We start from the raw sequence: 288358 nt of genomic DNA, 5'->3' as shown, positions 1-288358 counted from the left end.
TTGCCCATCCTGGAAATGGCTCAACCAGAGGTAGGGTCTAGCGGCTGGAAGAGCACCGCATGTCGTGTGGTGTCCGGTGTGCCCCCGGCGGCCCTTGAAAATCTAAAGGACTGAGTACCGTCCATGCCCAGTCATACTCATAACCGCATCAGGTATCCAAGATGAATAGCCTCTGGTCGATGGAACGATTTAGGTAAGGGAAGTCGGCAAAATTGATCCGTAACCTCAGCAAAAAGATTGGCTCTGAGGACTAGGCAGGGGGGTCCTAATCTCGAACCTATCGATTGTCGACGGACTGCTCAAGCTGCTCTAGGCGAGAGCGCGTCCTCATGTGCCGGCCGGGGGACAGATTGGGAACGACTCCTTCGGGGGTCTTCCTTGGGCGTCGAACAGTCAACTCAGAATTGGTAGAGACAAAGAGAATCCGACTGAATAATTAAAACAAAGCATTGCAATGGTCCCTGCAGATGCTCACGCAATGTGATTTCTGCCCAATGCTCTGAACGTCAAAGTGAAGAAATTCAACCAAGCGCAAGTAAATGGAGGGAGTAAGTATGACTCTCTTAAGGTAGTCAAATGCCTCGTCATCTAATTAGTGATGCGCATAAATAGATTGACAAGATTTCCACTGATCCTGTCTACTATCCAGCCAAACCACAGCCAAGGGAACGGGCTGCCCAAGCGAGCAAGGCCAAGTGAACCTAGATCTCATAGGACCTTGAGTGGCCCAAGCAAGGCGATGCCAATTGTGGCGTGACCTCGGGCAGCGAGGCAAGGCCAAGGGTGTTAGTGGTCTACCCTAAGAATCAATCGAGGTTGATACTCTAATATTAGTTGTGGATTAGGTTGTGTCGGAAAACCGACCTTCACTATACTTAGGTAGTCATAATGTCTTGCTAGTAACCGCTTATGACTTGTGGGCCAAAAAGGATTTTGAGCACACTGCTAATATTTAGTGAACCTACGGGGTCACACACAATAGCGAACTGAGTTAATATTTTCTATGCGCCGGGATTTACTTAAAATAAGAAGTAGATTTTAATTTATTCTTCTATTCAACTTATCTACGCGGTCGTGCATGTTATGAGATAACGATTAAACGTACGATTGAAGGTGGACAGTTTGGCGGGCCCAAATCGCCCGGCCCCACTTCTTTTAATTCGCATAGATAATGAGGCTATATATATATATATATATAGCGTGTGGGTGACAAAAAACCCTAAGAGAGAAAAAAACGACTCCAAGAGAATATGAAGATAATCGTTGTCTGTTCAAAGATCTTTGAGAAAGTCTCGAAGATCAAAGGCGATCAGGAAAAAGAAGTCCAAGATCTTTAGCTAGCACTTGGATCGTTGGAGACTTTCGTTCGTGTATGTGGATACTAATAGAGGCGCAACACTTGGGGCGCTAATCCAGACACAATCGATTGTCAATTTACCTTCGATCTGCAAAAAGGTACGTGTCGAACTTCTATTTAGATTTTAATATACGCATGGATCCTGTCTAGGATTTCGGTTTATAAATTCCGTTGCGTTTTTAGCACTTGAGGAACCCTACAAAGAGTGGCATGATCTCGGTGGCCCTCGGCAAGCATTGACATCCGTTGACAAAAAACTAGAACGATGAACAAGGTGCGCTTGGTTGCTCAAAGAAGACGAACATTAGGAAATGCTATCTTTGCCTCAAACGCCTTTACATTTTCATCGCCAAACACCTCGGCATTTTGCCAAAGGTCTCTATGGGCTTAAAGGACTTTAAAGCTGTGCCACATGCAGCCTTAGGGAACACAAAATTCTGCAAAAACTTGCTGGCATTTTGTCTCATCGGAGACTGATTAATTAGTTAACTGGTAAAAACAAATCACTGTTAAAACTTTTAACTTTTAACAATTCTTTGTTTTCAGAATTTGGTTCCTCTCCTCCATCATGTTTTAGCTACAAAAACTATATAAACGAATCCATTTTACTGCAACCATTATGTTTTTATTCTGTCATTGTCCTAGCAATCGTAGAAAATAGACAAACCAAGACCAACGTGTCTTTCTAGGCATTGCCTTAAACGACATGTAACAAATAATTCATCCACATTTAATTACCAGAAACAGTCTCCCAAAAATTAAAGAAGAAACTTTAGGAGCAAGTATTTTTTTTGGTCAAATTAGGAGCTAGAAAAGAATTAATAATGCAAACATGAGTTCTTTTTGGTGAGTTAAGAATTTCTAATGACTAGAAGCTAGTATTAGGACCATGTACATGCAAATTAGCCTTTTATTTCTTTTCTGTTTTCGTATTGGTCCCTTCTTCTGTTCTGGGAGAATTGAAGACTAATCATTAATCATTAATTGTGGCACATTCTTTCTATTTCCTTCTACATTACATAGATTAGTGGAGGAAGAAGAGAGAGATGAACTAACCGAAGGCTTGTTCAGTTTCGTTCTTTGCATGTGTACGAATTTTGATAAAATATTTAGTGGGTACAATATATTTTTTTATGCAAAATGTCTTACCTACAACAATCAATAGTGTTGACGAGTAATCATTAAAGTCTCAGAATTTTAGAAACTATCATTCTCCACTTAGTTTTTGATTATGTCGTGCATTGCACAGGCTATTGGTCATGTATAAGTTGATCAAAGAGCCTTACCAAAAGCACACAAAAAAAAAGTATAAAGATTTTGGGAGTTCCTACTACAAAATGTTTAATTAGGCCCTTCAACTATTGTTGGTAAACAATCATCAATTAAACAAACTAATAGCCACTGCTGCTGAAGGCGGCAAGGCAGTCTGGTTCTACAAGGGAATGACCTTGATAGAGCGGGATTGAGGCATGGAGGAGGAAGAGGATGAGTTCAGGGAATGAGGGAGAGCTCATGGAGGCTTACATCATCTCCACGAAAACCGTCGATGGTGCATTTGTTTGGTAGGAGCAATAATTAAGGCCAGTCAATGGGGCTATTCTACACAATTATTTTTTCGTTTTTCCTTTTTTTCCCTTTTCCTGTTTCTCTTGCTTTCGGAGAAAAGCGTATTTTCCTAGGGAAATTCGATGATTAGCTGGAATGCGTGATGGTTTTGTTGGGATTTTTAGGGGTGGTTGGTTCAGCGTGAAGATTCTCTCTTTTTTTTTTCGTTTATATATATTGTTTGAGCTTAAATAATGTCGGATGAGTTTTGTTGTGATTGTTGTAAATCGAGAAAAGAATTCACGTTCAAAAAAACTTTGGAATGTCAAGCGAGGCTAATAGCTAGTACTTTGCAAAAAGGAAAAGACTAATGAAAGCAGCTACTGGGAAAATAAAAAGAAGGGTTGAGTCCTTATTGGTAAAATTATCACCTAATTAACTAACTCCTATATATTTTTTTATTTACCGTCGGTACTCATGACCGTTTGTATTAATCAAAAAATAAAAAATAAAAACGCATGTTGATTGGAAAAGGAAACAGCGCACGCGCTTGGCGGTGAGTGCGCTGAGCATGCTGTACAATTCATGCTGCTGCACTGTCTCCCCATGCTCACATGCCTCATCCCCTCTGCCTTCGTCCATCCACCGACTGCAATAATGGCGAGCAACGAAGTCCAGAGATCTGGTCGCCATGACTCCATATTGAGCAACCGAATTTGATTTGCCGCAGCGAAGGAAGAGGGAACTCGAGTGACGATGGACGAGCATGGCCGCTGTCGACGACAAAGGGAGTGGCTCGGCCAAGGACGCGCAACAGTGGTCGGCTTTGACGCAGGGCGGAGGACTTCTCTAGTGACTGGATATAGGAGTTGGCTATGGACAGATGAGGAAGATGAAGAGAAGTTGATTTTTTATATTTTTTATTTACTTGTCACGTTATGGACACGTCTCAATTTCTGATTGGAGTTGAAATAAAAATATTTGCCACGTCAGCCATTGACGAGGCTCTACCTAATTACTAAATACTTTCTCAATCTCTCTCTCCACCGGCGCTTCTCATGTGCCGCCTGACTCCACTATCCTTCCCCTTCACCTCTTGATTTTTTTTTTCAAGGTTTTTTTAAATTTGAAAACAATTTTTATATTATAATTACCCCCATGAGATGCAACATCATCGCATCTCCATTTATACTTTTAAGGGAAGGACCAACTTGAAAAAAGGAGTCTACAGTTTAGAAATACAAGTGCACAAAAAAAATTGAGAGAATTTTTCCCACATTTTGCAATAATTTAGAGACCTGACGCCATTTTTAAAATGAAAAAAAAAACTTCTCATTGGCCTTTATGGTCTCCAAGGAGTCTTTAAAAATTCCAAACTTGTTAAAAAGTCTTGGACACCTTCCCCTGTGTCCACTTGCTTACGCAGAACGTTGCCTTCCCCTGTGTCCACTTGCTTACGCAGAACGTTGCCTTCCCCAGTGTCCACTTGCTTATGCAGAACGTTAGGTGGGAAAAAGACAATTAATCTTTGACTTTAAAGTGAGCCGGCCATGTTTTTTAGGTATTGGCATTCACTTTCCTTGTTCATGTCCAAAACCTCAGCTCATTTCTTGCCAGGCCACGCCACACCAAGATTTTTTCTCTTTAGGTGAGAGAGAGAGAGATCTGGAAGCAACAAGCTTCCTAGCTATGGCAAACTCAGAGGCCGGATCGAGTTGTGATGCTGCACGAGCCTTAGAAAGTGAGTTCCATGTGTTCTTGAGTTTCAGAGGGCCTGACTGTCGCCATGGATTCACAGATTTCCTCTATCACGGTTTGGTAGATGCCGGAGTTAGTGTATTTAAGGACGAGGATGAACTCCAGGAAGGTGAAGTGATTGGTGGGAACCTTCTAAAAGCTATCAACAGCTCCATAATCTACATACCCATCTTCTCTCGGAGTTATGCTTCGAGTAAATGGTGTCTCCGTGAGCTTGCGCACATAATAGACAACGTTTCTAAGTCAGAGAGTGAAAAAAGTATTCTTCCCATTTTTCTGGATGTAGAACCTGAGGATGTTAAACTTAAGACTCCACGATACACCGACGCTTTACGGGAACACGGGAACAAGTTTCCTGACGAAGTCAAGGCATGGAGAAAGGCTCTTGCAGAGATAGATGAAATCAAGGGATGGAACGTGAAAAAGGATCAAAGGTAATACTCTTTTAAGATTCCTACCTATTTCTTTTTTCAGTTTTAGGGATACCACGTTGCTCTCTCATTCCACTTTCCATCCGCTGCTTTTAAAATCTTCCCTGAAATTTTCGCCTACGATGTCAATCACTTCAATGACATCTGTGAATGCTATTCTGATCAAGGCTAAGAATATACAAGAGCACCCATTTGCAATTATTATTTGGGATGATTACCAAAATCAACTTTAGATTTTGCATTCATATACACAGGTTGCTTCTTCAGACAAAAATTTCAACCACAAAATCTGTTTACCCATGTGAAAAGAGTATCAGTTTCCATTTTCATTTACGGGTAAAGGACGGAATACATTAGAGATCGCTTCCACTGCTGACTTTATTTTACACGTTTCTGAGTACCCTCAAGAAACAACAATTACACAAGGGAACTAAAATTCGGTGAAAAAATTCATGTGTGATGTGTGGGTAAGAAATTAATCTAGTCAATTAATGAAAGCGCTTGTATATATTGCAGCCAAGCAGCAATTGTCAAATTGGTTGTTGAAAAGGTTTTGGAGAAGCTGGAGATAAAACAAAAATCAGTGACCGAACATTTAGTTGGACTTGAGGATCGAGTAAAACACTTGACAGAGTTATTAGATGTCAACCATCGTGATGTGCGGTGCATTGGAATTTATGGAATGGGTGGCATCGGTAAAACAACTCTTGCCAAGGTTGTCTTTAATCAACTATCTTCCAACTTCGGAAAGTGTTGTAGCTTCCTTGAGAATGTTCGAGAGAGCTCGTCGACCAAGGACGGCATAGTCCAGTTGCAGAAAAAATTACTATCTAACATTGTTGGTTCTCCATCTGCAGAACAATTAATGGACAGTGAACAAGCAATGAGGACGATTGGAGACACACTCAGCACTGAGAAGCTCCTTGTGGTTCTGGATGATGTTGATAAAAAAGAGCACATTGAGAAATTAATAGGAGGTTATTCATTATATTCAGGATCTAGGGTAATCATTACAACGAGAAACAAAATTATTCTGAATGTTAAGGGACTTGAAGATGAAATTCTATGGTATGAGATGCTAAAGATAGATGATGGTCTTGCACTTCAGCTTTTTTGTCAGCATGCCTTTGGTAGAGACTTTCCTTCGAATGATTATCATCGGCTGTCAAGTAAAATTGTCTCAAATATGGGAGGGCTTCCTTTGGTCATTAAGGTGATAGGTTCGTTACTTAATGGGAAAGACAAAGCATTTTGGCAAGAGACGTTGGTCAGGTTAAGGGAAGTACCCGCGGAAGAGATTCTGGAGACGTTGAGGATTAGTTATGATAACCTAGACAAACATCAGCAACAAATTTTTCTCGATATCGCATGCTTCTTGTTCAATGAGAATAAGACCGATGCAATTTACATGTGGGCCGATTGTCAATTTTATCCCATAAAAGGAATTAAAGTCCTTACTGATAGGTGCTTGATAAAGCTATTGGACAATGATAAGATCTGGATGCATGATCAACTAATAGACCTTGGAAGGCGTATTGTCCGTCAAGAAAGTCGATTCAACCCTGGAAAGCGAAGTAGGTTGTGGATTGCAAAAGAAGCCCTTGAAATCATAAGAACCAAAAAGGTAATTAAGAAACCTTCCATTTTCAAATAGAAGTTGTATATCCTGATTTTAAGGATTCATTTTTAGTTTAGGATCTTTATAATTTTTTTTCTGCTAATTCGAGTTGTAAACATAGTGGTTGGAAGTTGACAATTTTTTTTCACATCAATGCAAAATTTTACTTGCAGATGAAGGACGAGGTTCAAGCACTTAAGATATTTAGGTCCGTTGACTCCATAGATATTACAAATGAGGACTTTGAAAGGTTACAAAACCTAAGATTTCTCGAGTTAAACTGGGGAACTTTTGCTGGGGACTTTACAAGATGCCGTTCAAATTTGAGATGGTTTTCTTGGCATTCTCCTTTGGATTTTAGAGCAAGCAATATGTATTTCGACCGTCTTGTTGTTTGTAAATTTGATGCTATTGACTTCAAGGATGATTCAAAAGCATGGGACTTGATCAAGGTAAATTACACGTTTTAATTCTAGTAGGATAGTTCCCATGTGTGCTATGCACTGGTTCTTACACTTAAAATGCCATTCATTTTTACAGGGGGCACAAAATTTGAAAGTTCTGTCCCTTACTCGGTGTACTCGCATAACGACAATTCCAGACTTCTCAAAATCCTCATGTTTAGAGAGGTTGACTCTTGCAAACTGCTCTGGTCTAAAGAGAATTGAGAGCTTCATCGGAGATCTACAATCGTTGATTGAGTTAAAGATCGAAGAGTGCGGGGGTCTTACGGATTTGCCTGATGAAGTGGGGGCACTAGTGAAGCTTAAGCACTTCTCAATGTCAGGTTGTAGAGGGTTGAGAGAACTTCCGGGCTCACTTGGGAATTTAACTTCATTGACGGAGTTAGACTTATCAGGTACGTACATTGCCAAACTTCCAAGCTCCAATGAAAAGTTAAAATACAAATATTTGTAGTCTGAAACTTGAGAATTTTTCTTTGACAGACACGATAATAAGAGAACTTCCCAACTCCATTGGAATGTTAAAATCATTACGCATCTTGCGTTTACAAATAGGTGCATTAATTGATCGGGAGCATCATGTTTGGCAGTTACCCAGTGGCATCAATACATTGGTAACTCTTGAAGAGTTGGATCTCTGTGGGCGTAATGAAATGACAGGTGAAATTCCTGCTGGAATTGGAGAATTGTCATCTTTAAGAATCCTAAATTTAGAGCACACACGTATTTACGGAATTCCAAAGACAATCAACATGCTTCATCACCTCCAAACCCTAAACTTAAGGTCGTGTCATGAGATTCAAGTGTTGCCAGAGCTTCCCACAAGTTTGACCTGCCTACTTCTTGAATCGAAATCATTGCGCTCAGTCCCTAATCTGTCGAACCAAACTAACTTGGTTGAACTGCAACTAAGTGATGGCTCTGGGGATAAAAAGAAATCAAACCTAATCACAGGAAGCAACTTAAGGTGGATTGGGAGGTTATCTAGATTGAAAAAGTTAGAGTTAGATTTGCTAAACGTCCCTACACCTCCAGAGTTGGCTTCTCTTTCTCACCTGGAAGAGCTTAAGTTGTCTTGCTTAGACCTAGAAACCCTCGTGCAGCTTCCGTCCTCAAACTGGAGTTTGAGAAATTTGTCGACTTTGGAGTTCTATTGGTGTGAAATGGAAGACATTCCACTAGATAGACTTCCACGACTGGAGAAATTAAGTGTTTACCATTGTAAACGGCTTCAGAGATTATCCAGTCCTTTGGAATTAAGGAAGCTGTGGCAAGTGCATGTGTCATGTTGTCAAGAGTTAGTTGAGATCCAAGTTGACCATCTTTCGAAATCATTGGAATCCTTGAGCGTTTATGAGTGTGAATCTCTAACAAAAATAGGTGGTTTGCGGTACTCGATGAACATGGAGCATTTGAGAATCCAAAGGTGTAGACAACTTATTAATGTTGAGGGCCTAAATGACCTAGAGTCTCTGAAATCCTTGGAGGTCACACAGTGCCCGTCATTGAGAAGCTTGATAGATGCATCTTGCACAAATATACCGGATGATTGCCTCGTCAAAATACACGGGTGTGGAGACTTTATCAAAGATTCTACTCAGGACAACGCCTTTGGAATCTCTTTGAAGAGCTACAGAGACGAGATTCTTCTGGATAAATCAAACTTTGAATCCAAGTCAGACAAGGTGCGACATCTTCTTCATCAATAAACAGTACACGTGCGTGAATTGATTTGTTATAGTTTCAGTTGATATTTGTAATAATAATTGCCCTCTTGAACTTTGGCATTGCTCCCGACCAAAAAAAAAAAAAACCTTTGGCATTGTTGAACAATAGGCTGCAAACTTTAAAAATTATAGACTACCCCCCACCCCGTTCAGTCAGCATGGCCGGTAAGTGTTACCTAAAATGCACTGACTCACTTTTCTTGACCGAATATTTTTTACTAATTTTGTTGCCCATGCATCATTATTTATTTTCTTAACTTCATAAACCATGCAATAGATAATATTCTGTTCAAAATGAGTTAGTGCATTTTCAATTAACATTTCACAGTCGTACAAACGGAAAATGAGTTGTATATTCATTTTTCAATAGGCATAATGAATGTACAAGTTTCACATTATACGTATAATATTTGTAATTATGGAATATTCGATCCGATTATTGCATTAATGAGTTGTGGTGAAATTAATGTCAAATGATTTGATCACAGTTGTACAAAAGAAAAAAAAAGCTTATTAGATTATGTCGGGTGCCGTCACATGGGAAATTGAATGATGAACAAGGGGCAGCTAATTCGTGGTATATATGTTTGATATTATGATGGTCCATCTCCTGTAATTCGTTAGCATCTATGAAAACAATACGTAAAATAAGCATGAGTGCAATATGAAGAGGTACTCTTGTGCTAGTAGAGGAAGGAATAAAATGTAAAAGAAAGTCTTGTGTGTTAGAGGAAGCCATTTAAAGTCGCCATTTTTCCTTGCACCGTAATTGCATTACTCACTCACTCTGTCTCATTTTCTCTCACTTCACGGACAAAGACTGAAGGCGGGGAAAGGACCACAACGACAAGCGAAGAATCTTGCACCAAGGAACAGGAAAAGGTAAAGGAAAAGGAGAAGGTGAGTGATTAGCGGAGACGATTGGAAGCTGATTCTCTTGTTTCTTCTCTTAGGTTGCTGATTTTATTTCCTTACATCGAGTCACTCAAACGCCCCCCGCTCTTTTGAGGTTCCCATTTTCTGTTGCATAGTTTTTGGCTCTTTAATATAGCCAGTCAACACATGAAATCATTCTTTAAATAATTAATTCATAAAAATTGCTTTCACAGATAAGATATCAGATAATAAATCAGATATTATATATTTCACAAACATCATATCATGTCATTGTCTACTGATTCTTTTTATTTTGCAATAGGCATAATGAATGTAAAGACTTCACATTATACATATAATGATTTTAATTATGGATTATTATTATTGCATTAATAAGCTGTGGAGAAATTAATGTCAAATGATTTGATCACGGTTGTACAAAAGGAAAAAAAAAAAAGCTCATTAGATTCTGTCAGGTGTGGGCACATGGGAAAATGAATGATCAACAAGGGGTAGCTAATTTGTGGTATAAATGTTTGATATTATGATGATCCATCTCCCATAACTCGTTAGCATCTACCAAAAACAATACTAGGTAGTAGTAGTAGAGGAAGGAATAAAATTTAAAAGAAAGTCTTGTATGTTAGAGCCTCTAACTTAGAGGGAGCCATCTTGACCAAAAAAAAAAACTTAGGAAGCCATGCTGCCTTTTTTGGCCAAATATCCTCCATTCTTTAGCCACACGGTATCCGCCATTTTAAAGTTGCCATATTATGTTGCATCGTAATTAATTGCGTTAGTCACTCTCTCTCTCTCTCTTTTACGGACAAAGACTGAAGGCGGGGAAAAGGCCACAGCTTGGAGGACGAGCAAAGAATCTTGCAACGTGGGAATGCTGGTGAGTGATTAGTTGAGATGATTGTGAGCTGATTCTCTTGTTTCTTCTCTTGGGTTGCTCATTTTTATCGTTACATCAGTTACTTTTCTTTACTACCGTTTGGCGTTGGATATCTGCGGTTCATAAAGTAATCCTTCCTCCCACTTTTGAGGTTCCTATTTTCTGTTGTACTTTTAATTACCTAGGTTGCATATTCTTTTTCTATCTTAGTCACTTATCTCTCCTTGCCTTCTTGGTGTTGAATAGTTTTGGTTCTTTAATATTGCCACTACATTCATTTAATTATTCTTTAAATGTTGTAGAAAATTGCTTTTGTAGATAAGATAATACAAATTATAGATTTCGAAAACATGGCTTGAAACGGCTGCCTTTAGAAGATACTGGGAGATTCAATGCTCAGTCGTACGAGATGACCACGAGTTGCATAACTTTGACTAAGGCAAAGTTGACTCTGGTTGACTACATCTCCTACATAACTCTTAACTCCACATCATCCCCTAGATTCTCCTCACGCACTCGCTTGCTACTTCCTCTGCTCGACTTCTTCACTTCTCTCTCTCTCTCTCTCTCTCTACTTATACGAGAAGAGAAGAGAAAAAGCCTGCAGGACTCTTAGACCTTTCTCTTTGATTCTTCTATATACTTAAAATGTACAATCACTAGTTCCGTCAAATCCAACACACCTAAAAAAACACATGCTGGTAATCACTCACCCCCAAGTGTTGCCGTACATATTCGGAATCGTGTATCTCATTTTTATTCCCTTCAACCTTTCTTTAGCGATCTGGGACTTTTACTTATAGCGGTTGAAGAGAAAGTGGTCCTTGTCGGGCTAAAAGGGATTTATTTTGACGTTGCTCTGGTTCTTGTTTTTGGTGACAGAAAGCGGTGTTCAAGCTGGATTTGCACGACGACAAGGAAAAGAAGAAGGTCATGAAGATAGCCAGTGGATTTGCAGGTATCAATCAGATCAAGCTTTCTCCTCACCAGTGTCTCTCTAATTCTACAAAAAGAACAAATCCCAGATCTTAATTTTTGCAGTTAAGAAATCCGAGTCAAAACAGAGTGTGACTTTGGCTGCTTATGTGCAGGGATTGAGTCGATCTGCATGGACATGAAGGACAAGAAGCTGACGGTGGCCGGACATATGGATCCTGTGGAGCTCGCGGAGAAGCTGAGGAAGCTGTTTCCCACGGAGATAATCTTGGTCGAACCGGCCAAAGAGGCTCAGAAGAAGGACGATAACAAGATCGGTACAACAAGAAAGACGATAACAAAACCGGACAAGCACTTGATTTTTTCTGCCCCGTTCGGGCCGGACCCTTGTAAGATTAGCTAATGCGGAAGCTAATTCGGATCTTGCAAATTAAGTCCAATGCGAAATTACCATAAAAATAACGAGGAACATAAATGACATTTAAGATTTACGTGGTTCGGTTCGACGTATCGGTACATATATTCATGGGGAGAGCCAGCAGCAAATAATCTACTAATAATCGAATAATCTAAGTTACAATCGCTCACTTATATGCTCGAGTGTTTTTCGCACCTAAATTAAATTCGAAGTCCAAGTGTTTATAAATAAACCACTCAAATGGATAAAATGAACTCACAGCACAAATTTCACGTGTGTAGCTCTCGGCCAAGCAACGAGCTCCGCACTCTTTGGTTCCTCCTTTCGTTCTTCGTGCGGGCTCCCTATGGAAGTCACTGTGCAGCCATTAAACTTGCTTCTGGAGGCTACAGTTCGAAGAAGGAATCGACTTGCGGTCAATGTTCTGCTTCTCGGTTAAAGACCCTCAGAACTCACTGTGGTTTCACTCAAAGGGACAACCAAGGGCTAAAAACTAGAGGGACCTATATTTTCTTTTGGCCCCACAAGCATACATATGTGCCCATAACTTTTGTCTGTAGTGCAAGAGGTCTATCTTTTGTGTGCCCAAACAGAAGGGATATAGGTGAGTCTTTATTTTGTGTTGTAGTGTCTATCTTTAATATTTATCCAATTGGCCGGATTTCATAATGATTCAAACTCGAGAGATAAATCAACACGGCCAAAGAAGCTAAGAAGAAGGACGACATCACGAAGACGATCAGGACATCAATGATAACAAGAGCAACAAGAACGAGAAGTTGATTTTACCTGCACTATTTATATGAAACTTTTATTAAAGTATACACACTTATTTTACTCGCTCGCTCGATCACAAATTCCTCATGTCACACCCACACACACCTCACTCCTCACCAATCTCTACACTCGTTTTCTTCTCTCCTCTCTACTTTGCTGCAATTAGGGAGGGGATATGCCTATTTATAGGCTTTCTTCACGGACAAACTCTTGTGAAAGTAGGAGATGCATAGGCCTCGTGTTCTCCATTTAATCCACACTCTTTTGACTATTACCCGAGTTACTTGATCATGGATTATTTCTTGGATTCTTCTACGCACACTGATGTGGGCTTCTTTTCTACCTCTATTTCCAACTACTTCTATAAACAAAAGATATATGTAAAGATCATTCTAGAAAAATCTCTAGAAGAGAGAGAGAGAGACGGTGCTTTCTTCAGTCGAAAGACTCGAAGGCCGATCTGCCCAAGGTCCACCCGTTTGCGTACGGGTATCATCAAGCTTCTGGCTAATCCCGATTTTGTTTTTCTGGCCAATCCCAATCTCAAGTTTGATATTTTAGTTTCTGGAAAACCTCGTCTCTTTAACCAACTGGTTTATACAAAAAGATCTAAGATCTTGGGTCCGCAATTACATCAGTTCACGCGATCATTAATCATCAAATTCTGTTCATGGTGATGGCTCTACAACAATTAGATCTTGAGTGGGTCTTGGCGTCCATGAAGGCATACAGCTTTTAATTACATTGAACAAATTAAAAGTTTAGGGATCACAATACACATTGGGACAAAGTTTAGGGACCGTTTATATAAAAAAGCGGGCTATCTAGAGACAAACTTCTAAACTCGACCAAAACTTTGAGATGGAGAATAAACTCAAAACCAAATAGAACTAGGTTAGCCATGACAATTTATCGACGCCCAAAAAATGACCAATATTTAATTATAATCGACAAGTGACAGACTTAGTCGATAATAGTAGAGTTTGGTAAATAACAAAAGTCATCGATGAAAAGAACAGCCGATAACTTGAAGGGCGATAAAGCACTTGTGCTCATCCTATCGATCATGCTTCATGTCCCAAATCCGTCAAGTCAAGACAATTAAACGTTAGAAAAAGTCATGTTAGGATGTTAATGGCCTCAAAACTAGTTTGCCAAACCAATCTAACTGGCACGGTCCCCATCATATCCACTTTGATTACTTCGAAAAACTTTCCGCAAGAATACAAATCACATTTTAGACGCATAGAATCATGCGGATCCACATACTTTCATAAGCTTTTTTTGAGTCTGACCGTGCAAATGCGAGTGGCGGTAGTTCGAAGAGATCGAGGAGGAGTGTGTGGAAGAGAGATGTGGTTGCGAATTTGACGTGGAGGGTTTCGTCGGGAGCAATGGTGGTTTTGATGTTTATAGGAGAGCTTTCATTGTGGCTTGCTGCTTCAGGTTTTAAAAATTTTCTAGCGACACGACAATATCGCATAAATTGATGCCTTATCCCCAAAAATGAGTGAACACACGGAGCCTTCTCTTTTTCTCTTTTTCTAACGTTATTTCACTTTCTGCTATAATTCTTCTCCCCCATAATTGCTAGAGATATTCCTTTCTAGAGCTAATTATCAAAATTTTAACTAAATTACACGCCCTCCCGCTATTTCCGTTCTCATAACTTTTGAAGCACTCCAGTCAGCTGATCTCAAGAATTAGAAGATGTTCTATTGGACGTTGTGGATGCTATTAACCATTAAATAAATATTCAAAATGTACAAATTATAGCTTAAGTATCTTCACTTGGCCTTCGACCTTTTAAATCATATGCTTTTGTTGACATTGCTCAGTTAATCATAAAGCAAGTAGGTTAGGACTCTAAGTATGTTAGGACTGCGGCTTATAAGTTATAGCCTTGAATCTGCTATTTATAAATGTTCATCCTTTATTGAAATCATCGAGGCCAGCAGGAACAACAGCGATGTTTTGTAATGGGTACTCGATAGCAGTTCATGCCACTGAATTTCTTTCTTTCTCTATCCTACAGATGAAGTTCGACGCTGATATGTTCAGCTCGTACGCTGATTGGGTTGCCTAGCTTTGTATTGTTGTCCTAATTATGCAGCAGAGGAAGCTTGCTTAATTATCTTCCATGCATGACTCAATTCCACTGTTGCCATTTTCGCACGATGCTTTTAACATTGCACTGGTCGTAGTACAATGAGAAGAACATCGCTAGCTAATGCGTGCCATCAGACTTCTCCGGGGCAATTCGGAGATCGAGATTTGTCTTTTTTTTATTGGAGGTCACACGGATGCTGGAAAAATTGCTGGAAAAATCTTAAATCAATTGTATGGTGGCCAATTCAATTTTAAATATTTTTAATTTAGCTAATTTATTCCTAAACGTTTTAACGATTTGTTAATATAGTTCTTCCGGTTAATTTTAGCCGGAAATTGCCGACGTGGACGCGGCCATCCTACATAATACTGTTGGCGTTTACGTGGAAATTTTTTGTAATTTTTTTAAAAATTTCTGAATTTTTTTTAGGTTTTGCCCCACAATTGATATAATGCAAGCATGTTTTGGCCAGTTAGACACAACTTATTCCATTTTACTGCAGGTCGGCAAATGACAAATCTCTATTAAATCAAGATATTCGTTTATCTAATTGCAATTCAAGAGGAAAATTACCAAAAAGTTCTAAATCTATTGCGTTTGTTTCAATTCAATCCTAAACCTTTCAGTTGTGCCAATGCAGTCCTAAACATTTTGACGATTTGCCAATGTAGTTCTTTCAACTAATTTTAACTGGAAAATACTAACGTGGTGGTCCAGTTGACATCAGCCATCTTATGTGGCATAGTAGTGCTGACGTGGATAATTTTTAAAATTTTCCTAATTTTTTTTTCATTTTTTCCTTTCCTTTTCGTCGACAGCCGATCTCAGAAGATGGCTAGAGACCAGCCACAGGCGATGGCCAAAGAGGGCAGGGCAAGGGTCGCCCTCGCTCGATCCGGCGAGGGTTGTCCTCGCCAGCCACAAGCGAGGGACGGCCTCACTTGAGCGAGGGTATTTTGCCCGTGGCCGGCAAGGGCTTGAGTGAGGGTCGCGACACTCGCCAGCCACAATAAAAAAAAATTAAAAAAATTATCAACGTCAGCATTGGCGGTGCCATGTTGGACGGTTGACATCTACGTCAGCGATTCTAGACAAAATTGACTGAATGGATTAAATTGGAAAATAGTCAAAATGTTTAGAATTAAATTGATAAATTAAAAGATTTAGAATTGAATTAGCATGAATACATTAGGTTTAAGACTTTCTTGGTAATTTTCCGGCAATTCAGCCGGATAGTGTCTTGTCGCTAATCACCACTAGCACCCCATCAGTAGGTTGGATCAACCGTTCATCCCCCCTCCCTCCTCTCTCTCGCTCGCTCATGGTTGTGGCTGACAAATTTATTTCGATCCCTTGTAACATTGAATTTTTTTCTATCCTTTGGTAAAATACATGATTTTTTCCATGTTGAACTAAATGTTAATTGCTAACTTTTTCATTTTATGCTAATAATGTCAGCCTGTGCATGTTATAGTGGACAACACGACGAAATCAAAAGGGAGTAAAAGTATCCTTCCCACATTTTTAATGATGTTAAGCGTAAGACTCGACTGTATGGGATACGTCTCCGAAGCACAAGGCGCAATTTCCCCACGAAGTCAAGGAAGTGGCGAGATGCTCTGGCCCACATAGGTGCAATTAAGGGATGGAACCCGAATGACCTCGGGTAAATTACGACAATTAGTTGTCTACCAAGTTATTTGTCAAATCATTGGCTTTCCTCAACCTGAGAAGAGAAACACTCATTAGAGAGTGATAAAAATAACAAATAAATTAAAGACAATATCAACTGAATGAAACAAAAAGATATGCGCAAAAATCTGCATAATTGACTAATCAATTAAGGGTTGGATGATTTATAGAACAATACATTTGAGGTAGTTTGTTGGTCATTCATTGATAATAGTAGGATTCAAATATAAAGAAAAACTATGTCGACAAAATTTCTACTCTATCCATGAAGTAGAGTCCAGTGAATTTAACGTGGTTGTGCAAGGTGTCTAGCTTTAAAAAGAAGAGGAAATACAAATCACGTAGTAAACATACCATCCAAAAGCATACATCATTGAAATTGCTATTGAAAATATATATAAATGGGTATATTCGATCATACTGTTTCAAGAAGAGGTGTCTGCATTTGGGTTCGAGTGTGTCTCACCCTCGAGTGGTGCCCTCCTCAGTGCCCTCCTCAGCTCCCCGACCTTGTCCGACGGCAGCACCCTTCTCAGCCCCTCCACATCTTCTTGCAGCACCGCCACCATCAGCACCCCCACCTAGCTGTTGTTCCATACGTGATGCATCGTTGATCCCATGAATGGAGGCAGTGAAGAGGGTGGTGATCGAGGGCGGTGATCGAGGGCAGGCCATTCAGTGCACGATCAGTGTATGGAACACAAATCCGGGAGAAAGGAAGAAAAAAAGAAAGAAAGGAAAGGAAACAAAAGAAATAAAAAAATTATAAAATTTCTCAAATCGACATCATATTGAGTAAAATCATACATGTCAAATTGCTAGTCATGCCACGTAGTATGAGCTGCGTTGAGTAGACCTTTACGTCAAATTTTTTTAATCTAAATTGGTTGGATGAAATTCAGTAAGATCTTTAAAAGATCTAGGGTTCTCATATAAAAGCATATCTTCTCTGGAAATTATTTTATTTGGCCAAATTAAAAAAGAGGACTGAAATAGTATCCATAGAATAGGTCTAAGACTTTTTGAGTAATTTCTCCTAGAGAAGCGTACCTTCGTGCAAACATACATTCTATATTAAAAACAAGTAACACTCAAGGATTTGGCAATAAATGCATCTTCTGCTATTTCATATTTCATAACAAAAGTTCTACTCGGTACTTAATAAAAGGGTTCTTTTCTTTTCTCTCCGTCTTGTCACCTTTCCTTGCTCTCTAATATTTCCATTGCACGTCCTTTAACCCTTTTTCTTTTTCTTTTTTTAGTTCTTCCGCACATAGCTCCCGTTTACCTTTGCTTTGCCCCGAGATAAGGTGGAATCATCGAGCAAAACGATTCAAAAAGCTCAATGAAGATTACCAATATTCAAACCACTCGAGAGTACGAAATTCTGCAAAAACTTGCTGGCACTGCCCCGTTAGAGGCAAATTAATTAATCAACAGGTAAGATCCAGCTATGGCTTTCTCTTCATCCGAAGCGAACTTCACTCGAAGTCCAAAAAGAAATAACATAGTTTTCATCGAGCAAATGGTACAATTATTCGAGCACACAGAGGCTTCTTTTACCTGTCTTCGTCACTGTCAGTTCCAGAACCTAAATATCTTTGGACTAGTGCGTCTCCTTTGCAAAGTGAGTTCCAGCCGTTCTTGTTCCAATTCTTTTGGGCCGTGCGTGTGTCATAAAAGGGGGCTAATTCCAAAAAATAAAAATAAAAATAAACTATAGGTCGAGTGATAATTCTAACCTCAATTTCTTTAATTTCATAAAAAATCAACTTTTATCCTTATCTCAAATCTGGCCCATTGTTGACTCTCTCTCTGAAGTCACCTTGTTTGAGAAAAAATGTTATAGTCGTGAGCTTGACGGATCTCGTCCATGGCGTCTGTCGATGAGTAGTGGTTTATAACTTTAGATTACTATTGACACCTAAATTTTGCCCAAATCATTTAGGGTTTTATCGCATAAAAAATTTTAGGGTTTAATTTTTAAACCACTAAACAAAAAATATTTTCATTGAATTACATGACATGTAGACATTAGGCACATTTGCATTAATAGGGTCTATTAGGACACAAAATAAAATAAAATAAAAAAGGATTTTCGGGCCGGGTTTGTCGGCCCATTCTTTTTTCCCTCTTCTTTTCATTTTTACGCAGCCCATTTTTGTTTTAATCTTCTCCTCTTTTCTTTTTTTTTTTTCCAAGCGGGCTGGCCCTCTTTCCCTCGGCCCGGCTCACGTTTGTTCATCTCCCCCCTCCCCAGTCAACGTTTCAGAACGTACGGGGGAGGAACAGTGCAGAAGAACGCAGAAGCCAGAGGGGCGCGGGGCACACCGGCGTGATCCTCGGGTCGGGCGCAGGCCGGCCACGGCAACTGGCGGTGGCAGGGGGCCATGCGCGCTTGCCGGCCGGCTCCGCGCCACTGGCCGTCCTTAAAGCCGGGGGAGAAAGAGAAAACCGTTAGCTACGGGAGAGAAAAAACAGAGAGGAAAAGGAGAGGATCGAGGGGTAGTGAAGAGAGCGTTCCGACCCCCTTGATCAGCAAGGAGGGGCTGGACAAATCTCTTCCCCTTCTCCGCCGTGCACTGTGAGTTTGCGAAAACCAGAGTCGAACACCTTCTTCTTTGGCGTGGTTCGACCTCCTCGCACAGGGAGACACCAAGAGAGTGGAAGGGTGGTACCCGAAGGAAGAGAGTTTGACTCGTTTGCCGGCCATCAACCCGAGTCGTCGTCGGTACCATCAAGTTCTCAGTCGCCGCACTTCATCTCGGTCGGAGACGAACCAGGTGGGTTTAGTTTCAGCTCCCCTGTTTTGCTTCCCCCTCCCCTGCCTCTCGGGTGCCGGGCTCACCGAGCTCATTCGGTGCTTGCTCGACACCACAGAACGAGGAAAATGGTTCCATACTTCCCCAAATGATGTTATTGAACGTTTTTTAACGAGAAATAAGCTCTGAATCCCACAAAAATCGACTTGGACGCCCTTAGTTTTAAGCGCACCCCACCTGTTTGTTGAAATGCCCCAATAAACCTCTTTGAGCTTAGGGCGCCAAATTTGATCTTGCATTTTTTGGGTCGTTTTTGTGTAAACCGAGACATGTTCGTTGTTAAATACGGCTGTTTGGATCTTCATACATCACGTTTAAGCCCTATATTGCTTCGACTCTCGGCCTAAAGCTCTCAATGAACCACGCCTGCCATATACTCGATGAAATGCCCGAATGAAGTTTCTATTCTTTTTGCAAAACCGACGCCCTAAAGCTTTGTTATATGCTTGGTCGGTTCCATTGTAGTTACTGACTTCAAAATTTCTTTGTTTTCCATGTGATTTTGTGGGGTATTAATGTTGTCCGAGTCGACCGCGTATAGGTGTTCCCTCGCCGGAGACATTTCCAACACCAACGAAGCACACGGTTTGGCACGCCACAGTTAGACCATTCTTCCTCATTTTTATATGATTGTGTTGTTTTGTTCGCTGGCTTGGTCGCGTGGGTCTGGGGGGAGTGTTTTTTGGGCCGGAATAGGTGACCGACGATCAAGAAACTGCCGGTCAGTAGCTGGCCGGCGGTGACTTGGAGTCAGTCGACCGACCGGAGGTGATTCGGTCGTAGTCTAGAATCTGGGGGAAGCTTGCCTCGGAAGGTGGCGTGGTCTCGTTGAGGTTCTAGGGATGGAGGCGTTCGCAGTGGCGGTCCAAGCATGAAGACGCCTGGGAAGGAATTCTGGGCAGAGGGCACACGAAGGGGATGAAGAAGAGAGAAAAAAAATAAAAAAATAAAAAAAAACAAAAAAAAAGAGAAAAGAAAAGGAAAAGAGAGAAAAATAAAAATAAAAATAGAATATGAAATCAAATTTTGAAAACTCGGGCGGGTCGGGAGACCCGGTCCGGTTTTCTTTATTAATATAAATATTCGAAAATTCAAAAAAATATTAAAATATTAAAAATTCCAAAAAAATTCGAAAATGTTTAAAAATCCCAAAAAAAATTAATTAAATAAAAATATTAAAAATTTTAGAAAAATTAAAAAAATTAAAAAATTCAGAAAAATTCCGAAAAATTCCAAAAAAAATCAGAAAATTAGGAAATGTTCAGAAATTAGTTTTGGGCTTAATTTCACTAGATTTTAGGTTAAAAAACTCAAAAAAAATAAAAAAAAAATGTGAAAATTCCTCTAAAAAATTTCCAAAATTCGGATAAGCCATTAGGGCTTTACTTTAGGGCTTTTGATTGCCTTTTTTCTTTCTAGAGACGATGCTAGGTCGCTGATTGTTTATTTTCTTTATGATTATCTGATTGCGCACTTTTAATAAATTGATTGTTGTTTTCTATTTTTAGAATGGTTAGGCGGAATCGTAGTTTTTCGATAAGCTGCCCGGTACGTTAGTTTGCGAGTATTCAAGTTTAGGTACCGAAAGGGCACTAGTTAGATCGCTAGTGTAATCAATTCCCCGAACTTTAGAATCTCTGGTTTTCGCGCGTATCGAGACGACACTCCCGCGTCTCGATCAGGGTTTCTAGCCGACCCTTGATCATAGCTAGTGGCGACTCCAATCAAATGTGTAAATTAAAAAATTCTCGTCGCGCGGGGTATGAGGCTTGGGAGTACCTCGGTCATTGGATTAATGAACCATTTGGTTCACCATTCAAACGAATCAATCGTTGTTCATATCCATCGACAAATACCTCTTGGCCTAAACCCGATCGGGACGGGTAGGTCGCGACAGCTTGGCGACTCCGCTGGGGACTTGAGGACTTAGGCCTAATATAACTTGATTGTTTGTTAACTAACGTGGTCTTATGGCAGCGCACTGTGAAGGCTAAGGTAAGTCCACTAACATTGTGTTAAATGGTTTTGTAGGTTGGGAGTTATAAGGGGTGGAGTGATTGTTGACATGTTTGTTTTGCAGGTTGGTGTAAAGGGTGTACGTGTATGTGAATGAAAATTGAAGTGTTGTTTTGATATTAACTGTCGTGCATGCTTTTACCTGCTTTAGCACTACACCTTGCACACACAACCCGCGATCTAAAACCCCGATCGCCTTAGGAAATCCATAGGAGGTGCCAAAAGTGTGGAAACCGTGCAGGGAAGGACCCATGGCTATCCCCTTTTGGTTCCGCCCATTTTCAAATAGTGATAAAGAGGACTGTCCAACGTAAGTACGGAATGGGGAAAACTCTTTTGATCTATTTGGGATGGGGACCTTTAGCCTTTAGAACTCCCACCTTTAGTGAGCTTCACGAGTCGGCATACGACTTGTTTTTGTGTTTGACATATCCACCATTTTTGGGTAAAGGTTTGTCTCTCCTTCGCATTCAATAATCGCAACCCCTTTTTCCATGCGAATTTAAATTTACTTTGTAATAAATAGTGATTGATTTAAATGCCCCTAGACTTAGATATCATGGGCCTCGATGAACTTCGAATCCTCCCGATCCCGAAGCGAGTGTTGTTGGACATGTGGGATACTCTCGACCCAAGCAAGAAGAACTACGTGGAAAAGAAGATCGGCCACCTCCTTTCTCTTTTACATATAGAACCCCAAGTGACATTGATTAAAGCCTTGGCCCACTTTTGGAACCCCGAAACCTCAACCTTTGTGTTTGATCGTCACGAATTAACCCCGACTTTGGAGGAAATTCAAATCATCATAGGCGATGTCCCTTCCCTTAGTGTCGTCGATCCTTCTTTAGGCGTGGATCCAGTCCCTCGTTTGAGTCAAATTCTAGGGGTCCCGCCGCCCGAAATTAGGACACTCCTCAATAGAAACTCCAAGGGTCTCCCACTAGCTTTCCTTGAACAACGATTCCATAGCTTCCTTTCGAGTCCTAGAGCAGAATCCACTAAAGTTTTTCTATTAGCCTTCTTCGGGTTTGTCATCTTTCCCTTCACTCAAAAAACAATGGACCCCACTGTCATCCATGTTATCGATGGGATCCTCGTCCTCAAAGGGTTTACCAACATGATCCTCGCCGAAATGTTTATCTCTCTCAATCGTTTCAAGAAGGACAAGCGTGTAGCCCTAAGAGCCCCCTTAGGTATTCTCCAAGTCTGGTTTGTGTCTCACTTGAAACAATTCGGTGGAAACTTAGCCATTCCTCATGTTAGTAAGGACATAAATCCCCTTACCCAATTCAAAGAGATAGAAAAATTCCTTCGTCCTTGGACCTTTCATAATTGGGTAGACTTCCTCGAGAATCTTACACCTAAACAAGTTCTTTGGCAAGCCCTTTGGGTTCATTTTCCTAAAGTATGTCTTACAAGCGGCCATAGTGACCCAATTCCACTCTTAGGTTTGACGGGATCGACTTCTTATTATCCTTTAAGAGCCGCCCGTCAATTCTATGTGCTTCAAGAAATTCCTCCTCCTCTAAAGTCGGGTTTATTTCGTTTCGATTTTCGCAATGGGGTTATCAAGGGAGACCAACTCGAGGAATTGAAGAACGAGATGAAACGAATCATCGATTTACTTTACTGCTACCAACCGAAGGATGTGGAGCGAGCCACCGACTTGGAAGGATCCATGAAGGAACACCATGCATCGAAGGAATACATAGCGCGACGTGTCGAGCCCGAGCTCGCCGTCACCATCCCAAAATTTCCCGTGATTGCAACCCCCAAGGAGACTCAAATGGGGCGGATCATAAGAGAAAGGGACGAAGCCCTGGCTGAGGCAGAACATTGGCAGAAAGCTTACAAGCGCGTCCGCAACATGCTGTGAAGAGGCCTTATATCCAAGACTAGTCATGTTCTATTATTTTCTTCTAGGGTGTTCTTTTAATTATCTTGGAATTGATGTATATTGCTTTTTCTTTTCATGAACTTTTAGGGCAAATGTCTAGGTATGCTTTTTACTATTTAGCGGATGTATAGGGATCTCCTTTCACAAATTTTAATGTAATTAGTGAAATTCCCTCTTTTGTAGGTTGAATGGAACATGACATGGGCATTTTAATCAATCACTATATGTTACTCCCTTTAATTGTATAATTTCTTACAGTGAAATTTTTATAAGAAACCGTTTACATGAGATGCAGCTTGTGCAAAAAGTTTCTTATCTCAGTTTCATCGTAAGAAAATATAAAATTAAAAGGTACGCAACTTTCGTGCTGTCACTTCACCGCGTACTAATTTCATTCTTTTTGTTTTATTTTATTAAAAAACAGGTGCCGAAACTACGGCTTCGAGGCAATCGCCAATTCGGACACGATCAAGGGCCACGCAAATGAATATTGAAGAGCAAAACGCCCGTTTCGCTGCTCTCGACGACAAGATCAATGATCTTGCGGCTCAACTCACTCAATTCGCGAATGATATGAGGACCGCGTTAGCAGTGCCAAATGCTGGTCAAGTCGCACCTCAAGCTGTTCCCAAGCCCGTAGAAGGACCCGCAAGAAGGAATGTTACTGAGGAGGCATTGGGTTCTACACCCGTAGTGGTCGAACTAGACCCCATTTCGGAAGCCGTCACCGCCCGTTTGGAGGAAGAACACAACAAAAGGTTCGCGAAGATAGAAGAGAAACTCCGTGCGCTACAAGGATACAAAGAGCATATGATCGAGGATTTATCTCGATATGCACAGATGAGCTTTCCTGAGAAGTTCAAGATTCTTGATTTCACTAAGTATGATGGGACTGGAGACCCAAAGATCCACTTGAAGTACTATTTGAACAGGATGGCGAGGTATGCCCAGAATGTCCCATTAATGGTTCAGACCTTCCAAGAGAGTCTAACAGGCCTGCATTGCAATGGTACATGTTGTCGAAGCCCGAGAAGTTCGAGAAGTGGGAGGAGTTAGCTTAGGCGTTCGTCCTGCAATACAAGTACAATACCGAGATAGCCCCCACGTGCGAAGTGTTGACTCGAACTGAAAAGAGAAGAAGTGAGTCCTTCAGAGCCTTCGCTCAAAGATGGCGTACTCTCGCAGCTCAAGTTCGACCCCCGCTCAGTGAAAATGAGCTACTGGATCTTTTTCTCAAAGCCTTGCCTAATGATTTCTATTTAAAGTTGGTGGGTTCCGGCTGTTTGACCTTCTCTCAGCTGGTAGATGTCGGAGAGAGGATAGAGGGGGCCATGCATGATGGTAGATTGAACGAAGGAACTAGTTGGAAGGTCCCGAACAGAAAAGAAAAGGATGTGGAGATCGATATGTACAAGCGCCAGTTGCGACGAAGCCCCTTGCCTCATCCTCTCAAGACCTCTCTGTGTTTCGAGAAAGGGCATATCAGAATTATGATTTTAAAAGGAGAGCACCGAGGCAGTTCACTCTCCTGCCTAGGCCACTATCCAAGTTGTTGCCCATGCTGTTGAGAAGGGGAATGATAGCTAAAGAAGTGCCTCGGGATAACCCTCCAAGATTCCCCGGGTTCGATTTGTCAAAGTCATGTGAGTTCCATAGAGGCGAAAAGGGTCATGATGTGGACAACTGCTTCACTTTTAAGATCAAGGTTCAGAATCTGCTCGACAAAGGCATTTTATCCTTTAAGGATCCAAACCCTAATGTTCAACAAAACCCGTTGCCTAATCATGTTGAGAATGTCAACGTGGTTATTGAGAAGGGTGATGAGAGTAAGCAAACCTTTAATGTGGATGTTCATAGACTCTATAAATTACTAATGTCAGTTGGACACTTTGAAGATGGGGAGGATATTCCGATGGAAGAAAAATTAAAATGTATCACTCGGATGGTGGACATGAGAGTAATCTATAGTATGAAGGAAGATAATATGACCGCCATGACGGCTGTTATTGACTCATTTTGTGAGAAGGAGACGGAGGAGACACCTGTTGAACCTACAGAAATTAACGAGCCAACTAATGAGGGTGTGTCGGAGAGTCTAATTGTGATCGACAGTGAAGGAGAGAATTTGTATGATGATCTTGGGCCTCAAGCTAGCAATGTGGATTGGAATCGTGAGTTCATAAAGCTCGCTCACGAGAATGGGGAAGTGGTTGACACACTGGGTCAACCTAGCAGCAAATTCGACTACCTTGTGAAGTATTCACCGCCACCCAGTTTTTTCATCGATCCCAAGGATGTTGTTCCTGATGGGTGGGGAGATATGGACGACCCACCCGAGCCTGAGGAGGAGATGGTCAACATGATTACCCCCGTGGTCATCGATCTATCAGTCGAAGAAGATCTATCAGATCCCGATGAACGAGATGTCGAGCATGTGGTCATCAACCTTATGGCAAAAGAGTTCACTACCCTAGAGGTCGATGATCATGTCATGGAACCGATGACGATTGAACTCTCGCCCGAGGACGAAGAAGACATAATAGTGGAAATGGCCCCTAGTTACGATGCTAAGGCGGTCCCTTGGAGTTACAAGGTAAGTGAAATCGATGCAGTCACTCGCTCGGGTCGATGTTATGATCCCACCAAGGTGGTTGAGAAAATGGCTATTTCAAATGAAGAGGCCGAACAATTTTTAGCAATTATTAAGACTATCGAATTTGATGTTGTCAATCAGCTGAGGAAGATGCCGGCCCAGATATCACTCCTGGATCTTTTCAAATCCTCCGAGAAACATAAAAATGCACTACTCAAGGTTCTAAATAAAGTGCACGTTCTCGAAACTATTAATGACACCCAATTGGAGGAGTTTGTCGGGTCTATCTTGTTGAAAGATCAGATTTCTTTTGCCGATAAAGATTTTCCTCTAGAAGGTCGCAATCATATTAAGGCACTGCTCATCTCGGTTAAGTGTCGAAATAAAATGGTGGCGAGAGTGCTGATTGACAATGGATTGGCATTAAACATTTGCCCACTTGCCACCCTTCGTCGTCTGGGGGTAAATGAAGAGAAAATGCTGGTATCTAAATCTACCGTTCGTGCTTTTGACAGTATAAAGAAGGAAGTAATTGGTGAGGTTGAGCTCGAACTGCTAATTGGTCCAGTCCTTTTTCTGGTCAGCTTCCAAGTCCTCGATATTCCTAGTGCCTTCAATTTTCTACTGGAACGACCTTGGATACATGCCGCCGGAGCCGTACCCTCGAGCCTGCACCAAAAGGTCAAATTCATTGTTGATGGGAAGCTGGTAACTGTTCATGGAGAAACTGACTTTAAGGTCTTTCACGACACTGCGATCCCATACGTGGAACCCGAGAACAAGGCTGAATCAAGTTATCAAACTTTGGAGTTAGTCTCGATGATCCATGTGCCCGTTGGAACCATCATGCGAGACCTAGAAATGGCTAAGCCTTCAATCATGTCGAGCAAGGTGTTGCTCGAAAATGGGCATGTCCCCGGAACCGGCCTGGGACTGCATGGTCAAGGTATCAAAGAACCCCTTCAGGTCTCCAAGTGGCGCAAAAGGATAGGCCTAGGTTATCATGGAGGCAATTCTGGTGGCTGAGATAACCATGAAGGACGAGGCAGTGTCGGAGGTCGAGGTCAGCATGGGGGCCGTGGTGGTCGTAGAGGCCATGCTAATTATGATGGCCAAGAAAGAAATAAAACTGTGGTGACTACGGAGGCCTGGCTAATCACGGAAGTTGCGGAGGTCGGGGGAGTTTATTTGGGTTAGGAGAAGGTCGGAAGGGCTTACTTCTTCCGGAGTTGAAAGAAATCTTCCCGGGTCCACCCAAGCTGCTACAGGAAGAGGAGGCCGTTCTTGGTCTCGTTGATTTATTCGAGGGGGAGTTTGCTTGTGCTGTCATAGAAAATGAAGAGGCCGAGCTTTCTGTTGCTACTGCCAACCCTTTTGAGTAGGGATGCTGCTTTTCTTTCCTGTTTTGTCTTGTTTAAGTCTGTGTTCATCCCTTCCATGGGAGGTCTGTTTAGGTCTAGGGTTGTTTCTCTTTGTAATCAAAGTCTTGGACTGCGAGCCGTCGGTCCAAGACCTTGAGTCATGTAAATGGCCTCATTTTATTAATGAAATCATGATCATGTTTTATTAAGGACGTGTGGAAGTACCCAAACCAGACTGATGATGATGCTTTGAGGCCTGGACTTCCGCACGCTTCCTGGTTTCCAAAATCATTTGCGAATAAGGACGTCCAAGGATATGAGGACGGATCCCTCATTTTCAAAAACTCTTTCAAAATGATTTCAAAACGCATGCATATCATTAGTTGTAATAACATTTGCCAATTTAATCACTAACCTTCTTTGTGGCATCTCAGGCATAACATTTCACATTATCATGATAGGTGTACATGTGAGTTGGATTTGCTTGACGAAAATTCCTTTGGGACCGATAATGACAAGGATGACCGTGATCGGAAAAGCATCGAACAAGATTGGGTTTGGCACGAAGAGTCTAAGCCGTTGACCGCGGAGCCTACAATCACCATAAATCTGGGCGATTCGGAGAATGTTAGAGAAATCAAGATTGGAGCTGGCCTTTCTGAAATCAAGATTAAAAGGATGGTTGACCTTTTAAAAGAATACCAAGATGTGTTTGCATGGTCATATGCGGATATGCCGGGGTTAGATAGAGAAATTGTAGAACATGCTCTACCAACTGATCCGAGTATCCCGCCAAAGAAACAAAGGCTCAGAAGAACAAAGCCCGAATTATCCAAGAAGATCGAAGAAGAAGTCATGAAGTTGTTAAAAGTGGGCTTCATAGAAGTGTCGTGCTATTCTGACTGGATCGCCAATGTAGTCCCTGTTATGAAGAAGGATGGTCGAGTCAGGGTTTGTATTGACTACTGCGATCTGAATCGAGCAAGTCCGAAAGATGACTTCCCGCTGCCTCACATCGATGTGTTGGTCGACAGTACCGCGGGATTTGAGCTATTTTCCTTTATGGATGGATTTTCTGGTTACAATCAAATTCGGATAAAAGAAGAAGATAAAAGTAAGACCTCCTTCATTACCCTTTGGGGGACATTTTGTTACAAGGTAATGCCTTTCGGCTTGAAGAACGCCAGGGCAACGTACCAAAGAGCAATGGTCACCCTATTTCACGATATGATGCATAAGGAGGTGGAGGTCTACGTAGACGATATGATTGCCAAATCCAAACATGGAGAGGATCACATCGAGGTGTTACGGAAGTTGTTTGACCGACTTCGAAGGTTCAAGCTAAGACTTAACCCCGCCAAATGTGTGTTTGGGGCAAAGTCTGGGAAATTATTGGGGTTCATGGTCAGTAGTCGAAGCATTGAATTTGACCCATCGAAGGTTAAGGACATTTGTGATTTGAAGCCTCCTTCTACTGTCAAAGAGGTTCGGAGTTTGCTGGAGAGACTGAACTATATGGCGAGAATTATTTCTCAATTGTCTGAGACTGCTAAACCATTTTTCAAGCTCCCGAAGAAGAACGCCAAAGTTAAATGGGATACCGATTGTCAAAAGGCATTTGAGAAAATAAAGCAATATCTTTCTCATCCGATGGTCCTGGTGCCACCTGTCCCCAGAGTGCCATTGATACTCTATTTGACAATTTATGATGAATCGTTGGGAGCCTTGCTAGCCCAAAAGAGACCAAGCGATGACAAAGAATGTGCGATATACCATCTCAGTAAGAAGTTTACTTCATCCGAAATAAATTACCCCGGAGTTGAAAAAACGTGTGTGGCTTTGGTGTGGGTATTACACCGCTTACGTTAATACACATTCCATCATTGGATCCCGCTCGTAACTGTAAATGATCCCATCAAATATTTGCTGGAAAAACCTGCATTGGTCGGAAAGTTAGCAAAGTGGCAAGTTCTGGTGTCCGAATTCGATGTCCACAGCATGACGCAGAAATCCGTCAAGGGAAGAACTATAGCTGACATGTTGGCAGAAAACGTCAAAAGGTCGAAAGACCATGATCAGTCAGATCCTATAGAGGAGCGCATTTCAGAGATAGTGGACGATTGTACTTCGACAGTGCCGTTAACCTGGCTAGTTCTAGGACTGGGCCAGTTCTTATCTCCCCGACGGGTCAACATCACCCTGTGGCTGCCAAGTTGGTATTCCCTTGTACCAATAATATCTCAGAATACGAGGCTTGCATACTGGGATTGCAATTGGTCGTTGACATGAAAGTTAGGAAGCTGCAGGTTTACGGCGATTCCGCCCTCATCATTCTTCAGACAGAGGGCCAATGGCGAACCCGTGACTCCAAATTGATTCCTTACCACGAATTCCTTGAGAAGTTAATAAAGGAATTTGAGGAGATTTCCTTTAAGTATTTACCCCGATCGCAGAATCGGTTTGCCAACGCCCTAGCCACGTTATCATCAATGCTGCAAGTCATGGAAGGATTAGACATTGAGCCACTGAAAATCGAAATACTAACATGTCCGGCTTACTGTTTGGCGATCGCAGATGAACCTGATGAGAAGCCGTGGTATCACGACATCATGAACTATCTTCAAAGGGGTGAATATCCTCCTGGAAGTGAACTAACAGATCAGAAAATACATAAGGAAGCTAGCGTCGAAATTCTTCATCAGTGGCAACGCTCTTTACAAAAGGTCCTTTGACTCAATTTTGTTGAAATGCGTCGATGCCAAAGAAGCTAATCAGTTGATGAGGGAAATTCATGAAGGAGAATGTGGTCCGCACATGAACGGTCATCTTTTGGCCAGAAAAATCATGAGACCGGGTTACTTTTGGATGGCTATGGAGGCTGACTGTATTTGGCATATTCATTATTGCCGTCGGTGCCAAATCTATGCAGATAAAATCAACACACCACCAAATGAATTGCGTCAAATGTCCGAGCCATGGCCGTTCTCAATGTGGGGGATCGATATGATCGGGCCAATTAATCCTAAGGCTTCCAATGGACATCGTTTCATCTTGGTAGCCATCGATTATTTCGCCAAGTGGATTGAGGCGAACTCATATGCCAATGTCACCGCCAAGAATGTGGCCAAGTTTATTCGCCGTGACATGATCGCTCGCTATGGAGTCCCGGAGGTGATCATCACTTACAATGGCTCAAATCTGAACAACAAAGTTGTAGATGGCTTACTCGACGAGTTTCATATTCGTCACTTGAACTCCTCACCTTACCGTCCACAAATGAATGGAGCTGTGGAGGCAGCCAATAAGAACATAAAGAAGATCTTGTTAAAAACTGCTGACAACTATCGAGACTGGCATGAACGGTTGCCTTACGCGTTGATGACATACCGAACTTCGATCCGCACTTCAACGGGGGCAACTCCTTTCTCGCTCGTTTATGGTATGGAAGCGGTCTTACCCGTGGAAGTCGAAATCCCTTCATTAAGGATTCTCTCACAAGTTGAGCTCTCTGAGGAGGAGTGGACTCAACAGAGATGGGATCAGTTGAACATGATCGATAAGAAGAGGCTAAAGGCTTTATGCCATGGTCAATGCTACCAAAAGCGAGTTGCTAAGTCCTTCAATCGCAAAGTCCGGCCTCGACATTTTAAAGCCGGAGATCTCGTACTAAGGAAAGTGCTGTCCATCACACCCGAATTAGGTGGGAAGTTCGCCCCAAATTATGACGGTCCGTATGTCGTTAGAAAGGTTCTACCTAGGGGTGCTTTAATTCTTGTAGAAATGGATGGCCAAGAGTTGCCAAAGCCTGTAAACGCCGATTCGGTAAAAAAGTATTTTCCTTGAATGAAATCCGAGGCCCGAGAGCCATTTTCGATGCAATCCGAATCACTATAGGTTATTCACATCATGCATATTATGCATACATGCACACATGTTTACTTTGCAGGTCCTAAACAATCCGAAAATTGATCCACAAACAATTGAACCGTCTTGGCAAGCATCCAACAAGCTAAATGCGAAGGAGGGGGTTACCAAGTCACTAGGCCGTAGGTAAGTATCCTTTTTCTTAATGCCAAAAGAAGGTCGAACGGAAAATTTGCTTTGAACAAAAAAAACAACAAAACAAAACAATAAAAGAAAAAAAGTTTTTGGCGAGTTTGATAAAAACAAGCATAAAAGTAGAAATTGTGAAAATAAATTTTTCACAAAAATTTTGAATATCATCCTTGTCCAAAGTTGCTTTGATGCTTGGTGGAACATTCATTTCGAATCAAAATTCCCAATGGAGATCAATCAACTCAGGTGATCTTGACGAAACAAGAGGAAATATGTTAATCATGCCAAGCGAGAAGCACTTAGAATGAAGAAAAGCGAACCATTCCCAAACACGTCCTATAAACACTTTGTGAGTTGAGTACAAAAAAAAATTGTGTTTTAGGATGAGAGATTCATTCGCAAATAGTACATGGATCAAAATGAAAAGAGGCATTTCTTTCATCCATCCTACACATTACAGGTAATCATAGTTAAGCCCCTTTGAGCCTTCTCATGTGAAGAATTTCTATAAAATACCCCTGTCAAGAACCACGCCACAATGGGGCAAGCTTGGAGGTTTTGGTTGACATTCTTTGGAGGAAAAGATGAGAAAGGTTTCTTTGCTCTCACTTGCATCAATCTTTTTGTGGTAACTTCAGGTCAATCCTTGTGGAAGCTCGAAGCATCCCAAAATGAAGAAGAGCATTCATTTCTCTACCCAAACGCTCATACCTTTTGCTTAGCCAAGTTGAGCCTAAATATTCATTTCTAAAGCCCGAGTGGTGATTATCTCCCTACACTGGGGCAAGGCACATGATTTACCAAAGCAACTAGTGCTTGTGTGATAACGTGTGGAAAAATCTCGAAAGTCCTAGGAGCTTAAAATAGTCAAAAGAGAAAAAGTCAAGTGAAAACTAGAGGGCATGAAAAAACAGTTTGTCTGGTAAAAGCAAGGCCAATGCCCATTAAAAAAAAATCTAGAGAGGAATTCTTTCGTGAAAAAAAAAAGAAAAAAAAGGGATGTCAAAAGAAAAATGCTTGCATGAAAGAAAAACCATTGCAAAGGCGAAAGCCATTAGAAAAAGAGCAAAGTTCTTATGTCGAAATGATTTGCCGATGGACTCTCGAGACGAGTTAAGACGAGATGATATGGTAATGATGCCACGATAGTCATCAGCTCTTAAATCTTTTCTGAAAAACTCGAGCCTTTTGAGCCTTTCACCAAACCAATCTTACAATCCTTTCCAAAGTCTCTTCCGATTGAGATGGTTTGAGCAGAAGTTTGGATTTCCAAAGAAGCTACCGCTTGAAGAAGTGAGGGCAAGGTTGTCTTATCTCATCTTAAGGTTTCTTAACTTGTAAGCCTGGCGAAGATGCCGTTCCATGATTATTTCATTTCTTGGTCGATAGTGCTAATCCGTTGTCAAAACCAGGACCAAACCTGCATTACAGTCCTTAAAAGACCTCTCTGATTGGTCAATGTGTACTTATGCAAATGATTCTCGAAGCCTTCGACATTGGTAATGCGAGGTACATCAGAAATCAAACTATTTCCCACGTTAATGGATGGGATTAAACAACCTTCTTGAAAGTATGAGAGAAGCCCTTTTCGATTAAGGAGCTCTTGTTTGGCATACTTAACAAAGCCCTCTTCGTGGACCAAGGTCCTTTTTGACAAAGATTTGTCTTCTAAGGGAATTTGATGATTAACGACGTTTTCCAAACTCGATGACAATCATGTGATATTGAATGATGCTAAATGTTTTTTTTAAACAATTGAAACTAGTTTGATTTGCTCATGCAATCAACACTTTATCAGTGATGCTATTCTTTTGATAGTATCCTTCATGATGTCTGATTGATATCAATCTCGCCTGGTATGCTTTCCCCTACCAGGGCATCTGTTATAACATATTCCGTTAGATGTGCAGTGGCCATTTCAGAATCTTCTTGATTGATAGGTTTACAGCCTCAGAATTGTACGGTGAGCTTTTGCAGCCCGGAGCACCCTTATTGACCTAGCGAGCTTTCGCAGCCCGGAACACCTTATTGACCTGGCGAGCTTTCGTAGCCTATAGTCTGTCTTTTTCCTTGCACTGTGAGCTTTTGCAGCCCGAAGCACCCTTATTGACCTGGCGAGCTTTCGCAGCCCAGAGTCTGTCTTTTTCCTTGCCCGGTGAGCTTTCGCAGCCCAAAACACCTTATTAACCTCGCGAGCTTTCGCAGCCCAGAGTCTGTCTTTTTCCTTGCCCGGTGAGCTTTCGCAGCCTGGAGCACCCCATCGACCTGGCGAGCTTTCGCAGCCCAGAGTCTATCTTTTTCCTTGCCCGGTGAACTTTCGTAGCTCGGAACACCCCATCGACCAGGCGAGCTTTCGTAGCCCAGAGTCTTACTCTTTCCTGGTCCGGTGAGCTTTCGCAACCCGGAGTACCCCATCGACCTGGCGAGCTTTCGCAGCCCAGAGTTTCCTTCTTTACATAACAAGACTTCATGTAGCCGAAAAGCCCGTTCTTACACGGTATGGCTTCCTTTTCATTCAGTCACAAGCCCGTTAATAATCTCTCATGCATCTTCTCATGCCCTCCATGAACAAAATTTAAGTGTTTCTTATCTTTGAAAGGAATCTCTTCGAGCTCCCCTTCAAAGAGGGACAGCTGTTAATACCTAAATTTTGCCCAAATCATTTAGGGTTTTATCGCATAAAAAATTTTAGGGTTTAATTTTTAAACCACTAAATAAAAAATATTTTCATTGAATTACATGGCATGTAGACATTAGGCACATTTGCATTAATAGGACCTATTAGGACACCAAATAAAATAAATAAAAGGATTTTCGGGCCGGGTTTGTCGGTCTATTCTTTTTTCCCTCTTCTTTTCATTTTTACGCGGCCCATTTTTGTTTTAATCTTCTCCCCTTTTCTCTTTTTTTTCCACGCGGGCCAGCCCTCTTTCCCTCGGCCCGGCTCACGTCTGTTCATCTCCCCCCTCCCCAGTCAACATTTTAGAACGTACGGGGGAGGAACAGTGCAGAACGCCACAGAAAAGAACGCAGAAGCCAGAGGAGCGCGGGGCATGCCGGCGTGATCCTCGGGTCGGGCGCAGGCCGGCCACGGCAACTGGCGGTGGCAGGGGGCCATGCGCGCTTGCCGGCCGGCTCCGCGCCACTGGCCGTCCTTAAAGCCGGGGGAGAAAGAGAAAACCGGGGAGCTACGGGAGAGAAAAAACGGAGAGGAAAAGGGGAGGATCGAGGGGTAGTGAAGAGAGCGTTCCGACCCCCTTGATCAGCAAGGAGGGGCTGGACAAATCTCTTCCCCTTCTCTGCCGTGCACTGTGAGTTTGCGAAAACCAGAGTCGAACACCTTCTTCTTTGGCGTGGTTCGACCTCCTCGCACAGGGAGACACCAAGAGAGTGGGAGGGTGGTACCCGAAGGAAGAGAGTTTGACTCGTTTGCCGGCCATCAACCCGAGTCGTCGTCGGTACCATCAAGTTCTCAGTCGCCGCACTTCATCTCGGCCGGAGACGAACCAGGTGGGTTTAGTTTCAGCTCCCCTGTTTTGCTTCCTCCTCCCCTGCCTCTTGGGTGCCGGGCTCACCGAGCTCATTCGGTGCTTGCCCGACACCACAGAACGAGGAAAATGGTTCCATACTTCCCCAAATGATGTTATTGAACGTTTTTTAATGAGAAATAAGCTCTGAATCCCACAAAAATCGACTTAGAAGCCCTTAGTTTTAAGCGCACCCCACTTGTTTGTTGAAATGCCCCAACAAACCTCTTTGAGCTTAGGGCGCCGAATTTGATCTTGCATTTTTTGGGTCGTTTTTGTGTAAACCGAGACATGTTCGTTGTTAAATACGGCTGTTTGGATCTTCATACATCACGTTTAAGCCCTATATTGCTTTGAATCTCGGCCTAAAGCTCTCAATGAACCACGCCTGCCATATGCTCGATGAAATGCCCGAATGAAGTTTCTATTCTTTTTGCAAAACCGACGCCCTAAAGCTTTGTTATATGCTTGGCCGGTTCCATTGTAGTTACTGACTTCAAAATTTCTTTGTTTTCCATGTGATTTTGTGGGGTATTAATGTTGTCCGAGTCGACCGCGTATAGGTGTTCCCTCGCCGGAGACATTTCCAACACCAACGAAGCACACGGTTTGGCACGCCTCAGTTAGACCATTCTTCCTCATTTTTATATGATTATGTTGTTTTGTTCGCTGGCTTGGTCGCGTGGGTATGGGGGGAGTGTTTTTTGGGCCGGAATAGGTGACCGACGATCAAGAAACTGCCGGTCAGTAGCTAGCCGGCGATGACTTGGAGTTAGTCGATCGACCGGAGGTGATTCGGCCGTAGTCTAGAATCTGGGGGAAGCTTGCCTCGGAAGGTGGCGTGGTCTCGTTGAGGTTCTAGGGATGGAGGCGTTCGCAGTGGCGGTCCCAGCATGAAGACGCATGGGAAGGAATTCTGGGCAGAGGGCACATGAAGGAGATGAAGAAGAGAGAAAAAAAATAGAAAAAAGAAAAAGAAACAAAAAAAAAATAGAATATGAAATAGAATATGAAATCAAATTTTGAAAACTCGGGCGGGTCGGTAACCCGGATCGAGCAGCCGGGTCGGATCAGGTCGGGAGACCCGGTCCGGTTTTCTTTATTAATATAAATATTCAAAAATTCAAAAAATTCAAAAAATATTAAAATATTAAAAATTCCAAAAAAATTCGAAAATGTTTAAAAATCCCAAAAAAATTGATTAAATAAAAATATTAAAAAATTCAGAAAATTAAAAAAAATTAAAAAAATTAAAAAATTCAGAAAAATTCGGAAAAATTCCAAAAAAATCAGAAAATTAGGAAATATTCAGAAATCAGTTTTTGGCTTAATTTCACCAGATTTTAGGTTAAAAAACTCAAAAAAAATAAAAAAAAAATGAGAAAATTCCTCTAAAAAATTCCCAAAATTCGGATAAGCCATTAGGGCTTTACTTTAGGGCTTTTGATTGCCTTTTTCTTTCTAGAGACGATGCTAGGTCGCTGATTGTTTATTTTCTTTATGATTATCTGGTTGCGCACTTTTAATATATTGATTGTTGTTTTCTATTTTTAGAACGGTTAGGCGGAATCGTAGCTTTTTCGATAAGCTGCCTGGTACGTTGGTTTGCGAGCATTCAAGTTTAGGTACCGAAAGGGCACTAGTTAGATCACTAGTGTAATCAAGTCCCCGAACTTTAGAATCTCTGATTTTCGCACGTATCGAGACGACACTCCCGCGTCTCGATCAGGGTTTCTAGCCGACCCTTGATCATAGCCAGTGGCGACTCCAATCAAATGTGTAAATTAAAAAATTCTCGTCGCGTGGGGTATGAGACTTGGGAGTGCCTCGGTCATTGGATTAATGAGCCATTTGGTTCACCATTCAAACGAATCAATCGTTGATCATATCCATCGACAAATACCTCTTGGCCTAAACCTGATCGGGACGGGTAGGTCGCGACAATTACATCAGAGAAATTCAATCTGAATATCTTTTTTACTTGCTAGTGAAATGAAGGAGACGAACAATTTCGCTATTATTCTTCAAGTTGTGGCTCAGAGAAGAAAAGAATGAATTGTGCTTAAAGCCACTCAGCAAGTCACATGGATTTATTGTTGAGGTAGAACAGTCAAGTTGGATAATCAACGGTTTTAAATCAAAAGGGCTAGATTTGGAATTTAAATGAAAGTTTGTGATTTTTTATGAGATAAAAAAAAGTTGATACCAAAATTGTCACTCGACTTAAAATTGGTGTTTTTTTACGAGACAAAAAAAGTTGGGCCAGAATTGTTACTCGACTTGAAGTTGATTCTTTTTTTTGAACTAGGCCTTGTAAAAGATACAGTATAAGAAATCCACTTAATTTTTGTTTTAAAACTATAGGACTATTACATATACATAGAATGAATTATACGTGTTAAGTGGCGATACTTGATAAAGTAATGGTACGTTATTATTGGGGTTGCAGTCATAAAAGATTAGGAGTAATTAGGACCTTGTACATGCATATTGGCCTTTTTCTAATTCTTTTTTGTTTTCCTTGTATCCCTTTCCTCTGTTCTAGGAGAATTGAAGACTAATCATTTACTCATTATTTATGTCACATTCTTTCTATTTCCTTCTACCTTACATAGATACGCGGTGGAAGAAGGGAGAGATGAACCCACCCTAAATGATTGCAGAAAGTAACAATGAGGTAGGGTTGTTCGGTTTGGTTCTTTGCATATGCACAATTTTTTGACAAAATATTTTGTGTGGCCAACATATTTTAATGTAAGATGTCTTACCTACGACATTCGGTAGTGTTTACAGGCTAGTTATTAAAGCTTCAAAGTTTTAGGAAATATTATTCGTAAAATAATTATTGATAATGTCGTGCATTGCACAGGCTATTGACTTTGCGTAAGTTGATCGATGAGCCTGATCACATGTGTACAAGAAATAAAGGGTAAAGATATTGGAGTCCCTCAATTATTGCAAAATGTTTAATTAGGCCTTCAACTATTGTCAGTACAACAATCTTCAATCAAACAAAGTAGGATCTGCCGCTGCCATTGACACAGTCGGAGGAGGAAGAGGAAGATTTTAGGGAGTGATTGACAGTCATGAGGTCGCGAGAGCGCGTCAAGGCATATGTTATCTTCATGAACACGGTTGATGGAGCATTTATTTGGGAGGAGAAATAATTAGGGCCAGCCAATGGGGCTGCTCCGTACATCTGTTTTTTTTTTTATCCTTTTTTTTTGTTTTGCCCTTTTCCTGTTTCTCTCTTTCACGGGAAAGTTTGGATTTTTCCCAGGAAATTTCGGTGAATAGCTGGAATGCATGGTGATTTCGTTGGGATGCGTTTTGTTGTGATTCGAGTGCCAAGTGAGTCTCTATAGAGCCTAATATTTTAACATTGCAAAAAACTGGAGCTTGTTTGTTGGATAAAAAAGAAGTGTTGATTCCTTCATTACTGGTGAAATTATCACCAAATTAAACCAATTCCTATAATTCAGCGACTTCATATTTCATTCCGTGTCTCACATTAATGTCGGTAGCCAAATTAAGAACCGTCCCCCAATTAAGGACTACAGCAGTGCGTGATCATTTCCACATGAAAAAAAGATTCCATATGATTCTAATGGCTATTAATCAACACTAAAAAGATACGGAAGATACGAACGTACTTGGATTAAACATCATGATAAATTATATTGAGTTTTTCTAGCATCCTCTGGCTCATGGATTATTGTTGCTAATGAGAAAGTATTGTCCATGAGTGTAGTACATATACTAAACTGAATTTTGGCACTGAAAATAATGGGTTCCATGTGGATCTCGTCCATCAGATATGAAGGCCCGATTGAGGTTAGTTGATGTATTAGCTACGTAAAATACTCACTCGTTTCTGGTCCATGCTGCTTTTGGAATTATTCATCCATCACGTGGTGTTAGTACTCGTTTGTGGAATTTGTGGTTCATCTTTATCATTTTGTACCCGTTCCAATTTTTCCAAACCTAATGAAAGTATGTGGCCCATTCCTCCATTATTTGTGTATCTCCTCCACTTTTCTGTTGGGCTATCGACAATTGCGGAGCAAATAACTCGCGAAATCGAAATGCTTAAAGATGTAACTCAACTAATGTCAAAATTTTAAATGATTGATCGATCAAATTGATACTTTAAAAGCTCCATTCTTGAATGATGGCGCTCTTAAGAATTGATTCGACATTTACTCCCGATTCATGCATAGACATGTACAAATCACATGTCGGTGTCGGTGTTAGTGTAGCTTCACATCACTCGTTGAGGAGAGAGCTGACCCCAAAAACGCGTGAAGGATGAGGTGAACCTCCTGAAGTAAATGAATGGAGAGGCGGGTTCGCAAGTCATGCGTGTCACTTGCGTTGCATTGCTTGACCTTGACTTGTTCACCGTATGACCCGCAGCCATTTAAGTGTGTATTGAAAACTCAAAACAAACTCCCAAATATCATTAAGTCGGGTCGCGATGGAGGGGCAAGCTTCTTGCAAGAATCAACTTCCTCGGTTAAAAAAGAAAGGGGATTGAGCTTGCAAGAAAACAACTTCTGTGAGACCCAGAGAACAACACAAAGAATTGGTCAATTATTATTATCATTATTATTATTATCGATAATAATTATTTAATAGCATTACGGGGATAATTATCAAAAAAGCCTTACACCTATTCTACGGATGCCATTTCAGTCTTAAACCTTTTAATTTGGCAAACCTTTTGACAATTTGTCAATGTTGTTCTTCCTGTCACTTTTGATCAGAAATCGCTGATATGGATGCTAGCGCTAACGTGGACAATTTTTTTATTTTTTAAAATATTTTTTTCTTTTCTTTTTCCTTTCTTTTTTTCTTTTCTATTTTTTCTCATTGTGGCCGGCGACCCTCTCCAGCCCCTAGGTGAGGGCCTGCAAGCCCTTGCCCTACCCCACGCCTACGGTGACCCCTGTCAGCCACAATGAAGAATAAAAAGTTAAAAAAAAACAGGATAAAAGAATAAATTACAAAAGAATAAAAAAAGTTAAAAAAATTAAAAATTTATAGAAATTTTCCACACTATTGCCAGTCATCCTACATGGCATGGCCGGCATCAGCGTCAGTAGTTTCTAACCAAAATTGGCAAGAATGACTACATTGACAAATTGTCAAAAGGTTTAAGACAAAATTGGCCAAATTAAAAGGTTTAAGATTGAATTGAAATCCATACAATAGGTTTAGGAATTTTTTGGTAATTTACATGGCATGGTCGGTGTCAACATCAATGTTTTCCTACCAAAATTACTCGGAATGACTAAATTGGCAAATTGTCAAAAGGTTTATGACTGAATTGACCAAATTAAAAGGTTTAGCACTGAATTGAAATTTGTATAACAGTTTCATATTTTTTTTTTATTTTTCCCGCTGCTGCTTCTACTAGGTTGCTTGTTTAAAAAATGTCTTATAAACTAGATTTTTATGTTGAATTTATGAAACGTTTTGTCAAAATAGTTCGGGGAGTCAGGTGGCTCGTGGAGGCATAATTTATCTCTATGAACACCGTCAATGGTGCATTTGTTTGGGAGGAGCAATAATTTGAACCAGCCAATCAGGCTGCTCCATATAATTTTCCTATTTTCTTTTCTTTTTCTTTTTTTTCCCTTTTCCTGTTTCTCTCGCTTTCGTGGGGAAAATTGGATTTTTCCGGGAAAATTTAATAATTAGATAGAATGCGCGTCGATTTTATCGGCATTTCTGGGTGGTGGTTGGTTCACTTTGCGGGGAAAATTGGTGTGGACTATTTGGTGATGTTTTCTTTCTTTTGTTTGGGTTTAATTAAATTTCGGATGAGTTTTTTTTTTTTTTTGGTGATTGGACGAACCTGGACATGGTCACGAGGCCGATTTTACATTATATCATTTTGTAAGTTGAGAAATTCATTCGCGTTCCAGAAAACGTCGGAATGCCGAGTGACTCTCTTTAACGCCTAATATTCAATACATTGCAGAAAGAAATGACTAATGAAAATGATAGGATCTACTGGAAAGTAGAGTTCGTTCGTTAGCTAAAAAGAAGAGTTGATTCCTTCAGTTTGGTAAAATTGTACTGGTTAAATTAATTCCTATATGTTTAGCTAACTTCATATTTTATTCTGTGGCTCACAATGTCAACGGTTGGATCATTCCACAACTCTTGACCCTCTTTTCTTATTTGCTACTAAACACACACGACCTTTTATATCCATCAAAAATTGAAATAAATAAAAAAAAAATCAAAACACGTGGTAATGGCGATGCTAAACGTATCCAACTGTTTTGAGGGGCTGCGAGAGAACGAGCGGACGAGGCAATTACAAGGGATGCTCTGTCAAAGTAATCAAGTTCAGGAGCGATTTTGAAATAAAGTCAACGAAGTTCGAGAAACCAGCACCATTTCATGGGGATTTTTGAAATTTTCTTATCAATGAAGTGTTATTAATATCTCATTGGTGCCATTTTTTTGACTAAATATTTCAATGACTAAAAAATAATATTAATGCCTGAAATAGTTATTGATAATGTCATGCATTGCACGGGCTGTTGGCTTTTGTAAGTGGATTGATGAGCCTTATTTTATGAACAAAAAAAAAAAGGATAAAGGTATCGGGAGTTACTGAACTGTTACAAAATGTTTAATCAGCTCTCTTGAAACCGGCCCCATTTCAAGGGCCTTGGTTTGAGTTGGTAATTTCGTTTAAAATACAAAGGGAGATGCTGGCATGGCCGTTAACAGTTGATGTGGTAATTATAATATAAAATATTTTCAAAATTTTAAAAAATAAATATTTGGAAAAGAACGAAATTTATTGAAAAAAAAGAAAATTTAAACAAAAATTCATTTCGGAGCAATACGTGTGTCTCCATCTAAAACTAGTTTTGTACTGCATTCTGGATTGCATTATTTTGCCAGCAGCCGAATTCAATTTGTAATAAAAATTTCACGAAAATCATGAGAAAAGCATTTGTCTCCTTTTAGACGATTGCATTCTTGGCTCACCTCGGTCCTCTTCACTTGCTCACGAAGCTTTTGAAGAAGCGGGAGATTGTCCTCTTTGATCTTCTTCAACAAGCTGTCCGCGAACAAGCGCCTCTCCAAGTTCCTGAGCTTTGCAACGTGGCCACCTCAAGGTCCACCATGGCCGCCCTCTTCAATCTTCTTCAACACGCAGGTGGAATTGACAAGGGCCGCAGACCTCAGATTTGGGCGAGGGCCGTCCTCTTGCCGCCCGACTGTAGTCTGCTTACCCTTCTCCTCTTGATTTATCTTTTCTTAACGATTTCTGCTTTTTTCCAGATTTCTACTTTTTTCAATTCTGAAAACTAATTTTTATATTAAAATTTCCGTATAAGGTGCAATGTCAGCATATAATGGCCACGTTACATCTCCGTTTATAATTATAATAGAAAGACCAACTCAAATAACAAATATACAGTTTAGGAATTTAGTTGCACAAAAAAGGTTGAGGGAGCTTATTGAATATTTGAAATAGTTTGGGGACCCGATGCCTTTATTCCAAGGGGAAAAGGAAAGAACTTGAGATTGACCTTTCTGCTCTTCCAAGGAGTCTTTAAAAGTCTCCGAACTTGATAAAAAGTCATGGACACCTTCACCGTGTCCACTAGCTAATGCAGAGCGATAGGTGGAAATGGACCGAGTCTACCTGCTAATGCACACCGTTAGGTGGGAAATGGACAATTAAATTTGACTTTTAAGGTATTGGCACTCGCTTGCCTAGTTCTTATACAAAATCTCAGCTCATTTCTGAGCACCCATTTTTTCTCTTTAGGGAAGAGAGATATCCGGAAGTAATAAGCTTCCCAGCCATGGCAAACTCAGAGGCCAGACCGAATAGTGATGTTACACGAGTAGCAAGAGGTGAGTACCAAGTGTTCCTGAGTTTCAGAGGACCCGACACCCGTCATGGATTCACAGACTTTCTTTACCATAGCTTGGTAGACGCTGGAGTCCGTGTATTCAGGGATGAAGATGATCTTTGCGTCGGCGAAGTGATTGGTGGGAAGCTTCTACGTGTCATCAACAACTCCATAATCTACATCCCCATCTTCTCTCGGACTTACGCCTCTAGTAAATGGTGCCTCCGCGAGCTTGCACACATAGTAGACAACGTATCTAAGTCAGTGGGTAAAAAGAGTATCCTTCCTATTTTTCTTGACGTGGAACCTGAGGACGTTAAGCTTAAGACTCGACGATATAGGAAAGCCTTTTTGAAGCACGAGAAGGAGTTTCCTAACGAAGTAGAGATGTGGAAAAGAGCTCTTGCAGAGATAGATGAAATCAAGGGATGGAACGTGAAAAAGGACCAAGGGTAATACTCTTTTAAGATCCCTGCCTATTTCTTTTAACAACTTCATATTTTGCATCCATATCGATCTGTAGTCTCACTTATCGAATTATACAATTTGCATCCTCAGACAAAAATTTCAACCCAAAATTTTGCATCCTCAATAAACACCAGTTACACAAGGAAACAAGGATTAGGTGAAGAAAAATCATGTCTAAGTATTCAATAGAAGCGAAAGCATATTGAGAACATGTAAAGCATGACTAGGCCGCCATCTTGAGGCCTCAAGCTCTGCAGAGCTCGCAGGAGGTCCGAGACGAGGCTGGGCAACCTTGATCTGGACTGGGCCAGAGATGACGGCCACTGCCCACCTTTGATCTGAGGTCGGCAACGGTGCAGAGGCCTTCGAGTGCTGTGGCCACGTGCACAGAGAGGGGATGGGTGGGTGGGGGGAGGGAGGGGTACACAAGGTGTAGGGGGTGCTAGAACTTTGTGCTGATGCAAATGTTTTCACATGATGATGCGGAGAATCAAACTTGTATTGTGTGCCTAATTCACAAAGTTAACGCCATGTGAGTTTGGTCTCTCGATTTTCATTCTTGAACACACCTTCATGTGACACGGCTCTTTAAATGCCATTATACTTGACATAATCAGATCCATTGAAGAGTTACAAGCATAAGTTAAGCTATACAACTGTTACAATAGCTATTCTATTGGCGCTGGGAAATAATTACAGGTTTGGGGATTATATTTTTCTTCACGAAACTGCAAAGTGTTCAATGGATGACAATTGCATCTGTTTACATTATTTCGGTTCATGATTCTTTTATTAGAAGTGCTCAAAATTTTTTCTAGGCTTTGCTATAAATGCCAAAAATTTTCTTATGCACGACACAGTCGCCACTTGGTAACTTTAGCCGTGGGGTAAGCCAATAATATGCTCTTCAAAAATTTCTATAATCATTTATGAAAAACATATCAAGTAAATTCTACTAAATTAGCTTATACTAATAATTCAGTGCATTTAAATATAGTTCGTGTGTAGTTCAATCTTTTCTAGAATTTCTTTTTAACAATCCCATGTGTCCTGCATGGGTATGACAGTAATCTAGTCAACTAATGAAAGCGCTCGTGTATATGGCAGCCAAGCAGCGATTGTCAAATTGGTCGTTGACAAGGTTTTGGAGAAGCTGGAGATAAAACAAAAATTAGTGCCCGAACATTTAGTTAGTCTTGATGATCGAGTAAACGAATTGAAAAAGTTATTAGATGTCGACCAGCCTGACGTGCGACTCATTGGAATTTACGGAATGGGTGGTATCGGTAAAACAACTATTGCCAAGGTCGTCTTCAATCAACTATCTTCCCACTTTGGAAAGTGTTGTAGCTTCCTTGAGGACATTCGAGAAAGCTCATTGACCAAGGAGGGCATGGTTCAATTGCAGAAAAAATTACTACATGACATTGTTGGTTCTGGATTTACAGAAAAATTCAAGGATAGTGAACAAGGAATGCAGATGATTGGAGAAACACTCCACACTAAGGTTCTTGTGGTTTTGGATGATGTTGATAATAAAGAGCACATTAAGAAACTAATAGGAAATAATTCATTACATTCAGGATCTAGGATAATCATTACAACGAGAAACACAACTACTATGCAAGTTGAGGGATTTAAAGGTAAAATTCTACGGTATGAGATGTTAAAGATGGATTATGGTGTTGCACTTCAGCTTTTTTGTCGGCATGCCTTTCGTAGAGACTCTCCTTTCGATGATTATCATGGGCTTTCAAGCGAAATTGTCTCAAGTACGGGAGAACTTCCTTTGGCTATTGAAGTTATGGGTTCATTACTTAATGGGAAAAACAAAGCATTTTGGGAAGAGACATTAGTTAGGTTAAGAAGTGTACCTGAGGAAGAGATTCTAAAGAAGCTAAGGATTAGCTATGATGACCTAGACGAATATCAGCAACAAATTTTTCTTGATATAGCATGCTTCTTTTTTAATGAGAATAAGACTTGTGCAAGTTACATGTGGGCCGATTGTCAATTTTACCCCGAAAGAGCAATTGATGTCCTTACCTATAGGTGCTTGATAAAGATATTAGACGATGATAAGTTATGGATGCATGGTCAACTAATAGACCTGGGAAGGCAAATTGTCCGTCAAGAAAGTCCAAGTGACATTGGAAAGCGAAGTAGGTTGTGGATTGCAAAAGAGGCATTTGAAATTATAAGAACCGAAGAGGTAAGTAAGAAACTTCTCATTTTCAAATAGAAGTTGCATATCCTGGGATTTAGGATTCCTTATTTATTTATGATCTTTATCATCTTTTTCCTGCCCATTCAGGTTGTTAAAAATAGTGGTTGGAAGTTGACAAACTTTTTCACATCATTGCAAAATTTCACTTGCAGAGGAAGGACAAGGTTCAAGCACTTGAGATAGATGGACTGGAAGATTACATAGAGATTACAAATGAAGAGTTTGAAAGGTTACAAAACCTAAGATTCCTCAAGTTAGGCTTTGGAACTTTTGCTGGGGACTTTGCAAACTGCCGATCAAAGTTGAGATGGATTTCTTGGCATTCTCCTCATGATGATTTTAGGGCGGACAATATATATTTCGATCATCTTCTTGTTTTCAAACTTGAAGATAATAGCTTCACGGATGATTCGAAAGCATGGGACTTGATCAAGGTAAATTACATGTTTCAATTCTAGTATGATAATCCTAGTGTGTATTATGCAATGGTTCTTACATTTGACATGCCATCCGTTTTTACAGAGGGCACAAAATTTGAAAGTTCTATCTCTTACTTGGTGTTTGGGCATAACGACAATTCCAGACTTCTCTAAATGCTTAGGTTTAGAGAGGTTGACTCTTGCACACTGCTATAGCTTGCAGAGAATTGAAAACTTCATTGGAGACCTACAATCATTGATTGTATTAGAGATTGAAGGGTGCATGGATCTTATAGATTTGCCTGAGGAAGTGGGATCACTAGTGAAGCTTAAGCGCTTCTCTTTGCGGGAATGTTCTGGGTTGAGAGAACTTCCAGGCTCGCTTGGGAATTTAACCTCATTGATAGAGTTAAATTTATCACATACGGGCATTGCCATACTTCCAAACTCCATCAAAGGACTAGTGAACCTTGAGTCTTTTCTTTTAACACACACGAGCATAAGGGAACTTCCCAACTTCATTGGAGAGTTGAAATCATTACGCGTATTGCATTTATCAAGAAAAGGATCATATTCTACGGTGCATCATGTTTGGCAGTTACCTAGTGGCATCAGCATGTTGGAAAATCTTGAAGAGTTAGATCTCTCTGGGCGTTCTGAAATGAAAGGTGAAATTCCTGTTGGAATTGGAGAGTTGTCATCTTTAAGAATCCTAAATTTAAAGGACACCTATATATGCGGAATTCCAAGGACAATCAACAAGCTTCATCACCTCCAAACACTAGACTTAAGAGGTTGTCATATGATTCAAGTATTGCCGGAGCTTCCCACAAGTTTGACCTGTCTACTTCTTGAATCCGAATCATTGCTCTCAATCCCTAATCTATTGAACCTTACTAATTTGGTTGAATTGCTAATAAGTGATGGCTCTGGCGATATCGGCAAATCAAACCTAATCATAAAATGCAACTTAAGGTGGATTGGGAGTATATCTAGACTGAAAAAGTTAGATTTACATCTGGTCAACGTCCCTGCACCTCCAGAGTTGGCTTCTCTTTCTAATTTGGAAGAGCTTACTTTGTCTCGCCTAGACCTAGAAAACCTCGTGCACCTTCCGCCGTCCCTGCTAAGATTGAATTTACCATTCTTCAGCATCAGGTGGGCAGAGTTGCTTCCCTCCTACTTGAGATTGAGAAATTTGTCAACTTTAGAGTTCTATCGTGGTGAAGTGGAAGACATTCCACTCGATGGACTTCCACAGTTGGAGAACTTAACTATTGACGATTGTAAACTACTTCAGAGATTATCCATTCCTTTGGAATTGAGGAAGCTACGGCAAGCGTATGTGTCTGATTGTCCAGAACTAGTTGAGATACAAATTGCGGGTCATTCAAAATCATTGGAATCCTTCTGCGCTATTGGGTGCAAATCTCTGAGAAGAATAGGTGGGTTGTCATTCTTGAAGAAACTGGAGGAATTGGTAATCCAACGTTGCAATGCACTTACTACTGTTGAGGGCCTTCACGAGCTAGAGTCTCTGAAATCCTTGAATCTCAGAGGGTGCACGTCTTTGAGAAGGTTGATTAATGCATCTTGCACAAATATACCGGATGATTGCCTCGTCCAAATACAGGGATGTGGAGACCTCATCAAAGATTCTAGTCGGAGCTACCCATTTGGAATCTCTTGGAAGCGTTACAGAGAGGAGATTCTTCTAGATACATAAAACAAGGTGCAACATCTTCTTCATCAATATACAGTAGACGTGCGTGAATTGATGGGTTTGGAAATTTGTTAGTTCTAATTTCAATTTGATGCTATAATTTGGTAAAACTACACAAGAATTGTAACAAGGTAAATTTTACATGGACAAAAATATATTTTTCATTCCGACGATGACAATTTATCAAAGACGATGTTTAAATCGCATCAAATAATTAGTGTTCCTTCAACGTGTGCTTTTCAATTTGAAATTTTGTTTTGTATAAATTAAATAATTAAACAAATAAAAGTGCTATAAAATGTAAAATTTTAAATTAATTCCTTGTTATATAATTGAGTGTTGGACATTATGTATTGTGGTATGTGTTTATTTTGATGTATTAATATGCCCTCTCGAACTTTAGCACTGTTGTGCAATAGCCCGTAAACTTTGAAAAGTTATAGGTTGCCACCCACCTTCGCCCCTTAAAAAAAAAAACATTATTTTATGTTGCATCCTTTAGCTTTTCAGTCAGCACAGCCACTAAGTGTTGCCTAAAATGGACAACTCATTTTTCTTGACCAACTTTTCTTAACTAGTCTTACTAACCATGCATCATTCTCTATGCTCTAACTTCATAAAGCATGAAGTAGATGTTATTTTGTTCGAAATGAGTTTGTCCATTTTCAGTTAACATTTAATGGCCATATAAATGGAAACAAATAATGCTGAAACAAAAATGAAAGTTTGGGAAGTAATCTATAATCTTGCTACTATGTAGCACTGCCAAAATTTGTGAGAGTAATATGATATTTTCAAAGTGTGGAGCTACTTTGCAAGGGAGCCAAAGTTCAAGGAATCTTGAGTAGTTACCCCAAATGTTTAATATAAGCCTGATCATAGGAGTTAATAGTTCAGATATTAATGAGACAAATAAGGACTTTGTTTAATTTGGAACTTCCATAATACGTTTACCCCTTACTTTCAGTAATAGATGACCTAACATCTTTAGTTAAGCATGCAAAAATCCTCGAAGAGCAAGAAATAGTTAGGGATAATGACACAAATAGTCCCTGAAGTTTGACTCAATGTGCAATGCGGTCCCTAAACTTTTAATTTGTTCAATATCCCTGAACTTTTAATTTATTCAATGTAGTCCCTAAACTATATCAAAATGTTTAGTATAGTCCCTGAACTTGAATTAATGGAAGCACTACATTGAACATTTACCAAAAGTTCAGGGATGACATTGAAAGAATTAAAAGTTCGGGGACCACATTACACATTGAATTAAAGTTCATGGATCACATTGAACAAATTAAAAGTTCAAAGACCACATTGCATATTAGGCCAAAGTTCAGGGACTGTTTGTGTCATTTCTCCAAATAGTTACTTAAATACTTTGTTAAAAATGAAAATTCTTAATGAACAGTAAAATTGTATTTGGAATATGCATTACTGTATTTTGCTTTTATCTAAAGAAAACAATACGTTAAATTAAAATGAGTGGAATATGAATATGTGCTCTAGTGCTTGTAAAGGAAGGAATAAAACTTAGAAGAAAGTCTTATAAATTTGAGGAAGCTTTGCCTCTTGTTTTTGGCCAAATATCGGCCCTTTTAAAGTAGCCATTTTTGTTAACCACTGGGTTTGTTCCAGTAGCCTCCTTCCTACTTGGGAAAGGGAAGATAGGGAGTTCGATTCCCCACATTTTCAAGGGGCTAGGGATGGGAACGATTAGTTTCAGAAGTGGATTTCGACTTCCACGCTCTGCAAAGAGGCAGGGCAAAAGTCTGAGAATGAGTTGAAAGTTAGATTAGGACAGACAAAAAAAAAAGCAGCCATTTTTGTTGCACTGTAATTTCTTACGCGGCTGATTGTTTTTCCGTGCATTAGTCATTTATCTCTTTTGAGGTTCCCATTTTCTGTTGTACTTTAATTACTTAGGTTGCATATTTTTTTCTATTTTTAGTAACTTATCTCTACTTGCGTTTTTGGTGTTGGATAGTTTTGATATTTTAATATTGCCAGTAAAATCATTTTTTTTTATGACCCAGGAACCCCCCGCACGGCCGACAGCCGGAAGGGTAAACCTGGGGTGACGCTAGCGCAGGACCCACCACCACGGCGCCAAAAATCATTTAATCATTCTTTAAATAATAATTCATAAAAATTACTTTCATAGATAAGAAATTAGATGATAGATTACATATTCTAGATTTCAACATCATATGATGTCTTTCTCTACCGTTTTTTTTTAATTATTTGGCAATAGGCATAATTAGTACATAAATATTATAATACATTTAATGATAGTAATTATGGATTATTTGATTCGATTATTGCATTTGAGCCATGGAGAAATTAATATCAAATGATTTGATCATAGCTGTACAAAAAAAAAAAAAACAAGACTCATTAGATTCTACCACGTGTCGCCATACAGGAAAACGATGAGGCACAAGGTGCAGTTGGTTCATGGTATCAAGTAATAGCTGTGTTGTTGTTGGCCTCCCGAGTAAAACTTATGTTTGTTTTGCCTCTTTCTCTAATAATTCTATTAGAATGTTTGTGCAATTTAATTTAGAGCTAATCATCCACCAGCTAATTTAGCAATAATTTGCCGACCAATATGATGTTGTCCGGTCGAGTTGCCAAAGGTGCGAGGGAGTGGAACATGATGAGAGATCATGCAAAGCTACGAGTGAAGTTGAGGATCAAAGTGACCTTTCTTCCGTAAGTACTAGAGATTTGCATTGTCTTAATTGTGCAGTCCTTAAAGCTTATGTGGAATTGCAACGTGGTCCAGGTGAAGAGGGATAGAACTTTGACGATTATTTGCAAAAACAGGCGGAGGAAGTGGGACCAGATGTGCTTGAAACCCTGGAAGGGATCCTATAGAAAGAGGCAGAGCATTGGGCATAGCTTCAAGTTCAAGAAACAGCAGAGCTTCGAGGTCGAGTAGGGACGCAGCTTCTACTTTAGGAAAGGGTGAGCCATCAAGTCCAGGAAGGGGCATCGCTTCAAGTTCACGAAGCAGCACAACTTTGAGTTCAGGAAAGTGGGCAGAGGTTCGACTTCAGGAAAGGCGAACAACTAAAATGGGCGCAAGTTTAAGATCAAGGATGGACGAAGGTTCAAGCTCGGTCAAGGCTGAGCCTCAACCACCAAGGTCATGATAAGAACAGTACGGCAAACTCGAACAAGCACTGAAGCAAGCAGAAATCTAAGCTAATACAACATGTTTAGTAAATATACACATTCTTCAGCGTACGACTAACCTTCATTGTTTCTGTGAGCCTATGCCACGGGCAACGCAAGGTTACATACTCTGCTTTTCGGAAGACACTCAAGACCAATTTCTCAAGATAAAATTCTATTTTCCTGTGAATTTTCCCACATATTTTCGCAAGGTGACTCAAAACTAGCGAGTGGTTATCGGGACATGGATCAGTTGTCTCCTTCCATGCGCAATTAGATTGTCTTCAAGAAAGGAGAAGCTGACACGCGTCTTCAGAGTTTTTGGTGAGCTTGTTTACATTTTGAAATAGAAGTGGTGATCTCTTGTGGTGAGCCTAACCTTGTGAAACTAGATCGAAAATTTTTTACATGAACTCTTTTACTAACTGTTCATACTAATTTCATTATTTCTTACATTCCTTATTAATTTTTTTCCAATGAAAACGCATGTACTGGTGGTGACTTGATAAACAGAGGACCATTACATGCTCTTGAATTTCATTTCTTGGTCACCTCCAGGCTCCAATCAAATTTAGATTCTTGATTCAGCATATGAATGTTAAAAGCATAATCTCTTCGGTTTACGATCCAACATGAACCAAAATTAAGTTTGATAAAATGAAACACCAAGTCCAATATTTGATAATACAAATTGTGGGCATCTTGCTCGCTCTTGAACACCACGGCAACCTCATTCTACATGACCTAGAGATTTAAAAGGGTCAAATCAGCCCAGTTGAATCACATTTCCAAAATCTCGTCAACGAATTTCACATGTCCAGACATTGCCGCTATATGTAATAGAGTCTCATCGTAAAACCCCACGATAAATCTATCAAGAATTAGTGGAGCGTCCTTGAGCAAATCCAGCAAAGAAGTTGCATTTTCTTCGGCTGTTGCTTCATAAAGCCTGCTTTTCATAGTCACTCCAGAACAAATCCGGGCTTCATAATTGTGGTTTGCTTTCAGCATTTGGCTTTAAGACGGCCGCGAAAGTCAACTCCTTGTGAATCGAACATCAACATCCTCACCAGGAACAATCTTTCTGTTGACATTTGAAAATTCTTTAAATTTGTTGACCGAGTCATCAGCCCAAAAAAACAGTACGACATGATTGATTCATACATCGGCTCAAATGAATGAGGCTTTGCTTGGTGTACATCATGTGTAGATAAAAGTTTATGCAATTGAGTCCACGGCGTGGAAATATATACTTTTAAAAGTTATGTATGTACTGATTAGTACACCGCTTGTGGCTTGGTACGGATGCATAAGATTCTACAGTGCATGGAATGTCTTTTAGCTTAATGCCGTGCTCTGTTATAGGTAACAATACCAAGTGTGTTCAAGAGTTGTCCGTGCTGATTTCTACGCTGTTTGTGGCTTGGTTTCTATATCTGACGTCGGTTGTGTGCGCTTATAAGGTTGTAAAGTAGATGAATCGATGTTATTTCGTCTACCGACATGCTTCGTCCGTAGGTAATAAAGAGCCAATGGCCCATAATCTGGATCATAGGTTCAAAGAATACGCTTGGCGGCTCGACAGGCCCAATTTACATGTCCATTCTCTCCAACGAATGGGCCTGCACATGAATTTTGAGTAGTCTACTCGAGGCAGGGCGCATTTAATAGACAATATCACTCTATTTGGACCCCTATCCTCTAGCTTTGAATATCTTTGTACGTGTCATGAAATTCAGGTCCTCAATTTTATTTTCTGTATTTTTGTTGGGTGGACTGGGCTTTGACAATTCTTAGAAACCGGACCACTTAGCCACCATGGAGCCCCATCTTAGTCGAATTGAGTTTGCTCGGTCAAATGACAAAGATCCAGTACATATACATATACTCCATATTCACTTTTTCCAATTAGAAAAAAAAAAAAACCACCCAGGGAAAATAAAACAAGCTTGCACAAGAACCCATGAGAACATTAACAGTTAAAGAGTTGGTTAACCTTGGTTTCGCGGAGAATGCAGCTCCCCAATATGGTCAACAAAAGAATCCCCTCCGCGTTCGCCAGTAAAGTGCCGCAATGGAAATTTCAGCTACGATCACGACATTTTTCTGAGAAAAATGTGTGTGACCCATGTTGATACCGGTTCAATTATCAAAGTTCAATAGGCTCTGGAACTTGTTTCTTCCCTAGACCAGACCAGATCAGAAAAAAGTCTCTTATTTTTCTGAGAAAGATGCTCGCACTGACATGACCATCGCATGGCGCCCATCAGTATCGAAGGGATTTTCAACTCATTATTAGGTGTGGAACTAGCTTGCAACTCGCAGTCTATCCGGCTCAACTAATCATGTGCATAAACAATTTATACTAATTTAATAAAATTATACCTTCAACTGATAACCTGTTATCTCAAGAATTAAATCCACGAAAAAATGTCGAGTTTGCGTGACTTTATGTATTCTAGTTATCTATAATGATTTTTTTTTGGTCGAAAAACTAGGATGATATAATATATAATTATTGTCTAATTTCTTATTTCCTCCTCTCTATCATCTTGATGTCCTTTTGCAAAGCCAAATAGTAAAGTCAACAATGGCTGCTTATAAGGTTATTTAAATATAGAGTCATCCATTGAACGCTATGTATAATTCTACGAAGGTGGGTCGTTGGTTCATTTCTAGGAAATACAACCTTGGATTTGTGGGGTTGTACATATCTGATCAAGTCAAAAAGAAAAAATTTAAAATTTATCTGAATGGTAGCAGATTTGTGTTTATGTTCTTTCAAAGAACTTAAAAAATTCGAATTTGTTGTAAAGTTTTGAATACTTCGTTCAAAGTAATCATCGGTCTTAGTCAATTGGTATAGTCCGCTTTGGCGTGCAATGCGTGAACTTAAAATAAGATGATAAATTGTTGCGAACCCCTTTGAGGGTCTCTTCATTCCCATTCGATGTGTGACTCTTGACATTTACATGAAGACAAGCTAAGAGTCTCACATTGAAGGTGTTCAAGGCAAGCCGAGAGTCTCACATCGAATGAGAATGAAGAGGCATTATAATCATTGTGTATAAAATCCAAGCCAATCCTTGTAATTAGAGTTCAATACACCCAAGCCAAGCATTGTAATTAGAGATCAATGCACTTACAATGCATGGCAATTAGAATTCAAATTGTTTTATAAAAAAAATAATAATAATAAATTTTTTTTTAAATAATTTGAAACTGGAACCGGGCCTCTAGGCCACGGGCCGATTCCGATTCCGAACCGCGGGCCTGGTCAACGGGTCAGGCCCGAATTTAACCGGGCCGGTTCTTAGCCGAAATCGGTCCATGGCCATGTCTAGACTCAGAGAAGCTCGACAGAGGTTATCAAATTTTCAAACCACTCAAGAGTACGAAAGTCTCTGCAAAAGATTGCTGGCATTATGCCCCATTAGAGAGGCAGATTAATTGATTAACAGCTATGTTTTTCCCCTTTTTAGCAAAAAAAAAAAGCTATGTTTTTCCCTTCATCCCATGTGCACTTTGCTCGAAGTCCAATAAGAAAAGACCCAGTTGGGTCGAGCAAATAGTACACAATTATGAGAGCACTCACGAGAAAATATTAAATGCATTCAATACTTCACATGTGATGTGCATTGAAACATCCACTCATGGTTCACGAGCACCCAGAGGCGGGTTGAGCAAATAGTACACAATTACGAGAGCACCCAGAGGCTTCAATTTCATGACTTAGAGCACACAGACTAGTACAATTATGAGAGGACCCCGGAGGCTTCTTTCACCCGTCATCGTCGCTGTCAGTTCCAGAACCCTAAATATCTTTGGACTAGTGCCGCCCCTTTGCAAAGTGAGTTCCAGCTGTTCTTGCTCCAATTCTTCCGGATTGGGCCCCGTGTGTGTCGTAAAAAAAATACAGTATAAGAAAACCACTTAAAAATATTTAAAAAAAAAAACAATACGACGGTTACATGTACATGAAACTAGACCTAGACGTTCATCCCATTAATGAATGATACGTGTCCTGTGACGTACTTCATTATTGGGGTTGCAGTCGACGGAACGGCAAGGAGTAATTAGGACCACGTACATGCATATTGGCCTTTTCTAGACCTCCACATCAAAATTTTTCGATCTAAATGAGTAGGATGAAATTCATCGTAAAATCATCAAAAAGTCTAAAATTATATTTAATCAAATTAAAAATTTAGAATGAAATTGATATTCGTACATTAAATTTACGATTTTTTAGATATTTCTCCTAAAGAAGCATCCCGTTGTGCAAATATCAATTCTATGTTAAAAATAAGTAGTATAGTAATTATCAATTCACGTTCTTTAGCTCTCGCACAGCAATTTTGATGGACGCGTTGATGGATGAATTGATGGACACATTAAATTGACACATATCTTCGGTTCTGGTGCAGCGGTTTTATGATGCGTTAATTGATGAATTAATGGACACCAATCTTCAGCCATCCTGTAGCAGTTTTGATGGACTCGTTAATGGACGAATTAATGGGTGCGTTAAAGGAAGTATCTCTTTAGCTCTCGTAAAAGAAGTTTTTCATAATGATTTTCTTCAATTCACGATAATGAGTTCAATGTCTTCTTCAATACCTAAGGAGATGGAGTTATTCAAGATTAGAATTCTTCTTTAGAAATTCACTCCTCCGAGTGTGTCAGTTTTAAGAAGTGTTCGACAAAACCCTGTTTGTATAATGCCAATACAAATGAGTTCGAGGTATTGTGTCTTAGAAGGCATAATTCGTGAAGCTTCTTAGCACTATTGGCAAGAAATAATCGCCTTAAAGAAATTCGGCCAGCCGTATTTCACCTCCTATTAAATTTCCTGTTAATTTTATAAAACAAATACAAAGGTTGTGATTCAAACATCTTTATATATTAAATATTATATAAACATTGGCTTGGCGATTATTATATTAAAAATTGTATCCCTATTATCTCTTTCTATATTTTCTGATCACAATAAATAATATTGCGTTACGTATATATAAGTTTTTCCTAACAAGTAGGCTTATATCTTGAAGTGAAGAATTTCATTTTGCCCCATTAGCGAGGCAGATTAATCGATTAACAGGTAAAATCCAGCTATGTTTTTCCCTTCATCCCAAGTGCACTTCGCTCGTAGTCCAAGAAGAAAAAACACAGTTTTGATCGAGCAAATGGTACAAAATTATGAGAGCACCCAGAGGCTTCAATTCCACGACTTGAAGCTTGCAGACTAGTACAATTATGAGAGCACCCAGAGGCTTCTTTCACCTGTCTTCGTCGCTGTTAGTTTCAGAATATAAGGTTACGATTGATAGTCGAAATAAAATTTAAAATATGATAAATTTTATTTTATTTCGTATTTGGTGTCTATTTAAAATAAGATAAAGTTAGATATAAAATGAATATAGTCCAAATATAATTATCCCATATAGAAGGTGAGATAAATGTGGATAGAATTTCTAATATTCATAATATAAAAGTTTTTTTTTTCGAATAACAAACTTATTATATTAATAAAAGTAAAATAATATTTAAATATAAATAATATTTGAATTTTAATATAAAAATTCAGAATAACAAAAAAATAATAATAATTTCGTTTTTATTTATTCTTATTTTTATTTATATATTCAAATTTCGTTCTATGATATAAATTATATATATAAATAAATACATTTAGTATTTATATTTATTACATATTTTAGGTCTATTAGTATAATTTACTATTTACTAAAATTTTATTAGAGAATGATGGAAGGGGAAAAAAAAAAGAGGGAAAAATAATAAAAAATAAACAAATAAAAATGAATTAGGTAAGAGTATCGCAAGAGATTTTTATCATATCCGTTTATGCAATTTTCAAATTTATTTATACTGATATAACGTTCATAATAAATAATGAATATAATAAGATATGAAATTATTCAATTTTATTATTGTGATTCATCAAATAATAGATAAGATATTACAAATTTTTTTAATTCCATATCTTCATCATATCCTATCTTCTTCTGGAAATCATCAAACGCAGCCTAAATATCTTTGGACCAGTGCGTCTCCTCTGCGAAGTGAGTTCCAGCTGTTCTTGTTCCGATTCTTCCAGGTTGGGCCCCGTGTGGCCGTGTGTCATAAAAAATACAGAATAAGAAAACCACTTAAAACTCACAAAAAAAAAAAAACACGACGGTTGCACAGACATGTTGGAGCTTACGTTTGTAGACTAGACGTTCATCCCATTAGTGAATGATACGTGTCTAGTGATGGTACTTCATTATTGGGGTTGTAGTCGACAAAACGACAAGGAGTAATTAGGACCACGTACATGCATATTGGCCTTTTCTATTTCTTTTTTCCTTTCCTTTGTTCTAGGAGAATCTAAGGCTAAGCATTTACTCATTATTTGTGTCACGTTCTTTGCATTTCCTTCGACATGAGGAAGAACGAGAGAGAGAGATGAACTAATCCTAAATGATTGCAAAAGGTGACGATGAGGTAGGCTTGTTCACTCTGGTTCTTTGTATATGTACAATTTTTTGACAGATATTTCGTGTGTCCCACATATTTTAATGCAATATGTCTTACTTACGACATTCGATAGTATTTACAAGTAGTCAATAAAGCTTCAAAGTTTTAGGAAATATCGTTCCTGAAATAATTGTCGATAATCTTGTGCATTGCATATGCTATTAATTTTATCTAAAGTGATCGATGAGTCTTATTATACGTATATAAAAAAAAAAGACAGAGATATTGGAGTCCCCGAACTATTATAAAATCTTTAATTAGGCCTTCAACTATATTGTCAGTAAAACAATCTTCCATCAAACAAACTAGGAGCCACCATCGCCGCTGCCGACGACCACGCGGTCGGGTGCTGCAGGGGATGACCTTGACAGGGCGGGAGTGATGCACGGAGGAGGAAGAAGAGGATGATTTCGGGGAGTGATTGACAATTGTGAGGTCGCGAGAGCTTGTGGAGGCGTATGTTATCTCGATGAGCACGGTCGACAGTGCATTTGTTTGGAAGGAGAAATAATTAGGGCCAGCCAACGGGGCTGCTCCGTACATCCTTTTTTTTTTTCCTTTTCCTATTTTTCCATTTTCCTGATTCTTTCTTTCGCGGGAAAATTGGATTTTCCCAGGAAATTTCGGTGAATAGCTAGAATACATGGTGATTTTGATGGGATGAGTTTTGTTGGGACTCGAATGCCAAGTGAGTCTCTATAGCGCCTAATATTTAAACATTGCAAAAGAGGAAATGACTAATGAGAGCATCTATTGGAAACTAGAGTTCATTTGTTGGATTAAAAAGAAGTGTTGATTCCTCCGTTATTGGCAAAATTATCGCCTAATTAAACCAATCCCTATAATTTCAGCAACTTCATATTTCATTCCGTGTCTCAATGTCAGTGGCCAAATTAAGAACCATATCCCAGTTAAGGACTACAACAAAGCCTGACCCCCTTCGCATGAAAAGAAGATTCCATATGATTTCTAATTGCTGTTAATCAACACTAAAAAGATATGCATGATACAAATTTACTTGGATCAAACATCATGATAAATTATATTGAGTTTTTCTAGCATTCTCTGGCTCATGGATTACTGCTACTCCATGTGAAATTATTATGCATGGGTGTAATATATATGTTAAACTGAATTTTGCACTGAAAATAATGGGTTCCACGTGAATCTCGCTCGGTGGACTCGTCTAACTTCTTCCAAACCAAATAAATATAGGTGGGCCAATTCCTTCATTATTTGTGTACCTCCTCCACTTTTATGTGGGGCTATTAACAATGATGGAGCAGATTTGATAGATCTAAGTGATACCTTTAAAAGCTGGATAATTGAATGATGTCGAGCTCATTGTCATCATTCAATAATTGAATCATGACACTATCAGGGATTGATTCTGACATCTATTCCCCGTTAGGCGAGAAAATATTAGGTGCCTCTGGTGATTTCACCGTGGAGAAATCACAAAAGAGGGAGAGAGAGGAGAACGCGAGCAGGAAAAGGACAGAGTAGATGACGGCAGTTAATGAAGAGAGAGAGAGAGGGGAGGCCAAACTTAAAACTCCGTGGAGCGGTGGGCTCCTCGGACACGTGTCGCCATCTCAGAACTGTGATTTTTCCGCGGTGAAATCACCAGAGGAGGCACCTAATATTTTCTCGTCCCGTTAGTGCATAAACATGTCCAAATCACGTGCCTATGTCGGTGTAGCATCACATCCACGAGTCATGCATGTCATTTGGCTTTGCATTGCGTGACTTTGACTTGTTCACGCTATCACCCACGCCCATGAAAATGTAAAAGAAGCTCAAAACAAATTCCCAAATATCATTAATTCGGGGTGCGAAGAAGGGGCAAGCTTCTTGCAAGAATCGACTTCCCCAGCCAAAAAAGCAAACGAATTCAGAGAACCAAAGATAGAGAATTGGTCTTGCAAGAAATCAACTTCTATGAGAGCAACACAAGTTACACAACGAATGGGTATACTTTTTATGTTATTGTTATTACCGGCATTGATGCCGCTACTAGGTTACTTGTTCCAAAAATGTCTTACAAAATAAATTGTTATGTTACATTTAAAAAATTGCTTGTCAAAGCAGTTAACTGTTTTAGATCTAATTTTACATTTATATTAATACTACTAAATGATTCGTTTCAAGATCACCCTTTAATCTAAAGTCTTATGTTTTATGAAAAATAATCTCTATTGCATAATTTTTTTTGTTTAATCTATTAGATAATTTTGTGAGGGTGGGGGTACCCGCATAGTTACATGAGGCAAGGATGGGGATGGAAAATTTTCCCCGTGCGGGTGCGAGGCGGGACTATGAACCCATGATGCCCCGCGCCATTGTCATCTCTAGTCATTCTAAACGAATTGGCATCCTTTATCTATAAATCCGACATCACTTTATGATATATTACTATTTATGGTGTGGGACAATATACGAATTCGAAACTCAACTAAATATATAAGGTGCAACATCTACTATTAAATTACAATTACTCATATGATAATTAAAAAGTTCTTCCAAAACAACCATATTAAGAGACTGTAATTATTAAGAAGTGATAAAAATGAGTAGGACCTAGCAATGACTACCAAATAGATGCAATTGCTAACACAAATCAAGGCAAATCATCTTTATCACGGAAGTATAGTTTTGGTGAATAGAATATCGAGTGCCACTTAGTAAAAAAGAATACTATTAGGATCTGAACTTGATCGTGACAAAAGCGATTATTTTAACTACAGTTGATTATCGAATCACCGCAGGAATTATTATGAATTTTTTAAAAACTATGAAGTATTTTCCAAAAGGGCACTAAAGGGAATTCATGGGAATTAATGGGAGTGTGGTGGGAGTGGGCAGGTGGGAGTGCTCCTACTTTGGTCAATTTATAAGGATGGAGAAGAGGACAACCCTGGTCTCCCCCTCTGACCACACGTCCCACTCAAAGGTTATCATCTTGAAACCTGTTCTTTTGCTGGCTCGTCTTTGGCTTTTAAATTAATTGTTGACATCTCATTTCTATATAATAAAAATCTGATTGGCTTTAAATATATATTCCCAACTTCTCGTTGGCTTTTATGATCAGAAAAATAACATATATGATCCATAAATTTTGATCTAATATACAATGTTATTCATAAATTTATGATGTGTTCAATATGATTCCTAAGCTATTAGTAAATATTCAATGTAGTCCTTCCGTTTGCTCAAACGACAAATCAAAAGTTATTTAATGATGTGAATTATTATATGTTGAGTTGGATTTTTAAAAATGATAAGTCAACATTTCTATCTTTTTATCCATCAACTTTAGAAAATGAAAAAAATTAAGATATTAACATGTCCATCATTATTTGATGACATAAATTATTATATTATGATTTGAAATGAATATCTTACTTTGATAATCTACGTGTAAGTTTTTTTCTTAATGGATTGAAAATCATATCAGCAAATTCCATTAACTTAAATGAATAGAATGATTATATTGAACATTTTCGCATACTTTAGGGACTAGATTGAATATTTACTAGTAATTCATGGCTCAGATTAAACAAATTAAAAGTGATCACTTTGCATATTTAACAAAAAGTTCATGGATCAATTGTGTCATTTTCCCTTTATGATCTCCCAAAAGAGTGCTAAAAAATTTCCAAACTTGTTAAATGGTTTTGGACACCTTCACTGTTGTCTACTTGCTAATGCAGAATGTTAAGTGGGAAATAGACAATTAAATTTGACTTTAAAGTGAGCCTACTAAGTTTTTTAGGTGGTGGAACTCACCTGCCTAGTTCATACCCAAAATCTCACCTCATTTCTTAGCAAGGCCACGCCACACCGTCCTTTTTTCTCTTTCGGATTTATATGCATGTTTTGGAATGATCAACTCAGAAGAAATTGAGGTAATGGAGGGAAAACTAATGAACCTCTCGAGGCAAATGCTAAGAAGTTGCTTGAGTGACGACAAGTCTCATCATCTCTGCATAGGATCCTCGGAAGTCAAAACTGTGCCACGGGCACTTCATCTGAAATGCCCTCTTGGGCACTTTTATTTTGAAACAAATCAACAGATAGAGGAGCATCTCTTGGCTGTATTCTCACGTGCACTGTCAGATCAAGCGAGTCTCATGTGTAGTTCATTTTATCCAGCTGTGCATGCGAATTGCACTCACATATACCGAGTGCAACCAAATATTTCTTCAAAGGGCTGTTACTAATATGCATCATTAGGTAAACTGTTCGAGGAAAGTGCTGCGAAATTGGCAAATAGAACTGCTTTTCTTAGTCATGAGGGTAGCATCTATTTCTCATTAGATAAGAAAAGTCGATAGCATTCATAGTCTGGCTTTTAGGTTTGGTGTATTGTTTGTTTAGCTAGTTCAATTTAGGAAGCTATTACATTGCACGCAATTGGCTGAAAATTTATCCGAAAAAGCCAAATGTACTGATCCATTCCGCATGGAAGGTAAATGTTTGCAATAGGAATGTTGCACAATTCAATAGTAATTTTGAATTTTTTTTCGATACTAATAAAATGTCTAGTTTCCCATAATATGTGCATCTAGAGATTTTCTGTCGAAAACGAAAGACAGAAAAAATAGAAGTTTCCTTCTTCGTTTTTATTTCGATATTCTACTGTATACTTTTTCATATTTTAATTAACTTAAGCCAATAAGTCACCAATATGCTACGGAGTAGTTAAAAGTAATTTACCTGACTATCTAATTATATCGATTGACGGTGATTAACTAAGTGGCGCTTGTTATCAACCACATGAGATTTCGTAGTATTCCAAATGTTGGTATAAGCCTAATTTGAAGTTGTTAAATTTAAATCAATCTAAGGCAAATCTAACAAACTGGTGATTAGGAAAACAAACTAAAACTTGTTCTCTAGATTTATCTCGACCACAAAGTGATCAAACTTCCACAAAACAAATTTTTCAAGATGGATCAAGGGTGAATGTGTGTTTAAAAGGCATACCGGTTTTTGAGAGCAAATTATGACTTAGAAAATGTGAACTTCAACGTAAATGACAGGGAAACTAAAGTGCCTGAAAGTAAAGTGCGAAGATTGAGATTGAAGGAAATAGGAAGGAAAAGTGCCATAATACGAGGTCTGCACATCTGCTGGGACCTTATTTCATTGAAGGGTGGGGTTGTCTTAATTTAAGGTATAAATTAAATTTTCAATACATATCTTGTTTGAGATTTGACAAAACAAAAAATCTTATTGAGATGATACCAATGCCGCATAAGTCACATCCTTGGGGTGAAGTCACATCCTTGACTTCAATGACATCTTTTAAGTCACCCCAATGTTGAGCCAAAAAAGTGTTGTACATTCAGATAAGATAAGGTACCGAATAATTTCATTGATAATTGCACATGTTCATACATGTCCGTATCTCAGGGTACACATGAAAAGCTATCCATCTTTATTTTTAAATATCAAATTGAGTAGGTGTTTAAAAAGCTCCAACCCTAAAATCTCTTCCTTAGAGAGCTAATTTCATTGATTAACTTTCCATCTGAACTTTTATCCTCCCCATTTTCCTTGCTTTTTCAACGATAAAATAAATTCCATTTTCAATTAATTATTTTCCTTAGAAGAAATTGAGATGTTAAGCTTCTGATAATACCCACATAAAGCTGAATGCATATAAAAAATTAGAGTAAAATTGAAACTGGATCTGAAGCTAAAATTTTTTATTATGAGATAAAAAAAAAATTATGGTAGAATTGGTACTGGACTTAGAATTGGGGTTTTTATCAGACAAAAAAAAGTTTAGGGTAGAATTGAAACATGACCTAAGATTGGAGGTTTTTTACAAAATAAAAGGTAGCTAAAGTCTGAGGTTTTGTAGGATATTAGGCCAAGGCAATGAAAAAACCCAAATACATTAACATCCCAACTCATTTGTCGAGCAAAAGTCATCATCGTTCTGAGGTAGAAGTGGAGTTATATTCTAACTACTTTGGTAGCTGTCTTCCCCATCACTTAATTAAGACATTGACTTGGGCGTTGAAATGGTCGAAGTCACCTGTTGGCCAGGAGGAACATTTGTGATGTGGAACATCAAATGCATCACACTCTTAGGAAACTTATTTTCTGTGGTGTACTGTGAAACGTGATTCTCATTGTGGTGTACCTCGTATGAAACTTATATTATGGCTATTCATTGGCTTGGAACTTGCAAGTGAGATAAGTATGTGCGTGGCCCCTGAACCTGTCAACACCCGATGCGTGGCAGGAGACTCCCTCTCTACTTGCTACCTATGAATATAATGATAGGCATGGCTTCTCTCTTCTCCGCCCCATTTTTTTATGTTGGCAGGGACGAGTTCAGGGTCCACAGAAGGGAAAATTTGATAATTTTCTCATAGTTGGTGGATTTCTATAATTGTTGGTAAATTTCAAATAGTATTGTTGAAAAAGCATGACCAGTTACTTGGTTATCAAAACTATTGAGAATTTACGAACTTACATATGAATTAGTATATTATACAACCCTTCTAAAAATCTACAAGCACCAAAAGTAAATTACCGACACTATAATAAACATATCAACATTACAATGATTTAATAACTTATGGACTTCTTTGAATTATTACCTTCAAATCATTTCGGTTTAAAATCAAAGCTGACTCCCGTTATTCTTGTGGATAAAATCATGATATTCAATGGTAGTAGTGTTCCTACTTCGAATGGACCAAAGGTTCATCATTATCATTGTTAAAATATGTCTCGAGTTTAAGTCCGAAGTGAAAATATAAATTTCGAGAAAAAAGAAAGAAGGAAATCTACTGCACGGAGGAAATGCACGGACATCAATTTTATCGAGTCTTGGGCGTGAAACAGGAAAGTCCGACTTGGACTCTGTTGGGAATATACGGAAATCAATTTCCGCGTGGACTCTGGCTTCTTATTTCCATGAACATGAATAAGTCCAAAAGTATTTGTTGGACTTTGACCGTGGAAAGTGGGCTTCTGTGGATTTGCTGATGGGTCAGAAAAAGAAAGAAATAAAAAGATGAGGATTATCTTTCCTTGATGAAGTCGGCAAAGAAGACGGGCCTCCCCTTTATACGAATATAAATATTTGGACACGGGAGTCCTGATACGCGGTTGTTGATAAAAGGCAGCGTGGTCTTCGTGCAGTCTATGAAACCTTGAAGCAACGCCTCTGTACGTGAGGTCTTTGAAGTGCCGTTTTTCTTGTGAGTGTTTGGCATTGATTTCGTTCGTGCAATTATATCAATAATTTAGTATTCAAGCTGAGTAAATCTTGTAGTGAGATTTGGGTATAATTTCTTCACGAGATTGAGAGATTATTTCGTAAAAAATTATAAAGCTAAACAATGCATGATTATTAGGTGTAATTGGGGCTTAGGAAACACCGAGAGTGTTTGAGTGACTCGAATGTGGTTGTAATATTCGTTGTATCGCTTGATCTATAGTGAAATTTCGTGTTGCTCTTCCCGTGGACGTACGTCACTACGACCGAACCACGAAAATCTGATGTCCGATTTATTTTCTTGTTCTGTCAATTTTATTGTTCGATCGCTTGGCTTCCGCAACAACCATGACCATGAGGCATGTGAGTCTCCCCATGACAGTGTATAAATGAAGGAAGGGCAATGCAGTGATTTTGCCGTGCTCATTCGACGCAATGAAGAGTTTCTAATCGAACTGCTGACAACACGCATTAATCAAATGGCTGAGATATTAAAACACTTGAATAGGATGGCTGACAAGAAACATGACAGAATTGTAATGCACAAAATCACGGGATTGCAGAAATGGCTGTAACTTCACTTTTATCTTCGCTTCCAAACAGCAGAATCAATGTGTTTTCTTTCTCCGTAGTTTCTTCCCACAATTTTCTCCTGGTCCGACACACAGCGGAAAGGTTAAACAAAGAAATGAAGAAGACCAAAAGACGTCCGTCTAAATCTAAGAAGAGAAGTAAATAAAAATGGCAACTAATGAATCGAATAATTGAGAAGAGATGTTATAATGTAGGAAAATTCTTGCTTGAATCTGGATCCAGCGAATCAAATGCATCATAGGGGTTGATTTTGTGAGATCCATTCACATAGAACTCACAAAACCAACGATTATGATTCAACAAATTTAATGGACTTGAATTCAAAAGAAAAGTTTCTTATCACATGATCTACATAATACATGGGCAAAGGCTATTAATTATGTGGATCCTTTGCAAGACCCGTGTAATTATCTGTTACATGGATTTTTGCAAGATTACGGTCGCTAGAAACTCAATGGTTTCAATTAGTGATTAAAGTCCAACCAAGGACGATCGTTGGCTAATTAAATTGTTAAATGACTTCAAATCAAAAATGGACTCCAATATGCCTTGAAACCTTGAAACCTCAAGGACTTTGCAACATCCGGATTACTAAATAATGCACGAACAGTAGATTGGAGACAACAAGGAATTTGCATGAATTTTATTGAATAAGAACAGATGGTGTACATTCTTGGAGGCTATGTTTGCAAATTGTCTGACGGCAAACATAATCTGTTAATGGAAATGACTGGAGTGCATAGAGAATGTAAAAAGCTTACAAAAAACGACTGGAAAGCTTTTATCGATAAAAATGAGCATTAGAATAAGCGAACCCACTCTAATTCGAAATTCAAATTCAGACTTCGGCAAAATCTAATCAAAATACATATATTAAGAATGATCTTCTCATCTTCAAATCTTCAGAGTCAAAATCTGACGTGCTGTTGTGATTTGTGTGACGTCTTTGATTACTGATGATTTTCCTCTTTTCCTTGTTTCTTCTTGTATATTTAAATGGGCCATTTAGTTATGTATTTTGATTTTTCACTTGCATGAATCTCTAATTGTCTCGACTTGCGCTCCACTCTAGGGATAATTTGTGCTCTGGATTCTTTAGCTCTGGTTATCCCTCGGTCGATGAATCCTTTTTGACTTGATCTTCAACTTCTATGCATGCTTTGAATCAAAACGATTATCGCCACGTGTCATATACTCTACTTAAATTCTGCCTGGTAAAAACGCATTATCAATGAGCTCATTAGGCATTATCAATGAGCTCATTAGACATTCTATCGACGGGTTTTGTGGATTAATTGTATCGTCATGACCTATCAATGAGCTTGTTAAATATATTGCCATGACCTGATTTTGGCCAACCGTTTCTTTATATTTTGGTCTACTGTCAATATTAACAATTCAGCTGGACATAGATTTATATGATGTAAAGATTATGCCATATTTTTCACGTTGAGACTCCTAGCAAGTGCCATAATCCATATCGGTACACCAAGTAATTTTCACCTGGAGGATGTAAGCAATGACGTCATGCAAACTTTTTAGAAGAGGCAAAAATAAAAAAAAATTGTGGGGAGAAACTCCGACAGCATTTCTAAATTCAATGACATCTTTTAAAGTGCAAATTATAATCATTTTGTTTTCGGTTCCTGTTTCTAGTCAGAAATATTTTTTTTATTTCTATTCCCTAGACGAGTTTTTGAATAAAAAGTAGCGTTTGATAACAATATCAAATTTCTATTTTCGGAACAGAAATTCGTTTGACAACGTTGATGTAGAATTCGTACATCGGTGGGTGGGCGACAGGCGATGTGGGGCGGGCAAGGAGGGTAAGCTTTGAGAAGAATTATTATTTATGTTTTTGGAACAGAAACAGAAAAGTCGAAAATTTTCACTTTTCATTTCTATTCAAAACCTATTTTTGGGCTGAAAAATTGTCCTAGAAAATAAATTTGCATTGCCAAAAAGGATTTTTGTTCCAAATCTGTTTCCAGGAACAGAAAAATAGAAAAATAAAGAAACAAAATAATTATCATTTGCATCTTAAGTCGCTCAACGTTGGGCCAAAAAAGTGATGTACAAAGATGCCCTTGCGTGTAATGTGTTCAAATTTTATAAGAGTCCTCAATAATTTCATAAATAATTGTTCCATTTTCTGTCATAAAATTAGTTACATGTTGGTAATATTCAAGCAAGTAATCCACTAATCATGAGCATATAGCAGAAAATTACTTTCGACTAACATTGGAGGAAAACATGCTCCCAGTAAAAAATAAATCGCCAAATGTAGGTACGGAAACTAGTTAAGTTGGATTTCTAGGTCGCAGAGGTTTTCCAGATATTCAAGCATAATTAGCAAAGACGGGCGAGGCCTTCTCTAGCTTTCCCATGAAATTACTGGTTGTTCGAAACCATCAATAGCTCATTGTTATGGTAGCGGACCATCTCTACATGATAAAGTAAATCCAATACCACTCTCAACTTTCACCCGAAACTTCCGAAAATAACCACGACCGAAAATTAATGAATAATAAGTATGTATTTTAAACAAATGGTTAAAATGGTAATTTATAAAGATCCACAAAAAAATTATGTTATGCAAAAATCTCTACCACAGATTGTAAATTCTAATTGAAGCTTTTCCATCCTCTGACACTTTAAATTAATTGCTATACTAAGCTCTATCTCACTTCTTCATTCGGTTTATCTTATCTTTTTTCGATTTTAGCACACCCATGTGCCTGCGCCCCTTTTCTGTGCTAGTGTTCTCAAAATGCATGTATCGCTCTGCATATACTTCTAACCAACAAAATCGAGTCATTTTGTGGACCTTTGTAAATCAAATCAACCCAAACAATTCTTCTCTCCTCCTTCATGGTTGCGACGCGTCAAGGGTTTACGATAACTCTCTACAATGCTGCCATAAAACTAGGTATGCAAAATCGGAATCTTATTTCATCGAAAGGTAGGAGTGTTTTGATTTGATGGGTGAACTAAATATTTTAGTACATATCCAGTTATATATATATGGGTGAACAAAATATTTTAGTACATATCCAGTTACATATATATATATATATATCAAATTGAAATGGCTCACATTCACCTTGACAAGGAAGGCAAACACTGCCTGATCCCAATTTGGACCGAAAATGATCAGACTCTCTTCCCCAAAAAAACTCCCCTCAAAGTTTATAAAATTTACTAGGGTGCCATTGTGAGGGTGTCGATCTATTTGTTGGTTCTATTAAAATATTTAAATATTAAATCACGCATTTATCTAATAACTTAAATTTTTAAAATAATTGTCAGTGGTCTCACAAAATATCACATGGTATCAGAGTAGAAGGTGATGAGTTTAAATCTTTCAGGCCCCTATTTGCCTCTCCTATTGCATATTTAAATAGTAAATATTATATTATGCTTTTATCTAATAACTTATGTTTTAAGAACAATTCACTACAAAATCTCACATGTCCATGTAGCAAAGCCCAAAAACAACTTCCTACTTGAGGCATAGTAAGCAATGACATCATACGAACTTTGGAGAAGAGGCAAGCATGTGACCTCCCTATGGGGAGGAACTTTGGCAGCATTCTTTTATGTAGCAAGCATGTGTACAATTCGAGAAGAGCCCTCAATAATATCTTGCATAATTGCACATTTTCAGACCTGTCTCTGTCCCACGATGCACGTGAAAAACGTTCCATCTCTATTCTTTCAAATATGAGCTAATTTCATTGATTAACCTTCCATCTAAAATTTTTATCAACCCATTTTCCTTAATTTTCGAAAGATAACATAAATACCACATTCAGTTAATTCTTTTTTTCTTAGAAATAATTGTGATTTAAGCTTTTGAGAGTACCCATATTAAGGTAAATGTATATAAAAATTTTATTACTTGAGGATAACGATGTTCTCATTTTACAAGGAGGATACACTACCCCAATCCAATAAAAAAACTCATTGAAATATTTGTTTGCAAAGAAGGGGATGGTGGAAGAAAAGGAAAAAATAATTATGTGTTCCACTTGTATCTTTATTTTAGTATATTTTCCAAATTCACACATTTGTATATAAAAGTTATTTCCTTAAAATTTCTGATGTCATAAAATTTGGAAATGAAGACGTCATTCAGGAAAAGGGGGTGGTACATCATCATCTGCAGCTGGAACTTTGGCTCCATCCACAATTCGGTGTATAAAAGGAGAAGAGCCATGAGAACATAAACTATAACTTCGACTTCAACCCCGTAAAAATACCTTCGATTCTCTGCTTTCAGATTTTTACCTCCTCGCGAGACAGCGTAGCAAAGAATTCTCATAAAAGAAAAAGGAGATGGCAACAACTGCGACTTCAACCCCAGAATTTCGGATTGATCCATCGCCAGGTATGTTCCGTCCTTCGCTTTGTTATTCGATTTGATCCATAGGGCATAAGGCGATGGAAAAATTGGAAAATTTTCGCTTTTTGAGTGTAAATTTCGAAGTAATATAAGGAACTTCACGAACAACATCATGGATTGATAATGCGTTGAAAATGGAAATATTTCCTTATTTATTGCTTATTAAGTGTTCGGACACTTTTTTCAAAATCCTGAAGGAAAGAAGGAGAGAGTGTGAAAGAAGAATAATTTCCATAGAGCTTGAGGGCATTATTTTCCCATTTCGTGTTTTCCTTTCAAAATTCCCAATGAATATACGTTTGGCAAAAATTTTGGTTGCCGTGTTTTCAAATTTTTACCTTAAAGCTGAAAACGGCCGAAATGGACATTATATATATTTTTTTACAAGGATTGCTTTAAAAAACTACACCAACGGAAAATGACTTCTAAAATATTTGGAAAGTCGAACTAAATCCTCAGAAAATAATAGTATTCCTTTTGACAAAAAAAAAAACTTGCTTGAAAATTATTCAAGGAAATAATTCTTTTTGTCCCCGCAATTTTTCGCAGGGTGAGTTAATTGTCATCAAAGTACATCATAAGGTCTGATAAAAAAAAAAGTACATTATAAGGACTGACGTTATAACCAAACAAAGTACATTATTAAATACAGCTGATTGATTCACTTTCTCGGCCCATGGGCATCACTATTCCTTTTTACTTTTAAGTACACAGTAAACACGCGAAATGTCTTACTCAAAGTCGAACCTTAGTTTAATATAGAAAATTCCATGCAATGAATGAACCCTATACATAAAGGATCAGAAGCATATAAAGTTCCGTTCGTTTCGCGAAAAATGTGGCAATTCTAGTTCCAGGAAACTATTTTTCAAGAAAATGATAATATTTTTCACTATTCAATTGAAATCTGAAAATAAACTAGAAAAAATTTTCTGTTATTTTTATATGAAAAATCTGAATTAATTTTCCTCTGTGCACTCCTTTTAATAATAATAATAATAATAATATTTATTATTATTTTATTTTTAAAAAATCAAATTATTTATATTTATATTTATTTTTTCCTTTTTTTTTGGTTCTCTTTTTCCTTCTTCTTCAGTCAATAGCCGGCCACGGTGATGGTTGGCCACAGGCAAGCTCGAGCTCGCCAAATTCTGGTGAATCGAGCCTTGGGAGAGGCTCCACCTTGCTCGGCAAGGCCTCACTAGATCGGCGAGGCTTGAGGCTTGCCGGAGGTTAGCGAGCTTTTCCCTCGCCTATGGTCGATCGTCGGCCGTCACCGTGGCTGGCGACCAAAGGAAGAGGGAAAAAGAAAACGAAGGAAAAGTAAAAAGAAAAAGAGAAAATATAATTGAAATTTCTATTAAAAAGAAAAATAAAAAAAGAAAAGGAAAAAGAAAAAAAATAATTAAAAAGAGTGCATGGAGGAGAACATGCCTGGTCTGGGTGAAAAAAAGAGGAGGGAAAATGAGATCCTCTTATTTTCCCTACTTTTGAAAGTGCTTTTTCCATTAACGGAAAATGTATTCCTTCAGTCATTTATTTTTCGTGAATTGAATGTCGGAAAAATCTGAAAAATATTTTTCTGGAATTTGTTTTCCTCGAAACCAGCAGAGCCAAAGTATGAATGATTTTTCTAAAGTTATCTATGATCATTTCTCTTTTTGGTTACAAAGAGATTCATGGAGATGTGATTTCAAAAGGCACACCGACTGATAAAGCTTCGCAGGAAGGTCTCAGACCAACTGAAGGTTTATCTCTTTGAACTTTTAATTTTCCTTTTATGTAAAATCTCGTGTTTCATGCATCTTTTACCTTTTTAAATTCGAATCATTTTAAGTTTCACAGAATACAATTGTTGACATATAAATAAAGATACAATCTTTTCATAATTTTAAAAATCTAAATAATATCTTCAATTATAAATTGAGAAGGCCAAGAAAGAAATACTTTTTTTACTTCCAAAGAGTAAAAGAAGGCATTCAAAATTTATGAATGATATCGTGGATAAGATAAATGGCAACAAGAAATAAAAACTTACTAAAAAACACATTGTCCAAGATATGAAAGTTAGAAAGCCCCACAAAACTATTTCATGATACAATGCCTATCTTGAAAAATATTCACGATCTTGGTTAAGTTTGATGTTAATCCTTTTTTTATGTTTAAAATTTTCCTGTCTAACTTTAATGCACAAAATTTCATGCAATGAATGAGCTGATGATCTAAAGCATACAAAGTTTAATTAATTTTTCTAAGATTTTTATGTTGATTTCTCATTTAGGTAACAAAGAGGTTCACGTAAACGTGAGTCCAGAAGGCCCGATAACTGGTATGTTCCGTTCTTTTCTTTGTTCTTCTAAATTGATCCCATAAGGCGATGGAAAATTTGGAAAAAGTTTCGCTTTTTGTGTGTTAAAATCGAAGTCATACAATCAATATCATGGACAGATAATGTATTGAAAAATACGATTTTTTTTAAATTGCTATATAAGCAATGGCGGCCACCAAATACAGCCGATCGATTCAAAATATTAGTTCTATTAAAACAAGTTCTCCTGCTAAACTATTAGCATCAATAAAAAAAAATTTGGCAGACATGAAAAAGAAGAAATGTTCGATTATTATTTTTTTTTTCAAATTTTGAATTGAAAGGATATACATAGAAGCACTCAATGACTGCTTCATTAAAATTAATTACCGGAAAATTTCCTCTTATACGAGAGTTCTGTCTAAGCAATTACCTCGTGAGGACTATCTATTTTCCAATATTTACTTAATATGCGAATTGAATTTGCAGCTGATTATCCTAGAAACCAATTTCATCAAGAGCAGAGGGCAAAACAAATGGGTTCTAAATAGTAGATAGATGCTTATCATTGAAAGGCTACACGAGACTATTCCTTTGATGAAATGATCCTCGAACTAGTCAATTCACTATAGTCATCCCCAAAAAAGAAATCCTGTAATGTTATTCTGAGCCAAAAATAACTTGTTGATAGAAATGGTTGTCACTAATATGACAAAGTGTAAAGATAACATTAAAGAAGAAAATTCACTAACAAAATATTGCCCAAGGTACATGGATGGTGGAATGTACTTGCCACGAAAACAAGAACGAATCACATGAATTTTTTAAGATAAATTAGATCAATTATTTTTCCCAACCATCAAGTATAAAGTTTAAGCTGTACAATTTACTTAAGAAAAAATCCATGCAATTCATTGGTATGATCATCGTAATAATCTTATAAACATGTATCCTATATCAATTGTGACTTATAAATTTATCGTATTAATTGATGAAATCGATGTGATTAAGTTAATTAATTTATTTTTATTTATGTACAACTCTGTTATGATAATTATGTGAAATTGTGGAGATAGATACAATTTTGTAGACTTAATTTATGAATGATATCATAGATAAAATCAATGGCAACGAGAAATAAGAACTCACTAAAAAGCACATTGTCCAATATATGAAAGTTAGAAGGTCCCATAAAAATAATTTATGATACAATACCATCTTGAAAAAAAGTCATAATCTATGTTAAGTTTAACGTTAAAATATTTTTTGTTTAAAAATGTAATCTTTATACAGAAAATTCCATGCAATGACTGAGCCTAATGCTAGGCATGTATAGATGATTTAAAGCATACAAAGTATAATTAAATTTTCTAAGGTTATTTATGTTCATTTCTCTTTTTGTTAACAAAGTGGCTAACGAAGAAGGAGAAGGTGCGGCAACTAATAAAGGTTTGTCATTTTGAACTGTTAATTTTTTTTATAAATTTAAGTTTCATGCATTTTGACATTTTTTTGTCAAAAATATTTTAGATTTTAAGCATACAAATGCTAACATATAACTTCAAATATAATCTTTTCATAATTTTTAGAATCTGAACAATATCTTTAATTATAATTGAGAAAGCCCAAAAAAAAATTTACTTCCAAAGAGTAAATAAACACACTCATAGAAAAATGTGTGTTGAGTAAACGGCCGCCGCTTGGCTTGCATTTGCATTTCATCGGAACTTTGAGCAAGTGCAATAATTACACTAGACCTAAAAACCAAGAAGTGCAGAAGCCTGAGAACTTTTAACGTGCGATTTTTGTAGTCATGCCAGGAGCGGTGGTCGATAACGAGGATCGAGAATTGTTTGCTGCTGCACTGATGGGAGATTGGAAATATGTCCAGCAAAAGGTCTCTCAATATAGCGAAGCAATGATGGCCAAAGTTATGACCGTAGGACATGAATCTATTACTGTGCTCGATGTTGCGGTTATTGCCACACAAGATCAATTGGTCGAGAACCTAGTAAAGCTCCTAAGTTCAAAAGATGAAAATGAAACTTTAACGAGGGCCCTCTGCAATGCTGCTCGGGGTGGAAGAATAAGGATGGTAAAGGCATTAGTAGACAAAATTAATTTTAAACCTGAAAGTGTAGCCCTTGCCCTAAAGACTGCTATTTCATGGGCTCCTATGCAAAAGGAGGTTATTGGGTACCTGGCCAAGCGTATATCCGCCCCAGATGATGATATTATCAGCAGCCTTACTATGGCCGGTCATATGGGTAGGATTTAACACTCACTAATCTTATTTCATTTTATACACTATTTACTTGAATTAACTTTTTTGTTCTTGTGTCCCAAAAGACATAGTCTTCTTCTTAGAAGACCCACACCCCAGGCTACCTGCAACAGAAGATACCAAACTCGATAGAGTGTTGGAATACTTGGTGCCTATGATGTCTTACTTCCGTAGTAGAGCTAGACTCAGCTTTTGGGAAAATATTATTTCCAAATGTAGGTGATTCTAGCGCTTCTTTTGTTAAATGTGTACAATTCAAGCAACTCTCTATCCACATGGTATTCACTCTATCTGTTACGATTTTTAGGTATCCCTCTATGCTTGATCAATAAATTATTTCACAACTGCGAAGAAACGAAGTTGCCCAAAGGTATTTTTATGAATCTGCTTAATTGATGGGCTAACACAACAAAAAGCATATCATTCAAAGATCCTATCAACAAAAAATTGAAGGAACAATTACTACATCTATGTATACAGTTTAATATCTAAAACATGAGGTAGGTCACAAACTAATGTCATATATAAAAGTTGTAAAGTAAGAGAAGTCTTACTCAATGTCAAATTGTTAGGTAGAATTATTGAGAACTGTAGATTTGGATTTCATCATAGAGGTTGATTGATGCAAGTTGTTTTCTAACATATTCAAGCATTATTAAATTTCATTGCATGTGCAATTTTGGTTTCATGAGTGTGATATGTATCTTTTTGTTCGTCATAAATATTTAATTTGCTGACATGATTTTTCTCTCCTCTTTGTGGCGGTAGCAATGCTGTTCATGATATCACTCTTGAATCTGGCCACAAAACTAGGTACACAAAACTGACATGGTATCTATAGGAAAAAGGACCTTATTTCATCGTAGGTGGAGATCTCTAAATTTAAAGTGTAAATTGATATTTTCAGTATATCCCTTGAGATCATAGGTATTAAGATGGACAAACTCTCAATTCGTATATGAAGATATGATTAGGTTCAATTCAATTCAAAGTCTAAATGATATATATCCTTTAGGTAAATCTGTAAAAATATTCAATCGAAGATAGATTTATTGATCCATCATTGAATCTTCCCATTTTTCATAAAAGAAAAAATGAACTTTTTTTTTCTCATGACATTGCGTGTGTTCATCAATACATCCACCTATTCTCTGATGCATGCATTTTGACTTTCAAGTCATATGATGTTTGTTTTCTTGATTAATATTGTACACCCATCATTTTCTTCTAAACTACTATGTATAAGTAACAACACGGCGCAAATGTGAAAGCCTCTTTGACCTTTTGCTTCTTCCTTGTTAGAAAAATTGCTTATCTAATAATATGTGCAGATTCTTTCATAAGAAGGATTGTAGAATCGAAGTCGAGGGACACATTTGGAATTCTAACTCTTTTCATGAAGATAGTTACCAAGGATTTTCCTACAATACGCAAGCTTTTATTGACTTCAAACATTGTCATTGATGCTGCATCTCGTGGAATCTCTGAGTTTGTCCATGTATGTTTGATTGTTTGTCCGGAGCTGATGTGGGAAAAAAATTTCACAAAAGAACTGATAAAAGAAGTTGTGAAGGGACGGCATGTCAAGTTGTTTAGACTACTGAGCGCACACAACACAACTCCATATTTGATTGATGATAAGTTGACGAGACGCAGCTTGATGGAGGCAGTTGTAGAATGGTCACCAAGATGTGTGTCAGCTGATGTTTCTGGAGCAGCTTTTCTTATACAGAGGGAACTCCAGTGGTTTAAGGTTGGTTGACCTTATTTACCTTCCACACTTTCGTGCTTTCTAATTTACATCTATATTGATAGGTGTCCTTAATTTTTCTGAAGGCAGTGGAAGATATGAGCGATCCTTCTTCAAAAAGTCTGAAGTTTAAGGTCGGTTCACCTTATTTGTCTGCCACCCTTTTGTGCTCTTTAATTACATTTACATTGATATGCGTCCTTTATTTTTCCGAAGGTATCAAAAGAGGAAGATGGGAGCGATCCTTCTTTTAAGAGTCTGAAATTTGAAGATGTAAAAGAAAGGAGAGGGAAAACATACTGGGAAGTTTTTGTAGAACAACGCCAAGATTTGCTCAAAGAGGCTGGACAATGGATGAAGGATACATCATCATCTTGTAGCCTTGTTGCGACTCTCATCATTACAGTTGCTTTTGCTGCAGCTTTTACAGTACCTGGAGGCAACGACAGCAGTACGGGGATCCCAATCTTTCTGAAGAAGAGCTCATTTATTGTATTTGCAATTGCAGACGCTCTCGCTCTCTTCTCCTCCGTCACCGCCACCTTGATGTTCTTGGCTATCCTAACTTCACGTTACGCCATTGAAGATTTCCTCCAATCGCTACCGAGAAAAATGATATTGGGCCTCACTTTTCTCTTCCTCTCTTTGGCCTTTATGATGATGGCGTTTGGCTCTGCTCTTACGATCGTCTTAAGCGAACGATTAAAGTGGATTTACATCCCAATTACTTTGCTGGCCGCCTTCCCAATCATATTGTTTGCAATCCTACAACTTCCCTTGTATGTTGAAATGGTCGAATCCACCTGTTTGCCTCCCCTCTACCGTCCCATTAACATTTGGAAATAATCTCCACTATTATTAGACAAAGACATCTGTAATGTCATCTTTGTTTGCATATGTTACTGTGTGTGATGCGAATATCATGCTTTCCTCATTTTAAAGACTTGAAGTGTAACATCAATCGTACTTGCACTAAAGTTTAATACATGCTGTCAAGTGCACACCTTGCCGCAATGTGTTAATGTGATTATTTCCCCACAAACAGTGAGCTTGCTCATTCTTGTATTAAGGTGAACCCAATTTTCAAAGAATAGCAACATGATCATCAAATATTCAAGAGGTTTCATCCATTCAAACAAAAGCAATGATCCAGACAAATTCTCTATAGTACCCATAATGGCCACCCAACTAGTGGCCCAACACAAGGAACTTCTGATGTAGCAAGCCGAGCAAACAACAATTTCAGTTCAATGGAAGCTCAGCCTTCGAAATCAGTCTTTCTCCCACTGCCCATACTTACACCTCATCCTCTCATCAAACTCTTTGGCTTTGACCTGCACAATCTTAGCCGCGTTGGCCATCGATTCCTCCGGCACTTTCGCTATCCTCATGCTCTGGTTCTTCTCCATCACGTTCCTTTTTGCACCCAACCCTTCGTACTCCCTCACCCAGCAACGGTGAACGGTGTACGTTGTAAGAGTTTTTCTAACGTGGACTAAATTAATTGAGATTGTAATTTACCGTTTTACAGGATTGATTTAATAAAGAAAGATTTAAAGATTCTTAATTAGTCTAATATGAGACTAGCCAGTGTGGGCCGAGTAAAGCCCGGCCTGTGATAAAAGGGCCTGTGGCTTAAAACTCTATAAATAGTGCTCAAGTATCTCCTCTAACCTCGATGCACAACAACCTCACATAAGAAGCACACGCTAATTGTGATGAGCAGTCTCATTGAGCTAGTGATACAAAGGGTAATAGAGGAGAAGGACTTGCGCTGATGATCATCGCTATTCCGCATCAAGAACGATGGATCCCAAAATATGTGCGCAAATCTCTTTTACTTAATCATAAATGTTCTAGATTCTAGCTATAGAAATCTTGGGTGTTGTTTTTCGCGGCCAATATGTGGTATCAGAGTCAACATAGTATAGGTCTAGAACATACAGATTTTTCCCATTATCATGATCTTTCGTCTGTCAAATAATGATTATGATTAAATAATCGGAGAGAGCTCGTCAAGACAAGCATTTTGAGTGGTAGTGTACCACCAAGGGACGCCGCACGTACCCCCACGTGCGGCCACACCCTGTGACACGCGGGCTAGCGTTGACGTCAGCCACCCGTGACACAGGTTGACCCGACCTGGTAAGCGATTGGGGTCGCCCAACCCGGGATTTGACCCGACTTTGTTGATCGGATCGATCAACCGGTTGGACCGGTTCGTTGACTGTTGATTGGTTGGATTGGTCGAATCGGCGGTCCAAGCTAGTTTAGATCGGCTAAACGCGTGCCACACACACCACGCACTCCAGTGGCGCGTGAGGGCGTGTTCGAGCTATGATTGGAGCGTTCTTGACATTACCGTGCTCGTATCGAGATGCTCTACACTGTGATGTATTTATTTTATAATTTATATGCTTTTAAGGATGAAAAAATCCGTATAGAACCCTATATATGTGTATTTTTAGGGTATTTTCTACTTATTTTCCTATATTTCTCTTTGGTTTCGGAAATACAAATGCTAGCTCGCATGTATATCATCACATACAGAATGTGTAGAGCGTGATTCGTTGACAGCATGTATAATGTTTAAAAAGAATAAATGAGTGGAGTAATGTAATTGGCATGGCATGTGATTTTTGTCACAAATTGCCTATCTTTAAGTCTAAAATCACATGTATGTGGTAAATGTGAGACATAAAGTTTATATCCCTGGTATGAGAGAGTTTCGAGGATTTGATCGGGTTATGACCGCCAAAGTGGCACACTTAATTAGATTTGAGAAATATCGGTCTCATATTGTGGTGGGATGTCGTCTGTTCTAATGGAAGGTCATACCAAGCAGGTGATTGTGCACTGATTCATGGAGGGGCACATGTACAACATATGGTTGAAAAGTGACTCATCCCGGTGGTTTATACACCCAAAGGTGGTGAATTCATGATGGTTGGAATATATTTTCATGGCCGTTATCATGTGAAGAGTATATAGCTGCATGTCGTATATTCTGCCCAAAGGTATTTATATGATAATGTATGTAACTCTCGGGATCTATACTTATACAGTTTCAAGTTACACGATACTCACATAATGCTAATTGTAAACATTGCTTGTCAAATCAGTCACTTTATCTGAAAACGGCAACTCTATTAGGATTGAAGCTCTTTCTGGTTCAGACTTTAAGAAATGGTTGGAAAGAAGATTTTCTATTTGGGATGAAGCTAGCAGATATTTATATTGCTCTTATTAAGGAAAACCTAGCAGATCTCACTGCCACCAGTACGGATCCCGAGAAAGCACACTTTGCTGCTTGGGAAAAGAGCAATTGGATTTGCTTGTTATCGATGAAGCAATCCATTCAGGAACACTTGAAAAGTGGTTTACTAGCTGACTGTACTGCTAAACAAATAATGGAAGCCTTGGTGGCTTGAAACCTTGTCTCGTCTAATGTTGAGATTATGATACATCTGCAAGGACTCTTCAATTTAAGGCATAATGGTTCTGCTGGGTTAGAGACAAGATGGTAGACTTGAAGTCCAAAAAAATCTTTGCAATTGTAAAAATGCACCCTTGGGTCCGCCACTTCAGCAATTCGTTAAAAATTTGGCTGAACTTTCGGGCAAAAGTACAAAAAGCATAGAACAATTGAGGGATCGAAATCGAAATTCATGGTTTAGTTCTGATTTTTTTACCTGGGGTTTACACTCTCTCCTCCTATATTTTGCTCCGAATAGGAAGAAACAATCTTTCATGTGGACAAGAAATGGTCATGTGGAGAAGAAATGGTCTCCCGACTGAAACCTGGGCCTATTGATTGGGCTCGATAATAGAGAGGTCACTTCGTTTAGGCACGCACAAAGCAGTTGTTTTTGTAGTATCGAGGTCTCCAACTATACGTTCACACATAATGGGGGTCGATAGAAATTGAAATACTTCATAGTACAAAGCCAAAATATTGTCCGGGATTATAAACTATGTCATCTAGGGGTGATCGGTTCCCAAGATGGGTAGGTTCTCCACCTAAAATTGGAAACCAACCCTGTGACTCGAACTACATCTCGATTATGCCAACTCGAATGTTAGCTCGCCGAAGGCAAAGCGAATCTAGGACTACCAGCTCAACATGCTCGACGATTTAGAGGATGTCACAAATCAAGATTTGACAATCCAATGCCTCAATTTCGTCACCGAATTTTGGTCCGGCCGCCTCCGTGTCTTCTCTTGCAAGTGGGGGTGATCGGTTCCAGGGTTGGTAGGTTCTAAACTTGGAACTTGGAACCTACCCTATTTGCCTTAGAACCTGTTTTGGAACTTACCATGTTTTTTCGGTCTGGTTCCAGGTCTATCCAAGAACCTATTTTTCTTTTGTTCCTTTTCCCGGTTTCATTTTTTCCAGCAAAATAATATGAGTAGCAATAAAACGATTCATAGTAAAAATCAATAAGAAAAATCACTATTCGCCAAAAGCAACAATCCCTCATATGAACAATACAAATTACTATCCACCAAAAGCAACAATCCAAAATATAGTAATAGTATGACCTAGGTTTTTTTTTTTTTTTAACACAAGCTAAAAATCGGCTCCAAAACAGGTCGGGTCTGTTCGGTTCCAGGGTGGGTCTTCACTTGGAACCTGGAATCGGACTTGGAACTGGACCGGTTCCCAAAAAATGGAACCGGTTCTCAAACTTGTTTTTCGGGTGATCCGGTTTGGTTCTTGGGTTGCACAACCCAACTAGCAAGGACCGTTGCGAGTTCCACCTTGAGGGTCCAGGCTCCGGCGAGCTCTTCGTCGGCTGCTTTGTCCACCCACAACTCTGTGCTCTGGATCAATGAAGCTAGGGGGAAGCATGCTTTCATCGAGCTGGGGTTCACGGAGTGGAACGGGGCCTTGGATTTCAATGTGCACAAAGAACTCTACTATGAGGATCTAAGACAATCAAGCGAAAATAAGAGAGAGAAAGATCGAATGGCGCCTCTGGAGAGAGGAGCCAAACTTCAAATGAGTGAAACTAGAGAGTAGATAGAGCTAGATTTGAAGTGAGAAAGTGAAAAACAAGAAAGCCGAATGTGAGAAACTTAAACTCAGGTTGTGTGTTGGACCGGTTCGGTCCAAGTTCTACCTAATAACCAACCTTGCAATATCGGTTCCCGGGTAGAATCGACAGTGCAGGACCTGAACCGGAAATTGGATCGGTCAAGGCTGGTTCCAAATTTTCGAGACCAAGAACCAGCCTTAAACAAACTAATTCATTCCTATTCCGGGACTGATGATCACCCTTAATGTTATTGACTAATTAATTTGGTTAATGTAGTTCAATTGCAACGTTGTCACTTATCACAAATAAAAATCGACGTACTTCAAACACCTTACCAATGGTAGTTTCCACGTTCTCAATCATTGATGAATATTGCGAAATTAAATAAATAAAAGGAAATTTTTTCATATTAGGATATCAAACTACACCTTCATAAAATGGTTTAAACTTTTAAAATAGTTGACAATGATTTCACAAAATCTCATATTTCATTTCACAATGAAGAACTATTTCTTGAATTCATCTCATTTTACCGTTCTACTTTTACAAGTAACCACCTATCTGACCACTAGCGCTAATTTGACGGCAGGCACCATCTCTGTCTCCGGCCACTTCCATGGCTTCGCAACATTGTAGTGTTACCCAACGTACTTTATCCTATTCGAATTCATAAATTGGGGTTATGGCGTTATGCAACATTATAGCCTTCACACATCCAATAAGGCAACAAGAGGTCAGTTATATACACATGACAGAGTGATTGATCATCCTACAAGCACGACAAGACATCCCCATGTTGGTGTCTGGTGGTAAATCACGGAGGTCTGGCCTGATCCTCATAAAGGTACCAAGCACGAAGCTGCTCTTTGCTCAAATGCTGGTGGGTGGTGGCAAGGGCGGTTCGGCTTGGTCTTAACTTAATTCGCAATGCTATCGAACTTCGGAGGTGCACCTAACACGCCACGACAACACGTTTTGTCTCTTCTGCTCCACCCGCAAACTGCTCGCAGAAGAAAGACTCAGGAGTTGGTTCTCTTGTCTCCATCCATTACGCTAATCATGTCGTTGACGCCTTCTCGAATCAACGGTTTTCTCAGCCCCTGGGAAGAAGAAGAATCAAGATCCGAAGGCCGAAAATGATCATTTGCGTCGACAAAACAATTAGTTTTTACTCATAATCTGTACCCCTTTCTGGACTGTGGAGACATATAATAAGAAAAGAATGATGGGAACCGCAGGACATGTTGGTATTGAATTAGGTCTTGATGCATAACATTTACGTCTAAAATTAGTAGCAGCCGGTACGCTTTGGATCCCAACGATGCACCAGTTCGGTGATTGGTTTCTGCATATATTAATAGGACGATGTTGGGTACAGCTGAAGGTAGAGGTAGCGTATTGAGAAACTCAAATTAGGTTTGAAAAATTGGTAAGCTGTTCTCGCGAAAGACGTAAAGAGATTCGAACCGATCCTCTATCGTGTGCATGAGATGGTCGAGCCTTCAGAAGTTATCCTCCGAAGGCTACGTTGACCCGTTTTGTGGGAGACCATTTAAAATAATAAACCATGCCTTCATTTATCAATTTAAGTATTTAAAAAAGTTGAGCGTGATCTCATTGAATTTTTACATAATACTGGAGCAGGAGGTTTGAAGTTCTAATATTTCCAAGCCAATGTTTGCTTCTCTTATTAAATATTTCCATTGGAGCATCATAATATCTCAATATTAAACAAAGTTTTCATCTATCGGTTTAAAGTTTCAAAACAGTCGGCATGGATCCCACAAAATGTTTTATTTTCTTGGTCTATATGTAATCTGAATTATCTTTTCCGTGATTCACGAACTGACTTATTTTAGAGGTAGTGCTTCCATCATTGGATCTCATCTGCACTCAAACGAAAAGAGAAGATTTTATACCTCCCGACACTAAAATTGTCACATACTAAAGAATTAGATAAATCGTGAGCGTCCAATCTATATACAAATGAAATCCAGCTATAGATTCATTGGCTTTAACGTAAGAACTTCAACGAGGGTTGTTTTCTTCTCGCATCTTATAGCAAATGACACATGGTGAGAATTTGTTTCCCTTTATTTGCATATACTTAGGATTATCTTGTGTTAAATGCTGATAAGTTTGTCGGGGAAGGCCTAACCATAGGAATGCATTTTAAATTAAGATGGAAGACAGCAGCAGTTTAAATCATTTGTCAAACCATGCAGGCTTTTGTCTTCACTTGCTTAGGGTTCGGTGGTGCCGGGACGTGCCCTTATTTCTTAATTCACTGCGCCTCAATCGACTTTCATTTGTCTTGACTTTTCAATATAAATATACATACATACATACATATTTCTGTACATAATTATATAGATGTGTGTGTGTTTTGTCCGTTTAGGGTTTTTTTTTTGTGCAGCCAGCTATAGAAAATGCTTAAAGTTCGATTGAACTTGGAAAGTCTCCAATGACATTCTTTATCTCCTGCATCAACAGTGTCAATTGCTGATAGAGGGGACAAGGCACCGACCCAGATGGAAAGATCCACGTCTCTGAAGGCACTTTTTAGGAAAGTTTATCTTGTTAAGAGTTGCCCCAAAATCATATAACAAAATGTGCCAATCTTCTTTTTATTATTTGAAAAGGGTGATGCAGTCAATGACTCATATGGATGGGAATCTCTTATACAAAATCTCGTATCTTTTAAGTGCGTAAAGCATGTGAAAGTTATTGCAAAAATAAGTGTTTTGTTGATCATTTTATTTTAATAGAGCGCTAAGCTTGGATCAAAATTATTTACTTAGAAAACGACCAAAGTATAGTTCTCTTTCGACCCAATAACCGTTTTCGTATCTCTAGTTTTGCCAATGCCGTTAACATTCCTCGAGTAAGTGATCGTTGGGTGAAATGTCAGATAAATTTTTGAAATTTTTCCAAAATTTTCACTTAAGAGGTACTTGGGCATCGCGCGCTGGGAATGGCAACGAGTGAAGTCACGGGTTCGACACCTCGATTGTGAACTCCTCGAGACCATTTGAGTGACTATAAAGGAAGGAGCTGTCACCCATCATCGATGAGGACGACGATGGTGGGTGCAGCCATGTAATAGAAACTTTCCAATTTGGCCAATCATCCGGCAAAAACAAAACGAAAACTACAAGAATCGGAAAGATGACGATAGGAATATACAAGCAAAACTAAGATGATGATCCTACGGGATCAATCGGGCCAATACAAGTTGGAACACTAACTACATATCTCTACACACGACAAAACCCGAAAAACGAAACATGCGAAAGAGAAAACGCAGGGTCGTCGTTCGTCTTCCTCACGACCGGCTCGAGAACAGCGCCTCCCATATCTCGGCGAACACCTGCAGGATCACTCGGTGGTGGTGGTGCGAGTTCAGCGCCAGGAAGCACTCGAGCAGCTTCTGGAGTTCCTCCGCCCCGAACATCTCCTTCTCCACTATCATCTCCACCATCGACTGCCGGAAGTCCCCCCGCGGGTCGTTCGACCGCTTCACCACCGCAAAGCTGTCCTCGATTTCCCTGCCGGCCAGCCATGGCACCCCGGCTCCGGCCGCGCCGCTCCTCCTCCGGCGCCGGCGCCGGCGGCGGGTCTCGGAGGAGTCCGAGGAGAGGGAGCGGGAGGAGGAGAGGCGCGCGTCGCTCTCGTCATCGCTGCTGAGCCAGTCATCCCGCGACGTGGTCAACGAGCTGTACGGGCACTTCTCTTTCTCCTCCTCCTTCGTCGCCTTCTTCTTGGTGTGTTCGACTTGACTTGTGTTATTAATTTCTCCGAGGGAGGGCAACGGCGGCCGGGGTAGTTGTCTGACGAAGGGAGTGATAGGCATCGAACGAGGGCACCGGCGGCCGAGGTAGTCGTTGTCCTTGAGGACAGACGGCGGACACCACTCGGACGAGGTTCAGCGTGAGAACCAGGGGTCGTTCGGGGTCGAGGGGGAGACGGCGTCGGAGTCGCTGAAGATGGTCAAGGTGGAATCGGGCGGCGAGGAGGGTGGTCGGGGAACGGGGATGTTGAGCTTTAGAGGCGTAACACTTGAAAGCGAAAGCCTCGATCATCGGTAACTATCATCGGCAACTCTCGACGGTGAACGACTTTAATTGGCAACTCTCAAGGAAAAACACTCAAGGAGAGGAGAGGAATAAACTATTTTATTATGACTTGATTCACCTTACAAATAATTCAACTAGACTTGCCTTTATATAGGCATAATACATGACTCTTGATATGACTCATAAATGACTATACATGTATATGATATTAACTAGATATCGAAACACGAAAGGTTAAGACCAAATACAAACAATCACATTAACTAGTCATTAAAATACGAAAGGTCAAGACTAATCAAGAAAGATCTAGAGAGATAATGTGGTGATATCTTCAATACTCCCCCTCACCGACTACTCTCTCTTAGGACAGATTTTGAAACCATACTAAGTTGAGTCCGAAACTCTTCCTTCAAATTTCACAGCTGCAAGTCCTTTGGTGAAGATGTCTGCAGATTGATCACTTGTCTTGGAGTACTCCATCTTTATCTCTCCCCGTAAAACTTTTTCCCACAAAAAATGATAGTGTACTTCCACATGCTTAGTACTCGTATGGAAAATTGGATTCTCTGCCAAGCTTATTAATGATAGATTATCACAGTATAACCGTGGCAAGTATTCAATTGGTTGATGAAGATCTTCCATTAGTTGTACGAGCCACGTACTCTCTTGAGCTGCCATTGTCGCTACTCTATACTCAGCTTTTGTAGTAGACAGTGAAACAGTCGGCTGTCTTTTACTACACCAGGACACCACCGCTGATCCGAGGCTAAATATGTATCCAGTAGTTCATCGTCGTGTGTCACGATCTCCAGCAAAGTCAGCATCGCAGTGACCTACTAATTCAGACGATGCTTCTTTCTTATACAAGAGCCTAAAGTCAAAAGTACCCTTTACATACCTTAATATGCGCTTGACTGCATCCAAGTGAGACTTTCGTGGTTTCTCCATGAATCGACTTGCTACTTCCACCGCAAAGGCAATGTCAGGCCGTGTTATGGTTAGGTATATAAGGCTACCCACCAATTGCCTCTACATAGTTGAGTCTTCTAGTTCTCGACCTTCATGTGCACATAGCTTTACATTTCCATCCATTGGAGTAGAAATAGGCTTGCAATCAAGCATCCCAAACTTTTCTAGGAGATCTCGGGTATACTTTTGTTGACATAGGAATAGACCATCCTTTGTTTGCTCAACCTCGAGTCCTAGAAAATGTTTCAATTCTCCAAGTTCTTTCATTTGAAACCGCACTAAGACATTGGCTCTAAGTTGATGCATCTCTTCTACATCATTTCCAGTGATAATTAGATCTTCCGTATAAATCAATACAATTGCAAGCTTGCCATCTTCTGCCTTCACAAACAAGCTCGAGTCAGCTGGTGCTATTGAATAACTACTTTGCATCAAGAATTTAGCAATCTTCCTGTACCATGCTCTTGGGGCTTGCTTTAAGCCATAAAGAGCTTTCTTCAACTTGCAAACGTGATTTGGATAAGCCTTGCTCGTGAAACCATCCGGTTGCTCTATGTATATATCTCGATCTAGTTCTCCATGCAAGAAAGCGTTCTTCACGTCCATTTGCCATAACTTCCATGACTTGCTTGCTGCAAGTGCTAATAGGACTCGAACTGTAGTAACCTTTGTTACCGGGTTAAAGGTTTCATCATAATCTAGGCCATACTTTTGAGAAAAACCTCGTGCAATTAATCTTGCCTTATATCATTCTATTGACCCATCTGGTCGAGTTTTAATTTTGTAAATCCACTTGCAAGATATAGGACATACCTCTTTAGGCTTTGGCACCAAATCCCACGTCCCGTTCTTCCTTAGTGCTTGGAACTCTTCCCCATGGCCTTCCTCCATTGCGGGTTGTACGAGGCTTCCTTAAAGGTAGATGGCTCGATTACTCCAACATTTTCAGTTAATGCTGCATTTGCATATTTGGGATTTGGTTTCTTTTGTCTTGTTGATCTTCGAAGTTGAGGTTCTTGCTTTTCAGGTTCTTCTACCAGACATGGTCGAAGCTCTTCTGTCATTCTCGGACGTACACCAGTTCGCCATGGACTCTTTGAACATTCTGGTGACAATGCTTCGACTTGTTCTCCTCCGGCTGCAGGTTCATTTTCATCTTCAATCGGCTGATGCTTTTCGAACTCATCATTTTCTATCATCCTTTCATGAACCTCTTCTTCGATTTGCTTTGAATTTGGCAATTCAGCAGCTTGCGATGACCACCATGATGATAGATCGTCCAACACCACATTTCTAGAAGTGTAACATCTCCCTGTTGTAGGATCACAACACTTCCACCCTTTCCGTTGATCATCGTAGCCCACAAATATGCAGCGAATCGCCTTCTTATCGAATTTGTTGCGTAAATGATTTGGTACAAATGCATAGTATACGCATCCAAATACTCGAAAATGACTTACCGTGGGCCTGCGATTCCACAGCTTCTTATATGGCGACATAAAGCCAAGCCTTGCTTGAGGTAGCCTGTTGATCAAGTGCGCTGCTGTCTTCATATATTCAGCCCCAAATTTAGGTGGAACATTCTTTGCATATAGCATGCTCCTGCAGGTCTCCGCCAAATGCCGATTCTTTCTCTCGGCAACTCCGTTTTGTTGTGGCGTATGTGGACAAGTAAATTGTCGACGTATCTTGCAATCTTGCAAATACTTTGCGAATTCATGAGAAGTAAACTCTCCCCCATTATCAGTACGAAAGCACAATATTTTCTTGCCTGCTTCTCTTTTCACTTTTTCTCTAATCTGCTGAAATTTGTTAAATGCCTGTGATTTTTCTTTCATAAAATCAATCCAAGCGTACCTGGAAAAATCGTCAATGAACATTATCACGTACTTTGATCCTCTGACTAATGATTGCTTTACCGGATCAAATACATCTGAGTGGATGAGTTTGAGAGGCATATTGGCTTGAAATGCGGACTCCTCGTATGGAAGCTGATGTGCCTTCCCGTATTGGCATCCGGCACAAACTACGGCTTCTTGAACTTCCATGTGAGGGAGACCCTTCAGCATGTCTTTCTTCATTATCACCTTCAACTTATGATAGCTTACATGGCCAAGCCGTGCATGCCACAAATCAGGTGTATCACTCTTTCGAGTTTTGTCTACATATGCCGTCGGTGCTGACATCACGTAGATGGACTCAAGTCGACACCCCTCCATGATTGGTATACCAGTGGGTTTCACATCGCGGTACACCTTAACGTCTTTTGGACCAAACACCACATAATTTCCCGAGCCTATAAGTTGAGACACAGACAGTAGATTTTTCTTCATCCCTGGCACATGATACACATTTTCCAGCTCAAACTGATGTGAACTGAATTGCGGTGTTTCACCTTTTGGCCGGCATGAGTAATCAGTAACCTTGAGTTGTCCGCAGTGACAACTACTCGCACACCAGTGTACTCGGACATGTTTGTTAGCTTGCCTTGATCTACGGTCATATGATTTGAACACCCTGAATCAACTATCCAATCAATATCATAATTGATCGATTTATCACTTACCGTAACGAGAGCCGTTGCATCTTTTAACTCGGTAGAAGAGCCTATGAGCTCTTCTTGTTCCTCCATGGCAATAGACGCCTGGAAATCCCACTCCTCTTCACTATCATTTTTCTTAGATGCTGCAACATTTCCTTCAACTCCTTTGACTCGACAATCTCTGGCAAAATGGCTAAATTTACCGCAAATGTAACATCATCCGTTACGTCTTCTGTTGCTTTTATCTCCACTGCTAACTTTGTTGCGATTTTGAAAAGCTCCCCCTGGTTGAAGGCTACTCCCTTCTGGTCGCTTTTGCCAGTCTTCGTGACTTTTCTTCTGTTTGCCATCTCTACTACCAGCACCAATTCTCCTTTGACCCTTGAGCCTTCTTTTATTACTAAAGAGGGCACTTTCATCTTCCTTAACCAAGACTTTAGACATTTGTCTATCTAAAGCCTCTTGATTGGCCAATATATTCTCTAACTCGGTTAGAGTTGGCTCAGTTGCCCATCTACGGGTGGCCGTAACAATACCATTGTACTTCGGCCTTAACCCGTGAATGATGATTCTTCTCATCCTTGTCTCAGAGATGCCATTCTCAGGATCCAGCTTTGAAATTTCATCACAAACAGATTTAATTTTGGAGAAATATTGACTCACTGTCATATTTTGTTGTGACACCGACAACAATTCATTCTCCAACCTTTGCAACTTGGCGTCGTTCGACCTCGCAAATAGCGCTACCAAGTTATCCCATGCCTCTTTTAGAGTCATCGCGCTCTTTATGTTCTGCATTAATTCATCTTCAATAGTCACAGAAAGAGCATAAAGAGCTTTACCCGCTTTGATGTTCCATCTCCTTAACTCACCATCGTTCGTGGGTGGTGTGGTGTTGCCCCTGCCAACAATATCCCACAAATCTTGTCCCAGCAAGTAAAATTGCATGCGGGAACTCCAATTATTATAATTGGAGTTGTTGAGCTTCTCGACCCTGTTCATCGAACTTGAAATATCCACCATCGAACTTGGATATAATGCCTGGCACTACACCAATTCAGCTTGGTCCCAGACCAATGAATCACAGTCCATGTCTTTGCAATGACAGAATTTCCGCGTTCTCCGGTCCCTGACCGGTTGCTCACGTACAATGGTCCCTGGCTCATGGGCTCTGATACCACTTGTTGAGCTTTAGAGGCGTAACTCTTGAAAGTGAAAGCCTCGATCGTCGGTAACTATAGTCGGCAACTCTCGACGGTGAACGACTTTAATTGGTAACTCTCAAGGAAAAATACTCAAGGAGAGGAGAGGAATAAACTATTTTATTATGACTTGATTCACCTTACAAATACTTCAACTAGACTTGCCTTTATATAGGCATAATACATGACTCTTGATATGACTCATAAATGACTATACATGTATATGATATTAACAAGATATCGAAACACGAAAGGTCAAGACCAAATACAAAGAATCACATTAACTAGTCATTGAAATACGAAAGGTCAAGACTAATCAAGAAAGATCTAGAGAGATAAGGCAGTGATATCTTCAGGGGACGGACCGGTGGATGACTTGGGCGATGGTTCGGGAGCTGCAGGAGGCGGCGAAGGAGGGCCGGAACATGCGCGAGAACCGCAGCTTCTTCTCTCGCAAATTCATTGTTTAGAGAGGGAGAGAGAGAGATGGAGGGGAAGATTTCTATGTTTTGGGTTGCTGGATTTTATAAAGAGAGGGTGGACCATGCTGATTTAGAAAGAAATCTTGACAAAATATTTTGAAATATTGGAAAACATTAGTTTTTGCAAAAAAAAAAACAAAATGAAACCAACAAGAAGGAAGTATACTTTATGCTTGTGAAATTTTTGACACTTTGTATAACTACTTAAATTTAAAACTCAATTTCTTTTGTATTGTACTCTCGAGAACATTTTTACCGATTATAGATACAATGAAAGTCGAATTAGTAACCGCGCATGTATTTTAACCTAAATTTAATGATGTTTCAAAGTATTACCGAACAAGGGAGAAAAATTCGAAAGTTGGATAGCATAATGAAAAAGTGAAGTTGTACGAAAAGAAAAAAGCAATGAGGTAAATATTTTTATTCAAACAAATCCAATATACTTACAAATTTTAAATAAATTTCAATTTTGGCTAGTCACGAGATGATTGCTAGTTTGATTTTCAAGTTAACTTGGTTTCCCATGGCTCGAGCAGAATTTATCGATGCTTTAAGTTGTGTGAATTAGGCTATTCGTGTTTTAATTTTGACAATTGTATTAATTTTGTTAAATGATGAATATTTTTTCTTTCGCGACTGTAAGTGCGAAAAATGTTTTATATTGAAGATGTAACTAATAGAATTTCTACATTTGTTTTGTCTAGTAATAAAAACGTTTAAACTGTTCTTTTTACATTGAATGTGCAGATATTTTATAATGATGATGTTTCTGGTAAGTATCTTTTCTATTTCCTTTCTTTTGTCTTTTGATTTATTGCGTCTTTTATTGTCTGCCAGGGGCGTAATACCCAAAAAAACCCTAAACTTTAGCCTTTGTCTCAATTATATCCAAAACTTTTTTTTGTCTCATAAAAAACCCAAAACTTTTACTTTTGTCCCAAATCTACCACCGTTAACTTTTCCGTCCAATATTACAGTTAATAATTATTTTAATATTATTTTTTTTATTTTTTCTTTTCTTTCTTTTTCCTTTCCTTTTCTTTTTTTTTTCCCTTCACCTTCAACCTCTGGCCGGCGAGGCTCGACCTCGCCGGTGTTGGGCGAGGTCGGCCTCGCCCGCCCCTGGTGAGGTTCGTCCTCGCCATGGCTGGCGAGGCCAAGCCCTCGCCAGATCTGGCGAGGCTCGAACTCGCCGGCAATTGACGAGGGCTCGGCCCCGCCGACCTCGTCCTTGCCAGCCGTGGCGAGGACGAGGTCGGCGGGGCTGAGCCCTCGCCAGGTGGGCGAGGCCGACCTCGCCCAACGCCAGCGAGGTCGAGCCTCGCCCGCCCCTAGCAAGGTTCGTCCTCGCCTTGGCCGGCGAGGCTTGGTCCCACCGGCTAGTGGCGAGGTCGAGCCTCGCCCAACGCCGGCGAGGTCGGCCTCGCCCAATGCCGGTGAGGGCTCGGTCCCGCCGGCCTCGTCCTCGCCGGCCGCGGCGAGGCTAGCCACGACGAAGACGAACCTTGCCGGGGCGGGCAAGGCCGACCTCACCCGCTGGGCGAGGTCGGCCTCGCCCCCTCGGCGAGGTTCGTCTCGCCGTGGCCGGCGAGGGCTCGGCCCGCTCGGCGAGGTCGGCCTTGCCCGCCTCGGCGAGGTTCGTCTTCGCCGTGGTTGGCGAGGGCTCGGCCCCGCCGGCCTCGTCCTCGCCAGTTGCCGGCGGGTTCGAGCCTTGCCAGATCTGGCGAGGGCTCGGCCTTGCCGGCCTCTAGCGAGGCTCGACCTCGCTGGCGTTGGGCGAGGTCAAGCCTCGCCAGCCAAGGCGAGGACGAACCTCGCCAGGGGCGGGCGAGGCCGACCTCGCCGGCCCCCACCTTTGGCCGGTCGCCGGAACGGCGACCGGCCAAAGGTTGAAGGTGAAGGGAAAAAAAAAAGAAAAGGAAAGGAAAAAGAAAAGAAAAGAAAAAATAAAAAAATTCAAAAAATAAAAAATAATATTAAAATAATTATTAACGGTAATATTGGATGGAAAAGTTAACGGTGGTAGATTTGGGACAAAAGTAAAAGTTTGGGGTTTTGTATGAGACAAAAAAAAGTTTTGGATATAATTGGGACAAAGGCTAAAGTTTGGGGGTTTTTTTGGGTATTAGGTCGTCTGCCAGGTATATTTTTGGACTTTGGAGCTCATCTGCGAGAAGTTTGGCGGCCCTTAGTGGGCCCACCTGGGAAGACTCCATAAACCCATAACCCCCTATTCGCAAGAGGGGAGTTTTGGGTAGCGCATGATAACCATTCTGGTTCTGTCCAGAACTGGTTTTCTGCTTCCAGAAATAGCTTTGGACCAGAAACCTCTTTGGTAACGCAATTCCATTTTTCTATTTCTGGAACAACTTTTTGTTCTAGAACCGATTCTGAACCAAAATCAGAACAAAAAAAAAGTAGATTTTCTATTTCTAGACAAAAAATGAGAATCATTTCTGAGAGAACTCTTTCTTCAAAACACATGTTCATCTGGAAGTCACGATCTTTGAGGTGGGAAAAAAAGCAAAAAATCAAAAATTTCAAAATTTCACAGAATGATTTAGAATATGTGGCTACCCACTTTGAGCGAAATTTAAATTTTTTTAGGTGCCGAAAAAAATATAAAAAATAAAAAATAAAAATTTCACAAAATGGCTTAGAATACCTATGGCCACCCACTTTGAGCAAAATTTATTTTTTTTAGATGCCAAAAAAATAAAAAATAAAAAAAAATTTAAAATTTAAAAACTTCACAGAATATCTTAGAATACCTGTGGCTACCCAATTTGAGTGAAATTTAATTTTTTTTGGGTGCCGAAAAAAATTAAAAAAAGCAAAAAATAAAAAATTTCAAAACTTGACAGAATGGCTTAGAATACCTGTGGCCATCCACTTTGAGCGAAATTTAAATTTTTTTAGGTGCCGAAAAAGATAAAAAAAATAAAAAATTTCAAAACTTGACAGAATGGCTTAGAATACCTGTGGCCACCCACTTTGAGCGAAATTTAATTTTTTTTAGATGCCAAAAAAATAAAAATAAGAAAAAAAGTAAAAATTTCAAAACTTTATAGAATGGCTTAAAATACCTGTGGCCGTCCACTTTGAGCGAAATTTTATTTTTTTAGGTGACTAAAAAAATAAAAAAAGAAAAAATTTTAACACTTCACAAAATGGCTTAGAATACCTTTGACCATCCGCTTTGAGCGAAATTTTAATTTTTTTAGGTGTCGAAAAACATAAAAAAAATAAAAAATTTCAAAACTTTATAGAATTGCTTAGAATACCTGTGGCCACCCACTTTGAATGAAATTTAATTTTTTTTAGGTATCGAAAAAAAATAAAAAAGCAAAAATGCAAAAATTTCAAAACTTCACAGAATGGCTTATAATACCTGTGGCCACCAACTTTGAATGAAATTTAATTTTTTTTAGGTGCCGAAAAAACAAAAAGCAAAAAAAAAAAATTTCAAAACTTCACAGAATGGCTTAGAATACATGTGGCCATCCACTTTGAGTGAAATTTAATTTTCTTTAGGTGCCAAACAAAATTTAAAAATTTAAAAATCAAAAATACCATTTGGACACCTAAAAAAAATTAAATTTCACTCAAAATGGGTGGCTAGAGGCATTCTAAGTCATTCTGTGAAGTTTTAAAATTTTTGATTTTTTTATGTTTTGATTTTTTTTTGGCACCTAAAAAATTTTAAATTTCACTCAAAGTGGATGGCCACAGATATTCTAAGTCATTCTGTGAAGTTTTGAAATTTTTTATTTTTTGCTTTTTTTCACCTCAAAAAATTAAATTTTCACTCAAAGTGGGTGGCCATAGGTATTCTAAGCTATTTTGTGAAGTTTTGAAATTTTTGATTTTTTGAATTATTTTGGGCACCTTAAAAAATTTAAATTTCACTCAAAGTGGGTGGCCACATGTATTCTAAACTATTATGTGAAGTTTTGAAATTTTTGATTTTTTGATTTTTTTGGGCACCTAAAAAAATTGAAATTTCACTAAAAGTGGGTGGCCAAAGGTATTTTAAGCCATTCTATGAAGTTTTGAAATTTTCGATTTTTTAATTTTTTTTGAAAAAATTCAACAAATTTCCTATTTTCCTGAAATCTGAATTTTTTTATTTTTTGAAAATTGTGATGAATTTTTCTAGAATTTTTCAAATTTTTTTTTGGAATTTTTGAATTTTTTTTTAGATTTTTAGGAATTTTTTGGATTTTCTAATTATTTTTATTCCATTTCTTAAAAAATGGATTTTTGTTCTTGGAAATAGAATTTTGTGTTGTTTATCAGACGGGTTTTTGTTTCAAGAAATAAAAATTTTGTGCTGTTATCAAACGGGTTTCTGTTCCAGAAATAGAAATTTTTTATCATTATCAAACGGGTTTCTTTTTTCAAAAACTTATCCTGGAACCAGAAATAGAAAAATCTATTTCTGTTTCAGGAACTCATTCTAGAACAGAATGGTTATCATTTGCTACCTTGAACTCCCACCCTTCCCATTCCCACGTGGGAATGATGGCCACGGAGCAAGTCTCCAGAGGTTTAATTTAAAGGAGACCACTTGGTGGGCCATCAAGTGGGATTCTAGGAAATTTGTCAGGTTTCCTATGTAAAACCTACCGTGTAGGCAACGTTGCCACTACATACATACATTATATAAATGTGATTATCGACGCTTGAATCTTGTCGAGTCATGTAAAGAGAAAAGGCATGCACGATGATTAGAACTTTATTAGTGAGAAGGGTGAATACTATTATTGCTTCGACTATTCCTCTTGCTGTGCTAGATAGAAGCTCAAAGTCTCAAAAAGTTAACGAACACACTCGACATGTGTAAGAAAGTTTGGATGAAACTCATCCTCCATAGATAGGTGAAATTAGACGTGAAAAATCGAACTCAAAACCTCTGATTCTGATACTAATTTACAGATGTGGACATCGCTATAATCTTTTAAACCCTTAAACCCGTTAAGAGTACATGAGAAATACATTCTATAGCATCCCAATCATACAATATTCCACTAATTTCTTTATTAACTTTTTCCCTGCGCGTTTACTTACAACTTACAAGAAATAGTAATGAAGATCCATGGCGAGACCTCCAACTTATCATTTTCGTTTGCCCTAGCTTCTTGTCGTCTTCTTCCTTGTCCCGAATAAAAAGAAAACGTCGGTAGGAGGAGACCTTTTGCACAGGAGAATCTTCGATCAGAGACACTACTTTCATCCTCATAATGCCCATTCCCCAATTACAAAGTAAAAATGTTTAATGTCTTATTTTGTTGTGGGCTCTTTTGTCTACTTTCTGGTGTATTTTTCTAGCTACTCTTCAATCAATGCTTGGAGAAGATGATGCCTGCCTTGCATCGTCTTAGATAGATGTACAAATTAATAAAGTCTTCAAAGTTTCAAGGGTCACGAGCTCCTGTTTTCTCTGTCTCTAATCATCAGCTGTATTAAAAGGCCAATTGGACCTAAGCATGTCCTAAAAGGCTTCATCTCCGTTCTCATTCGGATCTTGAGATCACCGAAAAGTAAAACTTTTATGGGGTATTCCCTCTCCTGGGAAGAAAAAGATACAAAGGAGAATTGGGGGTGCAAAATGTGTGGGCACTGGTATGTTAAAATAAGAAACGCATCCGTGAAGCTCCGTCCACGGGATGGGGACAGGCCGTGGAGGCCTTCGTAGGAGCAAAAGCTCCCTTCCTTTAGTGAGGTTACTAATCGAACACCAAGGATCCAAGGAAAGTCTTCAAAGTTTCAAGGCTAGTAAACTACTATTTTCTGTCTCTAATCATCAGGTGTATTGAAAGGCTAATTAACTAGGGTTCCTGTGCCGTCTACATTGACATACACATCCCGAGTATTCTTTTCAATGTTTCGTTGAAAATAGGAGAGAAAAATCGGTACCAACGTTGCGAACAGAATCAATCACGCCTGGAACACTTATTTATCTAGACCGACACGTCCATGTCCATATTCTTTTGAAGTAAAGGTCAATACGGGTTTCGGTTTCATAACCAATTTGCTTGACCGAATTTTTAATATGCAATCAACCCGCTTTATTTTATAACGTAATGCGCATGTGCAAGTTAATATGGTCTCGAAATAGGCTTAGTCATGTTATCATCATCCAGAAGCCAAAATTAATGTCCTAAATTAAATACTCCCCAACAACTAATTAGTCATCTAAATCTAAGTTAGTACTATAGAAAAGCAGTCTATCAAGCAAATCATCCACGGTTCAGTCATACATTAATAGCTTGTTTATCTCAAATGATGAGCCGGGTATATCGGTTGTTTATGCGTCATTAGCTTTGATTACTTTCATGGTTAATTTAATATAAAAGTAAGATATAAGGTGCTGGGGATCATGTGACAATTTCGAAGGAAAATGATAAATAAATGTTGTCATTTGGATTACGCAAAATGCTACATTCGAAAGGAATATCGTCGTGGTGCTAATACATATGATGCTGCAGATATCAATAGATTGACTTTGGGCTTTGAGAAATTTTTTTATTTGCTTGTTATTTTATCTGTATTCCCTAAGCCTAAGGAATTCTCTCGTCACGTCCTGATGATTAAAAAATTTTTTTGCTCATTAACATTCTGATGATTCAATGCTATATCGTTCTAGGAAAAAAAAAAGACAGAGCAAACTGCAAATGCTTGCAATTCAATCCCATTATATTAATTGTTGGTTGATTATGGGAATATTTTTGGTTTGTTCATTCGTCTTTATAATCGATATAAGTGATTGATTTTAAGAAAATACTTTTTAAATCATTTATTTTTCGCAAAATAAATGCACTGACGATCCATTCTTTGAATTTGTATTTGCATTCCTACCCACCAAATGACCTATAAATCATAGTCTTTTACACGAAAGCTCAGGGTTCGAGAATAGCTCAAAGTTTCCAAGAATAAAGCACCACGACATCCGTTAAATTGCCTTTGATTCTTGTTTTTTTTTCCTTATCATATTCAAAATCTAGTTTTCGCTCGATACCTTTTACTTCAAAATCTTGAGAAAAAAGATACAAATATTGACAGATAGAGTCAATTATTAAAAAGTTTAGCTTATACATATAGTCCCAAATCTAACAGTTCGCATTTAATGTATTTTGATTCGTTGATCAAAATGCTTTGTCATTCAAAAGTCGACATTTTATTGTTTCGATCCATCGGTCGGTATCGCGCGCGGGGAATATCACCGTGTAAGACGTACGGCACAGTAGAAAAGCCCTCGACTTTGGCAATGCGAAACATACTTAATGTCAGCAAATTTAGGGTGCGTGGTTGTGTCGGGATCGATCCTATACAATTGATGCACACTCAACGAAGAGCTGCTGATTTATTAGCAGTCGCACCTAGGAGTGAGCGGTTCCAGGTTCCTTACAGGTTTCACCTGGGACTTGGAACTTATCATTGGGTACAGGTTCCTCATTTTTTGGAACCTGGAACCTGCCCATCGGAACTTGGAACCTACCCTGTCACAGGATCCAAGGTAGGCTTCAGGGTCTAACAGGTTTCTTTTTTTTTTTTAATTTCATTTTAGTTAAACAAAACGAAAGTGAACGCAACAATACTGAATAAGCTTATCATTCACCAAAGAGAATACAAAAAACTAGTTTTCCTTGCATTACGAAATAAATACAATTAACATTAGAAGTTATTGTGTGAATCGATACTAGGGGTAAGTGGTTCCATGTTCCTTATATGTTCCACTTGGAACCTACCCATAAGAATATGTTCCTCATTTTTTGGAACGTGGAACCTACCCTATTACAGGTTCCAGCTTGATTCTAGGGTTTACCCAAGTTCTACTTGTATTATTAATTGAATAATTGCAGTGGATCATCACATTTAATGACCACCACTTCTTGCTATGATCCACTGACCACAACTTATATGAAACATTAACAAGTTATAAAATGAAAATTTAGACTAGTGGTTCCAGATTATATATTCATCATCTAACGTCATGAAACACCACAGGATCACGCAAAGACGTAGACCAAGAAAAAACACAAAAAACTTGTTTAAATTCCAGGTTCCAGGTTTTAGGTTCCACTTACCTAGAACCTGGAATCTACCCATCGAAACAGGTTCTCCAATTTTTAAAATCTAGAACCTACCCTGCATATCTTGAAACCTAAAATCTACATATTTCCATAAATCAGATTCTCAAAATCCGAATTCTACCCTAGAATCATGCTCATCTCTAGTCGCACCGCGATGTCTCGTTGGGATTTGGAGAGAATCTGAGAAGTCACGGAAACTTCCAAAGATGTAGATACACGCGGGAAAGCTGCAGTTGAAAATGTCCCTCCTATTGCACAAATCACTTCAGCCTCCCCAATGACTTGACATGGTTGATTGCGTCTTCTCTTACACGGTCACAGACAACGAGGAAGATGCCATTTTTTTCTCTCTGGACCCAACTCGTGTTGTCTCTCTTTGCTTTGGTTGCGGTCTTTTCTGAATTATATATGGATATGCATCGGATTCGAACTCAATAATGTTTAACTTTAATAAGGGTTTATTGCTTCGCGCGCAGAGAGAGAGAGAGATCATGGCGTTTTTTCATGGTGTTAAAAAGGCAGTTTTGCTACAACGGCTGGCTAGTTTCGGGGCGATACAGAAGAACTTTGCAATACCTAGATAAAAATATGGAGTGGTTGCAAAGCATTAGGTCAGGAGCTGACATGGCTAGCATGTTTCGCTCTTATCCACTTATAAATGGACATGTGGCTACTGATGTATAATAAAAAAAATGACGTGGAATTTGTTCTCTTCTTCCTTCTTCAACGGTGGGCTGCTTCTTCAACTGGCCTAAGACGAGCAAGGCACAGCCATCTCCACCGTCCAAGCCGCCGCAAATGTTACTTATCAGGGGAAGAAAAGAAAAGGTAAATCCTGCGAAATTTGGAGAGTGGAAGTCAAATGAATCGATCGCGTAAAGGAGAAGGGCAAATCTTCATGCCATTACTCGGTTACCATTTTCGTTTTCCCTCTAATAAAGAACATGGAGCTCCATACCTTCAAAGAGGTGCATTAACTTTTTAATCTAGCAAAAATGGTCCCACAGCTCATTTCCTTCTTTTCATCCCATGCGATCTATATTAGGGCAAACATAAACTTACTCGGAAAAGTAAATTAAAGCAAATCATGCCATAGAGAAAAGCCGAAAATATGGGAAAACAGATATCCACACACAAAGAGAAAAAGGAAACAAAAAATCTGCTCCAACCCAAAAAAGTAATGAGACAGCTTGATCAAAAGCTTTGGCTCAATGTGCAATATGGTCCATGAACTTTTAATTGACTACATTGAACTTTTTTATATAGTTCAGGGACTAAATTGAATATGTACCAAGAGTATAGGGACTACATTGAATAATTATAAGTTTAGAGACCACATTGCATATTCGGTTAAAGTTCATGGACCACATTGAATAAATTAAAAGTTCTGGACCACAATGCGCATTGAGACAAAGTTCATGGACCATTTGTGTCATTTTCTCTAAATAATCTTAATTCTTGATTATGCACTCCGAAAGATTTGCGGCAACATCAATAGGTGAATTGAAATTGAATCGAAGTCCGAACGAGGGAAAAGTAGATAAGAAATCGCTATGCAATATCGGAAATTAGAAGGACTAATTGACGGTGGTAAAACCAAAGAAAACGTTTCAATAAGTTCACCCGAAAGCGAATATCTCACTTTGCCTTTAATTCGATATCTATAATCCCTACGTATGACACGTTAAACACATCAAATTGATTGATAATGCGAAAAATCATAATGTTTTATGGAATAAATTTCTTTCCTTTTTGTATACATATAATATAGTTCACATATATTGATTTGATTAATCAACTTTATGAATCCCAAAGACTGTCCTAATCACATCTATGATGCGCATTAATTCAAGAGGAAAACCGAAAAAGCGGTTAGAAAAGGACCTCCGTTATTTTGCATTTTCTCCCACTCTCTCACTATTGCGCAAGTTCGCACCGCTTCTAATGCTATTAAAACATAGTAATATTCAAATTCTGTAAGAACCAATAATATTCAATTTCCAACTAGCAAAAGATTAAAATTCCAATTTCAACTATTGTGAAACTATATTTATCGTCATTCTCATCGTTAATATATGAGAGTTCTAGTCTCCACACTTAAAAACTAGTGCTTTAAATTTCTTTACTTTATTTTAAATATCATTATACAAGCCCATTATCCAAAAGAGATATATGCACTTTCTCATGCCCTACAACCGTGTCATCTCCTTTGCCTTAGTGTCATCAACTTCACTCTTGTCCTCGAACAAAGCACCAATCTCTTCTAATGTCCTGCCCTTTGTCTCGGGCAAGAAGAAGTAGAAGAACAGACTCGCCAGCACCATCACCCCACAGAGCACAAAGAACGTGGCCGCGAATGTTATCCTGTGGCTGATGCTCAAGAACGAGATCGCCACGGCCCCGCTCATCAGCCGGTTCACTGAGATCGCGAGGGCCGTGCCCTGGGCACGCATCCGCAGTGGGAACACCTCCGATGAGTAGACCCAAGTGATGGGACCGAGCCCGATCGAAAAGAACGAGACATCCACGCACACCGCCATGACGCTCACAACAATGGCCCAGACCGGCTTGCTCCCCGAGTGCTCGAGGAACTTCGAGCCCAGGCCCAAGCGGCCAGGGAACAGGCCATCCGTACCGTGCCCAATAGCAAGAGCGGGCACCTCCCGAACTGGTCCGAGAACAGGGCCGAGACCATCACGAACGCGGCCTTAGATGTGCCCATGATCACGTTGATCCCGAAGAGCTTCTTTTTGTTGTGAATCCCGGCGGCTCGAAACACTTCGGGGGTGTAATACATCACGGCGTCATTCCCGGAAGCTTGCGTGAAGAAGTTGATCCCGATCGCAGCAATGAGGATCCGGCGGAGGGCGAGCGAGGGATGAGGAATTCCCTCCATACCCCTTGCCCACTCCATCCTTTTGAAGAGGCCAAATCGGCATCATCATGAGCAGCTTGGGTGATCTCATGGAGTCTTAATGCAGCCTCTTCCTCATCTCTTGAAGTCTTTAACAACACCCTTTTCGCCTCCTCAATCCTGCCTTTCATGACGAGCCACCGAGGTGATTCAGGCATTAAAAAGATGCACAACCCGAGGCCGATCACCGGAATGGCAGCAATCCCAAGCATTATCCTCCAGTTGAACCGCTCGGGGAGGCTGGCGAGGGCGTAATTGCAAACGTACCGGAGCAAGATCCCGGCCACAATGAAGAACTCCGGGAGGGAGGTGAGCATCCCCCTCACTGAGGCCGGGGCAATCTCAGCCGTGTAGAGCGGTGCGATCATGAGGGGATACCTCACCCCGATACTGGCCACGACCCTGCCCGCCATGAGGAACGCGTACGACGGTGCGAGTCCCATCAACAGGGCCCCGATCAGGAAGGTCGATGTGGCCAGGACGATGGTGTATCGCCGCCGAATGAGGTCGGAGGTCTTGCCGGAGGCCAGTGCGCCGACCTGCAAGCAGACGTTGAGTATGCCCACGAGGATTTGTACTTGGACGTACGTGATTTTGAGGTTGTCTCTGATGAAGGTCACAGCACCGCTCATCACCCCGATGTCTGCAAAATCAAACGATCATTACCACGCTCACCTCGGAATTTTTCCCAGGATTCTCAGTAGAAATGGCGACAATTCCGACTGTCTTACGCCAACCAACACGCCAATTCATAACCATTTCTTATACCCACGGTTGATTCGATCAACAGATCACCGAAAATCGTGTCCTTTTCAAGCCTATCCCGTGACAAAACATCACCCCTTACCCATCTCCAAATTCCTAATTCGAATTAAACTTCGGCTGGAGAAGCGCATCTGCGCAATTGGAGAAAGAAATGGGACGAGTCGATACTCACCGTAGCCCAAGAGGATCGAGTTCGTGGAGGCCAAGATGGCACAGAACAGAACGTACTTGTTCGACCGAGGCTTCTTGGGACCGGAAGCAGCGACAGTTGGCGATTTTGGTTCATCCATTTCAGCCAATCTCTTTTGTCACTCTCACAGTCACACGGAGAAGAATGAAGGAAACTGCAAGTGATGCAGAGAGAGAGAGAGAGAGAGAGAGAGAACAGAGAGTGAAATGGAGATGTTGGGTGGTTGCAGAGATATATATATGTATGTATGTGGAGAGGGAGCCGAGCCAGCATGCATGAAAAGCGAAAAAGGAACAAAATCAAAAGGCTGTGAGAATAAGAGAGAGAAGGGCGATTGACACGAATAATCGACAAATTTTGACCCGAAGTGCAATGTGGTCCTTACAATTTTAATCTGTTTAATGCGGTTTCTGAACTTTAGCCTAATATGCAATGTCATTCCTGAACTTTTAATTTATTCAATGTGATCTATAGACTTTTGGTACATGTTCGAGTTAGTCCCTAAATTATATAACAATGTTCAATGTTATTCTTTCATTAATTCAAGTTAACATTGAACATTTTCATATGATCTGAGGACTAGATTGAACATGTATCAAAAGTTCATGAACCATATTGAATAAATTGAAAGTTCATGGACTACATCGCATATTAGGCTAAAACTCAGGAACCACATTAAACATATTTAAAGTTCATGAACCACATTACTTATTGAGTAAAATTTCTAGGACCATTTGTGTCATTTTCCCAAGAGAGAAAAGCTTTAGACTAAAAATTATTGCATGTAGCGAGCGCATGTGAACCCACTTCAACTAACTCGTCAAATTACGCAACTTTCATACGAGATCTACATTATTCGATAATCAAATTGCATCGAGCTTACATGCTCGTCGGAATCGCTCCCGGCCGAGTCACCGTAAATAGCTGACGTGCCCCCTCCCCCTCTTGGTAAAATGCCGATTTGTGATTTGCACTCTCAACCGGTTTCTGGACCTCGGGAAGGGGCGAACGGAGCAAGGAGTACTGGGTTCGCTTGTCAATGGTGATGACGGCCTTGGAGTTGTCCGGAGGAGGCTTGTCGAGGGTCACCGATCTAGAATCTGTGGGGGGAGTCATGGACTCATGGGGGCGTCGGGGACCGTGGAGGACTCGGAGTTTCGCTACAACGTTCGACGATGTTGTGGGTGGAGATTGCGATCGTTGCCGGTGATGGTTTTGAGAATCGGAGTTGCCGATCGATTGCATATTCCTCTCCTGATTCTTCGTCGCGCACGGATCTTTCTCTATGCATGCATGTTTTGCCTTGTACCATCTCGGTCTCCATCATTCCCCAGCCTACTTCGTAATCTAGGCATTAATTCACGTAAGGTCTGCCGACTTTAAGTGGCCAAGGCCAATTCATTCCGTCTCCAATTGAATGCAGTCTCCAATCATTGTATTCATGACTTCGGAAAGGCTTGACGAATTTGAGAATAAAACGTAAGCGGGCAACAAAAGTTCATTCCAACGGATCATGACGCAATGTATGTAAAGTGCTACACACGAGTGAAGAGGGACCGCTAATTGAGCATGATCATCGCCTAATCCTACCTAACTTAATCTTAATTATGCAATGTGAAGGATTTGGGGTGTCCTTTGTAGGCATGACTCTTGACGTAATTAGACTTGTCTAAATTAGTCATAAACTCATTTCTTAACCCATATATAATTGGACGAGTTATTATATGGTTTAGTTATATTTAGTAAATGAGTCATAAATGGGTTTAAACATAATATGGGTATTAAATGAGTCATCAATGGGTTTACAACTTACTTAAATCCAACCCATCTCTACGGCTCTCTCTTCATTCACTCTCGATCTTACTCGATCTCGCACTCACTCGCTCCACACTCACTCACTCCACACTCTCGCCTCAATTTGAGTATGAGTTTTCCAAGATTTGGTTAAATATGAAATTGTTTTAGTAAAACGGATCGGATTTGGTCAAAACGGGTCTATTTGGGTCAGACCATTTTTGACTCTACTCGACCCACCTGTTTGACAGGTCTAAGCGTAACAACAATAGGGGAATAGAAATTGAATTCGGACGAGGGAAAAGTTAATAAGAAATCACTATGACATTAGGGAAATTAGAAGGACTAATAGAGGGTGGTAGAACCAAAGAAAATGTTTCAGCAAGATCACCCGGAAGCCCGAAGATCTCTCTAGCCTCAAATAAGATATCTATAATCCCTAAGTAAGTAAGTATATGACGTTAAACAGATCAAATTGAATGATAATGCGAAAAACCATAATGTTCTTTGAAATGAATTCTTTCCTTCTTTTGTATACATAGAATATAGTTTGCATTTATTAACTTGTGAAATCAACTTTATGAATCCCAAAGACCGTCCTATTTACATCTATGATGCGCATTAACGAGTCTACACATTCAAGAGGAAAAATATCTGTTAATATAGAAGAAAACCGAATAAGCGGTTATAACAAGATCGCCTTTATTTTGCGTTTTCTCCCACTCTCTCACTACTTAACAAGTTTGCACCGCTTCTAAAGCTATTAAAACCTACTAGCGAACAGTGATATCCATATTCAAATGCTTTTTCCACCCCCTTTACGACTTATACAGTTCTTAACGAGAAAATATTAGGTGGTCCCGGACCGTCTCGTTAGCGTGGTCCCCGATCACTCACAGGGCGCCACGTGGTTCACGTGGCGCTGGTGGGATCGGCGAGCCGGGACCCCTTTTTTTCCACAAAATATTAATTCTTTTTCCCTTTTAGCCTGCTCCCCTCCTCTGCAAGGTACGGACCTACGCCCCCATCAATCTCTTCCGTCTTTCTCTCTCTTCATTAATGTGGGGCCTCCTCCTTCTCTCTCCTTCTCTATCTCCTCATCTCTTCAGAGAAACTCGCGAAAGAAGCCCGCATTCTCTCTCCGTTTTTTAAAAAATCGCTCCCGCCCGGGAGCGATTCACCCGCCCGCCGGTACCGACCTCCGCCTCCGACCGCCGGTACCGACCTTCGCCTCCGACCGCCGGTCCCAATCACCGCTGTCGTAGCTGCGTCTCGAGCTCTGACCGCCGTCGCCTCCGACCTCCGCCCGCCGGTCCCGACCTCCGCCGTCGCCTCCGCCCTCCCAAGAGCTGCTGGGTCTCGAACCTCTCACCGCCGTCGCCTCCGCCCGCCCGCCGGTCCCGACCTCCGCCTCGTGAGTGGTCGGGGACCACGCTGACGAGGCGGTCCGGGACCACCTAATATTTTTTCTCGACAATCATTTCTCCTTCGTCCCCTGCTCCTGCTCCGGTGTCGTCTCCTCTCCTCCGCAACTTTTCGGTGGGCGCGTGGGTCGTCGCGGTTGTTTGTGGTGCAAATCTCCTCTACAAGGACTACCAGAGCGACCAAAGTTCACCATCACTCCCTCCTCGGTCACGGGAGCCGTGAGTTTTTCCCTCTGTTTTTTTTTTTTGGGAGACCTTTGCATGCTTGTTCACTTCCTTGAGCTGCGATTGAAACCGTTCGTGGTTTTGGACTTGGTGAACGACGGCTGTTTCTTCATAGGATTTGATGTAGTCTTGGCTGATCGTGCTTTCCTTTGGAGATTGTTTGGGGACTTCCGACTGTTCCGTCGATGTTTGAAAAGAGCGATGTGTTCTCACACGGCACTGTGCATTTTTAACTCGGACGTGGTTGTGCAGAACCTGAAAAATCAGTTTCTGGATCTAAACCGTTGGATAGTTTCGGAAGAATGATGTTCTTTAAGTCGGTTAATGAGTTTGCTGATTTCAATTGGTTTTACATTGTATTTGCAAATAAGGAGTGTAATAAACTCGATGAATTCGCTCTCAGTTCGAGCTCTATAGCAACTCTTAGATGTCGACATTCCTGCTTTTGTCTTGGATAGTCACTTTTTATGCGCTTCGAGCTAGATGAAAAAGCTTGCTCTCGTCTGGTATCGTAGTTTAATTGCTGGGATTGTCTGCAGCATATTATTTATTTATTAATGCAACTGAGATTCACAATGATATTGCAGACTATAACATCTTGCAGCAACAAAGTGGACACGAACTCCAATGTAAGTGTTGTGAATTTATAGCACGAAGAAAGTGAAAAGTTCTCTTATAGCATGTTGTTCTTTCTCTAAATCATATCTGGGTGGGTGTCGAGGGGCGGGAGGGGGTTGATGGAGAAATGGATAGTGGCCAATGGTATACTGAATGTAAACTCCTGATGATTGCTTGTCATTAGCAAAGCCAGCTCTATGACCAGAATGGAAATGGGTTGGGTGTCAAGAACATGGTGTGCAAGAATACGCTTATTGGGATCACTGGTTGGTTTCTTGTGATCCTTTGAAACATGGTTTTGGTTTATTCTTTATAGTAATCAGGGAAGACTCTGCGTTGTCTTTAGTAGTTAGCGTCTGAACATTATAGGTAAACTGCAACTTTCGGTGCTATTTACCAATGGGCTAGCAGTGTCAATTAGCATTGTACTTGTTTCTTGTAATTTGTTAAATTAGGTTGTACCATGTACCTGTAGGAGGCCAGCTTTATGGGACCCTGTTGTACAGTCTTTGTTTACTACATGAGCAGTTGAGTCAAGTGAGTCAATTTTCAGGACCCTATTCTACTATCTTTGTTTGCTATTTGAGTAGTTGAGTCAAGTAAATCGATTTTCAGCAATCATGGAGAGAAATTTTAAAACTGGGGACCAAGTACTGGATCGTGGCTCAAGGGGATTCATAAATGGTGTGCTGTATGTTATGGTTGTGGAAAAAGGCCTTTTATGTCAAGAACTTATTATGAGGCTGATTAAGTCTATATTGTACATGTTTGTCTTATAACTCATTAAGTTCTATACAAGAATAAGTTGTATCTCCGATACCTTACTTAATTGTTTCATGGTTTTGCTGAACCTTGCCTCATAATACGTAGCTTGTCACAAAAATTACTGTTGATGAACCTTGCCCTGGACTGAAGACAATATTCTCTTTTACAGTGCCAGATCAAAGGTCTGGCCAGGTGAGCATTCATGTCTCATGGCATCTTTAATGCTGATTAGAAAAGGATGATGGTTTTTTTGTTAATCATCTGAGTCGGGCATGTCATTGCTTTTATTGAGCTCCTTTACTGGATATATTATTGTTACTGAGAGAAAGGCGCTTCCTGACTTTTGCAATTAACAGATTGAGCTACAATATTTGCATGACTATGCTGGGACAAGCACAAGCGTTGGGTTGACTGCAAATCCTGTTGTCAACTTTGCTGCTGTGCTAGGAAGTAATGTTTTGTCACTTGGCACGAGTGTGTCATTTGACAGCAAAACAAGCAATTTCACCAAATGCAATGCTAGCATCAGCTTCTCAAATGCTGACCTGATTGCGTCATTGGCCATGTGAGTAGTTTGCATTTCTTGTTCATGAACCGGAAAGTTTCTATATATCTGTACCTAGCTTGTACTCCATGTTGGATCTCTCATGTTCTCTTGAATAACACTGGCCATTGTCTGGTCCAATGTTGACATTACTAGATAACAGTTCGGATGTTCTGAAGTTGTCACCTGCCTTTAGTCTTGATTATAGCTTGTACTTCTTTTGAAGAAAGGGGCATCCTAAAACCTATATGTTTCCTTTCATGTACAGTGGAAGCCATTCTTCTAACGTTTAGATTAGGAGGTCCTCTAGCTTTTTAAGAATCAACCGGGTTCTAATAGCAACATATCTCTTTTGAATTTGAGAATGAAACTAGATTGCTTTATTATGTAAGTGAAGAGCTGGTGTGGATACTCTGCGCTTTTTGTCCCTATTTCGCTTAACATTCTCATTGTCTATGCAGGAACAACAAGGGTGACTCACTGATTGCATCCTATTACCACATAGTGAACCTTGTGACCAAAACTGCCATCGGTGCTGAGGTTACCCACGGCTTTTCTTCCAATGTAAACACCATAACTGTCGGTACCCAGCATGCGCTGGACCCATTGACCATGCTGAAGGCACGGATCAACAACTCTGGTAAGGCAAGCGCTCTTATCCAGCGCGAGTGGCACCCAAGGTCATTTTTTACCGTCTCTGGGGAGGTCGACACCAAATCCATTGATAAGAGTGCCAAGGTTGGTCTCACCCCGGCTCTTAAGCCATGATGAGAGTATTTTCCTCACTTGTGGCTCGGCGCATTGATGGAAAAAAGAATTTAGGAAAGTTGTGTAGTTTGATCGGACCGATGGTTTTATTTGTTTTTTTTTTGGGGTGGTTGTAATCTCTGTCTGAGAGTTATGCTGGTTTCCTAAGTTTCCCTCCACTTTTGGGTGGTTTGTGGAGGTGTAAAAATAAATGTCCTCGTCATGAACCTTGGGGGCTACTTTTAGAATCTTCACTTGTTCAATCGATTGAATGGAAGAACGAAGAACTGTGATTCTGAGCGGCGTCTACAAGTATTGTCGCTCTTGTTTTCGGCACATGCATCCGTCTGTGGCATGTGAGTTTCGGAGTATCTAGAGTCACTGATTTTACAGATTCGGACGCAGGTTTTACAATAAACATTCTGGTTGCACTTTTCACTATAACGCAACAATTGCTCAATCGAAATCTTTTCTTTTTCTCCAAATTGGACACAGTGCCTCTTGATTGAACATGTATTTTTCATTTTTTGGGTCAAAACTGGACATGTGTATTTGGATTGATACCTTTTCCACTCCCATTTGTTTACATAACAAGATATATAATGAGTAGGATTGTATGGAAAAAAACTAGCCAAAAGAGAAGGATACGTTAAAAACTACATTATCCATGGCCTATTGAAGACCTTTCATTATCCGATTGTGTTGCATTGACCATTGAGTGGTCACTCTCAATCTGATTCAATAGATGCTGATCCAGAGTTTTGTGTGTAATGTGTGAAAATAAGTTTTGCAACAGCAAGCTGTGGTCTCTGGCTATTCACGTATAGTGTGTGTACTAGTTGTATGAGACAATATTTTATTAGTGGTATACTTGTACCGTATTTCGGTGTCTTGAGTTACCAGATACAATTTTCTTGTGTCACCATATTTCCGTACTCAGCAAGTGTTATCGGAGCCACACGTCCGCATTTAGCAAGTGGTATTAGAGCAACGGTCCTATACTCAAAAGTGAATTTTAACAATCCCATACTCAAAGTGATGTCTACACAATCTAATCAAAACGTAGAGTCGCAGTGCCATAATTTCCATAGGGTGGACAGTATTTTGGTAAACGCACGTAAGCTTCAGGCAAAAGAACTCACTAGTAATTGCATTGATCTCCAGCAACTTCATCTCCATTCAAATCCAAATAAATAAGTACTTCACACTATATACATCTAATTCAGAAGTGGAGCTCGTGATGCAACCAAATGATTAAACTTCAGACACCGAAGATGCTGTTACAAGCAAGTCCATTATCCGAATTTCTCCATCTATAACCTAAGGGGTCCTGAACTTTTCTATCTTTCCCTCTCACTTTTTTACACAAGGGAAAGCCAGATATGAGTGGATCAACTATTTCTCTCTAATGGCTAGACCTGCAAAATACCTTATACACCTTTTACTGCCTCTTTGCTATAGTCTTCTTCAATCCCTTGATGATCTTTTCGAACCACAATAAGTTCATCACAGTTAGCGCCAATGGTGCACCAAACACCAAGAATTTCCCAGACACACGCATCTCGTTGACCTGCACAGAGATAGACCATCTAGACTGATAAATGGTTTGAGAATTTTAATATGGATATAACACATGGCAGGCCACAACCAAGACCGCCACTATAAATATAAGATACAGAGTTTTAAAAAAAGAAAAAGAAAGGAATTAAAGCATGTTATCTGCCAAGACATTAATTTGCAAATGCAAAGTTCTTGCAAACAATAATTTTTCCATAGAGAAGAGCAACCTTAGTGATTATTTCTAATGAAACTAAACAAATAAAGACTATGAGAGGTTATTACCTGATGTAAGTGCAAGTAGACATGGTAAAACATGTAGACAAATAGGAGAATTCTGGCAACCTGCACAGATGTAATAAGAGTGTCACAGAAGGTCAAACAATTACAAGATGCATAAAAGTTACTGTAGCAAACAGAATCACTTTAACAATTTAACAGACAGCAGTAGCGTGAAGTTACCAGCCAAGATAAGAATATGACAACACCGTTGATAAGATATGCTTTAGACTTCTTCATTCCAACCGTGTCAAGGTACCTGAACCAAAAAAGTGAAAGCTATAATTTAAGTGAAAAAAGGCCAGAAGCATTTATCAAGAAACCTGCATTCACTACCCAAGAATTTCTTCATACATGAGAAAATTGTACATGGAAACTATGACAAGGAGTTATCAGACTCTCAATACAAATTTGCATTCACCCAGAAGCAGAAAACGGTTGACACCAACTTGGGAGTATCACGATGATAAATGTAGACCACTGGTGATGGATAAAACCAGAATATCATCCCAAGGTCTGTGAGAAAGTATCCAACAGAAACCTGCAAGTAAATACATAGTAAAGCCACACAGCAACAATTCAGATTACTGAATTAAAAGGCATTGCAGTAGACCTTGCAGGAGTGGATATATTTCAAAATGGCTGTCTTTAGTTTTCATTACTATATTGACGATACAATGGAACTGCATAGCATTAACTCCAAAGTACATGCCAGTTGCCAAGTGAACCTATTATCAGCCATTTGAGCATCATTTCTTCTTCCTTACGGATTAATCCTATTGAATTAACGTTTTCCACAGTGCAGCAAAACAAGATAGAGATGCACTGTGCTAAAGAGAGAAGCCTACGAAACAGAATACCCATAAAAATGGGGAAAGAGAAAAAAGAAAGTAATCAACTTTAAAAGGCTACTGACAAGCTTCCCTTTCTACAGTGTAAAATAGTAAGGTGTAGTTACAGGCACAACAATTTTTATGGTCAAACCAAAAGCAAACCATACAGTAGGAGACTATCCACAAGCAAAGCAAAACTACAGAAGAAAAATGCTAAGATGTTTAACGTTAACACTAAGGATCAAAGATTGGATGCAGTCAACTTGAATTCAATTATTTCTTCACAAGCTTTCAGTCACTGTAAATTCTAAAGCTCCAAATTTCATCCGAAGGTTTTTCACTTTGTATAAAAGAAAACCTAAACCAGTTACATAGTCTCCATATTTTAAGCGCTGCCCCTTATTCTACATCACGAGATCAGCCTAAAAATGTTAAAGCTTTGCGGAGTCTACATTGGGACTTCTGGTTGCCATTACTTGCAATAGATCAGCTACATCATGGCGACTTCGACTTAGAGACCTCCTACTCGTGATAAAAAAGTGAAGATGGAAAAAGGCATATGCACATAAAAAGAGCAAGTTGTATCTACTATCACTATGTCGTCCCCAAAGCTAAGGATCTTTGATACGCAGCGCTATCACCTGTGGAACATATAGATGCTACATTCCATCCCGCTATCTTCCGCCTTCCGACGAATTGTCATGCGACCGTGCATTGTCTATGCCTTCATAATCGTTCAATTCATGCATCCTAGGATGTGGAAAAAAATTTGATGGCCCCTGTACAAAGGTATATAAATAATACATTGAGACAAGGCGGTATGCTAAACAATGTGCCTGCATAAATATTATCTCAAATAATCCCACGTCAAAAAAAGTGAGGCAACTTGTACCTGACTCAAAATGTTTCCATGGGATCTATTATGGTACTCCAACATCTATGTACAAAAAACCGTTATCAATAAGCATTAGAATAGTTTACTAAAGTGAAATAGCACCGGGATCTAAAATGATTTTCATAATAGGTACCTGACTAGTGAATGGGGAAAATCCATTTACAACCCCTGGCGGCATGATATATGGTCGTTGCATCTATATAAAAAAATGACCTCGTTAGTAGAATGTATCTATTTTGCTACTCCAACATCTATAAACGATACATCACTAATAATAAACCTTAGAATTTGCAACAAATTTCAGTCAATATAGTAACCCAAACTCTAAATACCTGACTAGTGAATGAGGAAAATCCATTCATAATCCCTGTCGGCATAATGTATGGTGGTTGCATCTATATAAAAAAAGTTAACCAATTAGTAGAATGTAAATATAAATGTTGAAGTTAGAGTGACACACCTGATTATGGAGATTGAGATTTACTATAGGACCACCAATGTTGTTAGGACGCAAGGTATTTCGAGTCTGATTTGAATATCTTGAATAATCTGGTAAATTAGTCACATCCTCCGTTGCTTGGACAGCCAACTCTACATTGTAAAATAAGCAATATATTAATTGCCATGATGTAGCATAAGTATAAAAATAAACTTAACATATTAGCTAGAACTTTACATCGCTCAGCTCACCTCGACTTTCTATTAGATTTTGGGGTGTTCCTTTCTTATATTTTTTCTTCTTTTTCTCACTCGAGCTTTTAAGCCTTCCATAAGTAGTTCCCTTTCCTTTCTTTCGAAGGGGATCCAATGTCGGCATCTCTGGCAAAGAAGTCTCATCATTATCATCATCATTATCATCATCACTAGCATCATCTATCACAACGAGACTTGAGTTGTATGCCGAAATTTTAGCCACTGTTACATCCAAGTTCTTCTTCGCTATCCTCATAGTATTTTCATCTTGGGCTCCCAAACTCATCACTTCAAAAGAATTTCGCATTAACGTGGAAAATCGATTAAATGTAGAAGGACCCGATGACATCTCATGAGATTCATCATTCACACACCCTTGTTTTGCACCCTTACTCTATCTTTTCAATATATAGGAAAATGGAACGACCGAAACCGATATGTTCCTATTCAACACGTGCAAAGCATGGCGACACAACCACCCATTTGATTCAAATAGTTTGCACGTACAAGAAACTGAAAAGTCAACAGGGTTAAATTTGACAACAGTTCACCTTCAATCCCCTCACGTACGAGAGTGTAGTGCAAAATTACCCCATCAAAAGCTTCACTTGAAACAAGTTCGGAGACACCTTGAAGAAATTCTTCATGAAACCTTTTAAAAATGGTACGAGTATACACCAAACCGGCATGCTTCACTATCCTATTATCCGCAAGCTGCGATTTGGGTTTCCCACGAGATTTATAATCATCTTGACCTTCAATTTCTCTCATATGTTTCAATTGTTCTTCATAGTGGTAAACAAATTCTACAAGGGTCAATGTCTTAGTCGACATTTTTTGGAAGACATTGTTAGTACTCTCGCTCCTTTGACTTGATCTTATTTCACAAGAAAAAATGTCACGACCAAAAGCCGAACTCCATTTATGTCTAAGGTCGTATAACCTCCGAAGCCAACTGTTATTCTCAGTACCCCACTCCTCTTCCATTTTCCTCCAAGTACATTCAAATTCATCCTCTGATTTGCACTTATACATAAGTTTTGAGAAATATTTATCCTTGAACTCTGACTTGTGGTAAAGATGTGGAATGTTTTGATTGGCATTTTTCCCAATGTGCCATGTGCATAAACGGCGTTGAGTATTCGGAAACACCGTTCGAATGGCTTTTGCCATGGCTTGGTCTTGATCGGTGAAAATGGTTTTTGGAGCCTTATTTTCCATAGAATTCAAAAACATCTCAAATAACCAAATAAATGAATTTGCGGTCTCATCCAACAAAAATGCACAACCAAACAAAGTATTCTTCCAATGATGATTGATTCCAACAAAAGGTGCACATATCATATTATACTTGTTAGTACGATACGTGGTATCAAAAACCACCACATCACCAAAACAATCATAATCAAATTTGGCCAAACTATCTCTCCAAAATAGATTTGTCAATCTACCATCTTGATCTACTTATTGTGCATAGAAAAACATTGGATTCTGCATTTGCATGCGATGAAAATGATTCAGAAGACTTTGACAATCACCCCCACTTATATGAGTCAATCTTTCACTTTGCAAAAAATTTTGACAATCGCGCAGGATGAAACCCAAGTTTTGGCTTCCTCCTGCTTCATTTGCTAAGAACTTATATGCCATGGTCCCTCCAATACCAGCCTTAGTCATATCGACTAAAACACCCTTGCAAGTATCGGGAATCATTCTTCCACATCTTATCAAGTGCCTTTGATGTTTAGGTATAAATCCATGATTATGCTCGCGAACATACTCTATAACTTCATAAATACCATTCTCAACCTTAAATCTAATAAATGCAGGACACCCACATCTAACTTCAAGTCTTTCATATTTTCTTTCTTGTTCAGATGAATTGGTAGAATAACCCTCACAATTACATAGAAAAGTGCGTCGAGTTATTTCTCCTTTGTCGTTTTTTCTAGTCTTAGACTTCCTCACTCCAAATCCTTTACTTATAGCATAGGCTACATATTTATGATATGCTTCAAGTTCACTTGTAAAAACCATTCCTACCATAAACTCGAAATCTTTTTCCAAGTCACGGGTAACATATGCTATTTCATGCTGCAAGCAAAGAGCAACAAGTATTTAATGTAGTGCTTTCACAAGCAAAATAACATCCAGCAAATATGTTTCCCATAGCATGAGTTAAAGATTACCTCCAACTCAGCCATCGGATAACCTTACACTTGCGAATTAACCAACTAATCGCGAGCGAATCCGAGAGAGATGGAACCTAGGGCACTTGAAAGTTCCTTGCACAGGGCCGAATTAGCACAACAAGGTATTCCTGAGATATGATAAATCAAAACATAATGACCATATCTGAAGTAACAAATTATCCACAAGAAGAATTATAAGATGAGAATTTTTGGAGACCAATCTATGTTTGCTCAAACCAATAACTAATGATCTAAAAAGAAAGAAATAACAAAGCGGTGATGCAACTAAGACGAAAAAAAATCATGCAGAAACTGGACATATATAAAAAAAAACTCCTGACAACATGCTCTAAACGAGACACTGCTTCCTCAGCTCAGGTCATCTATCATTATTACTTTTAATTTGGATGTTGATATATAGTAAAAGACAAAATGATCAGTCTCGGGTGAAAGGCATGAGAAGCATATGAGTGCAAGATTAAGATTTGCTTTATGTGTAGTGTGCTTTTGTCTTTGCCAGAGTCAATTAACAAGGTGCATTTTTTTTAAAAAATATAATGGCACAAACAATCTGAGGGGCATACCGGTAACTCACGATCCAATATATATTTCAAAAATCTCTTCACAATGCCAAATTCCAAAGGACAAGCATTGAGCAGCTTTTGTTTCTGCAAGATGAAGACATCCAGGGGGCAACATTAGGTCAAAGAGTAATTAAATGGTAGAACACTATCCTAAAACCGAAGGACACGTATGGAGCTGATAAAGAAAAGATGATAATGACAAAATTGGACCGGATGTATTAGACATGGCAAAGAAGGCAGCAAAATAAAACAAAATTGCTAAATGTCTATTTTGAAAATATAATTAAAAAAAGAAATTGTTAGATGCCAAATGTTTTAGGCATTTTAATTTACCTATTCGGTGAATTACTATGTAAATCTAGGCACCATAATCTAGTTATTGTTTGTTACGGGGTATATAACAAGATTTTATTGTGTACCCTCGAAACTCAGTCTATGCATATAAATACAGAACACAAATCCATTGTTGTAAGAAATTGGAGAACTGAACTAGGAGAGTAAGATCTCATGGCACAACATGGTGCCTACTAAGATTGCCAAAAGGCAAATGAACAATTTTTAATCTTATAGCCAGCACGGTATGCACTTTGTTGGCTACAAAAAGTAAAAATCAGGTTTTGATGAATATTGTCCCACATATGCAAGAATTTTCTTGTTCTGGGGATGAAGAGAAGAAACAAAAGCCCAGAATTAGGATGGCTCTAATGTCAGCCTGAAATGTTGTCGTATCTTTTATTTTGATTCAGATGATTTCCTGATCTTCCCGTTGCTGTCCATTGATAGTGCCGCGTTTCAAATGATGTAAAAGCAATTCCTTTGAAGATATGAAACATACGAAGAAGAGGGAGGGATGTTTGACCAAGCTATTAACAGAAACTGAAAAGCAGAAACATCTGTCGATTTGATATCAGAATTACCGCAAACCACTCGGGGGAGGCGGAGGTCGGAGCTCTGGACCGGCGGGCGGACGGCTTGCTCTCGGGCGACGGCGGTCAGAGCTCGGGACCCAGCTGGTCTTGGGCGGAAGGAGGCGACGGCGGAGGTCGGGAGTGATTCAAATATTGAGCGACTGGCCTCTGCAAACAGAACTCACAACAGCGGCGCACTATGGAAAAAACTGCATAACATATGGAGACTCGAGTCACTGAACCATACATGGTGAAAACAATTAAACACCTAAACTGCTAAGCAACCGTGCATTTGTGTGCGTACCCTCTAAAACTGTTTCCAAAGTAAAGAGGACCTCATTCTGCCTGAGATCAGGACCTCGACTTTATCGGGCGGAGGCGAGAGGCGATGGTGGAGCTCAGGAGCTCGGGACGGTGGAACTACATATATATTCGAGCGGAACCGTCGGAAGTCCCCAAACAATCTCCAAAGGAAACCATGATCAGCCAAGACCGTAAGAATTTCCTAATGTGGGCTTCATTAATTGAAATTAACTGAATTAGTTTGGTCTAATAAAGGTAAGATATATGGGTTCTTAATAAGTCTAATATGGGACTGGCTGGTGTGGGCCGAGTACGGCCCGGCCCGTAATGAGAGGGCCCGTGGTCGAAGACTCTATAAATAGCGCTCAAGTCCCTCCCCTAACCTCATGATGCACAATTTGACTCACATACGGATTTAGAGAGAACTTTCTTCTCGTGAGTGGCAATCTCATTAGGCCAGTGTTCTAACGAAGGGATAGGGGAGAAGCATTTGAGTTCGTGTTCGGAAACCGTCGCAAATTCCGCGTCAAGTTCGATGGATTCCAAACCAGGTACACGAATCTACAATTTCTCCATTATCGTGTTTCGGTTTCTAATTATGGTGATCCTGGGCGTGCCATTTTCGTGGCCTACATTTGGTATCAGAGCCTGCCATAGATTAGAACTGAAACATACGGATTAGGACCGTTTTAGTTTTGTCCGAGAGATTTTTGCCCAGTTTCGAAATTTTTTGTAGGATAAAAGTTAAATTTTATTATATATTTGGAATCTACTTGTCGAGACGAGAAGAATGGTGGGCGGATCGTCGGCGGAGGAGGCCGGACGCGCCTTCACGCGGCTACACGCGCCCTAGGCGCGGAGGCGCGTGACGGTCACGCGCGGCCGTGCCAAACCGGCGCGTTTGTTCGCCGAGAATCGCAGGCCGACGTCGGCATGATGTCGGCCGAGGCGCGGATTCGGTTGACCCGGATCCCGACCCGACCCGACCGGATAGTTGCCCCGACCCGACCCGGATCATGACCCGACCCGTTGACCCGACCCGACCGGTCAAACCGGTCCGTTGACCGGTTGGACCGGTCAACCGGTCGGACCGGCTGTTCAGACCGGTTTGACCGGCTGAACACGCGCGCACGCACCGCGCCTTCCGACGGCGCGTGAGGGCGCGTCCGACGTCCGTTTTGGACATTCTTGGTATCGTCGCGCTCGTATTGAGATGCTCTACATTGTGGTGTATTTATTTTATATTTTTGAAGCTTTTAAAGATGTGAAAATACGTATACAACCCTATATACTCGTATTTTTAGGGTATTTTGCGTATTTTCTTGTATTTCTCTTTGGTTTCGGAAATACATATGGTAGCTCACATGTATATCACCACATAAGGACTATGTAGAGTATAATTCATTGTCTATCAATGAATGGAACAATATAATTAGCATGGCATGTAATTTTAGAGATATACGCCCCTGTCTTTACGTCTAGCATTACATGTATATAGTGAATGTGATACATAAAGTACATATCTCTGGTATGAGAGATTTTCAAAGATTCAGTTGGGTAGTGACCGCCAAAGTGGCACACTTGACTGGGTTTGAGAAATATCGGTCTCATATTGTGGTGGGATGTCTCCTGTTCTATTGCATGATCATACTCCCAAAGGAGGTGATCTTGTATTTGTTCATGGAGGGGTACATGTATAGCATGTGCTTGAGAAATGACTAATCTTAGTGGTTCATACACCCAAAGGTGGTGATTTCACGAAAAATTAGAATATGTTCTCATGGCCGCTGTCATGTGAAGAGAATACAACTGCATGTCATATTTTCTGCCTAAAGGTGATTATGTGATGATGTATGTAACTCTTTGGATAAGTACTCACATGATGCTGATTGTATTGTTTGTTTGTTTTCCAGTCACCTTTTCTGTAAACGGCAATTCCATTTCCATTGAGGTCCTTACTGGTTTGAACTTTAAGAAATGGAAAGAGGATTTTCTATTTGGAATGGAGTCAGGCGGATGTTCACATTGCTCTTACAAAGGATAAGCCGCGATATCATGGCCACCAAGATCGAAGGCGAGAAAACGGACTATGCTGCCTGGGAAAAGAGCAATCGGATTTGCTTATTGACAATGAAAAAATCCATTCAAGAACACTTGAAAAGTGGTTTGCCAGCTGACTGTACTGCTAAGGAAATGATGACAGCCTTAGAGGCTAGAAACCGCATTTCATCTAATGCTGAGGTTGGTACACTTCTTCAAAAGCTCTTCAATATGAAGTATGATGGTACTGCTGGGGTTAGAGATTATGTCCTTAGGATGGTAGACCTAAAGACGAAGCTTCAAGCTCTTAATGTTTCCATTCCTGATGCTTGTATTGTGCATCAAGCCTTGAACACCCTTCCATCTGATTTTGGGATTATAAAGACAAATTATAATTCCCAAGATGAGACTTGGTCAGTGAATGACTTGATAGCAAGGGTGGTGGCAGAGGAAGAGAAACTTAAGAAGGAAAAAGGGCATCTAGCCTTATATGTTTCTGGTTCCCACAAAAAGAAGGATAAGAAGTTCAGAAATCGTACTCAGAAAGGTACTCATGAAACTACCGGTCAATCTGACAATATGGGTCCAAAGAAAACATCCTTCAAAAGGGATGGTGGCCACTGCTTCTTTTGTAAGAAAAAAGGTCACATAAAGAAGGACTGTGGAAAGTTTAAAGCTTGGTTGTCCAAACGTGAGCCTACAGGTAATGATTCTTTGGCACTTGTTTGTGAATCCAACCTATCAGAAGCACCATCCAGTTCTTGGTGGCTCGATAGCGGTGCAACTAATCATGTTGCGTTTACCATACAGGGATTCATAAACCGGAGGAAGCCAAATCAGGATGAGTCAAGACTCACTGTGGGAAATAACGAGAAAGCTGATGTTGTGTTTGTGGGAGATGTAATCTTGATTCTAGACTCTGGTTTTAGATTAATGTTGAAAGACACTTTTTATGTACCTTCTTTTAGACGGAACTTAGTTTCCGTATCGTGTTTGGACATGTATGGCTACTCTTTTGAAATCAAGAACAATGTTATTTCTTTGTTTCTTAATTCAAATAAGGTTGGGTGCTGTTATATGTCCAACGGATTGTACAGATTGTGTTTGTCTCCCAATGACATATACGTCGCTTATACGGCTGAAAAGGTTGTTTCCAAAAGACCACTACCTAAGGAACAGTCTTATGCAATGCAATGCAAAAGACCACGAATTAAGCTACTTGGTTACCCCTTGCTAAAGCTGGAAAAATTTTTGAGTGTGTAAGTTTGCCTGGATTGATATATTGGTATTTTGGTTTGGACAACGTGTTGCTAGATTTTATTTGCCCTATAAGTGGAATAGATAGACAAATTATGCAATGCAATGTGGCCATTGGTGGAAATCTCTAGCTTGTAGTGGTCCTTGGGCTTGAAATGACATTTCCTATCTGGCATTTAAAAACCAATGGTTATGCATTTTCAGTCATTTTGACTACACTGTGTAATCACAATGCTGGAGGAAAAGAGACTTGCAAAAGGAAAATCATGGATCTCTCAATCCCACGTTGCTAGAACTCCCTTTTGATGTGAAATGTCCTTAAATTTACGTACTTGGGCAGGCGGATAGCAGTTTGTGCTGGAAGGATCGCCATTGGATCAAGGCAAGTGCTTTTTGGGGTATAATTGTCCATTCTTAATGCTCTAGAAGCTACTTCAGTGATATATATTGCTCATCTACATTTTTTTTGGTGAGTGTTGCTCATCTACATTTACACTCAGTAACATCAATTTTACGCTATACCACTGACGGATCACACATTTTGGTGATGAAGTGTCTAGAACAGCTTTGTTTCACATGTTGCCTTATTGATTCGTGCATGATGTGCACAGTCTGCAAGCTACTTCTACTTTGTTTCTAGGAAAAATATTTGAGTTGGTCTGTTAAAATTAATATTGGATCAATCTTAAGATAGAAATTTGGACCTGCAATTATAGAGAGCACGTCGAACCTGAATTGTTTATGGGTAAATTGCACTATTGTGGGTTATGTGACTCACAATATACTTGAGAAAAGCTGACAAGTTTGATTCTGTAAAGAGCTGGGGCTTTAAAATTTGTATCTGTTGTTACAATTTAGCGGAACATTTGAGTAATCATAAAGTGCCTTTGCTTTATATCCCTGCCAATGTGGTATTCAGTGACGATGGTCTGGTTAAACAATCTGAATTACATGAAAACTGGAGCATCAACTTACAAGTTGCATTACGGCTGTGTATCTCTCCTTTTTGAGTTAAAGAAGACTGTATATGTGACGTTTTACTCATCCACTACGTTATGAAGCTGGCCTTTGTGTGGACATTATATAGCTAGATATTAGGATCAGAAAGAAGAGCTGCTCTTCCACCCTAACACTTAACCATGCTTTGCAGGCGAGTCTCTGGATAATAATCTTCAGTTACGTTGGGAACTACTTCTGGACGCACTACTTCTTCACAGTTTTGGGAGCTTCTGAAACATTTACATCGTGGAAAATGAATAATGTGAGCCATAAATTTGAGACATTGACTAGTTATGCTTTTCTTAATCATCTGTCTGTTTCTTATCATGTGGTCTGGTTAACTTTTTTGTGCAGGTACAAACATTTTACTTTCCTCCTGACTCATGTTTGCCTTTTGTTTTACCATGTTACGTCAAACATGACCCTCCGCAGGCTAAGGCATGCCATTGCTGACTTGCCTGGAAAAATTCAGTGGGTTACTGAGGCGGCATGGATTCTGGTTCTTTCCTATTTCATAGCATACCTGGAGACTGTAGCTATTTCTAATGTATGTCCAGACCAATTGTTCTACTATCCATCATAACTATAACCAACTTTTTTTTTATATAGATGGCATGCTGATTTTATTGCCTGTTTGAACTGGAGTGGTGCATATTTGTCAATGCATTGTCTCAAAGATTGCTTATTCTAGCCATTCTCCTTTATCCACAGCCTTATCATGAAAAGAATCAGTTAATTAGTGACAAGACATATTCAGTCAAGCTTGAAATGAAATTTCGTTAGATTAAGAATATCAATTGTTATCTGTTTTATAATATCCCGGGTGAATGCTGATTCTTTTCCTCTTCAAATGTATATTCCTCAGCATGTTTCTGTAGTTTCAGTAATGAGAATGACAGTTCAACATCTTTCTGCCTGCCATGTCACGTCACATTTTTTTGCAAGCTTTCGACTTTGCATGGAGCATTTCTTGTAAAATCTGTTCTTTCTTTTTATGCCAGGCAGGTCTTTGCTGTGAAACAAACCCAAGACATTTTACATTGCAATTGTCGCTATTTCATTTAGTTAATTACAGATGCTTAAATAGTAATATGATATGCAGGGATTATGCAAACCTAATTCGTTTCGTTCAATGTTTGCAGTTTCCTTATTATGAATTTGTAGACCGGGCGTCCATGTATAAAGTGGGGTCCTTGTTTTATGCCATATACTTCATTGTAAGCTTTCCGATGTTTCTGAGGTGAGAACTTTATGTGCCCAACACCTATTTTATGGGTTCTTATCCTCTTTGTTTCAAAAAATGCATGATTCAGCAGTAACACGCGCACATCACGGCTGCGCAATCATGTGGAGTGATATGGATGTACTTGTCTTAGAATGAATTTAAATTGTAACCGAGAGAATTATAGGTTCTAGCTTGTATAAATGCACGGTCTGTACTTTATCAATTCGGACAATGATTTCATTGATAAATAACTACATTGACCAGTATTGCGTTTTCATAATAGTGAAACCATATGCCAGAATGAAGGCAATGGAAAAATGTAGATGCAATCATCTAAACAAATGAAAACATTATCTGGTTAACGAGCCATAAATTCTGACAAGGTTGATCTGCATTGTGCGCGCCATTTTCTTCATGTTCTCTGGCATATATTCAATTATGTGGTTGCTTTTCATACATTATGTTTCATATATCCAAATTAAAAGGAATAATGCTTCTACTCATTAGAAAAATACAATTGCACCATTTTTTCCCTTTTTTTTCTTTTTGATATGAAGTGGAAGAATTGGAGAATATGGAAGAGGATATGTGCCAGTTGTAGCTTTGTCTTTTCTAGTCAAACGTTTTGTACTTGGTCAATCATTGGAGCTCATGCAACATTGTCAGCTGAAAATGAACTTGTGCCTGCAGGATTGATGAGAAGCAGTCCTTGGGACCTGCCAACAGTAGCTGTCGATGCTTTGGGTGCAGCCATGCTGGTGACAATCATACTTGACTTGTGGTGTATTTTCCTCGGACCAATTGTCCCAGTTCCTGACTCAAAACAATGCATTCAGCCAGGACTTCCGTGGTTTCCTGGACATTCCGTGGAAGCTTGACATCTCATTGTACTAAAACGGGAGCTTGTGTTTTTGTTCCCAATTCCATGGAGGCTGTAAGTTTTGGGGTGTTCCCTGTTGGGGAAAAGATGTAACCACAACCGTGCCAAAAGACTTGTATTGTACTAGTTGTAGTGATCAGGACATTAAGCATCTTTTGAGAAGTCTTTCTAATCAGTTGAAATTGGGGATTAGAGACTAACAATGTGAATCTTAATGTCTCTCCAAGTATATGCAGGTGCGTGTTGAAACCATGATGGTGTTACTATAAGGTTGCCCAATATGCTTGCCTGCGGTAGTTATTTGTATATGTGCCTCATTTAGCTTCCCTAGCTGTGTTGCATGGCATGCATTGATTTGTGAACGAGCTCGATAGATTCGACGAACATTGTGGATGAGGCGCTTTCTCTGTCCTAGTGAGTGACTTAAGCACAGTTTTGAAATTCCCAAACATTTAATGATTACAAAAGAGGGCTTCTTCTAACATCCAATTTTATAGGATGGTAGCCATGGGAATTTCTAGGGCCCCACCATGGTTTTTCTTCTATTCATCACCCCGAATTAATCAATACACCAACCAAATCTTATTTTCGATTACATGTAAAACCTAGTATGTTTACTCCAATTCTCCTTTTTGCTAACATGTGGAGGATTACTCATACTACTTGAGGGAGGCTAGTCATTTGTACATGATTGGCGTAACAATAATTAGAATCGTGGGGTCCTTTTATTCTTGTGTTCACTTTGACAAAGACCATTCTATTTTTTTTTGCCTCTGAACTCGAACATCTTCCATAGCTATGGAATTAAGGCTACGATTAAGCTTGACGGGAAGGGCAATTTGTTGAATCAATTAAATCAGTTGATCGAATTTTGTTGAATTAAATAAAAGGAGGAGAAGAGAAGGCAACCGAGTTGAGAGAGGATTTTGGAATGTAAGATTCTGATGGCTGTGGTGGGTTCATAACCACCTAAAAGCTTGAATAGAATACCAAGCAGGCCAGGCGGATGGAGACAGTGATTTGCTTTTCAAGATCATGATATGTGATGATTCTTGTTTTCTTCTACAAAATAAACGCACATTTCTATTGTTTCAAGTGCGCAAGCGCAGGTGTGCTTTTATGTGTGTGTGTGTGTGTGTGTGTGTGTGTGTGTGTGAGAGAGAGAGAGAGAGAGAGATCTTATCTGACCACTATTAACATAGTGACAGTAAGGACTTCACCTAAAAGAGATGAACAAAAGTTCAAATTATATGAGAATCAGTAAATCGTAATAGCAGAATAGAAAGCAAAAGAGGACAGATATGATGCGGATCCAAATTAAAAGCCATTAAAGGCTTTCCTCTCTCTCTCTCTTTTATACCAACAATCCAAGAAAAATGGAAAAAAAATAAAACTTGGCAAGAAAACATTACAAGGAGAAACTAAAACAAGGGGCTTCCCAGGTTACAAAAACAAAATGGATTAATTACGCAGCAGCTTTTCGGAGGACGAGCAACGGGTCAAAAATTGTAATTGTGAATTAGTGAACAATAATACTTCACATGAAATAGCTGAGTGCCTTCTTTCTTCTTGAACCGCCTTCACCGTAGAGTTCATTCCACTGCAGAAGCTCGGTCATGTTAATAGATTCGGATGATACGCTCGCACATACCTGTTTCCATGTTAACAACACAAATACGAAATCAATTGAAGCTGCACCAACAATACGGAAAATGAAATGCTACTAAGTTGTAAAATAGCTATAGGTTTGTGGACGATCACGCTATGTTGAGAAAAAAGTGCCATTTTTGAATAATTTTTACCCGTTCATGTGCATATTTGAAATCTTCCATATTGAGAGACCGTATATCAGCACTCCCTCTCAAAGCTGGAGCAGGTTTGCCTTCTGCTAGAGCTGCAGCGCGTTCCTGCCATGAGTTGCACATATTATCAGCCATAATCAAAGTACGAGTAAAGTAGCCATATCAAATTATGAGGAGATGTGGAACTTTTTCTCCTTTTCCAATATCTCTTTAATTGGCCTGTGCGCTTCGAATACACATAAATTCTGCAATAAGACAGTAATAGGTGAGAGTGAATTCTCCACTAGTGAATAGTGTGAGTTAAGATTCTACGGTGTCACCTTTAGGTCACTTCCTGAGTTACCATCTGTCATGCTTGCAATTCCGTCCAAGTCGACATCTGCAGAAGTCTTCCTTTGCCAGTATGACTTTCAAAATTTTTGCTCTATTTGGAGCATCTGGAAGATTTACCATCAATCAGTAGCAAAGACGAAACTTAGCATATGCTTTTGGGATATATGAGACTCAAGTCCGCCCTATTCCTAGTTTTGGCAACCCCCTGTTCAGTCCTTCCAACAAAACACAGGCTTTACACCATTTCTGCCAGATAGCACACAATAAGTGAATTATGTTCCAACAAGACCAACAAAATATATTAAAGTTCAAATTTTACTCAGCATAGATAGCTGATGAGAGAAGCTGTGTCAATTCCTTTCTTACATTTTAAAGTCAGACCCGAGGAAGAGAAGTCCACTTTACCTGGCTTGAAATGTAACCACAGCGTTCACACGTCCCCTGCTCTGGCATTTTTGTTGAAGTAGATATTCTGAAATTTTCACCTGATTTTATAATGTCGAGTATGGCTCTAGGTCTGCAATCTTATAAATCGAGTAGTAAGCAAAAGAATGCAAAAGAATAATAAATCACATCATACTGCAGTATTGTAAGAAAGAGGTTAACAAGACCTTATTCTTTCCAAGTCCTTAATAAACTCACGAGCAAAACCCCGATATGCATTAGGAGAATAGATGCCTGCCATTTCGGTAAACTAATTCAGCAAAGTCCAAGCAGTGATCATATAATATAATCATGGTGCAATATGAGAATACTTCTACATCTAGCCCAACGCACACAGAGTATGCTAAAACTCTAGAAGATACAGCCAAACCATTTAGAAGGGAAAAATCTTTGAAACTTTACATCCCCATTAAAGTGCATATCCTAGATTGACACCTCACACGTGAGCACAGAAATAGTTATCAAGTGCATCCAGTCTACTGCTGGGAATATATTGATGTGAATCAGCAAACAAAGAGGATCTGTGGAGTGGACGCAATATAGCAACAATATGTTTCATCTAATATGAAACAACATACCCAAGTAAAGCTCTTGAACTTCACGTGACTACGTTGCAGATTATATAACCATAACACAAACATGATGAACTAACAAGTGAACCCATACAGGACAAATGGAAGGTCGAAATTCCAGATAAGTTCTGCACAAGTGACATCAAGCACAATGTAGGGAAGTGGGAGTTGGCAGAGGACACTTACATTCAGTTGAGAAACAATCCAGCCTCTTGAAATATGCATACGTGTTGAGTAGGTTAAGGGTTGCAATCAATGGCACCAATAAAGAAAGTAACAGTTGTGAATACTCCAGTACACATATCACAATCTCCTTCTCATATATGTTCTTTAAAGGTAAAATGCAGAAGAATTTAACTATTAGGATATATGACGATCTCTTTCTCGTACGTGTACTTAAAAGGTTTACACCTAGGAATTGGTCCGTCTTCACCAGTTGTAATTGCAGTACACCTACTCAATCTACAATATCAATAGAAGGGCAATAAGTCTTGAAAGAAAAAAAAAAAGAAACCAGAGGTAAGCTCTGATAAATAACTACTTACCGGGCAATGTCACCCCGCAAAATATTTAAAAGAACTGTTTCAGCAATATCATCGGCATTTTGTCCAATAGCAAGCTTGTCTACTTTCAGCAGCGCAACGCCTCGGTCAAGAGCCTTAAAGGTAAAGCAATTCAGCAGGCATAATTAGATTTGGCCCTGATTAGGTGAAGTAGTCTTTTTAATGTTGGGGGGATTGGTAGGAAGTGTGCAATGGCACAGTATCCCATTTAACATGCTGTTGTCAACAGAACTTTTTAGCGATTCATATTCCAAGGGCTGCAAATAAAAGGATGTGCACATCCCCATTCCCCTAGATAGAGTAGAAGATGGCTTCTATACCTGACGGCGGAAGACCCCACAAAATGTGCAGTTATTCTTCAATCCGATAATCTTTACTATTTCATCCATTGTCCATCCATACAAATCTTTATATGAAACAATTTTCAATGGTAGTCCATACTGCAGATAACAGCAATACATTGCTAGCAAAGTGGGCTTCTCCTTGCTTAGCTGAAAATTTGATTCTAGAGACCCTTTTTGCAGGATTTAAGAATGTGGAATGCCAACTTAGCCAAATCTACATTCAGAACGATCCTTGCTAACAACTGTAGCACAAGAAACTCTTTCCTTTCTTAAGTCAAATTGTTTGGTTCAAAGAACCATTCAATTGAAACTTTAGATGACCAAATGGAGTACCTCAGAGTCCTCTAGTGATATGAATACACAAGTAAGTATAAAATTCCCCATAGCCATACTCTATTTCCTACACTATTTCCGTAAGCTAACAAAAATCTAATGTTTCAATGTCCAAAGCCAAGTTCTGGAATATGAAATGAATAGAATAGCAGAATACAAAATCAGAATGCACACTATTATCAGCAGACGTCCAGAGAATCTAAAAAACACTCTGTACATATCCACAAAAGGGAAAGTTTTCATTTTGCTAAAAAATGCAAATCCGTAAGCACATATCTACACTTCACAGATCCCCGCACAAGGACATCTTCGGTAAGCAGGAAATAGAAGATATTGCAGTACAGGACTTTCTGTTGCAAAATTTTTTTTACCTGGATCATGTCCAAAATAACTTCCAGCCCACCAAACTCACGCACATCAGCAGCTATTGCAAACTCATCCCAAAGAAGCTTGTGCGACTCCACCTACATTCACCAACTAATATTGATATAAAGAGAAGTTAAGCTTGTGCAAAACAGCGAACAGAGAAATAGGAGGCCTTTGAAGTACCGGCAAGAGAGAGAACGCCAGAGGAGGTTGTGGTTGGCCAGCCAGTCGTAGAGGACGGGGACGAGGGACTTCCGCCGGGCGTACTTCTCGTCGACCGCGTGCTGCTGCTGCGACCTCTTCTCCCTGGCCACCGCCGACGACGACGACGAAGACTTGGCCGCCGCCGCCGGCTGCGGCTGCTGGTGGTGGACCTCCTCCTTTGGCTACGGCTTCGCCTTCCACCGTCGCTTCTTCGGGGCTTGCGGATGCAGAGCATCGAGGCAGAGGCTAGGGCTAGGGCATGGCCGACGCGGAGGCGTCGGCAAGGGTTGGGGGCAGAGGCGTCGGCGGAGGCATCGGCGTGGGCGTCGGAGGCGGTGTCGGAGGGAGCGCGAGTTCTCAGAGTGCAGAAGGCGTCGGCGTCGGAGGCGCCACGTCTGTGAGAAGAGAGAAGTTGGGAGCGCGAGCGCATAGAGGAGCGTCGGCATCGGCGTCGGCGTCGTCGGCGGAGGCGGAAGCGCCGGCGGAGGCGGAGGCGCCGGCGTCGGAAGAGTCGGAGGGAGCGCCAAGTTCTGAGCCGGGAGGAGAGAGAGGGGTTGGGGCGCGAGAGTGTGAGAGATGAGAGGAGAGAGGCGCTATATTTTCAAAATATTGGAGGTTATCTGACCGGGTGGGGCCCGGCGACACGTGTCGCACGCTGAGATACTCATTTTTTGCCACGGTGGAATGCGAGTCCTACCTAATATTTTCTCAACATGTTGGAGCTTTACGTTTGTAGACTAGACGTTCATCCCATTAGTGAATGATACGTGCCTAGAGATGGCACTTCATTATTGGGGTTGCAGTCGACAAAACGACAAGGAGTAATTAGGACCACTTACATGCGTATTGGCCTTTTTCTATTTCTTTTTTGCTTTCGTTGTGTCCCTTTCCTCTGTTCTGGGAGAGTCGAAGGTTAATAATTTAGTCATTTGTGTCACGTTCTTTGTATTTCCTTCGAAATGAGGAAGAACGAGAGAGATGAACTAACCCTAAATGATTGCAAAACGTTACGATGAGGTAGGCTTGCTCAGGTTGGTTCTTTGTACATGTACAATTTTTTGACAAATATTGATGTCCGTCCGACATATTTTAATGCGAGATGTCTTACCAATGACATTCGGTAGTATTTACAAGTAGTCGTTAAAGCTTCAAAGTTTTAGGAAATACCATTCTTTGAAATAATTGTTGATAATCTTGTGCATTGTATGGGCTGTTGATTTTGTATAAGTTGATCGACGGCCTTAGTACAAAATATTAAAATAAAAGATAAAGATGTTGGAGTCCCTAAACTGTTACAAAATGTCTAATTAAGCCTTCAACTGACTTTTGATCAAACAAATTAGTCCTTGAACTGCTGCCGCCGCCGACGACTCCGCAGTCGAGTGTAAGAGCAAAGTACGACGTCGGAAATTAAAAGATATCAATGGCAAGTTAGAGTGATGATCACTAAAATTAAAATTAAAGTGCAAACACGGGAAAAGAAATCACTAAGAAACTCCATTGAAATTGAAATATCCTCAAAGTTACAGGCACATTAATGCTAAATTGCAAACATTGAATTGAAAACTACACTATTATTCACAATGCACATGAAGAATAACAAACTTTAAAACTAGAACTGAAATTGAAAGACGTTGATTCCACATAGAAAATGCTTCGGAGGAAAATTTGGCAGAGTTTTGGCACAGCTTGGGCAACCCTTTTTTCTCTGTGTTCTTTTTATTTATACTTCTGGGATTTCCTTTGACAGTTGTTGGAATTCATGTATGATCCCCCTCTCTAGGTGCTCGATATTTCCATGATTTTCTCTATTTCCACAATTTAAGTAACTTCTAAGGTAATGGTGTGTCCTGCAATAAACTGCCTTTTTATTCATGATTTAATCTAATTCTGTAGTCATTCCAGCTCTTGACTCAAACCAGTCGAAGTACCCTTTCCACGATCTGATCTAAATGTTAACCAATACACCATACAGATAATTGAAAAATCTACGGACGAAGTTAATTGAATCCCTCTTCAGTATGACTTTACTCCCCATACTTCGCTATACTCTCCTAACTCATATAGATAATTGGATCACTCTTCAGTATCTCGGCCATAAATTGTCGCCACCAACAGAAGCTAATGAATAATGTTGTAAAAATTCCTAAAAGAGGTAGTGCTGAAAAATTAGGAGCGCCAATGAGAGTAATATGTTGAGAATTATCATTGTCATTTCTCTGCTTTTACTAACACTTTATCTTACTGCATTTCATATCATATTTCCGCCGATGGAATTGTTTCATCATTTTGATAGCTACTTTTGATATCGAAGAGAGCCGACCAACAAAGACCAAGTTAGTCTTGGTCGTCATCACTTTTTTGCTGGTGAGGGTTCACACGTTATTAGCTCATATTGAAAACCTCCACTCAGTTCTAGCCCCACGGACCCACTTTTTTCTTGGGAAAGAGAGTCTTTTCTGTTTTGTTGGTCTCACTCAATCTCTCTCTGTTTTGCACAGTAAGTGCATATTGATGCACAGTGTTGCTACACGCATAAAAGATTAGAAAAAATTAGAAATTTGCACCTTCTAATATAGACATAATTACTGATCCCATCCCTCCGTATTTCCCAAGTTACTCTTTACATCCTGAGACTTAGTTGAAGGCATCTATAGATAAGAGAAATGGAGATAAAGTCATACATAGAACTCGTGATTGAGAGAGTGCTAACAAACTCATAGTAACAACTATATAAATTTGAACCATGCTTAACTGCTAAAACCATATAAACAAATCCATTTTACTGCATCGATTAGAAAAAAGACAAACCAATGGCAGCCTGTCTTGCTAGGCATTACCTTAAACTATATGTCCAAATAATTCATCCATCATTTAGTTGTCAGAAACTGTCTCCCAAAAAATTGAAGAGCCAAGAATTAATAATGCAAAGATGGGTTCTTTTTGGTGAGCTTAAATTGGGTCATGTGAGGGCATGTTATTAATGGTGTTGCATAATGGCCTTTTTTTGTCCTTTCTTGTTTTCCTTGTTCCCATTTTAGGAGAATTGAAGACTAATATTGATCATTAATTGCGGCACGTTCTTTCTATTTCCTTCTACATTACATAGGTACGTGGAGGAAGAAGAGAGATGAACTAACCCTAAATGATTGCAAAAAGTTATAATGAGGTAGGCTTGTTCAGTTTGGTCCTTTACATATGTACAATTTTTTTACAAAATATTTTAATGCAAAATGTCATCCCTACAACAATCAGTAGTGTTTGAAAGTAGTCATTAAAGCTTCAAAACATAAGAGGATACCGTTCCTGAAATAGTTCTAAAAAATGCAAGGCATTTATCAACAAAAAAAAAAAAACAATGCGAGGCGCTACACAAGCTACTGGCCTTGTGTAAGTTGACGGGAAAATTCTCCACAGAGTTCTAAACTTATTGCACTTTTGCTAATGCAGTCCTAAATCTTTCAATTTTACCAATTGAGTCTTAAACATTTTCTCCTCAAAGCCAATTGAGTCCATTTGGTCAATTTTGGCCGGAATTCGCAGATATGGATGCCGGACGTCCTACGTGGCATAATCGGCGTTGTCGTTGATAATTTTTAATAATATTTTAATTTTTTTTTGAAATATTTTTTTTCTCTATTCATTCTCCTTTTTTTTTCAACTATGGCTAGCGAGACCGCCTTCGCCTGCAGCTGATGAGGCCATGGCGAGGTTGCCTCGCCTAGAAGGCCATTGCGGCCGTGGGCGAGGCTGGGGGAGGGCTGTGCGACCCACACCTGTTGCTGGTGAGGTTCCAGTGGCCCTCGCCAGCAGCCGGTGAGGGCCAGGCGACCCTCGTTGGCCTTGCCCAATGGCCGGCGGGGGCCCAACGACCCTCACCGGCCTTAGTTGGAAAAAAAAAAGAAGGAAAAGAGAAAAAAAAGGAAAAAGAAGAAATAAATAAATAAACAAATAATTTGAAAAAAAATTAAAATATTTATTAAAAATTATTCAAGTCAGCGCCGGCCTTCCTATACCGTCCATGCCATGTAGGAAGACTAGTGTCCATGTCAACCAATTTCGGCCAAAATTGGCCACATGGACTCAATTGGCAAAAATGTGAAAATATTCAGAATTCAATTGGCAAAATTGAAAGGTTTAGGACTGAATTGGCAATAGATTTATTACACATGGTGACCTGGTATGGTGATGTGGCAAGTCCACGTGGCAATCCTTAGAGTTAATATCATGAAAAACTCCAAATTGGTACAATCAAATTGTCACATGTGTACCAATTTAGGGTTTTTGGTGGTCAAAAAATTAGTTTGAGATAAATTTGTCATATATGTACTAGTTTAGGGCTTTTCATGGTTAAAAAATTAGTTCATAAATTTATCACAAATGTAGTAGTTTAGGATATTTCGTAGTGTTAACCCTTATTTCAAAGGAAAACTAAAGTCTGATTGCCCTTCAAGGTCTCCCAAGTATTCTTTAAAAAATTTCCTAACTTGTTAAAAAGTCTTGTCACCATTACCGGTGTCAACTTGCTAATGCAGAGTCTTAGGTGGGAAGTAGGCAATTAAACTTGATTTTAAAGTGAGCCGGCCAAGTATTTAAGATATTGGCAGTGATTTGCTACGCTCATATCGAAAACCTCAGCTCACTTCTTTGCCAGGCCCCGCTCCACCAACCCTTTATTCTCTTTTGGGGGAGAGCAAGATATCTGGAAGTAACAAGCTTCCTAGCCATGGCAAACTGGAAGGCTAGAACAAGTAGTGATGCTGCAAGAGCATTAAGATGTGAGTACGATGTGTTCCTGAATTTAGAGGAAACGATACACGTCATAATTTCACAGGCTTCCTCTACGATCGCTTGGTAGATACCGGAGTCCACACATTCAGGGACGAAGAAAAACTCCGCGTCGGTGATGTTATTAGTGATAGACTTGAACGTGCTATCAATAATTTCACACTCTACATACTCATCTTTTCTCGGAATTATGCTTCCAGTAAATGGTGCCTCCGTGAGCTTAAGCTCATGGTAGATAATGTGTATACCTCAGGGGGTCAAAAAAGTATCTTTCCTATTTTTTACCTCGTGAAACCTAACGATCTTAAATTTAAGACTCGACCAGATAGCGATGCCCCCTATAAAGCTGCTCTCGAGGAACACGAGAAGCAGTCTCCCACCGAAGTAGAGGCGTGGAAAACAGCTCTTGGAAAGGTAGATGAACACAAGGGATGGGTCGTGGAAAAGAAAACAAGGTAATAACTCTTTCCCTGCCTTTTTCTTTTTTATTGTTTAAGGGGACACAACGTTGCCCGGTCAAATAATTTCTCTCTTTTTTTTATTTAGCGGAAAATATTGAAACAACCTCCAATTGCTGCTCTCGTTCAACTTTACATCCACTGCTCTTCACATCTTCCCTAAAATTTCCCCCTCCTATGTCAATAACTTCAATGACATGGACCTCCACATTCCTTTTACTAATCATTTTTTCCTCTTCGCTGTCTCGTAGGGCTACCAAATATTCAAGAGATTAACTTCGGATTTTGCATTCGTATTTATCTACCACTGCATTTATCACAATTTACAATTTTTAACCCAAAAAATCCAATTGCCCTTGTGATAAGAAAGTTACGGTAACAAATATGAGCAGCGAACCAGTAGGCAGCGGTCGAGGATGGGCAACAGCTGAAGGTTGACGGTCACAGGCTGACGAGAGTGGTGAGGGTCCTTTTGATAAGAAAGTTAGGGCAACAAATGCAATGTATAAAAAAAGAGAGTAGAGATTGGGGATTCAATTTGCTTATCGTGGAATATGGAGATGCAAGTTGACGTGTGGGGAAAATGGTTTTAGGATTTGTTATTATTTCCCTTTTCACCTTTCTTGAGGATTGTATCAGGCAAACTAAAAAGCCTTGAAATAGTAATCACCCATCTAATCTAATCCAAATTAATAAAAGGTGAAAATGAATAGTGGGCCACTTGGCTCGAACATGAGCTATTGATGAGTTGGGACCCAACATGATCTTGTTTTGGGGGGTCATTGCATAACCTTTATATAACAATTTAATATGCTTACTATAGTTCATCAATAACAACACATAATTTGGCTATTCAATTGATAAATTTAAATCTAACGAATTTCTTATATTAACAAATCAATTGTGTGCTTTTATAGCATGTGGGCGCCCATTAGCTTCTACAAAGTAAATGAGCTGTTTTTGCGCAATGTTTTAGAGTGGGCAATCTCTTGTGCTTTCGGGGTTACGTAGTCAATGGGACTAATGTGCCGCTTGAGAATTCCGGATTTTTAACCAAAAGATGGAGTTATTAGAAAGCAGACAGACAGGGCCTCTCCATTTTGTTTTAATATTGACAAAGAAGTCCACTTAGATAAGTTAATTACGAAACAATGACTTATGCTACTAGCTACTACCTCTATGATCAGATAAGATGCAAGCCAAATCCTAAGTAGGTGGCCCAAACATAGGAATGTATCCACATGATGGTGTGAAGAATCAAACATTTGCTATGCGCCTAATCCATACATATCTTCAATCATTAACCATCAAGTTAACCTCATGTAGCCCTGCTGGTAAAGGGATTGGGGGATGGGATCGGAGAGTACTAGGTCGGGGTTCGATCCTCATGAGCACTGCACACACATGTACATAGAAGAGAGAAGTGAGGCAAAAAAAAAAAACAATGAGAGTGGGTCTCTTGATTTCAATGTTGAACAAATCTTAATCTGACATAGCTCTTGGAAAGCCTTCATAAGTAGATCCATCGAAGATTTACGTGCAGAAGTTAGGCCAATACAAATATTTTGGGCCTTTCTTTTTCAGGATTATAGCTTTCCAACCAAACTATAGTGTTCAATGGATGATGTTGCATTTGTCTACATTATCTTGGTTCATGATTTCGTTACAATTGCTGAAATTGTTTCTAGGCCTAGTTATAAATGCCAAAATTTTGCTTATACAAAATATAGTAGACACTTGGTAACTGTGGTCATCGTGTAAGTCAATACTATACACTTCAGAAATTCATATAATCATAGATTTACATAAAAAAAATGAGTCTACTTAATCAGCCTATGATAATTATTATCTGTACTTAAATATCGCTCTAATATACTTGAATCTTTTCAAGTTAAGATTTTGACACTCCCATATCTGATGCGTGGGTATGAAATTAATCTATTCAACTAATGAAAGTGCTTTTGTACCTTGCAGCCAAGCCGAGATTGTCAGATTAGTTGTTAGAGAGGTTTTGAAGAAGCTGAAGATAAGACGAAAATTAGTTACTGAACATTTAATTGGACTTGATGATCGGGTAAAATACTTGAAGAAGTTCTTAGATGTCAACCATGGTGATGTGCGGCTCATTGGAATTTACGGAATGGGTGGCATCGGTAAAACAACTATTGCTAAAGTCGTCTTCAATGAACTTTGTTCCCACTTTGGAAAGTGTTGTAGCTTCCTTGAGAGCATTCGAGAAAGGTTGATTAATGAGGGCATAGTCCCGTTGCAGAAGAAATTACTAATTGACATTGGTAATTCTGAATCAGCAAAAAATATCAAAGATATTGAAGAAGGAATGAGGAGGATTGGAGCAACACTTAGTAATAAGGAGGTCCTTGTGGTTCTGGATGATGTTGATAAGAAAGTTCCCATTAAAAATTTAATAGGAAATTCCAAATTAAACCGAGGATCTAGGATAATCATTACAACGAGAGACAAAGATGTTCTGCAAGTTGAGGGATTTGAAGTTAAAATTGAACGGTATGAGATGCAAACGATGGATTACGGTCTTGCACTTCAGCTTTTTTGTCGGCATGCCTTTCGTACAGATTATCCTTTAGATGATTATCGTGAGCTTTCAGAGGAAATTGTCTCACTTATGGGAGGGCTTCCTTTGGCTGTTGAAGTGGTAGGTTCATTATTTAAGGATAAGGAAGACAAAAAATTTTGGGAAGAGACCTTGGACAAGTTAAGGGACGTACCTAAGGAAGAGATTCTAGAGAAGTTGAGGATTAGCTATGATGACCTAGATGATTCTCAGAAAGAAATTTTCCTCGATATAGCATGCTTCTTTTTCAATAAGAAGAAGACCGATGCAATTTACATGTGGGCAAGTTGTAAATTTTATCCCACAGAAGGGATTGAAGTCCTCACCAAGAGGTGCTTGATAAATATATTGGAAGATGAGAAGTTTCAGATGCATGATCAACTAATAGCATTGGGAAGACAAATTGTCCGTAAAGATAGTCTAGGTGACCTTGAAAAGCGGAGTAGGTTATGGATTGCGGATGATGCCGTCAAAATCATAAGAACAAAAAAGGTAAGTAAGAAATCTTCCATTTTCAAATAGAAGTTGTATATACACATTGTTCAAGATCTTTATCAACTTTTTTCCTGCCCATGCGAGTTATAAAACATAGTGGTCGGAAGTCGACAAACTTCTTCACATCATTGTGAAATTTCTCTTGCAGAGGAAGCAAAGGGTTGAAGCGCTTGAGGTACATGGACCAATTACAAATGAAAACTTTGAAGGGTTACCAAACTTAAGATTCCTCGAGTTAAACAAGGGAACTTATGCTGGGGACTTTGCAAGGTGTCATTCAAATTTAAGATGGTTTTCTTGGTGTTTTTCTCCTGAGAAGGATTTTGGGGCGGAAAATTTGTAATTGGATCAGCTTGTTGTTTGTAAACTCTGCGGTATTGACTTCAAGGATGATTCAAAAGCTTGGGACTTGATCAAGGTAAATTACATGTTTTAATTCTAGTATGATAGTTCCCATGTGTACTATGCGATGGTTCTTACACTTGACACGCCATCCATTTTAACAGACGGCAAGGGATTTGAAAGTTCTATCCATTACTCGGTGTTATGGCATAACAACAATCCCAGACATCTCTAGATGCTCGGGTTTAGAAAGGTTGACTCTTGGAGGCTGCTCTAGTCTAAAGAGAATTGAAAGCTTCATTTCCTATCTACAGTTGTTGATTGAGTTAAAGATCGAATGGTGCCAGGATCTTACAGATTTGCCTAAAGAAATTGGGACACTAGTGAAGCTTAAGCACTTCTCATTGTTGGGATGTTCCAGGTTGAGAGAACTTCCATGCTCAATTCGAAACTTGACCTCATTGACAGAGTTAGACTTATCAGGTACGCGCATTGCTAAATTTCCAAACTCCATTGGAAATTAAAATCCAAATATTTATAATCTAAAACTGGAGAGTTTTTCTTTTGACAGGCACGATAATAAGGGAACTTCCCAACTCAATTGAAAAGTTAAAATCATTACGCATCCTGCGTTTTGCATTAAAATCACCATATGATTGGATGAATCATAATCGGCAGTTACCTAGTGGCATTAGCACTTTGGTAAATCTTGAAGAATTGGATCTCTCGAGCCATAGTGTGACAAGTGATATTTCCGTTGGAATTGGAGAATTGTCATCTTTAAGAATCCTAAATTTAAAATTCACCAACATTTGCGGGCTTCCAAGGACAATCAACATGTTTCGTCACCTCCAAACACTCAATTTATCACATTGTCATAAGATTCAAGAATTGCCAGAGCTTCCCACAAGTTTGACCTGTCTACATCTTCAATCTAAATCATTACTTTCAGTCCCTGATCTGTCGAACCTTACTAATTTGGTTGAACTACAGCTAAGCGATGACTCTCATGGGACAGGCAAATCAAACCTAACCACATTACGCAACTTAAGGTGGATGGGGAGGTTATCTAAACTGAAAAGGTTAAAGTTAAATCTGCTGAACGTCCCTGCACCTCCAGAGTTGGCTTCTCTTTCTCATATGGAAGAGCTAACTTTGTCTCGCCTAGACCTCAAAAGCCTCATGCTGCTTTCATTCTTCGATTGGAGTTGGAGGAATTTGTCGACTATAAAGATGAGTTTTTGTGAAGTGGAAGACATTTCACTTAATAGATTTCCACGATTGGAGAAATTCACTGTGGAGACTTGTGTACGGCTTCAGAGATTATCCATTCATATGGAACTAGGGAAGCTACAGCAAGTGGAAGTGTCAGATTGTCCAGAGCTAGCTGAGATACAAGTTGAGGGTCTTTCGAAATCATTGGAATCCTTGAGCGTTTTTAAGTGCAAATCACTGACAATAATAAGTGGGTTGTCATACTTGAAGAACGTGGAGACTTTGAGAATCGGGAGGTGCAATGTACTTACTGATGTTCAGGGCTTAAACGAGCTAGAGTCTCTAGAATCCTTGGTGGTTTCTACTTGCCCGTCATTGAGAAGGTTGATTGATGCATCTTGCACAAAAATACCGGATGATTGCTTCGTCAATATATGGAGGTGTGGGTACTCTCTCAAAGATTCTGGTAGGAGAATGCCTTTGAAGCGTTACAGAGAGGAGATTCTTTTGAATACATCAAACAAGGTGCGACATCTTCTTCGTCAATGTGTGGGACTTTTGTTTAATTTCTTTTTAGGCCAAATATCCTCCCTTCTTTAGTCGCACAATATCCGTCCGCCGTTTTTTTGTTGCACCCTAATTTCTTAGGTGACTCATTTATTTCCTTCGTTTTTCTGTTGTTGGATAATTGTGGTTCCTAAAGCTATCTTTCCTCCCTCTTTTGAAGTGTGGAGACTCTATCAAAGATACTGAATGCGGAATGCCTTTGAAGCATTTACTAGAGGAGATTCTTCCGAATCCATCAAAGAAGGTGCGACGTCTTCTTCATCAATGTGTGGGACTTCAGTTTACTTCCTTTTTAGCCCAAATATCCTCCTTTCTTTAGCGACGCGATATCCGCCGTTTTAAAGTTGCCATTTTTTTGTTGCACTGTAATTTCTTAGGTGGCTAATTTATTTCCGTCGTTTTTATGGTGTTGGATAATTGCGGTTCCTAAAGCTATCTTTCCACCTTCTTTTGAGGTTCCCATTTTGTGCCGTACCTTAATTACTTAGGTTGCATTTTTTTTTAATCTTAGTCACTTGTCTCTACTTGCCTTTTTGTTGTTGGATAGTTTTGGTTCTTTAATATTGCTAGTAAGATCATTTAATCATTCTTTAAATATTAATCATCAAAATTTCTTTCATAGACAAGAAATTAGATAATCGGTCATCAATCATAGATTTCAAAAGCATCATATGATTTTTTTTGTCTACTATTTATTTTTTTGCAATAGGCATAATTGATGCACAAACTTAATGTTTTATATAATAATAGTACTTATCGATTATTTAATTCGATTATTGCATTAATGAGCTGTGGAGAAATTAATGTCAAACGATTCGATCAAAGCTTTACAAAAGAACAAATAAAGAACTCACTAGATTCTGCCACGCGTCACCAAATGGGAATGAAAGATGAACAAGGTGTAGTTGATTTGTGGTATATATTAGATTTATGATTTTTTTTTTGTATCAAAGCATCATAATTTGCAATAATACGAAAATGTTCAAAACCACATAACAATATATTACGAATTCTAGAAATCAGAGGATCATCAAGGTGTGGATAGAAGAGGGATTGGAATTAAATAGAGCAATTGTTAAGAAGGAACAAGTGAGAAAGAAGCAGCGTAACACTTTTAAAAATTTAGAGAAAAGGAGCCTTATTTCTGTGCTTTTATAAGTAGTAAGTAGATTAGTACAATTTCTAGCAAAAAAAAAAACAAGTAGATGAATACAATAACAAGGCAAACTTACATGTAAGGTAATCTACAAATAGGACTCATAAACAAAAGGAAATAACTCTAGCCTAGCATTATTTCACTAAATCTTGCATTAAGGTACAGATAATCTTCTGACATCAATTGTACAATTTGTTAGGTTACAAATAATTTGTATACAATAAATTGCAAGAGACTATCTCATGTGTCGGGCAGTTTATGAAATTTTACCTACTGGACCACCTTGACTATGGGTTTTTATTGTTCACATGGCAAGATACAAAATAATCTTAGGAGCAACCATTGTAAAGATGTGGATAAAGCCTTATTTGAAGTACGTAGACGCAGTGATTTATGGGGAAAAGTACCAAAAAAGTCCTAAACCTATTGCATTTGTGCTAATTTATTCCTAAACAATTCAATTTGACCAATTAAGTCCTAAACATTTTCATATTGGTACCAATTCAGTCCATCCGGCCAATTTAGGCTGGAAATCGCTGACGTAGACGCCGACGGTCCTACGTGGCACTACTAGCGCTGACGTGAATAAATTTTATATTTTTTTATATTTTTTTCAGAATTTTTTTATTGTTTTTTTCTATATCTTTTCTTTTACCGTACACTTGTGGCCAGCGAGGTCGCCGGCCACAGTCGAGGGCTAGCGACCCTCGCTTGGTCTAGGCGAGGGCCCCCATACCCTCGCCGGCCACGGGTGAGGGCCGCTGCACCCTTGTTGGCCACAAGTGAGTGCACTGGGCCCTCGCCTAGATCCAGGCGAGGGATGAAACCCACGCCTGTTGGCCAGCGAGGGCTGCGACACCCTCGCCCAAACTAGGTGAGGGCATCATGGCCTTCACTCGCCACGAGCGAGGGCCGTCACGCCCTCGTTGGCCACAAGCGAGGATGTGAAGGCCCTCGCTCGTGGAGGGCGAGGACTGCGATGCCCTCGCTTGGTCTAGGTAAGGGCGTCGCGGCCCTCGCCCGTGGCTGGCGTGGGCATGGGGGCCCTTGCCCAAACTAGGTGAGGGCGCTGGCCCTCGACTGTGGCCGGCAATGGTCGACCGGCAACCTTGCCGGTCAACAATGTACCATAAAAGAAAAATGATAGAAAAGAAAAGACAAAAAAAAAAAGAAAAAATTCAAAAAAATTCAAAAAATATTAAAAAATATTAAATTTTGTCCACGTCAGTGCTGGTAGTGTCACGTAGGATGGTCGGCGTCCACATCAACGATTTTCCGCCCTAAATTGGCCAGATGGACTGAATTGGTACAAATGTGGAAATGTTTAGAATTAAATTGACTGAATTGAAAGGTTTATGACTGAATTGATACAAATGCAATAGGTTTATGACTTTTTTGGTAATTTTCCCGTAATTTATGTGTATCAATAGGAATTAGTCAAGCTAAATGTTAGGACTATAATATTCAAAGAAAGAAATTAAGAAAGTCTTCTATTGATCCCATTTATGTATAATATAGCAGTATGAAGAAAATGTTCCACAGGCAACCTAATCTATCCATGATATGATGGTTAGTGAGTAGTTATAATCATCAAAACAAGGGTGGAAAAAATCGCTATTGGAAAGTTTTATTTACATTGGCAATTTAGGTAGCGAATGATAACCATTCTGTTTCAGAATGAGTTCCTGAAATAGAAATAGATTTTTCTATTTCTGGTTCAATGATGAGTTTCTAAGAAAAGAAACCCGTTTAATAACGACAAAAAATTTCTATTTCTGGAACAGAAACCCGTTTGATAACAGCACAAAATTTCTATTTCCTGAAACAAAAATCCGTTTGATAAACAACACAAAATTCTATTTCCAGGAACAAAAATCCATTTTTTTAGAAATGGAATAAAAATAATTAGAAAATCCAAAAAATTCCTAAAAATCTAAAAAAAAATTCAAAAAAATTTGAAAAATTCTAGAAAAATTCATCACAATTTCCAAAAAATAAAAAAATTCAGATTTCAGGAAAATAGGAAATTTGTTGAATTTTTTCAAAAAAAATCAAAAATTTCAAAACTTCATAGAATGGCTTAAAATACTTGTGGCCACCCACTTTTAGTGAAATTTAAATTTTTTTAGGTGCCCAAGAAAAATCAAAAAATAAAAAATTTCAAAACTTCACAGAATAGTTTAGAATACATGTGGCCACCCACTTTGAGTGAAATTTAAATTTTTTAAGGTGCCAAAAAAAATTCAAAAACTCAAAAATTTCAAAACTTCACAGAATAGCTTAGAATACCTGTGGCCACCCACTTTGAGTGAAATTTTAATTTTTTGAGGTGAAAAAAAAAGAAAAAAATCAAAAATTTCAAAACTTCACAGAATGACTTAGAATATCTGTGGCCACCCACTTTGAGTGAAATTTAAATTTTTTAGGTGCCGAAAAAAAAATAAAAACATAAAAAAATCAAAAATTTTAAATTTCACAGAATGACTTAGAATGTCTCTAGCCACCCACTTTGAGTGAAATTTAATTTTTTTTAGGTGCTCAAATGGTATTTTTGATTTTTTTGATTTTTTAATTTTTTTTCTGCACCTAAAGAAAATTAAATTTCACTCAAAGTGGATGGCCACATGTATTCTAAGCCATTCTGTGAAGTTTTGAAATTTTTGATTTTTTTCTTTTTTTTCTTTTTTTCGGCACCTAAAAAAAATAAAATTTCATTCAAAGTTGGTGGCCACAGGTATTTTAAGCCATTCTGTGAAGTTTTAAAATTTTTGCTTTTTTGCTTATTTTTATTTTTTTTCGACACCTAAAAAAAATTAAATTTTGCTTAAAGTGGGTGGCCACAGGTATTCTAAGCAATTCTGTGAAGTTTTGAAATTTTTTATTTTTTATATTTTTTTCGGCACCTAAAAAAAATTAAATTTTGCTCAAAGTGGGTGGCCACAGGTATTCTAAGCAATTTTGTGAAGTTTTGAAATTTTTTATTTTTTTTATTTTTTTCGGCACCTAAAAAAATTTAAATTTCGCTCAAAGTGGATGGCCACAGGTATTCTAAGCCATTTTGTGAAGTTTTTAAATTTTTGATTTTTTGCTTTTTTTTATTTTTTTAGGCACCTAAAAAAAATAAAATTTCGCTCAAAGTGGGTGGCCACAGGTATTTTAAGCCATTCTGTGAAGTTTTGAAATTTTTGCTTTTTGCTTATTTTTTTTTTGGCATCTAAAAAAAATTAAATTTCGCTCAAAGTGGGTGGCCACAGGTATTCTAAGCCATTCTGTGAAGTTTCGAAATTTTTTATTTTTTTATTTTTTTCGGCACCTAAAAAAAATTAAATTTCGCTCAAATTGGGTGGCCACAGGTATTCTAAAACATTCTGTGAAGTTTTTAAATTTTAGATTTTTTGATTATTTTTTATTTTTTTTGGCATCTAAAAAAAATTAAATTTCGCTCAAAGTGGGTGGCCATAGGTATTCTAAGCCATTTTGTGAAATTTTAAAATTTTTTATTTTTTTATTTTTTTTATTTTTTTCGGCACCTAAAAAAATTAAAATTTTGCTCAAAGTGGGTAGCCACAGATTCTAAACCATTCTGTGAAGTTTTGAAATTTTTGATTTTTTGCTTTTTTTCTCGCACAAAGATCGTGACTTCCATATGAACATGTGTTTTGAAGAAAGAGTTCTCTCAGAAATGATTCTCATTTTTGGTCTAGAAATAGAAAACCTACTTTTTTTTTGTTCTGATTTCTGGTTCAGAATCGGTTCTGGAACAAAAAGTTGTTCCAGAAATAGAAAAATGAAATTGCGTTACCAAACGGGTTTTTGGTCCAAAGCTATTTCTGGGAACAGAAAATCAGTTCTGGACAGAACCAGAATGGTTATCATGCGCTACCTTAATGTTTCTTTTATTTTTCCTGTAAAAAGGGAATCTGTGATGAGATAGTACGTAAATAATTATCTAGCTCATTTGATGTTTAATTTAAATTCACATCACATACTTATTAAAAGTTCAAACTTAATTACTAAAAGAAAAGCTAGATAATTCCATTGGGAAAATGAGTATTTATCCTGGATTTGTCTCTAACTAATGAATGATGTTTGTGCCGTATTCGATTTCAGGAAAATATGCAAAGAGGTTTAATATATATCCAATAAATATGTTGTTTTGGCTCTCATGTTGAACTTGTTACATCACAGATGGAAGATCCCTTCACAATCGATTTCATCCTAAAGACAAAGCCATCAAGTGGTGCGTCTTTTGTAACGTGTAGGGAAAAAATATACGTCACCCCTGATTCGGTGACATATGAAGGATTGATTGCCGACGTTAAAGATTTCGGCTTTCTTTTAAAGAGAATGTGGTACAAGACTCCTGGTGAAGATTGCGAGTTACAAGTAGAGATCAAGAGTGATGAGCAAGTGAAGGGAATGGCACAACTAGCATCTAAAAGAGGATCGATTCTTTTGATCGTCGAGGGAGGGGTTGACACTTCTTTGGAAGGAGCAATAATCAGGGCCAGCCAATGGGGCTGCACCGTGCACTTTCTTGCTTTCTTTTTCAGTGTTGCCTTTTTCCTGTTTCTCTCGCTTTTGCGGGGAAAATTTTTCCCAGGAAAATTGGGCAATTAGCTGGAATGCGCGGGTTCAGTCTTTGTGAGGACTCTCTGGTGATTTTTGTTTTGCTTTCATATCTTTCTTTGGGTTCAAATAATTTGGGATGAGTTTTGTTGGTATTGATGAACCTGGACATGGTCTCACGGACCATTTTTTTGTTTTGTTGTTGTAAGTTGGGAAAATCATATACGTTCAAAAAAAACTTTGGAATGCCAAGTGAGTCTCATTAGCGCCTAATTTAATACTTTGCGAAAAAGGAAAAGACTTTATGATAGCATCTACTGGAAATCAGAGTTTGTTTGCCAGATAAAAAGAAGTGCCGATTCCTTCATTATTGGTAAAATTATCACCTAATTAAACCAAGTCCAATGTTTATAGCAACTTCATATTTCATTGAGTGACTTATGAAGGATTGATTGCCAAGGTGAAAGGTTCCGGCTTTTTTTTTTAAAGAGAATGTGGTACGAGGATCTTGGTGAATACCCAGAGCTGCTCACAGAGATCATGAGTGACGAGCAAGTGAAGAGAATGGTCCAACTAGCATCTAAAAGAGGATGAATTCATGTGTACGTCGTGGGAGAGGTTGACAGTGAGTCGGCAATTTTGAATGTTTTGAAGCTATGGAAAATAGGAAGCAAATGAAGGACGGAAGGATTGGGCACTATGGCAGGGTCAATGGAGGGAAAACGATGAGTATGGAAGATAGGAAGAAGGACGAGGATGACATTAGGGAACCTGCCAACCAAAATGATGTCTTGTGCTTGAGTTGCCAAAGGGTGCGGAGGAGTCGAACAGTATGAGAGATCCTGCAAAGTTACAATCGAAGTTGAAAATCAAAGAGACGTTTCTTCTATAAATAATAAAGATTTGCATAATATTAATTTTGTAGTCCTTAAAACTTATGTGGAATTTCAACGTGGTCCAGGTGAAGAGGGATAGAACTAGGGAGTTTGACCGAGTACATGTAAAAATAAGCAGGGGAAGTGAGGCCAGATGTGCTTCAAATCCGAGAAGGGATCCTCCAGAAAGAGGCTGGAAGCTGTATAACTTCAAGTTCAAGAGGAGCGATAAGGCAAGCACGAACAAGCGCTGTATCAAGCAGAAGATGTAAGCCTTCTGAGATACTAGCGGTGACCTCTTGTGAGATGGGCTTGGACTAAAAAATTTGCACATAAACTCTTTTACTAACTTTTTGTTTTATTTCTTCATTTTTTTGTAGTGAAAACGCATGTATTGGTGGCTTAAAAAATAGGGGACCATCACCTGCTCTTGAATTTTCAATTCTTGATCACCTCCAATTAGGGGTGTCAAAAAAGCTCGCGCCAGCCCGAAGCGGCCCGGCCCAACCCTACCCTAAAATTTTCGGTATTTTGTGGTTGGGCCTTAGTCTTCTTCAAGGTAGGGTTTTTAAGTGTGGGTATTGTTTGGGTCAGGCTGGGTCGGGCTTTTTTGACACCAGTGCCCACTTACCCAGTACCCAGAGCAACAAAGATATTTTACCATCTCCCGTCGCTCTTCTTTGCCAAATTCTATGGATTGAACGAATTCCCAGTCTTCTTCACCTTCTCCCCATTGAAGCTCTGACGACGGATCCCGATCGAACGCCGGGACTCTCTTCGGCCATTCAGAGCTACACGCGAAGCCCTCAACTCTTCTCTCCATTGCCGTGCTGGACTTCACGGCCACCGCCGTCGCCGTCGCTGTCTCAGTCCACCTGCGCTCTCATTCCCTCTCTGATCGCAAGTCTCTCTTTCGTCGCTACTTCTCTGACTAGTCTGAATTGGATATGATTTTTCTTTTTCTTGGTTCTGCAGATAATCGCACCCTCCATGGCCACTGCACTCTTGTCTCTTGCTTGAGAAAGACTGATAAGGAGGACGATTTATCCACCTCTGGTGAGATTTAGGCATTGTGGCACTGGCACCAACCCGACCCGTCCTGACCCATCTCTTGGGGTAAATGCTGAATAGGGTCTTGGGGCGGGTCAAGCACAATCCTGTGCATTTTGGGTTGGTTCGGGTTTTAGGAAAGCCCGACCCGACCCGACCTATTAACACTCCTACCTCTGATCAACTTTAATTTCTTATGTTGGCATATGAATGTTAAAAGCATAATCTCTTCAATTAATGACCCAACATGTCACTAAAAGTTAAGTTTTATTCACTGAAGCACCAAATCCAATAAAAAAAACTAACCAAATAAAATCAATATTAGATAATATCAATAGCAAATCACTAAGTGCACCAAAAAATCATCAAGTGCATAAAAAACTCTGTAAAAGGACAAGTAATATGTGAATAAATTTCACCGAAGCCTACTTAGTTCAGCGTATTTATTGTCAAAATCCTAGGCATCTTGCTCACACTCGAGTAGCATGCCTACTGCTGTAGTGTCGATACATACTCCGTGACCTAGAACTTTAAAAGGGTCCAAATCAGCCCAGTTGAATCGCATCATGAAAATGTACAGCGAAAAATGAGAGGCAAGTCAAGAACTTGTGCTCCTACCATACTCATCCAGTGGAATAGAAATTTAGAAGGAAACACAAAAGTGGAAACTCACGATAAAAGACAAGTATTGGCGGCTTGGAGAAGAATATGACAGTCCAAAACCCTCCCGTGGTCTTTACGTGGATGTGGTTTTAGTTTAACATTTTCTTTCAAATAGGTTATGATTATTTCGCCCTTTGTTATTGGGTGGTTTGGAATTCACAAATAGATTTCCATATATACATTGAATGTAGAGGATAAAGTCTTCATGCTACTGAATATGAGGTGACGAGGATTTCATGAATCTATGAAAGAAATAAATTCTCATCGTCCGAAAACTAGAAAGAAATCAATTTTTTAAATAAGAAAACCGACTCTTATCATCCTTTATTCTCGCAATATTTTATGTGAATAGGCTATTGAGTCCTTTTATATCCAACAAATGTATGAATACCCTTTTCTATACTTACCCAACTGCTGTTTCCTCAAAATTACCAGATTACCTCATCAATAGAAGATTCTTATGTAGTAGGTTCTAATTAATTTAGCTATCAATTTTTTTTCTTTATATAGACATTTATAAGCTCTTATAATGTTCAGACAGAAAAAATATTTAGCAGTTTAAATAAGTGACACCGTTTGACTGTCTAGAAAACCTTCCCGCTTCGTAAAGGAGTCTTCACTGTTATTAGTTCTCTCACAAAACCAAATCACAGCCCTACCACTTCTTTAACGAGTCTTTACTACTATTGTTTCTTCCAAAGCCAGACTCACGAGTCATTTTTCAAACTTTAGTTAATTTTAACCACGTGACCTTTTATCAAGACACCAAGACACTCTCTCATATTTGAATTAACTATATCGAATAAGACCTTTTACTTTTATCCATATAACCTTTCATCATTGCAATATGAGACATCGTTTCACCTTTAAATTCAGTAAGATTAGACAACTTACGATCATCATTTTATCACAATTTTTCTTTTCCATTTTGTCCGCACAGCTCAAGAAATTCTTCATAATACATGACTATTCGTTCTAAAGTTGGTAAAACGATACTCTGTTTAGAGGAATAGTCATTATGTTCTGAAAAACTGCTCTTCTTATATGAATGGACATACTCTTTTCACCAACAATACAACTCTTGAAAAAGTACATAATTGTAGGGGTGTCAATCAATCGGGTCAAGTCGGGCTTTCATGATACCCGACCCGAAACATATAGGGTCATGCTTGACCCGCCTAGACCCACCCCAAGACCTTGATCATTGTACACCCCAAGGACCGGGTCGGGCCGGGCCGGGTTTCGGGTTTTTTTTTTTTTTTTGCAGGTCGCTTCAAAGAAGCTCAGTTCCATGTTCTATTGGAATTGCACGGTTCCACCTGTGAAAATAATATATCCCCATATATGTAACTTCCCATTTCTACTGTTTAATCTGTAAGCTCCCCTTTTGAGTCCAAAAGGATAATCAGATGTAATAATTCTAATAAAATATGAATTGAACAAGGTTGGCTTATCCTCCACACCAGATTAAAACATGCCAAGTGCAGCCCAGTAAACATATCCACTCATTGGGGTCAGATCATACATATTGAAATAAACTGGTGCACAGCTTGGACCATAGTCTGACTTTGCCTTGGGAAGGAAGCAAAATCGGATTGCTGATTTGCCTCTTAAAGACTTAAACGACGAGGAACCACTAATTTCCATGCTTTCCTGTATCTCAGTTTCATTCTTATCTTGGGTGAAGAAACAAAATCTAAGTCAAGGAGTTTTACATACCTGTATGAAAGGACAAAAATAGAAACAGCAGTTCAGTCAAGGAGTGCACACAACCCGTATAATAGGCCAAAATTACAATCATAATCAACCTGTATGAAGTTTTTTTTTTTTTTTGGTAAGGTACCTGTATGAAGTTCATGCTGTCTTTTAACTATAAAACAATTTATTTACTCTAATAGGGTGGAGAGAGGGGCGGAGGTTGAGGATGTGGCAACTAATTGATTGAGTACTAAAAAAGGACAGCTGCGTTCTTTTCATTCCAAAGATCTATCAGTTAAAAAATTACTTGTCTGGAAGAGGAATTACACAACCAAATCATAATGATGCCAAATTATCATTTGGTGAATGGAATCATGAACTATCAAAGTGTCACGCTTTCTCCTGTCACGCTTCCTTTTAATCTCGTGAAATGTATCTAAGTATAAGAAGCACAGAGTTAGGAATTTCAAAACGATATAAGTCACTGACAGTTAAGCAAAAATGCGACTCCAGCATATGCAACAAATGAGTTTCAGTGAGACCAAAGACAAAATATGAAGCAAAATGAAAGGAGTTCCCACAAAGAAATATAATTGCTTAGACAAGCATCATCACATGAAATAACTCAGGAATTAGCACCCAAGGCACGATCATGCTTTTACAAATTGGCATACAGATACAAGCAAGCATCCTATTACATTCTGTCTTGTCCATGAAGGTTTTTCTTGTCCAATGACTCTTGTCCATGAAGTTGATAATGCAAAATGTAAACAGATCTCTGAAGACAGGATCAAGGGAACCTTCATATTACAAGATTTTGACATACCTACAACTATCACAGAACATTTAATATGCATTGAACTGTATAAAGTTAAGAATTAACGTTGTTATTCTGCTTTCCTGGGCACTTGTGGTGCTCATGTGCCAAAAATGAGTAATTATGTTAGGGTAAAGAAGGAACTGGAAGGACAAAGAGAACTCAGACTGCCGCAAGTTGAGATTTGAAAATCAAAAGATTAGTTGGTGGACTGAAAAAAGGTTGCACAAGCATTCAACTATGTAATGAGGACGAAGGGTAAATAAATACAACACTCGTCTCTCACCTAACTTTAGATAGAAAAAATCTCAAGCAGGAAGGCTTGATCGGAGATATACTAGAGTGTTACTGTAATTTGTAATAGAGAACTGACACTCAATAAATCTCAAACCTGCAGGCCTATGGGGTCTAGATCAATAACAGTCCTAAATTCGTGCCCTTTTCCCACCGGAACGAAAACGGAGACCATTATGGGCACTAAACATGGAATCCTAATAATATATTAAGCATCTTTGAACTCTTTCTTAACCCTTTCCAGTAAAAGGGTTTCGCAAGACTAACTTAAGCAAGCAAAAGACCCACTTAACAATAAATTATGGCGCGACCAGACATCATCTCTTTCGACTTATGCCAACGAAATAGGCAGGATGCAATTCCTAGCTTGCTGAAGCAGGGTGGAAGCTTGCATTTGAGTTCAATGGCTTTAGTTACTGGACTTCAGTCGACGGCACATTTCCCTGCCTCGAGCACCAGCTTCAGCATGTTAAGATATATGGTTATGTACAGGAGCTTGAAGTCATTGAGCTCATTGAATTTCTACTTAAGAATGCACAGGTCCTGGAGAAAATAGAGATTTCTGCCAAGAAGACTCTGCAGCGAACACATAGCAAGTACATGTTTGCCAGTGACATTGGTCGTCCGTCAAAGGATTATTGTACATCAGACACACTCCTAGAGTTTTCACAAAAGTTGTTAAGTTTCCCGAGGGCCTCAACTTGTGCTGTAATTGTCACGCCCCGAACCCCATCGAGCTCGCGACATCCCTTGCTCCGGTCGAAATGATGCGACGTCCCAGGAATGTCGCCGACCCAACCCAAACATCAGAGCCACATGCGGAAGCGAATAATAAAACCCCGGACAAATAATGACGACAACGGGGTAGAACAACAGAACAATCCAGCAACCACATATTCATACAACACCAAATATACATACATCATATTACAGGCATAATTAACAAACTAGCATCCGAAATCACCGTCAACAAAATATCAAGGTCCGGTTAACTTAACTTCCCTATGGGTCAACCCGATTTACATAACCCCCAAAAATCTTAAGGAAAAACCTAAGGATCGCCCTCCTCCAGTCTGCTTCTGAATCTCTGGCTCAAATCTCTGGAACTCACCTGCAGCTCCACTGGGCACCAACAGTAGCTCCCCGGACTTCCAAAAAGAAAAGGCGTACTTCCTGGGTTTAGGGCCGGGGGTCTGAAAGTGGCGGTTATACAACCGTGAGACGAATCTCAATAAGTGTACAACCCCAAACCCCACGTAGGCACTCACGTACCGCCAGACGAAAACACACATAACACACAACGATCGGCCAAACTAACAATCACATGCGACCCTACCTGGAATCCATCACGCACGTTCCTGCACGTTAGACAATAACACAGCCAACACATCACAGCGAGGAATCACAGACGCGCGCGTGCCTCAATTATAAGACAGAAACCACTTGGGCACGTCCCATACCGCGCCTAGCAGTTTCTACCCCATAATTAAGCATCACATCGCGCGATACAAACACACTCGCACGCTACTCACACCATGCGTCACTTTCCACAATCCTCTCGCTTGTCTTGCCAAATCCCACTCATTTTCAACCTTTCCACCACTACCGCGCCCGCGTAAACGCATCGGCCAACGGTCTTCGACCTCGTCGAGGCATCGTCACCCCCGTCGGGCCGGGTATCGTCACCTCGTCGGGGCGGCATCGTCCCGCGTAAACGTACACGCCTCGGGACGGAATCCTACACACACTTTCCTTCTACCGCGCCCGCGTAAAACGCATCAGGCCAACGGTCTTCTGACCACGTCAGGCATCGACACCTCGTCAGGCCGGGCATCGTCACCTCGTCAGGGACGGCATCGTCCCGCGTAAACGTACACGCCTCAGGACGGATCCTTTCCAACCAAACCACATTTCCATATCCTCGTTCCACTCAAACCACACTTACGCACGACCAGTACTCGCACGGCCAAACACAATTCCACATTGCATGCACATTTCACAATTCACATACACTTTGCAAATATACATTCTCACCACGCCAGCACACCACACAATCATACACATATAACACGCGATCCCGAAGCACTATCACACATTCTTGGCACGCGAACATATTGTGCAATCGCACTACCACACCATCACACCTTACGGCCACACACGTGACATACACGACCACACGTACACAACCCGAAACACAATCCCAAATCAGCCAACTACCACAAATCGCACAATCACGCACAAATTTCCATTCAAGGCACAATCCCAATAATTAATCGCACAATTTAATTCCGATCAAACCTCAACATCACAGCCCTAATCCAAGCTCCCTAAACCTCAAAATTCTTCGCCTAATCAGTCCGCTACCACCAAATAATCAGTCACTCAAATCAGTCCCGAGCAGCCCCTAAAACAGTCACAAATCGCCTAAACCAGGTCCTAAATGAATCTAGAAATACCCGAGCTCCTAGGTAGTTTTTGGGGGAGACACTTACTCAAAAGGTGAGACAGAACGGGGCTGGAACGGGCCGGGACAGCGGCAGCAGCGGGAGCAGCGTCGCCGGCGATGTACGGACGGCGTGAACAAGTGATCCCCCCGTACGGCGGTGAACAGATTTTCCGTACGGACACCGTACGGACAGTGGCTGGGACGGTGGCCGGCGAGGTGCCGTGATTACCGCGGCGTCCAACGGTCCGGCGTGAACAGTGACCCCGTACGTACGGTGAACAGTACCTGTACGGGGGACACTGTACGGACTATGCTGGACGGCGACGTACGGCGAGGCTGGATGGCTGGGTGTCGACGGAACGGCAATCGGAGCTCAGACGAAGCTCCGGCTGATCTGTTTGCAGACGAAAGAGAAAAAGAGAGAAACAAGGCTGTTTTGGACAAAAAGCGGGCTGTGGTGGCTGAACAGGTGAGAGGGAGGTCCAAGGGTGCTGTGGCGACGGCTGGTGGGCTTGCAGCAGCTCCGGCTGGTACTGTTCCGACGTGAACAGTACCAGAAAATGCAGTAACCGAACTGCAGAACAAGAAACGAAGAAGAAGAAGAATTTTCACGGGGGAAATGACCGAATAGGCTGAGAGGAGAGAGAGAGGGTCTGGTCAAATGAGTCAAAGTTGGTGTGAGTGGAATCCATGTGTCTCAATCTAAGCCAATTGGACAATTTTGCCCTTGATCCAATGGCTTTCTTTCCTTCTCATCCAATAATTTAGGGGTAGAATGGTCATTTGCTCTTAACCATGGTTGACCAGACCTGAGTTAAGCCTAACTCACCTTGGTTAATCCCAAAATTAAATCCAAATTTCGGAATTAATTAAAAATGGCCTAGGGGTATTTTCGTAATTTTCCGATCCCGAACCCAAATTCCAATTTTCGCACATACGTGTTCCATATGTGCGTGGCCAACATAATATGGCGTCGGAATCGCGAAATTCATCGCGCAAGCCCTCGAAAATCCACGTCAAAGTCTCGGGAATAAAATAATATTATTTTTCCAATTTTTGTCGAAATTCCAATTTTTGGCCAAAATCACTCTGAATGTGCGTGGCCACCCCAAAATGACCTTGGCCGCGAAAAATAACCTCAAACGGCCTCAAAATCCAACATCGGTGTCCACAGGGGCAAAATCGTAATTTTCCCGGTCCCGAACCGAAATCCATTTTTTTGCAGAAATGGTTGGCCCCAAGGTTGACCAAGCCAAAAACGTCATCGGCCGTCCAAAATTGTCACTTTCAAAATTCTCGATTCCCGGGCCCGAATTCCAAGAAATGACTAAAATCGAGCAATCGCAACTTTAGCTTATCTCTGGCTAACGGGTGGCTCTCTGGAATTACGCGCTCTCGACCCGTGACCGACACTAAGTCAAATCACGTTTAAGTTTACTCCACCCGGGACGACCTCGGTTGTCATATAATTGCGAGGGTCTGTCACTAGTGCCCTTTGGACACGATCAATCAAATAGATCGGTCTCGGTTGGCTCAAAACATTCCCTCGTCAATCGATATGATCGAAGATCGAACCCAGGTCGAGTTCTTTGGTCGTGCGAACTCAATCCCGCAACGGCCCTACCCCTAAGGTTAGCATCCCGTGAATGCGCATTGCCGGGTAAGACCTCACTATAGTGCATTGGTCAAATTCATTTCTTAAATCCCGGGAAAAGGATCGAAAATTCAGACTGTTACAGTAATACACCTGGGTTAGATACTGGAATTGGAATTGTGTTCACCCCTCTTTTGGACACCCTTGATGTTTCTATTTCAGGCATGTCTCACATCTGATAGACTTTACAAAAGTAGTTGGCCTTTATGATGTATTCGCTTTTTTGCCTCAGGTCTAGCAACATCCACGACTCTGTACAGGCAGCTTTATGAATATTTTGATAGTGGATGTGTCTTTTTATGCCAAAGTGTGTTTCTCTTGACAACCTTTCTTTTCAAATTCCCAGCTCTTTCTAATAGTTCGGCTAAATTTTTGCAGTATAGATTTACTTGAATTATCTCTTGATACCAGTTACAAGCAGTTAATTCCGTCCTGTGGCTGCTCTTCTCTCTTGGTTTTTCACTTATAGGTTGGTGTCTTCAATGTTTCACTTTTCAGCTTTAGCTACCATTTCTTTGTCCTGAAAGGAAGTCAATGCAGGTCAATATTCTTGAGTACCGCCCTTGAATGATTAGTCTATCAACATCAATATCAGTACAATCCTAACCTACTGTACAGATTCCGTGAAGTATTGAGTTGTGCAGTCATCAAGTTCGTATCTTTTATTAAAGTCTACTCTAAAACTGTTATCCTATGTGCTCGTCTTCCTAATTATCCAAACCTTTCTGCTCATTATTCCTCACGAATGATGTTAGAGCTCAATGGAAGACCTTCCATGAGAAAATCGGCCATCGATCTGGACTTTAGGTAATTTGGCAATCGACCCCTTAAACTTTGAATTGGGTGAAACCAGTCCAACTTTGTGGGAATCTACTTCATCCCCTCCTGACACAGGTTGTTTTCAATGAGACTTTTCATAGTAACATGTCCGTCGAGCATCGATCTCAATCAGTATATGCACTTCAACCGCCACAATTCCAAGATGATAAGTGATGCTCTAATATGAGATTTCACAAATAGAGCACTCCCACATTGTTTTTTGGAAACCTAACGTAAACGATGTCAGAAATGACAAAAGTCGAATCAAATGGAATTTTGATTTCTGAACCAAATAGATAGTTTCGGCTTGATCGGCCCGTCTCGGTTCAATTCAACATTTGAACCGAACTTGTCCCCGCTCGATCTATAATATTTGAGTCCAAGTTGCTTCACTTGCTTCTTCACACTCCTCCATCATACTTTCCTAGAATTTGTGTACGCTAAATGGAAGCTCCAAAATCAGTCATGTCCATCTTAAACTTGCGAGTCTGTGATGCTTCAATTGCTACTTAGCAAATGAGACCTCCTTGGTATTTCCAGCTCGTACAAGTGCTCGAGATGAAAGAACAGCTTGGATTCAAATTTCAGCTCATTGATTTAGGGTGGATGAAAAAAAAAAGAATTAGGGTGGATGAAAGCACATGACTTCCACGGTTAAATCTAGTGCCTCAAGCAATAGCTTAAGCATGTAAAGATATATGGATGTTAAATTGTGAAAGCTACAAAATCTAAATAATTTGAAAAAATGAAATGCAATTAAAATTCGACCCAAAAAAAGAAATAAAATTAAATAGCGAAAGCTACAAAATCTTTTCAAAAAAGTTGAATTAAAAGTTAATAACGATTTCCGCCTTTTTTTTGTCTCATGAGTTACTGAATCAACCATGTTACCGGCTGCCTTTTTACCTTTCTCGCTCCTCTTCGATTTCCCCAACCCAAAGACAATTCACATTCGAATCATTTGAGCACTCCGCCGTGTGCCGGACTGGAACTAAAAATGTTTGACATGCGGAAGACGAAGCATCCATGTTTCCGGCACACGACGTCACTTGGCTTGTTTCTTGTTGCACTCCAAGCGTTTGTAGAATGTCCTGACTGGGTTCAAACTTCCAACCCTCTTTTCTGACATAATTCTGTTTAGCCCCGGATTTCTCTCTCAGATCCATTTCTCCTTTATTGTTGTGGTTTTGATCACATCATAGGGGTGTACAATGCGTGAACTATTTTATATGTATCTTCTGACATATTTTTTTGTTATGTTTGTGTAATTCGCAGAGTGTGTCCTGGAGTAGATCAACTATGGAGGGCAATAATGTTGTTGACGAAATCAGCAATGCGAAAAGTTGGAAGGGCCATAAAGATGGTGGAAATGATGTAATCAGTAGTTTGCCGGACTCAATACGGGTCTCTACATACATTCCTTCCTACCCACGAGGGACGCCGTACGGACAGTGATGGTCCCGCAATTCCGTTACCTCTGGACTTTTGCGCAACTTATCTTTTGATCAGTTCTTTCCATAATTGTGAACTGTGAAGAGCGGACAGTGTCACAATGGTCTTGAGTATGATGAGAAGTTCTTAAATTTCACCGTGTATTGACTCTGCATGAGAGCCCCACAATTGACTCGTTCCGGCTCAAGATGGATTTCTATTTGAACTACGCAACGGATGAGGATGTTTGTGATAATCCTGAATTCGAGGACCATGTAATGAAATAGAGAAGAATGTCGAACAAAATCGATTCATGGATTTGCTTTGCAGTGAGGAAAAAGGTTAAGTTCCTCGATTTGGGCTTCCTAGGGTGCGGCATTTCAGTTATTTCTTACAGGTTACCCAACATTGCTCTCAGGTCTAGCTATTTAGTACATCTCAAGTTAATTGCTTGTGATGTCAAACCACTAGGACCGATTCAATTGAAATCGCTTAAAAACTGTCATCGAAGGAAATTATGCTAAATGAGAAGATACTCGGTGAGATAGTATACGCTTGCCCATTACTTGGAGAGCTGTCTCTTGAAAAATGCTATGGTCTCCAGAAGCTCAGGTTCAATAGGCGCTCATCTATTGAAGAATTGAACCTCGACATGTGTGAGGGCTTGGAGAAGCCTGGTCTTGCTTCCTCTTATGCAAACAAATGAGTATGAGATCGGCTCTCTTGAATTATTTCGTAATGTTCTAAATGCGGAGTTTAATTTGGTGGCTTGGACATGTTGAAGATAAGGAAGACACTGTACAATCTAGATCTTCCATCACTAATATGCTCAGAGGCGCGTCCATCGTTTTGTTCCAATGGCGTAATTTCACTCTCACTTCCAAAATTCCTAATCTGCCACATCCCTTCCCTTTAGATTAACCAAAATCAGACACTAAAAGTTTATTCCATAAAAGATAACTAGGGGCGTCCATGGTTTGGTTCGGTTCGGATTTCTTTGAAATCTGAACCGAATAGCGTGTTGAAATTTAGTTCGATTCGGTTCTGATTTTCGATTTTCATTTATTTATTTATTTTATTTTATCTGATCTGATTTGATTTTATTAGCTTTTTCACTTTTTTGGACGTATGCCTTTCTCTCTCTCTCCTCCCACCTCATCCTTCTGTTCTTTGTCGCCCTCTCTCTCATGGGGCCTTTCGCTTCACCTTCACAACAATGGCGGTTTCTCCTCCTCTTCACGACCACCGCCCTCAACGATTTCGCGGCCTTCGCGCGTGCCGGCACCCCGGGCACCAACATCGGCCCCACCCACCTCCGCCTCCGCCACGGCCACTGCCGGCTCGTCCCCCACAATGCCGCCCTCAAGCGAGACTACTACGCCCCCTCTGCAATGCTCGACCTCGCCACCAACCGGATCCGCCTCCTCACCATCCTCACCGACACCTGGTGCTCCTCCGGTTAGTTCCTCCCCGACGGATCCCTCCTCCAGACAGGTGGCGACCTCGATGGCTTCCCCAAGACTTGCCGCTTCACCCCCTATGACCTTGCTGGCGGCTGCGACTGGGTTGACCTCGACCACCGAAGCTCTCCGACGGCGGTGGTACGGCACGAGCCAGATCGTCCCTGACGAGTCGGTGATCGGCGGCTGCGGCAGCGTCTCAGCGAACAACGTCGAGTATTATCCACTGAGGGAGACGGGAAGATCTGCAGAGAGAGAAATACCCAAATGATCGAATATAAATGTTGTGCATTTTCAGTTCGGCTCGGCTTATAAACCGAACCGAACCAAACCAATAAAACCCAAACCAGCAAAAAAAAAGTCATTTTTTCAGTTATCCGAACCGAACCGAAAATACACGAAATTTCGGTTCGGTTCGGTTCGATTTGTATTTCAGTTCGATTTTCTAGTTTGGTTCTGACACCCTAAAGATAACAATGTTGTCGAAGTCGGTTTACTGTTTCAGGGTCACAATTAAGTTGAAGTGACCGACTTCCTTTTCTATCAGTCTAAACATTTCTTTCTTCTATCGGGTATTGACTATATGGGAATTGAGCCAACGGCCCTGCCCATCGTTTGCATGGAAGCATTTGACGCTTGAAGTGAGTCTAACAGAGTGGCACCTCCCTCGGATTTCTAGTATAATTAACTTCTCATACTAGTAAAACGGCCCTCATGGGGATGGCAGAGTATTCTGATGGGGAGAGATTTGATATCGAACTCAGTAATATGGTCGGTTGGCATAGGGGAAAAAATCAATATCTGAGAAGATAGGTGGCTAAAACGAGGATTAATAAGAGGACTAGCAACTTCTCGAAACCAACCAGAGTTGCAAACGTAATCCAAAATGAGAATAGAAGATGGAATGAAGATTTGCTAGCAAGAATGTTTGATGAGCAAACTGTTAACGAGGCGTTAGCAATACCACTATGCAGTCATGCAACAGAGGACAAACTTGTGTGGACAGCTACGAAGTTGGGGGTCTTCTCGGTGAAAAGTGCATACAATCAGATTCATCAAAAGGAAAACACACAGAATGTAATGCAAGCCTCATCATTTTTCAAGCCATCCCGCAAGCTATGGTGCATAATCTAGAATTTAAAAATCCCATCCAAGGTTAGAATATTTCTATGGAGTGTATGCCAAAATGCTCTCCCCACAGCAGAAAACCTCTATAGGAGGAAAATCTTACCTCGACCAGCATGCCCCTTCTATGATAAGGAAACTGAAATGGTAGAGCATCTATTTCTTCTCTGCCCCTGGACCGAAGCCATCTGGACAGATCCCTCAGTACAGATCAAAATCACACGTCAAGAAATAACACGGATTGAGGTATGGATTCATAACTATGAGTTACGGCTACATAAATTGCTGAATCTAGATGAAATGGCCATTCTTTTGTGGTTGATATGGAAGGCCAGAAATGAATTTGTGTTTAGGAAAAAACCCCTAAATCCGAGCACCCTAATTGAGTCGGCAAGAATGATAATGCAAAATTATAGGAAGTGGAATCATCAAAGCTCTATTTTGCACGCTGAAAAGAGCCTTTTACCTCTGTGTTGGAAACCACCGATGAGAAACTCCTTCAAAATCAACATAGATGGATCCTTCCTTGGAGATGTAGCAAAAGGCGCAGTTTCTGGAATCCTCAGAAACGAAGTTGGTACCTTGCTAGAAGGCTTCGCCAGGACAGTACCCGCGACCTCGCCGTTGCACATAGAACTGCAAGCTTTGCTGCATGCTCTAGACTACTTCGTCGACAGGAGAAAAGATGGAATTGTGATAGAAACTGATTGTCTTGAAATAGTAAAGAAGCTGTAGGACCAGAGAGAAGTCGGCTGGGAAGAGGAAGCTTTCATTAGAGAAGCGTATATCCGAATGGCCCAATACACAAACCTAACTGTGGCCCATTGCAATAGATCCGCGAATCAAGCTGCCGATTGGGTCGCCAAAGCGCAACGTACAAATTCCCTTTTTTCATCTTGGCTAACCCGTCCCCCCCAACCATTATGGGAGTTGTTATGTTTTGATGCCCCTTCGTCGGGTTGTAGTTTCAAGAACACTTAATTTTCAATCAAAGTGTTTCTATTTAGATCAAAAAAAAAAATACTAGTAAAAGATCTAAGCCAAACTATTACGTATATAAGATGAAAGAAATAGGCGGTAGTCCTAAGACAGGGAGATTTGTGTTATGCTTCATGCATCATAGCTAGTATTCGTTAACAAGTTCAGTCACTACCGGCAAAATTTATTATCACTGGCTAAGTGTAATATTCAAGTTTTCTTTGTCTCATCTCGTGTTGGCGGTTTAGGGGTGTGCAACAGGTTCAGTCCAACCCAATTTTTAGCCGGAACCAGTTCAATTCTCGGCTCCAAAATCCTAAAATTGGCCTTTGCTATTTGGTTCGGCTCCCAGTTCTTATCTTAGAACCACCGGTTTGAATCAAAATCCATAATAAAATTTACTATCTAGGGAGAACGTTGCGTAGTATAAAAGAAAACTCAGACCAATGATAAATAGGAAAACGGAACTTGCAACACCATAGGAAAGTTACAGGAAAATAATGATAATAGTCACTGACAAATCAGAATGTATCCAAAAGTCGCTTTGAAGAAACAAAATTGCAGCAACTTCAATGACTAGAAAATATTTCATTGTTGATAAGTAAGGTACCGTTTGGAGTCATATAATTTTTATTCATAATCAATTAAATCAATCAAACTTGTTTATATAATCATTTAAACGTTTCTAAGTGATAATAATCTATGGTTACACAACTTCAACGTTAGGTTTGAGTGCTAAGTTTGTACTCTGTGTTGACACCTATTTTTAATTTGCCCAAAATTAATTGCACAAAATTTAGGAGTTAATTTTCTTTAATTCCTAAAATAAAAAATATTTCTATTTAAATACATTGCATATATAAATTAGGCATATTTGTATTAGTAGGGTCTATTAGAGTGTTTTTTTTAAAAAAAATTCAAAATTTACAAAAAAAAATTCAATTTGGGCCGGGTCGGGGCCGAGCCGACCCGGCCCCTTTTCTTTTTCTTCTCTTTTCCCCGCACGGGCCCCGGCCCTTTTTCTTTTTCTTTTCTCCCTCGCGCGAGCCCGGCCCGCTCTCTTTTTCTTTTCTTCTTCCCCCCCCCCCCCCCCCCGCCCCCACACGAACTGGGCCTGGCCCGGCCTTTCTCCTCCTTCCTTCTCCCCCGTCGCCCGTCGCTGTTTCCTTCCCCTGTTCGCCCTTGTTCTGGCCGCAGGGTGACGAACGGGGGCGGCCTCTCGCTGTCGCTATCTGGCCAGAGCAGGGGCCGAAGAGGCATGCCGACGGGACTAGCAGTCCTCCCCGATTTCCCGGGCTCTCCTCTCCCCCTTCTTCCTCTCTTCCTCACGGCACTGAACTGGCTCCCCCTGCTCTGCACCGGCCTAAATGGCCACGAAAGTCACGGGCCAGATAGGCCGGTGCAGGCCATCGTCATGCAGACGCGAGAGCAGGTGAGACGCGTCGTCGCCGCTTATAAAAGCCGAAGAGAGAGAGAGAGGCGGGGGTCGGCCATTTGAGAGAGAAACAGGGAGAGATAGAACAGAGAAAGAAGAGAGAGAATAGAGAAAGAGAGAGAGAAAATCGAGAATCCTCAGGCCGTGAGAAGGAAGCCCGTTGCCTCGCCGATGCCCCCCCGACCAGCCGGAAAACCTCCAGTTGCGTCGCCGAACGGTGAGCCTTCCCCGGTGCTCTGTTCGCCCCTGTTTTTGTGTCCGGTGTGGCCGGGACTCGCGCCGACCGTGTCGCGCGATTCCCGACCCATAACGTCTTCAGTCCCGGTCCCTACTCTCTGTCGAAGGTGAGCCACAGCCGTTGGAGCCGACCGATTCGTCGGAGGAGGTCGAAACACCTCAGTTTTGGTTATGCACGCCAGGTGTTCGACGAAATGCCTCAAAGAGGCCGGTTTTTAATTCGGTCGCCGGCCGGCGAGCGGCGGTCGGACGGCGAGCCAAGTAGGCGGCGAGACTTGGTGGTGGTTCTAAAAGCCGGATTTGGGGCCGGCGCCGGCCTAGGTCGGCCAGCGGAAGGCCAATTTTGGCTCCGCCGGCGTCCCCGCGTGTTTGTACACGCGGGGTTGACCCGACCCGGGTCAACGCCCTGGGTCGGATCCGTTGACCCGGGTTGGTTCCGACCGACCCGGATTCGCGACCCGACCCGGTTTTATTTTATTTTATTTTAATTTTTTTAAAAAAGACTTTTTTTTATCTTTTTCTTTTTTCTTTTCTGTATTTATTTTATTTTATTTTTTTAAAAAAATTAATTTTTTTCTTTTTTTCTTTTCTTTTTCTCTTTCCTAAATTATGTGATACATCTGTTGTTTTAATTTATTGTATTATTATGCATGTTATTGTCTTGTTTAAATTAGACAAGCCTGAGGTTGCGCGGTAGTATTTTTGCATGTTTTTTTTTATTTCCGTTGTATTATTATGCATGTTTTTAATACAATTGCTGAACTGTTGTGTTTTGAATGTCATCTGACTTAATTATGATTAAAACCTAAGGCTGCATGTCTATTTTGACTGCTGATCGTTTATGATTATGCACTCGCTTGATCACCTCACATGTTAGGAGAAAGGTCCTAAAATCAATCCAAATTGCCTGACAAATATTTTCAGAAATGAACAGGGTAAAAAGGTACCGAAAGGGCATTTGTTATTCAACTAGTGTAACCAAGTGCCCGAACTCAGTTAATCTCTGGTTCGCAGGAATAGGGTGATTCTCCCATCACCTTATTTGGGTTTCTAATCGACTCACCCCAAATCGATTAGTGGCGACTCCTTGGTATAAACTACTTGCATGTTAAACACTTAAACCCTAAGTCGCGATATGGTATGGGCTTGGAAGAGCCTGAATTAAGTCCCGAACCTAGACTTAGCATGTACCAGGCGAACCCCCCCTTTTTGCACATGATCGAAAAAAAAAGCGGGAGGTCGGTCGCGACACTCTGTTATTTTAGGGCAAAAGGACACTATAAACGCCATAACTTGTGTACGGCGCTCACTTTGGTGCCATAACTTTTTTTCGGATCACTTTGGTGCCAAGTCGGAGGAAAAACGATCACTTAAGTGTCATAACTTTTTTTTGGAACACTTTAGTACTAAAATTTTTGAAAAACGATAACTTAAGTGCTAAAATTTTTGAAAAATGAACATTTAAGTGCTAAAATTTTTTAAAAACGATCACTTAAGTGTCAATCTCCGGCGAGACTCCGGCGAGCCACGTCAGCTTCAGAAATTAATAAAAAAAATGCCACGTCAGATTTCCGGCGAAAAATTGTGTACGGCACCGGAGTTGGCACTTAAGTGATCGTTTTTCAAAAATTTTAGCACTTAAGTGATCGTTTTTCAAAAATTTTAGCACTAAAGTGATCCAAAAAAAAGTTATGGCACTAAAGTGAGCGCTGTACACAAGTTATGGCACTTGTAGTGTTCTTTTGCCGTTACCTTAGTCATCCTTATGAACAATGTTAAATGCCAGCTTGTCGCAAAACGTGGCACTCGGTGCCTACCTTCTAATGAATGGAGTACCTAAAGCGAACAAAACGCTGTTGTTTCATGGATCGGATTATCCATTAGCTTTTAGAGCATAACAAAACCGTCATTTAGATTGTCCCGTTTGCTAGCTATTGCTTCTGCTGGGCGAGCCCCCATCAATTTTTTTGTGAGTTTCGTTCTTTACAAGGTGTAATCAAGATGGCGTCATTTTGGACTGACAATTTAATCGCACTTATGGACGACTAAGGTAAAAGTGGCCAAAATTGTCCCATGGAGTGCCTTTTTTGGAACATTTGAAAATTGTCTATTGGGTGTATACGTACGTGCGTTCTCCGATGTGCATTTCTTCGGTACGTTTTGGAAATTCTTTTGCCATAGTGTCCCTCCGGTGCCTTTTTTGGTAAAGAGGTATGGAACTGTCAAGACTGACCAAGTAGCGGAACATAGAGGCAGAGGAGGTGGGACTACTGATCAGGGGTGCTTCGAGCTCAGGAAGGGCTCCCCCAAATGGAGGCAGAAGAAGGGGCATAGCTTCGAGTTCTGGAAAGGGCGCGCCTACGGGTTGATGTACACAGAGGTTCAAGCTCGGCAGGAGCAGAACCTCAGACATGGAGGTCCTGATGAGAACAAGGAGGCAAACAGGAACAAACATTGAATCACTTGTTTATTGTAGTTTCCCTCTGATTCTTCCCTGGACGCGAGCTAGTTGATCATTTTTGCTAAAAAAAAACGTGAACTGTCAGAAATTGGATGCACTGAGTGAATGTGTTCTTGTAATTCGGGTTCTTCTCTTGAACTCATGAGCTTCTACTATTTTGGTGTCATGAAATAGAGCCCTACGGGACTCAGTGACACTCTGCCAGTCCAAATAAAGCTACATATGTACTTAATTCTTAGTCTTTTTTTTTTGTCAGAATTTATTTCTTAGTCTGGCACAGTGGTTTTTCATACATATTAAGTTAGCGATTTTCACCAAAAAAAAATAAAATTGGTGATGCTTCAACTTAAACCATTTTTCCTGCGGTTTCTCTTGAAATAGGTTATGTAATAAGACTTCAGATAATTGTCACTGGTACAAACTTCGCTGGAAAATTGTCCAAAAAAGTCATAAACTTATTGCACTTTTGCCATTTAAGTCCTAAACTTTTTAATTTTACCAATTGAGTTATCAACATTTTCATGTTTTGCCAATTGAGTCCATCCGATCAATTTTTGCCAAAAATCGTTGACGTGGCAGTCCAATCAGCACCAGCCATCCTACATGGCACGGTTGGTGCTGCCATTGATAAATTTTAATATTTTTTCGAATTTTTTTATTTATTCTTTTCTTTTTTTTTTCTTCCATCGTCTTCCTTCAGCTGGTCACCGGCCCAGAGCGATGGTTGGCGATTGGCCAAAGGTAATCGCCAGCGAGAGTCGCCATTGCCAGCCTAAGATGAGGTCACCCTCGCCGAGATTTGGAGAGGGGCGACCTCACCATAAGCCAACGAGGGGTGGCCTTGCCCGAGGCCAGCAAGGTCGAGCCTCGCTTGAAGCCAACAAGGCCGGCCCTCGCTAGCCTCTTGCAAGGGCGACCCTCGCCGGCCATCACCGAAACCTAGTGACCGGCTAGAAGAAGATTAAGGGAGGAATAAAAAAGAAAACAAAAAATAAAAATTAATAAAAAAATTCTAAAAAATATGAAAATATTATTGAAAATTGTCCACGCCCGCATCGGCTAGCACCCATGTTAGTGATTTCTTGCCAAAATTAGCTGGATGGACTCAATTGGCAAAACATGAAAATGTTTATGATTTAATTGGCAAAGTTAAAAGATTTTGGACTGTATTGACAAAAATGTAATAGATTTATGACTTTTTGGATAAATTTCCCCAGACTTCCCGAATAGCAACAACACATAGTACAGTGGCTGGCAGATCCAGCATCTTGTCTACAAAGAGCTCGTTCTTGTAAGCAAATCAAACCTGGCAATGTGAATTCAATGTACGCAAGCACAAATGAAGGATGAAAGAAACGCCATAAGTTTACAAGATGCTGAACACCCAACATCCAAATCGATTTTGAACGATTCATAATAAATAATCAAAGTTATTGCAAAGTGGCAATGTTAGAAAACATCTTGTCAACCTACCACTTCATTATATTTAGAATGACAGATAAATTGGTTGGAAGGATGACAAATTAACCGGTTGCTTATAAAGAACTATAGCTTCGACAAAACCCGAACACTAGAATATCATCTAACGAAACAAGATACATAGATAGTGGTGATCGAATTTAATATCTGAGCAAGTGAGAGTCAACGAAAGACTTGGATTAAGTTATCACTAAAAACTATGGCTTGTCATTGTTTGCATGATCGACATGTTCAGATGATCAAAGCAAGCATGCATCCAGCGAAACTGAGGAACCATGAATTGGTCTTCTACAAGATGAATGGGCTATTACTGACTTTGTTGCCTTCATTCATTCGGGCCGAGTTTATAAATTCTTAAGTCCTGACATGCCCAATTATGTACACAGATATTTATTCTTACTTGTGGGTCGGCTTTAGGGTGGCTGCAAAGGTCAAGTCCTTCGAAAATGAAACACCAACATCCTTAGGAAGATGATTGGCCCGAGAAAGCAATCACAGAACGCGTCCTTTTGAATAGTGAGAACACTGAGAAGTCCTTCGGATACGAGAATATAATTTTCTTTGTTGTGATCCAACTGGCGAGAGTAACTTGATAGGAACATAAACTAGAGTAATGAAAAATTGTGAGAATACTTAAATATTGAGAAAATTGCCCAATCAGTCTTTAACTTATTGTACATATATCAATTCAATCCTAAACTTTATAATTTTGCTAATTTAGTTTTAAACCTTTTGCGCAAAATTTCAATATGCATTTTGAAAAACCCCTTCAACTTAAAGTCCTTTACATTTTCCCAAAGACTTTCCCCCAGAGCGTTCCCAAACGCAGCCATAGTCCTTCCGGCCAATTTTCACCATAAAATACTAACGTGGAACAATAACAGGACCGCCACCTCAGCGATTTTCCGTAAAAATTGACCGAAAGGATTATATTGAAATTTCGTGCCAAAGTTTATGACTAAATTAGCAAAATTGAAAAGTTTGGGACTGAATTGACATTTGTACAATAGGTTTAGAACTGATTGGGTAATTTTCCCCTTAAATATTAAATCACGCTTTCATCTAATAATTAAGCTTTTATAATAGTTAGCAGCGATCTAACAAAATTACACATAATATCAAGCAAGATGTCCTCAGTTAAAATATTTCCAAGCCTATTAATTGTCTCCCTTATTATATATTTTCACACTTAGTCTTAGACCAAAGTCTAGCCTACGAGTGGGGGGAAGTGTTATAATATTTAAATATTAAACCATGTCTTCATCTAGCAACTGAAGTGTTTAGAATAGTTGACAGTGATCTCACAAAATTTATAAAAATGGTAAAGGAGTTTAATGGGGATAAGGACACCACAAGTGTCATAACTTTGTATAGCATTCACTTGAGTGCCACAACTTTTTTTTCAACCACTTGAATATCATAGCTTCTAAAAAACGTTTACTTAAGTGCAATAACTTCAATTGATCATTGAGTGCCATAACTTTTAATAGCATTCACCTAAGTACTGAAAATTTGATGTGGCATGGCATTTGTGGCGAATGTTTTTAAAAATATATGGCGCTCAAATAATCAATTGAAAAATTATATGGCAATTGAGATAAGTATATCATAAGTCCTAAAATTTGTCGTGAAAGTGTAATTGAGTTCTAAAACTTTCAAAAAAATGCAATTAAGTCCTAAAACTTATCAAATTTGGACAATCAACTCTCTCCGTCAACTCCGTTCATACATCGTTCTCTTAATTTCGATAGTATATTCTTGGTAATGTAGTGTATTTGGTTTGCCAAGATTCTTCATGGTGTAGAATTTTGTGTCCTGGTTCTTGTAAGTAGTCATTTATTTATTTGGTAAATAGGCATGTACCTCCCAGGAGCGTACGGTGATGTTTGATCGAACATATATTGGACAAGGCAAAGGACGCATGTTTAATCACTGACGCCGATAACAAGAAATATCAAATTTAACCGACTTACCTAACATGATATATAGACAAAGTTCATCTCAATCATTAATCACGTGAGCTTTTAGATGGGACCACATAATAAATTATTAAGGTCTAATGATCCACATCATCTATAAATCACTGAAAGATACCGCAGCTGGTCCATCTTGTTAGGATGCACGTGTGAATTGTTTTAAAGAAGTCTCATATCGGAAAATTGATGTGGTATTGAGCAGTTAATATAGGGGTGAACATGGTCCGGGTGAGTGGTTTCTACCCTAGAACTGGGAACCGCTCACTAAAGACTGGTTCCGAAAAATTGGAACCGCCCGTTGGTTCCATGGACCCACTTGGGAACCGGACCACCGGTTCCCAGGTGGGTCCATGGAACCAGTCCTACTAGCCAAGGACAGAGACGAAAAGACGGAGACGGAGACGGAAATGGAGAGTCAGAGATGGTGAGGTAAGCATCAACCGAGAAGAGTGAGAGAGTGAGAGTGAACGTAAGGCGAAAGCAAAAGAAGGTGTTTCTCGGCTCAATGTGAGGTTGTGAGCGTTGAGCTAGTTAGGTTTAGTTTAGGGATTTAGGATTTTTCTTTTTGTAAAAAATAAATATTAAATAAATATATTATATATTATATTATACTATTATTATATTACAGGTCCGGTCTAGGTGGGCAGGTGGGCGGTTCCACACCTGGAACCGAAAACTGGACCGATTCCCTTAGGAACCATCGGTTCTGGTCCGGTTTCGGGTGGTCTAGGGTGGTCCGGGCGATTCCCAGTTCTTTTGCACATGCCTAAGTTAATATATCATAGTTGACTCATAACTCATTAGTTTAAGCTTTTGAATGAATGTGGATCTAACTAGATATATTGACGGGCTTGGACTTGAGCTCCCTTTTAGCGATATACCCGGTGAAGGTATCAGGCTTCTACTGCGTACTCCCAACAATCTGTTCTGGTGTTTGGTAAATATCTCAAGAAAGAAATCTCACGATTGACACTTGTTTCGGGTGGAAATTGCCATTACGGTTGGTCTGGCGAGAAGAGACCATGGACAGTTGGTCTGGTGACGCGAGATAGAGACCATGGGTGATGCATTTCCAAGTTAGCAGTTGACGATGATGGTTGCTGTGCATAGTTGCTGACCATGAACAATTGGTCTGGTGGCGTGGGTCTGGCAAGAAGAGACCATGGACAGTTGGTCTGGTGACGCGAGATAGAGATTATGGGTGATGCAATCCCAAGTTATGGTCTGGTGACGCAAGATAGAGACCATGGATGATGCAATCCCAAGTTAGCAGTTGACGATGAGGGTTGCTATAATGACTTGGAGATTCAAGTTGAGAAAAGTTGATGCAGAATGATACCTGAATTAAGGGGAAGCAAAACCTAATACTAAGCTCACGAGTGAGAGGGAGATTGTTAGGATGCATGTGTGAGTCGTGTTAAAGAAATCCTACATCGGAGAATTGGTGTAGGATTAAGCAGCTAATATATCCTAGTTAGCCCATAATTCATTAGCTTAAACTTTTGAGTGAATGTGAGTTTTACTAGATATATTAACAGACTCGAATTTGAGCTCCCTCTTGGCGATCTTTCCGATGAAGGTATTGGGTTTCTGCTACGTACTCCCAACACATCCTCTCCAGTGATGAGCTCATCACATATCTCTCTCTCATTCATTTGAAACTTTTCAAATTTGACAGTGGCGGAGGTCTGCAACCTTTGTTTTGGGGTCGTGGATCTCCAAATTGGTGAAGATGGCAGTCTACGACGTCTCTTCGAGGTAGTGGACCTTTACCTGCAAATCAGAGAGAGAGAGAGAGAGAGAGAGAGAGAGAGAGAGAGAGAGAGAGAGAGAGAGAGAGAGAGAGAGAGAGAGAGAGAGAGAGAGAGAGAGAGAGAGATAAGAATTAGCAAAACATCGAAGGTGATGATGAACGGCGGTGCCGTTCAGGCGACCTCTAGTTGGCAAAAGGCAATGTTAGTGTTGCGGAAGCCAAGCGATCGAACAATAAAATTGACAGAATAAGAAAATAAATCGGACACCAGATTTACGTGGTTCGGTCGTAGTGACCTACGTCCACGGGGAGAGCAGCACGGAATTCCACTATAGATCAAGCGATACAACGGAGATTACAACCACACTCGAGTCACTCAAACACTCTCAGTGTTTCCCAAGCCCCAATTACACCCAATAACTCACACAGTGTTTAGCCCCATAATTCCTCACGAAATAATCTCCAATCTCGCAAAAGAATTGTACACTAATCTTAATACAAGATTTAATCGCTACGAACACTTGAGCTCTTGATGTAATTCCACGAACAAAATCCCAGTGAGATAAACCCACGCCAAGCACTCGACGTCAACCGCGGCGCTTCAAGACTTCTCTGCACTCAAAGCATCCCCTGACCATGAACATATCTATCAGGAAGTCCCATGTTGGTCAACAAACGAAGTCCACGCGGATTAGGATCAGGAAACAAATCCAGCCATGCTTTTCTTTTCCTTTTATTTTATTTCTTCTTTCCACTTCGGGCCGTGAATTCCACAAGAATTAGGAAAGTATAATATTCTTTCTTTCTTCTAACACATTGACCGAATCAAAGTTCAACATAAAATTCATGTGGACTTTCCAGTTTGAGAACAAAGACTCCAACGTGCATTAGGAAAGTGAATTTCAAATATTTCCTTTTTGCTCGGTTTTGGAGATCCGCAAAATATCCAATTCGGAATATTTAGATTTCGCTTTGGGCTCAAACTCGAGACATATTTTCAACAATCTCCACCTTGGCTCGACGTTTGAGCCAAGTAACAATCGCTTCAATAGAATCTGAATTCCGCTACTACTCTCCCACAACCCCAATGGGCTCAACCGCCACAGACGTCTTTCAAGTCCAAGCCTCGCTTGAACTTTGCCATAGCCGTGGACCTCATCAGAATACCAACTCCACATGCACCTTTAACCGCTCCACAAGGATTTTCCGACACAACTTTCTCAATCACAGATAAAGCAAAACCATTGTTGCATCCATATCTATCGGGAGATTGAATACGCACCTTGTCAATATCAGCAGTTACAGCAACCGTTGGTTTTATAGGCTCCACCTTGCTACAAGCACCATCTGTGTTGATTATTTCGCTAGCACCCGCTACCTCAGGAGTTTCTGGTTGCAACTCCACCTCAAGCTGAACACCGTCCAGATCCGTATAAACACTGCTATTAACACTCCTAATCAGAAGTACTGGAGAGTCGTCAAATGTAACTTCTCTGCTGATAATAGGTGAATTTAATTCTGGGCACCACAACTTATAGCCCCGCTCACCTTGTGCATAACCTAGGAACATGCACTTTCTTGTCCTTCCATCGAGCTTACCATCACTAACTCGAACATAACATGGACAACCAAATATTCTAAGAACAGAATAATCAGCAACGTTACCTGACCACACTTCTTCGGGAGTCCGACATTCAATCGCAGTCGATGGGGATCTATTCTTCAGGTAGCTCGCCGTACTAAGCGCATCCGCCAGGAATCTCCTAGCCATACCAGCACTAGAGAGCATTTTATGGGCCGTCTCTAGTAATGTTTTGCTCATCAACTCTGCAACATGTTGTGATTTATTGGCACTAGTGCGGTATTTCACTATGCCTTCCTTCATGCAGAATTCGTTTAACAGCTTCGAGCAAAACTCCATACTACTGTCAGTCCGCACCTGCTTGATCGTTTTACCAGTCTCCTTTTCGATCCAAGCTTTTAACTGCCTGATCCTGACAACAACATCAAACTTGTGCCTTAGCACAAACACCCAAGTCTTCCTCGAGTAGTCATCAACAATTGTTAGCATAAATCTAGCACTCTTCCTCGAAGGAAATCGCGACAACTTGCGAACATCCAAGTGAATCAATTCTGCAATTTCCGTAGTTTCCTTAATAATCATACTGAACTGCACTTTCCGTCGTTGATCTAAATCACAGCACCTGCATACATTCAATTCGTTAGCCACATAACCACATAGCAAATTCCTTTCACTTAGAACCTTCAGGCTTCTCTCGCTAATATGCCCCAAACACATATGCCACAATTCAGACTCTCGAACCGATGCTTTCGACGTCTCCGCAGCGAATTCCGTCACTGTCTCACCTTGAAGCTCATACAGGCCACTATGCTTGATTCCTTTCATTATCACCAAGGCACCTCGAATAATTTTCAGAACTCCACATTCTGATGAATACCGACACCCAGCTGAATCTAGGGCACTTAAGGAAATTAGATTTTTCTTCAACTCTGGAACATGCCTCACTCCAGTCAATGTCCACACAATACCATCATGCATTCTGATTCTAACGTCACCAACACCTACAACATCGCATCCAGCGTTGTTCCCCAACTGCACTTTACTACTATCCGTGCACTGATAAGTACTAAACCAGTTCCTGATTGGTGTAGCATGAAAAGAACAACCAGAATCCATAATCCATCCGCCAAACGACGAATCATCAGTGACAGATAAGACATAATCAGCATCATCCGAATTACCATCAACTATAGCTGCAACATCATCCGTACGATCAACTCTAATTCCTTTACCCTTATCGTTTTTCAGCTTAAGGCAATCCCTTCTAAAATGCCCTCTCTTGCCACAACTCCAACAGACAACACCACCAGTCCTAGACTGACTTCGTCTATTCGAGTTCATACTACTTCTGCTAACACGTGTACCAGTTCTTGCTCTATTTTCACCTACTAAAGCAGCAAATACATGTTCGCCAGATTCTCTTCTACGGATGTCTTCACTTAGAATTAAATCTCAAACACCATCAAACGTCAAACTTTTTGACCCAGAGGAATTACTAACAGCAGTAACATTAGTATTCCAACTATCAGGCAATGAGGATAATAGAATCAAAGCACGTACCTCATCTTCAAAGTCAATGTCAACTGAACTCAATTGACTAACGATCACATTGAATTCATTAATATGATCAGCAACTGATGCACCTTCGCTCATCTTCAAATTAAACATACGTCGCATCAAATAGACCTTGTTGATCGCAGAGGGCTTCTCGTACATGTCCGATAGGGCTTTCATCAAACCCGCAGTGGTCTTCTCATTTATAATGTTAAACGCGACGTTACATGTCAACGTCAGCCGAATAACACCCAAAGCTCGTCTATCCAGCAATTCCCAATCAGCTTGCTTCATTGTCTCTGGCTTCTCCCCAGACAAGGGCAAGTGCAGTTTCATCTGATATAGATTATCCTCAATCTGCATCTTCCAGAAACCAAAATCTTTCCCATCAAATCTATCGATTTTCACTTTTCCTTCTTCTATCGCCATCGATTCGCTTCAACTTAGCCAAGCCAGGCTCTCATACCAATTGTTGCGGAAGCCAAGCGATCGAACAATAAAATTGATAGAATAAGAAAATAAATCGGACACCAGATTTACGTGGTTCGGTCGTAGTGACCTACGTCCACGGGGAGAGCAGCACGGAATTCCACTATAGATCAAGCGATACAACGGAGATTACAACCACACTCGAGTCACTCAAACACTCTCAGTGTTCCCCAAGTCCTAATTATACCCAATAACTCACACAGTGTTTAGCCCCATAATTCCTCACGAAATAATCTCTCAATCTGGCAAAAGAATTGTACACTAATCTTAATACAAGATTTAATTGCTACGAACACTTGAGCTCTTGGTGTAATTCCACGAACAAAATCCCAGTGAGATAAACCCACGCCAAGCACTCGACGTCAACCGCAGCGCTTCAAGACTTCTCTGCACTCAAAGCATCCCTTGACCATGAACATATATATCAGGAAGTCCCATATTGGTCAACAAACGAAGTCCACGCGGATTAGGATCAGGAAACAAATCCAGCCATGCTTTTCTTTTCTTTTCCTTTTATTTTATTTCTTCTTTCCACTTCGGGCCGTGAATTCCACAAGAATTAGGAAAGTATAATATTCTTTCTTTCTTCTAACACATTGACCGAATCAAAGTTCAACATAAAATTCATGTGGACTTTCCAGTTTGAGAACAAAGACTCCAACGTGCATTAGGAAAGTGAATTTCAAATATTTCCTTTTTGCTCGGTTTCGGAGATCCGCAAAATATCCAATTCGGAATATTTAGATTTCGCTTTGGGCTCAAACTCGAGACATATTTTCAACAGTTATTGTCTTGAAGGAGGTGGCAATAGAACACTCCTTGCTCGAGGACGAAGAATGGAGAAAAGGACAAAAAGAGAAGAAGGAAGGAAAATGATGAATAAGAAAAGTTAGGAAAACAATCTCATCAAAGTTAGCTAAAAATTTAAGATGTAACTTAACCTCTTAATTGTAGAGGATTCCAATCCACTAAAAATTCAATATTGATGATGTCACTGTTGGTAAAATAATGGGGTCGGAATCACATAAAATATCTATACATCAGTAAAACTATAGCAGATTGAGTGAGGCCAATTGAGCCCATGCAGGGCATATCGGTTGGCATCTGAGTGACGACTTTGTAAGTGGTATTACAAAGGCCGATAGGCCAGAATTAGTTGGCATTTTCAAGCCCCAAACATTTCAGTAATAAGGAGAAACTTGCAAGTGATTTGAAAGAGACCAACAATGGGCTCTTCCTATCCATTCCCCATTTTCACGAGTCTAAGAATGGTATTTTCTCAGCGGGGGTAAAAAAAGAGAGAAGCAAAGTTTGGTTGGCGAAAATCCTTGTTTAGGGTTCTTCTCTCTTGTTGAAATATCCCACATTGCTTAACTACGAGGTTTATATATTCTTTATATATATATGTGATCTCCTTCCATATATCAACTTGGGATATCAGCGATATCCACATTGCCCTGGATATGAATCGCCAAATGAATATTTCAATAGTTTGATTCGCTTAGCCCATAAAAGGGTTAGGTGGGCTACCTTTCAATTATTATTCATGGACGGACGCGAATCTTGCAATATAGTATTCGAAGTTGACATGGTACCTATACTTATATGTATACGAGGTATAAGAAAGTTTTTTGGGAAAATTACCCAATCAGTCCTAAACTTATTATGCGAAGGTCAATTTAGTCCTAAACCTTTGCGTGAAACTCTAGTATAGTCATTCCGATCAATTTTCGCCGGAAATCGCTAATGTGGCGGTCCAGTTATCCTATGTGGCACATGTCAGCAATTTCTAGTAAAAATTGACCGAAATGATTACATTGAAATTTCACGCAAAAGTTTAGGACTAAATTGGTAAAGTTGGAAAGTTTAGGACTGAATTAACATCCGTATAATAGATTTAAAACTGATTGGATAATTTTCCCAAAGTTTTTCTATCAGCAGAGTTAAGATACTAACGCACATTCAAGTTTTAATTTTTGGACAACCGTGTCCTTTTCATTAGATCATGTAATTTTTCTTTCATGATTGCCAGTGTGAAAAATGTTTTGTAATGGTGCTGTTGCCACTAGTAATCCTAAATTTTTTTTTTCTTGAAATAAAGATGCTTTTCGTTCTTTTTACGCTTAGGGTGCGTTCGTTTCGCAAAAAATAAGTGATTTGGAAAACATTTTTCGAAAAATGATCACTTCTATCGTTTAGAAAAATAAATGAATTAAAAAAAATTTCATTGCCCACGAAAATAGTTTGACATATATTATTATCAATGATGAAAATATTTTCCGTTGACTATTTTTTTAAATGATGTAAGATATTATTTTTCGGAAAATATTTTCCAAATTACTCATTTTCCACAAAACGAACTCATTAATGTGAAAATATTCTACGTTAATGATGCTAATAAGTTTCTTTTTTAATCCGTTATTTCTACTTTGTCTGATTATAGTTTTTTTTTCTAATTTAGAAATCCCACTCGGTGGGCTGGCAAACAAGTCACCGGTTTCCTCGGCGATATAACATGCGGATCAGATAGCATTGTTACTCTCGTATGAGTAACAGTGTGACTAACCGTGCCGTCACACTCTCATTTTCCAAAAATTAGTTTCTCTTTCTCTGAATTTATGGGCCTTCTGTAATGGTTCATGTTTGTTTGTTTTTTTTTTCCAACTAGACTTCTAATTGTTTGTTTTGCTTAAATGGACGTCACCAATATTTATTTTTGGTTAAATTTAGATTTTTGTGATATCTATCTAGGTAAGCTACCAATCAAAAAGTTGATGAGAGAAGAATAGGGCCCTTCCATGACTACCATGGAGTTGAATAGAAATGAGGTTAAAAATAGTGTCTCAAACTTCACACCTAATCCTGGGGAAAAATACATTGAAAGTTTTAAATGTTTCACCAGTTGGTCAATTGAGTCCTAAGTGTTTAGTTTTAACTAGGAGAGTCCTAGATGTTCTTTAAACATGCATACAAATTTTTTTTTGGTCATAAAACATGCATACAATGATCGACACTTTTCTGGAGTGAAATAAGCCACATCAAACCAATGATGAGTTAAAGGAGTTCATTGCATAATATTAGAACGTTATGTCTCAATTGACAAAAGTTAAACATTTAGGACTTTCGCAGTACTTAACTCAAATCCGAAATTTTACGATTGTTTTTAAATTTTATCAACTGCTTTCAAATTTTACAGGTGAGCTGGTTTAGTTGTTAGCGAGTTATATGAAAGCATTAATGATGCTAGGAGTATTAAAAGTTTTAATTCAAATTTATGTAAAGATATAATTAGACAACATTTAATGTATAAATTATATGAGACACCCAACACTATCTTCATATAAGGGTGCGTTTATTTGAGAAAAAGTGTTTTTTCGAAATTAGTTTTCCGAACTTTCACCCGTTTAGTTTATCGAAAATGATTAGTCAACTGAAAACATTTTCTGATCAAAGAAAATATTCATGCATAAAATTAGGATAGTGAATTCCTAAATCTAAGAAAATGAAAACACTTTCTGAAATTGTTCTTCTTGAATTTTTTAATATTTCCTTTTTTCTTTTCTTTCTTCTTCAATTTTTTCATTTCCTTCTTCCTCCTGAGGGCCGACGACCGACCACAGGCACGATCCTATTCCTCGCTGGAGGCCAGCCAAGTCGACCCTCGCCCGTGGCCTGCCACAGCCGTCGGCGAGGCTCGATGACTGGCGGAGGAAGAAGAAGGATAAAAGAAAATAAAAAAAATAAAATAAAAGAAAAAAGAAAAAATTATTTACAAATTCGATTTCTTTTTGCCTGACATAAAGTCCTGAGATTGAAATTATTTTTCAAATGAGATTCAAACACCAAAAAACGTTTTCGCTTACATATCACCAAATAAAGAAAAACTAACCACTTTCCTGAATAATGATTTCTCAAAAAATATTTTCCTTTATCATGAAATTTTTCTCCGAACAAACACACCCTAAGCTTTTGTTATATTCGACCAAAAGAAAAAAAAACAGCTTTTGTTAGAAGTTTCATGCCTTATCCCAGCAACGATCTTTCTCATGCAAGAAGCCTCTATTTAAGATCGTTGTCCCACTAAACATCAACTAACTCTCCACTCCAATTCTCCACCTCCTCCTCCTCCACCACCACCATGCAATCCTCTCAACCTCCTACTCCGACCCATTTACGGTACTTGCGGGACGAGGACATGCCGCAGGCATTCAAGGACTTAATCTCCTCTCTCCCTTCAGAAAAAGACTGGATCGCCACCCCTCTCCGCTTGTACCAGGGCTTCTGGTTCCCCTCTTGGTTCCTGAATGGCGTCCTCGCTTGCCAAAACCACTTCCAAGCTCACCCCTCTGACATCCTCCTCGTCACCAGCCCGAAATGCGGCACCACCTGGCTAAAGGCCATCCTCTTCGCTCTTTTGAACCGTGCCAAGTACTCCAACTCCGACTCACAACGACGCCACCCTCTCCTAACCCAAAACTCCCACGACCTCGTGCCCTACTTGGAGCTCAAGCTCTATCTCGAGCAAGAAAATCCTGATCTCGCTGCTTTAGCGCCCCCGAGGCTCCTCGCCACCCACATGCCTTATTCCTTGCTTCCACAGTCGGTGAGGGACTCCAACTGCAAGCTGGTTTACATGTGTAGGAACGCCAAGGACACCTTCGTCTCATTGTGGCACTTCACCAACAAGCTGAAGCCCGAAGAGAAAGGTCAGATGCAGATCCAGGAGTGCCTCGACAAGTTTTGTCAAGGGCTGAGCGCTTACGGGCCTTACTGGGACCATGTGCTGGGTTACCACAAGGCGAGCTTGGAGAAGCCCGAGAAGGTGTTGTTCATGATGTACGAGGAGATGAAAGAGGATCCGCATGCTCATGTGAGGAGGTTGGCCGATTTCCTGGGGTGTCCATTCAGTGAAGAGGAACTGAGAGATGGGACGGCGGAGGGAATACTGAGGATGTGTAACTTTGACAATTTGAGCACATTGGAGGTGAATAAGTGCGGGAAGTTGTCGAGTGGAGAAGACAACAAGTGGTTCTTCAGGAAAGGCGAGGTTGGAGATTGGGTGAATTACATGAGTGCTGAGATGGGGGAGAGACTTGACAGTGTCATGGAAGAGAAGTTGCATGGTTCTGGTTTGAAGCTTTGAAGTTCGGTTAAGTAGAAAAAGTATCTGCAGGCCATTGATGAAGCTTTGTATATCTCATGCTATGGGATGAAAGGTCTTCGGTGGCATTGTCAATCGTGGCTTCGTCTCCATGGAGAGATGCTTCATGGTTGTGATTTTAGTCTTCATTGATTTGGCCAACACGTAGTTGGCTAATAAAAAGCTGCCTTCCTTCTCGCTGGGAGCTTATGGATTTTTCTTCTGTTGTTCTTTTCAGTTCCTTTTTATATTTTTGCTGTGTGAAGCTTCGGGGCATATGGTCTTCTATATGTGTTGTAGTTTAATAAACATTCTAGTTCATATTTGTATGTCGTCGGACAGATTGAGTTGCTAAACCAAGGATATTTGTGTCTTGGAGATAAAAAGAAAATTTCTCTATTTTTTCTTTTTTTTTTGCTTCAAAACGCTGAAAAGAAAAAAGTTAATGATTAAGAAGAAAGCACCCATAAAACAATTAACACACCGAGAGTAACCCCAAACGGTCTGGCTTTTGCATGCATGGTTCGGAGTAAACCTATAAAATGGGTGGGTGGGATCAGATTTGGATCAATTGAAAATGGCCCAACCTAAAATTGACTATATGGTTGCGACCTTCCTAGAGGTGAACCACTAAGGGAAAGCTAATAGATTACTAAGTAAACATGCACTTAGCGCAGACTCTCTCAAGCTCATACAAATTGCAACTTTGGAGTTTCAATTTAATCAATTATACATACAAATCAATTCATTTTGGAGTCACTACTAACCTATTACGGGTTTATTAGAATCACAAGTAAGGGTAATATTTTACTTTTGCGAACCAAAGATTTATGAATAAAGAGATTTGATTACATTAGATAAATCTAACACCCTTTCGGTAACTTTTTTTTTATTTCAAAAATGTTTTGCGAGCTGTCTTCGTCAATTTTAATCCTAAATCACTAAAATGCAATACGTGATCACGCGAGTGTACAAACAATAAAATAACGCTTAATAATCAAATGCTACAAATAAAATGCGGAAGGATTTGAAGAACCTTGATGCACTAAGCAAATCAAAAGCAAAGCTCCATTATCATCCAGTGCAAAAAGGATTCTGCAAGACGTTAACTAGAAAACAGACCATGATGTAATGTGTGCATAACCTAAGCATGAATTCTAAATACAAGCATGCAACGCTAATTAATTATTTTTTGGGTTTTCTGTTGTTAATAAATAAGCATGAGTCAAATTATATGCTACAACTATATGAGTTTTAATCTAACATGCCTTAATGAACTATATAGTATTCTAATTGAAATTAAAGCTATATTAATAATTTAAATATAACCTATATGCAATTCTAATAACATGAATTAGGATGAACCATAAATTAATCCTATTATTTAAACTACGTGAGGTATTTTTGTATTTTCCTTTTTCCATAGAAACAAAAGATTAAACTCTAGGACACTAACATGAGCTAATGACTTTTATTAAAAGGTGACCCAGCTATGCAATCTAATTATTTTTGGTATTTCCTTTCATGATTTAAAATAAGAAACCGCTTAAAATGACTTTAACCAGTTAGGAAATCGTGATTCTGAAATCTAGGGGGGAAGATGAGCATCAGTTCAAACCGGAGCGATTCTCCGAAGGCGTAGCTAAAGCTGCCAGCAACAATTCGGTGATGTTCATCCCGTTCAACTCTGGACCTCAATCTTCCGTCGGGATGAGCTTTGTGACGACCCAGGGAGAAAGAGAGATCTGCAAGTAATAAGCTTCCTAGCTATGGTGAACTTGGAGACCGGAACAAGGATTGGATTTTGTCACATGGTATCGGAGCTAACTTCTGCCCAAGTTTATTTTCCGTGTGCGTCCACTACCTTAAGTTTTTTTGTTGGATTTTCGTATCTCTCTTTTATTTATTTATTTGGGGATTCTTTTAGAAAATTTGTATGTTATTGAAAGATTTGGCTTGAGCTTGGCGACTTCGCAGATCCGATTCAGTGTTTGATGTAGTATTGGAACGAGATTATAAAAGTGGTTGCCAGATATACGATCTTTTGGGAGATCAGCGATATCCACACTGACCTAGATATGAATCGTTAAATGAATATTTCAATAGGTTGATTCGCTTAAACCATGAAAGGGTTAGGTGGGCTACCTTTCAATTATTATCTATGGACCGGCAGGAATATTGCAATATCCCATTCAAAGTTGACATGATACCTACTTGTCTAGAGATTATGATCTGCATTTCACAATACGGCAAAACATATTTCAAATGTATGTCGTGCGTCTTTGCAAGGTATTGTTCAAATAGAAAAATAAAAAAAGAATGATATAAGACAAGGTCCACGTGTTAATGTCACATGCAGAGCATCTATTCAACAAGATTTCGAGTTTCGTGGCCCTGGTTTGTATTTGAGTATTTTAACTAGCCACGCGCATCAGGCGCATCACATGTTGAATAAAGTAAAGACCACTCAATTTAGAGATGATTGAACTACATCAATGGTAGGCTGGTTTGGGTTTGGGTCAGTCACTCGTAAACACTACTTAACCATTTAACCACTTCATGTAGCTTATAAGTGCTCCACCAGCCTCCAGATACCCAAACGATTAAATTCATGCTCTTGAGTTACCCCAAAGCAAAAGGTTTATCGGTCTCTTTTTACTTTAATTGCACAAATATAAGTCTTACTTAACAATATGCGCGCGTGTGATTTTTTACTTTTTACATTGGCGGTACAGCCAACAAAAAAAAAAAAAAAACATTGGCGATATAGAAAAGTTCTTCGGGAAAATTACTCGATCGGTCCTAAACCTAATGTGTAGACTTAAATTAAATTCTAAAGTTTATAATTTTCCAATTTAGTCATAACCTTTGGACAAAATTCCATTGTAGTCTTTCTGACCAATTTTCGCGAGAAATTACTGCCGTGGCGATGTGCCACATAGGACGGTTGGCGATGACTGAACTGTCAACTTAGCGATTTCTCGCGAAAATTGACCGAAATGATTACATTGAAATTTCACGTCAAGGTTTATGACTAAACTAGTAAAATTGAAAAGTTTATTGTACAATAGATTTAGGATTGATAAACAACATATGGCGTTGTATCCTAGCACAACATGGGATTAGGCGCCTTTTAGGAGGATGGAATGAAGAACTTCAATGGATGATTAGGGCAACAAAAGGCAAAGACTTGGCAGCAAGACTCCTCAAGTTGTCCTTTCTAGCAACCATATATTTCATTTGGATGGAGCGCAACAGAAGACGGTTTCAAAACAAGTCAACTGACTTTCATATTCTTTTGGCTAAGGTTCGTAAAAATGTCAGAGGTAGAGAAAAATTAGACATTCCCATACAAATGTTGTATTAACTACTATATGGAGACTTCCTACCTCCATCTTTTTGAATTATTAGCACTTTTTGTATTGTTGGGGGATGCCCCTAAGCTGCTATACTTCATCTGGTTTATAATACTTACATTCACACCAAAAAAATAGATTTAGGATTGATAGGGTAATTTTCCCCTTAAATATTAAACCGTATTTTTTTCTAATAATTAAACTTTTAAAATAGTTGGAGGTGATCTAACAAAATTATACATATTATCAAAGCAAGGAGTCCTTAGTTAAAATATTTCCAAGCCTCTTAATTGTCTCCCTTATATTTCCACGCTTATTCTCAGGACAAAGTCTAGTCTAAGATTGAGGGGGAGTGTTAAAATTTTTAAATATAAAACAATGCATTTATATGATAACTTAAGTTTTTAATATAGTTGGCAGTAGTCTCAGAAAAGTTACAAAAGTAGTAAATTTGGACAATAAATGCATCTTCTATTATTTCACATTTCATATAAAAAAATATTTAGTTTTAATTATAAAAAATTTTGATCACTTAGTCAATAATAATGATGATTCTGAACTATCGAGTTTTAGAAGAATACTAAAAAAATATGAAGGTAGAGAAAGGAAAATTATATTTGACACTTAGGCTCCGTTCGTTTGGCGGAAAATGTTTTTCAGGAAAATATTTTCTAGATTTTCCAGTGTTCGGGGGGCGGAAAAAAATTTCTCACGGAAAATATTTTCCCTCCCATGGGCAATTTTGCCTTCACTTTGGGGGGAAATGATTTCCTCAAGAGGAAATCTGAGGAAATCATTTCGCCCCAAAGTAAAGGCAAAATTGCCCATGGGAGGGAAAATATTTTCCGTGGGAGAGGAAGTTGATCGTCGGTCAAGACCGTCGGCCGCCGGCCACGTGGTCACCTTCGCTGGCGTTCGACGGTCGCCGATCGCCGCCACCAGTCATCGGTCGCCGGTCACAGTTGATCGTCGGTCGCCGGCCGCCGCCGGTCACCGCCGCCGGTCGTCGGTCGCCGGTCACAGTTGATCGTCGGCCGCCGCCGGCCGCCGAGCTGCCGCCCGGTCACCGCCCCCCGATCGTCGGTCGCCGGTCACCGTCGGCCGTCGCCGATCGCCGGCCGTTGGTCGCCGGTCCACTTTGCCGTCCCATGGAATCCCCATTGCCATCGGTCGCCGCCGCCGGTCGTCGGTCGCCGGTCACCATTGGTTGTCGGCAGCCGCCCGGCAGTCGTCACTTGTCGATCGCCGCCGCCCGACCGCCGCCTATTGCCGATCGCCGCCCACCGCCGCCGACCGCCGCCGGTTGCCGATCGCCGCCGCCGGATCGGCGGTCGGTGAACACCAGAAAATATTTTCTGAAACTTTTTCAGATTTTAACCAAACACCAGAAAATTATGTTCCAGGAAAACATTTTTCAGGAAAATGACTTACGAAAAAATATTTTCCAAAAGGAGAATATTTTCTGCCAAACGAATAGAGCCTTGATAAAGGGTTCTCTTCTTTTCTCTCGTCTTGTCACCTTTTCTTGCTCTCTAATTTTCCCTTTGAACGTGCTTTAAACTTTTTTTATTCTTCTGCACATGGCTCACGTTTACCTTTGCTTCCCCCCATGATAAGGACGAATCATCCGGCAAAACGATGCCGAAAAGGTCAATGAAGTTTACCAACACTCAAAGCTAGAATCAAAAGTCAAACCAAAAAATTAAAAAGATAAAACCACTTGAGAGTACGAAATTCTGCAGGAACTTACTGGCATTTGGTCTCATTAGAGGAGGATCAATTAATTAACAGGTAAAATCCAGCTATGTTTTCTCGTCATCCCAGGTGCACTACACTCGAGGTCCAATCTTTTCAGAATTTGGGTCCTCTTCTCCACCATGTTTAGGTGCAAGAACCATGTAAACAAATCCATTTTAATGCAACGATTATGTTTTTTATTCTGTTCATGTCCTAGCAATTGTAGAAAAGATACAAACCAAGTCCAACTTGTCTTGCTAGCCATTGCCTTAAACTTCACGTAAAAAATAGATAAGAATTACTGATGAAAGATGGGTTCTTTTTGGGGAGGTTAAGTTTGGACATGTGAGGGCACGTGATTATTGGGGTTGCAGTCGCAAAATGACTAAAGGCAGTAGGACCATGTGCATACATATTGGCCTTGGTTTTTCTTTTTGGTTTTCCTTGTTCCCCTTCCTCTGTTCTAGGAGAATTGAAGACTAATCAATAATCATTATTTGTTGCACATTCTTTCTATTTCCTTGGGCACTACAGAGATACGTGGAGGCAGAAGAAAGAGTTGAACTAACGATAAATGATTACAAAATCTTATAATGAGGTAGGCTCGTTCCGTTTGGTTCTTTGCATATGTACAATTTTTGACATAATATTTAGTGTGTACAAAAATTTTTAATTCGAAAAGTCTTCCCTACAACAATCGGTAATGTTTAAAAATAGTCATTAAAGCTTCGAATTCATTTTGCACGGGCTATTGGCCGCGTGTAAATAAGAAATTGAGGAGGCAAATAATAATCTGGAAAGATTTGAATTGAGGATCTCCTGCTCTGATATCATGTGAAATTTGTGAAACCACTACCAACTATTTTAAAAACTTAAGCTGATAGATAAAACGTACGTGCACATAGCACAGGCAATGCAAGGTTATGGAGTGTTGTCCTTCATAAGAGACTCAAGACAAATATAGGTGATATTCAAGTTTCCTTGAATGGTCTTCCATTTTTCTTTTAGGAGACTCAAAACCAACGTGTGCTTATGAAACTATGTTTCGGTAATTTTTGTTGCAGATGCAAGGCAGAAACGCAGTACAAGAAATTCGAGGTTGCAGCATGGTTAGAAGATCATGAACGAAAACATTGACAGGAGTTGTTGAAATTTTAAACTACTTAAAATCTTTCCAAGAGGCGAGCTGGTTGATTAACTTTGCCTCATCGATTGTCACTAAACGGACAGCGAATTTGCTGGAGATGGATGCACCAAGCAATTGTCTTCTCACAACCCTCATTCTTCCATGGGACTCGTGAGCGGCTAGCTATCATTCAGTGTCGTTAAATTGGAGTCCAAGTAAAACTACATGTGCGGTGAATCCTTGGTCCGGCGCAACGGTTTTGGATACGTACTAAGTCAGTGATGACAGATTAATGAGCTTAAACCTTTTCCACTCCAATCTCTCCCAAAACAGGCTATTCACGTTTCTGGGAGATTATGGTGGTGCACCAAGAGGTGAGGTGGACGTTGATAAACAAAATTCCAGTTCAAAGCATAAATTGCTAGGTTACGAGTGAACCAAGTACAATATATGAATGTATAATTATCTAAAGAATATTTCAACTTTTGGACAAAAGTTCTGGGAGTAAACAAAATGCCTTGGGAGATTTCTCTAATGTAAAAAAAGTTTTACTTTTTAAAAAGATTTTGGCACTTTATCTAAAGAAAACGTCCAGATTGATAGGATAACACTTCCACTTGTTGTTATCATAGAACATGAGTGTTTCATGGTCCACCACAGATGTAAGAGAGCTGTAACGAGAACGTTATGGACTTAAGCAAACTAGTCAAGCGCTTTCTTGTGTGCGAGAAGTACGAGATAAGATCAACTGGGGGTTTTAGGTTTGCGGTGGTTTTGTTCATTTTTTTTTCTATTGTTTGAGTTTAAAAAATCTTTGGCATGACAAATGACTCTCTTCTCTATAGCGCCTAATATTTAATGCATTGCAAAAATGAAAAGACTTAACCATAACATCTACTGGAAACTAGAGTTTGATTGTTGGATGAAAAGAAGTGTTGATTCCTTCATTATTGGTAAAATTATCACCTAATTAGAGCAATTCCTGTATTTTTAGCAACTTCCTATGTCACATTGTGTCTCAGAAGTCAATGGCCAAATTACGAACCATCCCAAAATTAAGGACTACAAAAAACACATGTCCCCCTTTTTTTGTATTTGCCATTAAAAAAAGTTAATACCATGAAAAATCTCAAACTGATACACGTGTGATAAATTTACCAAAAATGAATTTTTTGATCACTAAAAAGCCCAAACTGGTACACCTAAAACAAATTTATTCCCTATTAGTTTTCGTTAAATTTTACACCAGCGAGTTGAATGATATGTGGCAATTGACAGATGTACCAGTTTGAGGTTTTATTCTCTATTTGTCATAAATATATTAGTTTATGATTATTTATAATTAAAAAATTAATTTGGTGTAAATTTGTTATAAATTTATAAATTTATGATTTTTTGTTATTGACACATATTTTAAGGGCGGGTCGCAACATCCGTGATATTAAAAAAAAAATAGCATTGACCCTTTCGCTTTAGAGGAACAAAACGACACGGCGTGTTTATTGGACAAGGAAACAGCGCATGTGCTCGACAGGCCTAATACCCAAAAAACCCCAAACTTTTACTTTTGTCCGAAATCTACCACCGTTAACTTTTCCGTTCAATACTACCATTAATAATTATTTTAATATTATTTTTATTTTTTCGAATTTTTTTTTTCTTTTCTTTTTCCTTTCCTTTTTTTTTCCCTTCATCTTCAACCTCTAGCCTGTCGCCGGTCCGGCGACCGGCCAAAGGCGGGGGCCGGCGAGGCTCGACCTCGCCGGTGTTGGGCGAGGTCGAGCCTCGCCCGCCCTCGGCGAGGTTCGTCCTCGCCGTGGCTAGCGAGGCTCGGCCTTGCCCAATGCCGGCGAGGTCGAGCCTCGCCCGGGCCTGCGAGGCCGAGCCTCGCCAGTGGCTGGCGGGGCCGAGCCTCGCTAGCCACGGCGAGGACGAACCTCGCCAGGTGCGGGCGAGGCTCGACCTTGCCCAACACCGGCGAGGTCGAGCCTCCCCGGCCCCCGCCTCTGGCCGGTTGCCGGACCTGTGACCGGCCAGAGGTTGAAGGTGAAGGGAAAAAAAAAGGAAAGGAAAAAGAAAAGAAAAAATAAAAAATAAAAAATAAAAAAATTCGAAAAAATAAAAAATAATATTAAAATAATTATTAACGGTAATATTGGACGGAAAAGTTAATGGTGGTAGATTTGGGACAAAAGTAAAAGTTTGGGATTTTTTATGAGACAAAAAAAAGTTTAGGATATAATTGGGACAAAAGCTAAAGTTTGGGGTTTTTTTGGGTATTAGGCCGTGCTTGACAGTGAATGCGTTGAATGTGGCTGTACATTGTGTACAATTCATGTTGTTGCGGTGTCTCCCCATGTGAGTCACATGCCTTATCCGTCATCCAAAATCTCTCTCCCTCTCTCTCTACACGTGCTCTTCCCATGTGCCGCCTGAATGGACTATCCTTCCCCCTTCTCTTCGATGCCTTACTTCTTGACTGGCCTGATTTTTATTTTTTTACAACGAGAAGAATGTCGAGAAAATATTGGGTACCCAAGGGATACCAGGTCAGTAAAAACTAAGTCCATTCTTTGTGCGTCACATGTCCCTCGCAGCCCACCTGCTAGAAAAACTCTCTTCTGCACTTGCTCTCTCTCTCCTCTCTCTCTTCTCTTCTCTCTCTTCACTGCGGTTTCTTCTCGGCTATGGCCGTTAGCTCAAGTTTGACCTCCCGTCCATAGCCGCTGCAAGTTTTCAAATCAAGTGTCCGTGGCCACGAGACTCAAGGTCTAACTGCCATAGCCGCAAGCTCGAAGCTCCATCTACACGGCTTTTGTGAGCTCGAGCTGTAAGAATTTCCTAATGTGGGCTTCATTAATTGAAATTAACTGAATTAGTTTGGTCTAATAAATGTAAGATATATGGGCTCTTAATAAGTCTAATATATGGGCAATTTGGTGGTGTGGGCGAGTACGGCCCAAACTCCGTAAATGAGAGGGCCCGTGGTCGAAGACTCTATAAATAGCGCTCAAGTCCCTCCCCTAACCTGATGATGCACAATTTGACTCACATACAGATCTAGAGAGAACTTTCTTCTCGTGAGTGGCAATCTCGTTAGGCCAGTGTTCTAACGAAGGGTATAGGGGAGAAGAACTTGAGTTCGTGTTCGGAAACCATCGCAAATTCCGCGTCAAATTCAATGGATTCCAAATCAGGTACGCAAATCGATAATCTCTCCATTAATGTGTTTCGGTTTCTGATTATGGTGATCCTGGACGTGCCATTTTCGTGGCCAACATGTGGTATCAGAGCCTGCCATAGATTAAAATTGAAACATGCAGATTAGGACCGTTTTCGTTATGTCCGAGAGGTTTTTACCCATTTTCGAAATTTTTTGTCGGTTGAATGTAAAATTTTATTACATATTCGGAATCTACTCGTCGAGACAAGAAGAATGATGGGCGGCACGTCACCGGAGGAGGCTGCACGCGCCCTCACGCACCGACACGCGCCGTGGGCGTGGCAGCGCGTGACGGCCACTTGCGGCGGTGCCGAACCGGCGCGTTTTTCTGCCGGTAACTGCAGGATGACGTCAGCGAGGGCGCGGATCCGGTTGACCCGGATCTTGACCCGACCCGGTCGTTGACCCGACCCGGTCGTTGACCCTACCCGACCCGACCTTTGACCCGACAGATCAACCGGTCGAACCGGTCCGTTGACCGGTTGGACCGGTCAAACGGTCAGACCGGCTGTTCAGACCGATTTGACCGACTGAACACGAGCGCGCATGCGTCGCGCCTTTCGGCGGCGCGTGAGGGCACGTCCGACGTCCATTTTGGACGTTCTTGGTACCGACGCGCTTGTATCGAGATTCTCTACAGTGCGGTTTATTTATTTTACATGTTTGAAGCTTTTACATATGTGAAAATACGTATAGAACCCTATACATGCGTATTTTTAGGGTATTTTTGCGTATTTTCTTGTATTTCTCTATGGTTTCGGAAATGCATATGGTAGCTCACATGTATATCACCACATAAGGATTGTGTAGAGTGTAATTCATTGTTTATCAATGAATGGAACAGTATAATTAGCATGACATGTAATTTCAGAGACATACGCCCATGTCTTTATGTCTAACATTACGTGTATATAGTGAATGTGATACATAAAGCTTATATCCCTGGTATGAGAGATTTTCAAGGATTCAGTTGGGTAGTGACCGCCAAAGTGGCACACTTGACTGGGTTTGAGAAATATCGATCTCATATTGTGGTGGGATGTCTCCTGTTCTATTGCGTGATCATACTCTCAAAGGAGGTGATCTTGTATTAGTTCATGGAGGGGAACATGTATAGCATGTGCTTGAGAAATAACTGATCTTAGTGGGTCATACACTCAAAGGTGGTGATTTCACGAAATATTAGAATATGTTCTCATGGCCGCTGTCATGTGGAGAGTGTACAACTGCATGTCATATTTTCTGCCCAAAGGTGATTATGTGATGATGTATGTAACTCTCTGGATAAGTACTCACATGATGCTGATTGTATTGTTTGTTTGTTTTCCAGTCACCTTTTCTGTAAACGGCAATTCCATTTCCATTGAGGTCCTTACTGGGTTGAACTTTAAGAAATGGAAAGAGGATTTTCTATTTGGAATGGAGCTGGCAGATGTTCACATTGCTCTTACAAAGGATAAGCCGGCAGATATCACGACCACCAGTACTGAAGCTGAGAAAACGGACTATGCTGCCTAGGAAAAGAGCAATCGGATTTGCTTATTGACAATGAAGAAATCCATTCAAGAACACTTGAAAAGTGATTTGCCAGCTGACTGTTCTACTAAGGAAATGATGTCAGCCTTAGAGGCTAGAAACCGCATTTCATCTAATGCTGAGGTTGGTACACTTCTTCAAAAGCTCTTCAATATGAAGTATGATGGTACTGCTGGGGTTAGAGATTATGTCCTTAGGATGGTAGACCTAAAGACGAAGCTTCAAGCTCTTAATGTTTCCATTCCTGATGCTTGTATTGTGCATCAAGCCCTGAACACCATTCCACCTGATTTTGGGATTATAAAGACAAATTACAATTCCCAAGATGAGACTTGGTCAGTTAATGACTTGATAGCAAGGGTGGTGGTAGAGGAAGAGAAACTTAAGAAGGAAAAAGGGCATCTAGCCTTATATGTTTCTGGTTCCCACAAAAGGAAGGAACTCATGACACTACCGGTCAATCTGACAATATGGGTCCAAAGAAAACATCCTTCAAAAGGGATGGTGACCACTGCTTCTTTTGTAAGAAGAAAGGTCACATAAAGAAGGACTGTAGAAAGTTTAAAGCTTGGTTGTCCAAACGTGAGCCTACAGGTAATGATTTTTTGACACTTGTTTGTGAATCCAACCTATCAGAAGCACCATCTAGTTCTTGGTGGCTCGATAGCGGTGCAACTAATCATGTTGCGTTTACCATACAGGGATTCATAAATCGGAGGAAGCCAAATCAAGATGAGTCAAGACTCACTGTGGGAAACAACGAGAAAGCCGATGTTGTGTTTGTGGGAGATGTTATATTGATTCTAGACTCTGGTTTTAGATTAATGTTGAAGGACACTTTTTTTGTACCTTCTTTTAGACGGAACTTAATTTCTGTATCGTGTTTGGACATGTATGGCTACTCTTTTGAAATCAAGAACAATGTTATTTCTTTGTTTCTTAATTCAAATAAGGTTGGATGCTGTTATATGTCTAACGAATTGAACAGATTGTGTTTGTCTCCCAATAACATATACGTCGCTTATACGGCTGAAAAGGTTGTTTCTAAGAGACCACTACCTAAGGAACAGTCTTATGCATTGTGGCATAAATGGCTTGGTCATATCTCTAAGGATAGAGTAGAAAGGCTGATAAAGACTAACATCCTACCTGCTCTTAAAGATGACTTAGAGACATGCGTAGACTGTTGTAGAGGTAAAATGACCAAGATAAGAAAGAAAACTGCAGTCCGAAGTTCGACTTGTTGGAGGTCATTCACACTGATATAAGTGGACCCTATACGATAACCTTGTGTAGAAATTTTTATTTCATTATATTTATTTATGACTATTCTCGATATGGCTATCTGTACTTGATTAAAGAAAAGTCTGAGTCTCTTGACAAGTTCAAGATTTTTCGGACTGAAGTCGAGAAACAGTTGGGAAAGGTCATAAAGGTTGTTAGATCTGACCGAGATGGAGAGTATTATGGCAATCATGGCGATTCCGGATAGCTTAAGGGGCCATTTGCCAAATACTTAGAGGATTCTGGGATAGTGGCTCAGTTCACTATGCCTGGAAGTCCTGAGCAAAATGGTGTAGCCGAAAGGCGCAATCGCACCCTTATGGAAATGGTGAGTTTGATTAGTAGGACAAATTTACCTGGTTTTCTGTGGGGTGAAGCTTTGAAAACAGCTTTGTACATCCTGAATCGTGTACCTACTAAAGCTGTTCCATTGACTCCTTTTGAGTTATGGACTGGATGTAAGCCTAGCTTAAACCATCTTAAGATTTGAGATGTCCTGCAGAAGTGAAGTTATATAATTCAACATTAAGTAAGTTGGACCCCAGAACCACTCGGTGTTACTTTGTATCTTACCTGGATCATTCGAAGGGATATCGGTTCTATAATCCCAATGGAGGCACAGGAATTGTGGAATCACAGATAGCCAAGTTTATGGAGTTTGATGTGGCCGAAGAAAGTAGCTGCTCACAGACTATTGAGGATAATAGTACGGTGGGTAATGTTGTATCTTTATCTCCTCCCATACAGATAATTGTGGAGATTCCTACACCACAGACTGAACCTGTTGAGGCTCAAGATCCTGTTGTCGAGACAGTTCCTAATGAAGTTCCTCAAGGCTCTCAGGTGCAGGATGAGGCTGTTGCTGCTGCAGTAAGGAGATCCATTACGGAGAGACGATCAGCTATACCATCGGACTATTTAGTCTATATAGGAGAGCAAGACTACGATATCGGTTCTGTGACTGATCCAATGACTTATGCGAAAGCTGTTTCTTGTCCTCAATCGGAACTGTGGTTGGATGCAATGAGAGATGAAATGCAGTCTATGAAGCATAATGGAGTTTGTGAACTTGTTGAATTACCTGAAGGCCATAGACCCATGGGCTACAAATGGGTGTATAAGACTAAAAGGGACTCCAAAGGAAAGATTGAGAAGTTTAAAGCCAGACTGGTAGTTAAGATTTCACTCAGAGAGAAGGTGTAGACTATGAAGCAACTTTTTCTCCAGTCTCTTCTAAAGATTCTTTCGGAGTAATCATGGCATTGGTAGCTCATTTCGATATGGAGTTACACCAGATGGATGTTAAAACTGTCTTTCTTAATGGAGACCTTAATGAAGAAGTCTATATGATGTAACCCGAAGGCTTTGCGGCAGATGATTCAGGTATGCTTGTATGTAGACTAAAAAAGTCTATTTATGATCTCAAGCAAGCTTCTAAATAATGGTACTTGAAGTTTCATAGTGTTGTCGCTTCATTTGGTTTTGTTGAGAACAAAGTAGATCAGTGTATATACTGCAAGGTCAGTGGGAGGAAATTCATTTTCCTTATACTCTATGTGGATGATATCCTGCTTGCGAGTAGTGACCTTGGTTTACTGCATGAGACAAAGCGGATGTTGTCAAAGTACTTTGATATGAAAGACCTTGGTGAGGCGTCTTTTGGCCTTGGCATTGAGATTTTCTCGCCGACTATTGGGTTTATCTCAGGGGGCATATGTTGATCGTATCTTAGAAAGATTCAACATGTAGCAATGCAAGCCAGGAATTGCTCCTGTCAGTAAGGGTGATAAGTTGAGTCTGTCACAATGTCCTCATTCAGATTTTGAGAAAGCCCAAATGAAGAATGTACCTTATGCTAGTGCACTTGGGAGTATTATGTATGCTCAAGTATGTACTAGACCAGATATTGCTTTTGCAACAGGACTTCTAGGCAGATATCAGTCAAATCCAGGACACGATCATTGGATTGCTGCCAAGAAGGTTTTGAAGTACTTAAAGAGGACAAAAGACTATATGCTAATTTACAAACATGTTCAGGACATACAGCTGGTTGGGTATTCGGATTCAGACTTTGCTGGCTATCAGGATGAAAAGAAGTCGACAATAGGTTACATCTTTAAGTTGGCAGGAGGTGCAGTATCATGGAAAAGTGAGAAACAGAAATCAATGACATCCTCTACCATGCAAGCGGAGTTTGTAGCATGCTTTTCGGCCACAACTCAGGCAATTTGGCTACGGAACCTCATTAAGGAGTTGATTGTATTTGATTTTGTGGATAGGCCCATACAGTTGTATTGCGATAACAACTCTGCAGTGTTGTTTGTTAACAACAACAGAGGTCTCAAGGGGTCTAAGCATATGGAGGTCAAGTACCTGACTATAAAGGAAAAAGTTCAGGATTGTGACATTGCAGTAGAGCACGTTTCAACAGATGATATAATTGCAGATTCGCTAACTAAAGGCCTTCGCCCTTGTGTATTTGATCGACATGTCATGAACATGGGCTTAGGAATATCATGGGATACTATTAATTAGTGGAAGCTGTTTAGTTTTATGTTGCTCTTATGAAGTTTGTATCTGATTTTGTTACATTTTGTAATATTTGAATATGTATCAACTCTTTTGCATTCAATGAGGTATTTGTGAATGTAAATTTATCAAGTTGAGTATACATATTTGATGAAAATCTCGAGGCATTATGTAAACCTTGAGTACAGGCTATGGGGTATTCTTGATATTAGCCTTAACGATATGTCTTGTTACACATAAAGTACAGTTAACTATCAAGGTAAGACATATGAAGGTTCGTTGAAACCATGAAAGATATTCTCTTGTGACACACTAGGTTTTGTGACACTTAAGGAGAGAGAATTTAGACTAACAAAATGGACAACACATGAAGTATCACTCATTATGAGGTATTGTCCATTTGACACACTACCATATTGAATCCATATCAGTAAAGTTGAAAGCACTCGTGACCATGAAAGGCTCTACGTGAGTACATGCAGTTGCTGTCATGATTCGGTGTTCGAGACTTTATGGGATCGGATTGACTATTAAGAATAATCTCTAGACCAATATAAGGGTGCGCACACAGTTTTGTTTCAATTAATATCGCCCAAGTGGGAGAATGTAAGAATTTCCTAATGTGGGCTTCATTAATTGAAATTAACTGAATTAGTTTAGTCTAATAAAGGTAAGATATATGGGTTCTTAATAAGTCTAATATGGGGTTGGCTGGTGTGGGCCGAGTACAGCCCGGTTCGTAATGGAAGGGCCCGTGGTCGAAAACTCTATAAATAGCGCTCAAGTCCCTCCCCTAATCTGATGATGCACAATTTGACTCACATACAGATCTAGAGAGAACTTTCTTCTCGTGAGTGGCAATCTCATTAGGCCAGTGTTCTAACGAAGGGTATAGGGGAAAAGAACTTGAGTTCGTGTTCGGAAACCATCGCAAATTCCACATCAAGTTCTATGGATTCCAAACCAGGTACGCGAATCGATAATCTTTCCATTAACGTATTTCGGTTTCTGATTATGGTGATCCTGGGTGTGCCATTTTCGTGGCCAACATGAGCTTGAGCATCCATGGCCGCGGTCGTCGCAACTCGGGCCGCCAGCTCAACAGATGGCAGCCATGGTTGAACGGTTGTGCTCAAGCTCGTGCTCTAGGCTGGAGCCCGAGCTTTGCGGCTATGGCGACGGCGAGACTCCGGATTGAGTATCCTTGGCCATAAGTCTCTAGATCTAGCGGCTATCGACGGGATTCGAAACTCGAGCCATGGCCGCGAGCTTGAAGCTTGAACATGCTCACAACCGCGAGCTCGAGCTATGTGGCAATGGAGGCCGAGATGTTGGGCTCAAGCTCAAGCTCCATGGCCATGGTGGCAGCAAAAAAGAGAGAAGAAAAGCAAGTGCAGAAGAGAGGCGAGGAGGAAGAGCAAGTGCAGAAGAGAGAGGGTTTTTTCTGGCAGGTGGGCCCTCAAGAGATACGTGGCGCACGAAGAATGGACTTGTTTTTTGCTGAGCTGGGATCCCTGGGTACCCAATATTTTCTCCGTCTGATTGGCCCTTATGGTCTCCCAAGGACTCTTTTGAAAAATTTCTGAACTTGTTAAAAAGTCTTGGACACCTTCACGGTGTCTACTTGCTAACGCAGAGCGTTAGGTGGGAAAATATACAATTAAATTTTGTTTCAAAGTGAGCCGGCCAAGTATTTTAGGCCTGGAAGTCCCTTGCCTCGTTCATATCCAAAACCTCAGCTCATTTCTTAGCGATGCCACACAACACCAACCTTTTTTCTCTTTAGATGAGAGAGAGATCTGGAAGTAATAAGCTTCCTAGCTATGGCAAACTCAGAGGTCGGAACGAGTAGTGATGTTGCACGATCATCAGGAGGTGAGTACCAAGTGTTCCTAAGCTTTAGAGGGCCCGATATTCGTCATGGATTCACAGACTTTCTTTATCACGGCTTAAAAGACGTCGGATTCTGCATATTTAGGGATGATGAGGAACTTCGTGTCGGTGATGTGATTGGTGGGAGCCTTATACATGCTATCAACATCTCCATAATCTACATACCAATCTTCTCAGGGACTTATGCTGTCAGCAAATGGTGCCTCCGTGAGCTTGCGCACATAGTAGACAACATGTCTAAGTCAGAGGGTCAAAAAAGCATCCTTCCCATTTTTTTCCACATGGAACCTGACGATGTTAAACTTAACACTTCACTATATAGCGATGCTTTACTAGAACACGCGAAGAAGTTTCCTGACGAAGTCGAGGCGTGGAGAGAAGCTCTTGTTGAGGTAGGTAAAATCAAGGGATGGAATGTGAAAAAGGACCAAAGGTAATACTCTTTTAAGAGCCCTCTCTATTTCTTTTAGTTTGCCTAAGACAACAATGAGTCTAATTGCTGCTCTCATCAACTTCTCGTCCTCTTCTTTTAACATCTTCCCTAAGAATTTCCCCTACGATGTGGATAACTTCAATTTGATCTGGATCCTCATGTATCAAAATATCTAGTTTGTATCTTCAGAAAAAAAATATATTAACCCAAAATATGCATGTGGCATCCCCAAGAAACACCAATTACATAAGGAAACTACGATTGGATGAAGAAAAATCGTGTCTAAATATTCAATAGAAGTGAGAGCATCTTAAAAACATCTAAAGAATGATGGACCATCATCTCAGGGCCTTGAGTTTTGTAGAGATTGCAGGAAGTCCAAATCGAGGCTGGACAACCTCGATCTGGACCGGGTCGGAGGCGACGACCATTGCTCAGCGATGGCACGGAGGCCTCCGAGTGGTGTGGCCGTGCGCACAGAGGGTTGAGAGAGAGAGAGAGAGAGAGAGAGAGAGAGAGAGAGAGAGAGAGAGAGAGAGAGAGAGAGAGAGAGAGAGAGAGAGAGAGAGAGAAGGACGCATGGTGTAGAGGGTGCGAGAACTAATTATTACCCATTGGATTAATAAGTTATGGCGACAGATGCAATTTGAAGAAAAAAGTGAAAATTAGGAATTTAATTTGCAGAGAAGCAAGTTCATGTGCGTGGAAAATGGCTTTTGCAATATGTCCTTATTTTCCTTTTCACCTTTCTTCAGGGATGTCTCAAACAAATTAAAAAGCCTTGTTCTAGTAATCAGTAATCACCCGTCTAATTTAATCCAAAGCAATATAGGTGGAAATGAATAGTGAGCCACATGGCTCGAGCATGAGCTATGGATGAGTTGGGGGGCAACCTGGCAGTGACGTTGCCTGCATGGTATTTGTATTTTTTGTTTTGGGGGTTATCGCATGGCGTTTACTTTGACAACTTAATATGCTTATCATCATTCATCAACAAAAAACCCATAATTTTGGCTGTCAATAGATAAATTTAAATCAAACATATGGTGAATTAACACCTAGTGTCCATTACTATAGCATGTGGGAGTCCATTAGCTTCTCCAATGTAAATGAGCTGCTTTTGCACAATTTTTTAAAGTTGGCAATCTCCTATGCTTTTCGGTTATGTAGATAATGTGACCAACATGCCTCCTATACTATAAAATGGTTCTTACACTTAATATGCCATCCATTTTTACAGGGGGCACAAAATTTGAAAGTTCTATCTCTTACTTGGTGTTATGGTATAACGAGAATCCCAGACCTGTCTAAATGCTTGGGTTTAGAGAGGTTGACTCTTGCACGCTACTATGGGCTAGAGAAAATTGGAAGTTTCATTGGATATTTACGGTCGTTAATTGAGTTAAAGATTGAAAACTGCAATATTCTTACATATTTGCCAGAAGAAGTGGGGGCACTAGTGAAGCTTAAGTGCTTCTCATTGGGGGGTTGTCCTAGGTTGAGAGAACTTCCAAACTCACTCGGGAATTTAACCTCATTGTTAGAGTTAGACTTATCACATACGGGCATTCCCAAACTTCCAAACTCCATTGAAAAGTTAAAATCATTACGCATATTGCGTTTATGAAAATCATTACGCATATTGCGTTTATCAAAAGATGGATCACCTTCTTGGGAGCATCATGTTTGGCAGTTACCTAGTGGCATTAGCATGTTGGAAAATCTTGAAGAGCTGAATCTTTCTGAGCATGATGAAATGGAAGGTGAAATTCCCATAGGAATTGGAGAACTATCATCTTTAAGAATCTTAAATTTACAGTGCACTCGTATTTGCAGAATTCAAAGGACAATCAACATGCTTCATCACCTCCAAACACTAAATTTAAGAGATTGTCATGTAATTGAAGTGCTGCCGGAATTTCCCACAAGTTTGACCAGTCTACTTCTTGAATCTAATTCATTGCTCTCAGTCCCTAATTTGTCGAACCTTACTAATTTGGTTGAACTACTACTAAGTGATGGCTCTCGTAATACAGGCAAATCAAACCTAATCACAGGATGCAACTTATGGTGGATAGGGAGGTTATCTAGGTTGAAAAGGTTAGATTTAAATCTGCTAAATTTCCCTACACCTTCAGAGTTGGCTTCTCTTTCTGATCTAGAAGAGCTTACTTTGTCTCATCTAGCCCTAGAAACCCTCGAGAAGCTTCCCTCCTCTCTGCTGAGATTGATTGTTAAATTCTTTAGAATCAGGCGGGCAGAGTTACTTCCCTCCTGCTTGATATTGAGCAATTTATCGACTTTAGAGTTTTGCTCTGGTGAAGTGGAAGACATTCCACTCGATGGACTTCCACTGCTGGAGAACTTAACTGTTCACGATTGTAAACTGCTTCAGAGATTATCCATTCCTTTGGAATTAAGGAAGTTACGGCAAGCGTGTGTGGCATGTTGTCCAGAGCTAGTTATGATAGAAGTTGGGGGTCTTTTGAAATCAATGGAATCCTTCTCCATTTTACGGTGTGTATCTCTGAGAAGAGTTGGTGGCCTAAACGAGCTAGAGTCCCTAAAATACTTGACGGTCAGAGAGTGCACATCATTGGAAAGTTTGTTTGATGCATCCTGCACAAATATAGCAGATGATTGCCACGTTGATATACAGGTGTGTGGAGACTTTATCAAAGATTTTGCTGCAAGCTACCAACATGAAATCTATTCGAAGCGTTACGGAGAGATGAATTTTCTGGATACATCAAATAAGGTACGACATCTTCTCCATCAAAAATTGATTTGTGATACACATTTGGATACATGCGTGAGTGCACGGGTTTGAAAATTGATTTGTTCTCATTCCAATTTGATGCTATAATTCGGTCAAACTACATAAATTGTAAAAAGTTAAATATCATTTGAAATTTACACGGATGAAATTATATTTTTTTTAAATCAAATGATGATAATCTATCGGATATGATCTTTAAATAATCTCAAATGCAATATATTTTCTAATCAAACGAAAAAAATCTATTAGAGATGGTCTTTATTTAATTTTAGATACATTAGTGTTCCTTCAACATGTTCTTTTCAATTTGAAATGTTATTTTGTATAAATTCAAATACACAATTAAAATTACAATAAATTTAAATTTAAATTACTTCTTGTTATATACTTTAGTGTTGGATATTATGTAGTATGATTTTTGTTTATTTTGATGTCATAATGTCTAGCAATAATTGCCCTCTTGAGCTTTGGCACTGTTGCACACTTGTGAAAAGTTGTAGATTACCTCCTCACAATCGCCCCACCCAAAAATACTTTGATTTATGTTGCATTTATTAATTTTTCAGTCTACATAGCCGTTAAATTACCTAAAATGGACTAACTCATTTTTTTGACCAAATTTTCGTATCTAATTTTATAAACCATGCATCATTCTCCATTTTGTTAACTTCATAAAACAATGTAGCAGATATTATTTTGTTCAAGATGAGTTAGTCCATTTCCAACTAACGTCTAATGGCCATACAAGCGGAAAAAGTAATGGTTGAATAAAAAATGAAGTTTGGGGAGTAATTTATAACATTGCAAAGTTTGCACGCTAGATATTTTCAAGGTGCGAAGCTATCGTGCATGAGAGCAATTACCCTTAATGTTTAATATGAGAATGACCATAGAAGTTAATAGATCAGATATTAATTAGATTAAAGAAGGAATTTTTATGATTTGGAACTTCCATCAAATATCTTTACCCCTTACTATCTTCGGTTAAAGCATTATGTTAAATGAACAAGAGTGGAACATGTATAGGTACTCTCGTGCTAAAAAAAAGGAATGAAATTTAAAAGTAAGTCTTATGTATTAGAGAAAGCTTTGCTTCCGTTTTTTGGCCAAATATCCTCCTTTCTTTAAACACACACTATCCGCCCTTCTAAAGTTGCCATCTTTTTTGTTGCACCGTAATTTCTTATGTGGCTAATTTTTTTCCTTTTACATTGGTCACTAATCACACAATAGCCGTACAAAGGGAATAAAAATAACTCATTGGGTTCCACCACGTGTCGCCACATGGGAAAATGAATGATGAACAAGAGGCAGCTAATTCGTGGTATATATGTTTGATAATAGGACAATCCAGTTCCTATGAATTGTTTGTCGGCCTCTAGTGTAAAAATAATTAGAATGATTGTTTTTTCCTCTCTCTTTAATAATTCTGTTAAATTGTGTACACGATTTAATTCAGTGCTAATTTATCCACTTGTAGAGTAAGCAATAACTATTTTACACATTTATTTGCTATTTCGCCGGTGTATGCATATGGGCTTGACTAGTTTTCTATTTTTGGCCACTAGTGGGCGTGACTAGTTGACTATGCCCTTTTGTACTATAGCAGATTGCCACCAAGCGGGATTTGCGTGTTTTCATAGCACATGATTATTTCAAAGTAAACTAAAGCAAATATTGCTTGAAAGAATAGCTAGATAGTATGCTAGATGTAACTTTTATACCAATGAAGATATTATTTCACTAAAAAGTGCAACTTATGACGAAAAGAGACACTAATTAATGTTGAAGCATATTACTTTAGATTAAGAAAGAACACAATAACATACAGACTTTCATAAACTGATTTGAAACAATGTGTCACATAATTATGGATTTTTATTTCAAAAAGTAGAAAATAAAACTCTTTTTTAGTTCCAAAATGCAAAATAATTGAATTTATATTAGTGTTGTAATTGAAAAAAATAATTAACATTAAAAGATAACAGTACATGAAGTATGATAAAATTATGCAAAAAGAATAAAGAAAATTTCAAATAAGGGCTTGAAGTGCTCTCATTTTTTCAAATAAGGGCCTGAAGTGGATCTTGTGTCAAATAATGACCGAAAGTGGCCATGTCAGTCTCAAATAAAGGTTTAAAGTGATTATAACAGTTTCAAATAAGGGCCTGACCTCACTGACCGCCGGCCGGCTAAATATTCCAACCGATCAAGGGTATTTTCGTCCAAAGACAAATTTAATTTTAAATTATTTTTTCTTTTCTTTTTTTCCTTTTTCTTGTTTTTTTCTTCTTTTTCGTCGGTGGTTGGTCGACGGCCATCGGCGATGCCCAGAGAGGGCTGGCAAGGCCCACCCTTGCTGGCCACACAGGCGAGGGACGGCCTCGCCGGCCATAGGCGAGGTTGGCCCTCGCCAATTCTGGGCGAGGGTCGACTCCCGAGGCAAAATTAAAGAAAAAACCAGAAAAAGTAAAAAAGAAAAGAAAGACAACAAGGAAACAAAAGGAAAAAAAATTCAAAAAGGTGAAGGACGAAAATGCCTATGGCCATCTAGAAAGTCATACCCTTCTTTGAAATTGAAAAAGCCACTTCTGGCCCTTATTTGAAATAAGATCCATTTCAAATTCTTATTTGAAAAAATGAGGGCACTTCAAACCCTTATTTGAAATAAGGTCCACTTCATGCCCTTATTTGAGAAAATGAATGCACCTCAAGCCCTTATTTGGAATTTTCCAAAAGAATATATTAATGTAATTATAGTGAAAATAGATGAAAAATTAAAGTTCACGAAAATAGTAACATAAAAAATAGGAAGAGAAAGGGAATTGGATATGGAATTAGAATACCAAGACTCAGAATTGTTTTTTTTGGTGGCTTTACTTGGTATGATGCGGAGTAATTAGTGCAAATGATGATAAATTCAAAGAAATAAAATTAGTAAATCAATCTACTAGTTAAACCATCTAGGTTGTGATGGAACAAAGCATAAACCTTTATTCGCATCTATCCACCCCACAATACATACATATAATATAGGGGTGTTTCCAACGATTTTTTTAATTATCTGAATAATCCCTCTCCATGGGACAATAAAATAGCTTTTTCTCTATTACTCAATATATCTCTCTTAGCTAACCGCCATGACCCGAAGTTTTCATTGCCCTAAGTGCTGTAAATGCTTAATTTTAATGGATTGCCCCTGTACTGCGAGGGATGAGAGTGTGGCTCCGCCTCGAGTGGCGAAGGGGATATGAATGAACCGAATTCCACATCGCCTGGGGAAGGTGAAGTGATGTGCTTTATGAGGTGTAGCACAAGTCTTAACTACCAACGAGGCCCTTTGGTAGTAGCTTCCGCTATGCCAGAGACAAAACCTTTCGAGGGATGGCAGTGCAGCTACACCTCAAAGAAAACAATATTGGGTCAAGCTGAGGGATGGTAGTGCGGCTACGCCTCTATCCTGAACGAGGCCTTTTCTGGGCGAAGCCCAGAGAAACAAAATCGTGAGGGCTGCGGTCCAAAGCGAATAATATCGTTGTCAGATGGGGCTAGAGGTCGGCCCTTACAATTATCCTTGCGCCATTCCTTGGTAACCTGATAAATTAACTCCGAAACAAACTCAGGATCATCCTCCTCAACGGGTCCATACAAAAGACCATCCTGAAGCCAAGCTTTGATACGATTTTGCTCCCATTCCCGATCATCCACCTAACAAAGGGAGATATGAAATCTCTGCCGGTAGTAGACTTTGCCATTCTCAAGATGCCCGATGCCCTTCTTGGTGCGGGCAAAAAGTCTGTACGAGGGACATAGATTCCTTTTAAAATCTTGCTGCGACCTTCAAATCAGAATTGAATGCAAGAGCGAAATGTTTACTTGCTCGTCAAGTCTTTGTGCCATGTGGGAAATGCGAGCAATTTAGGAAATAATAAATTGCACGGCAACGCTTTTCCAATTTCTATTGATAATCTTGTTTGTTTGCTTGCTGCGTTTGTTTAATTCCTTTTTACGGTTTAGAATTAATGTACTTGTCGATGAATATGAATATATCCTAGTGTACGATATGTGGGTGCAGCCTCCGGTGACGACGTTGGTTCTGAGGTTCAGTGGCAGTGGCCTCCACTGCAAGCGATGTATCCAGAAGATTCGCAAGATAATCACAAAAACAGAAGGTTATCTAATTTATTCTTCATTGGTGTGATTATTCCCAGTTTCTCCTTTCTTTTTTCTCGCTGAAGGTCGTTATGTTGTGCGGACGCTCCTGATGGTACTTGTGTTAAAACTTTTGGAACTGCGACTGTGCAGGGCTTCTCAACGTGGCCATCAACAGGTACTTGGATACGGCCACGGTAAAGGGGGTGGTCATGGACGCCAAGGCACTGGCCGAGAACTTGAGGGACAAGATGAAGAGGGAGGTGAAATCGTTCTGCCGAAGAAAGAGAAAAAGGGCGGCGAGGCCACGGACAAGGAAGGTGGCGGGAAGAACAAGAAGGGCGGTGACTACCACAAGGCGGCAGAGATCACCGGCGGATGGGGGAAAGCGGAAAGCCAGAGGATGGAGTTTCAACGGGCATGCGGCTATGGTCATTGTGCGTATGGGGAGCGAACGCGCTCCTATGCACCCATCCCATATGCTTATTACCAGTATGACAGCCAATTTTTGAGTGACGAGAACCCAAATGCTTGCTCTGTCATGTGAGGTAAGCAAAAGAATTAGCGTAAATAAGAAGAGAGGATGCCGTAGACAGTAAAACATTGATGAGTTAAGGGGTCTTTTGAGGAGGTGAAGATGCGCCTGATCAATGTCACGTTGGTCATATGACCAAACTGTTGCCACTTCCTTTTCCTTCTTTGTTTTGTTTGTTCGTTTCTTTTTGCCTCTTTCCTTGTATTGGCTGAGAAATTGCATTAGCAGGCAAACTACCCTTAGATCAGCTTGTTGGTCCCGGCTGGACCTGAGCAATGAGCAGTTATGGACTCTTCTCCCTCCCTCCTCCCCTTCCCCCCTCACATGTCTCATCAGCTTTCGCAGCAACCTTTACTGCCTTGAGATTCCAAAGCTCTTGTTTTTCCCTTCATTAATTTCTCGTGTCTCATAAATTTTTTTTCCCTCTTTTTATTTTGAAATCATTTTCTTAATATTCCTTTATTCTAGCTTGATGGTTCATCTTCCTCTGCAAATTCGAACCTCCAACAGCTGAAGGGCCTCTCTCTTCTCCTATATTTTTTCTCCTCCCTATCATTCTTTATAGGCGTCTTTCCTGGTTCCTCATAAATCTTCCTTTATTATGGAACATGTTTTTTTTTGGACGGATGCCAATCCTATCTTGCCCCCTGGTTCTCTCCTCTTTCGGTTGATGATTCTGATTTCTCAAATTAAAAAAATATTTAAAAAAATCAAGACTTTATCCCACTTCTTTGATTCCTCTTCGGCTCTATTTCTCTTGCAAATTCCACACCTTTCCTTCGTTATATTTAGAAAACTCCTCAAAGCCCTGTCTTTGTACTGAATTTGGTTTTGAGTTCTTGAACCTCGTGATTCACATGCCAAACCCTTCAATTCCCAACAGACTAGCTTTTTTTTTTTTTCAAGAAATCTATCTTTTTGCTCATCACCCTCTTCTTGATGTTTGAGATCCATCTCTCCAATTCTCAGTGAGATCCTTCTCCGTGGGTATATTCCTCTTCATTCAGGCGCAGGACCCACCCGGTTCAATCCTTCTCAGTTGTCTCCCTCCAAAGGCTCTATTGTGTCTCATGCTTCAAGCCTCAATTCCTGCTAATATATGTATGAGCCCTCCAATCTGAAAAAATCTGGACATATATCATCTGGGTCTTGCTTTAATTTCATATTCTCCTCAATTAATTGCTCTGAAAATGAGAGAACTTTCTGCACTGAGCACAAGAATTTCACAGTGGCATCTCCCACTAGGACATCTTCAGGGTCATCCCTGGTACGGGACTAGGCCTCCGAGGAAGACTTGCGGGTTGTGATGGACCAAAGGACGAGGAAGTAGATGATCTCGAACTGCAAGTCCGCACGGCGGTCCGGATGAGGAAGCATAAGCACCTGGACGATCTGACGGCTCAGGTCGCTCAGCTGAACAAGGAGAAACGCCAGATCAGGACCAAAATCAACATCACCACACAGCATTACTTGGGCATCCGGGCGGCAAACGCGGTGCTGAGAACACAGGTTGGAGTCACTGCAATTTCTTGAATGTCAGCAATGGAGTCTTTGGATTCGGTGTTGCCCACAACGGCCCTATTGAGCCAGTTGATGAGTCCTTGAGCTTGAACCCATTTAGTCTTGGCCTTAGCAATCAAGCCATTATGGCTTCTTCAGAGATGTTTCAGAGTGCTGATATTATCTTCTTTCATCATTTTTTGGCCTAAAAAAATGGGAGGAAGACAAGATTTGTGCAGGAAATGAGTGGATTTTTGGGGGGTTATTTTGGTTTTGCGCGATGAAGTATGTTTTAGTATATGGATATAGCTGAACGCCCTCGTAATGGAAGTGGTACTCTCAGCTATATGATGATTATGTCTCCACTGTGTTTATCATACATAAGCAAGTTTCTGATCCATGGAATGAAATTAGAGGTAAACAATTTATAATGATAAAACTACTATACTAAAATGTTTCCTGGGATACATTTGTGGAATACCACTCTGGGCCACCTTCTTCAAGCAACTTTCCCGTTACATTCGATTGCTCAAATGACCGTGCGATTTGCATGCCAAGAGGCCGATGAAAGGGAATCTCAGCGCCCATTTGAGAAGGTTCTTGCCATGTCTCAATATCCGGTACGAGTGGCAAATGAGTGGATTGAGTTAGGTTTGAGTGGGTCATAAATGGATATGACCCAAATCCACCCGTTAACTCGTGTTGACTTATTTATTTGCTAAACAATTTACTAACTCATACCGACCCCAATCCAAATCCAACCCAAGCCCATCCACGTAATCACTCCGAAAAACAAAGAAAAATGTCCAACAGATCTAAAAATATAAATAGTTGAAAAATAAAATAATTTTGCAAAGTTAAATGAAAATTGTTTCTTGTCCGTAAAAACTGATATTCACAAAAAACATTAAATAAATGGCAAATGTTATGGACCGCCATTCCCGGTGGCTCGGAACGCGAAATCTCGCCGGCGTTCCGTTCGTCACGGATGATTGTGCTGATTGCTCTGTTGTCGTCTTCCACGTTGATCACCCCCTTTTAACTCTAATTCTCCAATCATGCGATTTTTCAATGTTCCTGACATTTCTTCTTCTTCTTCTTCTTCTTCTTCTATCAAACTCATCAGGTTTTATACGGACGTTTATGCTCGCTCAATTTATTGGCTTCGCACTAACCAGACACTTAGTTACGGTAATTCCGTAGGCGGCTGACCTTTTCCTTAGATGAGTCACTTATCTCCACTTCGTTTTTCGGAGTAGGATATTTGCGGTTCATAAAGCAGCCTTTCCTCCCTCTTTTTAGTTCCCATTTCCTGTTGTACTTATGTTACTAGTCGCATATTCTTTCTTTTTACTCACTTATCTCAACTTGCCTTTTATGCTGTATAGTTTTTGTTCTTTAATTTTGCCAGTATACTCATTTAATTTCTCTTTAAATATTAGATAGTAGATTACAAATTAGGATTCAAAAACAAGATATGATGTCTGCGTCCACTATTTTTTTTATTATTTTGCAATAGGCATAATCGATGCACAAATTTAATATCACACATATAGCAATAGTAGTTATGCATTATTTGATTCGATTATTGCATCAATGAGCTAGGGAGAAATTAATGTCAAATGATTTGATCATGACCGTACTAAAGTGAAAGAAAGAAGAAGAAGAACTCATTAGGTTCTGCCACGTGTCGCCACATGGGAAAATGAATGATGAACGAGGGACAACTAATTCACGGTATATATGTTTGATATTATGATGATTCATCTCTTATGAATTTGTTGTTGGCCTCTCGAGTAAAAATAATTAGAACATTTGTTTTGCCTCTTTCTTTAATAATTCCATTAGAATGTTTGTGCAATTTAATTCAGAGCCAATTTATCCACCTATAGATTAAGCATTACCTGTGTTACATATTTATTTGTTGTTGGATCGGTACATGCATATATAGTGGGCTCGACTAGCTTTCTATTTTTGGCCATCAGTGGGCTTGAGCAATTGACTATGCATTTTTTAGAGTACATGATTATTCAAAGTAAATTAAAGCTTTGACCCAAAAAAGAAGTAAATTAAATCACATATTGCTTGAACAAATAGTCATATATTATCTCAGGATGTCACTCTTATCTGAAAGAACAAATTATTTCACTAAAAAGTGCAACTTATGAATAAAAGGGACACTAATCAATTTTGAACGATATTACTTTAGGTTTAGAAAGGATACAACAACATGCAGACTTCCATAAACTGAATTGAATCATGGTGTCACATGGTTATGGAGCTTTCATTCGAAAAGTAGAAAATGAAACTCCTTTTTTTTTTAATTCCAAAATGCAAAACAATTGAATTTGTATTTGTATTATAATTGAAATAAATACTTAACACTAAAAGATGGCAGCACATGAAATACGATAAATTATCCAAAAAGAATAGATTAATGTAATTAAAGTGATGATAAGATGAAGAATTAAAGTTCACTAAAATAATAACTTAAAAAAATAGAAAGAGAAATGGAATAGGATATGGAATTAGAATAGCCCTTATTTGAGAGGGTTAATACCACAAAAATCCAAAATTGGTACACTTGTGACAAATTTATCCCAAACTAATTTTTTGATCACAAAAAACCCCAAAACGGTATACCTATGACAAATATACCAAAAACTAATTTTTTTACCACCAAAAACCCCAAACTGATACATTTATGACAAATATACCCAAAATTAATTTTTTGACCACCAAAAATCCCAAATTGATACATTTGTGACAAATTTATCATCTGTTGGTTTCCGTTAAATTGGATTAATAACACAAAAAATTATAAACTAGTACATTTGTGATAAACAGAGGGTAAACCCCAAATCAGTACACTTGTCAACTATCATGCGTCATCCAACTAGAAATTTGACAGTAAAATTTAACGGAAACTAACGGAGAGTAAATTTGTCACTTATGTACCGGTTTGAGATTTTTGGTGGTATTAACCATATTTGAAATGAATTACTAGTATAAAGGGGACAAGGTCGATCCTCATCACTTGTGATCTCACAAAGAGTAAACATGGCTGCCCACTGATCTGATCCCAGCTATTAAAAGATCTACGTGCGGATAAGGTCCTTTGGTTGCTCCTTGGGGGTAAGGTATATAGGCTCTTCAGTAGCCCCATGTCTTAGATCGCTCTGAATTTTAATAGAAGTTGACGTTTATGGATTGTGGGGTATTCCTCATTTCTGATGTATTCCTCAGCTCCCTAGCGACGAGAGAGGAACCAACCCACCCTGCTTTTGCTTTTGCCGGGGTCTTTGTCGCCGAGTCTATATATTTGACATAGATATTTATTAAAAGTATGTAGAAGTGATGTTTTACGCGCGTCAAGGAGATTAGTCAAATTGAATATTTGGATTCAGCAGTATTATCCAAAAGAGAACTTTCAGAAAGTTTTCCCAACCCATTTTCCAAAAAAAAATACCATGATGAGATAGAGCTTTTTCTTTACTTTGCTTACTCTATGGATTAGTCATGAAGATAGACCTCCTAGTCCTAGGTCGATAATTATCTACGTGGACTAATATTTAGTTTGACTTCCCATCACATGCTTATTCAAATGTCGTAAGTTACATATATAAGAAAACCACATAGATATAATTCCCATTACACTCGGCTCTAGATCTGTCTCTGCGACTAATGATCTTGCCATATCATGAATATTTACAACATAAGGTGCTTGGGTGATTGCATAGACCATATATGAAGGTGATCAGGAAACAGACAATGTTCCTGCAAATAGAGACACAGGTGGTGTGACGAGAATTGCTTCAAGCTCAGGGAGAGCCTTGTGTTCAGGAAATGGTGCGGCTTTCAACTTGGCAACCGGTGCAAGATTGTCGCGACCTACCTCTCGAGGGCCGCACTCGATGAAGCGGGTTTAGAGGTAAGTGTTCATGAAACGGTCCATATGGCACATCATAAAAGACAGCTTTACCGAAGCGTCGATCTTTTAGTCATCCATACGGTCCGCATGGCACATCATAAAAGACGGCTTACCAAAATGTCGATCTTTTAATCATCCATACGGTCCGTTTGGCACATCATAAAAGACGGCTTACCAAAGCATCAATCTTTTGGTCATCCATATGGTCTATTGATCATGAACTTGAATTTTCCCTAAATCCATACCTCATGTGACAGCGGATCAATTTTATCGTTTTTAGGAGTCGTCACTAGCCTAGGTCGGAGGTCGGCTAGAATACCCAACCAATACGCGGGAATTTCGTATTGGTTTCTGCGAAAACCAGAGATCATGAATTCGGGAACTAACTTACGTTAATATTTCTATTAACGCCCTTTCAGTACCGCTAAACTTATCATGGTTGTTATCTAAGTTGTCATGCATTTATTTTTTACCATTTTCATGTTAAAGTTTTAGTCCACTAAGTGATCATGCATCTTGTTTTTGTATTTTCATTTAAGATTCTAAACTAATCGTATCTTAGTCTAGAAAAAGAAAGAAACAATCAATTGTATTGAAAGACATTTCGTAAAGTAAACACTCAAAGTATTGAAAAGATGAGCTAATTCTAAGTGCGAGAAAGTAAAACCCACAACTCGTCGGGTGTTTATTACAACACAAATTGAAAACCCGAGACATAATCGGGGATGAATGAATTGAATACAAATTGAAACCGGATAAGACATCGGTCTATCGCCACCGTCAAGTGACTACAAATTGAGACCGGATTGAACATCGGTCTATCACCTTGGTCTTTTACAATTTTGGATTATCCCCTCCATGGACCGCCTCTCGAGTGTTAGCGTTTAGATTCACAACATACATTCACGACAAACAATGCAAGAAGGAACAACCAAAGAAAAGCAATGGCATAAACAATTCACTAATCAAACACTGGCCTCGGGGTCGGCCTTTGTTTTACATGTATTTCGATTCACCCACCCTCCTAATCATTTAACATTATTTGATTAATGATTAACGATAACGGGCTACCATTTGCATTCACAAAATGACAACTCATATCGATTAACCCCTAAAGTCGGGTTCTAAGTGACCATAATGGGCTACCCGCCGAACATACATCGGGCCTAACATACATAGCAATGAAATAAGCATGCATTTAGGCCCATGGGCATTATTTCTCAACCAATCAAACAATGGGAAATGGGCTTCATAAGGAGACCACTCATTCAGTTATTTTCTAATTCGGGTTACTTTTGTTCAGATGTGATTAATCCATCTAATGATGTACAAATGAAGTGATTTAAGTGTCATTAGAAATCTTATGTCATGAGGATCAAAAGTCAAGAAGACCATTTTTTCTGATTCCCGCCGATTTTCACGAAAATGAAAAATTTACATTCGGTGATAGTGTGGACCCGGTTCTGTTAGAGATTTCAAAATAATGGCGGGAAAAATAACAAACCTTATCAAAACTGCGTAAAAAGTTTTATACAGTTAGGATTCTCCGTGTGTGACAACTTTCATGTTTTGAGTTTTTGCTAAAAAGTCCTCCAAATTTTTATAAAATTCATTTTTTACTGAGGACTCATTTGCAAATCAAATTTTAACCCGAGAAGACCTTATATGAAAGTTTTAGCAAATTGACCCTCTAAAAATTGCTATTAGACCCTCAAAATTTCCAGTCAACATAATGAGACCCCAAGGAACAACTTTGGAGTTTTGAGTTTTCGTAAAGGAGGACTATAACTTTATCAAATTCGGAGAAACATACTTTGGATTTCAGAGGAATGAAAATCAGATCTGAACATAGATACTGATTGAATCGTGAAAATTCCTTTTGAAGATTCAAATGAATTCCGATCTTGATAAAGTTAGCATCACTGGAAATATCTTGATCTCAATGTAAACTTTCATGAAGAACATTTTTTCATATTTTGAACACACGAATTTATAAAAATCAAAGAATACACGAAGGTCAGTCAGAAACTCATCTATCATCAGATCTATACCTAAATGGCGTTGTAAATCGTCCTGTCCTAACATGCTTGGAATTTTATGAAACTTTTATAATGAACATATTAGGATGTGTTCTACGACTTTTATGAAGAAAGTTTCTTCAAACAACGATCGTAGAAAATTAGAAAAATCGTAGAACAGCATGACGTCAATCAGGAAATCATCAAAACATAATAGAACATCACATTCCAGATTCTGATCCTAGTTTACGAAGTGATTTTCACCTAGCAAACGAAGTCCGATTAAGGCATGTGACATATCAAATCGAAACTTGAGATGAGTTTTACGATTCTCTAGTTCATCACTTTGCAAGATTTCGACGTTTACAAGCTGAAATCACCATTACGAGCAGATTGATCATCAGGATCCGAGAATGACAGATTTGAACTCACCTTGTATAATAATGCTTCAACACGCAATCGAGCGATCCGGTCTCCGTATTCAGATCAAGAGCAGCACAGAGAAGTCTCAGAAAGCTCGACAAACCTATGAGAATCGAGTGCACAAGCTATAGTGAGAACCAACTCGATTTAGCGCTAATGAACTAATAACGAAAAATCAAGTAAAAAGAAGCGATCCGGTGGCTGTTCAGCAGGAAGCTGGCCACCACAGCCACGTGAAGACACCAAGGAAGGCTGCTGGACGTTCGGGATCGCCGAAGGGACTGCCGGCTAGCTGATTCAACCACTTGAACCGGCTGATTCAATCACCGGCAACTATGCCGGTGATGTTGCCGTGGAGGAGATCATGCCGGACAGAGCAGTTCTGGTCACCAGCAAGGACAGCTGGTCTTGCGACCAGCCTTGTGCCGCCGTGGAGGACGGCGGTGAGGCGGCGGCTTGCCGGAAAACGGCCGGCGGGAGGTGGAAAGGCCAACGGCCGAGAGAGAGATCAAGAGGGAGAGAGAAGCATGAGCTAGAGAGAGAGAGGGAAGAGAGGAGAGAGAATTCAGATCTGAAAAAATGTGAGAGCTTACAAAATTTTGGAGGGAAAAAAAAGCCTATATACTCCCCTAAATCTTGAATCCTAGCCCTTAAATTGATCCAATGGCCTAGAATGCATCCCTAATGATCAAAAACACTCCTTAAGGGCTAAGGATAGGTGACATGGCATTATGGATGGTCATGATCAATTTTAAATGAATGGCTATGATTGATTTGCTTACCATCTAATTAATTTGCTTAATCCTTAATGAATGGCGTTTTTGTAATTTCACTTAGGGGCATTTTCGTAATTTTCAGTTAAGGGCATTTTTGTCATTTTTGAGCTCAAAGGGATGTTGCCGGCCTTGGCTGGTCGAAATAGACCGCCAATCGCCAGATTTTTGACCAGAAAATAGCCAATCCGATCAAACCGGTTCAATTCGAATCAAACCGGGTTGAACCAGTTTGTCCCGAGTTTGGCCGGGTTGAACCGGTTCAATCCTTAGTTCCATTTGTTCCAATTTTGTACAATTTGATCTCTATCATGATTAATTGACCCAATTAATATTGAATTCGATTAAATTGGATTGAACCGATTTAAAATTCATGCACAAATTGATCCAATTTAACTTGTTTAGCTCAATTGTTCTTGAATTCGAGTTAATTGCATGGCCAAGCTAGACTAATAAATTTAATTAAAGTCCAATTATCCAAATTGAGTCTCAATTCATCAAATTGAATATTAGTCTTGAGTGGGTCAAGTTGAATTACACTAATTGGACCAATTACTCTTAGACTTCTCAATTGTTGGATCACTAAATTGATCAAATTGACTCAAATTCATGTGAATCTTCCAAATTTGATTTCGAATTTGGATTTCATATAAGAAATTAGGCTCATTCATGTCTCAATTGCGCAAATCATGAAGAATTGATCGAAATCACTAATTAGGGCCTAATTTTATGATCAAATCTTTGAATTTTTCTTAAATTTCCACTTCTAAAGTGAAATTGGATTTGAAAGGAATCTTTTTATGCGAAAAGCCCTAATTTGACCCGGGGTTGACTTTTGGTCAAAGGATTGACCAAAAAGTCAACGCAAAAGTCAACCGTTTTACTTTTCGTGTTTTTGCATGAAATGAATAGAAAATTGTTTACAGAAGCTAGACCAACAAACAGAATTAAAAAACGACACTTTTTGTTCAAGAAACGGGTTCAGTCACAATCGGAAATCATAATCTCGAATTTTCTTCTTTTAATGACGCGTCGACTAAAAATTAGGTGTCAACAAGGATCAAGTTCATGAAATAGCTTTGACTTCAGGAAGCGATTCATGAAATTCAAGATTCCAGCATGCTTTAGAAGATCATGAACTGAATCATCCACACCCACAAGAGTCGTCAGTGGAGCGATTTCTGCGCCAACTGCGTAGAAGCTTGAAATTTGGGTTTCTTGTTATAGTCCTTTAGCTAAATGAATGCTTGTTGACACCTAAATTTTGTCTAGTCCATTTAGGGTTTTATCGCATAAAATTAGGGTTTAATTTTCTAACCCCTAAACCAAAAATATTTTCTTTAAATTGCATGGCATGTAGACAATAGGTGCATTTGCATTAATAGGGCCTATTAGGACACAAAATTATTTAAAAAAAAAAAAGAAGGAAGGAGATTTCTGGGCCAGGTTCGTCGGCCCATCCTTTTTCCCCCTTCTTTTTCTTGCGCGCGGCCCATGTTGCCTTTTCTATTTCCGCACAGGCCGGCCCATTTCCCACAGCCCGGCCTGCGCACTGTTCAGCTCCCCCCTCCCCAATCAACGCTTCAGAACGTACGGGGAGGAAGAACAGAAACGGAACAGAAGCCAGAGGACGAACAGAACAGGAGCCAGAGGCACGGGGATGGCAGCACGATCCGCGGGTCACGAGATCGGCCGGCCGCGGCAGCCTGGCGGTGGCAGAGGCCATGCACGCTTGCCGGCAGCAGGGGCCACGCGGGCGTGCCGGCCAGCTCCTTTAAGACCATATATGGTGATGAAGAATGGGGGGTTCCACGGAGCGAGAGAGAGAACCGAGGGATCCGAGAGAGAAAAAGGAGAGAGCAAAGCGTCGGAGGCAGGTCCGGGAGAGAACGATGAAAGAAAGTTTGAAGAAGAGAAGGAGGATTGAGGGGTCTTTAGAGAGGGGAGTGTTTTGGCCGCTCCATAAAAAAGGAGGTGGTCTGGTGAATCCCCTCCCCCTCTCCGCCGTGCATCGAGAGCCCGAGTCAACCAGCTCTTCATATCCAGTCGTCGGAGCTTCGCGCGAGGGGTTGAATACAAGGAAAAACAGAGAGAGTTAGAGAGAAAAAAGAGGAGGCCGAGAGAGAGCCAAGCGATATCGTTGAGTCTCGGGTCTTACCCACTCGTCGGAGGACCACCCGAGACGCCACCGAACCCCCAGCCACCGCGCTTAGTCTCGGATAGACACGAACCAAGTGGGTTTCGTTTCTGATCCTCTGTTTCGCTTTTTACTCCCCTGCCTCTCGGGTGTCGGGCACATCGAACCTATTCGGTGGTCGCCCGGCACCACAAAATGAGGACAACTTTTCTTAATCTCCTATGAGTGTTTTTGAACAGTCTTTATCAAGAAAGAGCTTTCAAATCCCACCAAGATCGACTTAGTAGCCATTAGTTTTAGGTACATCCCACCCGTTCGTTGAAATGTCCTAATGAACCTCTTTGAGTTTAGGACCCCGAGTCTGATCTTGCATTTTTGGGTCATTGTTATGCAAACCGAGACCTTATTGTGGCAAAATATGGCCGTATGGATCTTCTCACTTCACATTTGAGTTAAACACTGCATCAAATCTCACTCCAGAACATTTTTATGAACTCGCACATCACATGTTCGACAAAATGCCAAAATGGGGGTCCGAATGATTTTCTGTGGAACCAGCGACTTGAACTCGATTTTTATGCTTGATTAGTTCTCATATTTGTCGAATGTTGTCTGACTTTGTGTTTTTTTGTTGTTGTGACTTCTTTCGGTTTCGTGGCATATCTCTCGTCGTTTGAGTCGGCCATGGATGAGACCTTCGCCAGAGATCTATTCCCCCCCATGCCGGCGTCGCCCGTGGTCTGATGCCGCTACCGTTGGTTCACTATCCCCGTTTCATATGCGTGTATGTCTGTTTGTTAGCGTTTTAGCACGTACTGTTGCCGTGGGAAATCTGGTGATCGAAAAGTGAAAAAAACGGTCATCAAAGTTGGCGTTTTGGTACCCACCCATTGGTGGCCGCGTTGGTTTGCGCTCAGTTCCTTTCACGAGAGGTCCTGGATTCAAAACTCGCCCATCGGTGATTTAAGTGGGGGGTCGTGGCGGTGGGATGCTGCGCTAGCCCCCCTCGAGGACTAGTCGGGCATCACCGCTGGTTTGAGCCCTAACTCGCCGGCCGCGCGGACACCTCAATTATCAAAAAAAAAAAAAAGTTGCCGTTTTGGTGGCTGGTGGTTGTGGATTAAGGAGGGTGGTTCGGTGATGGTGGTGTCGTGATTCTGGTCGGAGCAAATTCGACGTCGGCGCCCATCGAGGAGGCCGGTTTTGGTTCGGTGTGGTAGTTGCCGATGAACCACCGAGAAGAGGACATTCTCAGTGGGACTTCTGGGCAGAAGACACGAAGAGGAATACCAGAAAAGAAAAAGGAAAAAAGAAAAGAGAAACAAAAAAAGGGAAAAGGAAGAAGGATACAAAAATATTGAAAAGAAATGAAAATGGGGTCCCCGGGTCGGGTCGGAAACCCGGTCGGGTAGTCGGGCGGATCGGGTCAGGGGACCCGGTCCGAAATCTTTATTTTATTAATAAAAAATTTCAAAATTCAAAAAAAAAAAATTAAAAATTTTAAAATTTTAAAAATTCCAAAAAATATTCGAAAATATTTAAAAGTCCCAAAAAAATTAATTAAATAAAAAATATTAAAAAAATATTAAAAAATTTAGAAAATTCAAAACATATTAAAAAATTCAGAAAAATTCCAAAAAATCAGAAAATTAGGAAATGTTTGGAAATCAGTTTTGGGCTGAATTTCACTAGATTTTAGGTTAAAAAATCCAAAAAAAATGAAAAATGAGAAAAACCCTCTAAAAAATTCTCAAAAATCGGATAAGCCACTAGGGCTTTACCTTAGGGCTTTTGATTGCATTTTCTTTTTTAGAGACGATGCTAGGTCGTTGGTTGTTTATTCTCTTCATGATTATCTGGTTGCGCACTTTTAATACATTGATTGTTATTTTCTACTTTTAGATCGGTTAGGTGGAATCTTAGCTTTTTTTTTTTCGATAAGCTGCCCGATACGTTAGTTTGCGAACATTCAAGTTTAGATACCGAAAAGGTACTAGTTAGATCGATAGTGTAATCAAGTCTCCGAACTTTAGAATCTCTGATTTTCGCGCATATCGAGACGACACTCCCGCGTCTCGATCAGGGTTTCTAGCTGATCCTTGATCATGGCTAGTGGCAACTCCAATCAAATGTGTAAATTAAAAAATTCTCGTCGCGCGAGGTATGAGGCTTGGGAGTGCCTCGGTCATTGGATTAATGAACCATTTGGTTCACCATTCAAACGAACCAATCGTTGTTCATATCCATCGACAAATACCTCTTGGCCTAAACCCGATCAGTAGGGGTGAGCGGTTCCAGGTTCCGGTTCGGTTCCGCTTGGAACCTGGAACCTACCCTCGGGTACAGGTTCCTCATTTTTTGGAACCTGGAACCTACCCGTCAGAACGTGGAACCTAGAACCTACCCTGTCACAGGTTCCAGGGTCGGTTCCAGGTTCCAAAAGGTTCTTTTTTTTAATTTCTTTTTTAATTAAACAAAACGAAAATAAACGCAACAATGACTAGGTATTAAAAAACAATATTTCGCTTAGTAGAAAGGGGATATTATCTAACAACCTAGATCCATTTATGCAGAATAGAAAACATCAAGAGTTCAGCATCATATAACTTTATTATCAATGGATCAGTGCAAATATAATTAGTAGAATGATATTGTCAATAAAAGGCCAATTAGCAACACCAATAGCAAACCTCATTAATCTAGGAAAGAAACTTAAAACAATATAATAGTGGAGGAGGCAAAAACTAGCTAATTTGGAATCAATATTGCAAAGAGATATCTTCTATACAAAAAGCAATAGAGGACATATCGCAATGTTGTAAAAGCATTTATACAGCTAAGCCCCCTTTGTGCAAGGCTTACTTTGCTGATGTTCAACTTAAAAATCATTGGAAGGGATAAAACGAAAATAAATCAAAGGAAAACAATCCAAAGGTCCACCACTTAAGACATACATGTTTACCGTCGAAATCTTCTTACTTTCAAACCGCATAGATCGGGCCGTGGCAGCCCCAAGACAGATATCGATCAACATTGTAGGAAATGCAAAATAGACGAAGAGGAAACAAAACCTACCTCTTGCAGCATAAATCATTGCCAATTCCTGAAACCGAATATCATAACAGATGCCTATACCAATACGTCCAACGTCTGCATAGAGCCAAAAAGAAAAGAAAAGAAAAGAAAACAACTCAAACAACAAATAGACTAGAAGACTCAGGCAACTAAATGTTCCATACATAGTTACTTAAGGAAAGAAAAGTTACCTTGTGGTGCTTGGCTTTCAGCACTCCAATGGAACCAAAAACACAAAGCGTTGTACAATCGATCACCACATCTTTCTGGGATTGAACTGCCCACTATGGTAACCTTCAAGGCCTTAGCAGCTTCAAATAACATAGCAGTTGAAGGAGATGAACCTCCATCAATGTCCTCAGCATAAATAGGGAAGCTATCATTTGAATAGGGACTGTTCCATATTTCCTGGCACAGAGTCAACAAAACCATGAGGCAAGCTACGTGATTTTTCCCTCCTTTTATAGAACGGCGCAGTTGCAAATATGGCTGATTTTCTGGAAGCCAAAGCTTGCGAAGATAAAAACATAGCAATTACATAAGCATCAATAAGAACTTAGCCACAGAAAGTCACCCAAAACTGATGAAACGAACACGTGCCTACTCAAGATGCTTTTATCCATTCTTTCTTCTAGTGCACGCCTTCACAAAAGGGCATTTGATAAGGTATACAAAGTTCTTGTAAGCCATAAATTTCCCATTTTGCAATCAGGAGGCACATCCAAACTTTCCGCAGCTACACGAAATCATGCAAAAAAAAAATGTCATTTCCATAGAGTTAGATGATTGGATTATCATGAGATAACAATGAATTATTCTAAATCAGAAGATGATCAACCAGGAAGATACATGCCTTTCCAGCTTTTCAAAGAGCAGCACATTGTGCCTCCTTCAAGAAGGGCCCGACATACATAAACCGAATCGGTATCTAACATTTTTGTTACGAATAAAGAAGAATGAACTTCTCAGACAGAATAGTAACCTCAACTACTGGGATACCCATAAGTCTCAATAGTTTTTTGCAGTCTTCATTGTGCTGTTGTGTCACCTGCAATGGTATCAAAGCCATGTACCACATGCGCACACATATCTGGTTAGCTACATAGATAGGTTTTTCTGGAAAACAGAGACAACATCAAACTTCTCATCGAATAGAACTAAAATATCGCACAGTAAGGAAGTGATCAAAACAAAGACAAACCTTCACATTTAAGGTAACTAAACGTATTCATAGACAATTAAAAAAAAAACGAGAGAAGAGAAGGCTACATAATAATAAAGTACCATTGTGCGAGCTCTTGCTTCTTCAAATCAGGAGGTTTACCATCAAATACGTAGCTATCATAACAACATAAAGTATAATTCAGAGAAGCACAAACTTCATTCTTCTTAGCATTCTATCCCAATGAAAACATAGGAGGTAAAGAAAAAAGCTTACACTGGCTGTATCCCTGCTTCCAACAGCCTAATCGTTCGGTAATGCATGCCTTGCAGATGACTACATGAGACGACAAATCAAAAAGCAGCTCAAAGTCAACACTTCCCAAGAACAAATATCACATGGCAAGTACAAAATAATGTGACACACGTCGATCTCATATACATAAACCCCAGTCCAAGCAATAACAACTGAAGCATCAAAACAGAAACTCGAGCAAAGTGGATTATCATTTCCATGGAGTATTCCGATGCCATTAGTGGTACCTGGTGACTTGACCAGCCTCATTGGTGAGCATCTGAGTCCTCTTCCTCCCAACCACAACCTGATCCCCCAATCAAAGACCAAAAAAAACCCCCAACACTCAAAATCCAAATCCCCGCCAACACCGAAACACACAATCAATCAGGAACATCAACTCATAAAAAGCAAAGCACTTAACGAGGAACTGATAGATGCTCAGGCTGGCATCGACGGCGATCCTCCGGCCAAGTAGCTCTCCGGCTTTTGCTCCTCATCGCCTTAGGGGCATTGTCCTGATAGCTTCGTCGGCCCCTATCGAAATCAACGGACGACTCAATCAACAATGAAGAAGAGGGAGGTGGAACTACCTTGATGCCCATTTTCGGAAAGAAAAAAAAATTTCCCGAATCGCGTCGCGAGCATGGGCAATGTTCCTCTCTTTATCCGCCGTCACCGAAAGTTGGCATAGCCCGATCTGAAACTGAAACCACACCACCCAAAGAAAAGACGTCAAATTTCGAGGTCGCATCGATGATCGAAGTCGAGGGGTTCGAGCCCATGCCTTGGCGAGGGGAGGAGTGGGCAGAGGGAGCGCGGGCGTCAACTGACGCTTACTCTTTCCTTGCTCGCTCCCTTCTTGCGCCTCCAGCCACAAGCTGCTCGATTGGTCACCAAAAGAACCTAGACTCGGAAATCCGCCGTGGATGAGCCGGACCGTGGTTGATGAAGACAAAGGAAGAGCCGAGGCGGACGCCGAACGGAGCGAGGAGAGGCGAGAGGGTCTCGTCGAGTCGTGGGTGTGGGGAGTGGGAGAGAGGGCGCAACGGAGGAGCAACCGAGAGAGAAATTTGTGAAGAAAAGTTAGGGTTTTTATTTTTTACTGGGAAGAGCGTCGGTTCCGGTTCCGGTTCCGGTTCCCGGTTCCCGGTTCTACCCTGGAACCGTGCTCACCCCTACCGATCAGGACGGGTAGGTCGTGACAGCTTGGCGACTCCGCTGGGGACTTGAGGACTTAGGCCTAATATAACTTGATTGTTTGTTAACTAACGTAGTCTTATGGCAACGCATCGTGAAGGCTAAGGTAAGTCCGCTAACGTTGTGTTAAATGGTTTTGTAGGTTTGGAGTTATAAGGGGTGGAGTGATTGTTGACGTGTTTGTTTTGCAGGTTGGTTTAAGGGTGTATGTGTATGCGAATGAAAATAGAAGTGCTGTTTTGATATCAACTCTTGTGCATGTTGTTACCTGCTTTAGCACTACACTTTGCACACACAACCTGCGATCTAAAACCCCGATCGCTTTAAGAAACCCATAGGAGGTGCCAAAAGTGTGGAAACCGTGCGGGGAAGGACCCATGGCTATCCCCTTTTGGTCTCGCTCATAATCGAATAGTGATAAAGAGGACTGTCCGACGCAAGCGCGGAGTGGGGAAAACTCTTTTGATCTATTTGGGATGGGGACCTTTAGCCTTTAGAATCCCACCCTTTAGTGAACCTCACAAGTGCATCTGCGTGTCTTTATGACTTGAAATAACGATTGTCACCCACTGTAAGTATGATTTCTCTCATTATTAGGACACTTTGAATTGAAATTTTCATTTTGGAAATTCGCGAAAATCAATCAAATGCCCTATGTGATCTAAGCTTACAATTGGAAATTTTGGGCAATCACTCTTGATAGTGAGCCTTGAGCATCAATCTCAAACATCTCTGATTTGGCCCTACAAAACAAATGATCTTGTCCAAATTTTCAATAATGAGCCCAAAATCACATTTTGTATAGAAATTCTTCCAAGTCAAGATTATATTTTGGGGCATAAAATTGAAATCACAGTTTCAACAAAATTCTTTCTTGTTCACATTTCAGAATCAAAATTCAAATCGCTTTTTGTGTATTGATCACCTCATTTTTGCAAAAATAAAATCGCAAATCAGTTTTTCAAAATTGATGCCACATTTTGCAATGAAACTTTTGGAATAGAATGGGCGTTCGATTGATAGTCGCGATTTGATCTTTTAATGATGTCTACTCTTACTACGAAATCTTGACGAAATATCAAATCCCCGCAAATGGAGACCATGGGGCAGGTATCGTCGCCTTGCTTTCGTTATAAGAGACGGCTTCATTGAGAGATCACTTTTTTCATTCATGTACTGACATTGTTTTCCTTTTGCAGATTATACACAACGGCCCTTCTTTAGAATCTTCTCGTTTGACCATGCCAAGAAGTGGACTTTAAAGCTAGGACGAGAATTATTTATTGCATTCCTCTATGCAAGATTTTTTTTTTTTGGTACCTTGTCCTTGTCAGTATTCTCATTGGGAATCGTGTTTTCTGATTTGGGTTTAATTGTGAACCTAATCGATGTGTTTGTGACTATCATCCTCGAGTAATGAGGTTTTAGTTCATATCATTGTTCTTTGAAAGTACTAGTAGTACTTCAAACCGAGCCCCCAGGTTAGGCTTTTATGCCTTACTTTCAAAATGTTTCGAAAATTTTTTTTAAAAAAAAAAGGGACTTGCTTAAAGTTTTATATTTCTTTGCTTGGTCACTTTCTCAGTTGGGACCGCAAGATGATACTGTGAGATGGTAAGGTTGTAATCGTTCCAATAGGAATTTCTCGTGCAACAACTGACTCGTCCATCCATTTTTGTCAAATAGGTAAAATGAATGACTTGTTCGACATTCACCTCCTCCAAAGACAAAAGTATAAGCACTTAGAACCCAAGTCAAATGCAACATGGCCTGATCGCCAATTGAGTGCGTCACGGGGCAACACCTCTTGCCAACAAATCACAACAAGACAAAGGCGCACATTTTCCCTTTCCTTCGCGAAGATATGATAGGATGTCAAATCGCTTGACTTTGAAAAAAAAAGATAGACTCCAAACGAGAGCCCGTAGGCAAGCATGGCAGAAGTAACATGTGTCGAGGAAACTTGATTCGGCATAAGGGCAGCACCTCTCACCAAGAGAACATGATCAAAGCATTCACTTCAGCACAAAAGGAGTTTGGAAAGCGATTGAAGACCTGCTGACCAAATAGGATGAAATTGCATATGGCTAAGTCATTTGACTCAATGTGGAGCACCCAATTACTGGGACAAATCTCTCTCTTCTCCACCTAGCAAGCATGACAGGGCATCATATGCGGAACATCTCTCATCGACAAATCATAACAAGACATCCAATTTAGCACAAAAGGATGAATCGTTCCCAAATTGAGGTCAATTGAGAATGGAGATAACATATTTCATTTCCCTTCCGCAGATGATGAATGGGTCAAGTCACCTGAGGGGCAGCAACCACCGACGAGGAAGCATGATGAAATGGAGTCTATTGGCTCGACATGAAATCAAGAAATGTGTTGGACCACAACGACAAAACTCCCGACTCAGAAAATACGACGAGGCGAAATCATCCACATCGGCATAAAAGGAGTTGTATCGTTCCTAAATTAGCTTAACCTATAATGGAAATGACTTGGGCCATCTCTCATCTTGCAGATAGGGGAATGTATGGAGCAAAGCATTCAAGGGACAATGCCCTCAAATAGCGAAACAATGCCGAAAAGTCAAGGCGAAAGAAAGCAGATGAAGGGAGTTCCCAAACATATAAGGAAGCAAATTCAAATGAAGGGAGTTGTCAAACACCCGCCAATTGTCCATTTTAATACAATTTTTGACATGATTCTCTTTTCCTTTGATAGGAAGCATCAAAGACTTGAAGGACAAATGCAAACGAGGGGTAATGTTGTATCGTTCCCAATTTTTCAATCCTTAAAGGGTCTTTAACTAACACATTCTTTTTTATTCTTTACAGGGTTACCAAGTCGCCATGCCGCAGGTAAGTACCCTTCTTCCAAAATTCAAATGGAAATCAAATGGATAATTTTCATCACAAAGAAAAAGTCTTTGATGTTTTTGAGAAAAAACAAGCACTAAAGTGGAAACTGAGAAAACAAGCTCTTCACAAAAATTGTCTTTGTGCTTGGTGAATCATTCATTTTGAATCAAAATTCCCCATGGAGATTAATTTACTCAAATGATCTTAACAAAATGAGAGGAGATGTTAATCATGCCAAGCGAGAAACACTTAGGATGAAGAAAGGCAAGCCATTCCTAAACACGTCCTATGAACACTTTACGAGTGGAGTGAAAAAGAGAAACTCGTGCTGTTTAAGGGCAAGAGATTCATTCGCAGGTGGTACATGGATCGAAATGAAAGGAGGCATTTTCTTCTTCTATCCTATACACTACATGTGACCATAGTTAACCCATTTGAGCTTTTACATGTGGAGAATTTCTACAAAATACCCCTGTCAAAAACCACCCTACAATGGGGCAAATTTGGAGGTTTTGGTTAACATTCTTTGGAGAAAAAGATGAGAAAGATTTCTTTACTCTTACTTGCATTAATCTTTTTGTGGTAACTTCATGTGAGTCCTTATAAAAGCTGGAAACATCCCACAATGAAGAAAAGCATTTCTTTCTCTACCCAAATACCCATACCCTTTGTTTAGCCAAGTTGAGCCTCAATTTCCATTCCAAAAGCCCGAATGGCGATTATTTCCCCACCTTGGGGAAAGGCACATGATTTACCATGGCGATTAGTGCTTATGTCACAAGAAGTAAAAAATCTCAAAAGTCCTAGGAGCTCAAAAGATTCAAATGAGCAAAAGTCAAATGAAAACTAGGGGGCATGAAAAAGCAGTGTGCCTGGTAAAAGCAAGGTCAATGCCCATTAAAAAAAAAAGCAAAAAAAGTAGCATCAAGAGAAGAATTCTTTCATAAGAAAAAGTGTCAAAAGGAAAATGCTTGCATGAAGAGAAAATCAGTACAAATGCGAAAGTCATTACAGAAAAGAGCAAAGCTCTTGCATTGAAATGATTAGCCAATGGACTTTTGAGACAAGTTGGATTTCAAAAGTCGAGTGCCTTCAAAAAGATTAGATGATATGGTAATGATGTCATGATAATCACCAACTCCTAAATCCCATTTGAGAATTTCTGAGCCTTTCGAGACTTTCACCGAACCAATATTACAATCCTTTCCTAAAGTCTCTTCTGATTGGGATGATTCAAGTGAAAATAGGGACTTTACAAAGAAGCTGTCGCTTGAAGAAGTGGAGGAAAAGTTGTCTTATCTTATCTAAAGGTTTCTTGACTTGTAAACCTAGCGAAAATGATGATCAATGATTATTTCATTTCTTAGCCGTCAATGCTCATCCATTGTTGAAACCGTGACCAAACCTACATTACGGTCCTTTAAAAGACCTCTTAGATTGGTCAATGTGTACTTATTGCGAATGATTCTCAAAACCCGCGATAGCGGTCATGTGAGGTATATTGAGTGATCATACCATTTTCCACATTAATGGATGGGACCAAGCAGCCTTCTTGAGAGTATGTGAGAAGCCCTTTTCCGATTAAGGAGCTCTTGTTTGGCATATTACTCTTTTCATGGACCGAGGTCTTTTCTGATAAAGATTTGTCTCCTAAAGGAATTTGATGATTAATGACGTCTTTCAAGCCTAAAGTCAATTTTACGATGTTGAAGGATGTTGAATGCTTTCCAAACAATTGAAACTATCCTGAATTGCTCATACAATCAATATTTTCTCATTGATGATACCCTTTTGATATTGTCTCTCATGACATATAATCAAATGACATTGATCTCACCTGGTATGCCTTCATTACCAAAGTATTTGGTATAACACATTCCATTAAATGTGCAGTATCCATTTTGGAATCTTCTGATCGACATGTACGGCAAGCTCTAACAGCCCGAAACCATTCTTACATGAGAAGTCTTCCCCACGTGAGATCGTGCTTTCTGAAGGTTTGTGCGTTTGTCCTTAAAACCACGCAATGCAAAGGTTTATGCATTTATTGCATAACACTCCGATTTCAAAAGTTCTGGGTCTTTCTTTAAACCCCGATTTCAAAAGGTTCCGGGTCTTACCTAAAACCTCGATTTCAAAAGTTCTGGGTCCTTCCTGAAACCCTGATTTCAAAAGGTTCCGGGTCTTTCCATAAACCTCGATGTCAAAGGTTCTGGATCTTTCCTGAAACCCTGATTTCAAAATGTTCCGGGTCTTTTGAAAAAAAAAAACCTGATTTCAAAGGTTATGGGTCTTTCCTGAAACCCTGATTTCAAAATGTTCCGGGTCTTTTGAAAAAACAAAAAAACCTGATTTCAAAGGATCTGGGTCTTTCCTTAAACTCCGATTTCAAAAGGTTTCAGGTCTTTCCACAAACCGCGATTTCAAAGGTTCTGGGTCTTTCCTGAAACCCTGATTTCAAAAGGCTCTGGGTCTTTTCACAAACCCCGATTTCAAAGGTTCTGGGTCTTTCCTGAAACCCTGATTTCAAAATGTTCCAAGTCTTTCAAAAAAAAAAACCTGATTTCAAAGGTTCTGGGTCTTCCCTTAAATCTCGATTTCAAAAGGTTTCGGGTCTTTTCTTTAACCCAGATCTCAAAAAGGTTCATGGGTCTATCCTTAAACCATGATTTCTACAACATCAAGCTCTGAGTGAAAAACCTTAGGCATTCCCAGTCCCCGAGTGCAAAACCTTACGCATTCCAAATCATGGGATACAGATCTCTTAATTTTATCTTTAATGACACTCAAAATGACAATTATTCTGCCCGGTACGCCTTCGCTACCAAGGCATCTGTTATAACATATTCCGTTAGATGTCCAGTGGCCATTTCGGAATCTTCTTGATTGATAGGTTTACAGCCTCAGAATTGCACGGTGAGCTTTTGCAGCCCGGAGCACCCTATTGACCCGGCGAGCTTTCGCAGCCCAGAGTTTATCTTTTTCCTTGCCCGGTGAGCTTTCGCATCCCGGAACACTCCATCGACTTGGCGAACTTTCGTAGCGCAGAGTCTGTCTTTTTCCTTGCCCGATGAGCTTTCGCAGCCTGAAAAACCCCATCGACCTGGTGAGCTTTCGCAACCCAGAGTCTGTCTTTTTCCTTACCCGGTGAGCTTTCGTAGCCCGGAAAACCCCATCGACCTAGCGAGCTTTCGCAGCCCAGAGTCTGTCTTTTTCCTTGCTCGGTGAGCTTTCATAGCCCGGAAAACCCTATCGACCTTGCGAGCTTTCGCAGCCCAGAGTCTGTCTTTTTCTTTGCACGGTGAGCTTTCGCAGCCCGGAGCACCCCATTGACCTGGCGAGCTTTCGCAGCCCAGGGTCTGTCTTTTTCCTTGCACGGTGAGCTTTCGCAACCCGGAGCACCCCATCGACCTGGCGAGTTTTCGCAGCCCAGAGTCTGTCTTTTTCCTTGCCCGGCGAGCTTTCGCAGTCTGGAGCACCCCATCGACCTGGCGAGCTTTCGCAGCCCATAGTTTGTCTTTTTCCTTGCTCGGTGAGCTTTCGCAGCCCGGAGCACCCCATCGACCTGGCGAGCTTTCGCAGCCCAGAGTTTCCTACTTTACATAACAAGACTTCACGTAGCCGAAAGCCCGTTTTTACACCGCATGGCAGGTAAAAAATCAAAAAAATCAAAAAAAAAAATAAAATAAAAAAATCAATCAATCAATCAATCATCTCTCATGCATCTTCCCATGCCCTCTGTGAACAAAATTTAAGTGTCTCTTATCTTTGAAAGGAACCTCTTCGAGCTTTCCTTCAAAGAGGGGCAGCTGTTGACACCTAAATTTTGCCTAGTCCATTTAGAGTTTTATCGCATAAAATTAGGGTTTAATTTTCTAACCCCTAAACCAAAAATATTTTCTTTAAATTGCATGGCATGTAGACAATAGGTGCATTTGCATTAATAGGGCCTATTAGGACACAAAATTATTTATAAAAAAAAAAAGAAGGAAGGAGATTTCCGGGCCAGGTTCGTCGGCCCATCCTTTTTCCCCCTTCTTTTTCTTGCGCGCGGCCCATGTTCCATTTTCTATTTCCGCGCGAGCCGGCTCATTTCCCACGGCCCGGCCCGCACACTGTTCAGCTCCCCCATCCCCACTCAACGCTTCAGAACGTACGGGGAGGAAGAACAGAAACGGAACAGAAGCCAGAGGACGAACAGAACAGGAGCCAGAGGCACGGGGATGGCAGCACGATCCGCGGGTCGCGAGATCGACCGGCCGCGGCAGCTTGGCGGTGGCAGAGGCCATGCACGCTTGCCGGCAGCAGGGGCCACGCGGGCGTGCTGGCCAGCTCCTTTAAGACCATATCTGGTCGTGAAGAATGGGGGGTTCCACGGAGCGAGAGAGAGAACCGAGGGATCCGAGAGAGAAAAAGGAGAGAGCAAAGCGTCGGAGGCAGGTCTGGGAGAGAACGAAGAAAGAAAGTTTGAAGAAGAGAAGGAGGATTGAGGGGTCTTTAGAGAGGGGAGTGTTCTGGCCGCTCCATAAAAAGGAGGTGGTCTGGCGAATCCCCTCCCCCTCTCCGCCGTGCATCGAGATCCCGAGTCAACCAGCTCTTCATATCCGGTCGTCGGAGCTTCGCGCGAGAGGTTGAATACAAGGAAAAACAGAGAGAGTTAGAGAGAAGAAAGAGGAGGCCGAGAGAGAGCCAAGCGATATCGTTGACTCTGGGTCTTACCCGCTCGCCGAAGGACCACCCGAGATGCCACCGAACCCCCCAGCCACCGTGCTTAGTCTCGGATAGACACGAACCAGGTGGGTTTTGTTTCTACTCCTCTGTTTCGCTTTTTACTCCCCTGCCTCTCGGGTGCCGGGCACACCGAACCTATTCAGTGGTCGCCCGGCACCACAAAATGAGGACAACTTTTTTTAATCTCCTATGAGTGTTCTTGAACAGTCTTTATCAAGAAAGAGCTTTCAAATCCCACCGAGATCGACTTAGTAGCCATTAGTTTTAGGTACATCCCACCCGTTCGTTGAAATGTATTAATGAACCTCTTTGAGTTTAGGACCCCGAGTCTGATCTTGCATTTTTGGGTCATTGTTATGCAAACCGAGACCTTATTGTGGCAAAATATGGCTGTATGGATCTTCTCACTTCACGTTTGAGTTAAAAACCGCATCAAATCTCACTCCAAAACATTTTTATGAACTCGCACATCACATGTTCGACGAAATGCCAAAATGGGGTCCGAATGATTTTTTGTGGAACCAGCGACTTGAACTAGATTTTTATGCTTGATTAGTTCTCATATTTGTCGAATGTTGTCTGACTTTGTGTTTTTTTGTTGTTGTGACTTCTTTCGGTTTCGTGGCATATCTCTCGTCGTTTGAGTCGGCCATGGATGAGACCTTCGCCAGAGATCTATTCCCCCCCATGCCGGCGTCGCCCGTGGTCTGATGCCGCTACCGTTGGTTCACTATCCCCGTTTCATATGCGTGTATGTCTGTTTGTTAGCGTTTTAGCACGTATTGTTGCCGTGGGAAATCTGGTGATCGAAAAGTGAAAAAAACGGTCATCAAAGTTGGCGTTTTGGTGGCTGGTGGTTGTGGATTAAGGAGGGTGGCTCGGTGATGGTGGTGTCGTGATTCTGGTCGAAGCAGATTCGACGTCGGCGCCCATCAAGGAGGCCAATTTTGGTTCGGTGTGGTAGTTGCCGGTGAACCACCGAGAAGAGGACATTCAGTGGGACTTCTAGGCAGAAGACACGAAGAGAACACCAGAAAAGAAAAAGGAAAAAAGAAAAGAGAAACAACAAAAAAAAGGGAAAAGGAAGAAGAATACAAAAATATTGAAAAGAAATGAAAATGGGGTCCCCGGGTTGGGTCGGAAACCCGGGTCGAGTAGTAGGGCGATCGGGTCAGGGGACCCAGTCCGAAATCTTTATTTTATTAATAAAAATTTTCAAAATTCAAAAAAAAATTAAAATTTTAAAAATTCCAAAAAATATTCGAAAATATTTAAAAGTCCCAAAAAAATTAATTAAATAAAAAATATTAAAAAATTTAGAAAATTCAAAACATATTAAAAAATTCAGAAAAATTCCAAAAAAAATCAGAAAATTAGGAAATGTTTAGAAATCAGTTTTGGGCTTAATTTCACTAGATTTTAGGTTTAAAAACTCCAAAAAAAATGAAAAATGAGAAAAATCCTCTAAAAAATTCTCAAAAATCGGATAAGCCATTAGGGTTTTACCTTAGGGCTTTTGATTGCATTTTCTTTTTTAGAGACGATGCTAGGTCGCTGGTTGTTTATTCTCTTTATGATTATCTGGTTGCGCACTTTTAATACATTGATTGGTATTATCTGAGCTTTTTTTTTTTCGATAAGCTGCCCGGTACGTTAGTTTGCGAACATTCAAGTTTAGGTACCAAAAGGGTACTAGTTAGATCGCTAGTGTAATCAAGTACCCGAACTTTAGAATCTCTGGTTTTCGCGCGTATCGAGACGACACTCTCGCATCTCGATCAGGGTTTCTAGCCGACCCTTGATCATGGCTAGTGGCGACTCCAATCAAATGTGTAAATTAAAAAATTCTCATTGCGCGAGGTATGAGACTTGGAAGTGCCTTGGTCATTGGATTAATGAACCATTTGGTTCACCATTCAAACGAACCAATCGTTGTTCATATCCATCGATAAATACCTCTTGGCCTAAATCCGATCGCGACGGGTAGGTCGCGACAATGCTAACAATATATAAGCTGCCGCCATATTGTCACCATGCTTTTTATGACCAACTGTTCTCTTTCTTGGTAAACATCGGCTAAGTGGACGGCGACAGGTGGTTATTAAACTATTTTGTGTAACAAATAGTAATCGCTGTTCCATTTTGTTCTTTGTATTGTTCCTCTGACTCTTCCATAGATGTGAGCTAGTTGATGAACGTTGTTGCCTCATTGAATGTTGCTTGTAAATCGTAAATTTTGTCAGGAGATGGATGCACCAAGTGATTGTCTTCTTGCACTTCTGATTCTTCTTTAGGACTAGTGGGCGGCTACTCCTCAGTGTCGTGAAATAGTCCAAGGGAGACGCAACGACACTCTGCCAGTCCAAATAAAGCCATGAACATAGTGAAATCTTTAGACCAGCACTATGGTTTGCGACACATTCTAAGTGATGAGTAAGCTAGCTTAAGCCTTTCCAATTTCTCTCTAAACTGGCTATGCGTAGAGACTTCAGAGTAGTGATCACTTGTTCAGACTTCAAGGATATCAACAACACTTCATAAAGTAGGAGATCCTGCATCTTGTCCACCGAAAGCTCATTCTCTTAAGCTCGCCAAACCCGGCAACTTAGTTCCCAAGGCACAAGTTAACGATCTCCCAAACGTAACTCATTTTTACATAGACGAACCTATCGTAGACCACCACAAACATCCCAGGATAATATACAACATTGAACCCAACAAAAGAACAGTAACATTATACAGCCTCATCGTTGGAATCCCGAGGTTGTGGACGGTCTTTAACAGCAGGCGCATCACATGTCCCAAAAGAAGCAGAAACATGAGTCCGATTCACACGAACATTCTGAATCAGATAGCCTTGTAGATTGAATTCCTTTGGTGAGACGGTGTGAAGATTAGTATTGAGAAGACATAGGTGAGTGCTATGGACCTAATGGTGCCACATGATCACATAAGGATCTACACATAAACACATTTTTTCCTTGAAGGAAGACCACTTACAAGTAGCAGAATAATGCTGAGGGATGGAATGAAACTCGTATGTGTTCTTATTTGTCAATGCAAGATACTTTCCAATATCTCACCTTCCATGTCCTCTGAGATCAAATGCCAAATCCTGGAATCAGTTTTTGTTACCTATTCAGGGATGACTAATGCTAGCAATGTGAAGAATAGTTAACAAGATTGCGTCAAGAGACATGACATACTCTTATGAGATGTTAGATACAAAATTGCTTATGTAATAGCTCATTCCATTTTATATTTATTGATTTTGTAAATTAGTTTTCGCATTCTTAACATTACTCATGTGATATATCTGTGGGAAACGTGACCTTAAATCTGTGGGATTGGACATGCATTGTCAAGCAAAAAGAAACATAATTGATTGAATAATAAGCATTTTATGAGCATCAAATATCAAACTTGCTGGTGGTTATATTGTCACGCCCTGAACCCCAACGGACTCGCAACACCACTTCGACGGTCGTATTGAACGCGACGTCCCAGGACGCGTCGCCGACCCAAACAAAACACCCAAAGTCGTACGCAAGCGGAAACGAAATTTAAACAACCCAGACAAGAAACAATCAAGGAGGGGTAGCCGAAAGGCACGTACTCAAAACAAGAATACATTTAATATAACTTACAACCTTCACGTTTACATCACCTTAAACCAGGCTACTAACTTCAAACCACGTTCATAAAAAAGGGACGGTGTTTGTTAAACTTATCTCCTCTACCAAAACGGAGCGCTCAAAAGACGGGGTAACCCGACCTATCCCCGGTCTCCATGGTACCTTGGCGACATCTCCAAATCAATCACGGTCGCGGATCTGAAATTGTTTAATATACAACAATGAGAATAAATCTCAATAAGCAGACAACCTAAACCCCACATAGACCAATGCGTACCCAGACAAGTCTCAACATGCAATCTAACCGTCGGCAAATTGGAATTCACATAGACATACTTACCTCGCCTCCAATCACACGCCAACTTTGCATATTAGTCAAACACTATAATGCAATAACATCCCACGTACATATCACAATCACTCGAGCACCATACACATGTACATTCACCTAATTCAATCAAGTATAATACACATGCGCATCCATCCAACTTTCTCACGACCTGGGTCAACACCCCACAGGTCCTTTCTCGCCACCCGCATCAACATGCTCCAGGCTGGCAGCTCTCCGATCAATCCGGGCATTGTCCCGCGTCAACACGCTCCAGGACCTTTCTCACGACCCGGGTCAACACCCCACAGGTCCTTTCTCGCGACCCAGGTCAACACCCCACAAGTCCTTTCTCGCCACCCGGGTGAACACCCCACAGGTTGACAGCCCTCCGATCAATCCGGGCTTTCAGGCAATCACATACGCCATACAATTCAATCGAACCAAATGCCAGTTACACGACAAGCTAGCACAAGCACTACATCTATCATTGTAAATCATGCCCACATAATTTGTGTCAACCCAACCACGAATGACCAACGCGAACCACCACCAATCGAGCATTTGAATCACGCACGAACAACCAATACTCTTGACATAGATTCCATCATCAAACAAGCCACAAGTTCAGCCATAACCCGCCACAAAATCAGCCACGCTTAGCACATCAAACAACCAAGATTCTAACAATTAAAGTCACAATTACACACTCACAATCGGTCATCTCAAGGCAACAACAACCAGCCATAGAAACAGCGAATATTATACACCAATCGGGTGTCAAATCAACCTACTAATCCAACAATAATTCACCACGACACAGCTCGCCACTCCAACATATTCTAATCTGCATTTCATTCAATAACCCAACCAACGTCCCTTCCTCATCCCGCTACAATCCAGCCATCAAAACCCTCATCCCGCTACAATCCAGCCATCAAAACAACAAGCAACATACGCAATTCGGGCACCAAATCAGCCCACACATCCAGCAACGCTCGACCGCAACATAGCTTGCCATTCCAACACGATTTAACACACGTTTCACTCTATAACCCAACCGATGTCACTCCATCAGACCAACAATCGAGGTCCGCGATAATCCATCACCAAATCAGCCATAAACCATTCAAAATCCAGCCATAATCAGTCCGCAAATCTAGCAACCCAATCAGTCCTTAAACAGCCCTCAATCCACACTAATTGGTCCCTAAACAAGTCTACTAGTACCCAATGTCCTAGACAAAGTTTAGGGAGTTGCTTACCTCGACTTGAGCAACGAAAACAGAGCGGGGGAGCGGAGAAATCGTCGGGACAACAGCGGCGGCGGCGATCGGCGAGGCTCTCGGCCACAGCCGGGCGGCAAGGAGCTCCGGCTGAGACGGCAGCAGCTCGGCGGTAGCAGGGGTGAGCAGGGGCCTCGCCGGAACGGCAGCAGCTCCGGCGGCGGCTGGGCAGCGACGGCGACGGGAGAGAAACAGGGGAAGGAAGCAGCAGCAACGTCGTCGGGGTTGTGGCAAGGCGGGCGGCGGCGAGTTGGACGGAACAGAAGCAGCAACGTCGCCGGGACAGCAGCAGCTCCGGCGTTCGAGCGGCGGCCCACGGCGGCGACGGTCGGAGTAGGGACAGAGAGAGAGAACAGAGGAAGGGGAGGGGAGCGGTGGCCGGAACAGGGGAGCAGCGGCCACAGTGGCGCCGGCGGCAGCGGGGGCGGCGACCAGGCGGAAAAGGGGGAGCCGGGTGGTAGTGGTGAGCCGGTGAGGGCAGCGACGGTTGCTGGCGAAACAGGGGAAGGGAAGTCAGAACAGGGAAAGGGGGAACCGGGGGTCTCGCCGGAGCAGCAGCAGCAACGGCGGCGACGGGCCAGATGGACGGCGGCCGCGGCGGACGACGCGCGGCGGAAGGACGAGCTGCGGTAGCTGCTGGTCGGGCGTCCACGAAGAGGAGAGGAGGAAGAAGAAACAGCTGGGTCCGAGGAGGACAGCAGCGGCGGACGGCGGCCCGGGCTGGGACGAGCGGCCAGACGGCGGCTACGGCGGACGACGTGCGGCGGCCGGACGAGCTGCGGCGTGCGGAGGAGGGAGGAAGAACTCGGCCGAACCAGAAGAAGAGAGGGGAGGGGACGATCGTGAGAGAAAGAAAGAGAAGGTCAAACACTTTACCCAATCCTCTTGAGGCTCTCATTTGATCTTGGTGAGCCGAGCCAAGATCCTACGGCTACGAAAATTTCAGATTTTAAATTTAAAAAAAGGCTAAAAAAGACATTAAATAAAATAAATTCAGAGGGAGGTATATTAATCAAAATTCGCACCCGATTCAAATTTCATTTTTCGATAATTCCGGGCAATATCGACGCTGGCTACAATAATATTGACACCGTCCAATTAAATTTATCACGAAACTCCGAGAAATTCGTCACCAAAGTTCGGGCTCTAAATAACGGCCAAATTCGATCGAGTGCGATTTTAGCGAAATCTCTAATTTAAAAATAATAATTTAAGAGTGATCAGTTCCGGGCGAGATTTTATTATAAGCGCACTGACGAATTACACGTTTTATAAATCCCAAAAATAAGCCGAAATTTGAAATGTCACATATATTCTTATTTTGGGTGCATTTATTATGCGTTAAATCGATGATATGAAAAACATTTTCCTAAAGTAGAATAGTTTGTGTTGCTTCCAAACAATGAATATATTAATGAAAATCTGTTCATCATTAGGAAAAATGTTTAGGCATAGATTGTGGATGATAATAAAAATATTTTTCATTGACTAATTTTTCTTAGCGATAAAAAAATCATTTTTAAAAGAATAGTTTCCAAATCATTGATTTTCCATGATATAAATGCACTCTTGTTTTTTTTTTAAGAACTCCCTGTTGTTAGTAATAAACTCCCTTAATTACAGTACTAGAATTTATTGGGATAATTACCAAAAGAAAAACTAAATTTATTGTATTTGTGCCAATTCGATATTTAACCTTTCAATATGACAAATTTAGTCCAAACATTTTGACAATTTGCCAATATAGTCCATCTAGCTTTTTTTTTTTACAGGAAATAGCCGACGTGATTGTCGGGCGTCTACATGGCACAACCGGCGCTAACTTGGATAATTTATGCAATTTTTACGTTTTTTTCCATTTTTTTCTTTTCCTTTTCTTTTCTTTTCTTTTCTTTCTTTTGTTTTTTAAATGAGGCCGGTGACCCTCGTCGGCACTGGGTGAGGGCGTTGCGGCCTTAGCCCATGCCCTTGCAAAGATCTAGGTGAGGGTTAGCTAGCAACCTGGCCAGCCCAGAGTTTGAGAAAGAAAAGAAAGAAAAGAAAAGAAAAAAGAAGAAATAAACAAAAAAAATCAGAAAAATTACAAAAATTTACCACATCAATGCCGACTGTACCAGGTAGGATGACCAAAACCGACTAGACCACCATGTCAACGATTTCTGACCAAAATTGACTGGAAAAACTGAATTGGCAAATCATTATAAGATTTAGATAAGATTTAGGACTAAATTGACTCAATTGAAGGTTTAGGAATAAATTAACAAGAAAGGTATATGACTAAATTAAGGTTTAGGACTAGATTGAACGCCGTACAATAGGTTTAGGATTTTTTTCGACAATTATCACGAGGAAAATTTGGTAGAGTTATGGGACAATTTGAGCGTCGCCTCTTTCTCTATGTTCTTTTGATATATACTCTTGGGATTTTCATTTACGATCACTGGAATTCATGCGTGATCCCCTCTCTAACTGCTCCACATTTCCATGATTTCCTCTATTTCCACGATTTAAGTTACTCCCAAGGTAATCGCTTGTCCTGCAATAACTGCCCCTTCATTCAAGATTCAATCTACTCTGCAATCGTTCCAGCTCTTAACTCAAACAGGCGAGGTACCCTTTCCCTTTCTCTAATCGAAATGGTCAGCAATACACCTTGATCAAAGCCATGTCACACCACCTCCAGGTGAAGTTAAACTGGACAGGCTCCAGATTGAAGTTGGGTTTGGTGTAACTGGACTCCTTATACTTCGTTGATAATTGAAATCTCTCTCCTCAATATCTGGGCCATAAGCGTTCACCACCAACAGGAGCTTAAGAGTAATGTTGTGAAAATCTCTAAAAGAGGTAGCGCTGAAAAATCCAGAGCACCAACGAGAGTAATATGATAAGAACCATCATTTTCATCTCTCATTTTACTAGAACTTTGTCTGGCTGCATTTCACATCATACTTCCACTGAAGAAATTGTTTCATCACTTCGATGTTGTGCATCCCACCATCGATAAAGCTGCTTTGATCTTAAAGTGAGGTAACCAACAAAGACCAATTTAGCCTTGGTTGTCTTCACTTTTTAGCTGGTGAGGGTTCCCACATTATTAGTTCATATTGAAAAATGTTGAGAACTATCATTTTCATTTCTCTGCTTTTACTAACACTTTATCTTACTGCATTTCATATCATATTTCCACCAATGAAATTGTTTGGTGATATTGATGCACGCGTTTGATAAAGCTTCTTTTGATCTTAAAGTAAGCCGACCGACAATGACCAAGTTAGTCTTTGTTGTCTTAACTTTTTGCTGGTGAGGGTTCACACATTATTAGTTCTTATCCAAAACCTCCTCTCAATTCTAGCCCCATAGACCCATCGTTTTTCTTTAGGGAGAGAGTCTTTTCATTTTAAGTCTCACTCAATCTCTCTTTATTATGTACAGTAGCGCACAGTGTTGCTGCACGCATAAAAGATTAGACAAGATTATAAAAAATTAGAAATTTGCACCCCCTAATATGGACATAATTACAGATCAGATCCCCCAAAGTTGTTCTTTACATCCTGAGTCTAACATCTTTACATTTATTTGTCATTGTAACAACTAGCAAAACTTTTACCGAGTTGAAGACATCTATAGAGAAAAGAGATAGAGATAAAGTAATATATAGAGCGTGTGACTGAGAGAGTGCTAATGATCTCATAATAAATACAATATAATTTGATTGAAATTATAAGTTCTCTGGATTATAAGGTTATTGTTATCATGCAACTAAACACTATTCACAAATATCTCTCCTCCTCAGCTTCAAGGTGTCTTGTCGCTAGTGATGCCAAGCGACTGTCAAAGCCATGACAATCGCCACCACCACTGGTCACTAGGTTGGACCGACCTCTCTTCCCCCTCCCGTCCCCCTCTTTCGCTCGCACCTGCTTGTGGCTGACAAATCCATTTAAATCCTTTTTCTTTGGGTAAAGTATATGATTTTTTTCCATGTTGAACGAAGTGTTAATTGCTACTTCCATATCTACTGTGAATAATGAACAAAATATCCTTTCCATAATTTTGACGGTCTTAAGCTTAAGACTTGGCTGTATTAGGATGCTTTTCTAAAGCACGAGAAGCAATTTAGCTATGAAGTCAAGGTGTGGCAAGATGTTCGTACCCAAATTGGTGCAATTTGGGATGGAACCTAGATGGCCAAGGTGCGGCGACATGCTCTACCAAAGAAAATATATGAACATAATGAAACAAAAAGATAAGCACATAAATCTTAAGCATCGACTGATTAATAAAGGGTTGGATGATTTGTAGAGTGATACATGTGATGTAGCTTGTTGGTTATTCATTGATTTAATAGTAGGATTGAAACATAAAGAAAATATATGTTCACAGAATTTTCATTATGTCTACTATCAATATAAAAAATAATTTACACTTCATTGGATATTTAACTTGTTGATGGTTTCTATTACACAGCTATCTCAAAACAGACATGTCACATGTTCAATGTTGTATCCATTAGAAAAATTTACATTGGTATTGAATAAAATAATAATCCTTAGCGAATTAGGCAAATGCTCATGCAACATTGATATCGAAAAATAATAATGGAAATGAAGAATGTCATGAACTCAAAGGTTTGCGATGTAAGCTTTGTCTTAAGGAAGAAAAGAACTCATGTATGAGAGATCATTCTATACATGAAGTAGAGCGTAGTAAAATTTAATGTGATTGCGCGACGTATTCAATTTCAAAAAGAAGAGGAAATGCAGATCACCTAGTATACATACTATACAAAAACAAACACCATCTAGATTACTGTTGGAAATACAAAGAAATGTATCTATTAGAACATATTGTCTTGAGAAGAGGTGTCTGCATTTATTTTATTTAAAAAATATATTCATCTAAACTAGTTCTATAAATGCGAAAAAGAAATGTCTATTCAAATGTATTCTTTCAAAGAGAGGTGCCTATTCGTGCGAACTTTAAGAACATGCTACTTCAAAAACGCATACCATCTAAACAATTTTGAAGAAAAATGTTTTGTCATGCAATAATAGAGTTACCCTAATTGTCAGATCTATTTGTCTTAGACTAGATGAATAAGAGATTCGAGAGTAGCATAACAAACGTGGTGTTTCAAAACAAATATATTTTGAACAGAGGTGTTAGTTTAATGAATAAACTATTTAAAACACACGTATCAATTCAATAAAATAAACTAACCTCTAGCTATTACGCTTCAACTTTCAACACTAAAAAGATATGCAGGATTCGAAGATACTTGGATCGAACATCATTTTAAATTAAATTGAGTTTCTCTGGCATCCTCTAGCTCATGGATTAGTTGACGTAATAGCTACGTGAAATAATTGCTTGTTGCTGGTCAATGCTGCTTTCATTTATCGTCCTTGTAATGATTCATCCATCACGTGATGTTTGTGCTCGTTTGTTTGTAGAATTTCGGGTTCATCTTTATCATTTCGTACGTTCCAACTTTTCCAAACCTAACAAATATATGTGGGCCGATTCCTACATTATTTATGCAAAAGAAATCTGTAAAGTCGATAAGCTTGTGTACGGCGATCACTTTGGTGCCATAACTTTTTTTCGGATCACTTTGGTGCTAAGTCGGAGCAAAAGAGATCACTTTAGTGCCAATTTGGCCGGAAATCCGACGTGGCATTTTTTATTAATTTTTTACGCCGACGTGGCTCGCCGGAGGCTGAGTCAGCGTGTACAGTATGGCATTTTTAATTTTAAATAATTTTTTTTAGCGTGTACAGTCAGCATTTTTAATTTTAAATATTTTTTTTTCTTCTTTCCTTTTTCTTTTCTTTTCTTTTTTTTCTTTTCTCCCCTCGCCGGCCGGCCACCGGCGAAGCCCGGGAAGGGCTGGGCGAGGGGCGGCCGACCCTCGCCAGCGACAGGCAAGGCCGGCCCTCGCCGGCGTCGGGCGACGGTCGCCCACGCCCGACTCGGGCGAGGGCGACCCTCGCCCGCCCGGGCGAGCGACCCTCGCCCGCCCGGGCGAGGCTTCCCTCGCCCGACGCCGGCGAGGTCGCCCTCGTCCGGATACGCGAGGCGGCACTCGCCCGGCGTCGGGCGACCCTCGCCGGCGTCGGGCGACCCTCGCCGGCGTCGGGCGACCCTCGCCGGCGTCGGGCGACCCTCGCCGGCGTCGGGCGACCCTCGCCGGCGTCGGGCGACCCTCGCCGGCGTCGGGCGACCCTCGCCGGCGTCGGGCGACCCTCGCCGGCGTCGGGCGAGGGTCGCCCACGCCCGACTCAAGCGAGGGCGACCCTCGCCTGCCCGGGCGAGGGCCGCCTCGCCGGCGTCGGGCGAGGAAGCCTCGCACAGGCGGGCGAGGGTCGCCTCGCCCGAGATCCAGGACAAGGGCGACCCTCGCCGCGTCGGGCGAGGAAGCCCTCGCTGGGGCGGGCGAGGTCGCCCTCGCCGGATCAGACAAGGGCGACCCTCGCCGCGTCGGGCGAGGAAGCCTCGCTGGGCGGGCAAGGGTCGCCCTCGCTCGAGTCGGGCGTGGGCGACCCTCGCCCGGCCGCGAGGGTCGCCCTCGCCGGATCTCGGCGAGGGCGACCGTCGCCGGCATCGGGCGAGGGCGACCCTCGCTGGGGCGGCCTCGCTGTCGCCGGCGAGGTCGGCTGCCCCTCGCCGGCCATGGGCAAGGCCGCCCTCGCCCAGCCCTTCCCGGGCTTTGCCGGTGGCCGGAGGCCACCGGTGACCGGCCGGTGAAGGGAGAAAAGAAAAAAAAGAAAACAAAAGAAAAAGGAAAGAAGAAAAAAAAAAGGAAACAAAATATTTAAAATTAAAAATGCTGACTGTACACGCTGAAAAAATTTATTTAAAAAAAAAATGCTGATTGTACACGCTGACTCAGCCTCCAGCGAGCCACGTCGGTGTCAAAAATTAATAAAAAATGCCACGTCGGATTTCCGGCCAAATTGGCACTAAAGTGATCTCTTTTGCTCTGACTTGACACCAAAGTGATCCGAAAAAAAATTATGACACTAAAGTGATCGCCGTACACAAATTATGGCATTTATAGTGTACTTTTGCCGCTATTTATGTACCTTTTCTACTTTTATGTGGGTTTATCGACAATGGTGGAGCCGATTTGATCGATCTAATCAATACTTTAAAAGCTCAATCATTGAACGATGACACTATTAAGGATTGATTCGACATGTGTTCACTGTTGGTTCATAGATATATACAAATCATATGTCTGGGTCGGTGTAGCCTCGCATCCACGAGTCATTCATGTCATTTTGGCATTGCGTTGCGTGACTTTGACTTGTTCACGCTATCGCCCACGCCTATGTAAATGTAATAGAAACTCAAAACAAATTCCCAAATATCATTAACTCGGGTTGTGAAGAATGGGCAAGCTTCTTGCAAGAATCGACTTCCCCAGCAAAAAAGCAAAACGAATTCAGAGAACCAAAGGTAGAGAATTGGTCTCGCAAAAGATCAACTTCCAAAAATGTCTTGTAAACTAAATTTTTATGTTACAAAACATTTTCGCAAGAGACTCAGAGAGCAACACAACGAGTGGGTGCACTTTTTATGTTACTGTTATTACTGGCATTGCTGCTGCTACTAGGTTACTTGTTCCAAAAAATTTCTTATAAACTAATTGTTTATGTTACATTTTAAAAAATTGCACGTCAAAATAGTTAACTTTTTTAGATTTTATTCTAAATTTATAATAATACTACTAAATTATTCATTTCAAGATCACCCTTTTATCTAAAGTCTTATCTTTTATCAAAGATAATCTCTATTTGCATAAAATTTTTTGTTTAATCTATTAGAGAATTTTGTGGGGGTGGGTGTACCCGCATAGTTACGTGAGGCAAGGATTTTGCCCCGCGTGGGTGCAGGGGTGAGACTGTGAACCCATCATGCCCCACGCCATTGTCATCTCTTAGTCGATCTAAACAAATCGGTGCCCTTTATTTATATATTCCAAAATCAATTTATGATATATTATACATATAGACTATTTATGGTGCGGGACAACGCATGAATTCGAAACTCAACTAAATATTAAAGGTGCAAAACCTATTTATAAAATTACAATTACCCATATGTTAATTAAAAAGATTTTTTCCAAAACAACCATATTAAGAGACCCTATATATTAGGAAGTGATTAGAAAATAAGTAGGACCTAGCAATGACTTCCAAATAGATGCAACTGCTAACACAAATCAAAGCAAATCATCTTTATTACGCAAGTGCAATTTTGGTTAATATAACATCGAGTGTCACTTAGTAAAGAAAAATATTATTAGAATATGAATCTGACCGCGATAAAAGCGATAACTTTAATCACGGTTGATTATTGAATCGTAGGTAGCTATTATTATGAATTTTTTTAAAAAATATGAAGTATTTTCCATAAGGGCACTAAAGGGAATTCAATGGAATAAATGGGATATGATTAAAAAAGTGGGTTGAAAGGAATCAAATGATGCCAAGGGGGTGAGGTGAGACTGGGTGGTGGGAGTGTGAAAGTGAAAGTGCTCCCACTTGGGTTAATTCATAAGGACGGAGAAGAGGACAACCCCGGTCTCCCCCTTTGACCACACGTCCCACTCAGCTCCCATCTTGAAACCTGTTTTTATGCTGGCTCGTCTTTGGCTTTTAAATTGACCGTTTACATTTCATTTCTATATAATAAAAATTTCATTGGCTTTAGAACATATATATTCCGAACTTCTGATTAGCTTTTATGATTGGAAAAATGATACAAATGATGTCTAAACTTTAACCAAATATGTAATATCGTCCATAAACTTTTAATTTATTCAATTTGATTCCTAAACTAATGATAAATGTTCAGAGTAGTCCTTCCGTATGCTTAAACGACAAATCGGTAACGTGAATTATTATATGCCGAGTTGGTTTTTAGAAATTGATAAGTCAACATTTCCATCTTTTTATCCATCAACATCAAAAAATGAACGAAACATTAAGACATTAACATGTCCATCATTATGTAATGACATAGATTATTATATTATAATTTGAAATGAATATCTTACTTAGATAATCTATGCATAATTTTTTTTGTTGTCCACCGTTAAAATTTAATGGATTGAAAGTCATATCACCAAATTTTATTAACTTAGATTAACGGAATGACAACATTGAATATTTTCATGTAATCTAATAACTAGATCGAATATTTATTAATAATTTGGGATCCATATTGAAAAATTAAAAGTCCATAAACCACATTGCATATTGAACCAAAATTCATAGACGATTTGTGCCATTTTCCCTTTATGATCTCCCAAAAGAATCTTAAAAAATTTCCAAACTTGTTAAAAGGTTTTGGACACCTTCACTGGTGTCTACTTGGTAATACAGAATGTTCGGTAGGAAACAGACAATTAAATTTGACTTTAAAGTAAACCTGCCAAGTTTTTAAGGTATCGGCACTCACTTGCCTAGTTCATATCCAAAATCTCAGCTCATTTCTTAGCTAGGCCACCCCGAATCGACCTTTTTTCTCTATCAGATTTATATGCACGTTTGGAATGATCAACTCGGAAGAAATTGAGGGTAATGGAGGGAAAAATAATGAGCCTCTCGAGTAAAATGCAAGAAGTTGGTCTGAGTGACGACAAGTCTCATCATCTCCGCATAGGATTCTTACAAATGAAAATTGTTGCATGGGCACATTATCTGAAAAGCACTCACGGGCACCTTATTTTAAAGCAAATCAACAGTTAAAGGAGCAAGAAAAGAACTCGTGTAGGAGAGATCATTGTACACAAGAAGTAGCATAGTAAAATTTAATGTGATTGCGCGATATATTCAATTTTAAAAACAAGAGAAAGTGCAAGTCACGTAGCAAACATACTATTTAAAAGAAAACACCATCTAAATTACTATTGGAAATACAAAGAAATGTGTCTATTGGAACATATTGTCTTGAGAAGAGGTGTTTGCATTTATTTTATTTTAAAAAATATATTCATCTAAACTAGTTCTATAAATGTTAAATTGGTGGATTGCGCACCCGCATGGTCACCTCACATGTTAGCAACTAGGTAATAAAATGAATCCAAACTGCCTGCTCAAACATTTTTTTATGAAAAGAAAAAGTATCGAAAGGGTGTTAGAGTAATCTAGCGCAACCAAGTCCCCAAACTCAAAATTTCTGGTTCGTACGAATAAAAAATATTTTTCTATGTTTTATTTGGGTTTTTAATCGATCCACTGCCAATAGATTAGTGGCGACTCCAGCATGAAAACATTTGCATGTTAAGAATTTAAACCTTAAGTTGCGAATTGATAGGGCTTGGAAGGGCCCGAATTAGTATATACTTAATAATCTATTAGCCGAACCCCTAGATGGTGCCACACGGAGATTAGGTCGCGACAAGTCTCATGGGGATGGTTTACGATTTCACCTTGATATTAAATTATCTGTTATGGCCAATTCCAAGTTCCAACTTTTGCTTCTAGTTCTTGATTGTTCCTCAGTGCCAAGCAATAAACTGAATCAAAAGCCAAAAGTAGAAGTAGGAAGTACTAAGGATAAGACGGTGAAATGAGCGTTGTACGTAATGTTATGTAGTGCATAGCAGCGCTTGTACTCAAAAGCAGAATTTGGTGACATTACTTAGAACTTCTATCTAACACATAATGTAACAGTATTTGCTCGTCATTTGGGTTTTCAAAATCTAAGTTTGGCTGTACCATCAACAAATTCTTTGCCAGGGTCTGCCTTGTCACTTATTCTTTGATGATTTGGAGTTCAATAAGAGGGAAAATGCTGATAAAAATGGAGATGAGATGGTTGATCTTCTGATATTAGTTGTTTCGGAGGTGTTGCTTGACAAGTAGTCAATCCAAGGAAACCAAGAATGGGTAGTCGAGCTCGGATCTTCAACTGAAGATTGCCCTGTTAACTATGATTGCATCAGTAGTAATGGGTGCTGTATGCAATGCACACCCACATACCATGAGCTTCATCTCCGTTCTGTTGGATATCTTGACATAGATCCGTGTAGACACCCCATTGAGCAAAAGGCTGTCTTGTTCTTTTCCACGGTGCCTCCAGCTACAAGTTCGTATTATTCTTCTTTAGACCTTTCACATTTGATGCAAGAGAACTGTGTTAGGTTTATTGAAGAAAACCATTTTTAAATGAGACCTCTGGCACTTGTACGGTCCATCTTTTTTGAGTAATGACTTATCTTAACATTTCATTTTTTACGAATGTTGCACTTAAAAGCAGTCATGAAGATGGAAATCAGAAAATGCCGTAACTTTGAATGATGTAACTCTCTTGGAAGTCGAGACACCTTTTGATTGGATGGATAGGATTGACAGGGAGCAAATTGCATGACTAGTTCAATATGATATACTTCATTTGAATGAGCATCAAGTATTGGAGCTGTATTGGACACTTCCCAGATGCTTTCCTTGCAGCAATGATTTTTTTTACTTTCTACCTTTTGGAAGCCAATTATCCTGCCTCGAGTCACAATTTTCAGGCATAATGTCAGAGAGAAGAGGCAGCTGAAAGACTGGTTTAACTGTATTAGCATGAATGCTGCGGATTCTTCTCGAGCCCTTAGTCTAGAATGAGGTGTTTCTTTTAGATATATCTAAGTCTGAAGTAACAGCTATTCAGACACCTGGGGAACCAGATTCTGTCGGAGCAAAGTTTATTTGCATCTTTTACTTGCTCCTAATTTCACGGTGCCAAGTCCCTGGAAAGTACCGGTTGAGTGATGTTAATGCCGCAGGTAATGTGATTTACGCATAGTACGCTAGAACTATTTGTCAGATTTGAAGTGAATTAGAGATTCGGGCATGGAAGAATTTGTGACTCGATCAGTCAGCATGTGCCTTATAAAATTTCTCACATCGACATCATTTTGAGTAGAGCCGTAGATGTCAAATCGCTAACTCTGCTACGTAAGATGGCCTATGTTGACTGGACCTCCATGCCAAAATTTTTCAATCCTAATGGGCTAAATGGAATTCACTGTAAAATCGTCAAAAGGTCTAGGATTATATTTGGCCAAATTAGAAAGTCTAAGACTGAATTCGTATCCGTACATTAAATTTACAACTTTTTGGATAATTTCTCCTAGAGAAGCATACCCTAATGCAAATATATAAATTCTATATTAAAAATAAGTAACACTACATCTTGAAGTGAAGAATTTCATACAGATTGCTGGCATTCTGCCCCATTAGAGAGGCAGATAAATCGATTAACAGGTAAAATCCGGCTATGTTTTTCCCTTCATCGCAAGTGCACTTCGCTCGAAGTCCAAGAAGAAAAGACCCAGTTTTGATCGAGCAAATAGTACACAATTACGAGAGCACCCAGAGGCTTCAATTCCATGACTTGAAGCACACAGACTAGTACAATTTTGAGAGCACCGTGAGGCTTCTTTCACCTGTCTTCGTCACTGTCAGTTGCAGACCCTAAATATCTTTGGAATAGTACGTCTCGTTTGCAAAGTGAGTTCCAGCTGTTCTTGTTCCAATTCTTCCAGGTTGGGCCCCATGTGTGTCGTAAAGAAAACATGTATAAGAAAACCGCTTAAAATTCAAAAAAAAAAATTCAATACGATGGTTACATATACATGTTGGAGCTTACGTTTCTAGAATAGACGTTCATCCCATTAGTGATGGTACTTCATTATTGGGGTTGTGGTCGACAAAACGACAAGGAGTAATTAGGACCACGTACATGTCGTATTGGCCTTTTTTTATTTCTTTTTTGCTTTCCTTATGTCCCTCTCCTCTGTTATGGGAGAATCGAAGGTTAATCATTTACTCATTTGTGTCACGTTCATTCTATTTCCTTCGAAATGAGGAAGAACGAGAGAGATGAACTAATCCTAAATGATTGCAAAACGTTACGATGAGGTAGACTTGCTCAGTTTGGTTCTTTGTATATGTACAATTTTTTGATAAATATTTTGTCCGTCCGACATATCTTAATGCGAGATGTCTTACCAATTACATTCAGTAATGTTTACAAATAATCGTTAAAGCTTCAAAGTTTTAGGAAATACCATTCTTTGAAATAATTGTTGATAATCTTGTGCATTGCACAGGCTGTTGATCTTGTGTAAGTTGATCGATGGCCTTATCATACACATACAAAAAAAAAAATTTAAAAAAAGGGGTAAAGATGTTGGACTCCGTAAATTATTACAAAATGTCTAATTAGGGCCTCAACTAATTTTTGATCAAACAAATTAGTCCCTGGACTGCCGCTGCCGATGACGACTATGCAGTCGAGTGTTGAAGGGGATGAACTTAACAAGGCGTTGAGTGAGGCATGGAGGAGGAAGAAGAAGATGAGTTTCCGAGAGTGATTGACGGTCGTGAGGTCATGAGAGCTCGTGGAGGCGTATGTTATCCCCATGAACACGATCGACGGTGCATTTGTTTGGAAGGAGAAACAATTAGGGCCGGCCAATGGGTTGCTCCGTACATCCTTTTTTTTTTTTTTAATTCTCTTTCTGTTTTGCCCTTTTCCCGTTTCTCCCTCACGGCGAAATTTGGATTTTCCCACGAAATGTCGGTAAATAGCTGGAATGTGCATGGTGATTTTGTTGGAATGAGCTTTCTTGCGATTGGAATGCCAATTAAGTCTCTATAGCGCCTAATATTTAAACATTGCAAAAGAGGAAATGACTAATGAGAGCATCTATTGGAACCTAGAGTTTGTTTGTTGGACAAAAAGAAGTGTTGATTCCTCTGTTATTGGCAAAATTATCGCCTAATTAAACCAATCCCTATAATTTCAGCAACTTCATATTTCATTCCGTGTCTCACAATGTCAGTGGCCAAATTAATAACCATAATCCAGTTAAGGACTAGAACAAAGCGTGATCCCTTTCACATGAAATGAAGATCCCATATGATTTCTAATGGCTGCTAATCAACACTAAAAAGATAAGCATGATACAAACATACTTGGATCGAACATCATGATAAATTATATCGAGTTTTTCTACCATCCTTTGGCTAATGGGTTACTGCTGCTCATGTAAAATTATTATACGTGAATGTAATATATATATGTTAAACTGAATTTTTGTGCTGAAAATAATGGATTCTAGCTCCCGTCAGACCTGACAGTCCGATTGAGCTGTAGCTACGGTAAATACTTGCTCCTGGTTGATACTGCTTTTACTTATCGTCCTTGTAACTGTTCATCCATCATGTGATGTTTGTACTCGTTCGCGGAATTTGTGGTTCATCTTCATCATTTTGTGCACAATGGACTTGTCAGTCCACTCCAACTTTTCTAAACCTACTGAATATGTGTTGCCCATTCCTCCATTATTTGTGTACCTCCTCCACTTTTATGTGGCGCTATTGACAATGATGGAGCAGATTTGATCGATCTAATGGATATTTTTAAGAGCTCGACTATTGAATGACTGTCGTCACTCAATAATTGAATAATGACACTATCAAGGATTGATTCTCAGATCTATTCCCTGTTTATGCATAGACATATCCAAATCACATGTCTATCTCGGTGTAACATCACATCCACGAGTCATGCATGTCATTTGGCTTTGCAATTGCGTGACTTTGACTTGTTCTTGCTATCGCCAACGCCCGTGTAAATGTAATAGAAGCTCAAAACAAATTCCCAAATATCATTAACTCAGGTTGCGAAGAATGGCAAGCTTCTCGCAAGAATCGACTTCCTCAGCAAAAAAGCGAAACGAATTCAGAGAACCAAAGATAGAGAATTGGTCTTGCAAGAAATCAACTTCTATGAGAGCAACACAAGTTGCACAACGAATGGGTCTACTGTTTATGTTATTGTTATTACCGGCATTGCCGCCGCTGCTAGGTTACTTGTTCCAAAAATGTCTTAGAAACTAAATTGTTATTTTACATTTAAAAAATTGCTGGTCAAAACAGTTAACTTTTTTATATTTTATTTTACATTTATATTAAAACCACTAAATGATTCTTTTCAAGTTCACCCTTTAATCTAAAGTCTTATGTTTTATAAAAGATAATCTCTATTGCATAAAATTTTTTGTCTAATCCATTAGAGAATTTTGTGGGGGTGGGGGTACCCGCATAGTTACGCGAGGCAAGGATGGAGATGGAAAATTTGCCCCGCGTGGGTGCGAAGTGGGACTGTGAACCCATCATGCCCCGCGCCATTGTCATCTCGAGTCAATCTAAACAAATTGGTGTCCTTTATCTATATATTCGGACATCACTTTGTGATATGTTATACGAATAGACTATTTATGGTGTAAGACAATGCGCGAATTCGAAAGTCAACTAGACATATAAGGTGCAATACCTACTAATAAAATTACAATTACTCATTTGATAATAAAAAAGTTTCTTTTCCAAAACAACTATATTAAGAGACCCTATTTATTAGGAAGTGAGAGAAAATGAGTAGGACCTAGCAATGACTACCAAATAGATGCAATTGCTAACACAAATCAAGGCAAATCATATTCACCATGCAAGTGAAATTTTGGTGAATGTAACACCGAGTGTCACTTAGTAAAGAAGAATATTATTAGAATCTAGATTATGACAAAAACGATAACTTTAATCACGATTGATTATCGAATCGTAGGCAGACATTATTTTGAATTTTTAAAAAAAATATGAAGTATTTTTCGAAAGGGCACTAAAGGGAATTCGATGGAATAAATGGGATTTGATTAAAAATAAGTGTTGAAAGGGATCAAATGATGCCAAGGGGGTTTGGTGGGAGTGGCCGGCGGGAGTGTGAAAGTGAAAGTGCTCCTATTTGGGTCAATTTGGCTAGTCTTTGGCTTTTAAATAAGATTAATATCACGAAAATAATTAAATTAATATATTTATGATAATTTTATTTTAAATTAATTTTTTGACTTGCAAAAATTTCAAATTAATACACTTATGATGAATTTACCCTCAATTTATTTCCGTTAAATTTTACTGTCAAATTTTTTTGCTAAATGACACGCGGCAGTTGATTGATGTGTCAGTTTTATGTTTTGCCCTCCGTTTGTCACAAATGTACTAGTTTGTTATTTTTTGTGATATTAATCCAATTTAACGGAAACTAACGGATAGTAAATGATGCAGCCCAGCTTCAAGATCAACTCGTTAAGCTAAGAAGATCAGTTCGTATTCAAGATAGACAAATTGACAAGAGTTTTACCGATAATATCGATAAGAGAAAAGTCTCATCTTTGACTTTGTCATTTTTCATGCATCAAAGCTTGCATCAAGACTTCTCGAGATGGCCATTAGCATTGGAAATATTGTACATGTTGAGGAAAATCCTTAATTAGTTTTAAATAAAGACAAAACAATCCTTTTCTAACTACAATTACACTTAAGTTATTTGATGCAGGTAAATACTGAGTCATCAAATTTAGTCGATGAAAGGACTTTGTTATCAGACTCATAATTACTCGTCAGATTCAATAAGTGTTATTTTTGGCAAGTTTATGCAGGACAATCAAATTGATATCTCAAGATATTCTAATTGACAGTCACAAGATCGATCCTTAAACACGAAGAACTACACATATGGAAATCTTGATTTGATTGTATGGGCGATCAAATCACCTGTAGATAATGATTCTTCTTCTAACGGCTATACATTTTCTTTTGGGAAGTTTCTTCAACGGGTTGATTTGGGGATCAAATCCTCTGAAGACTGTCCAACGGATAGATTAGAAATAGAGGAGTATAAAAGGAGTGCAAACGTCGTACAAGCAGAATACCAGAATCAAGAATTCCAAAGTCTGAATAAAGCTTCGATCTTACACACTTGTGATTACTATATTCCACATTGTTACTTTAGAAAGAAAATTACTTGAGTGAAGAGTGTATGTGATAGTACAATCTATCATCTGAGAAGCACTGCTCTTGTAATATCTTAGTGATTCAATAGTGAAACATAGCCAACAGGCTGCCAGCGTGGAGAATGGATGTATGCTTGAGAAAGCCGAACCACTATAAAGATCCGTGTGCAGTATTCTCTTTCCCTAAACTTTCATTTATTATTGTTGACATTATACTGCATACATATCTGTCAGACGAGTTTGTTAAAACATCATCAAAGTCATCAGACGCAATAATCTGACGACAACTTATATACAAGTTTGTAATACACATCCATTTGATATTGATAATACGAGTTGTTGACCTCGACTATATTCATTCCGCACGTTTAAATCATACAATTTTATAAAATCATATATTCACCCCCTAGGTGATAGCACTAGCCGTAATAATTGGTATCAGAGCCTAGTGCTCATTTTTCTTTGAAGTGTTATTTTACTTTTGAGCTAACGATTCTTGATGGCTAGTAATGCTGAGTCAGGTCACAACAACAGACTGCCTTATTTCAATGGAGATGAGTTTAGTGTCCAGAAAAACAAGATGAAGACAATCATCTTGGGAATAGATCAGGATATATGGGATATCGTTGAACATGGAATCATTCCAAATGTTTCAACCAGAACAAAATCTCCAGAAACTTCAAAAGGGCAAAATGAGACATCTTCTGACGAAGGAATCGGAGAGCAAATCATACCTCAAGCTCTACCGCTCTCAGCCAATGAAATTTCCAAAAGGATCCATTTGGATACAAAGATCAAAATGGTCATATATAATGGTCTAGCAAGTGTTGAATATAAACGAATTGTAAATCTCAAAACTGCAAAAGAAATTTGGGATCGTCTCAAACTTGTTCATGAAGGAACAGAGAGAGTCAAGGAGACAAATCTCAACATTCTCCTTGGGCATTACGAGCCCTTCACTCAGAAACCAAATGAAACAATTTCCGAGATGCAGAGTAGATTCACTGAGATCGTAAATGGGCTTGAATTCCAAAACAATCCCATCTCAGAACCTATGAAGGTGAATAAGTTGCTGAGAGCTCTTTAAAAGAGTGAAACAATATCAAAGTTTCTATTCGAGAAACTCAGGGGATCAGACCACTCACGGTGGATGAACTTATCGAAACTCTTCAATCCTATGAAACAGAAAAGTTCTTAGAAATTGAAGAACTCAAAGGTAGAAAATCCATAGCTTTAAAAACTAACATTAATTCTGATGACATAGATTCAGATGAAGATGAGGATGAAGATGAAAAGTAGGCTCTAATGGTCAAGAAACTGAGGAAGATGGCAAAGAAAGTGAAGATGAATAAGTTAAAGAAGTAATTCAAGAATTCTGAGTCATCAAAAGTTAAGAAGCTAAACTTTTAGAAGAAATCAAGTCAAGGACGTGATATGTTTCCACTGCAAAAAGAATGGACACATAAAGCCCAAACGTCCTCTTTTCAAAAAGAACAAAGGAAAGTATGAACGATATAAGAAGGCTTTCAAAGCTGAAACGTGGAATGACTCAGATGATAATGAAAGCGAACAAGAGTATGCCAATATCTGCTTGATGGCAAATTCAGACTCGGAATCAAGTTCTGATGAAGAAGACGAAGTAAGTAATTCCAAAATTCTTGAAGCAGTTGCAAATTATATTAATGAGTTAGTCTTTGTTAACAAAACTGCTTTCAAAAAGATTTCTGTATTGAAGAAGGAGATTTTGTCTTTAAAAGGTGCGACTCAAAACAAGGAAATAGATGAGTCAATTGCATATAAAAATGAATGTTTAAAAAAGGAAAACAATATTTTAAAACAGCAAGATATTTCACAAAATGATAAGATTGATTTTTTGCAAAAAGAATTTAATCTTGTCAAGGAGAATAAAGAATTCCTTGAAAAGAAAAATGATTTATTGAAATAGGAAATTGCTGATCTGAAAAATATTTCTAAGGAAAGTTTTGATCGTATCTCTAAAGAAAAAGAATTTCTGAAAAATGAAATTTCAAATATAACCAAGAAATTCTCAATGGGTTAAAAAAATCTTCAACATATTTTGTCAATTCAAGTTCCCTATTATAATAAATCAGGTTTGGGTTTTGAGAAAAATACTGAATTGAAAAACGCTTTTCCCAATGTCAAAGAGAGACTAAAGAAAAGACCCCCCAGATTTGTGTATCAAAATCACTTTCAAAAGCAGTTTGTAAAAGTCAATGGTCAAACTTCCCTTAAGTGCTCAAATTGCGGTGATACAAATCACTTCAAGAATGAATGTCCTAAAGTTTAGAGACCTGTTCAGAGAGACATTATGAGAATGATTGATCCTAACCAAAATGGACCCAGAAAAATATGGGTATCAAAGAAAAAGTGAGTTACTTATCTTTTGCAGGTACCAAAGAAAAGAAAGAACAAGTGGTACCTTGATAGTGGTTGCTCAAGATACATGATTGGAGATCCTCTGAAATTCATCTAGTTAGGAAGAATTAAAGGAGGAAACGTATCCTTTGGAGGCAACAACAAAGGAAAAATAATTGGCAAGGGAACTGTCAGAATAAAAAATCTCATCATCAATGAAGTCTCACTAGTTGAAGGTTTGAACTTCAATTTGATTAGCATTAGTCAATTATGTGATATTGGCTACAAGATTACTTTCCAAGAAAACAAATGTTTCGGGATAAGTAAAGACAACAAACAATCATTTATGGGTCGAAGACATGGGAACATTTACCTACTAGACACGAAGTCTAACGACTTGCAATATCTCATTTCCATAAAAGAAAAATCTAATCAGTGGCACAGGAATCTCTGACACATAAGTGTCAAGTTGATTTCCAAAATAGCTTCAAAGAAACTCGTCAAAGGACTACCAGAATGAAAATTAAAGAACACCGAGTTATGTTCAGCTTGCTCTAAAGGTAAACAGGTAAGAAGTTCATTTAAATCAATAAACTATGTCGGCACTAACCGAGCTTTGCAGTTGCTTCATATGGATATTTTCGGATTTACTTAAACTCTAAGTCTTGAAGGTAAGAAATAATGTTTAGTTATTGTAGACGATTATTCAAGATTTACTTGGGTATTCTTTTTGGCTCATAAAAGTGAAACATTTGAATATTTCTCAAAATTTGCCAAAAAGGTACAAAATGAAAAGGGTTATACTATTTCGAGCATTAAATATGATCATAGTTTGAAAATCAATATTTTTCTAATTTCTGTGATGAAAATGATATTCAACGTACTTTTTTCTCAGCATATACTCCTGAACAAAATGGAGTAGTTGAAAGAAAGAATAGAACTTTGCAAGAAATGGCTAGAACTCTTCTATTTGAAAACAAAACTCCAGCACATTTTTGGGTTGAAACTGTTTCAACAGCCTGTTATATTTCAAATAGAATCTTTCAAAGACAAATTCTTGAAAAGACCCCTTATGAATTGTTCAAAGGTAAAATTCCTAATATCTCCTATTTTCAGATATTTGAATGTAAATGTTTTATTCTAAAAAATCCTAATGATCGTGTTGGTAAATTTAATGAAAAGTCAGAGAAGGAATTTTTCTTGGATATTCAACTACAAACAAAGCTTACAGAGTATACAACAGAAATACTCAAACAGTAGAAGAATCAATGAATGTCAAGTTTGAAGATTCAATTCAAACTCAACAATAAAACTCTGACACTGAAAATCCAGTATCTGAAGAATCTGACAAAGCATTTGATGAATTGACGATAAGTGAAAATGGTCAAAATCAAAGATCTGATGAAGCTCAGGAATCTTCAAACCAACAAGATAATGAAGAATCATCAAATTTCAATGATGAAAACGATGAAAGATTCAACAAAAACTAGAAGCAAAAATCCAGTTATCCTAAAGACTCATCATTGAAAATTTAGATGAAGGAATCAAAACCATAGCAAAAGCAAAAAAAGTCATAAATACGTTGGCTCTCATCTCTGAAGTCGAACCAAAGATATGAAAGCTGGATTGAAGCCATGCAAGAAGAACTATTACAATTTAAGATCAATCAAGTATGTGAACTCGTTCCTAGACCCAAGAATCACTCAATTATTGGAACAAAATGGGTATTTCGAAATAAACTGGATGATCAAGGAAAAGTCGTCAGAAATAAAGCAAGACTTGTAGCCAAAGGATATTCACAAGAGGAAGGAATAGATTATGATGAAACGTATGTTCCGGTGGCCAGGTTAGAAGCAATAAAAATTTTACTGGCTTATGCTTGTTTATGTGATTTTAAATTGTTTCAGATGGACGTCAAAAGCGTATTCTTGAATGGCTACATCAAAGAGGAAGTATATGTAGAACAACCTCCAGGTTTTGAAGATCCTCACAAGCCTGATCAGGTATATACTCTCAAGAAAGCACTATACGGTCTCAAACAAGCACCACGTGCTTGGTACGAAAGATTGAGTAGCTTTCTGGAACAAAATGAATTCACAAAAGGTAAGAATTTTTAATTGTTCAAATTTATGTAGATGATATTATATTTGGCTCTACAGATGAAAAATTGAGTAAGAATTTTTCCAAAATGATGCAAAGTGAATTTGAAATGAGCATGATGGGTGAATTTACTTTCTTCCTTAGCTTACAGGTTAAGCAAACTAAAAATGACACCTTTCTTTGTCAAGAAAAGCATGCCAAGGAAATTGCGAAAAAGTTTGGTATGATAAATTGCAAAAAGACAGAAACTCCAATGTCATATTCCATTAAACTAGATAAGGATGAAAAACGAAAATCAGTAGACAAAAAATTATATAGAAGCATGATTAGCTCACTTTTATATTTAACTGCTTCAAGACCAGATATTATGTTTAGTGTTTGTTTGTGTACAAGATTTCAGTTAGACCCAAAGGAATTTCATCTTACTGTAGTCAAACGAATTATCAAATATGTTGGAACCAATTCTACACTTGGGTTGTGGTATCCAAAGGGATCAAATTTTACTCTCATTGGATATTCTGATGTTGATTATGCTGGTTGCAAGATAAACAGGAAGAGTACTTCAGGAACGTGTCAATTATTAGGACACATGCTTGTTTTATGGTATTCAAAGAAGTACCAAACTGTAGCTCTTTCTATAGCAGAAGCAGAATACATCTCACTTGGAAGTTGTTGTGCTCAAATCCTTTGGATGAAGCAACAATTAAGAGACTTCAACGTCAAAGATTCAACTGTGGAGATCAATTGTGACAATACCAGCGCCATTAATCTGACCAATAATCCTATTCTGCATTCAAGAGCTAAGCATATTGATATTAAACATCATTTTATTCGTGATCATATTCTAAAAGGAGATATAAATATTCAATTCTTAGATACTAAACAGCAATCAGCTGACATCTTTACAAAACCCCTAGATAAGAAAAGTTTCGAGTTTATTAGAGACAAACTAAACATTATTAACCCCCTTACCCAAAAAAAAAAACTAAACATTATTAACCCGCTTTATTGAGCTGTGCAGTATAAACTCACATTGCATCTTATGACTTATTTGATCAAGCACATATTTGAAGCGTTTGGTTTTAAGGTGCAACTCATCTTATAAAAGGTACGTACCTCTCATATATTTTGAATGATATGATTGTTTGAAATAAGTTGTCTTGAATGATACCGTTTGGGAATTAAAATCCCAAAATTTTCGGAATATAATTTCCGAAATTTCCATTAACTGTCAATTGACAGTTTCCAAAAAGGGTTTTGTAAGAACCGATATATTGCACTTCTCGGTTTAAATCTTTTTTCTCCTTCTCTCTCGTTTTCACTCTCTCCAAACACACGATTTCCTCACCGAAACCCTAAAAATCCCATCTTTCTCTTTCGAAACCTAAAATTTCTTCAATGGCGCCTAAGTCAACCTCTGAATCGAAGAAAGGAACCAAGGGCTATAGAAGATCAAATCGTCTCGCCGGAATGTTCACTAGGACAAAACACGATGGAGAACCAGAAAAGATCGACATCTCTGACACGAGATCCGACAAGGAGTCGTCTGAAGGTAAGAAATCTCCGAGAATCCCTGTCCATGAGCGTGATCGTTTTGGTAGAGCAAGGCAATTGATAAAGACCATCAAAATATTTCGAGAAAATCGAAGTGAACAGAGCATTGTTAATGCGGTATGTAAGACACTAGGTTTTCTGTCTGAACGAGAAGTTGTGGAAGAAATATGAAAAGGGAATGAGGATTGGAAAAACACCTGTTGCTGAAAAGGATATTGTACTTAAAAAGACATCTAATATTAAAGAAACCCCTACGACGGAGAAGAAAGGGATCCCTAGAAAAGGAAAAGAGGAAATAGGGAAACAGTCGAATGTTGGTGCAGATGAATCTGTTGGTGAGAAGGAACTCCAAATTGTAGAGAAAAGCAAGAACATTGACTCTAGAAATGAGGATAATGACGAGAAACTATACACTGAGTTTGTGCCTATTTCTGGCATTCCCCCTTGATGAAAAGAAAAGCGACAGTTTGTTCAGAAACAAAATACATCAAATTGCTTACAACTCTCTCTTAGCCGGAGGAATCATGATAACAGAGTAGTAGACTTCAATTTTTTCGAAAGCTTCAATATCAAGATTCAAAAGCTGATTGAAAATCTTGACTTTTAGAGAATGTGTTCTCTTTCCCACAAGGTCTACCCTGAATTCACTGCTTACTTCTATTCCAATTTATCCTTTAACTCTCCTGCTGAGATCGAATTCTCTGTTTTTCAAAATGATTATAAGTTAACAGCTTTTGATCTTTCTGCCATTCTAGGAGTAAAACATACTGAATTTTCTTTTATTCCTACCACTTCTGATTCGAGATACTGATCTTTGTCTAGTAACTCATCTTTCATCAGAGGTTCCACATCTCACATTCTTTTTCCTCTCAATTTTATTGTGTTGCACAAAATCATCATAAACTGTCTCAGATCTTAAGGATCTTCTAAAACTGATGTTTCTAGATATGAGGCAAAGCTGATCTAGGCAATTCAAAACACTTTTCCTATTTCTTTGTCCCATTTGATCCTTCTACAAATGTACAGATCTGTCAAGAAGAGTAAAGGTCAACTTCCTTATGGAGCTCTGATCACTGCTATTTTTGAGTTCTTAAAAATTTCTATTCCTGCGAAACTCAAAGGCAAACCTCTTCAAACCATGATTGTAGGGGAACTTATGATGACCAAAATAGGATATAAGTTTGATGAAGAAAGTTGGAAGGATAAGAAAAGTAAGATTATTCAAGTCGAGCTGATGAGTAAACAGAACAAGGACTCTGTTAATATACTTCATGAACCTGATGAGGAGGAGTCGATCAAACCTCTAGTGAGAAAGACGAAAGTGAAAATGACTGTCTCAAGATCAGACAGACCAACAAAAAGAAGACAAGTTGTGGCCAGTGATGATGAAATGGAGGTATCCGATGAAAAATCTTATGAGCAATCTCAAACTGATGATAGAAGCCTTGAGGAAATAAGGTTTACGCAATGGCTACTTAATCAAGAAGCCAAGCATAAAGCTCATGTAAACAGGCATGCTGCAACTCAGCTAGAAATTCAAAGGCTGAGAGATGAGGATGGAAGCTTGATGCAATCACTTAGTGACCTCATCAACAAAATTGTGATGGAGAATCAGCAAGAGCAAATGGCCACTGCAGAGAAAGAAACTGATGATCTTCAGTTCTTCGGAGAAGGACCCTCTAGGAGACAGGGGGAGCTTGAGCATGAAAATGTCATAGAGGCTGAAAGACAGGATGAGTATGAGTAAGATAATGCTCAAAATGTCGAGGAAAATAGCTTTGAACTAGCTGACATTCAGGAGAAGCAAATTCAGAATGCACAAGAGGCAGACCCTTCAGCAGCAACATCTGCAGATTTTCCTCTTGAAGGAGATGAACATGAAAATGTTCCATTTGAAGCTCAACAGAAAAGGAAAAGAGAAGGAAGTAGAATATGTTGACATTCAGACCACAAAAACTCTCTCTGGATATAATATCTCATCATCTATGTCAGATCATGCAGCTATTACAGATATGAGGTGGCGGTAAGCAGCCGTTCAGAATGAAGTCAGGGAATTCATAAATGAACTTAAAGCAGGAATCCAGGAGCTAAAGGACTTGATGGAAGCAAGAATCAACAATCTGAAGATACAGGTCAGAACTGATGTACAAATTGCATCAATCCACACTGCAAACATTGAAAGAAAGATTAATCAGCTATCATCAAATATTGAGCAACGATTGAACCAACTATCCACCTTCAGTCTAGTATAAGTGCCTTTCCCACCTGTACCTTTTGGACCTTCATCATCTGAACCCTCAGGACCATCCGCCCATCTAGCAAATCAACCAAACTGATCACATATCTTTCTATCGATTAGTTTTCGAGATATTTGTTTCAGCGTTTGATATTTGTTTTTGATGTGTTTTTGACTTGGTGTGAACTTTGGATATTGAATTATGATTCAAAACTAGTTGTTAACCTCTTATATTGAACTCTTATTGATTATGCTATTATCTGGTACTAATCCTTTCTGCTTATATCAAAAAAGGGGGATAAGTATTATACAGATTATGAATGCAAATATGGTGTGAGCGGCAGAATGAACCGATATACTGGAACATTATGCTCGTTTCAGAAATTAACATTGCTTTATATGCTTTGAATGTCATATCCTCTGAATAGACTATTTTGTTCACATAAATATTTCTAAAGCATATGGATAATTTTTTCATCATCAAAAAGGGAGAGAATATTGAGGAAAATCTCTAATTAGTTTTGAAGAAAGACAAAACAATCATTTTCTGACCACAATTATACTTAAGTTATTTGATGTAGGTAAATATTAAGTCATCAGACTTAGTCGATGAAAGGATTTTGTTATCAGACTCATAATTACTTGTCAGATTCAATAAGTGTTATTTTTGGCAAGTTTATGCAGGACAATCAAATTGATATCTCAAGATATTCTAATTGGCAATCACAAGATCGATCCTTAAATACAAAGAACTACACTTATGGAAACCTTGATTTGATTGTATGGGCGATCAAATCACTTGGAGATAATCGTTCTTCTTCTAACAACGATGCATTTTCTTTTGGGAAGTTTCTTCAACAAGTTGATTTGGGGATCAAATCCTCTGAAGACTGTCCAACGGATAGATTGGAAATAGAAGAGTATAAAAGGAGTGCAAGCGTCGTACAAGCAGAATAACCAAAATAAAAAATTTCAAAGTCTGAATAGAACTTCGATCTTACACACTTGTGATTACTGTATTTCACGTTGTTACTTTAGAAAGAAAATTACTTGAGTGAAGAGTGTACGTGATAGTGCAATCTATCATCTGAGAAGCACTGCTCCTGTAATCTCTTGGTGATTCAATAGTGAAACACAGCCAACAGGCTGCCAGCGTGGAGAGTGGATGTAAGCTTGATAAATCCGAACCACTATAAAGATCTGTGTGCAGTATTCTCTTTCCCTAAAATTTCATTTATTATTGTTGACATTATACTGCATACATATCTGTCAGACGAGTTCGTTAAAAGATCATCATAGTCATCAGACGCAATCATCTGACGACAACTTATATACAAGTTTGTAATACGCATCCATCTAATATTAATCATACGAGTTGTTGACCTCGACTATATTTATTCCGCACGTTTAAATCATACAATTTTATAAAATTACCTATTCACCCCCTCTAGGTGATAGCACTAGCCGTAACAGTACATTTAATACTTCCTAGTTTCTAAGTGCCACTAGTTTCTTTGTACTTTAATAGCTTATGTTTTCTAGGTTTGGTCTTTTGCTCTTCTTCTGTTTTTGTATAAAAGGGTCTTAAGTCTATGTAAAAAGATGAATTTGATTAATGAAATTTTTCCGGTGCAATTCCCTTGAACCTCGAAAAGTTCAAACCCTTTGAAAACCTAGAAGAGTTTTCACTTCGTCCTTGAAGAGTCGAAGCTTTTCAAGTCTGCATCCTTGAAGAGTTGTGCCATCAATCTAGAAGAATTGATGCCCTTTCAACTTCCTTGCAGGCCTAGAAGAGCAAAAGACTAAACCTAGAAAACATACGTTATTAAAGTACATAGACACTAGTGGCACTTAGAAACTATGAAGTATTAAATGTACAATATTTCCAATGCTAGTGACCGTCTCAAGGAGTCTTGATGTGTCACATCCACGATTTTGGCTATACGAAATGGCTATGGAACTGGCGTGTCGATTGTGGGAGAAATCGGCCATGGATCAATTCAAGGATAGGTCATGGCTCAATCAACCTGATCGGAAGGGTAACCAAGGGATCAGCCATGGTCGAATCGAAGGATCGACCCTGGAATGATCAAGGAAATCGACGGTGAATCAATCAAATGATCATATAAGTAACTCGAGCTATTCAGCTATGGATCGGCTTCTCGACCATAAAGGTTGGTCGTGGGACGGTCTTGTACCACCACGGATCGGTGGACGATCATGAATTGATTCTGTACGGTCTTATTTCGATCGCGGGTGGTTCTGCACGATTGTATGCAGACTGAGGACGACCATGGATCGATTTGTGCAACCGTGTGTTGGTCACGGAATGATCAGTCCCACACAACTACATGACAACCGAAGATCGTTCACGGATCGAGTATGCTTGGCCATGATGATCGATCGGCTATGAGACACTTGGACGGGTCACGGATCGGTCGTGGATCGGTCGCGGATTGATTCAACAACTTTGCCGAATGGGTCATGTGCATGAGCAGTGTGCCAAGCCATGTGCCGAGCCACGAGCTGGCCATGTGCCTAACTTGGACCTTCACATAAGGCCAAAAGCTAGCCCAAGTACTGGCCATGTGCCCATCCGACCAGTGGGCACCGCGGATAAGCCGTGCGCCAGGTCCCGTACTGGCCATTTGCCCAGTACGCATGGGCCACGCGCCCGTCCTGCACGACCAGCGGGCCGGCGACTCGGCTTTGCGCCCGGTCCTGCATCCATCCAGGCCGAGGACCAGGCGCACGAGTCGTGTGCCAGGTTTGCACGGGTCGTGTGCCCAGTCTTCATGAGCCGTGTACCCAGTCTACACGGGCCATGTGCCCTGTCAGTGCCGGCCAATGTGCCCTTGACATTGGCCACTGACCTAGCCTTTCAAGAAAATTTTGGGCATGACCCGCCACTTCCGATGGTGACTCAGCTACAAACCTCGATTTAGTGGGTATGGTCGATCGTGGATGGACACGAGGAATTCATTCCCCGACCAAGTTAGCATTTCCTTTGGCTTAGTTCTTATGTTTGCTTTTTTGGTGTAAAATGTAAGTAGTATATAACAGATGATGTACAACAGCTTAGGGGCATTTCCCAGCATTACAACTAGTACTAATAATTCGAGAATATGGAGGTAGGAAGTCTCCATAAAGTAGCTAAAACAACGTTAGCTTGCGAAGGTTTGATTTTTTGGTATAGCGAAGCTCTACCTCTTACATTTTTCCGCACCTTCGCCAAAATAATCTGAATGTCAGTTGGATTGTTTTGAAACCGCCTATGGTTGTGCTCCATCCAAGTGCAATATATAGTCGCTAGGAAAGATACTTTGAGGAGTTTCGCTGTCAAATCTTTGCCTCTTGTTGCTCTAACCATCTATTGAAGCTCCTCATTCCATCCCCATACATTACGCCTGATCCCATGTTGCGCAAGAATATTACGCCAGATGCTACCTGTTCATTCGCATTGGAAGAAAAGGTGAGTCCTGTTCTCTATACTTGCCCTACAGAAGGTACATTGGACATCGACTGAGGTCATCCACCGTGATATGATCTCTGCTGTCGGAAGCCTATTCCTACATACTAACCAATCAATAAAATTGTGTTTGCTAACGCCGCTACTCCATATTAAGTTATACCACTCCACAGCCGGACTCTTGTGTCTAAGTTCATCCAAGACATCATGGTAGCAATATCTTGGATTAGACATGACTGGGGTTAGGACATGACGTAGTTTGAGGAGACATCGCGAACTCCAGGCCATACTATCCTTCATGTCCATCTGCAAAAATGGGGTTCCTCAGCATTTTGTACTGTGGACCCAGGAGCTCCAAAGTGAAGAAGATGGATGATTGATAAGATTCCACATTGTGTGCCCTAATAACACGTTGTTCCATAGGTTCAAATCATGCAATCCTAACCCTCCTTTCTTATGTTTGCTTTGTTCCTTAGAAAATAGACAAAATTGAAGATCCTAGAGAGGAAAATTTGTCTTGATGAGCAAGTACATAAATAAAATCAAATTCAAAGCTCATGATTACACCAAATCAAGACATTAAATGAGAAAGGATGAGTCATATAGCTTAAGTGTCTCTTGCATCATTACAACCTATTAAATACAAAATAATTCATGCATTAGGTGGTTCAATATAAAGAAGGCAAATGTCTACCTAAGGCTTAGGCTTGTCACCTCTTCCAATTAAACTTGTCACTCCTACTTATTAGACTAGCCAACTTAACCCAATAGGTTTGTCACTTCAAGGTTTCCTATTGGTCCAATTGGCAAAGCAATGATGAGAGGTTTGCCTATAAATAAATGAGTCTCCTCTTGCATTTCCACCATTGGCTCACAACTCCTCTTTCTCTCTCCCTCACGCCCTCACCCTCTTGGCCGCCTCTCTCTCTCTCTTGGCCATGCCTTTGCCGTACCCGCGCTCGTGCCACACCGTGCCTTGCCGCTTGGCTCACCCCTAAGCTACACTCGGCCACGACCTTGGAGGGTAGTAAGTAGACTTACTAAACCTTGGCTAGGGTGTCTGTTGCATTGTCGGGCGAATCATGTGTTTGTGGTGCTTGCATGAATTATGTGGTTTGTGAACACTTGATATAGCTTGCCATGCTTGTATTTACATTTGTAAGGTTTGCTCATGTGTTTGGCATCATGCTTGAGAGCACACCAGATCATGAACGAGTCTCGCTTGGTTTGGATCGGTGTCGAGACGTGTCAAAATGAGCCTTGCTTGGAGGGTCGGTATTGAGGCGTACCGATCCAAGCCTTGCTTGGTGTAGGTCGGCGCCATGACCGGTCGGTTCGGGCCACGAGCTTGGTTTTGTGCCCGGCATGACTTAAAACTTTAGAGGCAACATGACATGATACATACTTTGTGTGAAGTATTCAAGTTGGTATGTTGCTTGTCGGCATGGTCGCACGAGGGAAAAGAATAGCTGTCACCCTTTATTAGGGACGTTGCTTGATGGATTTCGAATGAAAAGCCGTCACCCTTAGATCAGGGGATGTTGTCCCGAGAATTTTCGGAAGAACCATACTAACGGTTGAGATGATGAATCTCTCGTGTGCATGTTTTTGGTTAAGATATTGTTACTGGAACAGAAAGGCAAGTTGAGATCATCTTATGCACAAAAACGAGTGTGTTTGAAGCATCTTTGCTATTGATCTGCTATTAATTGATGAGATTATGACATATACTTTGTTCGATGGCGAAGCATCATCCTATCCGGAGTTTAGTGAGTTTTACTTACTGAGTCCTCAACTCATTCCGGTTTTTTTCATATTTGTAGGCATGGAAGTTTCACTTCAGTTTTGGGAGCTGTAATCACGCTAGTGGAGATAGAAATTTTCCCCTACGCGGATACGTGTAGTGTGTTGAAAAAGGAAAAAAGGCCCGTAGAAAGGGACTTGTAAAATATACTCTTGTAATATAAGAAGTAGTGTATTGCAAAGTTGTTTTCCTAATTGCTTGTTGTCGTCTGGGTGTTTACTTCCGCATGCTCTTAATAAGAAGATAAAATAAATGGGACTGCGATGCGCCCGCAACATCTTATTAATAACCTCAAGGTGAGGACGTTACATGATGCAAGCTTCGATGCATGGAAAATGACAAAGTCAAAGGTGAGAGTCCCTATCCTTTTTCGCATTCTGATTAGTCACGACCGTCCATTTCCTTCTGAATTCGACAACTCCATAGTGCTTATTTGAGAAAACTCAAAACACGAAAGTTGTAAATCCATAAGTCCTTGTTCTTTTGGCTTTAAAATCATGTCATTCCAATTTGATTTGACAAAGTTATGTCCATTTTCCCAAACTAACGCAGAACTGAAATTTCTGCTCGATTTTGTGACGGAGTTTTCGTGTGTGCTAGTCACTCTCCCGATCCTATTGTTCGAGTAGTCGACTTTTGGGCTACATCAGTAAATTTATCACAAATGTACCAGTTTAGGATTTTTAGTAGTCAAAATATTAATTTTGGGTAAATTTATCACATGTGTATCTGTTTGAGACTTTTCGTGGTATTAACCTTTTTAATTAACTATTTACATTTCATTTCTATATAATAAAAATCCGATAGGCTTTTAAACATATATATTCCCAACTTCTAATTGGCTTTTATGACCAGAAAAATGATATAGATGGTTCATAAATTTTGAATTAATATGCAATGTCGTCCATATACTTTTTTTTTTTTCAATATGATTCCTAAACTAATGGTAAATGTTCGGTGTAGACCTTCCGTCTGCTCAAACAACAAATCTGCGACGTGAATTATTATATGCCGAGTTAGATTTTAAAAATTAATAAGTCAACATGTCCATCTTTTTATCCATCAATATTAGAAAATGAAAGAAAAATTAAGACATTAACATGTCCATCTTTATTTGATGATGTAGATTCTTATATTATAATCTGAAATGAATATCTTACTTAGATTATCTACGCGTAATTTTTTTTTGTTGTCCATCCTTAAACTTAATGGATTGGAAGTCATATCAGCAAATTTTATTAACTTAGATTAACGGAAGGACGATATTGAACATTTTTATATAATGTAGGAACTAGATCTAAAATCTATTAATAATTCAGGATCCACATTGAAAAATTAAAAGTTCAAGGACTACATTGCATATTAGATCAAAGTTCATGGATTATTTGTGTCATTTTCCATTTATGATCTCCCAAAGAGTCTTGAAAAATTTATAAACTTGTTAAAAGGTCTGGGACACTTTCGCTGGTGTCTACTTGTTAATGCAGAATGTTAGGTGGGAAATAGACAATTAAATTTGACTTCAAAGTGAACCTGCCAAGTTTTGAAGGTATCGGCACTCACTTGCCTAGTTCATATCCAAAATCTCAACTCATTTCTTAGCTAGGCCACGCCGAACCGACCTTTTTTCTCTATCAGATTTATATGCATATTCGGAAGGGTCAACTCGAAAGAAATTGAAGGTAATGGAGGGAAAAATAATGAACCTCTTGAGTATAATGCAAGAAGTTGCTCTGAGTGATGACAAGTCTCATCATCTCCGCATAGGATTCTTGGTAATGAAAACTGTGCCATGGGCACTTTATCTGAAAAGCACTCATGGCACTTTATTTGGCCTAATTCCAAAAAAAGCACTAACTTTAGGTCGAAGAATAATTCTGGCCCGATTTTTTTTTTGTTCCATAAAAATGCACTAACTTTAAGTCGATGGATAATTCTGGCCCGAACTTTTTTTCGTTCCGTAAAAAAGCATCAACTTTAGAACGAGTGACAATTCTAGCCCCAATTTTTTTTGTCTCATAAAAAATCACCAACTTTCACCCTGATTCCAAATCTAGCCCTCCGTTGACTTTCTGTCTGAAGTCACCATTATTTGAGAAAAAAGGTTATGGTGGTGAGCTTGGCGAATCTCGTCCATGGCGTCTATCGACAGGCGGTGGTCAGTTTTAGATTACATCTAGCTAGAGAGATTTAATCTGGAAATATTTTTGACTTGCCGGTGAAGTGAAGGAGACGAACAGTTTTACCGTTATTCTTCAAATTGTGGCTCAGAGAATAAGACAATGAAACTCACCCATGGGTAGCTCAGTTGGTTAGGGCGTACTTGGGATTGTGTGGTTAGGCGCACTGGTCCTAGGTTCGATTCCCCAGCTGAGCACTTGTGATTTAAGTGGGGGGCCATGGCGGTGGGTTGCTGTGCTAGTCTCCCCCGAGGAATAGTCGAGGTGCGCGCAAGCTGGCCCGGACACCTCGGTTACCAAAAAAAAAAAAAAGAATAAGACAATGAATATTGCTTTAAATCCAGCCAGCAAGCCACATGGATTTATTGCTAAGGTGGAATAATCAAATTAGATAATCAATCGTTCTAAGTCAATGGGGGCCAAATTTGGGATTTAAATATAAGTTGGTGCTTTTTTACGAGACAAAAAAAAGTTGGGGCCAGAATTGTCACTTGACCTAAAGTTGGTGCTTTTTTACGGGACAAAAAAAAGTTCGGGCCAAAATTGTCCCTCAACCTAAAGTTGATGTTTTTTTACGGGATAAAAAAAAGTTCGGGCCAGAATTGTCTCTTGACCTAAAGTTTGTGCTTTTTTTTGTAATTAACCCCACTTTATTTTAAAGCAAATCAATAGTTAGTGGAGCAACCATTTGGCTGCATTCACACATGTACTATCAGATCAAGCAAGTGTCACGTGGAGTACATTTTATCCGACTAAGCATGCAAATTACGCTCACATACACAGTGCAATCAAATGTATTTTCAAAGGATTGTTACTGTGATATTTTTTTTTATGAAATCAATGTCAACTATTTTAAAAGCTTAAACTATTAAATAAATGCATTGTTTAATATTTAATTACTCTAACACTCTTCCTCACGCTTATTTTAATCTTTTTACCTAACACTAAGTGCTGGCATATTTAATTGGGGAAGCAATTGGAACCTATAAATATTTAAACTCAGGACCTCTAACTCTGATGCTATGTGAGATTTTGTCGGATCACTACCAACTGTTTTAAAAGCTTAAACTATTAGATGAAGGCGTGGTTTGATATTTAATTACTCTAACAGTTACTAATATGCATCATTAGGTAAACTGTTCGAGGGAAGTGTTGCAAAATTGACAAATAGAACTGCTTTTCATAGTCATAAGGGTAGCTGAGTTAGCAGTTGACGATGATGGTTGCTGTGCATAGTTGCTGACCATAGACAATTGGTCTGGTGGCGCGAGTCTGGCAAGAAGAAACCATGGACAGTTGGTCTAGTGACGCGAGATAGAGAACATAGGTGATGCAATCCCAAGTTATGGTCTGATGACGTAAGATAGAGACCATGGGTGATGCAATCCCAAGTTAACAGTTGATGATGATGGTTGCTGTAATGACTTGGAGATTCAAGTTGAGAAAAGTTAATGCAGAATGATACCTGAATTAAGGGAAAGCAAAACCTAATACTAAGCTCACGCGTGAAGGGGAAATTGTTAGGATGCATGTGTGAGTTGTGTTAAAGAAATCTTATATCGGAGAATTGGTGTGGTATTGAGTAGCTAATATATCCTAATTAGGCCATAACTCATTGTCTTAAGTTTTTGAGTAAATGTGGATTTTACTAGATATATTGACGGGCTCGGACTTGAGCTCCCTCTTGGCGATCTCTCCGATGAAGGTATTGAGTTTTTGCTGCGTACTCCTAACACATCCTCTCCGGTGATGAGCTCATCACATATCTCTCTCTCATTCATTTGAAAATTTTCAAATCTGACAGTGGCGGAGGTCTGCAACCTTTGTTTTGAGGTTGTGGATCTCCAAATTGGTGAAGATGGCAGTCTACAACCTCTCTTCGAGGTAGTGGACCTTTACCTGCAAATCAGAGAGAGAGAGATAAGAATTAGCAAAACATCGAAGGTGATGATGAACGGCGGTGCCGTTCAGGCGACCTCTAGTTGGCAAAAGGCAATGATAGTGTCTTGAAGCAGGTGGCAATAGAACACTCCTTGCTCGAGGAAGAAGAACGGAGAAAAGGACAAAAAGAGAAGAAGGAAGGAAAATGATGAATAAGAAAAGTTAGGAAAACAATCTCATCAAAGTTAGCTAAAAATTTAAGATGTAACTTAACCTCTTAATTGTAGAGGATTCCAATCCATTAAAAATTCAATATTGATGATGTCACTGTTGGTAAAATAATGGGGTCGGAATCACATAAAATATCTATACATCAGTAATACTATAGCAGATTGAGTGAGGCCAATTGAGCCCATGCAGGGCATATTGGTTGGCATTTGAGTGACGACTTTGTAAGTGGTATTACAAACGCCGATAGGCTGGAATTAGTTGACATTTTCAAGCCCCAAACATTTCAGTAATAAGAAGAAACTTGCAAGTGATTTTGAAAGAGACCAACAATGAGCTCTTCCTATCCATTCCCCATTTTCACGAGTCTAAGAATGGTATTTTCTTAGTGGGGGTAAAAAAAGAGAGACAGAAGCAAAGTTTGGTTGGCGAAAATCCTTTTTCAGGGTTCTTCTCTCTTGTTGAAATATTCCACATTGCTTAACTACGAGGTTTATATATTATTTATATACATGTGATCTCCTTCCATATATCAACTTGGGATATCAGCGATATCCACACTGACCTGGATATGAATCGCCAAATGAATATTTCAATAGTTTGATTCGCTGACGTGGCGGTTCAGTCATCCTATGTGGCACATGTCAGTTATTTCCAGTAAAAATTGGCCGAAATGATTACATTAAAATTTCACACAAAAGTTTATGACTAAATTGGTAAAGTTGGAAAGTTTAGGACTAAATTGACATCTGTATAATATGTTTAAAACTAATTGGACAATTTCCCCAAAGTTTTTCTATCAGCACAGTTAAGATACTAACATGCATTCAAGTTTTAATTTTTGGACAACCGTGTTCTGTTCATTAGATCATGTAATTTTTCTTTCGTGATTGCTAGTGTGAAAAATGTTTTGTAATGGTGTTGTTGCCACTAGTAATCCTAAATTTGTTTTTTTTTTCTTGAAATAAAGATGCTTTTCGTTCTTTTTACACTTATGGTGCGTTCGTTTTGCAAAAACTGAGTGATTTGGAAAACATTTTCAAAAATGATCACTTATATCGTTTAGAAAAATAAATGAATTAAAAAAAATTTCATTGCCCACGAAAATAGTTAGACATATATTGTTATCGATGATGAAAATTTTTTCTGTTGACTATTTTTCTAAACGATATAAGGTATTATTTTTCGGAAAATATTTTCCAAATCACTCATTTTCCACGAAACGAACGTGTTAATGTGAAAATATTCTACGTTAATGATGCTAATAAGTTTCTTTTTTATTCCGTTATTTCTACTTTGTCTGATTATAGTTTTTTTTTTCTAATTTAGAAATCCCACTCGGTGGACTGGCAAACAAATCACCGGTTTCCTTGGTGATATAACATGCGGATCAGATAGCATTGTTACTCTCGTATGAGTAACAGTGTAACTAACCGTGCCGTCACACTCTCATTTTCCAAAAATTAATTTCTCTTTCTCTGAATTTATGGGCCTTCTGTAATGGTTCATGTTTGCTTGTTTTTTTTTTTTTTTCCAACTAGACTTCTAATTGTTTGTTTTGCTTAAATGGACGTCACCAATATTTATTTTTGGTTAAATTTAGAATTTTGTGATATCTATCTAGGTAAGCCACCAATCAAAAAGTTGATGAGAGAAGAATAGGGCCCTTCCATGACTACCATGGAGTTGAATAGAAATGAGGTTAAAAATAGTGTCTCAAACTTCACACCTAATCTTGGGGCAAAATACATTGAAAGTTTTAAATGTTTCACCAGTTGGTCAATTGAGTCCTAAGTGTTTAATTTTAACTAGGAGAGTCCTAGATGTTCTTTAAACATGCATGCAATTTTTTTTTTTGTCATAAAACATGCATACAATGATCAACACTTTTCTGGAGTGAAATAAGCCACATCAAACCAATGATGAGTTAAAGGAGTTGATTGCATAATATTAGAACGTTATGTCTCAATTGACAAAAGTTAAACATTTAGGACTTTCATGGTACTTAACTCAAATCCGAAATTTTACGATTGTTTTTAAATTTTACAGGTGAGCTGGTTTAGTTGTTAGCAAGTTATATGAAAGCATTAATGATGCTAGGAGTATTAAAAGTTTCAATTCAAATTTATGTAAAGATATAATTAGACAACATTTAATGTATAAATTATATGAGAAACCCAACACCATCTTCATATAAGGGTGCGTTTATTTGAGAAAAAGTGTTTTTTCGAAATAAGTTTTCCGAAATTTCACCCGTTTAGTTCATCGAAAATGATTAGTCGACTGAAAACACTTTCCGGTCAAAGAATATTTTCATGCATAAAATTAGGATAGTGAATTCCTAAATCTAAGAAGATGAAAACACTTTTCGAAATTATTCTTCTTGAATTTTTTAATTTTTTCTTTTTTCTTTTCTTTTCTTTTTTTCTTTTCTTTCTTCTTCAATTTTTTCATTTCCTTCTTCCTCCTGAGGGCTGACGATCGACCACAGGCATGATCCTCGCTGGAGGCTAGCCAGGTCAACCCTCGCCTATGGCCTACCACAGCCATTGCCAAGGCTCGATGACTGGCGGAGGAGGAAGAAGGAAAAAAGAAAAGAAAAAAAAGAAAAAATTATTTACAAATTCAATTTCTTTTTGCCTGACATAAAGCCCTGAGATTGAAATTATTTTCAGATGAGATTCAAACACCAAAAAACGTTTTCGCTTACATATCACCAAATAAAGAAAAACGAAATAATTTCTCGGAAAATATTTTCCTGAATAATGATTTCTCGGAAAATATTTTCCTTTATCATAAAGTTTTTCCCCGAACAAACACACCCTAAGCTTTTGTTATATTCGACCAAAAAAAAAAAACAGCTTTTGTTAGAAGTTTCATACCTTATCCCAGCAACGATCTTTCTCAGGCAAGAAGCCTCTATTTAAGATCGTTGTCCCACTAAACATCAACTAACTCTCCACTCCAATTCTTCACCTCCTCCTCCTCCACCACCACCATGCAAGCCTCTCAACCTCCTACTCCGACCCATACATGGTACTTGCGGGAGGAGGACATGCCGCAAGCATTCAAGGACTTAATCTCCTCTCTCCCTTCAGAAAAAGACTGGGTCGCCACCCCTCTCCGCTTGTACCAGGGCTTCTGGTTCGCCTCTTGGCTCCTGAATGGCGTCCTCGCTTGCCAAAACCACTTCCAAGCTCACCCCTCTGACATCCTCCTCGTCACCAGCCCGAAATGCGGCACCACCTGGCTAAAGGCCATCCTCTTCGCTCTTTTGAACCGTGCCAAGTACTCCAACTCCGGCTCACAACGACGCCACCCTCTCCTAACCCAAAACTCCCACGACCTCGTGCCCTTCTTGGAGATCAAGCTCTATCTCGAGCAAGAAAATCCCGATCTCGCTGCTTTAGCGTCCCCGAGGCTCCTCGCCACCCACATGCCTCATTCCTCGCTTCCACAGTCGGTGAGGGACTCCAACTGCAAGCTGGTTTACCTGTGTAGGAACGCCAAGGACACCTTCGTCTCATTGTGGCACTTCACCAACAAGCTGAAGCCTGAAGAGAAGGGCCAGATGCAGATCCAGGAGTGCCTCGACAGGTTTTGTCAAGGGCTGAGCTCTTACGGGCCTTACTGGGACCACGTGATGGGTTACCACAAGGCGAGCTTGGAGAAGCCCAAGAAGGTGTTGTTCATGATGTACGAGGAGATGAAAGAGGATCCGCATGCTCATGTGAGGAGGTTGGCCGATTTCCTGGGGTGTCCATTCAGTGAAGAGGAACTGAGAGATGGGACGGCGGAGGGAATACTGAGGATGTGTAGCTTCGACAATTTGAGCGCATTGGAGGTGAATAAGTGCGGGAAGTTGTCGAATGGAGAAGACAACAAGTGGTTCTTCAGGAAAGGCGAGGTTGGAGATTGGGTGAATTACATGAGTGCTGAGATGGGGGAGAGACTGGACAGTGTCATGGAAGAGAAGTTGCATGGTTCTGGTTTGAAGCTTTGAAGTTCGGTTAAGTAGAAAAAGTATCTGCAGGCCATTGATGAAGCTTTGTATATCTCATGCTATGGGATGAAAGGTCTTCAGTGGCATTGTCAATCGTGGCTTCGTCTCCATGGAGAGATGCTTCATGGTTGTGATTTTAGTCTTCATTGATTTGGCCAACACGTAGTTTACTAATAAAAAGCTGCCTTCCTTCTCGCTGGGAGCTTATGGATTTTTCTTCTGTTGTTCTTTTTAGTTCCTTTCTATATTTTTGCTGTGTGAAGCTTCGGGGCATATGGTCTTCTATATGTGTTGTAGTTTAATAAACATTCTAGTTCATATTTGTATGTCGTCGGACAGATTGAGTTGCTAAACCAAGGATATTTGTGTTTTTGAGATAAAAAGAAAATTTCTCTATTTTTTCTTTTTTTTGCTTCAAAGCGCTGAAAAGAAAAAAGTTAATAATTTAAGAAGAAAGCACCCATAAAACAATTAACACACCGAGAGTAAGCCCAAACGGTCTGGCTATTGCATGCATGGTTCGGAGTAAACCTATAAAATAGGTGGGTGGGGTCAGCTTTGGATCGATCGAAAATGGCCCAACCTAAAATTGACTACATGGTTGCGACCTTCCCAGAGGTGAACCACTAAGGGAAAGCTAATAGATTACTAAGCAAACACTTAGTGCAGACTCTCTCAAACTCATACAAATTGCAACTTTGGAATTTCGATTTAATCAATTAAACATACAAATCAATTCATTTTGGAGTCACTACTAACCTATTACGGATCTATTAGAATCACAAGTAAGGGTAATATTTTACTTTTGTGAACCAAAGATTTATGAATAAAGAGATTTGATTACGTTAGATAAATTTAACACCCTTTCGGTAACTTTTTTTTTATTTCAAAAATGTTTTGCGAGCTGTCTTCGTCAATTTTAATCCTAAATCACTAAAATGCAATAGGTGATCACGCGAGTGTACAAACAATAAAATAACACTTAATAATCAAATGCTACAAATAAAATGCGGAAGGATTTGAAGAACCTTGATGCACTAAGCAAATCAAAAGCAAAGCTCCATTATCATCCGGTGCAAAAAGGATTCTGCAAGACGTTAACTGGAAAACAGACCATGATGTAATGTGTGCATAACCTAAGCATGAATTCTAAATACAAGTATGCAACGCTAATTAATCATTTTTTGGGTTTTCTGTTGTTAATAAATAAGCATGAGTCAAATTATATGCTACGACTATATGAGTTTTAATCTAACATGCCTTAATGAACTATGTAGTATTCTAATTGAAATGAAAGCTATATTAATAATTTGAATATAACCTATATGCAATTCTAATAACATGAATTAGGATGAACCATAAATTAATCCTATTATTTAAACTACGTGAGGTATTTTTGTATTTTCCTTTTTCTATAGAAACAAAAGATTAAACTCTAGGACACTAACATGAGCTAATGACTTTTATTAAAAGGTGACCCGGCTATGCAATCTAATTATTTTTGGTATTTCCTTTCATGATTTAAAATAAGAAACCGCTTAAAATGACTTTAACCGGTTAGGAAATCGTGATCCTGAAATCTAGGGGGGAAGATGAGCATCGGTTCAAACCGAAGCGATTCTCAGAAGGCGTAGCTAAAGCTGCCAGCAACAATGCGGTGATGTTCATCCCGTTCAGCTCTGGACCTCAATCTTCCGTCGGGATGAGCTTTGTGACGACTGAGGGAGAAAGAGAGATCTGCAAGTAATAAGCTTCCTAGCTATGGTGAACTCAGAGACCGGAATGAGGATTGGATTTTATCACATGGTATCGGAGCTAACTTCTACCCAAGTTTATTTTGCATGTGCATCCACTACCTTAAGTTTTTTTGTTGGATTTTCTGATCTCTCTTTTATTTATTTATTTGGGGTTTCTTTTAGAAAATTTGTATGTTATTGAAAGATTTGGCTTGAGCTTGGCGACTTCGCAGATCCGATTCAGTGTTTGATGCAATATTGGAACGAGATTATAAAAGTGGCTGCCAGATCTACGGTCCCTTGTGAGATCAGCGATATCCACACTGACCTGGATATGAATTGCCAAATAAATATTTCAATAGGTTGATTCGCTTAGCCCATGAAAGGGTTAGGTGGGCTACTGAAAGGGTTAGGTGGTTAGGTGGGCTACTGAAAGCGTTAGGTGGGCTACCTTTCAATTATTATCTATGGACCGGCAGGAATATTGCAATATCCCATTCAAAGTTCACATGATACCTACTTGTCTAGAGATTATGATCTGCATTTCACGATACGGCAAAACATATTTCAAATGTATGTCGTGCGTCTTTGCAAGGTATTGTTCAAATAGAAAAAAAAAAAAAAAGAATGATATAAGACAAGGTCCACGTGTTAATGTCACACGCAGAGCATCTATTCAACAAGATTTCGAGTTTCGTGGCCCTGGTTTGTATTTCAGTATTTTAACTAGCCACGCGCATCAGGCGCATCACATGTTGAATAAAGTAAAGACCACTCAATTTAGAGATGCTTGACCTACATCAATGGTAAGCTGGTTTGGGTTTGGGTCAGTCACTCGTGAAAACTACTTAACCATTTAAACACTTCATGTGGCTTATAAGTGCTCCACCAGCCTCCAGATACCCGAACGATTAAATTCATGCTCTTAAGTTACCCCAAAACAAAAAGTTCATCGGTCTCTTTTGACTTTAATTGCACAAATATAAGTCTTACTTAACAATACGCGCGCGTGTGTTATTTTTTACTTTTTACATTGGCGGTATAGCCAACAAAAAAAAAAACATTGGCGATATAGAAAAGTTCTTCGGGAAAATTACTCAATCGGTCCTAAACCTAATGTGTAGATTTAAATTAAATTCTAAAGTTTATAATTTTTCCAATTTAGTCATAAACCTTTGCACGAAATTCCATTGTAGTCTTTCAAGCCAATTTTCGCCAGAAATTGCTGTCGTGGCGATGTGCCACATAGGACGGTTGGCGATGACTGGATTGTTGACTCAACGATTTCAGGCGAAAATTGACCAAAATGATTACATTGAAATTTCACGCCAAGGTTTATGACTAAACTAGCAAAATTGAAAAGTTTATTGTACAATAGGTTTAGGATTAATAGGGTAATTTTCCCCTTAAATATTAAACCATACTTTTATTTAATAGTTAAACTTTTAAAATAGTTGGTGGTGATCTAACAAAATTATACATGATATCAATGCAGGGAGTCCTTAGTTAAAATATTTCCAAGCCTCTTAATTGCCTCCCTTATATTTCCACGCTTATTCTTAAGACAAAGTCTAGTCTAAGATTGAGGGGAAGTGTTAAAATTTTTAAATATAAAACAACGCATTCATATGATAACTTAATTTTTTAATATAGTTGGCAGTAGTTTCAGAAAATTTACAAAAATAGTAAAGGAGTTTAACGGTGATAAGGACACAACAAGTGTCATAACTTTTATACCGCTCTCACTTGAGTGCCATAACTTTTTTTTTCAACCACTTGAGCATCCTAACTTCTATAAAACGTTTATTTAAGTGCCATAACTTTCAATTTGATCACTTGAGTACCGTAACTTTTTAATAGCATTTACCCAAGTGCTGGAAATCTGATGCGGCGTGGCACTTGTGGCAAATGGTTATAAAAATATATGATACTCAAATGATCAATTGAAAAGTCATATGACAATTGAGATAAGTATATCAGAAGTCCTAAATTTTGTTACGAAAGTGCAATTGAGTCGTAAAACTTTCAAAAATTCAATCAAGTCTTAAAACTTGTCAAATTGGGATAATGAACTCTCTCTTAACGTGTATTTTTGGAAATGTAGTGTAATTGGTTTCCCAAGACTCTTCCTGGTGTAGAATTTTGTGTCCTGGTTCTTGTAAGTAGTCATTTATTTATTTGGTAGATAGGCATGTGCCTCCAATGAGTGTACGGTGATGTCTGATCGAACAGATATTGGACAAGGCAAAGGATAAATGTTTAATGACTAACGTCAATAACAAGAAATATCAAATTCAATCGACTTACCTAACCTGATATATAGACAAAGTTCATCTCATCAGTTAATGAGCTTCATGTTATGACCACGTAATAAATGATTAAGGCAAAATGATCTACATCTTCTATAAATCACTGAAAGAGACTGTAGCTGGTCCGTCCATCACCTCCATCCTCTCCAGTCGCGAGCTCATCGCATCTCTCTCTGTCTCTCTCTCTCTCTGATTTGGAACATTTCAAATCTAACAGTAGCGGAGGTCTGCAACCTTTGTGTTGAGGTCGTGGATCTCCAAATTGGTGAAGATGTCATTCTACAACCTCTCTTCAATGTTGTGGACCTCCACCTGCAAATCAAAGAGAGAGAGAGAGAGAGAGAGAGAGAGAGAGAGAGAGAGAGACAGAGAGAGATGAATTAGCTGGCATCGAAGGTGATGACGAATGGCGGTGGCGTTCAGGCGACCTCTAGTTTGCAAAGTCAATGATAGTGTCGTGAAGGTGAACGAGGTGGCAATAGAACACTCCTAGCTCGAGGAAGAAGCTGGAGAAAAGGAAAAAAAAGAGAAAAAGGAAGGAAAAAGATGAATAAGAAAAGTTAGGAAAATAATCTCATCAAAGTTAGCCGAAAATTTAAGACGAGAGTTACCCTCTTGAGGGGAAAAGGAAACTAGAAGTGCCAAAAGTTACGTACGACGCTCACTTTAGTGCGAAAAGTTTTATTTTTTCGGATCACTTAAGTGCCAGTTAAAAAAAAATGATTACTTAAGTGCCAATTCTGATTTGGGTTGCCGCAAATCTGATGTGCCCATATTTTAATAATTCTTAGTCCTACGTGGTAAGCTAGCGTGCTCAGTCAGTATACAACCCCTAAACGATGTCGTCTTAAAGTCGTAAAGTGCCAAATTTTGTTTAAAGTGATCACTTCAGTGCCAGTCATTGTTAAAAACAATCACTTGAGTGACAATCGGATTGTGCGACGTCGTTTTGGACGTCCACATGAAATGGAATTTTAAAATACAAGCCAAGTCATATTAAAAATTTTAATTATAAATGCTACGTAAACAATTTGATTGGAATTGACACTTAGGTGATCGTTTTTTCTCCGATTTGGCACTTTAGTGATCGTTATTTCTCCGATTTGACACTTAAGTGATCGGAAAAAAACTTTTGGCATTAAAGTAAGCGTCATACACAACTTTTAGCACTTCTAGTATTCTTCTCCCCCCTTTTAAGTGTAAAGGATTCCGATCCATAAAAAATTCAATAGTAATGATGTCGCTGTTGGTAAAATAACGTGGTCGGAATAACATAAAATATCTATAATTATCATGTTGAAAATATGTCTCGAATTTGAGTCCGCGAACAAAACCCGATATGAGATGAATTATTATTTGTGAATGTCTTGAATCGAGCAAGTTTCGAACCTCAATTTACGTATCTTGTGGAAAAGGAAATATTCCCACGATTGAATCAAAATTGGGTCAAAGGAAAATAATCTACTTTCCTGATTTATGCTCAAGTCGGTCAAAGAAAAGAAGAAGAGGAAAGTTGACTTTGTTGACCGCCCGGTCGGATTGCATGGTTTCCTTTTTCAAAGCTGGAGTCGGCCACTGCATATTCTTTTCTTGGGGTATATAATATTGATTGTGGAATTGTGGGGTGGCTCAAGAGAGAGGCACAGAGACAAATAGAAGCGCCGCTTCCGTGAGTGCTTGAAGAGTGTCATTGTTGGAGTGCGCAGTTGAAGACGTGAAGAGTCTTGAAGCGCCGTTCTTCACGCGAGCGCTGGGCATTGATTTCGTTCGTGCAATTACATCAATAATTTAGTGTTCAAGCTGAGTAAATCTTGTGATAAGATTTGTGTATAATTCCTTCGTGAGATTGAGAGATTATTTCGTGAGGAATTATTGGGCTAAACACTGCGTGCGTTATTGGGTGTAATTGGGGCTTGGGAAACACTGAGAGTGTTTGAGTGACTCGAGTGTGGTTGTAATCTCCGTTGTATCGCTTGATCTATAATGGAATTCCGTACTGCTTTCCCCGTGGACGTAGGTCACTACGACCGAACCACGTAAATCTGGTGTCCGATTTATTTTTTATTATGTCAATTTTATTGTTCGATCGCTTGGCTTCCGCAACATATCAGATCCCACATTATTTATCAATGAGTTTTATATACTCTTTATATGTATGTGATTTTCGCCTATTAGCTTAAACTTTCGGATTGGATTTTATCACGTGGTATTGGAGCCAACTTCTGCCCAAGTTTATTTTGCGTGTGCGTCCACTTCCTTAAGTTTTTTTGTTGGATTTTCTGATCTCTCTTTTATTTGTTTATTTATTTGGGGTTTCTTTTAGAAAATTTCCATGTTATTGAAAGATTTGGCTTGTGCTTGGCGACTTCTCAGATCCGATTCAGTGTTTGATGCAATATTGGATCGAGATTATAAAATTGGCCGCCAGGTATACGATCCCTTGGGAGATCAACGATATCCACGTTGACCTAGATATGAATCGCCAAATGAATATTTCAATAGGTTGATTCGCTTAGCCCATAAAAGGGTTAGGTGGGCTACCTTTCAATTATTATTTATGGACGGATGAGAATATTGCAATATCCTATTCAAAGTTGACATGATACCTACTTGTCCAGAGATTATGATCTGCATTTCACAATACGGCAAAACATATTTCAAACGTATGTTGTGCGTCTTTGCAAGGCATTGTTCAAATAGAAAAAAAAAAAAGAATGATATAAGACAAGGTCCATGTGTTAATGCCACATGCAGAGCATCTATTCAACAAGATTTCGAGTTTCGTGGCCCTAGTTTGTATTTGAGTATTTTAACTAGTCACGCACATCAGGCGCATCACATGTTAAATAAAGTAAACACCACTCAATTTAGATAAGCTTGATCTACATCAATGCTAAGCTGGTTTGGGTCAGTCACTTGTAAAGACTTAACCATTTAACCACTTTGTGGGGCATATAGGTGCCCCATCAGCCTCCAAATAGCCGAACGATTAAAGTTATGCTCTTGAGTTCCCCCACAAAAAAAAGTTCAGCGGTCTCTTTTTACTTTAATTGCACAAAGATAAGTGTTACTCGACAATATGTGTGTGTGTGTGTGTGAATTTTTACATTTTACATTGGTGGTATAGGAAAGTACTTTGGGAAAATTACCCAATTAGTCCTAAACTTTTTGATTTTGCCAATTTAGTCATAAACCTTTGCACAAAACTCAAATGTAGTAATTACTGTCAACTTTCGCCAGAAATTGCTAATGTGGCGGTCCAGTTATCACCAGTCGTTTTATGTGACATGCCGCCATGTCAGCGATTTTTAGTGAAAATTGGCCGAAAAGATTACATTAGAATTTCGCACGGAGGTTTAGGACTGAATTGGCAAACTTAAAATGTTTAAAACTGAATTGGCAATTTTATAATAGTTTTAGAACTGATTTGACAAATTTCCCAAAGTTTCTCTATGAGCAGAGTTAAGATACCAAAAATTACTTTCTCTTTCTCTGAATTTTTGGGCCTTTTGTAATGGTTCATGTTTTTTTTTCCAACTAGACTTCTAATTGTTTGTTTTGCTAAACTAGACATCACCAATATTTATTTTTGGTGAAATTTTTAGATTTTTGTGACGTCCATCTAGGTAACTCACCAATAAAAAAGTTGATGAGAGAAAAATAGGACCTTTCCATGACTACCATGGAGTTCGACAGTAATAAGGTTAGTGCCTCCAACTTGACACCCAATCCTAGGGCTAAATACACTGAAAGTCTTAAACATTTCACCAGTTGATCAATTGAGTCCTAAGTGTTTAATTTTAACTGGTAGAGTCCTAGATGTTTTTAGAAAACATGCAATCACTGGCCTTAGCACATACAATGAACGAAACTTTTCCGCAATGAAATGAGCCACGTCAGACCAATGATGAGTTAAAGAGCTTCATCCCATAATTTTAAAACGTTTATGTCTCAAATTGACAAACATTTAGGACTTTCACGATACTAAACTCAAATCCGTTTCTTTCCCTTGATGCAGAAAGGTTTCTCATCCTCCGCATATCTACATCGGCCATGGTCCTCACCAGTAAGTGAAGATTATCTGCTAGTACTTCGGCGACCTGATTCATGGCGAATCAATTAAATTTATGTGATGTGACCTAGATAAAAGCCTCCACTTGTATCAGATCAAGAAAATGACAAATTCTTTTAAGTTGCCCCCGATAATTCCGAACAATTATCAACAGATAGCATCATGACCATTACCGCATTTTTTTCTTGCGAGAAGTAAGCCATAATCACACATTAAGAATGAATATCAGCAAATTGAGGCAGAATTCTATCGTTCCGTGCGCTGAAAAAAGCAGCAAAATTCCTTGCCAGTTGAACTACACTATAGTTAGTAAATTTCATATAGTGTTGGGAAGAAAAATAGTTAACCTGATTAGGTTTTAGATAGGTACCCGCAAAATAATGATTTTACCACTGTCATATTCAATCATAGACTAAAAGCTACTTTATATTTAGTAACTCCAAGGGGATAAGTACACGAGGATTGCCATAACTTTCGTACGGCTTTCACTTAAGTGATATAACTTTTTTTTCGCTCACTTGAGTGCCACAAATTTAAAAAAACGATCACTGAAGTGCCATTGGCGATTTGCCTTACCGGAAAATCCGATGTGGATGATGGTCGTTCTACGTGGCATCGTCGGCGATAACATATATATTAATAAAAAATTTCAAAAAAAAATATACGTCGAAATGGAAAATTAATATAAAAAAAAATCCACATAGGACGATTTGCTAGCAATGGCACTCAAATAATTGATTTTACTCCGATGTGGCACTCAAGTAAGTGTCGTACTAAAATTATAGCACTCCTGCTGTCCTTATCTCAAACATTTTTATTTATAAGTGAAAAAGTTGGGGAAGGCCGATCAATGCAGCTATCCCTTTGAATTTTATCATAAGGTTCCCACGTAGACAAATGCCTTACTTTAATTAATTCTTTATAACACATATTAATAGAAGTGGGTATCACATACATAAAACTAGCTACTTATCATGAATGAGGCCTATTGCATACAAAATCCAAAATATTTAAATTTAATTTTGAAAATTGATTGAAAGTAAAATATCATCGAAAAAATTAACATAAAGAGTATTAATTATAAATTACATCATTCGCCTCTCCTTTTTCCCAATATACGCCCCTTGACTTTAGAAACCCAATCGTACTCTCTCTTTATTTTACTCGCATCAACTCAAATATAAATAAGTACGTTAAGTTTAACATTTAAATGAGCAATTATGTGAAAAGGATAAATGCATAAAGGCCTTTTTACATCCATGTTTTGACTTCCGACGCCCCCTATTAACTTAAATTGACTATAATATCTCTTGCTGATCCCAGATTTAAGATTATTTCTTATATTTTTTTCCTTTCTTTTATTTAGAAATTATGATGCATTTAGAATTGACAGAAAAATATTTTAATTTGCTAATGGTTTGATTGGATTATATTATAATGTTACAATTGTCATAATTTCTTGTTAATAACTAATTATTTCACTTAATCAGCCTTACTTTTCAGTTTTCTCAATGTAGTCCTAAACTTTTGGGCGATATTTCAACGTAGTTTTTCACGTCAATTGCCACAAAAAATCACTGACATGGCGTTTAATCATCGTCGGCCATCCCAAGTGGCATGCTGATGTGGGCAATTTGTTGATTTCCGCGTCGCAATTTGCAACAGCAATTGGTAGGGAAGATTACATTTAAATATCGTGCAAATGTGTAGGACTATATTTACAAAATTGAAAAGTTAAAACTGAATTGACATCCGTACAATAGGTTTATGACTAAATTGATAACTTTCCCAAATATTTAAATAATCGCTCCTTCAATGGACATATGTATAATCATTTTTGAGTTAAGTACGCTAAGAGTGCCATAACTTTCGTACGGCGCTCATTTGAGTGCCACAAATTTGAAAAATTGATCACTTAAGTGCCATCGGCGATTTGTCTTGTCGGAAAATCCGACGTAGCATCGCTAGCGTTGACGTGGAAAATTAATAAAAAAATTCAAAAATTATAAAAATCCACGTCAGAATGGGAAATTAATAAAAAAAAAAGTCCACAGAGGATGATTTGTCGAAAATGACATTCAAATGATCGATTTTACTTCGATGTGGCACTTAAGTGAGCGAAAAAAAAATTATGGCATTCAAGTGAGCGCTGTACAAAATTTATGGCACTCGTGTGGTTCTTATCCTCTCTGAGTTGTGACTTTTTCACTTCCGAATTCCATAATAGACTACCATGTGTTCTTCAATTTTACAAGTCAACCCTTTTATTACTTAGTAACTTGAAATAATGACCTCTTTCAAGTTCCAGTAGATTATGAGCTGCTTTTCTATTTGAGAAGGATCGAAACTGATGTAGCATCTCAAATTTACCAGTATATTGCCACCAATATAATGGGTTTATATTTTCAAATCCCATAGTAGATTATCAATTGCTTTTAGTTTCATTAAGGGGCCCACTATTGTACCACTTTCAAATTCCGTACTAGATTTCAATTGCTTTTAAGGTTCACAAGTGGACCTGTTTATTCGTCAGTGAGTTACCAACAAAATAATGACTTTTACGTACTTTTTCCGCAGTAGATTATCAACTTTTTTAAAAATTTTACAAGTGAGCTTGTTTAGTTGTTAGTGAGTTATATCAAAGCAATAAGAATGCTAGGAGTATTAAAAGTTGTAATTTAAATTTATGAAAAGATGCAATTAGACAACGTGTAATGTGTAAATTATATGAGACACCCAAAACCATCTTCATATAAGGGTGCGTTTATTTGAAGAAAATTATTTTTCAAAAATTAACTTTTCGAGTTTTCACTCGTTTAGTTCGTCGAAAATGATTAGTCAACTGAAAACACTTTTTAGTCAAAGAAAATACTCATGCATAAAATTAGGATAGTGAATTTCTAAATCTTAGAAGGCGAAAACACTTTTTGAATTTTTTAGTTTTTTCCTTTTTTCTTTTCTTTTTCTTTTTATTCTTTTCTTTTTCTTCAATTTTGTCATTACCTTCTTCCTCGTAAGGGCCGACAACCGACCACAGGCACGATCCTCGCCAGAGGCTAGCTAGGTTGACCGTCGCCGGTGGCCTGCCACAGTTGTCACTACGGCTTGACGATTAGTGAAGAAGGAAGAAGGAAAAAGGGAAGGAAAAAGAAAGAAAAGAGTAAAAATTATTTAAAAATTTGATTTTTTTCTTGCGTCACATAAAGTCATGAGATTGAAATTATTTTCTAAATGAGATCCAAACACTAGAAAAAAATTTCGGTCACATATCACCAAATAAAAAAAAATAATCATTTTCTTAAATAATGATTTCTCGAAAAGTATTTTTCGTTATCATGAAATTTTTCTCCAAACAAATACACCCTAAGCTTTTGTTATAAGTTTCATACCTTATCCCAGCAACGATCTTTCTCACGCAAAAAGCCTCTATTCAAGATCGTTGTCCCACTAAACATCAACTAACTCTCCACTCCAATTCTCCACCTCCTCCTCCTCCACCACCACCATGCAAGCCTCTCAACCTCCTACTCCGACCCATTTATGGTACTTGCGGGACGAGGACATGCCGCCAGCATTCAAGGACTTAATCTCCTCTCTCCCTTCAGAAAAAGACTGGATCGCCACCCCTCTCCGCTTGTACCAGGGCTTCTGGTTCCCCTCTAGGCTCCTGAATGGCGTCCTCGCTTGCCAAAACCACTTCCAAGCTCACCCCTCTGACATCATCCTCGTCACCAGCCCGAAATGCGGCACCACCTGGCTAAAGGCCATCCTCTTCGCTCTTTTGAACCGTGCCAAGTACTCCGACTCCGACTTACAACGACGCCACCCTCTCCTAACCCAAAACTCCCACGACCTCGTGCCGTACTTGGAGCTCAAGCTCTATCTCGAGCAAGAAAATCCCAATCTCGCTGCTTTAGCGTCCCCGAGGCTCCTCGCCACCCACATGCCTCATTCCTCGCTTCCACAGTCGGTGAGGGACTCCAACTGCAAGCTGGTTTACCTGTGTAGGAACGCCAAGGACACCTTCGTCTCATTGTGGCACTTCACCAACAAGCTGAAGCCTGAAGAGAAGGGCCAGATGCAGATCCAGGAGTGCCACGACAAGTTTTGTCAAGGGCTGAGCGCTTACGGGCCTTACTGGGACCACGTGATGGGTTACCACAAGGCGAGCTTGGAGAAGCCCGAGAAGGTGTTGTTCATGATGTACGAGGAGATGAAAGAGGATCCGCATGCTCATGTGAGGAGGTTGGCCGATTTCCTGGGGTGTCCATTCAGTGAAGAGGAACTGAGAGATGGGACGGTGGAGGGAATAGTGAGGATGTGTAGCTTTGACAATTTGAGCGCATTGGAGGTGAATAGGTGCGGGAAGTTGCCGAGTGGAGCAGACAAGAAGTGGTTCTTCAGGAGAGGCGAGGTTGGAGATTGGGTGAATTACATGAGTGCTGAGATGGGGGAGAGACTGGACAGTGTCATGGAAGAGAAGTTGCATGGTTCTGGTTTGAAGCTTTGAAGTTCGGTTAAGTAGAAAAAGTATCTGCAGGCCATTGATGAAGCTTTGTATATCTCATGCTATGGGATGAAAAGTCTTCAGTGGCATTGTCAATCGTGGCTTCGTCTCCATAGAGAGATGCTTCATGGTTTTGATTTTAGTCTTCATTGATTTGGCCAACACGTAGTTGGCTAATAAAAAGCTGCCTTCCTTCTTGCTGGGAGCTTATGGATTTATCTTCTGTTGTTCTTTTCAGTTCCTTTTTTTCTTTTTGCTAAGTGAAGCTTCAGGGCATATGTTCTTCTATATGTGTTGTAGTTTAATAAACATTCGAGTTCATACCTTCCTCCTCCTCTTCCTTCGGTTGCACTGCCTCAGAATACTTCGTCTGAGGAATGGGTCTCATTCGAAATGGCCAGTGGCTGTGCCGTTTCCCTGGTTTGGCTTCTGTGTTCTGTTACTTTTTTTATGGTTCGGGTCATGAAGTAATGTCCAGGATGAAGAGTAAAAGAATATATTATTTACTTAGGCTGGGTTCTTTTATTTATGCACACCTAAACTTTTAAGCGGCCTTCCTTGCATCTGCTAGCCTATGAACTTCGAGCAAATGTAAACTATTATCCATAATCCACTCGTGCAACCGAAAACTACAGCTTATTAGGTGCCTGTCTTCCTTGTGTCCCCGTCTGCCTCGTGGTATTTTGTGCACAATATTGTTTTCAATTTTAATGTGACATCTATTACCATTTTAAATGTGCATGTCCATGCTCTTGTGATTTGTCTTTCTAATTTTCTCCATTATCCGATGAAATTTCTCACAAGACTCTGAATGATATCATACTAATTCATTTCAGTCAATCCATACATGCACATGCCCTCGAGCATCCACAATGTATGTCCTGTACTAATTTTCATTTAAAGTCGGTCCAAGTAACTCCTTTTAAATTAGGTATTAACTACGTGGGAGCTGACAAATCAGCCATGCCCATCTTTCGCCTGGAAACATGTGATACTTCAACTGTATCCGGAAAGGCAGTACTTCCCCGGCATTTGTAGCTTGTTAAGGGACTCTCATTTTCTTGAGACACTTGCTATTTATGTTTATCCTGGAAGAGATGACTATCAATCCAAGGTATGAATGCTTGAACTTTAAAATTGTATTTCCATATTCGAATTTGGAAGTAACGGAGATTGAAAAGTTGCTTTAATTAGCATGCCAAAGCAGGGTGGAAGCTTGCATTTGAGTTCAATGGCTTTAGTTATTGGAGTTCAGTGGACGGAACACTTCCCTGCCTCGAGCACCAGCTTAAGCATGTTAAGATATATGGTTGTGTATTGTAGGCTAATGTCATTGAGCTCATTGAATTTCTACTTAAGAATGCACTGGTCCTGGAGAAAATGGAAATTTCTACCAAGAAGACTCGGCAGCAAACTTATCGCAAGTACATGTTTTCCAGTGACATTGGTTGTCCGAAAGATTATTGTACATTGGATACGCTCCTAGAGTTTTCGCAAAAGTTGTTGAGTTTCCCACGGGCCTCAACACGAGCAATAATACACCTGGGTTAGATACTGGTATTGGAATTGTGTTCACCCTTCTTTTGGACGCCCTTGATGTTTCTATGTCAGGCATGTCTCACATCTGGTAGACTTTACAAGTAGTCGGTCTTTATGATGAATTCGCCCTTTTGCCTCAGGTCTACGAATTTGCAACATCCACGACTCTGTTCAGGCAGCTTTATGAATATTTTTTATAGTGGATGCGCCTTTTTTATTTAAGTATGTTTCTCTTAACAGCCTTTCTTTTCAAATTCCCAGCTCTTGTAAATAGTTCGGCCAAGTTTCTTGCAGTATAGATTTACTTGAACAATCTCTTGATACCAGTTTTAAACTGTTAATTAGTAGCCTTCCTTCTTGCGCCTGCTGTTTCTCCTTTGGTTTTTCGTTTTAGAGGCTGCCTCGATGCTTCACTTTTCAGCTGCTACTACCATTTCTTTGTCTTGACAGGAAGTCAATGCAGGTCAACACTCTCGATTGCCGCGGTCTGAATGATTAGTATAAACTGAAGCTACCGTATGGATTCTGTTAAGTATTGAGTTGTGAGGTCCTCAAGTTCGTATCTATTATTGATGTCTATTCTAAAACTGTTAATTCTATGTGCTCCTCTTCCAAATTAATGAGATCACTTTGTTGCTTATTCGACGTGTGAGAGTTTTTTTTCTTTTTAAACAATATGAGTATTTAAACCTTTCGGCGCATTATTGGTGCTCTAATATGAGATTCCACAAAAAGGATCTCTCCCACATTGTTTTCTAGAAGCCTAACGTAAACAATGTCAGAATTGACGAAAGTTGATCCAAATGGGATTTGATTTCTAAACCAAATAGATAGTTTCGACTTGATCAGGCCATCTCGGTTCGGTCTAACATTTGAACCGAACTTTTCCCCGCTCAATCTAGTACATCCTAGTCCGAGTTACTTTAGTTGCTTCTTCGCACTCCTCATACTTTACTTGAATTTGTATTCACTATATGCGAGCTGACAAATCAGCCTTGTCCCATCTTCCACCTGCAAGTCCGTGATGCTTCAACTACTCTTGAGCAGAGTGACAGCTCCATGGTATTTCCAGCTCATACAGAAACTCTTATTTACATATGAATTGATTTATTCATCTCATTTAATCTATCGCAAGTGCTGAAGCGGGCTGGATGCAAGCACATGACTTCAGTGGTGAAAACTAGTGCTTCAAGCAATAGCTTAAGCTTGTAAAGATATATGGATATGTCACTGAGTTCATCTAGTTTCTAATTGATACTGCGCTAATCTTGGAGAAGATGGAGAAAACGGTAATTCAAGTTTCTAAATAATTTGAAAAAAATGAAAAACAATTAAACTGTGAAAGCTACGGAATCTTTTGAAAAAAGTTCAATTAAAAGTTAATAACGATTTCTGCCTTTTTTTCTTTCCCATGAGTTACTGAATCATCCATGTTACCAGCTGGTTTTTACCTTTCTTGCTCCTCTTTGATTTCCCCAAACCAAAGACAATTCACATTCGAATCATTAGAGCACGTAGCCGTGTGCCGGACTAGAACTGAAACGATTCGACATGTGGAAGACGTATCATCCATGTTCCCGGCACGCGACGTCACTTGGCTTGTTTCTTGTTGCACTCCATATGTTTGTAGAATGTCCTGACTAGGTTCAAACTTCCAACCTCGTTTCTAACATATTTCTGTTTAGGCCCGGATTTCTCTATCAGATCCATTTCTCGTCTATTGCTGGGGTTTTGATCACATCATAGCGGTGTACAACGCATGAACTCTTTTAAATGTATCTTCTGAAATCATTTTTCTGTTATGTCTGTGTAATTCGTAGAGTGTGTCCTGGAGTAGATCAACTACGGAGGGCAATAATGTTCTCATGGAAAGCAGCAATGCAAAAAGTCGGAAGGGCCATAAAGATGGTGGAAATAATGTTGCCGGACTCGGTATTGGTCTACATGCTTTCCTTCCTACCCATGAGGGATGCCGTAAGGACAGTGATGGTCCTACGATTCTGTTACCTCTGGACTTTTATTCAGCAACTTATCTTTTGATCAGTGTTGCTTTCCATAACTGTGAAGAATGAACAATGCACACTGGTCTTGAGTGTGATATGAAGTACTTAAATTTCACCAACCATGAATTGACCCTGCATGAGAGCTCCCCAATTGATTCGTTGCGGCTCAAGATGGAATTCTATATGAACTACGCAAAGTATGAGGATGCCTATGATGATCCTGAATTCGAGGACCATAAAACGAAATGAATAAGAATGTCGAACAAACTCTATAAATGGATTTGCTTTGCAGTGAAGAAAAAGGTTAAGTTACTCGATTTGGACGTCCTAGGGTGCGGCATTTCTGTTATTCCTTACAAGGTGCCTAGCATTGTTCTCAGGTGTAGTAGCTATTTAGTAAAGCTCAAGTTAACTGCCTATTATGTCAAACCACTTAGACCAATGCAATTGAAATCGCTTAAAATCTGTCACCGAAGGAAATCATGCTGATTGAGAAGATCCTGGGTGAGATAGTATCTGCTTGCCCATTGCTTGGAGAGTTGTCTCTTGAAAAATGCTATGGTCTCCAGAAGCTCCAATTCGATAGGTGCCCATCTATTGAAGAATTGAACCTCGATCTGTGTGAGGATTTGGAGAAGCTTGATCTTGCTTCCTCTGATGCAGACAAATGAGTATGAGGTCGGCTCTCTTGAATTATTTCGTACTGTTCTAAATGCGTAGTTTAATTTGGTGGTTTGAATGTGTGAAAGATAATTAAGAAACTGTACAATCTAGATCTTCCTTCACTTATATGCTCTGCTGCATGTCCATTGTTTTGTTCCAATGGCGTAATTTCACTCTCACCACCAAAATTCTTAATCTGCCGTCACTCTTCCTTCTAGATTAACCAAAATCAGACACTAAAAGTTTATTCCATAAAAAATAACGATGCCATCGAAGTCGGTTTACTGTTTCAGGGTCACAATTAAGTTGAAGTGACCGACTTCCTTTTCTATCAGTCTAAACAATTCTTTCTTCTATCAGGTATTGATTATATGGGAATTGACCCAACGGCCATGCCCATCGTTTGCAAGGAAGCATTTGACGCTTGAAGTGAGTCTAACAAAGTGGCACCTCCCTGGAATTTCTAGCATAATTAACTTCTCAAACTGCTAAAGGATCCAAGCCAAACTGTCACATATATAAGATGAAAGAAATAGGTGGTAGCCCTAAGGCAGGGAGATTTGTAATATGCCTTCTTGCATCATAGCTAGCATTCGTTCACAATATTTGGTTCAATTACCAATGGCAAAGTCTATTATCATTGGTAATATTTGGAGTAAGGTGCTGTTTGGAGTCATATAATTTTTATTTATAATCAATGAAATCAATCGACTTGCTTATTTATTTATTTCAATGTCACAACTTCAATATTAGGTCTGAGTGCTGAGTTTGTACTCTGTTACCTTGGTCATCCTTACGGATGCTGTTAAATGCCGGCTTGTCATAGAACATGGCACTCGGTGCCTATCTGCTAATGAATGGAGTACTTGAAACGAACAAAACAACGTTGTTTCATGGATCAGATCATCCGTTAGCTTTTAGAGCAAAATAAATCTGTCATTTAGATTATCTGGTTTGCTTGCTATTCATTCAGTGACGTATGAAGGATTGATTGCCGCTGTGAAAGTAGATTTGCAGGATCTCTCATTGGCAGCTCAAGCACAGAACGTCAGTTTAATTGGCAGGTTCCTCAATCTCATCCTTTTCCTTCTTCCTATCTTCCATACTCGCCGTTTTCCTTCCATTGACACTGCCATGGTGCCCAATCCTTCCATCCTTCATTTGCTTTCTATTTCCCATGGCCTCAAAACATTTAGGATTGACCAGCTCACTGTCAACCTCTCCCACGACGTACAAATGAATTAATCCTCTTTTAGATGCTAGTTGGACCATTCCCTTCACTTGCTTATCACTCATGATAGCTATGAGCGGCTCAGGATGTTCACCAGGATCCTCGTACCACATTCTCCTCAAAAGAAGGCAACTAAAGTTAAGGATCAAAA

At 39.6% G+C, this 288358-nt stretch overlaps 17 protein-coding genes, 2 long non-coding RNA genes and 4 pseudogenes across 26 annotated transcripts; 13 read left to right on the top strand and 10 right to left on the bottom strand.

Moving 5' to 3' along the window:
* Positions 1-4459: 4459 nt before the first annotated feature.
* On the top strand, positions 4460-12013 carry LOC115674330 (disease resistance protein L6-like). The gene is made up of 9 exons (XM_056310753.1): positions 4460-5094; positions 5608-6715; positions 6883-7161; positions 7250-7568; positions 7657-8858; positions 9720-9800; positions 10609-10674; positions 11557-11632; positions 11766-12013. Exons 1-9 carry the CDS (start codon positions 4592-4594, stop codon positions 12011-12013), a joined length of 3882 nt encoding a protein of 1293 aa, XP_056166728.1. The 5' UTR covers positions 4460-4591.
* Positions 12014-20977: 8964 nt separating this feature from the next.
* On the top strand, positions 20978-23555 carry LOC130138026 (uncharacterized). Its single transcript, XM_056310930.1, has 2 exons — positions 20978-21424; positions 21510-23555. The coding sequence occupies exon 2, from the start codon at positions 21984-21986 to the stop codon at positions 23319-23321; it is 1338 nt and encodes a 445-aa protein (XP_056166905.1). The 5' UTR covers positions 20978-21424; positions 21510-21983; the 3' UTR covers positions 23322-23555.
* An 18226-nt stretch (positions 23556-41781) lies between these two features.
* Positions 41782-50538, top strand: LOC115674329 (disease resistance protein L6-like). Of its 3 annotated transcripts, XM_056310929.1 has the most exons (9): positions 41782-42131; positions 42684-42772; positions 42846-43039; positions 43113-43223; positions 44347-45451; positions 45619-45900; positions 45989-47617; positions 50175-50323; positions 50397-50538. In XM_056310929.1, exons 4-7 carry the CDS (start codon positions 43159-43161, stop codon positions 47609-47611), a joined length of 3075 nt encoding a protein of 1024 aa, XP_056166904.1. In that variant the 5' UTR covers positions 41782-42131; positions 42684-42772; positions 42846-43039; positions 43113-43158; the 3' UTR covers positions 47612-47617; positions 50175-50323; positions 50397-50538. The 3 variants fall into 3 exon arrangements, with proteins under 3 accessions (XP_056166904.1, XP_030452553.1, XP_056166903.1); XM_056310928.1 differs by lacking the exon at positions 41782-42131 and having other exon boundaries at positions 42138-42772; positions 42846-43023; XM_030596693.2 differs by having other exon boundaries at positions 41783-42131; positions 42684-43223.
* An 18821-nt stretch (positions 50539-69359) lies between these two features.
* LOC115674332 (uncharacterized) lies at positions 69360-76921 on the top strand. Its single transcript, XM_030596695.2, has 9 exons — positions 69360-69555; positions 71247-71321; positions 71855-71902; positions 73705-74148; positions 74231-74380; positions 74473-74535; positions 75497-75922; positions 76006-76049; positions 76132-76921. Exons 1-9 carry the CDS (start codon positions 69504-69506, stop codon positions 76759-76761), a joined length of 1932 nt encoding a protein of 643 aa, XP_030452555.2. The 5' UTR covers positions 69360-69503; the 3' UTR covers positions 76762-76921.
* A 7206-nt stretch (positions 76922-84127) lies between these two features.
* LOC115674337 (transcription repressor OFP8-like) lies at positions 84128-84807 on the bottom strand. Its single transcript, XM_030596700.2, has one exon. It carries the CDS (start codon positions 84805-84807, stop codon positions 84280-84282), a length of 528 nt encoding a protein of 175 aa, XP_030452560.1. The 3' UTR covers positions 84128-84279.
* A 15614-nt stretch (positions 84808-100421) lies between these two features.
* Positions 100422-102437, bottom strand: LOC115674333 (polyol transporter 5-like; annotated as a pseudogene).
* Positions 102438-106326: 3889 nt separating this feature from the next.
* Positions 106327-108610, top strand: LOC115674499 (mitochondrial outer membrane protein porin of 34 kDa-like). Its single transcript, XM_056310937.1, has 4 exons — positions 106327-106520; positions 107125-107211; positions 107376-107584; positions 108025-108610. Exons 1-4 carry the CDS (start codon positions 106452-106454, stop codon positions 108329-108331), a joined length of 672 nt encoding a protein of 223 aa, XP_056166912.1. The 5' UTR covers positions 106327-106451; the 3' UTR covers positions 108332-108610.
* Positions 108611-109433: 823 nt separating this feature from the next.
* On the bottom strand, positions 109434-115872 carry LOC115667611 (uncharacterized). Of its 5 annotated transcripts, none has more exons than XM_056310933.1 (10): positions 115344-115872; positions 112565-112855; positions 112335-112465; positions 112207-112269; positions 112008-112070; positions 111872-111916; positions 111621-111758; positions 110330-110405; positions 110153-110212; positions 109434-109880 (listed from the first exon to the last, which is right to left on the bottom strand). In XM_056310933.1, exons 2-7 carry the CDS (start codon positions 112851-112853, stop codon positions 111654-111656), a joined length of 696 nt encoding a protein of 231 aa, XP_056166908.1. In that variant the 5' UTR covers positions 112854-112855; positions 115344-115872; the 3' UTR covers positions 109434-109880; positions 110153-110212; positions 110330-110405; positions 111621-111653. The 5 variants fall into 5 exon arrangements, with proteins under 5 accessions (XP_056166908.1, XP_056166909.1, XP_056166907.1 ...); XM_056310934.1 differs by lacking the exon at positions 115344-115872 and adding an exon at positions 114757-115247; XM_056310932.1 differs by lacking the exon at positions 115344-115872 and having other exon boundaries at positions 112565-112916.
* Positions 113015-113911, bottom strand: LOC130138028 (protein FAR1-RELATED SEQUENCE 5-like). Its single transcript, XM_056310931.1, has one exon. It carries the CDS (start codon positions 113909-113911, stop codon positions 113015-113017), a length of 897 nt encoding a protein of 298 aa, XP_056166906.1.
* On the bottom strand, positions 113554-114685 carry LOC130137983 (putative protein FAR1-RELATED SEQUENCE 10; the record flags this gene model as incomplete). The annotated part of the gene is made up of 1 exon (XM_056310752.1): positions 113554-114685. A coding segment is annotated over one exon (654 nt), but the record flags the coding sequence as incomplete, so codon positions are not given.
* Positions 115873-120775: 4903 nt separating the features above from the next.
* Positions 120776-123261, top strand: LOC115674339 (cycloeucalenol cycloisomerase-like; annotated as a pseudogene).
* An 873-nt stretch (positions 123262-124134) lies between these two features.
* Positions 124135-128622, bottom strand: LOC115674336 (cytoplasmic tRNA 2-thiolation protein 1). Its single transcript, XM_030596699.2, has 10 exons — positions 126990-128622; positions 126652-126764; positions 126476-126568; positions 126293-126333; positions 125702-125768; positions 125496-125607; positions 125078-125336; positions 124944-125002; positions 124758-124862; positions 124135-124606 (listed from the first exon to the last, which is right to left on the bottom strand). Exons 1-7 carry the CDS (start codon positions 127128-127130, stop codon positions 125262-125264), a joined length of 642 nt encoding a protein of 213 aa, XP_030452559.2. The 5' UTR covers positions 127131-128622; the 3' UTR covers positions 124135-124606; positions 124758-124862; positions 124944-125002; positions 125078-125261.
* A 3874-nt stretch (positions 128623-132496) lies between these two features.
* On the top strand, positions 132497-144348 carry LOC115674328 (disease resistance protein L6-like; annotated as a pseudogene).
* A 14050-nt stretch (positions 144349-158398) lies between these two features.
* Positions 158399-159430, bottom strand: LOC130138029 (uncharacterized). The gene is made up of 2 exons (XR_008816455.1): positions 158895-159430; positions 158399-158616 (listed from the first exon to the last, which is right to left on the bottom strand). It is a non-coding gene; the product is annotated as an uncharacterized LOC130138029 (long non-coding RNA).
* A 16967-nt stretch (positions 159431-176397) lies between these two features.
* Positions 176398-177841, top strand: LOC115674539 (cytosolic sulfotransferase 5-like). Its single transcript, XM_030596941.2, has one exon. It carries the CDS (start codon positions 176511-176513, stop codon positions 177513-177515), a length of 1005 nt encoding a protein of 334 aa, XP_030452801.2. The 5' UTR covers positions 176398-176510; the 3' UTR covers positions 177516-177841.
* A 16172-nt stretch (positions 177842-194013) lies between these two features.
* Positions 194014-194633, top strand: LOC130134491 (disease resistance protein L6-like). Its single transcript, XM_056310938.1, has one exon. It carries the CDS (start codon positions 194127-194129, stop codon positions 194631-194633), a length of 507 nt encoding a protein of 168 aa, XP_056166913.1. The 5' UTR covers positions 194014-194126.
* Positions 194634-196261: 1628 nt separating this feature from the next.
* Positions 196262-197983, top strand: LOC115662552 (disease resistance-like protein DSC1). The gene is made up of 2 exons (XM_056310751.1): positions 196262-197387; positions 197975-197983. Exons 1-2 carry the CDS (start codon positions 196341-196343, stop codon positions 197981-197983), a joined length of 1056 nt encoding a protein of 351 aa, XP_056166726.1. The 5' UTR covers positions 196262-196340.
* A 3063-nt stretch (positions 197984-201046) lies between these two features.
* On the top strand, positions 201047-203988 carry LOC115662553 (heavy metal-associated isoprenylated plant protein 3-like). Of its 2 annotated transcripts, XM_030584692.2 has the most exons (3): positions 201047-201146; positions 201484-201580; positions 201714-203988. In XM_030584692.2, exons 2-3 carry the CDS (start codon positions 201540-201542, stop codon positions 202105-202107), a joined length of 435 nt encoding a protein of 144 aa, XP_030440552.2. In that variant the 5' UTR covers positions 201047-201146; positions 201484-201539; the 3' UTR covers positions 202108-203988. The 2 variants fall into 2 exon arrangements, with proteins under 2 accessions (XP_030440552.2, XP_056166914.1); XM_056310939.1 differs by having other exon boundaries at positions 201062-201580.
* LOC130137982 (omega-amidase, chloroplastic-like) lies at positions 203371-218987 on the bottom strand (annotated as a pseudogene).
* LOC115665781 (uncharacterized) lies at positions 216892-217722 on the bottom strand. Its single transcript, XR_008816456.1, has 3 exons — positions 217657-217722; positions 217391-217450; positions 216892-217290 (listed from the first exon to the last, which is right to left on the bottom strand). It is a non-coding gene; the product is annotated as an uncharacterized LOC115665781 (long non-coding RNA).
* Positions 218988-229822: 10835 nt separating the features above from the next.
* LOC130137981 (vegetative cell wall protein gp1-like) lies at positions 229823-242464 on the bottom strand. Its single transcript, XM_056310750.1, has 3 exons — positions 242453-242464; positions 231438-232234; positions 229823-230042 (listed from the first exon to the last, which is right to left on the bottom strand). Exons 1-3 carry the CDS (start codon positions 242462-242464, stop codon positions 229985-229987), a joined length of 867 nt encoding a protein of 288 aa, XP_056166725.1. The 3' UTR covers positions 229823-229984.
* A 26655-nt stretch (positions 242465-269119) lies between these two features.
* On the top strand, positions 269120-270358 carry LOC115674417 (cytosolic sulfotransferase 5-like). Its single transcript, XM_030596810.2, has one exon. The coding sequence runs from the start codon at positions 269143-269145 to the stop codon at positions 270145-270147; it is 1005 nt and encodes a 334-aa protein (XP_030452670.1). The 5' UTR covers positions 269120-269142; the 3' UTR covers positions 270148-270358.
* Positions 270359-281706: 11348 nt separating this feature from the next.
* On the top strand, positions 281707-282985 carry LOC115674418 (cytosolic sulfotransferase 5-like). Its single transcript, XM_030596811.2, has one exon. The coding sequence runs from the start codon at positions 281770-281772 to the stop codon at positions 282772-282774; it is 1005 nt and encodes a 334-aa protein (XP_030452671.1). The 5' UTR covers positions 281707-281769; the 3' UTR covers positions 282775-282985.
* Positions 282986-288358: the final 5373 nt, after the last annotated feature.

Source organism: Syzygium oleosum, unplaced genomic scaffold (genome assembly GCF_021117445.2).
Source record: "Syzygium oleosum isolate NSW1041296 unplaced genomic scaffold, Sole_v2.1 Sole_v2.04, whole genome shotgun sequence".
NCBI classification, from domain to species: domain Eukaryota; kingdom Viridiplantae; phylum Streptophyta; class Magnoliopsida; order Myrtales; family Myrtaceae; genus Syzygium; species Syzygium oleosum.
The sequence above is the reverse complement of the archived record's forward strand: the minus strand, read 5'-3'. Positions and strand labels throughout refer to the sequence as shown.

Bases quoted from the DNA above. Each gene is read 5' to 3' on its own strand.
- LOC115674330 (XM_056310753.1), top strand. From the start codon at position 4,592: ATGGCAAACTCAGAGGCCGGATCGAGTTGTGATGCTGCACGAGCCTTA. The intron at 5,095-5,607 runs GTAATACTCTTT...TATATATTGCAG, and splicing joins AACGTGAAAAAGGATCAAAG to CCAAGCAGCAATTGTCAAAT. The intron at 8,859-9,719 runs GTGCGACATCTT...TCACGGACAAAG, and splicing joins TTGAATCCAAGTCAGACAAG to ACTGAAGGCGGGGAAAGGAC.
- LOC130138026 (XM_056310930.1), top strand. From the start codon at position 21,984: ATGCCCCTAGACTTAGATATCATGGGCCTCGATGAACTTCGAATCCTC.
- LOC115674329 (XM_030596693.2), top strand. From the start codon at position 42,721: ATGGCAAACTCAGAGGCCAGACCGAATAGTGATGTTACACGAGTAGCA. The intron at 43,224-44,346 runs GTAATACTCTTT...TGTATATGGCAG, and splicing joins AACGTGAAAAAGGACCAAGG to CCAAGCAGCGATTGTCAAAT. The intron at 45,901-45,988 runs GTAAATTACATG...CCGTTTTTACAG, and splicing joins AAGCATGGGACTTGATCAAG to AGGGCACAAAATTTGAAAGT.
- LOC115674332 (XM_030596695.2), top strand. From the start codon at position 69,504: ATGGCAACAACTGCGACTTCAACCCCAGAATTTCGGATTGATCCATCG. The intron at 74,149-74,230 runs GTAGGATTTAAC...GTGTCCCAAAAG, and splicing joins TACTATGGCCGGTCATATGG to ACATAGTCTTCTTCTTAGAA. The intron at 75,923-76,005 runs GTTGACCTTATT...TTCTGAAGGCAG, and splicing joins ACTCCAGTGGTTTAAGGTTG to TGGAAGATATGAGCGATCCT.
- LOC115674337 (XM_030596700.2), bottom strand. From the start codon at position 84,807: ATGCCTATCACTCCCTTCGTCAGACAACTACCCCGGCCGCCGTTGCCC.
- LOC115674499 (XM_056310937.1), top strand. From the start codon at position 106,452: ATGACCAGAATGGAAATGGGTTGGGTGTCAAGAACATGGTGTGCAAGA. The intron at 106,521-107,124 runs GTTGGTTTCTTG...CATAATACGTAG, and splicing joins TACGCTTATTGGGATCACTG to CTTGTCACAAAAATTACTGT. The intron at 107,212-107,375 runs GTGAGCATTCAT...TGCAATTAACAG, and splicing joins CAGATCAAAGGTCTGGCCAG to ATTGAGCTACAATATTTGCA.
- LOC115667611 (XM_056310932.1), bottom strand. From the start codon at position 112,916: ATGTCATCGGGTCCTTCTACATTTAATCGATTTTCCACGTTAATGCGA. The intron at 112,466-112,564 runs GTGAGCTGAGCG...TTTACAATGTAG, and splicing joins AAATCTAATAGAAAGTCGAG to AGTTGGCTGTCCAAGCAACG. The intron at 111,917-112,007 runs GTACCTATTATG...TTTTGTACATAG, and splicing joins TTTCCCCATTCACTAGTCAG to ATGTTGGAGTACCATAATAG.
- LOC130138028 (XM_056310931.1), bottom strand. From the start codon at position 113,911: ATGATATGTGCACCTTTTGTTGGAATCAATCATCATTGGAAGAATACT.
- LOC115674336 (XM_030596699.2), bottom strand. From the start codon at position 127,130: ATGTATTGCTGTTATCTGCAGTATGGACTACCATTGAAAATTGTTTCA. The intron at 126,765-126,989 runs GTATAGAAGCCA...TTTACCTTTAAG, and splicing joins GTGGGGTCTTCCGCCGTCAG to GCTCTTGACCGAGGCGTTGC. The intron at 126,569-126,651 runs GTAAGTAGTTAT...TTGATATTGTAG, and splicing joins TTGCGGGGTGACATTGCCCG to ATTGAGTAGGTGTACTGCAA.
- LOC115674539 (XM_030596941.2), top strand. From the start codon at position 176,511: ATGCAATCCTCTCAACCTCCTACTCCGACCCATTTACGGTACTTGCGG.
- LOC130134491 (XM_056310938.1), top strand. From the start codon at position 194,127: ATGGCAAACTCAGAGGTCGGAACGAGTAGTGATGTTGCACGATCATCA.
- LOC115662552 (XM_056310751.1), top strand. From the start codon at position 196,341: ATGTTGGAAAATCTTGAAGAGCTGAATCTTTCTGAGCATGATGAAATG.
- LOC115662553 (XM_030584692.2), top strand. From the start codon at position 201,540: ATGTATCCAGAAGATTCGCAAGATAATCACAAAAACAGAAG. The intron at 201,581-201,713 runs GTTATCTAATTT...GCGACTGTGCAG, and splicing joins GATAATCACAAAAACAGAAG to GGCTTCTCAACGTGGCCATC.
- LOC130137981 (XM_056310750.1), bottom strand. The intron at 230,043-231,437 runs GTAAGCAACTCC...AAACAATTTCAG, and splicing joins TTTTCGTTGCTCAAGTCGAG to ATCCGCGACCGTGATTGATT.
- LOC115674417 (XM_030596810.2), top strand. From the start codon at position 269,143: ATGCAAGCCTCTCAACCTCCTACTCCGACCCATACATGGTACTTGCGG.
- LOC115674418 (XM_030596811.2), top strand. From the start codon at position 281,770: ATGCAAGCCTCTCAACCTCCTACTCCGACCCATTTATGGTACTTGCGG.